This window comes from Tursiops truncatus, chromosome 14, assembly GCF_011762595.2.
Source record: "Tursiops truncatus isolate mTurTru1 chromosome 14, mTurTru1.mat.Y, whole genome shotgun sequence".
NCBI classification, from domain to species: domain Eukaryota; kingdom Metazoa; phylum Chordata; class Mammalia; order Artiodactyla; family Delphinidae; genus Tursiops; species Tursiops truncatus.
The window spans coordinates 78182919-78471276 of NC_047047.1; the positions used below are offsets into that span (position 1 = coordinate 78182919).

General features: G+C 40.0%; 1 protein-coding gene, 2 long non-coding RNA genes and 1 pseudogene across 6 annotated transcripts; 1 reads left to right on the forward strand and 3 right to left on the reverse strand.

Moving 5' to 3' along the window:
* Nucleotides 1-33271: 33271 nt before the first annotated feature.
* LRATD1 (LRAT domain containing 1) lies at nt 33272-37734 on the reverse strand. Its single transcript, XM_004326777.4, has 2 exons — nt 37486-37734; nt 33272-36521 (listed from the first exon to the last, which is right to left on the reverse strand). The coding sequence occupies exon 2, from the start codon at nt 36483-36485 to the stop codon at nt 35604-35606; it is 882 nt and encodes a 293-aa protein (XP_004326825.1). The 5' UTR covers nt 36486-36521; nt 37486-37734; the 3' UTR covers nt 33272-35603.
* Nucleotides 37735-37979: 245 nt separating this feature from the next.
* On the forward strand, nt 37980-179056 carry LOC109551203 (uncharacterized). The gene is made up of 5 exons (XR_012325811.1): nt 37980-40495; nt 114308-114411; nt 165955-167284; nt 167431-167790; nt 178564-179056. It is a non-coding gene; the product is annotated as an uncharacterized lncRNA (long non-coding RNA).
* Nucleotides 74600-75285, reverse strand: LOC101339608 (cytochrome c oxidase subunit 7B, mitochondrial pseudogene; annotated as a pseudogene).
* On the reverse strand, nt 130586-214907 carry LOC109551202 (uncharacterized). Of its 4 annotated transcripts, none has more exons than XR_012325810.1 (4): nt 214459-214907; nt 211795-211894; nt 147688-147907; nt 130586-137319 (listed from the first exon to the last, which is right to left on the reverse strand). It is a non-coding gene; the product is annotated as an uncharacterized lncRNA (long non-coding RNA). The 4 variants fall into 4 exon arrangements; XR_012325808.1 differs by having other exon boundaries at nt 147437-147907; XR_012325809.1 differs by lacking the exon at nt 130586-137319 and having other exon boundaries at nt 145952-147893.
* Nucleotides 214908-288358: the final 73451 nt, after the last annotated feature.

The window sequence follows — 288358 nt, forward strand, 5'->3', positions numbered from 1 at the left end:
GTTGAAACATTGCTAAGATACTTGGTAGCAGGCAGGGATAGGTTAGGGCCAGGGTGAGGGAGGACATTACACCCTGCTGAGGGAATTCTTGTGAGGAGCCTTCACAAATTATTTTATGTTCTCCTTTCCCATCACCACGGGTTCCCCAATTCAACTCACCACATTCTGAAAGTCTCTCATGAAATCTTATGCCCTTTTCTGGGACACTCAGAAATTGCTGAGGTAGGCGCTGATTCGAGTGGTGATGAGGGGGTGGATAATTAGGAAATAATACTCACTTGCTCTTTTTCTCTCCTGTGGCACCCTGCTGGCTCATGATAAAAGATCCCTCACTTTTGGAAGGCTTGAGGAGAAAATGCCTATGATTTTCTCCACTTTAGTCTCTCCTCCCCAGAGGAGAAGAGATCTACATGATTGATACCACCTAGGAGTTGGTTCTGAAGATACACAGCCCCCCTCTGCTCTCTCCTGATTGCAGGACATGTATGTCTGCAACTCCTCTTCCATGTGATGATAAGTGACTGGGGCAGGCTCTGCCCCTGGCCTGGGAAGCCCTAGAGCCTCCTGGAACTGTGACCGAGCAAGTAAATTCCACTGCAACTGTAGTGTTAGGGAAGGAGTTGGCAGAGAGAACAGAATAGAAAGCACATTTTGGCCTCCAGTCCCAGCCAACTCCAACTTCGCTGGTCCAATTTCACCTGCAAACAAGCTGACATTTTGATCCTGACTCCTATATATGTTTCTCACTAGGTTCTGAAGCCCTTTCAGCTTTTCATTTATTTGGCTAATAAATATTTGTTCACAGGGATGGAGAGAAAATTGAGACCTGGTCCCTGCCCTCAAGAAAGCCATGGTCTTGATTATGTAGAGAATTAGGATAGAGGGTGGTGGTCCTAGGATTTGTACAGGATGCCATTGGAGCATAGTAAATGGGGTATCTAGAGTGATTTAAAAAGCTGGAGAAGGCTTCCAGTAGGAAGACATGTGACCTGAGTACTGAAGATAAAGGAGGCATTAATTAAAGGAAAACATACGGATTGAATGGGAAGAAGATATTCTAGGACATAGTAGCCTGCTTGAAATTGTCATGTGGGAGCACTGGGCACTTGGGGTATTGTGAGTAGTTCAGGATTGCTAGGACTTAGAGCACAAGCATAGATTATCCTCGCTGGGTTCCAAATTCAGTTTAAGTGCTTGTTATTTATACGGAGAGTGATGGCTTATTCTCTCCTCCTCCCAGGATCCTCTCTGCAAGCTTCCCCTTTGCTTCATCTCATTATGATTAAGTCGATCACTTTACATGGTGTCTATCTGTATGCTGTACATGTCACTGGAGTCTGTTTTTTGTTTTGAGCCTCACATCTTTCTGCTGTAGACGGAATTACTGAGTTCTTCACCCATTCCTGTATAATTTGGCCATTCCCCTAACAAAAGACAGCGTATTTCCCCTGGCTAAAGCCAAGGCACGCGCTTTGCTTTCCCCAACGGCCTTTTAGTAGATGTGATAGAAGCCAGGACTTGCGATGTGCTTGTGCAGGGGGCCTTGCCCTCTTGCCTCTCCATCATCGCCTTAAGATCCCTCTCCCCACTTCACACTAGGCAGCTACATCGCTTCAGCCTGCATCCAAGAATGAGACAGTTGGAGCAGATCTGAAGATCTGTACCAACTAGACCCAAAACTTAAAGCTCAGCTGCCTGGGCAAGTCTAGCCAAGGTCAGCCCCACCTGACCTGAGGATGAGAAGCAAACCCAGCTGGGATCAGCAGGGCCACTCACCTGTAACTATGAGAGAAAAATAAGCTTGTTGTATGCCTCCAAGATCTGGGGATTGTTTCTTACACAGAAATGACTGAAATGTCCTCCATATTTCTTTGGCCTATGTTTGCCTAAGGAATTGCTTTGCAAAACTTTCTAATGCTCTGCACCTAGCTGACCAGGCATTCCATCAATCCTTCCTTTTCTAGCTCTGTTCTTCTCTGTGAATCGTTCTATACAACCACAAAGCTCATTCTCCAAGGAGACCCTGGTCTAGAGACAGAGGGGAGAACAGACACATCAATGAAGCTCCCCCTCCAGCTGAGGAGATAGGAAATAACAGTGGATACAGAGAAATGTCCGGGAGTGCTGTGAAAAGTAAAATGTGGAATGGCTGTGGCTAGACTGTCCATAGGATGCCTAAGTCAACCAACCCCGGGTGGATCTGGGGTGGGGAATGGGCCCTAGACCCTTACAAAAGAATGATTACAAAAGCTTGAGGCCAGTCTCATCCTCGTGTGCCATTTCTGTTATCCTTCTGATCTTAAGCACAGGATTTTCCAACTCTGCCCTTAACGTGTCAACTTGTTTTCTGAGACTTAATACTTTATCTGTCAAATGATGCAAATCCTTACATATCACAATGGTTTTGAAATGGTTGCGTGAAATAATAGATACATATATACTCTGGAAAACCCCAGAAAAGTATACCATTGTAAGAAGTGATCATTGTTCTTATTAAAAGTATTAAAAAGCACTTGGAAAAAGTATATAGAATTTTCACAAAGATAGAATATTATTATTTTGTTATAATTTACCAAATTCAGTTTTAGATAATAGCTTTCCAGATCTGCATAGTACTGAACTGGTAACGTGACATGGTTTGCATCTGTTATTCAAATTGATCTAATTGACACCTCTGAGAGGTCCTCATGACCTGCGCAGAATGGCAGCGGCAAAGCTCTCCTACTAACTCCCTTAGGGGTGGGGAGAGTCCTCTCAGGAAAAGCGGTACGACGTGGAAACTCAGTCCTCTGCCATTCTCTGTATTGAGCAGAAACCTGGGTGTTGGTTCTCAATGCCTGGGGAGGCCTCTCACACACGGAGGCTAGCAAAGATCATCACTGTGCCAGCCACCCGATGCTTCTGCCCACTGCTTCCTGGTGCCAGTCTCTCCAAGGAGAACACAACACAGTCAAGCGTTGGATGGACCAATCTTGACTCACACAGAGAAGAGACAGAGCAGGATCAGCTTCGGTACTGGATGTCAGTCTTCCATGGCCAGCGGGTCCCTCCAGGCAGCCACCACAGGGAGATTGACTTGAATGCACGCTTCTTGTGCCACAGTAGAAGAACTCGCCCCACCCCTGGAGTATGAGGTACTGAAAGCTAAGGGCGTGATGAGAACCACTGAGGCACACTCTTTTTTATTTATTTATTTATTTTTTGCGGTACGCGGGCCTCTCACTGCTGTGGCCTCTCCCGTTGCGGAGCACAGGCTCCGGATGTGCAGGCTCAGGGGCCATGGCTCACGGGCCCAGCCGCTCCACGGCATGCGGGATCCTCCCGGACCGGGGCACGAACCCGCGTCCCCTCCATCGGCAGGCGGACTCTCGACCACTGCGCCACCAGGGAAGCCCTCTTTTGTTTTTAAATTGAAGTATAGTTGATATGTAATATTATAGAGATTACAGGTGTACAATAAAGGGATTCATAATTTTTAAAGGTTATACTTCATTTATAGTTACTATAAAATATTGGCTATGTTCTCCACGTTGTACAATATATCCTCGTGGCTTATTTTATACCTGATAGTTTGTATTTCTTAATCCGCTACGCGTATATTGCCCATCCCCCTACGACTCTCCCCACTGGTAACCACTAGTTTGTTCTCTATATCTGTGAGTCTGCTTCTTGTTTGTTATATTCATTCGTTTGTTGTATGTTTTAGATTCTACAAATAGGTGGTATCATAGGCACACTCCTAAGTAGAACAAAGGGACACTCACTGAGCCTGCGACAGGGAAGGATATTCCCGCACAAGGTGATAAGTGTGACACAGGCTGCGTGAGCTCTTTATCTTGCGGGAGGTAAGGAAGTTTTCCAGCCCAAGGTCCATTCTGTGTCTAAGTGAGGGTCAAAAGGCTACGCCTATGAAACGGCCTTTCCCAACACTCAGATGCCACAAGCGTCACCACCCAGCTCCAGTCTGCCGCAGCACGTGGGGCTTACCGCGTGGATGTGAGGGATGGAGGAGGATGGGATTATAGGGTGGGCAAGTCAGTCTTAGATTGAGCCTTTGTCTCCCTTCCAGAGTATGGAGAACAAATATGCTTGCTAACGGTCTGTGTCTTAAATTTTTTTTCCCTCAAGATGTTAAAGGTCCAACCTCAAGGTTTAGGGGTGATAACAGTAATGGCAATTGGTGTACTTCAGCAAGTCGTAACTAAATTGTTCTTAAACTTTGCTAAGAAGAAACTGTGCAGGTTATTATCTGTTATTCCAATAGTATATGCAACACTAGGGGTTAATAATAGTTGAGAAGTACAACAATACGAAAAGCGATGAAATATTAATAGAAGACTATTTAAAAGCACTACTAAATAATTCCTGTTTAAAGGGGAATAAATACTATATTATGCTTATCAGAAACTTCATAGAATAAAGAAAACACATAAGAAAAGGTAAAGAATGGGACCAAAGCTGTACATAGTGAAATGAATAATATTGACAATTTCATTATTTAAAAGATCCAACTGAATTGAGTTAATTAAGCATGAAATTTAGGGAACTTTAGTAAGTGCAAGAACAGCAACAATATTAAAGGAACCACAGGGGGAAATGGGAACATAATCAGGAGGTGATGAATTTATAAAAACGAGGGTAGAATTGATAAATTCAAAATATGATTTAAAAAAATTTTAGACTAAGAATAAGTCATGGAAAGTTCTATGCTAAAATGTTTGATTATCTCAAAAAACCCCTAATTTTCTGTGAAAATATATATGACTTAAAATGATTCAAGAAGAATGAAAAGCCTGAATAAACCGTGGAATTGAAAAAAATTAGTAGAAAAATTATGCCTCTTACATGATCCCAGGCTTGGACAGTTTTACATATCTTATATTTTCATGTAATACTTTCTATGCTGTTGAAAGTGTTCCAAAGCAGAGAAAAGCTGGAAATATTCACAGATTTATTTCACCAAAACCTGACATTGTTAACACAGAAAAGGAAACCAGAATCTCACCTGCAATTTTGAAAATAGACGGGAAAAAAAGCCTTTATAAAATGCCAAGAAATTGAAATCTAGAATGGTATTTAAAGATTAGTATACCATGACTGCATTGGTTTTATTCTTGGAACAAAACACTGTTATAAAATTAGTTGTATTATTTTAATACATCTTGTTGATATATTAGAGAAGGAACATTTTTAATCAACTGAAAAAAGTGCTGAGAAGTCATTTAATGAAATTCATCACCCACCCATTTCAGATTAATGAGAAAAGGAAAACAACACACAATGATGTGTAGTGAACTGGGAATATAGAGACACTTCCTAAACATTATAAAGAATATCTAAAATCAAGAACTAACTGAATACTAGTGTTGAATCATTACACACATTCCCATTAAAATTAGGAACAAGTCAAGATTTTTTAAAAAGCTCATTATCACACCCTTTCAAGAAACTTTAGACAATTCAGTAATATATGCAACAGATATAAAATTTCAGTGATTAGAAAGGAGAAGTAAAAGGATCAGTGGTAGAAAATGGTATGATTGCTCATACAGTAAACCAAAGGTCATGAATTATCTAGGATATCCAAGAGAACCTGTTCAAATGATGAGGTTTTTAATTCGAAGTGGATCTCATCTGGAATAATGAGTAAATAGCAAAGGAAATTTTGAGGTTGAGGGAAATCTTGAATGTTTTTCCTACCAGCTGTTAAAAAATATTTTAAAATGATAATGATTAAAACAGCATGCTGCTCTTAACTCATTCAAACAGATGCCACACACAGACTGGCTAATTGGAGAAGAGTTTAAAAAAGGGACTACGACAAACATGTGAGCAGATTTTAGAGAAACTGAAAAGAGCTTATGCCGTATCCAAGCCAGCAACATTCGAGAGCCCTTAGGCTTGAGTGGAGGGGAGAGTAGTTACAAAACCAATGAGAGCAGCACAGTGGGAAGTGGACACTGACAAGGGCAAGTCCTTCAGCAGAGGGAGAGGCCAACCCAAGGCCACGTGACCAGGAAGAGGCCAAGACAAGAAATATTCCAACCTCAACCCTCCTTCCTCTGTCTCCTGTGATATCTCCCAACTGGAAGCCAGGGTGTAAAGGAGCCATTTTTGGGGTTTTTTTCCTGTTAATCTTTCTTTTTTGAAAATTTTCAGGTGCAGTTTTCAGGATTCTTTTTTTTTTTAAATTAAACTTAAAAATTTTTTTTTGAATAGTTGTAGATTCATAGGCACTAGTACTAAATTTGACAGAGAGATTGTGTGTACTCTTTTGTTTCCTCAATGGTAACATCTTGAAAAATTATAGTAAAACATCATAACAAGGAAATTGGCATGGATACAATTCACCAATAGTATTTAGATGTCCCCAGTTTTACTTGTACTTATTTATGTATATGTTATTCACTTCTATTTGATTTTATCATGTATAGGATCATGAATCTGCCACCAAAGTCAAGATGCAAAACACGAGGATCCCCTGTGTTGCCTGAACATAATCACGACCCCTTTTCTCCTGCCCCTTGATTCCCAGACCATGACAACCACTAATGTTCTCTTCATTTTTTTATGTCATGTCAAATGTTATATAAATGAAGCCTGTTGATGCAGTCCATAGAGGTCAGCAGACAGGGGATGGTCAGATTGGGACAGACTGCATAGATCCAGAAATCCAGAGAGTACATCTTGAATGGCAACTGAAAATATCACGCTAAATGCCAACATTGACAAAGGACGAAAATAGATAGTCCAAAAGTAAACTCTAAAATATTTATTCAGGGCTTCCCTGGTGGCGCAGTGGTTGGGAGTCCGCCTGCCGATGCAGGGGACACGGGTTCGTGCCCCGGTCCGGGAAGATCCCACATGCTGTGGAGCGGCTGGGCCCGTGAGCCATGGCCGGTGGGCCTGCGCGTCCGGAGCCTGCGCTCCGCAACGGGAAAGGCCACAGCAGTGAGAGGCCTGCGTACCGCAGAAAAAAATAAAAAAATAAATAATAAAATATTTATTCAACAAATTTCATTGAGTGCTTACTCAACGCACCAGGGCACTAGCATAAGTCAATAAGAAAAGCAAGATTATTCAATAAATGGCACTAAGAGTTGAGTAGCCTTTGGAAAAATTAGACCTGTTTCTGTGCAGAACTGTGCAAATGGGCTCATTCAGCACCCACTCCCCCCTCTTTCTAGCTTGACTTCTTGTACCATAGAGGCTGGGAAGCCTAAAATCACAGGCTATATAATATAGTAATTGATTTGCTCCTAATGTTAACAGGAATGCCCCTAAGAGCACAGATTCTGGAGCCAGACAGTCTGGGAACAAATCCAGCTCTGCCATCCGTTAGCTGTTTGGTATGGAGCAATTACTTTCTGTGTCTCAGTTTCCTCATATGGAAAATGGGGACACAATAGGATCTTGTAAAAAATAGTTAATATCTGTAAAAGCACTGAGAACAATGTCAGGCAGTCAATGAGCTTTGCATAACATTAGCTATTATTGTTCTGCTTCTCAGACTCCCATGCAGCTAGCATTCAGCATTTGACAAAAGTTCTATCCAGGAGCTATAATTATGTATCACTGGGAAGGCAGAAGTGGGCACCATGAAGTGGCAACAGTGCCCAGGAAGCTTGTTCTTGTGGCAGAGACACTTGATTACTCTGGGGTGGTGGTTGTGGACATCTCTCCAGTCCCCAGCATCCAGCAGTAATGGATTCCCCTAGAATGCTCCCATGATGTGACTGGGAGGTTTTGTTGTTTTCTTTTTGTCTGTCTGGGTTTCTGTCAACTGTTTGGCAACCAGCCCTCCTGGTAATTCAGTAATTTAGTAAATTACCTTACCTTACCTTACCTCCTGGTAAATTAGCTTAAACTCCTTAGTAAATCCCTCTCTACCTAAAGCAGCTAAACTAGCTCTATGTCTGACCAGTTCAGATCATTGCCTTATGTCAAAACAAAACCCAGATAATTAAGGATTTGCTTGTAAAAAGTCAAGCCATTTAAGAAACAATTAGAAAATAAATGTCAGCTCTTCAGTGACCTCAGCTTGAAAAAATGAAAAACTGTAAATATAGAAACACTGGAAGAAAATCTTAAGAGATTTGACCACATAGTTTATATGTTAAAGATCATAACTAAAATTAAAATACATGTAGAAGGTCAAGAAGATTTCAAGAGATTTGACAATGGTCATACTCTTAACATATTAAAGTTTATATAAATTATTATAAAAATATTAAAGCAGCAATAAAAATAAATCTAAGAAACAGCATCAGATAATTTATATCAAAATAAATGCAATATATAAAAAAACATGTATTTACTGGTAACTTGAAAATGCAAATTAGAGCAAGGAACCATTTTTCTTCTTCGACAAATTGGCAAAGAAGCCAAAAAAAAAAAAAAAAGAAAGGATTTATCCTTATCCTGGCAAGGAGGTAGGATATCTCATTCTCTGTTACTGGGAATATAAATTGGTAAAATCGTTTTGGAAGACAGTTTGGTAATATTTACCAAGGCATTATGCAATCTACTCCTGGCTTTAAAAGCAGGCCACTCAACCATGCTTCAGGCTGTGGCTGGTACATAGAAAACAGCCTGAAAATAAAATGTTTCAGGCAACTGCCTACATCCATTCCTGGACTATTCTGAGTGTGGCCTGCTGCAACTCTCCATGGCCACTGAATGCCAGCTCCAAATACCAACTTTGGAATCAAAAGCTTTTGGACCCTCAGTTATACCAAACTGTCCAATCTTCTATGGTTTTCAGATTCAACTTGACATCTCACCCAGTCCTAAGCCCTCAGTGCTCTAGTTCCCCAGCATCTCCTTCCGTGTAGGAATGATGTCCCCTCCAATTTGCCCAACCTCATCGCAACGGGCTGGCCCATCCAGCTGGCTGACTTCCTCTCCTTCTCTCTTCCTCCTCCTTCTCCTGTTAGGCATGGGATATTTGAACAGCCTGCACTCTAGATCCCAAGTTGATTAATTTTTTCCAAAAGCTAAAGTTAATACTATATACCTTCCAGAATAAGCATAATTGAAAAGGCTTCTTACATGCTAAATGGTGTTTTTTCTGCATTTTGATACTGTCGTATATGATTGAGTCACTTACGTGCTGTCTCTTCTTGACCACTTTCAAACATGTAGTGTCTTTTACTCTGTTTTCTGCAGCATCTCTCTAAGCTTTTGAGGTGATTACCATTCCTCTCAAATACTTTTGGATCCCTCCTGCTCTGGGGAAGTAAAATTCCTCCCTTCTCATTTATGAATCAATGGATTTTGTGAGTTCTTGCTTTAGCAATTTATTTTTTTAAATTTAATTTAGTTTTTTATACAGCAGGTTCTTATTATCTATTTTATACATATTAGTGTATATATGTCAATCGCAGTCTCCCAATTTATCCCACCGCTACCACCACCCTGCCCCCTGCTTTCTCCCCTTCGTGTCCGTATATTTGCTCTCTACATCAGTGTCTCTATTTCTGCCTTGCAAACCAGTTCATCAGTACCATTTTTCTAGATTCCACATATATGCATTAATATACGATATTTGTTTTTCTTTTTCTGACTTACTTCACTCTGTATGACAGTCTCTAGGTCCATCCATATCTCTACAAATGACCCAATTTCGTTCCTTTTTATGGCTGAGTAATATTCCATTGTATATATGTACCACATCTTCTTTATCCGTTCGTCTGTCAATGGGCATTTAGCTTGCTTCCATAAGCTGGCTATTGTCAACAGTGCTGCAATGAACAATGGGGTGCATGTGTCTTTTTGAATTATGTTTTTCTCTGGGTAGATGCCCAGTAGTGGGATTGCTGGGTCATATGGTAATTCTATTTTTAGTTTTTTAAGGAACCTCCATGCTGTTCTCCATAGTGGCTGTATCAATTTATATTCCCACCAACAGTGCAAGAGGGTTCCCTTTTCTCCACACCCTCTCCAGCATTTGTTGTTTGTAGATTTTCTGTTGATGCCCATTCTAACTGGTGTAAGGCGATACCTCACTGTAGTTTTGATTTGCATTTCTCTAATAATTAGTGATGTTGAGCAGCTTTTCACTTGCTTCTTGGCCATCTGTATGTTCTTTGGAGAAATGTCTGTTTAGGTCTTCTGCCCATTTTTGGATTGGGTTGTTTGTTTTCTTTAATATTGAGCTGCATGAGCTGTTTATATATTTTGGAGATTCACCCTTTGTCCATTGATTCCTTTGCAAATATTTTCTCCCATTCTGAGGGTTGTCTTTTCCTCTTGTTTGTAGTTCCTTTGCTGTGCAAAAGCTTTTAAGTTTCATTAGGTCCCATTTGTTTATTTTTATTTCCATTACTCTAGGAGGTGGATCACAAAAGACCTTGCTGTGATTTATGTCAAAGAGTGTTCTTCCTAAGTTTTCCTCTAAGAGTTTTATAGTGTCTGGCCTTATATTTAGGTCTTTAATCCATTTTGAGTTTATTTTTGTGTATGGTGTTAGGGAGTGTTTAACTTCATTCTTTTACATGTAGCTGTCCAGTTTTCCCAGCACCACTTATTGAAGAGGCTGTCTTTTCTCCATTTTATATCCCTGCCTCCTTTGTCATAGATTAGTTGACCATAGGTGTGTGGGTTTACCTCTTGGCTTTCTATCCTGTTCCATTGATCGATATTTCTGTTTTTGTGCCAGTACCATATTGTCTTGATTAATGTAGCATTTTAGTATAGTCTGAAGTCAGGGAGTCTGATTCCTCCAGCTCTGTTTTTTTTTTTTTTTTCCCTCAAGATTGCTTTGGCTATTTGGGGTCTTCTGTGTCTCCATACAAATTTTAAGATTTTTTTGTTCTAATTCTTTAAAAAATGCCATGGGCAATTTGACAGGGATTGCACTGAATCTGTAGATTGCTTTGGGTAGTATATTCATTTTCACAATATTGATTCTTCCAATCCAAGAACATGGTATATCTCCCCATCTGTTTTGTGTCATCTTTGATTTCTTTCATCAGAGTGCTATAGTTTTCTGAGTACAGGTCTTTTACCTCCTTGTGTAGGTTTATTCTTAGGTATTTTATTGTTTTTGTTGCAATGGTGAATGGGATTGTTTCCTTAATTTCTCTTTCTGATCTTTCATTGCTAGTGTATAGGAATGCAAGAGATTTCTGTGCATTAATTTTGTATCCTGCTACTTTACCAAATTCATTGATTAGCTCTAGAAGTTTTCTGGTGGCATCTTTAGGATTATCTATGTATAGTATCAGGTCATCTGAAAACAGTGATAGTCTTAACTTCTTCTTTTCTAATTTGTATTCCTTTCATTTATTTTTTCTTCTCTGATTGCCATGGTTAGGACTTCCAAAACTATGTTGAATAACAGTGGCGGGAGTGGACATCCTTGTCTTATTTCTGATCTTAGAGGAAATGCTTTCAGTTTTTCACCATTGAGAATGATGTTTGCTATGGGTTTCTCATATATGGCCTTTATTATGTTGCGGTAGGTTCCCTCTATGCCCACTTTCTGGAGAGTTTTTATCATAAATGGTGTTGAATTTTGTCAGAAGCTTTTTCTGCTTCTATTGAGATGATCATATGGTTTTTATTCTTCAATTTTTCAGTATGGTGTATCACATTGATTGATTTTCATATATTGAAGAATCCTTGCATCCCTGGGATAAATCCCAGTTGATCATGATGTATGATCCTTTTAATGTGTTATTGGATTCTGTTTGCTAGTATTTCATTGAGGATTTTTGCCTCTATATTCATCAGTGATATTGGTCTGTAATTTTCTTTTTTTGTAGTATCTTTGTCTGGTTTTGGTATCAGGGTGATCGTGGCCTTGTAGAATGAGTTTGGGAGTGTTCCTTCCTCTGCAGTTTTTTTGGAAGAGTTTGAGAAGGATGGGTGTTAGGTTCTTCCCTTTCATCATTTTAAATATATTGTGCCACTCCCTTCTGGCTTGTAGAGTTTCTGCTGAGAAATCAGTTGTTAACCTTATGGGAGTTTCCTTGTATGTTATTTGTCATTTTTCCCTTGTTGCTTTTAATAATTTTTCTTTGTCTTTAATTTTTGTCAGTTTGATTACTATGTGTCTTGACATGTTTCTCCTTGGGTTTGTCCTGCCTGGGACTCCCTGCACTTCCTGGACTTTCCCATGTTAGGGAAGTTTTCCACTATAATCTCTTCAGATATTTTCTCGGGTCCTTTCTCTCTCTCTTCTCCTTCTGGGACCCCTTTAATGTGAATGTTGGTGCATTTAAAGTTGTCCCAGAGGTCTCTTAGGCTGTCCTCATTTCTTTTCATTCTTTTTTCTTTATTCTCTTCCACAGCAGTGATTTCCACCATTCTGTCTTCCAGGTCACTTATCTGTTCTTCTGCCTCAGTTATTCTGCTATTGATTCCTTCTAGTGTATTTTTCATGTCAGTTATTGTATTGTTCACTTCTGTTTGTTTGGTCTTTAATTCTTCTGGTCTTTAAACATTTCTTGCATTTTCTCGATCTTTGCCTCCATTCTTTTCCAAGGTCCTGGATCATCTTTGCTGTCATTATTCTGAATTCTTTTTCTGGAAGGTTGCCTAACTCCACTTCATTTAGTTGTTTTTCCTAGTATTATCTTGTTCCTTCATCTGGTACATAATCCTCTGCCTTTTCATTTTGTCTGTCTTTCTGTGAATGTGTTTCTTGTTCCACAGGCTGCAGAATTGTAGTTCTTCTTGCTTCTGCTGTTCGCCCTCTCGCTTTAGCAATTTAGAAACTTCCTATCTTCCTTTTCTCCAAATTTTGAGCAAAATATGAATTGTCTTTAAATGGAGAAAAAAGTGGTAAAGGCACTTTTTATATTTATCCTTTATTCTTCACTGTAGCTGCACTTAATACAGGTCATTTTGTAATGGTTAATTCTCTGTAAAAGTCAAAATGAACTTTGAAGAGCTAGTGAATGGGTTAGATTAAATGGCAAGTATAGCCAGTCTGACAGGTATCTCTACTTTGTCACTTCAGCAGCTTTAATAGCCTTTTTGAAGTATTCTGTTGACTGTCCTGTAGGGGGAGAGGTAGCTGTGGGATATTCATCTGAAGATTGCCCACTTTAGAAGTTAAAATAGGAGAATAATCCCTTAGAGGTGACTTACCTCACTTTCTTAAATGCTAAAAACAAACAAAACAAAACCAAAACCAGAAGACATCTCTCTGGTCACAATCAGCTTTCTCTTACTTTAGTAAAGGTTTCATGTATATCAGATATCACAGTAGCTAGTCCATATTTGTGTTTATCTAGATTTTTACTGAGTAAGCTTAAATAGACCCTATTAATCAAGAAACAAGAAAATGAAATGATAAAAATAAATTACAGCCAGCCAGACTGTGCAGAAGCAAGTTTCATTATTGCTAGAGGCATATTCGTTCAGTCAACAGAAAGTTGCCAAATATCTTCGAAGTGTCAGTCGCAACATGTTGTCAGGGGAGGGGAGAGGTGAAGCTTAAATGCAGGAAGTGTTACAGTTGAAATGGGCATAGAGTGTTATCAGAGTGGAGCAAGGTGGTGACCATTACTCCAGAGAGTTCTGCAGAGTTTTACAGATGACTTTTGATGTAGAGCAGGAGGAGTCCAACCAGAGAGTACAAAAAGTTTACTGAAGAGAACGGGAATGCTGGAGAGTGGAGATGGCAGAAGCCATGGCAGAAAGGCAAGGGAGAATGACTTCTTGGGGCAATTTGTGGTAATGAGTACAGCCTCTTGAAGGACTTCTGAGCAAAATAGATCAACATCCAAAATGTGTCCAAACCCTTCTATCCTTTAGTATCCTTCCTAGAGGACTACATATAATGTAAAAGAATAATAATAATAATAATAAAAACAAGATGTGCAAAGCAATTAATAGCAGGTATTTAAAATAATAAAATATGAGAAACAATCTCCAAGTCCAGCTATTCAGAACACTTTATATGAAAATAAATATTATAAAATAAAGAGTTTGCAGTTTCATTAGAGTTAGGAAAGATTGCCCCACATGAGTAAATAATGGTGTGGCTATTATGGGTATAGTTGTACAAAACCCAAAAGCAGAAGGATTAAAAGTAGGAAAGAATCATAAATGTCGTCAAGATAGGGAGTCAAAGTAAGTTCTTTGGTTTTCATTTATAAGGTTTTAGGATGGTTTAATAGTCAGTTTTTAAAACAGTTGTTACAGTCCACAAAAGAAGAAACTTCAGTCTAGTGAATTCTAAACTGCTGGACTTGGACTTGTACCTTGAGTCTAAATTTCCCATTTAGGGTAGCAGTCAACTATTAGTCAGCTATAAACATTGTTTCCAAGTGCACATGACACATTCACCAAGATATACTCTATTGGTCATAACTTAAGTCTCAATACATTTCAAAGGATTGAAATCATACAGAAGATATTCTCTTTTCAAACTGGAATTAAACTAGAAACAGTAAGCTATCTCGAGAATATTTGCAAACCAAGGAACATACTTCTAAGTAACTCTTGGGTCAAAGAAAAAGAATAATAAACCCACTAAACACAAATTAGTAGGAGTGAAGGGGGCACATCACTACAGAGTCTACAGATATTCAAAGACAATGAATATACATATACAAACTTTATGCTAATGAAGTTAACAAATTACTGAAATGGACATATTCCTTGAAAATCTTCATAGGTGATTGTCATGCACAGCCACGTTGATAATCGCTGGTCAAAAGGATGCCACATATTCATGTGACTGGTATCAGGCCATTTATGCAATACATCCCACCGTTCCTCCAATCTGCTCCCATCTCTTTCTGACTTTAAATCTTTAAGGGTTCTAGTTTGCCCACAGGATAATTTCCTGTCTTCTTTTTTTTTTTTTTGCTGTACGCGGGCCTCTCACTGCCGTGGCCTCTCCCGTTGCGGAGCACAGGCTCCGGACGCGCAGGCTCAGCGGCCATGGCTCACGGGTCTAGCCGCTCTGTGGCATGTGGGATCTTCCCGAACCGGGGCACGAACCCGTGTCCCCTGCATCGGCAGGCGGACTCTCAACCACTGCGCCACCAGGGAAGCCTCCTGTCTTCTTAATTTAAAGATTAAAAAAAAAAAAACACACTTCATGACCTGTTTCTTACTTACTTATCCTGCTTCTTTTCTTTTCATTCTCTCCTGTATCTTATGTTCCAGCTATAAAACATACTAAAACTTAATTACCACATTTAATTGATTCTAAAGTATACATTTTTCACATTTCCATATCTGTGATATTGGGATACATTTTGTGATCAGTGGCATCATACAACTAATTTGCACATTGTTTTTGTCTTAGTGGTACCTATAATAATAATGAAACATGCTTAGATGTTATGCTTTTTTTCATGTGTATTTGATTAAACATATAGAACTCTATCTGTCTTGCTTCTTTTTCCTTATTTTATGCAACTGAGCTGAACTCTCAACAGTTATCACAAATGTCACCTCCTATTTCAAATTTTCCTTAACAAAATACTGCTATTTATTGAGTATCTATTATGTTCTAGGCTCCATGCTACATACTTTGCTTATGGCATCTCTTTTATGTATTCTGGTCACTTGATGAACAGCAGGCATTATCCGAGGTTCCCAGAGGTTAGCTAAGTTTCACAAGGGTCACACAGCTCACTAAAAATCATGGCACAATCGGAACTGAACACAAGTCTGTTTGCTCCTAAAGCCTTTGCCCTTCCTATGACACCACAATGCCTTTCCTAACGAGGCCCTGTTATTTCTCAAATTAGCCATACTTTTCTCAGAGTTCTTACAGTATCTATTTCACTGTATTGTAATGATTTTTCCTATCTTTCTCATTTATTAGGGAATAAAAATACTTTATTACTACATCCTTAAGACTTAGTCGAATGCCTGATATATAGCAACACCAAAGAGTAAATGTTTTAACAAATGAATGAATGAGGTATCTTGACTGTGAGATTTTCCTGGTTCTTATGCTTCTTCCAACCACACACAGTAGAGATAGCATCAGTAACCCTGGAAAATTAAACAATTTAAAAATAGGATTATAAGCTAGAATTTAGAAGCCTAGACTCTTAAGGCAGTGGTAACAAATGGCTTTCATCCCCATACTTACTCTTATCTATCGCTAGTTTATCAGAGTACTGAGCTCAGAAGGATTCTGAGGCTGTATTAGCTCAGTGAGAAGTACAGCGGTTGATACCTGCATTGTCTGTCTTTTCTGGGCAGGGGAGAAGAGAGTGGCAGTGTTCCTATGATGTGTTCACCATCAGCACTTGAGTGAATCTAGTTCTCTCCATCTTTGGGGCCTTTACAAGTGCTGTTCTCTCTACTTGGAAAGGTCTTCCTCTAGATATGACTCTCGGTCACTCCCTTATGTTCTTGAAAATTCTGGTTACATATCCATTTGTCAGAGAGGCAGACCCCGCCATTCATTCAAAATAGCACATTTCCCACCCCATCACTCACTATACCTTTTTAGTACTCTATTATTATTTCTTGCACTTATGGGCATTTTGCATTATATGTGTTTTTTTGTCCACTTATTGTTTGTCTCCCCCATGTGAGCTCTATGTGGGCAGAGACTTTGTTCTGCTCACCCAGGCACCCCAAGAGTACCCAGCACATGGTCCATGTTGAGTCAATAACAAAGTCATCAGTGTGGTAATCTTTCTGTCCTTTTCTCTCATAGCCGTAACAGCAGACAATCAGTATGAGAAAAGACACCTACTGTCCTTAAAGAATTTCTTATGTTTAAGGTAGATCAATTTGTAAATTGCATCGCCTTGGTGTCTGATATATTCTGGATCTCTGACCCTTTACAATTCTCTTATTCTTCTCTAACTCTTATGCCTCTTACCTACCTTTCTCTTTACTGTTCTTTACCATGAGAGACTTTCTGTTTCTCCAACAAGAGAGAATTTCAAGACTTGTTAACTATCCAGTCCAAAGAACAGCCTTCTTTATTTCCTTAATGGATGATTTTAATGATTTCAGATGATTAACCCCTGCATTTTAAATCATTTTCTTTCCCAAGTATTTCCTATGGAAACAGTCCACCAACCAGCCCAGTTTATGGTAGATTGGGCTGATTGGCCAGCATCTCAAGGTCAGCGTGGGTAGCAACTCAGATGTTGAGTTGTTTTTCTTTCAATGTTGGGACTCCTGCAAAATGCAGAACCAAGTTCAGAAGAGAAGAAAAGCAGTCCTGTCTTGAATGTTAACATCAAATTAAAAAACCTTAGGAAAGAGGATAGTAGAGTTGCCCCATTCAACCTCTATATTACAGACACTCTCCAACCGTGGTGCAAGATTCCAATAACACATTTAAGCAGTACATTAGTTAGAATATAGTTTCTGTATCTTGTGACAGAAGTCCAAAGTGACAACGCTTTACACAAGATAGTAGTTAGTTTGCTTTTTTCTAGAGGTCTAAGCTTCTATGGCAACTGTGTATCATGAATCTCTCAGGACCCCAGGCTTCCTTTCTCAACATTCTCTAATATTCCAAGAGAGTTGTCTCTGTCGACAAGTCCACATTGCTCACTACTTCATCTACATCCCAGCCAGAAGGAAAGGGAAAATGGAGGTGGAAGGACACATTGGTCCCTTTAAGAGTCCGGGCATGACGTTGAACATGTCATTTCTACTCTCCTCTCATTTGTCACAACTTGGTCACACGAACACACCTAGGTGCAGGGAAGGCTTTGACATGTCGTGTTTATTCTTGGAAGCCTTGTAGACAGCTAAATATGACGGTTGCTTCTGCTATAGAAAGAGAGAAGGGTTATGGGCGTACAACTATCAGATTTTGTCACAGGATAAGAGGGTGGATTTTTTCTAGAGTCAAGAACCATCTGTGGAATACTTGAAATTCTTCTCATTGATCTCACTTGTGGTTCAATGTGTGTGATGGAGCAGTGGTTTTAAGACAACTAGCTGGTCATTTAGATGGAATCACTAGAAACTGTTCCTCAATTTTGTAGGTTTGGAGATATATGGGCATAGATTTATGCAAAACAGACTCTCAAAAGTTTAATATATAAACCAGATAAAGAATGTGATTTAGAATGAGAAACATATATAACTATTAATTCACATAGGTAGTTTGTGTCAGGATCGTATGGGAAGCTACTAGGAAAGTCAAAGGTTAACTGGGAAGTTTTGCTGGTTGAGTATAAAGAACAAGAAAAGGAACCAGCCCTTCCTAACATTCCATAAAAGTTCATCAAAAAGAAGAAATTTAAGTGACTTCCTGGAAGCTCTTATAATAAATACATCGTCTTAGAACTAGGAGGGTATTTAAAGATTGTTTAATTTAGTCTCCAATTTTTAGAGATTGAAAACAGAAGTTCAAAGTGGGGAAATGACTTGCAGCAAAATAAATCTCATAGTTCATTAGAGGCAGAACCAAGGCAAAAACAAATCAAAGCAAAATAAAACAAATCTCCTTATTTCCAGTACAAGCAAGGATTTTTTTCCAGTTTAATTTACACTGGATGTCATTCATTGTTTCATTTATTTAGTCATTCATTCTGCAAGTTTAGACGTTAAAAAACATCAGAACTTATTTATTTAAGTAGAGAAAAACACAACCCCATTGTTACCACCCAGATTAAGAAATAGAATGTCACCAGCACCTCAGAGGTCCTCCTCATGCCCCTGCCATTCTACTCCCACACAAAGGTAACCACTGTCCTTATATGTAACACTATACATTAGTTTTGCCTGTTTTTTAACTTCCTCTTTTGGTCAACATTAAATTAGTGAGATTTATCCATATTATTGCATGTAAATGTAATTCATTGATTTTTATTGCTGTAAAATAGGCCATTATTTGGACACAGCACACATTATTAATGCACTCTACTGCTGATAGAGGTTTGAGTTTTTCCCAGCTCTTTGCTATTACTAATAATACTACTATTAATATTCTTGCACACCTCTTTTGTTACACCTATGTATGCATTTCTAGGGTCCTGTGTGGGATTGCTGGGTCATATTGTATGAGTGTTTCTAAATGTAGTAGAAATGGAAATTGTCCAAAGGGCTGGTGTCATCGTAAATGCCCATCAGTAGTGTTGATGACATTTGTTGATAGGGTTCCAGGAGTTTTACATCCCTACCAGCCCTTGGTATTGTCAATTTTTTTCATTTCAGCTTGTGGTTTGTGTATAGTGAAAGCAGAAATAATAAGAACTTCCTTAACTTAGTAAAGAGTTTCTACTAAAAAACCTACATCAAACACTATATTTAATGTTGAAATTTTAGAAGCTCTTGTTTTAATATCAGGAATGATGTGAAAGTTCTTGTTAACATTGTTGGTATTTAATCTTATGCTGGGTGTTCTATTCAGTGCAGTAAAACGAATGCAATGAAATAAAAGAAATAAGCAAGAGTATTGAGGAAACTTCTGAAAAGGAAGTAATGAGAGAGGATCAGTCCCACTGCATATTAAAATCACAATACACAGCTATAATAATTTATATAGCATAGACCTGAAGCATTAAAAGACAGAGTGACCAATGGAAAATAATACAAAAATCAAGAGATAGACCCACATATATATACAAAAAATGTAGCCTATGATATAGAGGGCATTTCAAATCAGTAGGGAAAGATGGATGGGTTTATTCAATGCATCACCATTATGATAATAAACTTGGATTCATACTTCACACCAGAATAAACTGTGAATAAATAAAATATTTAAATCTAAAAAAATGAAAAAATAAACCTACTGAAAGAAAGTACAAGAGAATTTCTTGAAAAGAAGGACCTTTCTAAGCAAGTTACAAAATACAAGATCGATACATTCGATTCCACAATAGTATGGCAAACTCATCACAGTGCAAGCAAAAACATATACAACCCATTCATAGCCAAAGGTGTAATTAGTCCTTTGTTCATAGGCAAAGGATTGATCTTCCTAAGACGTAAAGAGCTGCTATAAATTTCTAGGGGAAAAAATATATACAACTCTTTCATAGCCAAAGGTGTAATTAGTCCTTTGTTCATAGGCAAAGGATTGATCTTCCTAAGACGTAAAGAGCTGCTATAAATTTCTAGGGGAAAAAATAGACCATCTTATTTTTTAAAAAGTTATTATAGTTGACAAAGTTTAGAAGTAAAAAGAAAGATTTAAGATTGTTGGATATAAGATTGATACATAAAATTAATAGCATTTATTTATCCAAATAGAATTTGTCACCAATTTTATCTTAGTTAAAAATTTTAGTGGAGTATAGTTGATTTACAATGTTGTGTTAGTTTCTGCTGTACAGCAAAGTGAATCAGTTATACATATACCCACTCTTTTTTAGATTCTTTTCGCATATAGATCATTACAGAGTATTGAGAAGAGTTCCCTGTGCTATACAGTAGGTCCTCATTAGTTATCTATTTTATATATAGTAGTGTGTATGTGTCAATCCCAATCTCCTAGTTTATCCCTCCCCCCCAACCCTGCTTTCCCCCCTGGTAACCATAAGTTTGTTTTCTACATCTGTGTCACCAATTTTAAATAGGTACATTCACATTATATATAGCAAACTAAAAGATCTATGACTCAAACTAGCAAAGAAAACCACAAGATTTTCAGAGACAAAAATCTAAAATTCTATTAAAAATGTAAATATATCATTAATATTTATAATATATAAATCATTGACAAAAAACTAGGATCCAATTAGACAAATGGACAAAGATATAGATATGCAAATCAGACTAGAGAAACACAAATAACTAACAAGCATACGAAGAGATTCTCAAACTCACTGATGTTTAGGGAAATGCAAATGAAACCTTGAGCTATCACTTTGCCACTGTGAGAGTGGGATAATCAGAAAGTTGGATAATGCCAAGTGTTGGTGGAAACTGTGGAGACAGGAACTTGCGTGCTCTGCTGTGCAGGGTACGGATTGGAGCAATCACTCTGGAAAACAATCAGGTAGTACTTAGTCCAATTTGATTTATGTCTGCTCTGGGACCCAGCATTCTCTCTCCAGGTATACATCTTACCCAGATCCGTGGAGGGCATGAACAAGGAAGTTTCTCCCCAGCACTGTTGTTGTAATAACAGAAGTAGAGGCAAGCTAGGGGAGTCCACTGGTCAGAGAATAGAACAGTATAGCAGGATGGACACACAGGACAGAATATCTGGCAGCGCTCAGAAGTCATGGGCTAGACCTACATAGAACAACATGGATAGATCTTAAAAACAGTGTTGGATGAAAAAAGTTAGTAATAATATGAGGCCCATAACACAGGATTATTTGTGTGTGTTTAACATGTGCACACAAAATAAAAATGCATGCTTACATGACCACATACAAGTAAAGGAATATATACATCAAGCATATTAGACTGCTCTCCTATGGTAAGCAGAGAGGTAAAGGGAATGATTACTAGAAATAAAAGGAAATCAATCAATCAATCAATAAAGTTTTCACAGATCAATGATGGTGGTGTGCCGTGAGCACAGACGTATGACAAACCCACCCCCCACAGCTGAGCATCCTTATTTATTAGCTCGTTTCATGAACTTGTGTGTGTGTGTATATCCTGAAATCTTTCATATCCATTTACCCAGTAGCTCCATATCCAGAAATATATTTTAAGGAAAGAACTCAAAATATAGGAAAAATAAGTCTACTCAAAGATACTGCAGCATGGTTTTCAATACTAAACAGTATAAACAATGCAAAACTTAAAGATAATGATTAAATAAACTATGACATATCCACTTAATATAATAATTTGCAACCATTAAACTGATGTTTACATGGAGTTTGTATTGATACTGGTGATGCTTATAGCATATTAACAAGTAAAATATATAATATACAAATGTATTTCTATGAATACAGCTAAAATGGAGATGTTATTAAATAGCATCTAAATATTATTAGAGGAAAATACATACAGGTGGATAGTGATTTTATATGGGTGGTAGGACTATGGACAATTTTTCTCTTTCTTCCTGTATTTTTCAAATATAATTTAATGAATAATTATTACCTTCAAAAATGTAAGACAAATTATACCAAGAAAAGCAAGCATTGCTCCCAGTTTAAATGCAAATTTCCTAAGAAATATGACCAATTATGAGCTGTCAGTACTTTCCCTGAGCACAAGGAGACAGAACAAATTATGAGCCCCCAGGGCTAGGGGGAAGCCAGTGGATGCTGGTTTCTTTCAAGTGAATAACAGAGGGTAAAACTGGATGCTTTGATGAAGCCGCTGAGATAGAAAAGAAATGGAACACTATAGTGAAAACTAGAAAAACACTACTGTAGTTGGCAGAGAACTGGTTTACAACTCTTAAACTCACACTGAGGATATTCAAAGGGAGAGGATGTTTTAGGGGCTGCACCAGCAAGTCATAAGTCGTTCCTCCCACCCTGCCCCCAAAAGGAAGTGGGATGGAGCAATCCTGCCTGACCTCAAGGGTAAAGAAGTTAACTGCAAGCATGGTGCCCATTAGCAGCAGGGAACACAGATAAGAGTGAACTGGTTCTCTATGAAGGATGGGAAACCAATTCCTGGAAAGTTCTCTGACCACAGAAACACACCCACAGGTGGTCCTTATAGGGTTCCATGCAGCTTAGACATAATCACTGAATAAAAAATTGGGTGGAGGTATTTGTCCTTCCTTTAATAGGAATAGTTACTATTTCTATTTAAAAAACATCCCCATTCATCTTCCTCAGAGTACTTCTATTTGGATGAATTTCAGTAGCCCTCTGATTTTTATCAAAAAGGTTTTGAACATCTACTACATACTTGAAATTATGCTAAGGGGGATAAAAAAGAAGTAAGACAAGATCCATTCTCTCCAAAGATTTACTATCTACGTGGAAACAAGGCAAACCTATTCAGGAGTTAGAAAACCTGTAATCTCAGTGGTTAAAAAAAAAAAAAATTCAGTTGATATCTTAACTGAGATTCACCAGATTCAACTGATTGCTTTTTATATGCAAAACACTGTGGGTGGACAGTTTTACACCCATTTTAAAATTTAACTTCATCCTAACCCTGTGATTTAGAGCTCATGATGTCCTTTTCAAAGGCGAAGGAACAGGAGCCCAGGGCAGTGAGTTGTCCGAGACCACACAGCCAGAAAGCAAGGAGTCAGATTTATAGCCACGTGGTTTTCAAAATCTAGCGTTCTTTGCATTATGCCATCCTTCTGCTAGATGGTTTACTTACTGAATTGTATCTGTTCTGGTCTCTCTCGATCTCTAGTGAGTTCATGGTTCATGAGGAATAACTAATCCTATTCAGAAATGGAAATGCCATGGGTTGAATCATAAGATATTCTTTCATGAGACTGGCCATATGGATAACCATCGATTCACCGCGGTGTCTCATGGTAACGCTCTCCTAGCTAAGTTAAACAGGCCTCTTTACATGTATAAATATGTCCTTCAGCCAGATCTCTGCAGGTCCTGACTCATGCCTTACACTGCTGCTAGGGCCAGCCAGCCACTAAACAGCATTAATTTGTGTATTACAGGCTATTGACAGAAAGATTTCATTACAATCATGCAAACATTTTTTTAAATCCAGAATTTTAGACTTAGAAGGAATTAGAAACATGGCATGTATCGATTTGTTAGTGGTGGCGTTCTACCTATTTTTGAGAGATATTTCCCCCAAACATTATAAGCAGCATCGTATTTATTGAACAGTCCTCTGAGGACTGCCTTGGACCCTGGTGATAGATACAGACTCCCTGAATATCGTCCAGTGGGTGCATCTCCTTTTCTCAAGTTCAGGATGAAAAACAAAAGAATCACAATATTGAAGCTTGATTCCATTTTGGCTTTTGGACATGCATTTGAGATTCCATTCCAGGAGACAGAATATCAAGTCTAGGTGATTAGTGTACGTGTTATACGGCTGGTCCAGGGTTTGAATAGGTTTGTATTTTTGAATACCCTAATACGTACTTCTCTTAGATAGGTTACTTTGAAAAATGAAGAGTTCATCTTTTAAAATTTTTTTTGTTGAAGTATAGTTGATTTACAATGTTGTGTTAGTTTCTGGTGTACAGCAAAGTGATTCAGTTATATACATAGATGTAGTTTTTCATATTCTTTTCCATTATGGTTTATTACAAGATACTGAATATAGTTCTCTGTGCTACCCAGTAGGACCTTGTTATCTAAGAGTTCATCTTTGTTCGTCAACTGCCACCAGAGGTTTAGTCTAAACACTCCCACATGTTAGCTGGAAATATTGTGTGTTTTCCCTATGAGAACGTAGTGGAAGGAGACATTTGATTATTCCAGGAAGATCTTGTGAGATACAAAAATGTAGTGGCTTTGGATCAGAACACCTAAAGTAAAGCACTGGTTCTACTAAATACAAGATGTGTAACGTTGAGTTGGGTGTTTGCTCCCACCAAGCCTCAGCGCCCCTGTTTGTACACAGGGGATAGTAAAACCTGACTGACACAGGTTGGTTGTGAGGATGACAATGGACTATGTAATCTACACTTCTCTGAGCAAACGTCAATAGTTATTCTTCTGATGATGTCAACTTATTTGCCTCCTTAGATTCGTTATTATAGACAAATCGAGTATTTAGGACCCTATTGTAGGTAAAGAAAGAGTTTGCAAAAGAAACAAAATCACCCTGGCTTTAAAAGGTTGGAGACTTAAGATATTATGTTAGTATTTGTTACTTAAAATGACTCTGATGGAAGGATTCTTGCTCTAAGTATCCCATATTGAATTCCAAATGTAGCCCTATTGGAAGAATAGAACTATAACATTAGCAATACTCCTTGAGGGGTCTTGTCAAATTGACAGATTTGACAGGCAGACAAAAATTTAATTTATTAAAATATTCCATATGGCATTTTTAAAAGACAAGGGGTTTTTATACTGTAAATGGACTGTTTTCACAGCCTTATTAAAATAAATGCGTAAAGTCAGCTGTTTTTCTTTGGAATTCATTAGCATGAGATTCGACACTTAAAGAATTGCAATCCAGTCACTGGTACTTGTATACTTGGACATTTTGGCTATTTCTCAATCTTTGTTTATAATCTAGGATGTCTCCCTTTAAAGCAAATGGGAATTGCACATAAGAAGGAACATTTTGCCTGTATTATGTGTTCAATTTCACAGAGATATTTACTGAAATTATTAGAAGCATTTAGAAAGCGGTTGCTTTTCACCAAAGGCCATTGGAAACACCTGAGTAAATGTAGGGTTTCTTTAGACAAGAGGCTTAAGTTTGTTTTTCTTCAAAGAAATTCTATTATTTGTATTGAAGGAGTATTGTCAAAGTTAATAGATTTCCTGGTTTTTTTCCAAAGGTCATTTTAAAATTAAACACAATATGTTATAAATTGAAATATTTATACAGATGGTGAGCCAGCATCGTTTCTTAGAGTTGTCAGTTTCCTCTTAGCAATAGTTTCATCTCAACTATTAATTCTATCTTGGCAAAATGGCCTTCATCTTGACACATTTTTGCACACTGCATCTGACCAGTGTCCTCATGGCTTCTGACATTTGGGCTGTTTTTTCTCTGTAGCCCACCTTGTCGCTCAGGACTGACCAGTGGCCCTGTCCTCCTGGCTGTGGCCTTGGCCTTTCTCCTCGAGTGAGAGCTCCATCTCTCAGGAGACCTAAGATCATCACTGCTTTGGGCCCAGCCTCACTCCAAGAAGCCCCTCATTTGCACAGCTTCTCATTAGAGAATTTGTCCTAACCCTGTGAACTAAATCTCAGGCAACCAGTCCATCAGTCAATCAAAGATCTTGCCTACCGAGATGTGCTGGGAGGTGAATTAACTGGTAAATTAAATGCTAATAACCTGTCAGTCTCAGTAGTTCCACAGCAAAAGGGCGTTGCTTCAATATATTTAAATCTCAATTCTGTAGAATTTGTAGGACCAGACACTCTAAAAATAGCATTTTACATAAAAATGACAAAAGATAGTCTATTACATTTACATAACATGAAAAATTGGTCTATTTTCTCAACTATTAATAAAGACTAAACAAAATTGTGTAATTATCTTAAAAACATCATTCGGATCTTCTATTCCAGTCAATGACTTTCATTTCCTGAAGTTGATGTCTACTTCCAAATGCTTCTTCCTTTGACCTTCTACGGTATTTTTTTAAAAATTATATCTTTGCAGTGACCTATATTCCAGGTTGTAGTGGATTATGGCTAATAGTGTGCCTGTCTCCTTTACCGGATTGAGTTCTTGAAGTCTAGACCATGCTTTGTATCTACATGACCTAAAACAAGGCTTGCCTTTAATAGGGACCCAATAAATGTTTAGGGAGTTGATCTCCCATTAGAACATTAATTTAAAAATAGCACTTACTGTTCTTGTAGAAGAACAGTTGCCTTTGAATTAAGTTAACTGAATTCGATTAAGTCAGCATTGGTTGAGCATCTAATATGACCAAGATATTAGCTACTAAAGAACCAAAGATCAAAATATCAAGATCCTTGACTCAAGATAAAAAACTATTTCAGAAGGTAATCTGGTTCCCATTAACTTAAATAAATTGTATTTGACATAGGTTAGGGGCTGAAAATCAGAATATGAAATGGGTGGAATGAATGTTAAAATGATGGGTGAAGAGCCATAGGAGCTCAGTGAGAAAGGAATAATTTGGCCCGCTGTTGTCAGAGTAGTGGGTGTTTCAGGAGAAGGAGAGTCTTCATAGAACAGCTGATATGTGAACTGCGTCCTAAAGGGTGAGGAGAATTTTGATATAAGGTCAAGGAGGGGAGAAGGATGTTCCACACAAATGAAACAGCATGAACAAAGGCATGCAGTGACATGGCTTTTGGAGAGAGGTAAGTGGTTTAGCACAGATAGTGAGAATGTATGGTAAGGGGTCAGAGGATGAAGCTTCAGAGGCTGGGGTGTAGGTGGCAGAATGGAGGAGAGCTCAAAGGATGCCATGAAGTCTGGATTTTATCTGGTAAGCTATGGAAAGACCTTGAAGTCTTTAAGGATATAACACAGGCAGAACATATCTGGGCTGTCAAGCACTTATTTTGTTGGTCTGTAGAGGGTGGAATAACTGCGTCTGCTCCCATTGCCTGTGTAGACCCTGTCTCATAAAACTATATACAGATAAAACAGATGCACACGAGGGGCACTGATTTTTTAAATCAGAATGGTGAGGCTGCATAATGAAAAATCTCGTCTGCTCTCTCCTCTGGAAATTGCTCTCTGGGCAAAAGCAATGTTTTACCATAACCCGTATTTACCTGTATTTCTAATCCCAAATTAGTAATCTTTCATTCTCAAGATGTGCTCCATTCTTAAGTTTTAACACTTCTTTTCTCAACAGGATATTATGGTTTAAAATCTCAAACTAGAACGCTTTTCTGAAGTACAGATAACCATAACCATCACCAAAACCATATTAAACTATATTAAATGTCCAGAGGTGCTAAACAGAATAATAATTCCCTGGAAAAGCACGGGATGCTCTTCCTAAGAGTTCCAGGCAAAATATAATATATAAAACCATATATATTTTATAAGACATTAATTGAGTTACATTTTTAGTGCTCAGTTGCATCTCGTATCATTTCAAATTATTCTAGCTGTTCAACCAGCCTGGAGGTCCCAACATCACCTATCAAAGGGGGCTGGTTTTCCTCTGCTCCCTCTGCTGGAATATTAGGCAAGGGGATCCTTTTCTTCCTTCCACACATGCTATAGGCACATTTGCTTAGTCTAAGATTGGGAGAGATTTTACTTCCCAAAAGGGAACAGGACTGGGGTTTTCAGTAGACATTTTCTGTACTGACTTAACATGGCTTTCGAGGACCCATTTACTGAAGTGGCCCATGTGGGAAATGCCTTGTCTCATCTTCACATCTTACAAGTCACTCCTCCGCTGCCTTCTAGATCTGCAACTCTCAAAGCTGTCTCACCTAGGCAGAAATTAAATTACCAAGAGGAAAAAAATCTGTATTTCCATCATAATGAAACTCATGAAGTTCATTCATTAAGAAATGCTTGTACAGGTATAACCAGGGCAGAGAAAACTTTTCAACTACATAAGGCTAATCTTCCATCATTTGTAGGGTAATATAATGCAATGTAGACTCCTCAGAATTCCAGCTAATTTTCTAAATAGAAACGAATTTTCTACTGCATGGTTCTCAGGGCGAAGTACGTATAAGTTAATAGGTCTTTATAGCCCATTCAGAGTGAGCTGGTGGGCCAATGCTCACATACATACGGAGCAGCCAGCTCTTCTCCCTTCCCTACTTCTTCCGTGCGTCCAACAGATTCTAACTGAGCGCCTAACACAAGAGCTTGACTTTGCAGCTGCAAGAATAAGTAAGTCCCAGGGCCTTTTCTAACAGAGCTCAGCGCAGGGAGAGACAGGTGTAAACAATATTTATAGTCGAGGCAAGTCTGGGGGAGCTGTAAGCAAATTCAGTGGGAACACACAGAAGGAAATTACTAAAACCATGCTAGGGGTAGTTTAGAGATAGGCCAGGAAGGGTGGTTGAATAAGGGTTTTCCATTCAGGAATCAAGAATGGCCATTAGGTAAAGGGGAACAATGTAGAAAGTCATGAAAGGATGAATGAACACTCTATGTTCTGTAAAACCCTGTGAGTCGAGAGAAATGCAGCTGGGTGTACATAGGGGTCAGACCATGGAGCACCCTGACTGCTGCCCCCTGGGACCTTGGCCTTTATCTTGTGAGCAATGGGCCTGTATTGAGAAAGAGCGCTATGGCTGCAGGTGTTTGGATAGAGAAGCCAGGGGGAGAGAGACAGGTGAGGAAGCTGTGAAATAGCCAGGTGCGAGGTGGGGACCCAGATTGGGATAAGTAGCAGGTGGGATTAAAAACAGTGGCGTAGGGCTTCCCTGGTGGCACAGTGGTTGGGAGTCTGCCTGCCGATGCAGGGGACACGGGTTCGTGCCCCGGTCCGGGAGGATCCCACATGCCGCGGAGCGGCTGGGCCCGTGGGCCATGGCCGCTGAGCCTGCACATCCGGAGCCTGTGCTCTGCAACGGGAGAGGCCACAGCAGCGAGAGGCCCGCATACCGCAAAAAAAAAAAAAAAAAAAAAAAAAAAAAACCAAACAAACAAAAGAAACAGTGGCGTAGAGTATTTTTGGTTGTACGGGCAAGTATTCATCATACCCCCCAAGATAAAGGGTGGCATGTCCTATAAATATAATCCAAAGGGTATAAGAATAGAGACACAGGAAACACTCCCCCATCCCCACCTACACATACGCACAGCCAACTCTCTCAATGACTAGGGAGCCTGTGAACTCTTCTTCTGAGGCTTTTCTTGGACTATATGCTCGTTCCTGGACCTGAATCTGGCCATAAAGACACGTGAGCAATCTGATAAGACTTCCATGATGTGGGTAGGAGATGTGTCCTTTGTTTGTCAGCTCTAAAAATGCAGAGGCCTCTGTCTTCTTAGAGATGGTGAGGCCTTCCCTGAGTAGGGCTGCCAGGTAATATATTGGACAGGAAGTTTTGTTTGAATTTCAGATAAACACATCAGTTTTAGTCTAAGTGAGTCCCAAATAGTACATGGAACATACTTATACTAAAATGATTATTCCCTTTTTATCTGAAATTCAGAAGTAATCGAGTGGCCTGCATTTTTATTTGCAAAATGGGGCAGCCCTATCCTTGACCTTAGTTAGCCTCTCTCTGGCTCAGACCCTGGGCAAACACTTGTGCTGAGAAGCACTATTAGAAGTTGGGAGATGCTTTACAAAATCACTGCCAGATCTGCTCATTCCCCAGGAGAATCTGATACCTGAAAACAATGGGCTTGGCACTGAGCAAAGAGCTGGCGTCTTGTGGGACTGCTGGAGGGAAAAGTGACTGAATTTTAGAATAACTTCTTTGTTAAAGCAAATATCAGTATATTTCTAATAAAGAAGCCCTCAAGTTTACCATTGTGGCCTGAGTAGAACATTAATGTCTATTTCACAGATTGATGGCAAGAATTTCCTTAGGAAGCATACGAGCAGTAAGCTCTTATATGATCTTTCCTATTTTTTGGAACACTGAATGTATTATAGCTGAAGTTAACTTCTGAAGCATTTATTTTATGCTTAAAATTTAAGTCATTGGCTCTATCCACACCTAATATTTTACAAGCCTCTCCCCTTTGAACCAAATTAAGCTCAGAACTCGTTCACATTAAAAAAATAATTGGATTATAAAAGCCAATGGGCATAGCAATTATTTGGAAATGTTAATATATGAGTAATGTTTATTTAGAAAAATTACCCATGACCAAATTCCATCAAATCTAATTTTTCCCAGAGAGTTAAGGTAACAATTTAGTAGGTTCCCCCCTGCACATCTGAAGAAGATTTTTAGCAAGAGCTTCAATAATAAGCTTCCTTCTGAAGGAATGATCTTGTGATTTCATGCGAGAAAAATCTCTCCTTGAGGTACATGAGAGATGAAGTTGTGGAAGTTTTTGTCAGAATTATTATTTCGCTTTCCCCTTTCCAAGCAAATGATAAGAGAACATTTTCTCTTTGGATTCTTTGATAGTCATTTTTTTGTTTTTGTTTTTGTTTTCCCTAGAAGAAAACAGAGCATGCAGAATACCCTTTAACTGAAATCAGCCTTAAGCTTCATAAATTATATTTCTGTGAGCCTTCCGAGGTGGGAAACCCCTCCAATTTCTGTGAAAGAAATTTAAGTTTCCCTTACAGACAAGCCAGGTGGTGGGATTTCTGGTCTTCCTAGTGATCAAGTATCACTGAAAACCAGGTAAAGTAGAGAAATGCCACAGTCTTATATTTATTGAGCAACTGCTATGTGCCAAGCCCACAGTATGGGGAACTGTTCATCTGGGTGCTGCCAATGAATGCAGTAATCACAAAACTCACCTCCAGTAAGGGCAGAGGAGACTATTTTTCCTTTTCCCTAACGTATTCAAATGCTTAAATCTCTTATATTGCAAGTTCAAATGAGGTAAACATACAACCTATGAGTTATGAAATCAGAGATTTTATAAATTATGAAATGGTTGGAAAATAAGATCTTAGCTTTCTGTCTTCAGTTCGAATGGAGAACAGGTATCCCCTGTTGAAAAGCTTATTAGCTTATTTTATCATCTCATAGCCTCTCCACTTCATCTTGTGTCTTCTTTTGCAATTACTTTATAATCTATACAGCTTTCCTTTGAATCTTTTGTCGATTTTAGAGAAACAAGGAACGTAGTCTTCTAAAAGTGAGACTAAAACTAACTGCAACTCCCACACTTTCTTCTTTTTGTTTATGCTTCGTTTTAGGCAGAGCTGCCTTGGTGTCCCAGTTACTCATTAGCTATTTTGCACCCTCGAATGTTTCCTCCTGTTTTTGTAGATCTCAAGTCACTCTCCATTTTATTTTTAAATAGTTTGCATGTATGTGTGTACATATATCTATATCTCTGAATGAAATCACAATTATTAGCTATAGGTAGAAATGTATTTATATATGTGTGTACACATGCACATCTGCATATATGACCTGTGTAAATTATTATATGTATGTATACATATACATGTATAAGGATTATAAATGTGTGTGTATATAAACACACATACACACACATATATATATTCTGCTAATAGCTAGTAATTGTCAGCAAAAATACCGAGTTGGATCTCAGACAACCATTTTCTAAACACAGTTCTTAATGTTTCCAGAAATCTGGAAGCCTGTGTTTTTCACTTGCAGACCCTTTATGCACGTGGCAAATCACCTCTGAAAGGCCCACCTAACTAGATTCTCTTCATTTGTCTAAAAATGAGAAAGCAGAATGATTTAAAAATAGACATGTAGATAAAAGTAAATCAGGTAGCTCTGTTATGTTTGTACAGTTAGTATTAATTTCACTGAAATTTGACCCTGCTCCATTTATTAGATGCCAAAGACACTGAATTCTTAGGGGTGTTGAAAGCACACACCCAACGTAATCAATAAGGTAATGTTGGAAAACGGTTAGGATAAACGGATTACTCAGGTAATTCTTTTGTAAACACCAATAGCATGCTTTTCTGGAAAAAAAAAATTCAAACAAAAGTGTTCACCACAGAAACATGACACAAAGAGGAAGATAAACATCAAAATTCTGAAAGTCTAGTAAAATCAGGTGACGTCACTGAACTTACAGCTGCGTCTGCGTTTGATGTTCTAATCTGGCACAAGTGTTTTATAACTTTCAGTGACTTGATGGTATTGCTTCATTTAATAAAATACAGTCATGACAGGCATTTAAATGAGGAACTTTATATCTATTTGGCTCATTAATATACTTTTAATTTTTTAAAAAAGAAATGCAATACATGTAACTTCTACAGAATTTTTTTTTTATATACTTTGAGAATAACAGTGTTTCAGGACTGGTTTTGTTTAAAGTAAGCCTAACCTCCCTTCTCCCCATTCTACCTCCTTTTTTTTTTCCTTAATTACCGAATGTGTAGCAAAGCAGTCCCTGAAGTAAAAATATTCATCTTTTTTTAGTAGTTTGCTTTTCAGAATCACCTTCTGAAAGTGAGAAAGGATGGGGGTCTACGGATAGTTTTCTTCTGCACCACATCACTGACGTGACCCACCACTAGCTAGGCCACACTCAACACCATGAAAGTCACTATGAAGCTCTGTTCTCTTGAGGATAACGAAAACCCAGACTAAATCCCTGACTTCTATTAAAACGTCAGGAGACTTTTGGCTTAGTTTCTATACCTCTGATAACATCCAGAGATATTGTATCTGCTCATAATAAAACTCAAGTCTACTGGTACCGTCTTCCCAGAGACCTTCCACCTTCTCGCTGTCATTCCCATTGAGAACGTCCTAAAAATAGACACGTTTTCCAGCATAAAACTATTAGACAATATCTTGATAATAGCCTCTTCATGCTGTACTACAATTAGAATTATTCTGCCACTGGTTATTATTAACATTGACCAACAGATAACAAAAATTTCAGGAGTAATATAAGGAATATACAGACCTTTCAAGTTCCCTTTGTAACTAGTGTTTTTCTATCGTGAATTTGTAGAAGTATCATCATCAACCCAATCCTTAATAGACCAATATAGTCATGAGTGCTACTTTGGCTGCCAAACTCTTATTTTTATTGCTAATCTAGTCTCAGCAAGTATCAAGCTAAGCCTCTGTTATAGTGACCCTCTTAGTAAGAGCAAAATCAGATTATGTACCATCAGAGGAAATAAATCTCAGGTGTGAGAGACCGTTCATTTCTTTTGCTAAAGTCCCACCCTCTGAGTGACAGGTAGAAGACAAAATGTCAAGAAGGAGTCCTGTTCGAACAAATGCTTAGGATGGTATTTAATACAGCAGAGAGCCAAGATACAGTAGGAGGACACAGTAAAGAATGTGGGCTGTGTAGATACAATAAAGAATTTCGGTTTAGGATCCGACATCTGTTATTGGAAAGGGGAATAAGTTAGGGAAATAAATGATTTCCAGTTCTCCATACATGCAAATGTTAAGTTCGTTATTACAAAAGTTTTGCTGTTGTATGTGCTGAAAGAAAAGCATAGGCATTTAAACATTTTTTTAAAAATAAATCACTCAATAGGCTTAAGAAAAATACTCTAGTTCATAGTTCATTGAGCTGACCTTTTGAGTCAAGATCAGGGAATGAATCCAGGCTGAAAACCAAAAAACAAAACAGAGATGAATCATTTTACCATGAAAACAAACAAAAGAAAGGCATTTCCAGTCGCAGCTAACCTCGACTAGTTTTTATTGCATTGTTTTTGAAATGCCAAGAAACTGGCTTTGGCCATAATATTTGCTGTCCAACTAGATCACAACTGTCAGTAGGCGACTGCTTGCAACAATTAGCTAAACACCATTATTTGACAAATTCCCCTGGAAGGGACGGGACGTAGATGCTGGAGGTGTGTCTGACACACACTGAATCGAGTAACAGTTAATCAGGCTGGGGCTGCAGCACAGGAGAGAAGTTGGTAAGTCCTTACCCAGGGAAGGGGTTTCAAACAGCCTTAATTTTTTGAAAACCGTACGATCGACCTGATCCTAGAAGTTCTTTCCGGTTTTCAGGAATGAATTGTGGGACTGGCTAAAGAGAAGGGGGAAAAAGCCACCAATTCTACATTCGTTTTTTAAGAAGATCAGGGAGAGAGGAAGAAAAATAGAAATGCAAATGTGGAATGGTAGTGGTATACAACATCGAGAAATTAACATCATGGAACCTGCTAGCAATTTCCACCGAAGCAGTAAACCCCTTAACTGATGGAGATTCAGCACAATATACACATGGATTAACAACTCCACCATTACTAGGGCTGCCGTTAAAGCCAAAAAATTAACTACAATATTCAAAAACAGAATTCTCATAAGGTTTGAGAAAAATAGACTGAAAAGGCAATGTTAGCTAAGCTCTTAGCTAAATCCACTCTTAATGGCCCCCAGTATTTAAACTATCATGGATTAAAGCCATGAAAATAAAAATTTCAATTTGAAATTTTATTAGCATGTTGCTAAAATGGTCAATAAAAAAACATCAACACGATAGGCTTTGTTGACATATTTGGACAACTGCTTTCTCGATTTTAAGACTTTATTTCCACTTCCCCACCTTCTGAGATTTCTGTGTTAGGAAAAGCCAAACTAAATACACTGGCTATGGTGCTGTAATAATGCTGGTTTCTGGAATGTTGCCATGTCTTTCCCCTCCGTCTTCTCCAACCCCTTTAAAACTGTGGTTATTTTTGAAACGCAGCCCAAGGAGGGAGCCATCTAGGGTTGAGAACAAGCGCCCTTTACACAGATTCAAGTTCGCGGACACCTGGTGAGCCTTCTCTTGTCCAGGGGGGCGGGGCCGGCTCTCCTCATCAAATTCGCTGCGCCATTATCCTCCGGGGACCGGGAAGGCATCCCTTCTGCCAGCAAGGGAGACTCACAGGCAAATGCCGGTGGGGAGTGGCGTTCGCTTCCCTAGGTGGAAAGAACGGGAAGCAAAACAAACACTGTCTTGCTTAGCCCGGAGCCTGGGATACAATGTCAGGAGACCAGGGACTGGAGAGCTGAAAAAGTCCCGGGCAGCCTCGGGATAACCCGGAGTCCCGAAGTGCTTGCTCCCTCGTGGAATTATTCACAAGTGCATGAGGGACAGGCTCGATTTCTTGGAAATCCTGCAGTCTGGGGACACATCCATACTAGAGCTGAGCTGTGCCCTGAAAGGATCCATTCTCACCTCCCACCGGTCTGTGTGTGCACGTTTGGGGCGGTGATGGTCCCTTTCTAGTAGGTCGGGTGTTAGTCACTAGACCAGTGACTCTTGGGGGGAGGTCTTGTCCTTGCTTCCCTCGGCCCGTTCTCCTCTCCCCACTTACAACTCAAGGGGCAAGCGCACGCTGGGTCTCCCAACACCATCATCACCACTGGGGATCTCAGCCGGGCGGGCGCGGCCCCTTCAGTCCCGGGGCCAGTTCCTGGGACTACCTGCCACTTGCCAGAAAGATGCGAGGCTGCAGCCCGGGCGCTGGCCGCTGCGGGTGGCCACTCAAGGGGGTCGGGGGGTGCTGAATCGCCGGCCTGGGAGCCCGCGTGCGGGGGAGGGAGCGGGGCGCGGGGAGGCTGGAGGGGCGGGCGGCTTCCCCCAGGCTACTCCTTGTCGTCCACAAGGTCGGCGAGCTCCTGGAGCACACGCAGGCGGCCGCTGGCGTCGATGCGGCGCTTCTCGCGGATGAGGTCTTCCAGGCTGTGAAACCTGGCCGTGTGCACCTTGTTCTCACCCAGGTGCACCTTGAGATAGTACTGCTGCTGCGGGGTCTGCGTGCCGGCCGGCACCTCCCCTCCCGCCTTGAACTCCCGCTTGCCGAAGCGGCACCAAGCGGCGAAGCTCTCCGAGTTCGTCCAGCAGATCTCCTCGCTCTTGAGGCCCAGGTGGCCGCAGGCGTTCTGCACCACCAGCTCGGCCACCAGCGGGCGGTAGCGGTACCAGCTATTCACCACCCGGCCCACGTTGGCCGCTCCCGCCTCGTACAGGCTGTCCTGGCGGATCTCGCCTTGGTGCAGGTGGATGATCTGCCCGCCGCCCACGTAGACGGCCCAGTGCGGGGCGGGCGCGGGCGGCTCTGGCGCGGGCTGCAGGCACAGCAGCTCCAGCAGGTCGCCGGGCTCGCAGAGCGCGGGCAGCGCCGTGACCGCGTAGACGCTCAGGTCGGCGCCCTGAGGGCCGCCGCTCATTTTGGAAAAGATGCATTCCTGGCCCCGAAAGGCGGAGAACTGAGTTTCGTTGAGGACCAGCTGGTGCAGCAGGTGGTGGTGGCGGCGACGGCTAGGGCTCTCCGGGCAGGGAGCGCGGCCCGGGGAGGCCTTCACGCCAAACTTGTCGGGCTGGCCTCGTTCGTCCAGGTCCTCCTCCTCATCCGAGAAGAAGTAGGCAACCCCGACCCGCAGCTCGTCCTTCTCGATCCCCGACGGGTCCCCGGTGGGCAACTCGCTGTAGCTAAGGTGGGTGATGCGGTCCAGTTGGTTGCCCATCAATGACGCGGCGAGGCCGGGGCCAGAAGCGGGGATCTGCGGAAGCACAGAGGAGACGCAGAGACACGATCAGAGTCGCGCTGCCCTCCCCAGGACGAGCCGTGCCCCCGGGACCTGGCCGCCCGCGCGCCTGTACTGGAGTCAACCGCCTCCCCGGGGCCAGGACCGGCACGGGAGCCAGCAGTCCGGCGGGCGAGAGCGGACGCCGCCACGCAGCCTCGGACCTTGTACCGGAACCCGGCCCAACGCCCACAAGAGAAGAGGCTGGAGCGCGGGAGGGCGTGCGGGGTCCCAGTGGGAAGGACAGCGCGGGGTGTGGCAGCGTGGGAGTCGGGACACCCAGGAAGGGACGGAGAGGTGGGTTGGAGGAAAGGGGGAGCGCCTCGGGCTCCAGAGCTTGGAGCGCGCTGCGCTCACATTTTCAGCCGCCCCCCTCCGCAGCCCACCTCTCAGTTTTACCCTAGGTCCGTGCTCCTCCCCGAGAGCGCCTCGCGCAATGACCATCGGACACGTTCACGGGCACCCACTTGACACCAGCACAATTTTGCACACTTGGAGTCCAGACACTGACAGGCTGGTACACCGGTGTGCTGATGTCACGTACAATGACAAACCTTCGCGACGACACACTCAGACCCCCACCTTCGTACACTATTCCAACCCCACGCTGGCACGCTCGCCAGTGCACGTACACCCACGCACCCGGGCACACTTGCCCACACAGGCAGGTGCACTCTGCCCCTTAGTTCTCTCGCCTTCTCCCCAGCAGAGCCAATCTGGCTGCGCCAGGGCGAGGCTGCTCTGTCTAAAATAACCTAACAAAGAGGCAAGGGGAGGATGGGGGAAGCCAGTGCGGTGTGTGTGTGCCGGTGTGGGTGCGGGTTGTGTGGCGAGGCCCACTTTCAGCCAGAAGTCCCCTCTCCCTCCTACCCGGCACAGGGTCCAAACAATCGGACGAAGAAAACACGTTTCCAAGGCAAAGAAAGCTGCCTCTTCGTACCCGTGATTTCCCTGCTCCCGAAACCCCAAACTCCTTTAAAGTCTCCTGGTCCCCATGGGTGCTGCGGAGGTGGTGGTGACGAGCGTGTCCTGGGCGGCGCGTGGGGCTGTGGCTCGGCTCTGCCCCGCGCGGATCCGTGCGGTGCGGTCCCCGCCGCGATGCCCGTGCGCCTGCCGGTCCACGTTGGCTGGGGCGCCTACTCCACCTGGGCAGTCCCGACTCCGTTCTGGTTTCCTACAGCCCAGCCGACGACTCTAAGTAGCCAAAGCAGCTGGCTCCAGGGCCCGCCCCCGGACGCGCTCATTGGTTGGGGCCGATGCCCAGTGCTCGTCAATCTCCGCCGGAGGGGGAGGGGAGCAGGGGCGGGTCTCCAGCGTGCGCCCCGCCACGCCACGCCCCTTCCCGCCCCGCCCTGCCCCCGCACACCGGAGCGCGCGCCGCCCCCGGGAGCTAGGTGCGAGCGCCGGCCGGGAGCGCGCGAGGGGCGGGGCGCTTCCGTACGGCGGCTCGGCCGGCTTCCATCCAGCAGCTTCGCCTACCGATCGAGACTGGGCGCGCCGTCAGCCTGCGTTCTGTGTTCCGGGAGAACAGACTCAAGCGACGAAGCTGAGTCTGAGGGTGGAGAAAAATCCCCAGTGCACCCCGAGCCTTTTGCGCGGCCCGGGGCGGGGAACGACGTTGTCAGAGGCGGGCACCCGGGGACCCTGCTGAGGACCCCTGAGCCTGGGTTCCTGAGGGCCCCTGGGCTGGTCCTCGGCGCACAGACTTTTTCCTGACGGCCACCGATCCCTTTGAAATTGTGCCTGCGGTATTCGGTTCATCTCCTTTGACCTGTGTGGAGCTGCTGACCCAGCACTGGCGCCTGGTTTAAAAGGAGCGCGGTGTCAAACACGAATGAAAAGGCGGAGCCTTGACCACCCCCCTCCCTGACTGGGCCTGAGTTTGGCCTCCAAGTCTGTCTGTGAAGGGGGCGCATCACCAATGTCGACAGTGGGACATAATCTTGCTTCCCAACCCCCAGAACTGCCATTGCTAAGGGATTGCTAAGGGATTTTTGTTTGGTTTCGTGGGAGAAGGGTGTCCAGCAGTAATTAATGATGGCATTCCTGGTTGGAAAGTTAATGAATGTGCTCTGGATATGGGATGCTGAAAGATGACTTTCACACATGTGAAGTTTTAGATTGACAGTTTAAAAAGCTTATAACGTTAAGTCCTGAAGAGTTCTTAGACATCTAGTTCTCCTTTCAAGGCTGGGCTCCAGCAGCTTCTCGGTGGAGCCTACTCTCTTTACCCAGGGAAAACTGGGTGCTTCCTCTTTGTGCCCCCTTGGCAGCTGGTACAAACTCTTAGTGCTCTCATCCCATTTTATTACACATCTCTGTTGACTTTCTTCCTCTTTAAAAAGTGAATGCCTTCGGGATTGACTTGTGTTCTACATAATTTTGTATTCTGGACCTTTTTAACAGTACTTTTTAACAGAATGGGTTCCATCAGCAGTAATGAAAATGAAAACAGTCAACAAGTATTGACCACTTACAAGTTGCTAGGCACTACGTCTTGGTGTTTAAGTAAATGACTTAATCTCCCTGCCTCTGTAGGGGATTCACTAACATCCCCACTGCAACAAATGAGAAACTGAGGCCCAAATACCAGCGCCAGCAATCTATCCAGGCTCTATGGGATTTCAGGACCAGTCTTTAACCTGGCTCTACTGTTGGTTGAATGAATAAAATCGTGTTGCATAAGGTAAGAAAACTGGTGTTCCAGAGAAGTTAGCTGATCGGCCCCAGGTTACATGAGGACTGTTACATATTATAAAAAAATTTTTTGATAGATGATTCTGCTTAAGTATTCTCAAATTGCAGAGTCTCCAGTTCATGTTTGCTTTCTGAAGGCCTCTGTATACCCCACAGCCTCCAAATACAGTGATTTATCAGATTAGATGGTTAATAAGTATTGATGGAAAAAGTGGCTTTAAAATGACCATCTGTATATATTTGATGTGCATAAGTCTTTTAAAAAATTTTTCCATTGCCCACGTGCAAGTTATGAGAATACCAGTTGCCATCCTTGGAACTGACCACAGCTTGTGATGACCTTTTTTATACTTGCTATGAATAATAAACAACTCATTTTGGCCCTGAAGTCCAGAGAATCGAACAAGTGGCTTCAGAGATCAAAAGTGAGTTATTGGCCTGGTTATAAACTGGACTTCAGGGATCTCTGCGAGGAGTATCTGAAGAGTTCATTACTGGTGTCTGAGAGGAGCTCAGTGGAAGTAGCTCAGGGCTTGACACTGAATAATTTTTTTATCCTCTGTCCATCCCAAGATAAATCCTGTGCACAAACATTTACAACATATTTGCATGGGATGCTGTGTTCTCTCCTACCTGTCCTATTCTGCCCTGCTCCAGACTACAGAGTAAGCAGGCTGCTCTTCTTTGCTTAACTTCCCTTCATTCCAAAGGATAATTAACATAAAATGTTGTCAGGACTTTGAGATACAGTGCCAAAAGTTTGAAATATCAATATGCAATATTTTGAATCTCCTTTCCAAACCCTCCCCCTGCCAGGATAAAAGGCTTACTGCTTTAGTAATCACCAGGGAAAATAAATGCCCTGAGAATCCCCTCTCCCCCCCAGCCCCATGGTCCCCTTGAAACAGAAGGCAGAGAACACATTAAGTCTCTGAGGCATGGGGAAGAAAGAACTAAAAGTAAACTAAGGAAAATGCATCTACTCTTTTTGACATTTTGGCAATTAGAAGGATAACAAAGTAAGAAATAGGCCAATCAGATATCTACATTAGAAAACCCAATTTTTATTTGCATTACAAAATATGTTTTGCTAATCGTTTTGTCTATTATTTCTTACCCCATCCTGCCTTCTTTCACACTGAGGAAATACAGTGTCACCAGAGGCAGAAGACAGTCATCAAAAGAGCAGACTCAAGAAGCCAACTACTGTAGTTTGAATTCTACTTCAATAGTTTGACTGTGGATAACTTTGAGTAAGTCACTTAACTTTTCCAGGAGTCAGTTTCTTCATATGTAAGTTGTGGGTAAATAGTATCTATCTCATTGCGTTGTTGTGAGTTCATGCAGGCAAGTATGCTTGGCACATAGTAAGCTTTCAGTCAATGCTACTTATTATTATTGTTGTTGTTGTTGTCAGAAGAGGGGAGAGAGGAGAGGGTCCCATGTCCTACTTGTTATGATGACTGTCCAGTTCTGCCTTTCCTTTGCCCCAGGCAAAAGTTAACCCTAGATGACGTGTCCAAGGCTGTCCCTGGCCAGAGTGTGGCACTGCTTCTGTCTTAAGGTGGTGATTGCTCTGTCTATCCTGAGACTAATTTAAAGTCTGCAACTCTGTATAGATTTCCGTGTGTGAGCCCTGGGGCTGATTACATCCTGTATCCCATAGTATTTTGAATTGTTTTTAAGTGACTACTTCATGGTTTGAGGAATATATATGGACAGTGGTAAGCAGAGGAGTGATAAGGAGTCAATTATACGTGTGTTACCTTTTCTTTTGCTGCCATCTGGTGTATCATCCTCCTTATTTTCCTCTTGATTCCTTCTTTAGCACTGTATGAAATACTTTCTCCCAGATTTTACTGACCAGGTCCTTGGCTCAAACTGTCATCCTTTAAAATCGGACCTCTAGGTAGGGGTTCAGAAGGAGTGTTCATCCTCTCCATCTGCTTTATATCATTACTTTGCTAAAAATGTTTTTTCTGCTTTTAACTGTATGCCCGTGTTTGTTTCTTTCTTTCTTTCACACCTCAAAAACCTACAGAAATTTCTGGAAGAAAACGTTCCTTTAGTGAGCAGGGAAGTTTATGTGACTCAGAAGATTGTGACCTCTTGGGAGATTAAAAACGTCTGCTCCTCTTTGCATGTGTAAACTTAAGAGAGTTGTCATTTGTTATTGTGGTTGCAACAAAATCAGAGACGGGGTAAATAATCCCATTCCCTTGAAGTTACATATTTTGTTGTCTGTATTCCCTCTAGGTTGTAAGATGAACGAGGTCAGGAATCATGTCTATTTTGCTCATTTTATCTTTGTACTACAAGCACAGTGACTGGCATATGGTATGCACTCAATACATACTTGCTAAATCCGTACAGAACAAATGAATGAATGAATCTAGATTACTCTCAGTTATAATGTCTTTATGATTTTCTATTTTGTTGTTTTATTATATGAACCTACAGCTCTTCAGTGCAACAATTTTAAGCAAAATATATTTCAGACATACACAAGTATTGTTCAGTACAGCTGCCTATTGTATTGTATGCCCTAGTTTAGCATTTAACCTTTTGGGAACCATCCCTTTCCCTGTCCTTGACTGCGTTAGGCAGTCAGCATACTCATCCTGATATCTTCTAAAGAACACTCTGTACCCATCTGGGGCAGAGGCAGTGCAGTGGCTCCACCAACCCCATTTCCCTTCCTTCTGGGCACACAGCTGAATGACATGTCCCCCCACAATGTGCCCTTAGGTAGGTACCATGTGATGGAGTCTGGCCAATGGGATGTGGGTAGAAGTTTAGTAAGCCACTGACAGCATTGGCTCCAGAAGCTGAAACCATGAACACGACCTTCTCTGCACTTTCTTTCCCCATTTGGCCACATGTAGAGGATTCATGGTATAACTCCAGGCTCTGAAAGATAGAGGCACCACTAGATGGAGGGAAGTGCGGGTTCCTCAGTGACTGTCTGCATTGCCTTGTGATGTGAGGGAGAAATAAGTTTTAGTGAGTTAAGCCACCCAAAAAATGTTGTGGCTATTTGTAATAGCAGTTAGTCTATCCCGATAGGTATTCTCTCCTTTATTTTAGACCTATGTTGGAACACCAAACATCCCATCCTTCCCTCTGCCCTTTCTCTCTTAGTGTCTGTTCTCACTGTTAAGATGTCTTTCCATTCATGGGATTCCTGCAAGGTCACAGAAGGTTCCTATCACTCAGTTTTTAAAGAAATCAATAGTGGATGCATCTGTAGTACCCTCTAGGTACTACCCCATGCCTCCCTACTATTTTTTTTTCTCTAAATTTCCATTAGTTTTGTTGTGACTAACTTACCCATCTTTCTAAATATCTTACCTGCCTTCTACTTCTTTTGGATCACAAAAATGGCAGCTAAGGCTAAAGAGATTCCTAGTGACCTGCTTCCCCTTAACCACTTTGCACGCACTGACACTCTGACTGTCCATTTCTTACGTGACCTCTTCCAAGTTTGGCTTCCACATTTTCTGAGTTCCTTCCTATAACTGGATGTTGTTATTAAAGTATTTTTAGTGGCTTCTTATCATTTTGCCATTAAAGACCTGAGAATGTTCCCCAGGTAAAAACCTTCAGCACTTGAAGGTTTAGTATTTTGCCGGATATGGATTATACAAAGATGTTTCAGCCCACTGTTAGTCTCTCCACTGTGTTCCCTCCAGATTTTAGGAGAGTGCATGCCTCTTGCATGATAGTGATGGTGGAGCTCTGGGTGGCCCTGGGTCACTTTTACACACATGCTGTTAGCTCTGCCTTCTGAAAATGTCTTTCCCTACCTGCTTCATCTAGCTTTGATTTGAAATTTATAATCCCTTCATGCATCAGGTCCTCCCATATGTCTGTCCCCTCACCATTCTAATTGAGAGCGTTTTTTATGCTCCCATAATTTCATGTATGTATTGGTCACGAGATGTGTCGAAACACTTATAAAACCAAATTGGTATCATGGTTAGATTTTCTTCTCTTTCCTCCTTCACAGACTAAGAATCATTTGAGAAAAAGTCCCAAATCTAGTTCAAATCTGTAGTCCCTTTGCCGAGCATGACGTTTGGTGCTTAATGAATACTCCTTAGATGCACCTTGCCTGGCTCAGTGCCTGCATCAACAATGAACGGTCACTGTTTCATTCACTGAGCTGGCAGTGTTTGTTTTTGTTTCAATTTTCACCAACCTGAGTACTCTGACACCTGGTACATGTTCTAAATTAGATGATGTACAAGAAGGTTTGCTCTTGGACATACAGCATTGGGTTTCCAAATTCTCCTCTGGGATCATCCGGGACCCTGATACAAATATAGATTCCCAGGCTCTTTCCCGGATGTAGTGATAGAATCTCAGGATGGGCTCTAGGGATCTGTGTTTTAAACAGTCTCGCCAAGCCTTCTAGATGCAGCAGAGTAATTACTGGTCAAGCTCTACTCAAATGTAAGAAATTATTCTTATTCTCCTGGGACAGCCCTTGAAGCTAGGTGCTTAATAAATACTTGGAATTAGGTACTTTAGACATTCTGTGGTCCATCTCTGACAGAAGCGAGCCTCCTTTTAGACTGCTCATACTAAGCTGGTAAATGTATATGTTTTCATTCAAAGGTGTGTGAAGTCAAGTGGTTTTTTAAAAAGTTATATTGTAGTCGTGGGGCAGAGCTGAGGATTTTTCTCCCTTTTCTGTTGTTTGAACTCCTGTACTCCAGTTCGCTGTGCTAACAGGCTGTGGTTAGAGCAGAAACGTGAGTGAACAAGGAAACTCTCTGCTCCCAGGTGGTACATTCCTTGTTTGGCTGCTGACTGATTGATGAAAATCCTGGGTTTGCGTTTCGTATTGCTTCTGAATTCCCCTCCTATTACTGTTCCTTTTCTGGCCCCATTCCTCTCAAAGACCAGTTCATCCCACCGGGCTCTGAATGTCATCCCCTCATGCCTCACTCTTTCAATCACCTCTTCTCTTCACCGTCATTTATGATCTTACTTATTCTATTAGCTCCTTGCCAGTTGCATGAAAACACGTTTAAGTCTCTCCCACCTTAAAAACATCCCCTGACTGGGCTTCCCTGGTGGCGCAGTGGTTGAGAGTCCACCTGCCGATGCGGGGGACATGGGTTCGTGCCCCGGTCTGGGAGGATCCCACATGCCGCGAAGCGGCTGGGCCCGTGAGCCATGGCCGCTGAGCCTGCGCGTCCGGAGCCTGTGCTCCTCAAGGGGAGAGGCCACAACAGTGAGAGGCCCGCATACCGCAAAAAAAAACCCCCCCCCCCCAAAAAACCAAAACATCCCCTGACTATACATCTCCCTTGAGATACACTCCTATCTTGAAAGAATTGTCCTTACACCCTTACCCCACCCCACCACAGGCTGTCTTCTGCGCCCATCATTCCACTGAACAGCTCTCGCCAGGGAGACAGTGATCCGTTGGTATTGAACCTGATGGATACTTTTGAGTTCTTACCTTACTTGGCTTCCCAGAAGCGGGTGATGCAGCTGACAGCTTCCTCCGTATTGACATAAGTTCTTCTTTCACCTTCCACTGTACATGCTCTCCTGGTTTCCCTTCGCTTCTCTGGCCGTTCCCCCTACGATGTTTTGTGGGCTTATTTCTTTCAGTGTGTCCTTTCAATATTGATTTTCTTCAGAATTCTCTTCTCAGCTTCTCTTCCCGATGAGTTCTCATCCTGTGATCTTGTCTGCTGCTTTGACTTTCATATCTTACCATGTCCTGACTGTCTAATGGAAATCTCCAGGCTCCGTCTCTCTCCTGAACGCCGGACCCAAATATCCAACAACCTAGAAGACTTGACCCTGTGGCTGTCCCACAGACACCAAAAGGGCGGGATATGCCAAACTGAGCACAGCTTTTATCTGGAAGCATGTGCTTCCCCTTGTGTCTTTCCTTCTGGGGACAGGCACCATTGCCCTCCTAGTTTTTCGAGCCAGTGCCTGGTCATCATCTATCAACTTTCCCTCATCCTCAGGTCACAGAGGACCATGCCACCTCCTGCTGTTTCTCCTCAGTGAGTATCTCTCATCTTTCCTCTTTAGTCCATTTCTGCTGCTGCCCCCTTAGTTCCAGTCACCAGGAACTCCCACCTAACTCACTGCCACAGCCTATGAGTTGTTTCTTCTGACCCCAGGATTGCTCCACAGTCATCTCCCACACTGTAACCAGAATGATCTCCCCTTTTTAAAATTTTCATTTTATATTGGAGTATAGTTGATTAACAATGTTGTGTGAGTTTCAGGTGTTCAGCAAAGTGATTCAGTGATACATGTATTATACACGTATCTATTCTTTTTCAGATTCTTTTCCCATTTAGGTTGTTACAGTTCCCTGTTACAGTAGGTCAGAGTGATTTCTAAAATGCCCATTTGGTGGTGCCTCCCTTGCCTGACTCTCCCTCCACTCCTCAGTAACTCTACATCGATGTTGGGAAAACATCCCGAGTCCCTGCGGCGGCTTCAAGACCCACCCTTGCTTGCCGTTCCACCTCGTCTTTTGCTACCTGCCCTCTTGCATCGTGCTTCAGCTCTCCTAATTCAGCCCGTTCGTTGTTACCTTGTCCCCTGCTTCATTGCCCTTTCTTGTGTTACTGCTTCTGTTCCCTCTGCTAAGATTCTTTCCTCCAATCTCCCCCTGGCAAGAAGGTTTTTAGGTTTCACTTCCTCCTTGGTGGCCCCCTCTGACTTACCACATCTGCCTTAGGTTTTGTTCATGGTGCACTCTGGTCTTTCCCGATTATATTGACGCTGCCTAGTTACTTATCTATGTCTATGAGCTCTTTAAAAGGAGGAACTGTATCTGTATGCTTCCACCAGTATCCCCATCACCGAGTTCTTTCCATTCTGCAGGGTGGAAGTTCAGTGCACAGGTGTTGAATAGAATTGAATGGATAGTGATAGCTCTTGGGAATTCTCTCTGTCTCTCTCTTTTTCTCCCTTTCTTTCCTCTACCCATTCCTTTCCCTTCCATTTAAATTCCCCTACAACCTATACCACAGAGCAGGGCATCTCTGGTAAACTTGTAATAAGTACATTGCTAATTGTTAGAGACACTTTAGAATTTAGTAAAAGGGGAAAAGTACTTATTTTAGAACAGTCAAGAGTGAAGTAGCCTCTTAGGTTTACATTTCACTTGTTCTTTAGGACTTTTCCTTCTGGCGTCATGGTGCATTGTTTTAACTGCCGATGCTGATTCGTTTTGTTTTCCTTGCCCAGTAATTACATTGATTGTAATGAGGTATTTATTTATTTTCCAGTTGTCAAAAGTTTGGATCTGACCACAGACATAGCACACAGTTCATAAAGTATGGTTTCTATTTAAAACCATATACTTAACATACCACTGCTATTAACACGTACTCAGCCTATTTCTGAACTACCAAGGGCAGGGGGCTTCCAGTGCGCGTGTTCTCCCGCTCCCATTCCATCATCCCTCTTGCTTTAATGTTGCCATAATTGCTCTCTGTGTCTTTGCCTTGGATCCTAACATCCGAGCTTGTCCTCTTATCGTAGGGCAGGCTTTATGGAGCGGTTCTCTTTTAGAGTGGCTGGATTCTGATGCTGGCTCAATTATTATTAGCTGTATGGCCTTGGGTGAGATGCTTAATTCCTATGTGCCCCAATTTCTCATCTTTAAAATGTGAATAATAGTATTTTTTCCTTTAAGGGGTTTCGGTGAGTATTAACTGAGATAATACATTAAAAGCACCTAGCCCAGAATTCTGTCTGGCCCAGAAAAAGGTCTTAGTAACTACTAGGTGTGATTAAAGAATTCTGCCCTACTGGGTTCATAGCATTTTCCTTCTCCATATTCCTCCTTTATAATATTCTGTATTATTCTATTATGATGATTATTATTATACTGGAGCTCATATTGTTACAGCTGAATATTAGACCCAGAAAATACCTTAGATACTGTCCATAATGTGAACTTCATGTTTGATTGAAAAAGCATGTATTGAGCATGTACTCTCAACCGGGCATAGGGCTTGGGCCTGAGGATTCAAAGGTGAAAAGGACACATTCTCGGTTCTCAGTGGAACTCTTGTTGTATGTGGAGAGTTGGCCGGATATAATCCAATGCAAACAAATGGAAGCAATAAAATGTTTTAAAAGCATGTAAACGCACAGAGGAGGGAATTATTAACTAAGGGAGGGATCGGGTGGAGGTTGTCTTACAGAAAGGCTTTGCAGAATGAATATGATTTTTTTCCAAGCAGGAAAGAGTGGAGACCTTTCTGTGAAAGGGAGCAGCATATGTAAAGGCTCAAGAGTCATGAAAAATGTGGTATTTCCAGAGAGCCTCGAAGTGGTTTGGGATTGGTAAAATGTGAAGTAGACGTGGCCAGGTCAGGAAGGGTCCCTTATGTTTTACCATTTTAGAAACGGTTTTTCGGAAGGTCATTCCGGCCCACAGTGTCAGATTTATACTGAAGGAGAAAGAAGCCAGAGGTGGGGAGGAGATGGATGGGGATGTGGCGAGAGATCGCTCGGGCTTCTAGAACAACTACCATAGACTGGCTTTGGCAACAGACATGTATAGCTCATGGTTCTGGAGGCCGAAAATCCAAGATCAGGGATGCTCAGCAAGGTCAGGTACTGGTGAGAATCTCTTCCTGGCTTGCAGACATGTGTCTTCTTGCTGCGTGGTCACAGGTTGGGGAGAGAGAGAGTGAAAAAGAGTGAGAGAGGAAGAAAGAGCTTTCCTGTCTCTTCTTCTTAAGGGCGCTAATGCTACCATGAAAGCTTCACCACCCCCAAGGCTCCATCTCCAGATGCCATCACATTGGGGATTGGGGTTCCCACATACGAATTTTGGGGTGGCACAAACGTTCAGTCCACGGCACCAGGTAAGCAATCCTGAGGGCCTGGAATAAGGCAGAGTTAGTGGGGACATAGAGGCATGTGTGGCTCTGAGCTGTCCATAGGAAGTAGACTCAATGGGGATTAGTGACCAGTGGGATGATTGGGGTAATGGGATGAGTTGCATGACTTCAACTTTATGGATTGGACACCTGGGTTGTACCTGGGGTTACCTGGGCAGTCTGGCTTCACAGACCACAATGCTGCTCAACGAAAAAATATTTCTACTCCTTTTCCTATAGCTCCTAACTCTCCAAAATATGATCCCCCCCCCCCCCAGCTGCTTCCAAATACCTGTCTTCCATTAGTCACTCACAACTGTTCAGCAGGGCTTGTTTTCTTACTGTTCTCTAAACACACAGCACGCCTTCCTGCCTGTGGAGCTTTGATTGCAGTGTTCCTTCCAGTTGGCCTCTGCTCTGTATTCCCCTCTTAATCCATCCTTAAAGGTGACTCTAATCATACCGCTCTGGGAGAACTTTCCCCAGCTGCTCAGAAGGATGCTGCTGTCTGTTCCACCTGCTTTTCCCATACATTTCATTGGTTTTCTGTGGCAGATACAATGCTGTGTTCTCATTGCCATCTCTCTTCCTGGATATGCAGGGACATTCTTTATCTCCAGCTTCCTTGTACTTAGTATTCCACCCCCTGTGCCCAAGTCCTCACTGATGGGAATGTGAGCAGATGGGCTGTGTCCCCTATAGCCCAAGGCAGCTAAGAGTGCCTCTCCGGGTTTTGACTCTTCTGTCGGAGCGTTTTGAATGAGGAACTCTAAAGTGGTGACGTGAAAATGGAAACAACCAGGGATGAGAGCTGCATAGGAGAGAGGATTGACTTTAAGTTACATTTTATATAGATGACCCAAAACAACACAAAAGCTTTCTTGTGCTAAACTACGGAGATCTGGGGATTAATTTTGTTAATGCAGCAGTACATGGTCTATCCTGACTAACATGACCACTAACGTCTGGTGTCCTCTTGTGGTGTAGGAGCAAAATCAGGGATCCCTTTTAAATCTCATGCTGTGCTTTTCTTGTTTTCTTTGGTAAGTATCTTTTGAATGGAATTGAACATTTGATGACAATGAAAAAAGACTTTCTCAGATTAGAGATAAGGTGATAACCAAGTGTTTACACTTTTGTTAGCCCCACTTATTATTTTTTTAAATGCTTACCTCCTTGCAGTTACTGCCTTATCTTATGTAGCTGAATCTGTTTCCTTCGGTCAGCAAATGAACAGTGTTAATTGGGTAGAATGTTCCACTGAATTATCCTTTGCATTTATGAAGAGAGACTGAAGTGATGAAAATTATCTGCTTCTGACTACTAAAGTCCTTTGGTAGATATAAGCATGCACTTGTATTATTATTATTATTTTTTTTTTTGAGGGACACAGGAATGCTGACCTTGGCCAAAGTGTTGTTAAGTGTTGCTATGCTACTGATGAGATTGGGCCCCACTTTTCCCACTTGTGTATAACACAATCTTTTATTGCATTTTCCCTTAATATCTCTATTTTGGTGAAATGCTACCAATTTGAAATGTGTATATATTGCCTCCTGCCCTTGAGGACCTTCATCCAAATGAGATGTTTTAATTAAAATGAAACACTAACAATTTCCTCCGGCCCTATTTATTTTGTCATCAAAACCCCGTGTCTCCATGAGACTGATTTTTCAAGTTTATTATCTTAAAAGTCATTTTAGAAATATTACAAATAATAACACATGACTGAAAAGCAAAGGAGAGATTCCATCTGGATGACAGTAGCTATTTATAAAACCCTCAAGTTGTCTTCTCCCAGGTTGAAATACTAGTGGAATTTCTCAGGTAATTCTCAGGAGTGGTTTCAATAGAAAATTTGAAACCATAACACTTTCTATTTTGTTTATGTTTTCTTGTTGTTAAATACAAGTTGCATGTTCAAACTGAATTCCCTCCTCTGATTATGGAAAGTGTATGCTTATAATATAGGCTTTGAAATACTCTTTTTTTTTTTTTTTTCCTGCTGAAGTTTCTTTCTGGAATGCAGGAAGAATGACTAGCAAGTTTTCCTTCCTTTTGTCAACTCTGTTGTACTAATAAGAGGGACCTGAATCTGGAGTGGGAATCAGGAGATTTGAGTCCTTTCTTAGCCATGAAATCTGTGGGTGGCTTTGAATTAGCACGTGTTATGGTACTTGTTTATCACGTGAATTAGATGGGCTCTAACTCCATTATAAGGGTCAACCAGGAGTGCACATGAAAATCAATCAGAGAACATATGTAAAACCCACATTCCTGGGCTCCATTCCAGACCTGCTGAGTCGGAATGTGTAGGATGGGGGTGGGTGGTGAGATATTAGGTAGCTTTTCAGGAAGCCAGGCTGGCATGGGCCCATAAACTGGCATCCTTTGGATGCAGGCATTAGGTGGAGGTTTGGTGCTGAATGGGAGAGGGAGGGGTCTGGAGCCAGAATTCAGAGACTCTGTGGGGACTTAGAGGCAGCCCTGAGTGGCTGAATGGCTGCAGACATGGAACCGCAGGGCATGGAAGGGCTGGTGCTAAAGCTAAGCTGTACTTCCTTTACCATCTTGACCAGGATCTGTACGTGTTTGTTTGTCATGCAGTGTGCATGTATGTATCTGTTTTTAGTGGTGATGATTGTTTTTAAAATACAGTGTTTGGGGCCTCTTGACAGTTTCCTAGCTGCTCTGTGGGTGGGGTAAAACTTCTGCCCTGACTTCGCTCAGTTGTGTGACCTGGCTTGAATGGATCACTAACAGAAGAATTATAAGGGCATGGGGAGAGTAGAGCCAGGCCGTGAAACTTGTCACACCTGCCCTTTGTCAGGTAGTCAACTCCATTCAATCCAATTTAAATCAATAATTATCTCTAAGTGCCATCCTATGTAATGACTCTTAAAGTATAGGTGTGGTTGCAAGGAAAAGGAGGGAGGGAAAAATGAAAAGCACGGTTAATGTCTTTCTGGACTGGTAAGTGAGCAAAGCTAGATTTACAAACAACGAAAAGATAATGAGGAGTGAAAGGCCCAGAGGAAGTACGGACTGAACAACGGGATTCAGAGAAGGAGCCGTTAATTGTGGCTGGTCACGCAGGGGAGGCTTCCAGAAAGGAAACTGTCTGCTAGACCAGAATTCTCTTGTGCTGATTTTGGAAGGGTCACGGAATAAGATTCTACTTACAGTTATTATGGTCTCTTTTATTTTGTTTTGCTCCAAAGCAATGGAAAATCCTTCCTCCTAATGGACTAATCTAAGAATGAGACATTGCTTTCTTACCCTCCCTGAAATGCTGGTATGCACTCTTTTAGAATCATTCTGTCTTATTTGTGGCTGTGTCATTTTGTCTTGTTGAAGGCAGTGCGAGGGTCTGCTTCTTCTTCTGTGCCCTTCCTCTCCTCATTGAGCTGGGCACACAGTACGTGCCAAGTTAATGCTAGTTGAATAAACAAAAGCATGATTAATGTAGATCAACGGGGTGATGATTAATTGATGAGGACATTGGTAACTAGAATGCATTTTATTTGGAAGAGATAAGGGTACGTTAATCACGTCTCTCCAGCATCACTCCGGGCTAGATCCTGGATGGTAGTGGCTCCCCTTTCCAGACAGAAGAACTGAGGCACAGAGAGGTACAGTGGTTTGCTTAGATTGCATAGAATGCAGTGCAACTCCAGTAATAAATACTGATAATTAGCCTCTTTCACTTGCATGTCAGTTTACTGTTCACAACAATATGAGGTGGGAGGCACAGGGATTAGTTGAAATTTATAGGGGAGGACCTCAGGCTCAGAGAAGGGACGTGTCAGGCAGAAGGTTATGGAAGGAGTTGGTGGCTCAGGGAGATAATGCTACAATGAACGAGACACATTCATAAGTACTGATAGGTCCTGACAAAATGCTCTGGATGAATGGCTTAGAAATACATGAGGAAGGGAGTGGTCCTCCAAAGGAAGACGGGATTTGGATGGATTGGTGGGTGGAAGGAACATGGAACTGGAGCTCAGGAGATTTGGGTGTTTGTCCTGGCTCTCCCGTAGATGTGTTATGTCAACTGGGGAAGGTTACTGGCTTGGTCTTGGTCTGTTTCTTTACCCACAAAATGAGAGAAATGGGTCAGGTGATTTGTAAAGTTACTTGTAGCTCAAACATGCTGACTCAAATATATAGAGATACCATACTGGAAAATAAGGACAGGATAAATTATTTTAGAACAGCAGCGTATCTTACTGATTTTGGTGATTCTACAACTTCTTTATAGGTAGCATTATGTTTAAATCAAATTATCTGTCTGAGATCCTACGATGTCGGGGCATATAAAGATGATTGAGAGATGCTTGAGACATAGAGTTAATAAAAATAATACTGTTTGTAATATTTTTCAATGTCACATGACCATGGCATGAAGGATGAAGCACTGTCTCTATCTCCCAGGCTCTCTTCTTCTCTCCTGTCACCAAGTGTGGTGATGGAATAGGAGTTGGTCACCTTGGCTGCACTAGGTCTATGATCTTGGATAAATGCTCAGTTTCTTTCTTTAAAATAGGAATAGTATGACCAACTTTGCCCCTTCCCAGCTTTGCCCCTTCCCTTCCCATGTGATTCTTATGAGGATCACACGGGATAACTTGTGTGAGAGCATTTTATAAACTGTAGAGTGCGACCCACAGATTCTTATTACTGAGCACACATGTTCCTGGTCTCCTGTCATTCACGTGGGTTTGGGGACAGGGACCAACTACCCTTGACTAGATCACTGGACTCTAGCTTCAACGTTGGGCTTAGGGAAAACAGTGAAACTATTTCTGTTAGTTTTATGTACATCCCGGAGTTTGCTGGCTTGCTTCCCAGAACCTCATCAGAATGGAGTATGAACCCACCCAGTTGGCCAGCCCGGAACGGAAAGTAAATACCATTCGCACCTCACCTCTGCTGGGAGCTTAATTAATGGAGTGTTACCTACCTGCCCTTATTACCAGCCCCTTTTCCTTATCACTGTGTGCGACCTTGAACAGGTCACTTCCTCTCTGGGCCTGAGTTCCTTGCTCTTTCAAATTTTAAGGCGTTAGACAGGATGATTTCTGGGTTCTTTCCAACCTCTTAATTCAGCAAGGTTTTTAAATGAAGGGTTTATTTACGTATAAGACAGTCAGGGACCCTCCAATGTAATTGTGCTTGGAGCCGGTACTTCACTCTGCTACCAGGGGAGGGGGCACGGGGTGGCCTGGTGCTGACTTTTTCCTGTTCCCTACCACCACCCACACCCCCAGCCCTGCCCAGCTGAGACAAATGTGCTTGATTGGAGCACAGGCCTGTTGTCAGATGTAATCATGAGTCCCGCTGTGCACTCAGGTGACACCAGCTCCAAAGTCTTGAACATGAGCTCTTTAGCAGCTGTGAATCAGAGAGCTCTGGGCAAAAATTAGAGTCAAGTCCAACGCTGCTGTAGCACTAGAAGGGCACTCACTAAAGCTCCTGGGCCCACTGCCTGCCCCTGGAAGGCAGCTCTGCCTTTTACCTGTGTGGGCAGGGCCACGGCACTGAACTCTGTACTCCAGTGTCGCCTCCCTAGGAGGGATGGTCATTGAACACCTACCAGTTGGGGAGCTTTGATAATCAGGTAAGATAATGCATGAGCCTAGGAGGTAAAACCGAAAGAAAAGCAAGACCATTATTATCCTAATGAGAGCACAGTGGCTTCTACTGGGTTGGAGGGAGGGAAGGCCACACTCCCCTCTGGTTCTGGTTTGATTATGTTCTTTTGATTTTAGCTTGGATGGCATTTATGTGGCAGATCACGTCCTGATTATTCATTAAACATGTGCTGTTTTATGCATCTTTCTGTGTCCATGTTTATGCACAGTTTCCAAGTGTGAAAATATCAGATAGCGCATGCAAAGCACAGAAAGCACCTGGCAAAATGTAAGCATTTAGTAGATGTTTTTATTGGCGCTGTTGTCACCAGCTGACTGTAACGAGCCATAAATGAAACACTCCTCCTTTCACAATCAGGCCTCATGGGCTGAAGGAGTTCAAGGTGAAGAAATGGCTTCATATGCAGTTTTGTGATCAGATGTTGAGTTGCAGCTCTATCTCTGATCCTTACGTCAGTATGAAAAATTTGTTTCTATCTGAGCCTCATGCATATTCTCCCTCTCTCTCTCACAGACGTTAGTGAGGTCTTTGCTGTATGGCCAACACCACTGGGTGTAAAGCCAAAGAAGAAATGACAAGGGATTTAGCCCTTTTGAGGGATTAGACGTCTGCCATGGGTAGCAGACATGTAAACAGATCAGTACCTTAATGTGTTTCTCATCTGCAGGCCTGAAAATGTATTTTGTAGGCATGTAGCACATCCTTGGAAATGACAGTTATCATTTTAAAAAAGTACAGTCAGTGGATTCAAGTTAGCAAGTCAGTGGGGCTGTGGGTTTGTAAACCGGCTTCTGAAGGGCAGGTGTGATGGTAATTGACAAAGCAGAGTGGGGAGAACGTTTCAAATCCAGTTTTTGCATTTCAAGCAGAGTGACTTTACCCTCCCCTGGACATGGAAAGGGAAGGACCAGCGGCATAGACTGAGCTGCCAGGGCAATATTACCACAGGTGACAAAGGGTGTGCTTACCTGTCCACGTATGCCGTGTCTCCTTTAAAACATGTTTGAACATTGTCACTTTATAGAAAACTTCCTGGAATTTCAGAATAAACCGACTCCTTGTTTTTATAATCAAAAAATAAAATAATTTCAGCCTCCCCAAATCACTGAAATTTGTATTAGTACTTAGTTGTGGATTTCCATCTTTTATGAGGTAGCATTTTTTAAAATTTTATTTATTTATTTTTGGCTACATTGGGTCTTCGTTGCTGCACGTGGGCTTTTCTCTGGTTGCGGCTACTCTTCGTTGCGGTGCGCGGGCTTCTCATCGCGGTGGCTTCTCTTGTTGCGGAGCATGGGCTCTAGGCATGTGAGCTTCAGTAGTTGTGGTTCACGGGCTCTAGAGCGCAGGCTCAGTAGTTGTGGCGCAGGGGCTTAGTTGTGCCCTGGCGTGTGGGATCTTCCCAGACCAGGGCTCGAACCCATGTCCCCTGCATTGGCAGGCAGATTCTTAACCACTGCACCACCAGGGAAGCCCCAGCACTTTGTTTTAACATAATTTCTTCCTTAAATGTGTTATTTAATTGTCTATGTACATTGTTAATTCTTTCTACGTCAGCGTTTCACCCTTTCATCTTCCCAGTAAAGAGCAAAACTACCTTTAAAACACAATGATACTGTAGGGGATGATTTCCTTAAAATTAATAGGTAAGTCAATTCACGAAATGAATCATGGGACTCATTTTTTTTTTTTTTTTTTTTGCGGTACGCGGGCCTCTCACTGTTGTGGCCTCTCCCGTTGCGGAGCACAGGCTCCGGATGCGCAGGCTCAGTGGCCATGGCTCACGGGCCCAGCCGCTCCGCGGCATGTGGGATCTTCCCAGACCGGGGCACGAACCCGCGTCCCCTGCATCGGCAGGCGGACTCTCAACCACTGTGTCACCAGGGAAGCCCCCATGGGACTCATTTTAAAAACTTTGGTGTATATGCTAATCCCTTGTTCCAGAAAGTTCAGCTAATGTGCCTGGATGCACAGCCAGCCGCCTTTTCACCAGGAGCTCAGTGGAGTACCAGCTCTGGTGGTAGGGCATCCTTATCTAGGGCAGACCAGGTTGTTTTTTCTAGCCCTTTGCAAAATGCAAAATACACAAATGCTTGTCTTCTAGATACTCCCTTTTGTACCTGGATACTGCTTCCGGGCTCCCTCCCTACCACTCTCCACATCCTCACTGCCTTCCTGCTGGACCTCTTGGCCAGATCCCATCCCTCCAATTGCTGAACCCATCTTCCAGTTTCCTCTAGGAGGACCCCTGCTCCTTCCCAACTTCTCCTCCTAAATTCCTTACTCAGTCATCTCTTTTGTCCACTTGGCCATGCCACATACTCCATGAATGCTCTGGAAGATCAAATGGCTACTGTGACAGTCTCAACCCTCAGGGAGTCAATGGACCCGTGGAGGGAAAACTTTGAGAATCTGCTGAAAAGTACAGACACCTTTTTAGGAAAAATTACGCGTACATCACTTTAGAAAGTCCTTGTAATCTCTGAATTACAGCACCCAGAAGCCTTGTGAGAACTGACATAATAGAAAGATGTGTGTGGTAGAATTGAAGCACTTCCCAGCTAAATTCCTATTCATTCAGGGTTTGCTCTCTGAGTTATATGACAGAAGAAAACACAGTAGATTGTGATAAATATAAAACAAGGTAGAATTAAAACAAATGAGATAAGGCGTATCACTACATGACCCTATCAGAGTGAGGTATTATTACCTTTAACCAATAAGTAGTTGATGTAAAGACTGGTGGACTTAACTCTTCTTTGATGGACATTAGTAGTATCACCATTACCTGCTTCTCCTTCCCTTCCAAACACACATAACGACTGTAGGCCTTAGCCTCCTTGCACTTGGCTGCGACAGTGTGGTTAGTCTTGGAAGTGACATTTGTCACCCCAGGCTGAGACAGTGACAAGCCTACTTGCGGTTCTCTGGCCCGCAGTTCTCTTTCCCTGTCACGCAGGAGGCTTCACGTTGAGACGATGCAGTTACACAATTGAAGCCGGCTGCACTGCTGAGCAAATGCAAGGATGCCACTCAGACCTAACCCAAAATGGGCACGAATGAGATAGCAACCTTTATGCAATTTTTGGAGTTGTTCGTTCCTGCAGGATAACCTGGTTTACCTCCGCTAATGCATCTGCCACGGGGCCTGGTACAGAAGAAGCTTGCTGATTTCCATGGGTCTCTGACTTGCCGAAGCGATGCTTCTGAGCAGCTGCTTCTTTCTTGTGTGTGCTTCTTGTCGTCCTTCTCTATCTAGAGCAGAATACAGATGTCAGCCACGTCCATGCGTCTCTAGTCTGAAACGTTAGTGACTCCCATTTTGAAGGAATAATTGGTTCCAAGGTGCCTTGCAGCCATTCGTAGAAATGTGTGTTCTAGTTGGTTCTTTCCCCAGGAAATTGCACGAATGGCTTGAGGGAAAGAAGAGAGTCACCACTGACCACTAATGTGATTAATTAAAGGACTTAGTATAAATGACCAATGGTATTTACAGGTACCTTAGAGGGATTAACGCTGGTTAAACACTTGGGTAGAGGAAGCAGATGAATGAATGACTCAGTGGCTGGGTGGGAGGGGCTGGAGCATTTTTCAGTGGAGCCATTAATAAGCACCTCTACCTCCACATTACATGCGAGGGATCTCACTTTAATCCTTTAAATGCTTTCACTCTCTGTAATTAGGTAATTAGTTTAGGGAACAATATAACAAATACACAAGGAGACAGAAAACGAACAAATGCATATGAATAAGTAAGAGCCTTTTATTTTATAACAAAGCAGTACTTTCTGGTTCTTTTCTTGGTGAGGTGTAGCAGTCTTCCCAGGAGTCTCACTGCTTTTCCACAAAGATGGGGTCCAGTTTTGTGCTCCTAAACAAAACACGGCAGGTCGTCCAGACCTGGGAACCTCATGGAACTCCATTAAGTGCCTTTCAGCTCATTTCTAAGCAGGCTGTTAGAGGAGAGCTACAGCCTGGGCCCTGGAAGGCTGTCTGCAAGGTGGACACCAGACCTTAAAAGGGCCTTGGCTAACTCTCCTTGATAAAAGAATGCCTTGATGTACTTTGTGTAGCACTTTGTGTGGTTACCAGGTGCTGGGGAGGGGGAAATGGGGAGCTGTTGTTCAAGGGGTATAAAGGTTCAGCTCTCTTGGTTTCTTCGTATCCCAGCAGCAGCCCCTTGACAGGGGCCAGGGACCAGGCCTGGATTCTCAGCCTCTGGTTCTTCCCTGATAGGTCTGTGCCCCCTGGAAAAGTGACCAGTCACCTCCTCAAGAGCTTTCAACTCTCATTCATGGCTCTTTCCCCAGTGAGGTGTGTTTTCTTCCTGGGAGCTTGTGGAAAATCCCAGTCTGCTCTTCAGAAGGTTTGATTTAACCCTTTAGTCTCCCACCCCATGTACCTGTGGAATTTAGTACATCTTTTTTTTCTTTTTTGCGGTACGCGGGCCTCTCACTGCTGTGGCCTCTCCCGTTGCGGAGCACAGGCTCCCGACGCGCAGGCTCAGCGGCCATGGCTCACGGGCCCAGCCGCTCCGTGGCATGTGGGATCTTCCCGGACCGGGGCACGAACCCGTGTCCCCTGCATCGGCAGGCAGACTCTCAGCCACTGCGCCACCAGGGAAGCCCTAGTACATCTTTTAATGGTGAAAACACACTCTTTGAGGCCATGCCATGCCCAATATTGTCATTGCAGGTTTTTGCACTGACATCAGCTCCGCTGGTTTCTGTCTCACAGTAGAGGCCCTCTGCCTGCCCCCAGCCCAGGGTCTCAGCTTTCAGCCTTCACCCGTGATCAGTAGGGCAGGACGTCCCCAGTGCTCCTCTGCAAGGGGCTTCCTCCTCCAGAGTTTTACAGTCTTAATCTTATTCCTCATGGCTTCTCTGATTCTTTGAAATACCTGTTTGTTTCAATTTATCTTGCTTTTCTGATTGTTTTTGGTGGAATAATTGTGGTGTCTTGAAGATTTCTCTTTTTCTCAGAAGCAAAAGTCCTCAAAATGTATTTTCAAATTTGCTGGAGGTAGAGATCTAACATTTTTGCCTCAAAACATCACTAGGCTGTGTTGGGCAGAACCAACCAATCAACCAACCAACAAATAAATAATTTTGGGTGGAGGTGTCAAGATTTCACAACCAGTTACTATGTAGCTAACTGAGTATTTCTAAATCAACAATTGACATATAACTTTTTTTATATATATCATTGAACAACTTGGACCCAGTGGCAGAGCTGTTATTAATCTCTACATTAGAAAGGGATTTAAATTTCTTCCCTGCTCCATTTTTTTAAGAAAAAAAGACTGGACACCAAATACCACCTGTTTCACCAGTAGTTTTAAAACATACGAAAGAAATAAAAGGGAAAAAAATGAAGCTACTGAATACTTCTTGGAGGAAAACAATCTTTCTTATTTCTCTGATTTCTGTAAGACCCATTGCTTAACTGTAACACTGCTCAACTTCGCTCTAGACAGCTAGCATCGTTTTGTGAGGAAGGAAAATTCTTCTGTCCCAGCCTGGGTCTCAACGTGCCCGTCCCCAAAATGAAGGGGTTGGATTACATGAGAGCAAAAGTGTTTTTTCTTTGACTTCCTTTATGGGATGAGATTTCTTTTTGAGATTCACACGATTTTTCCTTAATAAATCAATTTGCACAACGACACTTACTTTTAAAAATTCCGTATCAGTGAGTGTAATGCTTCTTCCCAGCCCCAGGTTTATCCATTATCTAGAACTTCTCTAACTTAGTAAAACTATAGTAGTACATTCCTAGTACAGAAAATCTTCATTATCATCCTTTATTCTGCTCTGCATGGCAGGATTCCCTTCAGAAACTCTCTGGGGCTATTCTAACGAGGACTCAAAACTGAGCAAAGCTTCATTCATCTGAAGCGAAGCCAAAGTTGACTTAGACTTCAAGTTTAAGTTGATTCAGTGATTAACTGCTTAGATGAAACAAACATTGAATAATACATATTTTAATGCTTAAAGACTGTAATTCATTTTAAACATCATATTATGCTTTATCTTTTTCTGGAAACTTTTAAGTGGCTTTTGAACATCAGAAATAAAATTTTGACCTCCATCATCTGTGATCAACAGACCCACAGATGTTCATCTGTCAAAGAGATTGTTGGGCGTTTCTTTTCAATGGTTGGGATGCAGTGCAGGCGGTCTAGATAATTAATACCGCTACTTCATGGTGTGTTATAATCCTGTGCTGCCCTGCTCAGGAAGCCCAAGGCAATATTCAATGATTTAACTTAGGAGGCTTGGATTCTAGCCAAGCTTTACCAGCAGCCAACTCAAAGACTGTCCAGAATCACATGGCTCCTCTGGGCTTGACTTAATCTGATCTGTAAAAACGTGATGGGACTTGGGGTAGGATGTTGTAGTCTCACTGGTTCTCAAGAAGAAACAGAGAGGGGATAATTTGACTTCCTAGGAGTTCTGGGAGTCGTGGAAGGCAGTTGGAAAGCCTGAGATGACGTATGTTAAACTTTCCACATAGAGAAGAACTGTTTCAACCCAAATGCTCCTGAGTCCTTTCCCTTGGGAGAAACACCAGCAAATGGGTGCTCATGTTGTTTTTCTGGCATTAGTATTCTTTTTTTTTTTTTTGGCTGGGCAAAGACATTTACAACACTTTATTTCTAGCACTCGAAGTGCTAGAAATCCTATAAATTGGTAGGAAAAGACAGTCCAATAGAAATGTGGATAAAAGAACATAAATAGACATTTCACAGAATGATAATTTTAGATGGCTAGTAGACATCTGAAAATTGAAAAAATGCAAATGAAAGCAAGAATGAAATACTATTTTTTTAACCCATGAGATTGAAAATTAAAATGTGTCATGCATCCCTACACTGCTGGTGAGTGAATTGCTGGAAATTAGTGTGGGAAATGGCATTAGTATTCTTAAGACGACTCCCATGGGGGCTTATTCTGTCTTTCCCTAGCAAGTTCACATGAATTCCCCTATTCCCATACTAGAGACACCTTTCTAGAACTCACATCAAGAATGCCCATCTATAGGGCTTCCCTGGTGGCGCAGTGGTTGAGAGTCCACCTGCCGATGCAGGGGACACGGGTTCGTGCCCCGGTCTGGGAAGATCCCACATGCCGCGGAGCGGCTGGGCCCGTGAACCATGACCGCTGAGCCTGCGCGTCCGGAGCCTGTGCTCCGCAACAGGAGAGGCCACAGCAGTGAGAGGCCCGCGTACGGCAAAAAATTAAAAACATGCCCATCTATAAATTTCCCAGCTTTCCTCCTTCAGACTTCTCTGAAATTATGTCAGGATTGCAAAGGTTTTTTTCTCTAATCATGTGGTTATCAAGCATGTAAACTTGCTTCACTCTCTGGTCATTTTCATTTTTAGAGTCTGATAAACTGACTCTGGGTTCCTTTTTCTTCCCCCCAGAAGACAAGGTCATGGGAAGCATTTTCCTTCTGAATTGGAGTACTCCTCACCAAGCTAAAATGCCTTTATTTTCACAATCCTTTTCAGTGAGTCTTTGCTCCATGAAGCCTCCTCTTGACAGTCTGCCCAAGGGGCTTAGGATGAGGTTTGAGGAGAGTGGATGGGAGTTTGAAGGACTCGGTCCAAGTTATTGAGCCAGGCTTTCTTGTTCAGCTTCCTCCTCCTTAACCCCTTATCCTTCCACGAAGGTGGACATGCCCTTCTCAGTAACTTCCAACCAGTGTTCACCAGTTTGACGAAGTAAGGCACAAACCAAGAGAAATAAAACTTGCTGAATCTATCGATATCCACCCTTGACAACATCATGAGAGAAGTTTTGCTGCTTCTGTTGATCTCCTCCCCGTCCCCCTTCAGTCCCCGGCCCCTTCCCCCTCCCCCTAGTTGGCTTCTCCCCTTCCCATTCCCCTTCGGCGGCACACCCAGTGTTTCCTCTGTGATTCTTCAAGCTCAGAGTCTCCTCTGGAACATTGTCTTGCTGGTTCTTTCAGTCAGTGTTTATGCCTCACATCTTCCCGGGTTCTATTCTCTATCAAATGTTCCATCTTAAAAGTTCAGGGCTGGAAGGTAACTGTGCAGTGATCTGAAACCATGACCTCATTTGACAGATCAGATCAACGCTGTCCATATAAATATAAAGCGAGTCACGATGGTCATTTTAAATTTTCTAATAGCCACACTTAAAATAATACAGTAAAAAGAAATAAGTGAAATTAATTATATATTTTAATCAACCCAATACTTCGGGAATAGTATCATTTCAATGTGAATTCAATATAAAATGTACTGAGATATTCTTTTTCTCATTTTAAGTATCTGAAATTGAGTATGTGTTTTACATTTACAGCATACTTCAGTGAGGGCTAGCTGCATTTCTGGGGCAGAGTTGCCAACTGTGGCTAGGGGCCACTGCTGAGATGGCATAGGATTATAGCAACAAAGTTTAGGGGGAGCAATTCACTCGCGTAAGGTCATAAACTAGTTGACAGCAGAGCCAGTCTCTTGATCTCTGCTCTGATGCTTTTCTTGAAACAATGTCTGATTCTGACAGTGATGATGCTTAGGATGTGCCTTGAAGTGGAAGATGGATTTTATGAATCTAGAATGATTTGGTGGTGAAAATCTATAGTGGTTTTAGCGTAAGGCTAAAAAGAAGGTTATACCTTCTAGTAGCTTCTGTTTTATGACATTATTGTGATAAGAGGACGATTGTGACCAGAAAATTTTATTTCCAGTGATATTGATGGACAAAATAAGTTAATTTGAATTGCAGTGTGAATATCTGTCTTCTTTCAGATCTATTTCGTTAGTCTATTATCTATGTTAATGTCTAAGTACTAGGAAATTACTGCTTATTTCCATGAAAATCTATCAAAATGTACTTTTTAACAGTGGCTTGTATGTGCGGGGAGATCACTGTAGCTTCTCCATCTATGCTTCATGACCAAGCCTCAGGGCTTGGCTCTGACTTTGCTTTTTTTTTTTAATTTTTGCCGTGCCATGTGACATGTGGGATCTTAGTTCCCTGACTAGGGATCAGACCCATGCCCCCTGCACTGGGAGCGCGGAGTCTTAACCACTGGACCACCAGGGAGGTCCTGGGCTCTGGCTTTAAAACTCCCATTATATTAAGCCTGTTTCAGGACTACCTGTGCATGTGGGACTCCATAGATAAAGCCTGGGGGGTCTAAAAGTTCCACACCTAATTCTGAAGTATGAAATTTGATTCAGGCCAAAATAAACATTCCCAAAACCTAAATTGCATTATATTCAAAGTGATTAGGAATCACAGTGAACTAATGTCTCTGGTACTTGGCTTGAAATCCTCACTCTTACTCTCCGTATGCTCTTGAGGATATCACTTTCTTTAGTATTGGTGCCCTTTATAAATGGCAAGGAACGATATCTACCCTACTTACTATGTAGGACTTCATTTTCTAAGGTGTGTTTTAGACCTAGGGGATGCACTATCGAAAAGGGATTCTATGGTCAACTGAATTTGAGAAATTCTGAATACTCTTAGAGATTCAAAATATGTAACAGTATTTTAAAGACCTGGGTAGTCTTGCAGACAAAGAATTTTTAATTTAACTCAACGTTTCCTAAAAGTGTTTTTAAGCCAGGAATTATTTGATCTTTTTCTCACCCACCACCTAATCCATGGAACATACTTAGAGAAATGTTGTCATGGAGAATTTTAAAGGCAAAGTGGACGAAGATATATGAAAGATATTTTGATGTCTAATAATCATTTCTCAAGCATAAGTTGTTAAAACACACATTTAAGAGTGTCTTGCTGTCCCAATATGCACCTACAGATCCCCCAACACTGCACTTTCTCCTGGAAACACACAAAGTTTAATATTACTACCTATTTGCTCACCTTCCCTTGACATCAATTAAACAACAAATGTAATACGGTAAGAAAATTTTGGCCACACAAAAAGCCAGATTTCAAGATTCTAAAACCATCACATTCTTGAGTATTTCACCCCATACTCCCCTTTTTCTCTCCCTCCTCTCCTGTATCTTCCACTTTCTCCATCTTCTCTTCCTCCCCCCACTTCCCTTTTCCTTCACTCTCTCTGATGACCCAACGTAGCCTTTTGGTCTAGATCAACTAAGTTTTATGAGCCCTTAGTTATTGAGAAGAGTGCTATGCTAATTCTGGGATCAAAAAGAGATATGACCTAGACATTGCTCTCAAAACCCTTACTTTCTGGTAAAGAAGATGTACATGTAAAACATACTCTAGCTGAGTGTGACCCATGTAATGATGGGATTATCTCTAAGGTACAGGAAGTAGCCTTGACATTGGAGGGGCTGACCTTGCTGGGAAAGTTGGAAAGGACCTTGTTCATTGAATGCTTCATAAAGCAGGGGATGTCTGAGCAAGTGTGTCAGCAGTTCCTAGGCAGTCAAGGATAGGAAGGTGGATCCAGTAGAGAGGGCAGAGTGTGGGAAGCCACTGAGGCATGAAAGAACAAGGTGTACACTGGACATGCAAACCATCCAAGTAATTCATGGAACTATGGAGAGAGGCAAGCTAAGGTTACATCATGAGGGGCCTTGTATCCCTACCACCTTTTGGTGAGTGGCCTTCTAACATTTTTAAGCCTTGAAACTCCTTGACATTTTATCTGGAAGCCCAGAATTTGCTTGGCAGTTGGTCTAGCAAAAACAAGGCAAGGGAGGTTGTACAGGGTACCATTTGAAAGCCACTGCAATGAAACATGGTCATATCTGTGTTTTCTAGCAGAAACTTAATAAGTTTTTGTTAGAGAATGAAAGTTTTCCCAAACCGGGGAAAAGGAAAGGGGTGAAGGAAAACAGTCACTTTCTCAGATGCTATTTTAGATGAAAGGCCAGGATGCATCTTTCTGTTCAGTCACACATGGAAGCAGCTTTCAGGAAAAAGAAGTGCTGGTGTACATTAGCTCACTCTGCTATTAAGTGTGCTGGAACATACTTTAAAAACAGTTTAGAACTAAAATCATATGCATTGATGTCTTCTATTCCTTTGAGGACTTTTAGTGGCAGACGAGTCTGAACTGCATTTATTCACGTGGGAGCAGAATTATCTTTGATTACCAAGTGCTTTCTGCTTCCGTGAAAGCTATAATAAACCACTGCTGGGTCCATTGGGGTAGGTGTGGGCTTGTGAAATCAAAGATGGGGAGGGTTTGGGTGAAAGGAAATTTCTTACTAATATTATAAAAATTGGTTTGAACTTGAAAGCGTTAGAGAGAGAAAGCTCTGGGTTACTTTTATTGACATCCCTGGGTTGGCATCCCTCAGGAGACAGTGCCATGCTTACATGGGTGTCTTCCATCAACCTCCACCTGATGTGAAGGGTTGTTACATCTTTAGCTGCGTTCACGGCAATGCCAGGGACAAACACAGAAGAATATTCTGACCTGGCTTTGTGAGTTATTTAATCCATATCTTGGCTCTTTTGTTCTATATAAACAGAAATGCAAAACTGGAGGCTTGGTATGTTTTGCTTGTTTCATTTTTAAATTCCTTTTCATTTTTTTACAGAGTAATTCATCTTCACTATGGGTTAGTTTAAACAACATATATACAAAAAGAAGAAATTAAAATCTACTGGTAATAACAACTCTAGAAATAACTACTATCAACATTTTCGAGTATATATTTATATCTTTCTAGATTTTTTTCCTTACACGTTCATATTACAGTGTTTCTTTGAAAAATGAGATCATGTGGCACAAATTGTTTTGTTACCCACTTTCCTCACTTTAAATACATCAGAAGCAAAAATAATTTTAAAGTCAATATAGTTCGTTCTACGACATCGCTTTTATGTGGATGCGGGCTATTTGTTTATAAAGGTAGACCCCAATTTATTTAAACAAACTCTTATTTTTAGACATTTGGCTTCCAGGCTTGCCCTATTAAAACAGTGCTAGGGAACATCCTACTAGCTAAATTTTGCCTTCATTTATCCTTGTCTCCTTAGAATAATCTACTCAAGTGGAATTTCTGGTTCAAAGGCTCTGTATACTGTCAACGCTGTTGGCATGCTTTATAAAACTGTCCTCGGGAATGAAGGTTATTCTTGTTTATATTCCACATGTGAATGTAGGAGGGCACTTATTTCCAATCAACATTACCAGTTCTAGTAAATATTGTTTTGGTCAGTTTAATACCATTTTAAATTCCTGGGTCTCCCTACTTCCTCCACCTGTTGGGTCTAATAGAACATGCCCTCCAAAGGATGGGGTGAGGAATCAGAGATACATGAGGCGAAGAAGGGCTGTGCGGGAGGGGCTCAGTGATGTGTTCACAGTTGATTTAAGTTCAGTTTGAAGATTCACCTCATAGAAATAGTTTGTTGTTGGGCTTAACGTTGGAACTGTAGAAGCTGCAGCACGAGGAGGAGCTTATTTACAACCAAGGTGATTCTCTGCATCCCGAGGAAGGTCCTTCATCAGGTAGAGAGAAACGGATGCCTCCAGAACTCTGAAAGTCAGTTGGAAACAGTGCAAGTCAGAGTGGCTTGAGAAGTGGTGCAGGGAATCCAAAAGGGTAGACAACTTAAAAGTAAACCTAATCATTGGCCAAAGCTTGGAAATACAAAAAAGAGAAAAACGATCCCCTGTTGGGTTTTTTTCAATGAACTACATTTTGGCATTGTGCCATTGCCCTGTATGGAACACTGCTTATTTTTTTCTGGATTGAAAAGCAATAGGGCGGAATGGTGAACCATGTTGGGCATGGAGAATCTGAATACTGGCCCTGCCATGTGCCAGCTCATTGAGTTTGAGTTATTCTCTAAACTGTTTCCAGGTCTATGAGGAATGATGATGATACAATGTAGGGCTGTGTGAGGATTAGATGAGATAGTTTGCAGAAGTCAGCACAGAGCCTGGAATTAGTAACCCGCCCTCCACTGCAGCTGTTATGCTTACTTTGACACTGTGTCTTCAACTCACACAGAGTCTGCTTGGATTCCCTGAAGGTGACTCACTGGGTCACAGAGGGCGACAAACTTTGCCCCACTATTTACCCATTCCACAGTGTCCCGATGAGCAGAGAACATGGGAGAACTTTCTTTCCTGTTCTTTTTTTTTTTTTACATTTTTATTGGAATATAATTGCTTTACAATGGTGTGTTAGTTTCTGCTTTATAACAAAGTGAATCAGTTATACATATACATATGTTCCCATATATCTTCCCTCTTGCGTCTCCCTCCCTCCCACCCTCCATATCCCACCCCTTCAGGCGGTCACAAAGCACCGAGCTGATCTCCCTGTGCTATGTGGCTGCTTCCCACTAGCTATCTACCTTACGTTTGGTAGTGTATATATGTCCATGCCTCTCTCTCGCTTTGTCACAGCTCACCCTTCCCCCTCCCCATATCCTCAAGCCCATTCTCTAGTAGGTCTGTGTCTTTATTCCTGTCTTACCCCTAGGTTCTTCATGATATTTTTTTTTCTTAAATTCCATATATATATGTTAGCATACGGTATTTGTCTTTCTCTTTCTGACTTACTTCACTCTGTATGACAGACTCTAGATCTATCCACCTCATTACAAATAGCTCAATTTCGTTTCTTTTTATGGCTGAGTAATATTTCATTGTATATATGTGCCACATCTTCTTTATCCATTCATCCGATGAGGGACACTTAGGTTGTTTCCATCTCTGGGGTATTGTAAATAGAGCTGCAATGAACATTTTGGTACATGACTCTTTTTGAATTATGGTTTTCTCAGGGTATATGCACAGTAGTGGGATTGCTGGGTCATATGGTAGTTCTATTTGTAGTTTCTTAAGGAACCTCTATACTGTTCTCCATAGTGGCTGTATCAATTTACATTCCCACCAGCAGTGCAAGAGGGTTCCCTTTTCTCCACACCCTCTCCAGCATTTATTGCTTCTAGATTTTTTGATGATGGCCATTCTGACTGGTGTGAGATGACATCTCATTGTAGTTTTGATTTGCATTTCTCTAATAATTAATAATGTTGAGCATCCTTTCATGTGTTTGTTGGCCATCTGTATGTCTTCTTTGGAGAAATGTCTATTTAGGTCTTCTGCCCATTTTTGGATTGGGTTGCTTGTTTTTTTGTTATTGAGCTGCATGAGCTGCTTGTAAATTTTGGAGGTTAATCCTTTGTCAGTTACTTCATTTGAAAATATTTTCTCCCATTTTGAGGGTTGTCTTTTGGTGTTTTTTATGGTTTCCTTTGCTGTGCAAAAGCTTTGAAGTTTCATTAGGTCCCATTTGTTTATTTTTGTTTTTATTTCCATTTCTCTAGGAGATGGGTCAAAAAGGATCTTGCTGTGATTTATGTCATAGAGTGTTCTGCCTATGTTTTCCTCTAAGAGTTTGATAGTGTCCGGCCTTACATTTAGGTCTTTAATCCATTTTGAGCTTATTTTTGTGTATGGTGTTAGGGAGTGTTCTAATCTCATACTTTTACATGTACCTGTCCAGTTTTCCCAGCACCACTTATTGAAGAGGCTGTCTTTTCTCCGCTGTACATTCCTGCCTCCTTTATCAAAAATAAGGTGACCATATGTGCGTGGGTTTATCTCTGGGCTTTCTATCCTGTTCCATTGATCTATCTTTCTGTTTCTGTGCCAGTACCATACTGTCTTGATTACTGTAACTTTGTAGTATAGTCTGAAGTCAGGGAGCCTGATTCCTCCAGCTCCGTTTTTCATTCTCAAGATTGCTTTGGCTATTCGGGGTCTTTTGTGTTTCCATACAAATTGTGAAATTTTTTGTTCTAGTTCTGTGAAAAATGCCAGTGGTAGTTTGATAGGGATTGCATTGAATCTGTAGATTGCTTTGGGTAGTGTCATTTTCACAATGTTGATTCTTCCAATCCAAGAACATAGTATATCTCTCCATCTATTTGTATCATCTTTAATTTCTTTCATCAGTGTCTTATAATTTTCTGCATACAGGTGTGTGTTTTGTCTCCTTAGGTAGGTTTATTCCTAGATATTTTATTCTTTTTGTTGCAATGGTAAATGGGAGTGTTTTCTTAATTTCACTTGCAGATTTTTCATCATTAGTGTATAGGAATGCCAGAAATTTCTGTGCATTAATTTTGTATCCTGCTACTTTACCAAATTCATTGATTAGCTCCAGTAGCTTTCTGGTAGAATTTTAGGATTCTCTATGTATAGTATCATGTCATTTGCAAACAGTGGCATCTCTACTTCTTCTTTTCTGATTTGGATTCCTTTTATTTCCTTTTCTTCTCTGATTGCTGTGGCTAAAACTTCCAAAACTATGTTGAATAATAGTGGTGAGAGTGGGCAACCTTCTCTTGTTCCTGATCTTGGTGGAAATGGTTTCAGTTTTTCACCATTGAGGATGATGTTGGCTGTGGGTTTGTCATATATGGCCTTTATTATGTTGAGGAAAGTTCCCTCTATGCCTACTTTCTGCAAGGTTTTTATCGTAAATGGGTGTTGAATTTTGTCAAAAGCTTTCTCTGCATCTATTGAGATTATCATATGGTTTTTCTCCTTCAATTTGTTAATATGGTATATCATGTTGATTGATTTGCATATATTGAAGAATCCTTGCATTCCTGGAATAAACCCCACTTGATCATTTACATTCAAGGTAATTATCGATATGTATGTTCCTATTCCCATTTTCTTAATTGTTTTGGGTTTGTTTTTGTAGGTCTTTTCCTTCTATTGTGTTTCTTGCCTAGAGAAGTTCCTTTAGCATTTGTTGTAAAGCTGGTTTGGTGGTGCTGAACTCTCTCAGCTTTTGCTTGTCTGTAAAGATTTTAATTTCTGCATCAAATCTGAATGAGATCCTTACTGGGTAGAGTAATCTTGGTTGTAGGTTCTTCTCCTTCATCACTTTAAGTATGTCCTGCCAGTCCCTTCTGGCTTGCAGAGTTTCTGCTGAAAGATCAGCTGTTAACCTTATGGGGATTCCCTTGTGTGTTATTTGTTGTTTTTCCCTTGCTGCTTTTAATATGTTTTCTTTGTTTTAATTTTTTGATAGTTTGACTAATATGTGTCTTGGCATGTTTCTTCTTGGATTTATCCTGTATGGGACTCTCTGTGCTTTCTGGACTTGACTAACTATTTCCTTTCCCATATTAGGGAAGTTTTCAACTATAATCTCTTCAAATATTTTCTCAGTCCCTTTCTTTTTCTCTTATTCTTCTGGGACCCCTATAATTCGAATGTTGGTGCATTTAATGTTGTCCCAGAGGTCTCTGAGACTGTCCTCAGTTCTTTTCATTCTTTTTTCTTTATTCTGCTCTGCAGTAGTTATTTCCACTATTTTATCTTCCAGGTCACTTATCCATTCTTCTTCCTCAGTTATTCTGCTATTGATCACTTCTAGAGTATTTTTAATTTCATTTATTGTGTTGTTCATCATTGCTTGTTTCCTCTTTAGTTCTTCTAGGTCCTTGTTAAATGTTCCTTGCATTTTGTCTATTCTATTTCCAAGATTTTGGATCATCTTTACTATCATTATTCTGAATTCTGTTTCAGGTAGACTGCCTATTTCCTCTTCATTTGTTAGGTCTGGTGGGTTTTTTTCTTGCTTCTTCATCTGCTGTGTGTTTTTCTGTCTTCTCATTTTGCTTATCTTACTGTGTTTGGGGTCTCCTTTTTGCAGGCTGCAGGTTCGTAGTTCCTGTTGCTTTTGGTGTCTGTCCCCAGTGGCTAAGGTTGGTTCAGTGTGTTGTGTAGGCTTCCTGGTGGAGGGGACTAGTGCCTGTGTTCTTTTGGATGAGGCTGGATCTTGTCTTTCTGGTGGGCAGGTCCACGTCTGGCGGTGTGTTTCAGGGTGTCTGTGGCCTCATTATGATTTTAGGCAGCCTCTCTGCTAATGGGTGGGGTTGTGTTCCTGTCTTGCTAGTTGTTTGGCATAGGGTGTCCAGCACTGTAGCTTGCTGGTCGTTGAGTGAAGCTGGGTGTTGGTGTTGAGATGGAGATCTCTGGCAGATTTTCGCCATTTGATATTACGTGGACCTGGAGGTCTCTTGTGGACCAGTGTCCTGAAGTTGTCTCTCCCACCTCAGAGGACAGCACTGACTCCTGGCTGCAGCACCAAGAGCCTTTCATCCACATGGCTCAGCATAAAAGGGAGAAAAGGGAGAAAGAAAGAAAGAGGATAAAATAAAATAAAGTAAGATAAAATAAAAATTATTAAAATAAAAATTAAAAAATAATTATTAAGAAAAAAAATTTTTTTAATAAAAAAAAAATGGAAGGACAGAACCCTAGGACAAATGGTGAAAGCAAAGCTATACAGACAAAATCTCACAGAGAAGCATACACATACACACACAAAAAGAGGAAAAGGGGATAAAATAATATATCTTGCTCTCAAAGTCCACCTCCTCAATTTGGGATGACTCGTTGTCTATTCATGTATTCCACAGATGCAGGGTACATCAATTTGATTGTGGAGATTTAATCCGCTGCTCCTGAGGCGGCTGGGAGAGATATCCTTTTCTCTCCTTTGTTCGCACAGCTCCCGGGGCTCAGCTTTGGATTTGGCCCTGCCGCTGCGTGTAGGTCGCCTGAGGGCATTTGTTCTTCGCTTAGATAGGATGGGGTTAAAGGAGCAGCTGATTCGGGGGCTCTGGCTCACTCCGGCGGGCGGAGGGAGGGGCACGGAGTGAGGGGCGGGCCTGCGGCGGCAGAGGCCAGCGTGACATTGCATCAGCCTGAGGTGCGCCGTGCGTTCTGCCGGGGAAGTTGTCCCTGGATCCCGGGACCCTGGCAGTGGTGGGCTGCACAGGGTCCCGGGAGGGGAGGTGTGGAGAGTGACCCGTGCTTGCCCACAGGCTTCTTGGTGGCGGCAGCAGCAGCCTTATTGTCTCATGCCCGTCTCTGCGGTCCACGCTTTTAAGCCGCGGCTCACGCCTGTCTCTGGAGCTCCTTTAAGCCGCGCTCTTAATCCCCTCTCCTTGCGCACCAGGAAACAAAGGGGCAAGAAAGAGTCTCTTGCCTCTTCGGCAGCTCCAGACTTTTCCTCGGACTCCCTCCCGGCTAGCCGTGGTGCACTAACCCCCCACAGGCTGTTTCACGCCGCCAACCCCAGTCCTCTCCCTGCGCTCCGACCGAAGCCCGAGCCTCAGCTCCCAGCCCTGCCCGCCCCGGCGGGTGAGCAGACAAGCCTCTCGGGCCGGTGAGTGCCGGTCGGCCCTGATCCTCTGTGCGGGAATCTCTCCGCTTTGCCCTCCACACCCCTGTTGCTGTGCTCTCCTCCGTGGCTCCGAAGCTTCCCGCTCCGCCACCCGCAGTCTCCGCCCACGAAGGGGCACCTAGTGTGTGGAAACCTTTCCTCCTTCACGGCTCGCTCCCAGAGGTGCAGGTCCCGTCCCTATCCTTTGTCTGTGTTGTTTCTTTTTTCTTTTGCCCTACCCAGGTACGTGGTGGTGGTGGGGTTCTTGCCTTTTGGGAGGTCTGAGGTCTTCTGCCAGCGTTCAGTAGGTGTTCTGTAGGAGCTGTTCCACGTGTAGATGTATTTCTGGTGTATCTGTGGGGAGGAAGCTGATCTCCACGTCTTACTCTTCCGCCATCTTCCCCCTCTCCCTTTTGTAAACAACTTTAAATTTCTTTCAGAACAAGGCAGGATAGAACGAAAGAAATAAAAGTAAAAGAGAAAATAAAGCTCATCACTGGTATACCCACTCTAAGGTAAATCCTGTTTATATATTGTAACTTTCTTCCTTTCCCCTTCCTTCTCATTGTCTCTACGTCCATCTGTCCATGTAGCTTACCTGCAGGCAGGCGGCATGTGATTTTCACACAGCCTTAGTCCATAAACAGTTTCCTTCGTCATAAAAAGTTCATTGTAAAATGGCTTTTAATGGCCGTCTAGACCTCTATCATATAGATAAGCCACAGTTTATTAATTATTCTTCTGTCATTAAAATTTAGGTTTTCTTCCCTTTGCTGCATAACATTTATCTTTATAACTGTGATCACCATCATTCATTATACATTTTTGCATAACCCTTTACTTTTGTTTGTTATAAGACTTTCATATACATTACTGGCGATCATCTTCTTCCTATTCAAAGAAATGAAATTAAACCATATAATCATCTGTACCTATCCAGCAGAGTTAGGAGCCAGGAGAGTGGTGTTCCCTGCACCAGCAAGGAAGCAAGTCTATAAAACATGGAATGAAAATATCTTCTCCCTTTGGCACGGCAGAGAGCTTCTCCAGGGAAGTTGTTGAGGAGTACAGATTAGGTTTAGGGATGAATCCTTGCTACGTGGTGCTTCCCTTTCCTCAAGCTTCCAGAGGCCGTCTCTGACGATTTCATCTAGGACAGGGGAGAGAAGCCTCGCTGGGCATGGCTTCTGGTGGGCCTGGAGCTCAGAGACTTCAGCAGACCTTCTTCAAAGACCTGATCCCTCCTTACCTGGTTTTCAACCAAAGCTAGAATCTGACATCCCCAGATATTTCTAGGGTTTTGAGCGGGATGTTTTCCCCATTCAGTTGGGCAAAGCCTGAAGGGCTTTTTTAAACAGGGGATCTTTGAGTTTTCAGCTTTTATCTTTCATTGAAGATTAGGAGCAACATTTTAAATTCCTCTGCCTCAGAGGTCGCTGCCTGTAGCCTCCATGCCTTGTGACCTGCCTCTGTATTATGGGAGAATGTTCCATCTGCAGCTACTGACCGTAGTTGCCCCTCAGTGTCTGTGGGGGATTGGTTTCAGGAACCCTCGAGGATCCCCAAATCTGTGGATGCCCAGGTCCCTTATATAAAATGGTGTAGCACAGTATCTGTGGGTGCAGAGGACCAACTGTATTTTGTTTCCTACCTGCTGCTGAAGTCAGACTCAGGTCTCCTTCAGAAACTACCATGTTGTCTGCACAGATCCTTCTGGTGGTGATGAGATCTGTGTTGGCAAACACAGCCCTTGCTTGTGCTGTTTTCCAAGAAGCAGGTCTGGGTGGACCCAAGAGTGGTGTGCTTACCAGCGGTGCCACCTTGAACACCAGTTATGACCTCAGTTTTCGTGTCTGTGATAAGCGAAATACTTCTTCCTCGTGGTGTTGTGATGAAGACTGAGATATATGTGGCTGAAGGAGACATTGTGAACATGCCTATCGCTTGACCAATGCCTCTTTTACCATAATTATTCGATTTTGATTCAAGTGTTTGACCTGGGCACACCTGGGAGGAGTCTCCAGGAGAGCAAATAATTACCAAACACTTGGTCTGTGGCTGTGACCAGCCCCAGGGCCTTCTCAACAAGCTGACAAGGTAGATACTATCATCATCCCCGAGTCCATCGAGAAGTTACGAGACTCATCCAGGTTTAGAGCTAGAAAGAAACAAAGCCACGGTTGGAACTTAGGCAGTCTGGTTGTAGAACCTATTCTCTTGTCTACCCAACTGCACTGCCCCAAACCCAACAAATGGTTAAGAACGTGTTTCTCTTTAAAGATGCACTGAAGCCCTGAGTGCAGTTGGCCGTGGGTACCCCTGGCCTGGTATCGCAACCCACTGCCAGCCCGTATCTCCCCCCTCCCTTCCGCCTGGTCACAGTCCCATCCTGGATGGCATTCCTGTGCCACCAGCTCCATTTATTCCTGACACAGTGTAAACGGGGACACATGAACATGTGGTACCACCAAGGTGTTTACTTCTCAGTAGAGCCTGGCCCCAGGACACCCACGGGAATCAACCCCTCATGTTCCAAAGAAGGGGGGCCGTGACCCAGCACATGGGCTATGTAAACTGGGTCTTGTTCCGTGCAGGAAAATCCTGTGCGGATCCTTCCAGAAGAGACTGTCAAACTTTTATTTTTTAAATCTTCCATCACGCCATATTGTAATGGGTACACAGTGCTTTTACTTGGCATCAGTTACGAGTTGGTTTTGAAACAATTCAGTATTAAACCAGCGGGGATGATTACTGATCTCTCCATCCCTTTGGGGCAGCTCTACCAACAGGGGACAGGTTCCATTCTATTCCAATTTGTGTTGCTGTCTATGCCCATCCGGCAGCACAGAAGGTGGCTTCATTAGCTAACACAGCGTTACCATATTTGTCATGGAACTCAGGTGCCTGCTTCCGGTGGCTCTGCCTTGCCATTGTTTGCTGAATGCTTTGAACTCAGAGGCGACTTAGTGCATTTTTGACCAGGGGAAACATCGTGGAGCTGAAGACAGAACTGCAGCAACTGCAGCTGCTAGTTTTTTGCACCTTCATATCAAGTACCCTTGCAAAGAGTTCTGAAAACGAGACTGTCAGACTTTTTGCTAAACTTCCAATTGTGGCATTTAGAGGCTAACTTTTATCCCACAAAACTTTTGAACTTACTTAGCAGTGTTTAGTTCACAAAGCATCTTCCCCACTTCTCTCTGTGGGGTCACCATAGAAAGTTCATGAGGGAGGCCAGATTCTTCCCTCTGTCCCTGGCTCTCTCTTCCCCGCTCTTTGCTTTATTGAGTTCCTACACTGGGCTAAGCTTTGAGAATTAAAAAACAAAAAGACAAATCTTTCCCACTTTCCTGTTGAGTTCTCACAGGTTGTAAGTAGAGCTGTGCTTTAGAACTTGAGTCTCCCAATGGCCAAGCCAGGACACACTCTCCACTCAAGATGCCTTTCCAAACGGTCACCAAACTCTGCTTTCAGCATTGAGTCCTGAGCTCATAGGAGCCTCTTATCGAGATGATGGGCTCTAGGTCTGACCTTCTGTGTCCCTAGGGAATGGCTCAGAGCAAATTAACTTGCATCTGATCAAAATTTTCTGAGGTCATTGTTAAGACTGACAGTTGCTGGTAGTGCCAAAGCCACTTTTTTTTTTTAACTTTTTATTTTATATTGCAGTATAATTGATTAACAATGTTATGTTAGTTTCAGGTATACAGCAAAGTCACTTCTTGCAGAAACAGGAATGGCTAAAGTCAAGACCGGTGTGTCCTTCTGGTGCCTTTAAAACAGGACAAATCTCCTATAAACATAATTAATCCATTCATCCTTTAATTAATTGGTTCGTTCTGAAACAGGGATGCCCCCAGTGTGGTAATGGAGTGTGCTTGCTGTGACCGTTCTGTCTCTAGAATACAAATGCTCACTCTCTCCCCTGTCCCCATCACACCAGCCATCAATACTGAGTAAAAGCCCTGACAAGTATTCAGTCCTCCCCTATAGAATCTTCCTCGTCCCTGTGCTGGGTCTTGCAGCCAAGGGTGGAAGGAGCGGGCAGTTCATTTCCGGTTGGCAAAAGAGGCGCTGGTGGCTGAGAAGGAGTTGCCCTTGGTGAGTTGCATCCATGCACAGTAACTGGTCCAAGTACCCCTCCCACAGTGGCTGCAGACCCAGGACGTTGTCGTCATTTTCTGCTGCAGTGAGTCTTCAGTTTAGGGCTGCCCACTCCCCACTGTTGTGCTTAGGGGAGAGGGCATCTGATTGAAAGGGCACTCAGCAAAGATGTGGGCTGAGGCAGGCCAGCGGTGATGCTGCCACTTATTGGCATGGGACGTCAGGAATGCTGGGTCGCAAGGAGGCGGGCAGCAAGCAGGTCTCTCCAGCAGAAGCCTTGAGCTACCAGGAGGAAAGGCTCCAAAGGCTGACCCAGGTCAGAGACTGGGTCCACTGCTAATGCTTCTATGCTGGTTTCTCAGGTCAGAATACGGACAGTTTTAGCTCGACCAGTTAACCGTGAGTTTTCAAGCATTGCTACCTCCTCCAGTGTCGGAGCTAAGACATGTTCAAGCATTCGTTACTTTAGGAACCCAGATCCACCCCTTCCTTTCCCTTACTGAGGATGAGCTTTTCTCTTTAGAACTTTAAAACACAAAGGGTCCCATCAGATCTTCTCGCTCAAGAGGATGGTCCTACTGGTCGCCCTTCTGAGTTGGCCACCCCAGGGGTTCCACAGAGATTCTCATTCCTGCCAATACTGTGACATGATTCGTCATACTCTCTTGAAAAAGAAGGAAAAGAAACACTATTCCCACAGATAATCTGCCACTGTCCATCTATTCATTCATTCTATTCCCAAGGGCCAGGAGCTTGTCAAAACACCATGGATATTCCAGACCTGGGCCCAGTGATGAACTCGGTCTTTTTCACATTTCTCACATTCCCCAGGATCTGCCTGGCTTCTGGCACCTGGACTTTGTTTCCTTTTATTGGCTGGAGCACACTACTCACGGTTGGTGGCTGAAGTGAGTTTCTTCAGCTTGACGCTGGGCACGCTTAGGACACAGCTTGTACTTGACTCCTTGGCCCTTGGCCTTCCTGGTTCCTCTGGGCGGCTCCTCTGCATCCCCGGAGCCTTGAACTTCACTCGGGGACCAGCCAGGCCTCCCTCAGCCTCCCGGAAGTGGCACAGCTTCTTGTGCTTCTGTGAGAAACGGTTCAGAGCCTGATAAACCCTGGGCAACACACTTTCTGAATTAGTTTATTTCTAAAGTGTGACCTTTGAAGTCATCTTTTCATGAGGGACGGGGCTGGAGTTTAGCTTACCTTGTTGGTAGATTATGAAAGATAAATGGCACTTGAGTCCATTGGAAAAGGGACTGTCCCTTCTTTCCTTTCATCCCTACCCCCAGCACTGCCCAATGTCCAAAATGCCCTTGATTCCAGATGGCTCAATGAACCACGAACAATAAAATATAAAGAATTTCTCTGAACAAAAATGAATCCTTGCAATGACTAATTTGAAAGAGCACTAATTTACCATGAGGGCTTCTTCTTTGAGTCCTGTCTTGGTCACCAGCTAGCTGGGAGACCTGCACAGTCATTAACCTCTGGGACCCTCTTGTCCGCCCTTCATCAACAGAGGACACAGCATGAGTATTCTAAAGGGTTGTGCGTCATTAAGGATCAAACACGAACGGATAACCAGACCTTCGATTACATACAATTTCGTTTTTACTATTGGATAAACCTTGGTATTTAGAGAGTACCAGAATTATGTTGCTCTCTGTATAGCCATTTGAAGTTAGTCAGGCAGTGAATCTTAATTACCTACATTAGTTTAGCCTGGTAAAGTAAAATGAAGCCATTTCCACACATTGTCTTTCAATCTGCCATTAACAGCAGAGAGAGCCAAACAGTCACACGCTTGGTCAGCGACCACTGCCTCCAGGGTGCTTTAATTCATGGCTGTATTTGCATCTCAGGCTAACAGAGTTTCCAGTTCAGGATAAGCGTCAACATTCTCTCTTGAAATAAGACTGAGAGAAGCGTAAGGACTCAGTAGCACAGACGACCCCACTCCGGCACAACATGTGAAATGGCAGCTCTTAAAAACCTTTCCTGGGCTTCCCTGGTGGCGCAGTGGTTGGGAGTTCGCCTGCCGATGCAGGGGACACGGGTTCGTGCCCCGGTCCGGGAAGATCCCACATGCCTTGGAGCGGCTGGGCCAGTGAGCCATGGCCGCTGAGCCTGCGCGTCCGGAGCCTGTGCTCTGCAACGGGAGAGGCCACGACAGTGAGAGGCCCGCGTACCGCAAAAAAACAAAAACAAAAACAAAACCTTTCCTCAGGCTATGAAACAGCTCTGAGTCCACCACATTCCTCTTCCTCAACTCTTAGAATCTTGCATGTGCAAATATCTCAGCCTGAAATGACTGCCAGAGAAGGGAAATATCTGGGAGTACCGTCATCCTTATTAAAATAGGATGCTTTACTCTGTCTGGATTTGGATGGAGAATTTCATATACCCCTTCTCCACTACATAGAGCCAAAGAATTTTAGGGACCACCTAATTCATCTCCTCATCAGGGCCATTTTGCTGATAGGAAAACTGAATCTCGGTGGGGTCAAATGTTTTGTCCACAGTCCTGCAGCAGCTAGTAGCAGATCTAAAACTAGAACCCAGGCTTCTGACTCCTAGTCTATTACTAAAAAGTGCGTGCTTGGTTTGATGAAGGAATTTAAAATTCTGGGAGTGGAAGGGAAAGAATTTCAAAGGATTAACCAAAGAAAAGAAAGATTTTCCCAGATGGTCTCTAAGACCTTTGATGCAGGCAAAGCCTTGGAAATGGATCTTGGTTAAGTTTCCTTGTGCAGCTGTGCAGACTTACGCTTCTCTTTGTACCTGGGAATGTGGTGCATTATTCATGCAAACAGAATCTGTTTGTTCTGAGACTTTGCAGAGAAGGAAAACATAAGTTAATGACAAAATTAAGAGAAGAAATGATCACGGCTGCGCTTTGGCAGAGCAACCCTGAACAGCCACCTAAAGTTAGATGTGGAAGCCCTCCTTGGGAAAGGAGCCCAGGTGAAGACCTTAATGAGAGCAGTTCTATTGATGCGTCTAGAATCCTACGTGCAGTGCTGTGCTGCCTCTGGTGTCCCTGCCTTTCAAGTTTGAAGGCATTTAAGTACTAGACACCTCAGTGGAAATGATGTGAATTCTTTTTGGCCTTATTGTGTGTTTTAAATGTGCAAAATAAGTAAATGTTTTCACGCTGTAAGATGTTAGGATGGTTCAATAAGGTAGGTTAGAGGGCTTTATAAAATGGAAATATCTGAATGTGGAAAGGATGACTATTAACCACTCAGTAATTAATAGGCACTTGCTTCAAGTCTAGGCACTTGCCAGGGATCACAGTTTATTAAATATGTGGAACAGAATTTCTCAACAGGTGATTTCACGTGGACTCAGGCGACTCATCTGAAGCCCTTGACAAGTGTATACATATAGGCCCCCTTCCAGGCCTGCTGTAGCCAATTCTCTGGGGATGCATTTGAACCTTTGCATTGCTAACTTGCTTCCTGGGGGCTTCTGATACAGGAACTACCCTGGAGGATGGAAACTCTTCTGCTTTTGTATTCAAAGTTGCTTACTTCGTAAGCATAAGCACCTAAGCGTCTATGTTTGATGCATAGAACTGAACATGAGCTTAAATTAGGTCGAAAGATGGTTTGAGGCAAGTTGTGACTGGCTTTGTTTTCCATGCTAGATAACTGAGGCTTTACTCAGTAGGAATAGTTAGCTAAGAACTAGCTTTGAGCAATGTAGAATACTAAACTTGATTTCTAGAAAAATAAACCTGATAGACAGCAATGAGAAGACCAATTTCGGTAACCCAGAATTGGTTCTTAGTGACTATTTCTCATCTTTTTATTTTACTGAAAAATCATCTGGTAGGAAAGAAATGTCTCAATTCCTCTCCACACCCCCTATAGGTTTGTCTTTCTCTCTCCACAAAGAGAAAATCTTGGAGTAGGCTTTTTTCTTTCTCTGCATGTTTGCCCCTTTCCACGTGTGGAGAAGTAGCTCCTCTGATTAGTGTAATTATGCCCTTGTTTAGTCCAGTGGTCCTATAGCTGGGTGTGCATTAGAATCACCTGGAGGGCATGTGAAACCGAAGCCCCACCCACTGCATTTCTGATTTGGTGGGTCTGGGCCCAATAAGCTTGCGCTTCTGACAAGTTCCCAGGTGGTATCAATGCTGCTCCACCAGGCTCAGGCTTGGAGAACCACTGCTTTAGGCCAGTACTCTCTTTCCCTGGAAGCCTCAGGAAACAGTAAGTGAAGTTTCTGGCTTTTTTTTTTCCCCCTTTGAGTTTTAAATAAAATAACCTCATGCAATAGGAGAGGAGAGGGTCAGAGATGGAGAATGCTGCCCCTTTGTTCTGTGGTGGGGACGTGGGCTCCACTTAGGGCTGGAGGGCTCTGTGGGCTGTGGGGTTAGAGGCTCAGCTCCTAGGCCAGATCCTGGGCTTGGAAACACGGGTCCCTCAAGCTCTGGCCTGTGCTTGAGGGCGGGGGAGCGCTGCATCCCCAAGCGTTCCGCTCTTTGCTCCTGAGGCCCAAGAAAAGATGCACTGGGAGGCCCAGGCTGTCCGGGGAAAGGCTGGCTCTTCCAGGGCTTGGGCTGGGACAAGGGGAGGGGGGCTCAGACCATTCTGTTGGCCCCAACCATGGCCCCTGAGCTCTGCTTTCAGTTGCTGTGCCAGCGTCTTCCAGGTGGCAGACTCCAATGGGTGCTCCACTGTTTTTCAGTGAATTAAACTCATCTGTGCTGGTCTTAATCCCATTTTGGGACTAGGCCCCTGCTCCAGCTTTTCAGTCTAAAACCCCTTGTGTACATCAGCATGGCCGGTCAGTGGGTCCAGCTGCTTTACTTAGGTATGGATAGACCAGGATGCTGTGTTGGGGCCCAGGCCCAAGTAGCAATCTGCAGTCTGTTTACCATTTGATACTCCTATTCACCAGATTTCAGACAGGAAGACAGCAAGAGGAACAAGTAGTAGGATTTGAGCATCAAACATTTCCTCATACTCTGTGCCGCTTAGAAAGAAAGCAACTTTCTGGAGAATCTGAGTCCTTGCTCATGGGAGCTGATATGCCAAGTGTTGGCCTAGAAAGTTGCAGCAGGATGTGTACATCATTGCAGCGACGGGCTGGCATTATATTACTGGGACTTTACCCAAAGCAACCAAATTGTACATCCAGAACATTCATGCGTGATGTTATGACCCTTAGATTGTTAATAGTAGGGCTTTGACAGAAAGTACTAGAGCACCTTTCCCAAATTCTGTTTTGGTTTTGTTTTGAATTTCATCCAGAAGAAAAGGGAACTGTGGACACTTGAATTCATTCAGCTTCCAGAGTCTGTGGAGTCCTATCCACAGGGCCTCAAGCTGGTTCTAGAATATTTCCTCCATAAGCCCTGAACATGGGTTTCGGAGACCCATACTGAGATCAGTGGCAGGGAAATGTTGTATTTTTCAATCAATGAACAAATAAAAAGGAAGATTTCCTCCTTTTTCGGCAACATGTCATCTTGGTGGATTGAGACAGAAAAGCCTATTAAATGGAAAAAGCGTGAAAACAGACTGTTTTCAGGCATGGAGTTCGGTCAGTTATGTTGGAGCAGAATTAGTCTTTTAAAAAGCATGTTTTTATTGTCAAGTCAGAGAAGAGCAGTAGAAAAGGGAAAGAAAAACTGAAAGAGGATGTGCCCACTGAAACGGACCAAGTGAGGACTTTTCTTAACCAAAAGACTGAGAACTCAACATCTGAGAGAACACGGATATGAATGGGAGAAGGAGGTGTGCCATGTTTAATTGCTTTGAAAGGGAGAGCTGAAAACGAAGGGGATGATTTAGTGGTTACTAAATAGGAGACTGGATTTCTCCCCCACATTTAGCCACATTAAGCAGTACATTCTTTTTTTAAAAAAAATTTCATTTATTTATTTATTTTTGGCTGTGCTGGGTCTTTTCTGTGCGTGGGCTTTCTCTAGTTGCGGTGAGCAGGGGCCACTCTTCATCGCGGTGCGCGGGCCTCTCACTGTCGCGGCCTCTATTGTTGCGGAGCACGAGCTCCAGACGCGCAGGCTCAGTAGTTGTGGCTCACGGGCCTAGTCGCTCTGCGGCATGTGGGATCTTCCCACACCAGGGCTCGAACCCGTGTCCCCTGCATTAGCAGGCAGACTCTCAACCACTGCGCCACCAGGGAAGCCCAAGCAGTATATTCTTAGAGCGAGCCAGGATGTTCCCCAGAGAAAGACTGGGGCATTACTGGGAGACCTCCTCCTAGCAGTAGGCAGGGGTGAGGGGTTAGGGAGGCGTGGCCAGTGAATCGTAAGCGCAAATGGGAACCCGCCAAGACCCGGGACAGATGCATGAAGACGGTGCATGAGATTTGTGCAGGTTATTAAGGGAATATCAGCGTAATATATTTACTGAGTTTTCAAAATAACACAGCCGCTCATGAGAACAGCTATTTACTACTTACTATGAGGGGAACACAACTAGGACGTTTACGGAGTAGAGAGATTTAGGACAGATAACATCCTAAATTTCAGATGTAAAGGTCAACATGATTGAAATTAGATCCCCTGGGTGGTGGGTTGCATTTATTTTTGGCCGACCTGGAACTGAGTGAATTTTTATCTCAGGCTGGGGACAAAACGAAAGAGAATCTGAAGGTGTGTGTGCTTAGCCCAAGAGCAAAGGGAAAGGAAGGAAAGCACGGTGATCCCGCGCGCAGGGTTAGCCCCACATATGATTGAGAAGAAAGAGAAGCAACTTAAAAAGTAGGTTAAAAAGTTTTAAGCTTCGCTTGGCCTGCTGAGAAGGAGGGGGAGGAAAAACAGAGGAACTGGAGTACCCAGAGACTTACCCCTCTGTGACAGAACAATGAGGAAAGAAAGAAATTTCAGTGCTGGGAAAATAGAACAGGTTAGTCAAGGCTTGGAAAATTCAAAAGTTGAGAGATGGGAAGATTTGCCGGGGAAGCTCATGGTTTAGGGTCTTCTTACTGGCCCCCAGAGGCACACATGCTTTTGGAAGTTCATGAATTTGCTGAAGGTAGTTTTAAACTGAGACACATGTAGAAAACTGGAGGACTACCCTCGAGAGAAGCTTCCTAAGCCTGTGTAAATCAAGTGCAAAAGGTAGAAGCAATAGCCACTCATACAGAGCAATAAAATACACAGCAGTAAAATATGCCTGGGGCTTCCCTGGTGGCGCAGTGGTTGAGAGTCCGCCTGCCGATGCAGGGGACACGGGTCCGTGCCCCGGTCCGGGTAGATCCCACATGCCGCGGAGCGGCTGGGCCCGGGAGCCATGGCCGCTGAGCCTGCACGTCTGGAGCCTGTGCTCCGCAATGGGAGAGGCCACAGCAGTGAGAGGCCCGCGTACCGAGAAAAAAAAAAAAAAAAAAAAAAAAAAAATATATATATATATATATATATATGCCTGGGCATCTTGCTGGGGGTGGATAACATCACAGGGAAAGCAGGGCAGTGAGGCTGGTTCTGTGAGCTCCCTGTTCTAAACGTTGTGAATGTGAGGAAACCTCCTAAGAGCTAATGCCATTAGTGTACAGAGACTGTACACTGAGCGCTGTAGTTCAGTGTTGGGTTCCGGAATCTACAGTTCAGAACAGAAATGGCATTTCAGAGGGCCAGATCCTAAGAGGGAGCATCTGTGTGTAACTGTTTAAATCCTAGGAGAGGCTGTATGATAGATGGATTTCCCCACACCCGCTACTCCCAATAAATCAGAAGGTCACAATTAGCCTCTCCATAGAAGATCTCTTCATCCTGATTTTAGATTGAGACCCATGGGAGAAAGAGAGCAGCATTCCAGCAGAACTGAAGCCCCCAATATTTCCCCCCTTTGCTCAGCCAGCACTAGGGCTCTGTTACATTCATAGGTGGAGACAAAACTGTGAGCCTGGCTCCCTCTCTAAATTGTTTCCTAGGATCTGGAAACACAGTACTTTGTGTGGGAGCTGCTCTGGAACCTGGGCGAGGGTTAGTTGTGCTATCTAAATTCTGTTGGCACGGATTTGGTGCTGTGATATTCTTATGTGTCCTAACTGACTCTGGAAACATGACAGTCATGAGAAGCTTGGAGCTGCCCTAATTCACCTGTGGAGGTGCTAAAAGCAGCACCCGTTCGAGCAGGTGGCGGCCTGGGATGCAACTTCTGCCAGAGAACCCAAACTCCCTCCAGGTGGGTTACATCTGGCTGAGGGAGAAAAGGATAAGGAAGTAGGATTCTAGATTATCATGAGAAATGACACAAATGTATTATCTTATGGTTCTGAAAATTCAAAATAAACATTAGCTAAATAAATGAACTTCACTGGGCTAAAGCGAAGCTCTTGGCAGGCCTGTGTGGCCTACTTGAGGTTCTAGAAGAGTCTGTTGCCTTGACTTTTGCTGCTTCAGGAGGCTGCCCACATTCCTAGGCTCAAGGCCCCTTTCCTCCATCTTCAAAGCCAGGAACGTTAGGCAGAATCCTTCTCCTGCTGCCTTCTCTCTGGGTCTGACCTCTTACTACCTTTCTCTCCCCCATTTATGGTCCCTTATGATTACATTGGATCCACTCAGATTATCCAGGGACTGTCTCCCTGTTTTAAAGCTAATTAGCAACCTTAATTCTATCTGCAACCTTTGCCACATAAGGTAACATATATGCACAGGTCCAGGAATTAGGACGTGGACATCTTACTGGTGTTGGGGGTGGGGGTGTGTTATTCTACCTAACGGGAGCAAGGAACTTTGGGTTTAGTTCTCTAAACTGTAATTTATGAGGCAGAGGTGATTTTTATTTTATTTCCTCTGTCGGAATGTAATAATGGGGGAAATCCACATTCAAATTTGAGGCATTTTTATGTTATTATCATTTATCCTGTTATGCAATATTTGGATGATATACTGTGGAATGAGAAATAGGTGAAGAAGTGATGGCCTAGATGCAGCACGCCTGTGATGCTAATTTAACTCATGTCCTATCCTGACTCTTCTTGAGGGAACCTGTAGTTCTGGGCTCCCCGGCAGAAGCCTCAATGCGCTAATGATCTAACACAACCCACCTGGCTGCCAGAGTCTTGGCCCCTGGACCCAATGGGTTAAGAGAGAACAAAAGTTAGGGAAGGGGGAGGAACAGTCAGCCTTTTCTTCCAATGTCAGGAGAGACTGCTCTCTTCCCCATGAGTGGGGATATTGTGGTGAGCAATTTCAGATTTTCTCTCTAGCAGTTTTCTTGGGTTTCTACGAAATTGGTTACTGGGAGTCACGCTTCTCTCTCTCTTTGCTCACCTTGTGGATCCATGATTCCTTTCTGTTTCCTGTCTTGGTGTAATAAAACTATATCCACCCTCTGTCCCAGTGCAGCTTCTTAGCATGTGACCGAATGGGAAAATCTGATAATGGCTGCCTGCAGGTCCTGTTAGCATGAAGGGGGAGGGGGCAAGGGAGTCCCATTTGTCCTCAGACCCAAGTAGTATTCTCCAAACCAACTCTGTTCAGATATCCTACGCTGGTGGTTCTTACACAATTTCTAAGATCAATAAAGCTGTTACACTGATCCCCACCCACTGTCAGTTCTTTGAAATTACATTCAAAGGTTAAACCCAGTGGGATGGTAGGGGAGTCCTCAAACCTCCGAACCTACAGCACATCTAGGTGGGAAATAGAGATCCTTGAAAGCAGAAGCAAAAAGATGTTAAAACACTGCTCTCTTTTTACCAAAGCTGTGACCTAAATTAATAGCTACAGCTCTGTAAACACATGTGCGTTTTGATGGAGGCTTAACCCACAAGGCTGGGAGCTCCATCATCATCGTCTTCATTAGAAGCAGATGGTAGCAAAGTGTTGCCTACTTCCCGGAAAAACAGCCAGGCAGCCTAATCAATTCTTTAAGGAGCTACAGTGGGAGCTGGAGTCTAGGAATATGGTCTAGGAGTATGAAGCTGTATTGACACTAAAAAACAAAGAAAAAAAAAAACCTAAAAGATACTAAAGTCTCATCAGTTTCATTGGGATAATTTTTTTAATATTAATTTATTTATTTTTGGCTGCGTTGGGTCTTTGTTGCTGCGTGAGGACTTTCTCTAGTTGCGGCGAGTGAGGGCTACTCTTCGTTGCGGTGCGCAGGCTTCTCATTGCGGTGACTTCTCTTGTTGCGGAGCACGGGCTCTAGGCACGTGGGCTCAGTAGTTGTAGCTCATGGGCTCTAGAGCACAGGCTCAGTAGTTGTGGCACACAGGCTTAGTTGCGCCACAGCATGTGGGATCTTCCCGGACCAGGGCTTGAACCCGTGTCCCCTGCGTTGGCAGGCGGATTCTTAACCACTGCACCACCAGGGAAGCCCCATTGGGATAAGTTTTTGAACTATAACATTTTTATTTGCTTTTTTTCCTATTACCAAAATGTTTTGTTTCTTATAGATTTGGAAAACATAGAAAAGCAAACACACACACACAAATGTATCCCATTTCTACCCAGGAAAAATTGCTATTTAGGATTGTGGTGAGTGTGCTTTTATTATATACAGTCCAGCCCTTCCACTCGGGGCATGTCCTTGCACTTCTGTGTAGACGTTCTGGGCCTCTCGGAATAACTCCCAGGACTTTCCTGCGTTGGTGTCTTTCCCTGGTACATTCTCCCTGCACCAGCCAAGAATTTGTGTTCAGCTTCTCCTGTGAAAAAGCAAATCTCAGTGTTCTGGAATATTTGTTACACTTTGGTTGCATCCCCGGCCCCCGAACCTTGAAGGGAGGAGCCCTTCTGTGCTCCGCAGGCAGATATCGAGGAGGGAGGCTCACCTCGGCTGGTGTGCTGAGAATTTATGTTACTTTCTGAATGCAGCATATTTTTCAACTAGTGTTTCCTCTGATAACACAAGACATTTTGAACTCTCTATATATCATTTATTTTTGTTTTTAGAGACAAAAAGATTAATAGAAATAGCCTATCCTTTTACCCCCTTTTCTAGACAGAGCTCAGAATCAGAATACACTGACCTTCTCTCCCCATCATCATTTTTCTCCTTCACTATATATTAGAAAATGAACAGAAAGATTATTTTTTACATATTATTTTTGGGCCCAAATACAAAAAAAATTAGCTGCTACAACAACTCAATTTTAAAATGATATTCCTAAGAAAGTATTCTAAAATGAAATACGTTTTTAAAACTTTTTGTCATCTAATAGCCAGTTTTGTTTTTTTTCAGTTTTTTACTTCTCTACTAGTTGCTCAATCTCTTCCTTTTAAAAATTCTTTACAATAAGCTGCAGCTATTACTGGGAAAAAGTAGTATTTTCCTGGACAAATAAAAATACTGTATTTTTATCTAGTGATTATTTTCAAGGGCTTTTGTTTGATCTCTTCAGGAACCTTGTGGTGTAGTTGAATCAGGGTGTTTTTCTATTGCATATGGAGGAAACCAATTCACAGAATGTTTCATAACGTTATTTCCCTTTCTTATGGAATATCTCTGACTTTTTATAACACGCATAAGCCCTTGACTTACACAAGTGGGTGGTTATTGCAGTGACCTCAAGGCCACACAGCTAGTGAATGGCAGGCCTGAGACAAGGGCCAAGCATCCCATATCCAGGTCCATTGCTCTTGGCACTCACATCACTTTCCATCCAACAGAACTAAAATTGTTTCTGTTTAGGTGAGTTAAGAAACATAAGAGACCCTTGACTGGAGAGCTTTTGCTGTACAGAAAGTTCTCTCTCATGTTTGAAAAGCTTTATGCTGCAGTGTTGGTGCTTCACAACCTTGACCAAACTGGTCAGTTCCTCAGCAGAGGGCATGCTGGGAGGACAGAGGAGAAAAACAGACACCATGATGTCTTGCCCGTTCTGGAGGGTCCTCTGGAATGTAATTTCCTAGAGCTTGTTAATTAATCCAACAGATATTTATTAAACACTTGCTCTGTGTCAGGGACTGTTCTGGTTCAGGAGATAAAGCAGTGAATAAAAGAGCCCTTCCTCCTGGCACACACAGTTTTACAATTGTCTTAGGATTTTATGTTTGTTAATATGGCTGTTAAAGCCTGTCTTTAGCACCCCTTATCTGAATGCGGTCACTGTGATTGATAATTTTCATAGCAGGACAGTCCTCACTACTTACTGGATGCTTACCACATGCTAGACACCAAGCTAAGCAAGTCATGCATTATCTCATGTAATCCTTGTAACCTCTCTTGTCTCAGGCTGGCATTGTAATTTCCACTCTATGTAATTAATACACAGTAGATCCAGGATGGTAACACAGGTCTGTCTGACTCCTGTACCTTCACCATGATCCACACTGGCTTCTCTTAAGAGTTGTTGTCTTAGATTGCAGGTCCAAGCTACTAGTTCACAGTGAAAATTGAAATTTCTTTTGTTTTATTATCAGATAAATTCAAAATAAATTAGCTTTCAAATCAGATGGAAAGATATATTTGCCCTTTAAGTCCTGTTGGGAGATGGTAAATGACAAGTGTAAACTTCAGGGCAGACAGTGATGTATGTTTCATCACTTTTCTAACTTATCATGTATGCCTCTGCTACTGTTGAAAATGATACAAGACAACCATTATTCGCAATTGTCTTCAGTTCTTTGTGGGCAATCATGAATACACAGTAGACCATATTGCATATGTTAAAATTGTTGCCCATAGATTTTAATTATTTTTGACTTTATCTTTGTTGGAAAATGCACATTGTAACTTAAGGAAGCTTATATTCAAAACATTAATTTACATACATTGCGGCAAGTGAATTACTAGAGGCTGACATATCTGTGTATGAGATTTTGCAGCTTTTCTCCAATCCAGGTCTTTGATCATCTCTATAACCCCTGACTCACATTTTTCTTATAACTTTGAAATACTGCTTGTTTTAATATCTCTCTTATTATTAACTGGGTCCAGTCATCATGATTCTGACCATGCATTCAGCATAGCTGTTGGTTTTAGGGTTAGAGGCGGTTCAGATTGCCTCAGATGTGTAATGCAGTGGGGGAAATTAATAAAGAGTATCAGGTGATATTACTAGATGCTATTTATTGTGAGATCATCATATGGCAGGTACTCCTGTATAGTAGCTTGAATACGTTATCTCACTTAATCTTTACAGCAGCCCAATCTAAGACGTAATTGATGTTGAGAGAGGTTAAAAAAACTTGCACGTGGTTGTACTGCTTGCAGGTTTCCAGTCAAGGTTGGTCATTTTAACTCTTCTCCACTTTGTGGCCATGTTGTGAGGATTCAGAAGTGGGAGAGATTGAGGCAGACTGGAGCTATGGACAGGAAGGCTTCAGGGAGGCAATTGCTCTACACTTAAACTTGCTACTAACATTTCAATCCCACTTGCATCACTTGAGCATTTCAGGTATAACTGGACAGTTTTGACCAGCTACTTTCTTAATTATATTGCGATTAGCTATACCGTATAACCATTACAAATGATAATTAGTTATCTAATCAGACGGTTGTCATGACTGCACTTCCCTTTACATCGTGTGTCTTATCACCATTTAAATTTGTGCACCTTTTATTCTGGTTGTCTTCATTTTTCCTGTCACAGTTACAGAATGCTGAGGTTTGATTTCAAAGTTGTCTTTGCCTTCTTGTATTTTGTCTCAGATTCTATGAGTGCACCAAAAAGAAATTGTATAAGATTTCATGATATTCTTAATCAGGAAAAAAAAAACCAAAGACTGACAAAATATACAGGTATTTAGAAAAAGTCTTCAGGTACCCTGGCCTTTATCATGACAAGTTTTATTATGAAGTCAATCAGAAACAGTGATCTCTTTGGCCTTACAATGTACCCATCCTATGCCCAGAGCCATGGGCATTTTTACTCCCCTGTTACGTGAATCAGAAAAATGCTCCCCCTCTAGATTGGTACGTTGCTCGACAAGGGGAAGGTGCCTTGCTGAGGAGAGGCAGGCAGCCCTTCCTCCGGTGGATGCAGCCCTAGCCCGCACACAAGCTTGGCAGGTGAGAAGAAGGGTGGACAGCAGCCCCCACTTGCCAATAGACCAGGGAACTGGGAAACGCAGGAATGGCGCAATCACACACGGTCATGAATGCTTGTGCCTGTCACTCTAGAGGGAATAACAGGAAGAGTGCTGAATATTTTGCATTCAGTTCTCATAGTTCTACAGTCACCTGTTAGGTATGTCATGAGGAAGCTGACTCAGGGAAAGAGCATAGGCCTATCAAGTGTGAGGGCCAGGATTCAGACCGAGGTCTGGTTAATTCTAAAGTCTGGCTCATTCTTGCTGATCAACCAACACTTTATCTCTGCTCTGCAAAAAATTTCAAACTTGGTGGGTGGCACAATCAGCATTCACGGAAAAAAGCAGCAAACCAAATCCTCTGTTCCTTGTGTACTTCAAACGCATCCCCGTCTCTTTGCCTTTGTTCAATCTCTTCCTTCTATGGGGAGTCCCCATTTCTTCTTATTTGCATGCGTTCAAATCCTACCCATTCTAGATGGTGATCTGATGCTACTCTCTCCATAAAGCTTCTCTTGATTCACTTTGATAGGGAAATAATCTCCCTCCTACAAATCACCAAAGCATATTCCACCACTCTTACGGATCTGATCTTGCTTGAACTTGCATTATGGCTGTACATGTATATGCCATTCTCCCCTCCCCATAGTTGCTATAAACTTTTGAATGTTGGTATCTATATATAATTTTTCTTTTTATCACCACTGCCTAGCACAGTGTAGGAGCTCAAGTTTGCTAACTCAATAAATGATTAAATGAATGAGTTAACCAACACTAATCAAAGTTTCTTTTCAATAAAATGGTACTCAATAAAATGGTACCACTGGAAATAATGATAAAACTTGGATAAGACACTAAAAAAACCTTTAAATGTCTTGAAATCTTTAAAGAGCTGACATTGCAGTTGTTATGGGTTTAATTATACCTCCTCCCCAAATTCATATGTTGAAGTCCTAACACCCAAACCTCAGACTGTGACTTTATTTGGAAATAGGATCACTGCAGATGTAATTCATTGTTAGGAGGTTAGAGGGAAACAATGCACGACCTATAGAGGAATAATTTAAACAACAGTGGCTTCCTCATCTGAAACCATGGAAACCAGAAAGAAGCAGCACAAAATATTTCCAAGGCTGAAAGAAAAGAACTATCAACTCTGGATTTTATAGGTGGCAAAAATATCCTTCAGGAATGAAGGGAAAAACATATGATGAAGGAAAACTAAGAGAATTTGTTGCTAGCAGAACACCCCTCAAAGCATGGCTAAAATAACTTTTTTAAACAGGAAAGAAATAATAAAAGAAGGAGACTGGCTTAGAGAGAAGAAAGGAAGAACGATAAAGCATGTAAAAATAGAGATGAATATAGTAGGCTTCCTTTTGAGAATGAGTTTTTAAAAATTATGTTTGGTTGAAGCAAAAATTATATTATCTGATGTGGTGCTCAATGTATATAGAGGAAATGATGAACTCATATATTAAAAGTGAACTGAGTAAAGGGACCTGTACTGAACTAAGATTTCTACATTTTACTTGACTTGGTAAAATGTCAATATCGGAGAGTCTGTGTTATGAGTGTATATTGCAATACGTAGAGTAACCACTAAAATACTATTTAAAGTGATACATTGAAAAACTTGGTAGATAAATCAAGATGAAATTTTAAAACCATTTAAATAACCCATAAGAAGGCAAGCAAAGGGGGACAGAAGAATGAAAACCAGAACAACCAAACGGAAAACAAATAATAAGGGCAGGCTTATGCCCCCAACCTATCAATAATTAATTTAAATATGAGTGGTCTAAATACACCAATTAAAAGATTCGTAGAGTGGGTGAAAGACAGGACCCAACTATATGCCTCTGCAAGAAACTCACTAAAACAAAACAAGGTAGGTGAGTCGAAGGTAAAATAATGGGGAAAGATTCAGCATGAAGCATTATTAAAACCATATACAGCATACCTTCTATATAGCAGACAGGTCAGGAAGGTTCTTGAATGTCTTCTCCGTCAAGCCAAATGTCTTGATGGAGTTTTCTAGGGTCACTCAACTCACTTGCTCACCCGTGCCTGCATTGCAGCCTCAGGCTAAAAGAAATTATTCTTGCTGAAGCCATCAGTCATCTTTCTAGCGTAAAATTGACATGCGTATTTCTGGCACCTTTTATTATTAGATCGTCTAGTAGCATTTGGTAGAGAATACCACTCACTCCTTTTGAAACTCTCAGTTCCCTTGTCCTGAATTGATACTCCTATTTCCTTCTTTGCTTTGACTCCCTTCTCAGTATTTTTGTTTTTTTTAATTCTGAAGTTACATCTTCTGGACCTTTTCCCTTCATATTCTACATACTCTTAGGAGTAATCTCATAAATATCTTTGGCTTATTTTTGGTTTTAGTTTAGGTTTTGTGTGTGTGTGGCTTCTAGCTGGTGATTTTTTTTTATTTTATTTTTAATTTTTTTTATTGGAGTATAATTGCTTTACAATGGTGTGTTAGTTTCTGCTTTACAACAAAATGAATCAGTTATATATATACATATGTTCCCATATCTCTTCCCTCTTGCGTCTCCCTCCCTCCCACCCTCCCTATTGCACTCCTCCAGGCGGTCACAAAGCATATCTGGTGATCTTTATTTTCAATACCATCCTATCTTCTGAGCTCCTGATTTATATATCCAGCCAGACACTTGTTAGATGTCTTACTGATGTCTAACAGGCATCATAACCCAACATGTCTAAAGTGTAATTTTCTTAGTAACTTTCAAACCTGCTCTGTCTCCAGTTTCCTGTTTCAGTGAATGGCACGGATACCCACTCAGCTGCTCTAAATTTAGTTCTGGGCGTCACTTTTTTTTTAAGTGAAGTATAGTTGATTTACAATGTTGTGTTAATTTCTGCTGTACAGCAAAGTGATTCAGTTATACATATATATACATTCTTGTTCATATTCTTTTCCATTATGGTTTATCACAGGATATGGAATATAGTTCCCTGTGCTCTACAGTAGGGCCCCATTGTTTATTCATCCTATAGATAGGAGTTTGCATCTGCTCATCCCACACTCCAAATCCACCCCTCCCCAACCACCCCCTTGGCAACCACAAGTCCATTCTCTATGTCTGTGAGTCTGTTTCTGTTTCATAGATTCATTTGTGTCATATTTTAGATTCCACACATAAGTGATATCATATGATATTTGTCTTTATCTCTCTGACTTACTTCGCTTAGTATGATAATCTCTGGGTCCATCCCTGTTGCTGCAAATGGCATTATTTCATGTTTTTATGGCTGAGTAGTATTCCATTGCATATATGTACCACATCTTGTTTATCCATTCATCTGTGTATGGACATTTAGGTTGTTTCCATGGCTGTTTCTTGGCTATTGTGAATAGTGTTCCTATGAACATGGGGGTACGTGTATCTTTTTGAATTGTAGTTTTGTCTGCATTTATGCCCAGGAGTGGGATTGCTGGATCGTATGGCAACTCTATTTTTAGTTTTATGAGGAACCTCTGTACTGTTTTCCATAGTGGCTATACCAACTTACATTCCTACCCACAATGTAGGAGGGTTCCCTTTTCTCCACACTGGGTGTCATTCTTGATTCTTCAATGGATGCAGACTCATAAGGTCGTATTTCTCTGTTATCTGTCCACTTTTTAACACCTCTACAGTGATCACCCCTCACCCCCAGATTTTGCTGCCGCCATCTTTTGTTTTTGTTTTGCGGTACGCGGGCCTCTCACTGTTGTGGCCTCTCCGGTTGCGGAGCACAGGCTCCGGACGCACAGGCTCAGCGGCCGTGGCTCACGGGCGCAGCCGCTGCGCGGCATGTGGGATCTTCCCGGACCGGGGCATGAACCCGCATCCCCTGCATCGGCAGGCGGACTCTCAACCACTGCGCCACCAGGGAAGCCCTTATTCTGTGTTTTGATTGCCCTCCACCAGTCCTGCCCCTGGGCAGGATGTGCAGCCTCTGATAGAGGTACTTCAGCTTTCTCTGCTCATCCTCCCTTCCCACATCAGGCCACAACCCCTGTTCCTCGTCTTTCTTAAGCAATAGATACATCATGGTGTTTTCCTAAACAAAAAATCAATTGCTCGAGAGGCAAATTGCTTTATTCCCCTAGAATAAAGAGCAGCTGTAGTGGATACCTTGTTTATTAAAGAGCAGTCCTAATGCCTGCTACTTGTGATACACGCAGCGCTTTGCTACATGGCCCTGACCTCGCTCTCATTCTCTACTTCGGGCATTCCTAGTGGTGTTTAGCATTTGTACTTCCTGATCCCCTCTGCCTTTGCGTATTTTCTTCTCTGCTTCTTGGAACTCCTCACCGCCAATCTTTTTCCTAGTTAAGACTTTCAAAAGTGTAATTTTAGGTTAATTCCTCCAACAGGCTTCCCTGATGCTCTGGATCAGGTTGGAGGCTCCTGACTCGTGCGTTCACAGGGCACTGTATTTCCCTTCCCGTGGAAAGTATCCTACTTCACTGTGATGATCTGCCTGCTCTCTGAGGTCAGGGACTGTTTCATCCTCACCACTGTAAACTTTGTGTGAGGTACAGTCCCTGGTACATTACAAAAATCAAAAAACATCTGCCACAGAAATGAAAAACGCGTTTATGACTCTCTTCAGGGAAGCTCAGAGGAAGCGTCACCGTATTTCTCTACCAGTTTTGAAGTAGGGATTGCCAGATGGCTTCTTACCCAGCTCTGCTGTACTTACATTGTGTGATCTGAGGTGATTTTCTTCAGAAGTAAAACAAAAAACACTCTGATTTTTTATAGTTTCCAAGAAAAATGAAAACGGTTTCAGTTTTTCCTATTAGATTCCATAATTTTTCTAGGATATCTTCATTTAAAGCAGGCATTCAGATTACTAGAGTCGTAATTTGCCTACAATGGGGTTCATTTATATCCTATTTTACTTTGCCCCATTCGAGCTAATTGTTCTGGAAATATCCTACATTCTCCTACAAACTTAGATTTTCAGGGCATTACCATCTTATAACAAAGTCATTTTGACACAGTTAAGGGTAAAAGGACCTCAACCTCATTTTTCCCCTTCCCAAAACCTTTGATAATTTTAAATTATTTAGTTAATATTTATTAAATATTATATCATAGCACCATGCCATCTTTTTAACTAGTGATTTCAGAATTACGTATGGTTTTTAAACCATTTTTACAAAATGGAGATAATTAAAACTCTTTAGAACACAGAAGTATTTCAGATAATTATCTCAAGTGACCCTCAAGGCCACCTCAAGCAACAGGGAGAATGCAGTCCTTTTATCCCCATTTTACAGGGGACAACATGAAAGTATGGAACTTTAATACAAGGAAAACGTTTGTAATTTTCTTTGTTTGACTTTAGTATAAATACATGGAATTTCATAGTTTGATATGTATTTCCACACAAATATCACATTAAAAATAAAAACTAAAATAAGTCAACTCAAAAGATATTATAGTTGTGTTAAACACATTTTAAAAAGAGAAATAAAACTTTGGGGAAGAGTACTTGGCAGTACAAATGGACTGAAGACTTTTAGGTTCCTTTGCCATGGATTTAATCATTTGACTAAGGTGGTAGAAATATGAACTGACCTTCACATTTAAAGCTGATGTTATTAACCTTCTGTAAACAGAACATTCAGTTAAGAAACGACATTTTTAAAAGACTCTACAATAAAAAAAACTATGGGTTTGCAGCATCTTACATATGAAATTCCATTGAATTTTAGAGCAAAAAAGGGATCTTTCCGATCTGCTAGTATTATGACATTTCCAAGAATTACAGCATTCAGATGGTGTTTGGAGATATTCCAGCCTAGGTGTTCCCAAGTACAATTTCATGCTTTGGTTCTGACACATGAGGAAATTTTCATTAATTCTCAACACATGAAAAAAAATTCCTAGTCTTTAAAATAAATCCTATTAAAATTTTTTTCTACTATTTTGATTGTCCCATGCTTTTAGAATTGAAAAGATACTTTCTTGTCCTTATTTGGGGCAATAAATATTGGCAATCCTATGTTGGCTTCTCCCCCCCTTTTCTTGGGGTGTGTGTGTGGAATTTTATTAGTCTGGGATATCAAGCAATTTGACACTAAAGGATATTAGTCACTGCTGGTGCCTCCTGAAGTATAGATGGGTAAGCTGCAGCCAGAGGTCTTAAATGATTCGTTCTAGGTCATGGTTTAGACTGGGGTCCCCTGATTCCCAGGCCAGGTCTCTTTCCGTTCCCTGTACTGCCTCAGGAAGCATGGATATATATACAATGGAATATTACTCAGCCATAAAAAAGAATGAAATAATGCCATTTGCAGCAACATGGATGGACCTAGAGATTATCATACTAAGTGAAGTAGGTCAGAAAGAGAAAGACAAATATTATAATGATATCACTTATATGTGGAATCTAAGAAAGATACAAATGAACTTATTTACAAAACAGAAACAGACTCACAGGCCTAGAAAACGAAGTTATGGTTACCAAAGGGGAAAGGTGCGGTGGGGAGGGAAGGATAAATTAGGAGATTGGGATTAACACATACACACTACTAAATATAAAATAGATAATCAACAAGGACCTACTGTATAGCTCAGGGAACTCTACTCAATATTCTGTAAGAACCTATATGGGAAAAGAATCTGGAACAGAGTAGATATATGTATATGTATTACTAAATCACTTTGCTGTATACCTGAAACTAACAGAAAATTTTAAATCAACTATACTCTAATATAAAATTAAAAAAAACAGAAAAAGCATGGGATAGCTGTTTTCCCTCTTCTGTGCCAAATTCAACAGTGGGAAGCTGAATCACCCATTAAAATTCCACTCACTAATTCATAAGGCATTAAAAATTAAAAAATCTATCTCTTGTCAAGTACCTTTCCTTTATTAATTATCCGATCACAACAGACTCAGTTGACTAATAACCCTTGTTACATGTATTTCTAGCTTATTGATAAGGTCCATCTGGGTACTATAGTGTATATGAAGGAAAGTTTACTTAAAAATTATTAGAGCGTTTAAAATGAAGGTAAATAAAACCAGCTCGTTCTCAGCAGGAGAACTGTGGGAAATTCATGAGGGGGGGAAATTACTTTCAATAGTAATTTTAAGTAGATTCACTCTTCAGGGTTGAGCTTATGGAAGATAGTATCTTACATACAAATTTCATTCTCTGATGGCAGAAAAACTTAAACAGCTGGAGTCCAGGGAGGAAAATAGCCTTGAGGAGGGTGAAATTCCAAACCACACTGTAAAAACAAGCACCTGATATTTTTATTTATGTAATTTATCTTGAAAGGGAGGCAAGTAAATATTTAAAAAACAAAGTCAATAATTTTCTTTTTATTTGTTTAGACAGATGAAAAGGTCAGTCACTGAGCTCCTGAGATGATGTGCTCCCAGGAGGCAGGACCACTGCAGTGATTTTTTTTTTTTTTTTAGCCTTGTAATGTCTGCCCATTTGCAAAGAGCATGCACATTTACATAATATAAAGCAATGTGTCATCAATACAGTAAAATGCAGGCTATAGTAGCTGGAGCTGGCAAAATTAACTGGACCTAAGGGGGAATTAACTCGTTTAGCCTACACTAAATGTTCCCAGGATCTCTAGAAAGTAGAGATTTTGGAGGTTGATGACAGGAACAGATGTTTCCTGTGATGCCTACCATTTCTGCAGATGTTACTTATAAGGTGAAAAAAAATTGAACAGCAAGAAATCAGAAATAATCCCTATGTTTCTATGATGCACTAATATTTTACAAAACATGTTCAGTCGGAATCTCAAACCATCCCTGTGATAAAGTGCAGGTAATACAGGTGGGAGAACTGAGGTTCGGAAACATCCGGGAACTTTCTCGAGTGGAGTGGAAACTAGCGTCACATGACTCCAGGTTCAGCCTTCCTGCCACACTCCACTCCATATCAAACAGATTTGTTCTTTTTAAACTTATTATTCAATGTCTTAGGAAATGCTTGCATTTCAAGGTTTGAGCTACAAGCATATTCACTTTATCTGGAAGGTGGCTATTGCTTCCTCCCAAATCCTGTCATGACGAGGTACTCAGAGGCTTGGGGTGGGGACCTTGCAGATAAGGGTATGAAGTTAAGTGTTTGCCCGAGCTGCAGATGCAACCCCATGATTTGGCAATCATGTCTGTAGTGGAGGCTCTCAGCGGACTTCTTTCCAACACAGCCTGTGCCTTCTCAAATCTTACTTTTACAGCAGGGGTAGTCATAGAATCCTTGTCTAACTCTGAGGGCTGACAAGTCACATGATGTAGAGAGATAAGTAAGTGTATAGAAAGGTTCATAGAACTAAACTAATACAAAGCAACTTTGGGATCCCTGTTCTGGTCTTTATGATTGGTCAAGTGGACCCTCTCAAGCTGTGGATGGCTCTATTTCAGCCATGCTGGGGTCGCTCTGGCGCTGATGCTCTGCCCTTCCTCTCCCCTCTTCACTTCTCTAGCAACATTGGGAAATTCCTTGAGTTCCATTTTCCAGTGAGGTTTCCTGTTGATTTTGGTATCTGTAAACTCCTGGGGAGATCTCTTCTAGCTTAACGACGTTGTGACCTTAGAAGCTGACTTGCGTTTGCATTTCATTCATATTTTAGAACGTAATTGAAGTTCATCATTTTTCCCCCAAACTCTTAAGACTTCTGCCCTCTTGTGATTATCCTGGGTTCCAGAGCGAATCATGACATGAGTAAGGATTTCGAGAGAGACAGAGAGTTCAACTACAGATTCTTGATTTAAGATATATTCATTTGAAAATGCTCTGATTTCAGAGAGTTCATCTGAATGTTATCAGAGTGGAGCACAGGAGTATGAGACATGGAGCGTGGAATTTGACGTTCCCATCCTGATTTCACCACTAAGTTGCTTTTTAACCCTGGGCAGGTCACTCCTCTGTGGGCCCCATGGACTAGATGGGGTTGAGGAGAAGCCCGGGCTGCAGCCATTTAGAGCTTTACATTATTCTGAAGTCTTTGGTAACAGAAGTGCTTCACTGGAAATTCTTGACAGGTGTCTGTTGCTTCCATGTCTATGAGAACCAGGCTATAAACGTACGTATACAAACAAGATGTTCTCCCTTGTTTTTGGAAAAGACTATGAATCAGGTTGTGGAAGTATTGTATTTTGACAAGTCTCAGGTAAAGGTACCTAATCCTGGTAGTTTGGAAAGGCTCATCAGCTATGTTCTCATTTATTTCAGGCTGTTGGCTGGTTACGGAGGGGCAGGCATCTTAATTGTACGTTAGTGAGGAGTTAATTACAGTAACTCCTTTTATAGCAGCTCGTGACTATTAGCTTTCAAAGAAAAAGCTATTTTAGTTTAAGTAGTTCTCACAGCTTTTCAGATGAGAAAGAATACACTGTAAGAGAACTTTAGAGCAGAGCCCTCAATGTCTCCATCATTTGAACTTTAGGACCAGAACGTATCTTTTTGAGCAGGTCACTCATACAACTTAGACCTCTTCTAAGAGGGGGTTAAAAACATGTCAGAAAAGCAAAAACAAAGAAACATGTCAGGACGTGGGAGTGGACACCTGGGCATTTGGAGTCAGGCTTCCTTGTCTTATTAGCTCTTTGATCTTGGACGAGTTCTGTGTTTGAGTTCAGAGTTGTCACCAGTTGTTGTGAAACTTAAATGAGCTGAAAGATATGAAAGTGCTTAGAAACCACGCACACATGTGTAAGTATTCACTGCGGCCTGTCCTGATCATGCCCAGTCATCTCTCATTGGCCCCTAGAGCAAAGACACTTTCCAAATCACCGCAAGAGAGAACTGTCTTAGAGGTAATCCTGTGATAGATGTAAGATGTGCGAGGTGGGGTTAGGGTTTACACGTCGAAATGACAGAGGAAGTTTCCAAAAAGAAATGACTCATGCTGACTCCAGGGGAGGCCTGGAGGAAATAAGGCCTCTTTTCTGGCACAGTTTAGGAGTGGGCAGGCCCAGATTCCCTCCTCCGCTGGTATTCTAGGTGAAGGATCCTTACCCCAAGGTGCTTTAGAAACCTTCCTTCCATTTTCCTATATTTTCCACCTCCTTGTTGGAGGACAGAATTCTTGTCATGTCCACAGCCCAGATGTACAGAGGATTTGGCGATGGGCTGGTAGGGCAGTTCCAGGCTGGACAACTAAACTCTCCCTTATACTCTGGGTCCACATCAGTAGCTTCAAGTCATGCTTACTTATCCCTAGGCAAAGGCAGAAGATCATTTCTCCTCCAAAGAGCAGACATCTTGAAACCAGACTGTTTAAGGAGCCATGAGTCCTCATCTACTATGAGGATGGCAAGGAACCAGCCTGGGTGCCATTGTTATGCCTTTGACACAGTCTGCTGGCCCCTCTTTCAGTCCTCTTCTCCCCGCATTCTAGTTCCTGCCATTTTTAGGGACCAGTGGCATCCTCATTGATGTTTTCATTTATTTCTTCTCTTTGCTCTTCTTCTGTTTTTTGTTTCTTCATAATAGTAACGATTATTAGTATAGCAATTTCTTACTATGATGAGTAAGACCAGGGTCCTGTGTGAAAGGAATTCAGGGATCAATGCCAGTACAAAGAAGCAACACCACACATGCTGTGGTGGAAGTCAGAAGGGAAGGCTTCCAAAGTCATCCTGGGCAATCAAGGCAGGATGGTCTTTAGTGCAGGGAAGCCATGGTGGAAGTGGGCCAGGCAGAGTGGCAAAGAGGATGGGGAATGTGTTGGGAAGGATTTCCTAGCAGAGAAAGAGCCTATGCCAGAGCCTGAGATGTAGTGGTAAACGTGGCTGATTTGTCTTCATGTCACCACTTCACCTCTGCAGATTCTGTGGCTTTACTGGGGATAGAAGCAGATTAGGGCTGAAGCTGGAGACTGAGGATAGCCAGGTTGTTCTGAAAGGATGAGGAAGCAGAAGCAAGTGCCTGAAAAAAGATTGTCCTTGAGACGTCGAATGTCTCATTATCAAGACTAGATCCTGAGCTCCAAGACTGTTGCTCTCACCAGCTCGGCCCATGCCACCATGACTGAATCCTGAATGACAGATGAAACAAAGACCTGGGATGCAAACCACATACCAGTGTAGCCAAGGAGCCCTCACAGGATTTCCTCTAAGATTCTGAATATAGAGAAATGACACCATTTCCTGGCTTAATGTTGCAGTTTTGAATACCTTCCTAGTGACCTACTCCATTTGGAATGATTGACTTAACTCTGTGGGAATTGCCTTTGGTGGTGATGGCGGTTGTTTTAGGGAGACCTTGGAAGGCTTTGTGCTTCCTGTCCCCCGGTTTTCCCACTCACGCATACAAAGCCCTACCTTTCAAATGGTGAGATGAAATTTAGGAAACCAAGCTCCAGCAAGCGTTGATTCAGTGACAGCTACTGTGTCCTGTGCTCTGTGTGTCAAGGTCCTTGCCCTCTGCAACTGGCCATCCGGGCTCTCTGGAGCCTCGTAAAATGAGAATATGAAACTTCATGATCACTAAGGAGCTTCTGAGATTTCACATTCTGTTTAAATTTGAGGTGTAACTGATATAGTTCATCTTCCCAGGGCAACTTTTGGTAGAGAGTGGGGTGGGAGTATGCATCTCAAGGGGGCCAGGAGGATGTGCCCAGTGGGTGACAATAGAGGTAAATGGGAGAACTACCACGAAGGGCTGGCTGGCTGTGCTAGGACAGACCCCTTCTTTTTGTATGCTCAGTGCTGAGCTCCACCCACCTAAGAAGTCCAGTGTCAGGTACAGTTGCTGTGACATTGTTAAACTCCCCTGTGTGCCTATATCCTTTGGAGACCACCATTTCCCTGCCTGGCTGTGCTTCCAGAATTCATCTTTGCAACACGTTCATCTCCCGGCGTGTGTCCTACCCACGTGGGCAGATTCTGTGCCAAGCTTTGGCTTTCTCACTTTCCTCTCTGACAGTCCACCTGCTTGGTCCTGCTGGGACTGGGTCAACATGCCGTCTGCCCAGGGCTCCAGGTTGGGAAAGAGAGGAGGCATAGTTTGAATGGAAACCTCCTCATTTACATGTGGCAGAAGCAGTATCATGGTGGAAGCAATGTGTAGTTTTATCGTCTACAAATAGCCAGTTTAAACCTCGATATGAGGCCATGTAAAGGGAAGATGAACTCAGTAAAAATCATAACCTTGAAATGTACTGGGAATAGGTAATTTTAGGAACAGTCACCCTCTGGATTAATGATGAAATTATTATTAGTGTGTCACCAATGAAATTACCTTTTGACACTTGGATGCTATTCCCCCTTCTTAAAATAGAGAATCAAATCCAAGAAGAATATTTATTCTAGGAAGACCTCCTGCTTTCAGAGAACAGTCTTGCCTCTGGTTATACTTCTCAGTATATTTGTCTTTATTTATTTATTTGTCTTTATTTATTTGTCTTTATTTACCTAGACTCTAGGTGAATACCATCCCCGCTCAGGCTTTCGTTGACATGCTTGTGTATACATTATTCAGGAGCAGTGTGGGTTGTAAAACCAGTTTGCAAATAAATAAATTTCAGAGATCTGTTCAACGAGAAGGCAAAATAATGGTCAAAGGGTTCAGCTGATTAGAAGGGGAGTCGAAAAAATTAGGAATAGGAAAAGAGAGAAGTGAAGGGGTGGATGATGATGTATGTGTTAATGATCAAACCCAAAACCAGACAGCACTGAGGGCTCAGGAAGACCGACTTGGTCCCTCTTGGTGATATGAGGGGACTAAGGGCCGATGACACGTGTGTTGTCCTTTTCTGCTTACAAAGTTCTTTCACTTACGTTACCTCCTTTGATCTTCTCAGCAATCTGCAAGGAACGCAGACCCATTTCACAAATGAGATGGACAAGGGAAGTGACTTGCCCAAGGAGATACAGCTTGTTTTTAACACAATCATGATAGTTCTGCCAGCGAGCTACAGCTAGTCCTCTACACTTTTCATCGAGTCCACCTTCCCCACAGGTGAAGCCATTGTTCTATTATAACATAACTGGAGAAGTATCTCATACACCTTTGGGTAGCCTGTAGTGGTCCCCATTCCTGATACGAAACTTCCTCAGCAAACTCTCTTCAGAAATTATATTTGATTTCTTATGCTTTCTTTTTTGTTTTATTTTGTTTTTAGATTTTTTAATCTTTTTTCAATTTAATTTTTATTATATATAGGAGTATAGTTGATTTACAATGTTGTGTTAGTTTCAGGTATACAGCAAAGTGATTCAGTTATACATATATCCATTCTTTTTCAGATTCTTTTCCCATATAGGCTATTAGAGAACGTTTAGTAGAGTTCTCTGTGCTATACAGTAGTCCCTTGTTGATGATCTGTTTTATATACAGTAGTGTGTGTATTGTTAATCCCAAAATCCTATGCTTCCTTTGAAAAGGCAAACAGTATTCAAAAGATTAATTTCTGAAGGGAAAGGAAAGAAGGTGGGATAGTGGAAAGATAAATGGAAGCTGCGATGGGCACAGATTCCCCAGAATATCCTTCAGCACCAAATACAGAGTTGTACCCGCATAGCTTGGCACCAGAGGCCCTTCACTTTTCCATCTTTATAATGCCAACTTCAGATATGGCCTAATCAAGGTCCACGCCATCACTGGCTGCTTCCCAAACATACCCTGCACTGTCTCATCAGTTCTCAGTAGGAATCTCTCACTCCCAACAAGAATCAACTTCTCTGTGTCCTTCCCTCTCCCCTTCCTCTTCTTTATTTTGGAACTTTATCCTATACTAATTATAAGAACAGCTAGAATTAGGTACATGTGTATTAGTTTTCTATTGCTGCTATATTTCCATAAAGCTAATGGCTTAAAGTGATGCAAATTTATTATCAGTGCTGTGGGTCAGAAGTCTGAAGTGGGTCTCACTAGACTAAAATTGAGGTTCGAGTAGGGCTGTGCTCCTAATGGAGGCTTTAGGGGAGAATCTGTTTCCTTGCCTCTTCCAGCTTTTAGAGGCCACGTGTCTTCCATGACTCATGGTCTTCCTCCGTGTTCAAAACCGGCCATGCCCGGGCAAGTTCTTCTCATGCTGCCATGTCTCTGTGCCCTCGCTTCTGCTGTGCTTCTCCACTTGTAAGGACCCCAAGGCTTCTCACTGGAAGCAGGGCTTTCACCTACTTGTTTACCATTGTAACCTCAGGGACTACCAATAGTGAATGAGGGCTCTGTGTAAATGTCACCTCCCCAAGCCACTTTTCCAAATGTCCCCTCCTGGAGTTCACCTTGTCACTCTGTGCTAAGTTGTCAGCTCCTGGGAAGGCTGTCTCAGAGCCTCTCTTCCCAAGGCGTGCCTCATTGCACGCAGAACAATGCTCACCCCAAACTGTGCTGCGCTGCCTTCTTGCACAAAGCCTGGGGGCCTTCCAGTCTCTAGCATCATTTGAATTACGTTTCCTACTTCCTTGCAGGGTACAGATGCAAACATACACTTTAGAATGCTCTTTCCAGCTCTCCCCTCCTCCAAGTCTGATCGGTGTTCATAAATGAGTGAATATTCATAAGCTTTTCTAAATCTTTCCCAAGCCCCATCGTCCATTCGATCCCTCACCAAAAACGACTCCTGAACTCAGAACTGAGGAATTCCAAACACAGAGGGCCAATACCCCACTGAAATGCCTAGTCGATGCCTCCTTAAAATTCACAGGCTTGTATGTACCGTTTGCCGACCTCCCCGCTTGGGAGTCCTGGACTGAATGCTAATTCTCTTCTTGAAAACTCTGAAGACAGACCCCAGGGAAAAGCAGCTACAACAAATATGCCCTCCCCAAACCCCAAGTTCCTTTCAGCTATTTTAAAAATCGATTTCTGATATCTTACAGAAGAATTAATCTATGGACTTTGGAGTCAGAAAGACTTGGGTTCACATTACAGGGCAGCCATTCCCTGAGTGTATTTATCAAGAGCACGGTACTTCATTTTTCTGAGCAGGGCGCAGCTCTGTGGGCCGTTCACTGCACAGCCTCAGTGGATGCCCTTCACCCAGACCACCGTGGAAACAGCACCCCTAGAGCTGTGCACGGCAGCAGCCCATCTGAGCATCGCTCTACTACGAAATGTGGAGTTGCTCAGCTGCCACAGGTGCTGGTTATGGAGGCTGATTGACAATATCGTATCTAAAGTACTTGGCGTATATTAAGGCCACAGTAAACATCAGTTCATTGTTACGGTTTGAAGCTGGTTCTTGGGATGTTCTCTTCTGTACTGGGCTGAGAATGTTTTACACCACCACTCACAGTTGGGTACTCTAAGCCTTTTTAGTGCACACAAACATATAATTTGGTTCCTGATGGATTGGGGCTGATTATTGTTTACAATGGAGTGTTGGGCTTTCATCTGGGTCGATTCATTAGGCCCAAAGAATGAAACAGGTGCTGCTCTGTGGAGTGATAACACCACACACAGCCTCTCTGCCCTGTCACTCCAGCTTGGGCATAAGGGAAAGAATGTGCTAGGGCAAATACTACCGCCTGGGTGATCTTGCCACATCTTGACTCTGAGTACATTGCCTACTCATTGAGTTAATTTACCATAGGAAAGAAAGAGTCTCACTCCATTTTTGATGTGTGCCCACTGCTGGCTTTCAGGCTCTGCACCTTCCCCTTCCCTCTTGCCCCTCTCTGGACATGCTGATAAGAAAGCCTGGTGCACCCTCCGCCTGCAATCCCTGGGCCATGTGCACAAGGGCCTTCACCCCAACCCCTAGCCACCTGCCCCTTTCTTCACTCGAGCTATTCCCCAACAGCTTGGGTGTCTTTCCTGTTCACCCTAGTAAGTTCTGTTATGTGAGTAGTAGTCAGTATTTTCTTGTCCTTGTGGTCCATGTGTAGCAGTATCAGTCTCAATATCAGAACTAATTTTGAGTGGGAAGTTGTTCACATCCTCTACTGGGCAACCACACAGCATTAATTTTGCCTTTTAATGTTCTAATTTGGAGGTAGCTAGGATAGAAGAACAGAACATAAAACATGAGGTTGAAAAGATTTGAGTTTGAGTCTTCCTTTACCCAGTTGTCAGCTATGTGGTATTAGTGAGCTGTCACTTTTTTGAAATGGGCAGTGTGACGAGTCAGCGGATGAAGTCTTTAAAGTTCACATACAGTAGTTGCCATGTACACATACAGTCATTGCTGCGTTTTGCTGATTCAATGGGATGATGACTTCAGGATGACCAGAATATGGACTAATAACTGTAAAGTGCTTCACACAATGCCTGGCATGTAGTAGGTATCCAACAAAAGTGAGTTTCCTTTCTTTCTTTTCACCCTCTCTATCCACGGTGCTCCCTTATCACCACTAACGAATTCAGTGATAGACCTTTACTGCTTGCTTAGCTACTCTCAGTGTCCTGTCCAAACATTGCACTGGCTTACCTATCTGAAAGTAAACTCATGCCAGGAGAAGGTACCTGATTTCTTGATGCTAAGGGCTCAGGAAAGGGGGAGGGAATCATCGTTTCCTGGAGTTGCCATCACCTGATCTGGACAATAAGGCCTTGGGACTATCATTGACTGTTTCCTCAAAGGTCAGGTGAAAAGACGAAACCAGATTTTTGGATACAAGTGAAAAAAGTGCCCATCTCACGGAAGAATAGAAGTGCATTGGCAAACCTGCTAAAACACAAATCATGACTCAGACTTTTAAGGAAGGGCATTTTTTAATTTAATTTTATTTTTATTTTTAAACATCTTTATTGGAGTATAATTGCTTTACAATGGTGTGTTAGTTTCTCCTTTATAATAAAGTGAATCAGCTATAAATATATCCCGATATCTCCTCCCTCTTGCGTCTCCCTCCCACCCTCCCTATCCCACCCCTCTAGGTGGTCACAAAGCACAGAGCTGATCTCCCTGTGCCATGCGGCTGCTTCCCACTAGCTATCTATTTAACATTTGGTAGTGTATATATGACCATGCCACTCTCTCACTTCGTCCCAGCTTCCCCTTCCCACTCCCCATGTCCTCAAGTCCATTCTCTACGTCTGTGTCTTTATTCTTATCTTGCCTCTAGGTTCTTCATAACCTTTTTTTTTTTTAATTTCGTATATATATATGTTAGCATACAGTATTTATTTTTCTCTTTCTGACTTACTTCACTCTGTATGACAGACTCTAGGTCCATCCACCTCACTACAAAGAACTCAATTTCGTTTGATTTTATGGCTGAGTAATATTCCATTGTATATATGTGCCACATCTTCTTTATCCAGTCATCTGTCAATGGACAGTTAGGTTGCTTCCATGTCCTGGCTATCGTAAATAGAGCTGCAATGAACACTGGGGGACATGTGTCTTTTTGAATTATGGTTTTCTCAGGATATATGCCCAGTAGTGGGATTGCTGGGTCATATGGTAGTTCTATTTTTAGTTTTTTAAGGAACCTCCATACTGTTCTCCATAGTGGCTGTATCAATTTACATTCCCACCAACAGTGCAAGAGGGTTCCCTTTTCTCCACACCCTCTCCAGCATTTATTGTTTGTAGATTTTTTGATGATGGCAATTCTGACTGGTGTGAGGTGATACCTCATTGTAGTTTTGATTTGCATTTCTCGAATGATTAGTGATATTTCAGCATCTTTTCATGTGTTTGTTGGCAATCTGTATATCTTCTTTGGAGAAATGTCTATTTAGATCTTCTGCCCATTTTTGGACTGGGTTGTTTTTTTGATATTGAGCTGCATGAGCTGGTTGTAAATTTTGGAGATTAATCCTTTGTCAGTTGCTTCATTTGCAAATATGTTCTATTCTGAGGGTTGTCTTTTCATCTTGTTTATGGTTTCCTTTGCTGTGCAAAAGCTTTGAAGTTTCATTAGGTCCCATTTATTTATTTCTGTTTTTATTTCCATTACTCTAGGAGGTGGGTCAAAAAAGATCTTGCTGTGATTTATGTCAGAGTGTTCTGCCTCTGTTGTCCTCTAAGAGTTTTACAGTGTCTGGCCTTAAGTTTAGGTCTTTATCCATTTTGAGTTTATTTTTGTGTATGGTGTTAGGGAGTGCTCTAATTTTATTCTTTTACATGTAGCTGTCCACTTTTCCCAGAACCACTTATGGAAGAGGCTGTCTTTTCTCCATTGTATATTCTTGCCACTTTATCAAAAATAAGGTGACCACATATGTGTGCATGGGTTTATCTCTGGGCTTTCCATCCTGTTCCATTGATCTATATTTCTGTTTTTGTGCCAGTACCAGACTGTCTTGATTATTGTAGCTTTGTAGTATAGTCTGAAATTCAGGAGCCTGATTCCTCCAGCTCCATTTTTCTTTCTCAAGATTGCTTTGGCTATTTGGGGTCTTTTGTGTTTCCATACAAATTGTGAAATTTTTTGTTGTAGTTCTGTGAAAAATGCCAGTGGTAGTTTGATAGGAATTGCATTGAATCTATGGATTGCTTTGGGTAATATAATCATCTTCACAATGTTGATTCTTCCAATCCAAGAACATGGCACATCTCTGCATCTGTTTTTATCATCTTTAATTTCTTTCATCAGTGTCTTATGGTTTTCTGCATAGAGGTCTTTTGTCTCCTTAGGGAGGTTTATTCCTAGGTATTTTATTCTTTTTGTTGCAATGGTAAATGGGACTGTTTCCTTGATTTCTCTTTCAGATTTTTCATCATTAGTGTACAGGAATGCAAGAGATTTCTGTGCATTAATTTTGTATCCTGCTACTTTACCAAATTCATTGATTAGCTCTAGTAGTTTTCTGGTAGCATCATTAGGATTCTCTATGTATAGTGTCATGTCATCTGCAAACAATGACAGCTTTACTTCTTCTTTTCTGATTTGGATTCCCTTTATTTCTTTTTCTTCTCTGTGGCTAAAACTTCCAAAACTACTTTGAATAATAGTGGTGAGAGTGGGCAACCTTGTCTTGTTCCTGATCTTAGTGGAAATGGTTTCAGTTTTTCACCATTGAGGACGATGTTGGCTGTGGGTTTGTCATATATGGCCTTTATTATGTTGAGATAAGTTCTCTCTGTGCCTACTTTCTGGAGGGTTTTTATCATAAATGGGTGTTGAATTTTGTTGAAAGCTTTTTCTGCCTTATTGAGATGATCACACGGTTTTTGTCCTTCAGTTTGTTAATCATATTGATTGATTTGCATATATTGAATCTTTGCATTTCTGGGATAATCCCCACTTGATCATGGTGTATGATCTTTTTAATGTACTGCTGGATTCTGTTTGCTAGTATTTTGTTGAGGATTTTTACATCTACATTCATCAGTTTTCTTTCTTTGTGACATCTTTGTCTGGTTTTGGTATCAGGGTGATGGTGGCCTCGAAGAATGAGTTTGGAAGTGTTCCTCCCTCTGCTATATTTTGGAAGAGTTTGAGAAGGATAGGTGTTAGCTCTTCTCAAAATGTTTGATACAATTCGCCTGTGAAGCCATCTGGTCCTGGGCTTTTGTTTGTTGGAAGATTTTTAATCACAGTCTCAATTTCAGTGCTTCTGATTGGTCTGTTTATATTTTCTATTTCTTCCTGGTTCAGTCTTGGCAGGTTGTGCTTTTCTAAGAGTGTGTCCATTTCTTCCAGGTTGTCCATTGTATTGGCATATAGTTGCTTGTAGTAATCTCTCATAATCCTTGGTATTTCTGCAGTGTCAGTTGTTACTTCCCCCTTTTCATTTCTAATTCTATTGATTTGAGCCTTCTCCCTTTTTTTCTTGATGAGTCTGGCTAATGGTTTATCAATTTTGTTTATCTTCTCAAAGAACCAGCTTTTAGTTTTATTGATCTTTGCTATTGTTTCCTTCACTTCTTTTTCATTTATTTCTGATCTGATCTTTAAGATTTGTTTCCTTCTGCTAACTGTGGGGTTTTTTCCTTCTTTCTCTAATTGCTTTAGGTGTAAGGTTAGGTTGTTTATTTGAGATGTTTCTTGTTTCTTGAGGTAGGACTGTTGCTATAAACTTCCCTCTTAGAACTGCTCTTGCTGCATCCCATAGGTTTTGGGTCATTGTGTTTTCATTGTCATTTGTTTCTATGTATTTTTTTATTTCCTCTTTGATTTCTTCAATGATCTCTTGGTTATTAAGTAGTGTATTGTTTAGCCTCCATGTGTTTATATTTTTTTACAGATTTTTTCCTGTAATTGATATCTAATTTTCTTAATTGTTTTTGGTTTTTGTAGGTCTTTTCCGTCTCTTGTGTTTCCTGACTAGATAAATTCCTTTAGCATTTGCTGTAAAGCTGGTTTTGTGGTGCTGAATTCTCTTAGCTTTTGCTTGTCTGTAAATGTTTTAATTTCTCCATCGAATCTGAATGAGATCCTTGCTGGTAGTGTAATCTTGGTTATAGGTTTTTCCCTTTCATCACTTTAAATATGTCCTGCCTCGCGCTTCTGGCTTGCAGAGTTTCTGCTGAAAGATCAGCTGTTGACGTTATGGGGATTCCCTTGTATGTTATTTGCTGTTTTTCCCTTGTTTCTTTTAATATTTTTTCTTTGTATTTAATTTTTGATAGTTTGGTTCATATGTGTCTTGGCATGCTTCTCCTTGGATTTATCCTATATGGGACCCTCTGTGCTTCCTGGACTTGATTAACTATTTCCTTTCCCATATAGAGAGAAATTTTCAACTATCATCTCTTCATATATTTTCTCAGTCCCTTCCTTTTTCTCTTTTTCTTCTGGGACCCATTAATTTGAATGTTGGTGCATTTAATGTTTTCCTAGAGGTCTCTGAGATTGTCCTAAATTCTTTTCATTCTTTTTTCTGTATTGTGCTCTGTGGTAGTTATTTCCACTATTTTATCTTCCCGGTCACTTACCCGTTCTTCTACCTCAGTTATTCTGCTATTGATTCCTTCTAGAGAATTTTTAATTTCATTTATTGTGTTGTTCATCACTGTTTGTTTGCTCTTTAGTTCTTCTAGTTCCTTGTTAAACGTTTCTTGTATTTTCTGTAATCTATTTCCAAGATTTTGGATCACTTTACTATCATTACTCTGAATTCTTTTTCAGGTAGACTGCCTATTTCCTCTTCATTTGTTTGGTCTGGTTGGTTTTTACCTTTCTCCTTCATCTGCTGTGTGTTTCTCTTTTTTTCAGTTTGCTTAACTTACTGTGTTTGGGGTCTCCTTTTCGCAGGCTTCAGGTTCATGTTTCCTGTTGTTTTTGGTGTCTGCCTCCAGTGGCTAAGGTTGGTTCAGTGGGTTGTGTAGGCTTCCTGGTGGAGGTGACTAGTGCCTGTGTTCTGGTGGATGAGGCTGGATCTTGTCTTTCTGGTGGGCAGGTCCATGTCCGGTGGTGTGTTTTGGGGTGTCTGTGAGCTTATTATGATTTTAGGCAGCCTCTCTGCTAATGGGTGGGGTTGTGTTCCTGTCTTGCTAGTTGTTTGGCATAGGGTGTCCAGCACTGTAGCTTGCTGGTCGTTGAATCGAGCTGGGTCTTAGTGTTGAGATGGAGATCTCTGGGAGAGCCTTCACTGTTTGATATTACGTGGAGCTGGGAGGTCTCCAGTGGACCAAGGTCCTGAACTCGGCTCTCCCACTTCAGAGGCACAGGCCTGACAGCTGGCTGGAGCACCAAGACCCTGTCAGCCTCACAGCTCAGAAGAAAAGGGAGAAAAAAAGAAAGAAATAAAAAAGAAAATAAAGTTATTAAAATAGAAAAATTATTTTAAAAAGTGGTAAAAAAAGAAAAAAGCAAAAAAAGAAGAGAGCAACCAAACACAAAAAACAAATCCAGAAATGCAATGATAACAAGTGCTACAGACTCTACAAAGAAAAAACAAGCAAAAACAAAGAAAAAAGAAAGCAAACGAACAGACAGAACCCGAGGACAAATGGTGGAAGCAAAGCTATACAGACAAAATCACACACAGAAGCATACACATACACACTCACAAAAAGAGGAAAAGGAAAAAATATATAGTTGCTCCCAAAGTCCACCGCCTCAATTTTGGGATGATTTGTTGTCTTTTCAGATATTCCACAGATGCAGGGTACATCAAGTTGATTGTGGAGATTGAATCTGCTGCTCCTGAGGCTGCTGGGAGAGATTTCCCTTTCTCTTCTTTGTTCGTACAGTTCCTGGGGTTCAGCTTTGGATTTCGCCCCACCTCTGCGTGTAGGTCACCTGAGGGCATCTGTTCTTCACTCAGACAGGATGGGGTTAAAGGAGCAGCTGATTAGGGGGCTCTGGCTGACTCAGGCCGGGGGGAGGGAGGGGTACGGTTGCGGGGCGAGCCTGCAGCGGCAGAGGCCAGCATGATGTTGCACCAGCTTCAGGTGTGCCGTGTGTTCTCCCGGGGGAGTTGTCCCTGGATCACACAACCCTGGCAGTGGTGGGCTGCACAGGCTCCCAGGAGGGGAGGTGTGGACAGTGACCTGTGCATGCACACAGGCTTCTTTGTGGCTGCAGCAGTGGCCTTAGCGTTTCATGCCCATCTCTGAGGTCCGCGCTGATAGCCCTGGCTCGCGCCCGTCTCTGGAGCTCGTTTAGGCAGTGCTCTGAATCCCTTCTCCTTGCGCAGCCCGAAACAATGGTCTCTTGCCTCTTCAGCAGGTCCACACTCTTTCCTGGACTCCCTCCTGGCTAGCTGTGGTGCACTAGCCCCCTTCAGGCTGTGTTCATGCAGCCAACCCCTGTCTTATCCATGGGATCTGACCTCCTAAGCCCGAGCCTCAGCTCCCAGCCCCCGCCCATCCCGGCAGGTGAGCAGACAAGCCTTCTCGGGCTGGTGAGTGCTGGCCGGTACCGATCCTCTGTGCAGGAATCTCTCCGCTTTGCCCTCTGTACCCCTGTTGCTGTGCGCTCCTCTGTGGCTCTGAAGCTTCCTCCGCTGCCACCCCCCTTCTCTGCCAGTGAAGGGGCTTCCTAGTGTGTGGAAACTTTTCCTCCTTCACAGCCACCTCCAGTGGTGCAGGTCCCGTCCCTATTCTTTTGTCTCTGTTTTTTCTTTTTCCCTACCCAGGTACTTGCCTTTTGGCAAGTCTGAGGTCTTCTGCCAGTGTTCAGTAGGTGTTCTGTAGGAGTTGTTCCATGTGTAGGTGTATTTCTGATGTATTTGTGGGGAGGAAGGTGATCTCCTTGTCTTACTCTTCCACCATCTTGAAGGTCCTTGGAAGGGCATTTTAGAAGGAAGGAATGAGCAGCACAGAGAGGAGAAATCACACTTTGGGGTAGATGTAGGTGGGGAGCTCAGCGTCTTAAATGAAAAGGCAATGGTTGAGAAAGGAATCTTCTAGTATTTGTAGGGGATTATGATTATAAAACACTTTATAATGTAGGGTCTTGTCATTTGGATGATAGTGTTAAAAGTAATGATAGTTAACATAATCTTCTTTTGCTATGTGGCAACAAAGCTATACATGATTATCTTTTCTTCCTCTTTTTAGATCAGTTTTATTTTCCCCCTATGCCCAGTTCTTTGTTGTTTACAAAGAGAAATTTGAGAACCCTTTTGTTGCCCCATATTTAGGATTACCTTCCTTCAATACATAGAGAACTCTTCTTTCAAAGGAACGGTTCTGTTTTCTGGCTACCCCCTCCTTTTATTATTCCTTGTGGAATAATAAAATTCTGTTAATAGATTGTCAGAGCCAGAGATTATCCTGAAGAATCCAACACCCCCGCTTCCTAGAGGTGAGGAGACCAAAGCCTAATTGCCCAAGATCATACAACCAGTTAGTGGTTGCACATCCTGCCTTTTTTCCTGTATTGTACACATACTACAAGGGACCATTTCTCAGTATCATGAAGAATGTTATTAATCCATCTGTATACTTAATGTGAACTTGACTTTTTTCCTAATAAACATTTATCTGGGTCACTGATAAAACATTTTGACATTGATCCTGCTGTACTTTGTGGCCTTTCATCAAATCTTAAATGAAAGGACAACTTAAGTTCTATGCCTGAACATCTCACGCAATGCAGGAACTCCCTTTATAACATTTCTGATGAGTAAACATCTAGTTTTCTTTAACAGTTCCAGTGACAAGGAGCCCAAGCTGACTCTAAGTCATTCTGCCTTTCATTAGTCACATTTAACACAGTACCCTCGGCTCAAGTCAGCCTAGCCCTTCTTCATTTTTTTTATCTTATTTGAAAACTTAAATCCTTTATTCTTAGGCCAGAAACACTTTTCTCAAAAAAAAAATTTTTTTTCTAGGTTTCTCCTAATTTTTGACCCTGTTCTATTGTGTTTGTTTGTACCATCAACATTCAAATGTTCTAAAAATTGGAGCTTATTGAAGGGCTTGGCAAACAACTTGTAAAAATGAACACTCTCACCTATTTTGCCTTCATTTTGATGATTAGCGATTGTGTATTCTCTTTTTTTCAGTGTCTCGACAACGTCATGGAAGAGGCAGTGTGGAGATGTTGCTATGGAAGATGTTGAGTGAGGGCTGAAGGAGGCTACTTCATTCACAGACGTCCACTCACCTGGTAAGAGATTTCAGACTTGCATGTTGATCAGTATCACTCAAGGTCAGTTTTGTTTTCTACAATACTATGTGTGCTGTCTTCATGAAGGCGATGTCTTGCACCTGTGACTACATTTGGGGATGGACATTTTGGGGGAATGTGGGATGGTTCCTTGCATCCCTAAAATCAACCCAAGTCTATAATCTCCTCCCCCATGACTTGTTGGTAAGAGCCGCCTTGAAGTGCATGATTTTTTTTTTTAAGAAGATGTTGGGGATAGGAGTTTATTAATTAATTAATTTATTTATTTTTGCTGTGTTGCGTCTTTGTTTCTGTGCGAGGGCTTTCTCTAGTTGTGGCAAGCGGGGGCCGCTCTTCATCGCGGTGTGTGGGCCTCTCACTATGGTGGCCTCTCTTGTTGCGGAGCACAGGCTCCAGACGCGCAGGCTCAGTAGTTGTGGCTCACGGGCCTAGTCGCTCCGCGTCATGTCGGATCCTGCCAGACCAGGGCTCGAATCCGTGTCCCCTGCATTAGCAGGTAGATTCTCAACCACTGCGCCACCAGGGAAGCCCTGATTTTTTAATTTTATACATTGTATCTATTGTGAGTAGCTAACTCCCTTCTTCTCTCCTGACTTCATATCTAGCCTAGATCTCTTAGAATGGAAACATAGTTATTTTCCAGTTTGTACATAGCTTCCCAAATTCATGACAGCCATTCATGTTTGATTTCCACACTGGAATCTTGCCTATGAAATGTGTCCAACTGTTCGTAGGTAGTTTCTCAGTTTTAGGCTAATTCCAATCATATTGAAACAAAATAGACTTATGAGACATAAGCTCAGTTTTTCAATTCTGAGAACTGGCATGTTTTCCCTCAGTTATATTATGAGAAACGAGTTGGGAAGGGATGGATGAGAGTCACCAGCTCTTGGCAGCTGGCACAGTGGAGGGCAGTGAATGGGGAGGAAGCGCAGGTACATCTCTCTACTCTCTGGCCCTCAGCATCATCGTCAGTAAGATGGGCATCCTGACACTGACCTAGTCTTTCTGCACATCCGTCAGGTAGCACATGTGAAATGCCCCTCGTGGTGCTGGAAATATGGGAATCCCTCCGCAAATGGTGATTTCTCCTTTTATGACAAATGAAATCGGGCATGAAATGTGCTGTATAAACTTCAAAGGTCTCATTATTGTTGTTCGTTAGTTCTTTCTTGGGTGCTTAGAGTTTCACTCTTTAATTAGAGGCCACTCCTTTAACTTTTTTGGAACAGCATTAAATCCCAAAGGCTGCCTTTGATCTGGGCTGACTGGGTCACACCCAGGTTTTTAAATACAGTTATAATCTCCAGCTAATCACAGTATACATGCTGAAAAGCTTACTGCCTAGCAGGGGGTGAGTATAAACCAATAGCCTTATCCACCACTTCAGTCTCTCCATTCTTGGATTAACCAGATAAGAAGTGTGAGAAAGAGCTCTGACTTTCCGCTTTTGGGAGGCTTCCTGCAAAATCAGTCATTTTGGTCTAGGAAGCTCTGCTGTCCTACCTAATCCCTCAGGGGGCAGGCAGAGAAGAGACAACAGGAGTCACCACAGTGTTGAAAAGCATAAGCCTTGGAATCAGACAGATGGGTTGATTCAAGTCCAAGATTATCCATTCCACTGCTGTAATGTAAGTGGTAGTTTATTTCATCATTCTAAGTCCATTTCCCTGTTTATAAAAGGGAGACCATATTGCCTACTCATTGCATTGCTGTGTGATGCACTTGTCACACAGTAAATGCGAAATTCATAGTAGTGTTTCTTTCCAGACTTTCTGCATGTGGACCAATGTCTGCCTCATCAGGGTGCTTTTCCTTCCTGTGCAGAGGAATCTGCCCCTTCCAGACCCCAAAAGGGACTATTTCCACTTAAATGGTTTCACAGCCTGCCTAAAAGGCCAAAAAGAACATATTCCTCATACACTTATTCATTCATTTATTCAACCTATTGACTCCCATCAAGGTCCTCTGCTATGAGATGCAGGTTAATTGGAAATTATATTTCATGTTAAAATACTAACAAATCTCTTGTACTGTACTAGAAAATAATCATTTAAGGAATACATTAATTCAATAGTAGCGCTTCTGAGATGTTTTGTATTTTAGAAGCTATAAATCCTTCAGACGCTTTGATGAGACATGTTTGAGTAATTAATTTATATGCTCATACATCTAAGAAGCTTGCAAAACTATTTTATTTGAATGTAATATATATATGTATAAGTGTCTATATCTAATCTCTCATTATCTTGTGAATTATATAGTCATGTCATGTTTCCATTATTTAGACAGATCTCTAGAAATAAAGGGCAGTCTGTTATTTACATAAATTTACATAAATAAATAAACAATATGTATTTATATTTATTCATAACAAAATAATTCCAGATTTATTGTATTTAAGGATTTCAGCTTTTCTCATCCAAAGCGAAACACAATGAACTCACTCTGGCATTCTTTTGTTTAACATTTATGAAATAACTACTGCAAGGCGAGACTGCCTAATTCCTCAAGTTTGCCTTCTTGTTCCCATTGAGGCTTTTCCAAAACAGTCCCCTCAGGCAAAGCCAGAGACTGAATATTGTTGGTATGCTGTAGAGGGAATGTCATAGTCAATATGCAGATATTAAATCCAAAAGTAGTTGTTGGCCTAAGGAGGCAGCAAAGCTCCTGATTGGAATTGTGAAGTCAAGTGGAGGATGAGAAAGGGAGAAGGGGGTGGCGGGTGTGAAAGGCGTGTTTCCTGTTTGTGTCTCTTCCACGTTCCTGTGTTGAAACCCTAACCTTTCCCCCCGACCCCCACCCCATGAGGGTAATTAGGTCATGAAGGTGGAGCCCTCATGTAGACATTAGTGCCCTTATAAAGAAGAGAAATTAGAAAGCTTACTCTGCCCACCCCGCACTCCCTGCCATGTGAAGACAGAGCAAGAAGGTGGCCGTCTGCAAACCCAGAAGGGAGCTCTCACCAGACCTGGTCATGCTAGCACCCTGATCTCAGACTTCCAGCCTGCAGAACTGTGAGAAGTTTCTGTATAAGTCAGTCAGTCCATGGTGTTTTGTCACAGCAGCCTGGACTGACTGAGATAAAGCGGAAGAAGCATTTTGGGGAGCAGTGTGTATGATTAAGGTGGTGTAGATTAAGTGGTACAGATGGATTCAAAGCATGGACGGCCAATGCCTAAGACATAGGTTTTCATTCCAACAATCAACCAGCCCTTACTGAGTATTACTGTATAGCAGACTGGAGATACAATGTGAAAGTATTCTCCCCCTCAAGCAAGTTTGTCCACTGGCTGTGCCTATCCCAGCACTTCCCAGGACACAGGTCAAGCGTTGATGTTGTCCGGCATGTCTCTAATATAGCCTAAGATGTACCAGGTGGTCACAGTTTAATGCTATTTGATGCTTAGCTTTGACACTTACCTCCTCTCTCTCTGACTCTTCACGAGAAATAAATACCTGGCTAAAATTTGATTTACTGTGTAATTCTTCTACAGGGATAAAAAGTATTTGTCAAAAGACACAGAACAGCTGCTCTCCCTGCCAATTGTAGTTTTCATTGTAAATTAATTAAATGACATGGTGTGGGTTCCACCTTGATAGACTGACTTTCTTTGCATCCTGGGTTAAAAAAAAAAAATCAGGGGCTGACCCTGAACTGGTGAAGTCAATGCATATTATGGGTATACAAGACCAAATATATATGTTTTAACCCCTTGTCTATTCTTCTCTGAGCAATGGCAGACTTGAGCTTGAGTAGGAGAGAGTGGCAAGAAATATGGAGGGCACTGTGGAAAGGAGTGAAATGAGGTCTGGTCAGGACTCAGGAGGTGCCCTAGCTCCTGTTCTGACACAAACTCACAGTGTGATTCTTGGCAAATGGCTTAAAAACACTGTGTAACTTTTTCTGATCTACTGAAAAACAATAATGTCTAGTCCTAGTCCAGAGTCTTCTAAGGATATAAGACTAACTCATAAAAAATAACTAAAGAATAATATGAATAAATGTAAAAAAGAATCATATGTGGTGATTATCCCTGGCAGTGTGTGTCAGAATCACCTGTTGTGAATTTTAAAAATCACAAATAACCAGGTTCTAGCTCAGACTTATTAAGTTATCTCTCCCTCACCTTCACTACCACCCCCCACACCCCTACACACAGAAAATGGATAAAAGTGATATGAAAAAGAGGTAGAGTTGGAGGAGACCATCCTGGGTTTCACATGAAGCATATTTTCAAATGGAGGCTGCTGAATTGTGAGTCTCTGGAAGGCAGGAAGTGGGGTTGCTTTGTTTCCAGTTGTGTGCCCTTCAGCCTGAAACAGTGCGTTAGCCACAGTTAGCCCCTGAGCACAGTGCACTGACTGGAGGTTGGAGGTGGGGTTGGGATATTAGAGTTTTAGTCTCTGACTTTCATAGCTGTGTGACCTTGGGCAAGTCAGTTTCTCTCTCTAATCTTTGCTTTCTTGACCTGCAAAATAAGGTGATATGATATGGTGACCCTTAATGTTTTCCAAAGTACGGATTCTTGGGAGGCAGATTTGGGCTTGAATTCTGGCCCCAATGTTTATTTTTGGTCTCGTGCAAATTAACTGGCACCTAGTCTGTTAATTTCCTTCTCCTCTCCTCCAAATTGTAATGTTCAGTGCATCTAACAGGAACATTTCCTTCTGGTCTACCTCCTGCTTGTTTTGCTTTCAGTTAATTATACGGAGCGAAGATGAGTAAATATGTAATGAAAGGGGAGAGAGCCTAAGCTGTGGTCAGACACTTCTGGCTCTAAAAGGTCTGAAAAATTCAACTTCTTAAGACAGTACCTCTGAGGAGATATTGGCACATTAACCACTCTGTCAAACTCATTATAGTTGGCAAAGTACTTTGCAAAACATGGTATCATTTGAGCTTTCCAGCCATCCCGAGAATCACGCAGGCACAGATTGTTTTTCACTTTTGCTGAGGGTGTATCTCAGGCTCAGAGATTTTAAATGACTAAGTCTACCTTCCTTCTTATTCGTAACAGCACTGATCGTTATTAGTAGTACAAAGTATATGGTCTTCTTCAGTGTTCAAAACACTCTCCGTATAATGTTATAGCATCTAGAAGTAGCACAGTGAAGTAAAATTCAACTTTGCCAGCCCATTTTACAGCTGAAGAGCCCTCATCTCTGGGAGATTAAATTGTTTGTCCAAGTTCCTAAAAATAGTAAGTAGCAGATTCGAGAATTTAATTCTCTGAAGTCTCTCTTTCAGCACTTTGGAAACTGTATGAATAGTTTCTTTAATTACTTCTGTATTTCCATCGATTCATCATCTTTTCTGAGATAATTATTTCATAGAATTGATCGAAATTAGAAAACAAAGCAGAGGGGTCATCCTATTTGTACTTATTTCATTCCTCTTGGAATTATCAAGACATACCAAGGGCAAGATCATCTCATCAACCCCAAAGGTACTTAAAATCAACGTCATTCAATGACAGAGGATAGTTCCCGAAGCCAGATGTCATTCATTGCAGTCTTTACATACAGGTCATTTCTGAGCTGCATACCAGTATAGCCCCACATGGAGTGTCAAGTTACTTCAATCTGATATTTTGACTTGAACGTGAATGCTATGCATTGAGAACGTTATTGATCTGAATTATGTGATGGCTGCTAAATTCCAATGAGAGTTACAAAAATAAACCAAACATGCTCATTAGAAATCTCCATCCCAGATTCAACCACATATTCCCCTGGTTCATCTTAACATTCTCAGTTCTTGTTTTGTTGTATTTCCTTCCAGCCTTTCCCAAAATACGTTATGAAATTTGAGTTTCTCTACTAATTTGGTAGGTAACACCAAAATGTGTTAATGATTGATCATATTTGTACTATACCTTGTCATAAAAATATCCACATGCATCACTTTATTTAACTCCTATATATCTTATGATATAGGAATAAAATAAAGTATGATTTTCCCGTTACACATGAGAAAAAGTAAATTTAAGATTGTTGCTAATAGTAATTTGAGAAATTGTGAATTCAGTTCTGCTAACTACAGCGTTTATCTTTTTTTTCTCTACTGTATGTTAACTACTTTAAGATACCACTTTTGGGGCTGCTTTTTATAATCAGTGGACATATCTTCTAACCATTTGAGAGTTATGAGGTATGTAGCATTCACCCAGAATGCTCAGTGGCATAGAATAACTGTAGCTTTTGGTATAACTAAAAGATACAATAAGAAAGATTTTTAAATGGTTTAGCAGCTCTGAAAATAAAAATCTTCTCAGTTCATCAGTGTTCCCTTGTGTTTGTACATTTAATCCAGGCTCCTTTTTATGAGTTTCTTTTCTTGCTCAGAGAATTCTTTCTGCTGCTCTTTGTTCTGTTTATAGATGTATTTTGTTGAGTCTCCAAATGAGAAAAAAAAATACAAAGAAGGAGAAAACATTTACATGTTCTGATTTATTGTCAAAATGGTTATGGTGGTGAGTGGGGATTCACTCTAGTTTATGAATAATATATTTACACTATTATGTCTCCCGGTAAAATTGTAAGATTGATGTTCAACAAAGAGACTCTAAGCATGATGAATTGCTACCACATAAAGGTAGTCAATCTTTATCAGCTTCCATTCAAATGAGCTGGAATTGTTGCAGGAATGCTGTGAGAGCTTTCCAACTGGTGCTTTCTGCTGTGTTCTTTCAATTCTTTTGGAAAAGAGATATTGAGCATCAGACCCACATTTCTGTGATAAGGTGGGCGGGCTCAGCAGCAGTGGATGCCGGGACTGGGACTTAATACAGAAGGAGAGGCAAAATCTACAATTCAGTTAGAATTGGGGCTTTTGGAGTGACTGAAAGGTTGTAATGTCAGCAGTTGAACATGCATTGTATTCAAATAGGCAGTGAATTTCATCTAGATTCAAGCTGGTATTACGGAAATGGATGTAGGTGGAGCCAGGCAGCATCAATTTTCTATACAATGACTTTTTCTAGCTAGAAGTAGTATAGCATGCTGGTTTCTTCAATCAACTTATGTTCCTTTAGTGCCTACTGCAACCCAAGCATTGCCACAGGCATTTGGATACATCAGAGAACAAAATGAATAAGTCTTTGCCCTCAGGAAACTTACTTGCTACTGGGAGACAGAAATAAATTAAAAGTAAATAGGTAGGAAGTCAGATGATGAAAATAACAATGCTGAAAAGTAAAGCAGGGTAAGAGGGATGGAGGGGGTGAGGGCGGCTAGAGGGATGATTTGCTTTTTTTCATTTTAATATTTGGGAAGACCTTGCTGATAAAGGGATATTTGAGGGAAAAGCATGAAGGAAGTGAAGGAGCAAGCCATGTGGATACCTGCTAGGAGCATTCCAGGTAATGGAGCAAGAACCACAAAGGCGTTGGGATAAAAGTAAGCTCAGCATGTGTTTAGATGATTGGAATGGAAGCAGCATCAGTAAGGGACGTGAAGATGCACAGCAGTGCCTGCATCTGTGGGGAGCACAGGTGGAGTATGGAAGGAAGCATAGAGATTAGGAAGGAACTGAGGATATCCATGTACTGAACGTACCAGAGCACATGCTGAAGACCTTCTACATGCTCGACTCTGAGGATTCAGAGCAAACAGATCCTTATGTATCTCTTAAATATCTGTCTTGCTCCTACTCTATCTGACCTAAGTATCTCAGAAACATCAAAGAAATACCACGAAATATCCTTTTTTTTTTGTTTTTTTTTTTTTCTGCAGTACGCGGGCCTCTCACTGTTGTGGCCTCTCCCGTTGCGGAGCACAGGCTCTGGACGTGCAGGCTCAGCGGCCGTGGCTCACGGGCTCAGCCACTCCGCGGCATGTGGGATCTTCCCAGACCGGGGCACGAACCCGTGTCCCCTGCATTGGCAGGTGGACTCTCAACCACTGCGCCACCAGGGAAGCCCCTCTGGAGAGTTTTCATCATAAATGGGTGTTGAATTCTGTCAAAAGCTTTTTCTGCCTTATTGAGATGATCATATCGGGTTTTTTTCTTTAATTTGTTAATATGGTGTATCACATTGATTGTTTTGCGTATATTGAAGAATCCTTGCATCCCTGGGATAAATCCCACTTGATCATGGTGTATGATCTTTTTAATGTGTTGTTGGATTCTGTTTGCTAGTATTTTGTTGAGGATTTTTGTGTCTATATTCATGAGTGATATTGGTCTGTAATTTCCTTTTCTTGTGATATCTTTGTGTGGCTTTGGTATCAGGGTAATGATGGCTTCATAGAATGAGTTTGGGAGTGTTCCTCCCTCTGCAATTTTTTGGAAGAGTTTGAGAAGGATATGTATTAGCTCTTCTCTAAATATTTGATAGCAATCACCTGTGAAGCCATCTGGTCTTGGGCTTTGGTTGGAAGATTTTTATTTACAGTTTCAATTCTCTCCTCTTTCTTCAGCTTGGTCAGTTGATCAAAGATTTTCTTTTTAATACCCCTTCTGCTCCACCACATCGTCAGAGACTTCTCCTTTCCACCACCTCCAGGCTCATCTCTTATTCTGTCTCCTCTGACCTTGCATTCTATCATAGGATGTAACACAGAATCTCTGCCCTTAAGAATTTTTCAGAAAGAGAACACCTGCCCAACTCATTGATAAAAGTTGAGTGAAACCAAGATGCAAGCTCTTTTGTTGGAGCAAATAAAGTGAGTTTAGAGAAGAACTTCCTTCTGCCAAAGGAAGGTAATAGAGGCTCATGAAAAAAGTGACCTATGGTTTGGGCCTTGAAGGATAAGTGATATTGTAGTAGGCAGAAGGGGTAAGGTTGGGAAAATACACTCCATGCAGAAGGAGTCACTTGTACAAGTATATTCTTATGTATTCCCATTCCTGCCATTCCCCTCTTATGACACTGTGCTATGGCCCAGTTTACCTACATGTCTAGCCCTGCATGATATTTATTGATGGTTTTATATGATAACTTAAACACATGCCATCTTCTACTTCTGTGGGTGTACTTCCATTTGGTTGGTTGGTTGGTTGATTGCTCACTTGCTTCTGAGCCTGGTATTTTCAAGAATCCTTCCTGAACCTACCCCAGCCTGCTCTAACCACACCTTTATACTGTGATTTCTTCACAGTTTGGCCCTGGGTGATATAGTTGCTGTAACTCTCTGCAGACCTTTCCATCTGTGTATGCTGCTAAGGAAAGCACAGGGGGGTCACAGAAACCTGGATTCTGGTTCTAGTTCACCATTCACTGACCTATGACAAGTGCCAGGCTCCTCTTTGGTAAGGCAGCTCACCTGCCAAGATATGGGATATTGGATCAAATGTCCCTTCCAAATCTGAAAAGCAAGAGCCTATGGTTTTGAAAGATTGCAATCACCTTGAAGTAGGAGAATGAGTTTACTCTTTCTCTTGGAATCTGTGCCCTTCCACTGAATTAGAGGCAAATGGCACTCTTGTCAGGGGTTCCTGTACAGGTTTTGGATCTACTGTTAACTTCCTACATGACCTTGGTTAAGTCTTTTCCACATGCTTAGCTTTAGTTTCCTCACCTACAAATTAGTGATAAGAATAGCCATGTCATATACAATGGGGAGGATTAAATGAGATAACGTGTAAGGATGCAACACATGTGATAACTTTGAAAAATGTTTGAGTTACAACCACACAAAGGAGATGTTCAGCACTTGTTGTTACAATTGAGCTTTTATCTGGTTGGACTGGACATAATTGTAACTATCAGCTGACTCTCCATTTTCTGAAATGAGGGAGTTTTCTGTTGCAGAGATAAGTTATAACACATTTTAACTCGGTGGCAAGGCTGCTGCTGAGCTTGCAAGCTTAAGGACATCCTGGAGAATCCATAGTTAACTCAGTGTTTAGTAGAATATCATTCATACTTAGGAATATTTAGCACAAGTACATGAATAGCTAGACTTGCAGTTGCAACATTTAAAAAAAATCAATGACTTCATAAACTTATCTATAATCGTTAGAAGATGTTTTCAATAAACCTTAATGAAATTTATTATTATTTCACCTATAAAACTAAATAGATTTGCAGACGGATAAGGATCAGCTCAGCTCAGCTTCTCCTGTGAAATTGCCCATTCAGATCTGCCTACTGCAATATATTCAGGAGTGATTTGCAGCAAATTAGGTCAAGTGACTTCACATTACAATCTTCTGCTAAAGACACTTTCCTAATGGATCCTGTTTCTTCCTGGGTTTTCAAAGTCGTCATTTTTTTTTTCCGAATTTCAAAACCACTTAGGACAGTTTAAAGTAGTCCAATAAAATGTAATACAGATGATTAAGGCATGTAAATAAAATGAGTTTCAAGGCCAGAAAATTAAAACTTGAGTAGCTTATAGCCAGGCAGAAAAAAGCAGTGAAGAACGTGGTGAAAGATGTATGCATTCAACATACATTTACCTACATTTATTTACTGAGTATTTATTGTGTTTTAGGGATCAGAATATGAGTAAAATCTGGCACTTGCCTTTAAGATATTCCTGGTCCAGCCAGAGTGACAGGAGTTAGGTTTGTGCAGGGAATGTATATGAAGAATTTGAAACTTGGAAAGTGTATTAGCTGCTGTAACAAATTACCACTATCTTAGTGACTTAAAACCATACAGATTTACTATCATGAAGGTCTGTAAGTCAGAAGTCCAACACAGATCTCACTGGGCTAAAATTAAGGTGCAGGGAGGGCTACATTGCTTTCTGGAGGCTCCAGGGGAGAATCCACTGTCTAGAGGTGGTCCTCCTTCCTTGACTCATGGCCCCTTTCCTCCGTCTTCAAAGTTCAGCTTGTCTTTCTCCCTCTGTATCACTCTTACCTCCTCCCCTGCCTCTCTGTCTCTTAAGAACCTGTATTCATTTGCTAGGGCTGCAGAAAGAAAGTACAAAGCTACAAGCAACAGAAATTTATTGTCTTCCAATTCTGGAGGCTAGAAGTCCAAGGTCAAGGTGTTGGCAGTGTTGGTTTCTCCTAAGGGCTATGAGGGAGAATCTGTTCCAGGTGTCTCACCTGGCTTCAGATTTGTTGGCAATATTTGTCATTCCTTGCCTTGTAGAATCATGACTCTGACCTCTGCCTTCAACTTCTCATGGCCTTCTCTCTCTATATGTTTGTTTGTGTCCAAATTTCCCCCTTTTATAAGGGTACCAGTCATACTGGGTTAGGGGGCCATCATACTCAAGTATGACCTCATCACTTACAGCTGCAATCACCCTATTTCCAAATAAGATTATATGCTGTGGTCCTTGGGATCAGGATTTCAACATGTGAATTCTGAGGGACACAATTCAACCTCTTCCAGGACCCCTGTGATTACACAGGGCCCATCCAGGTAGTCCAGAATAATCTCTCTATCACAAGATCCTTAATTCAGGTAAGATATTTACAGGTTCCATGGATTAGGATGTGGAACTCTTTGGGGGGGCTGTTATTCTGTCTACTACAGAAGCTTCTGGGGTCAGGTATTATTGAAGACTTAAAGATGAAAGAAATGGGTTATTATATGAAATCATGTGTGTGAAACTTCTGAAAATTGTAAAGCACTGTAGAATTTAAAGAATCATTCAATTAAAAAAAAAGTTAAAATAAAAAAGAATGAAGGGGAATTCATCAAATGGAGATTTGGGGTGGAGGACACTGCAGGCAGAAGGAGCTGCATCCCCAGGATATCGTGGGAAACAATAGTGCATTCAGCAAACCACATAGACCCATGCAGCTGAAAGCTTTTATACTCAGGCTTCATTTTTCTCCATTTCACTTGATAGACTACTCTTTCCATCTTAAAGCATCTTCTCCAAGTTTCTATGACACCACAGTTGGCTTGTTTTCCTTTAACCACTGTTTCTATTCCTTCTCATCAACTCCAGAGGTGGCAGATCACAGCTGCTGGCCAAATTCTGCTTGTTGCCTCCTTTTGTAAACAAAGTTTTCTTGGAACACAGCCATGCCTGTTTGTTTTTGTCTGTGGCTGCTTCAGTGATATAATAGCAGAGTTGAGGAGGCACAGGCAAGACAGTGTGGCCTTCAAAGGTGGAAGTATCTATTGCCTGGCCTTTTATGAAAATAAGTTTCCCAATCCCTGATCTACTTGGCTGGATTCTTCTCTCCTCACTTTACGGGGCTCAGAATTCAATCTTATTCATCTTCCCTTTTCTACCTACATTCTTTAAGTGACCTTAGTCAGTCTCCTGTCTTTAACTACAACCTTACTGCTGATGACATTCAAATTTGTATGGCAAATTCTGACCCCTCCCCTGTGAGTTCCAGATACAAATATCAGTCTTCTCAGCATCTCCACTTAGATAATTAATAGGTATCCAAAAGTTAATGTTTCCAAAAAGAACTCTTGAAAATGTTACCGAACACAAGTCCATGTGCCCGACGCACAGTGAGGCCAAACAAACTGAAACATCAGAGTTTGGAGCAGAGAAAGGTTTATTGCAGGGCCAGGCAAGGAGAATGGGTGGCTCATGCTCAAAAACCTCTAACTCCCCAGTGGTTTGGGGAGGGGGGAAGTTCTATAGGCAAAATTTGGGGTGAGGGTTGCAGGGTGAGTGACTTTCTTCTGATTGGTTGGTGGTGAGGTAAAAGGGTGGTGCTCCAGGAATCTTGTGCTCAGCCTGAAGTTGCCATCCTCTGCCGAGGTGGCGGCCTTGGTTCTGTAGAAGAGCTCAAAGATAATGTTTTGTATATTCTTTGAGGAACCAGGACCCTGCCCCAAGGCTGCACTATTGTTTCTTGACTGCTTCTCCCTTGTTTCTTCGTCCCCTCCCTTCCCTGATCAGCAACTGTTTGAATTTGCCCTTTGGAACTCAGGGAAGGTTAAGGGAGCTGAATGAAGCCTATATTTCCTGCAAACAAGAAATGGGGAACACGGGAAGGATTTGTACCCGCGAGGGCCCCACAGGGTCCTGCTCAGTTTTAGATACTCCCAAACACCCTAACATGCTCCTCCCCTGGTCAGTGCCATTATTGTTCACAATTGTGCAAGTCAAATATCTAGCAGAAAGCCTTGATATTTCTCATTCCTTCATCCCCACCTCCAATCCACCAGCTGTCTGGTGAGCACTACTTCTAAAATGCCCCCAATCTGACCCCTTCTCACTACCTGATCACATCTACAGCTGCCATCCCTGTGCATATCAGCATCCCTTGCCTGTGCCACTGCAATGACACCTGCTGTCCTCCTAGCTTCTACTCTGCAGTAAATTCACTGACCAGCAGTCTAGTAATCATTTTTAAAGTAAATGATATTTTTTTTCTCTGCCATAGATTACCATCTCACTTAAAATAATAATCAAGTTTCTATGCCGTGGCTGACAAAACCCACATGGGTCCATGTGATCTGGTCTCAATCTGCCTTTCCAGCCAGCTCTCCCTGGCTCATTGCCCCCCTACTCCCCTGGCCTTATTGAGTGGCTTGAGCACAACAACCACACTTCTGTCTCTGGATCTTTGTGTATTGTTCATTCTGCAGGAACTCTTTCCTCCATAGTTTTTACATACCTGGCTCGCTCTCATCACTGTGATCTCAGTTTAAATGTCACCTCTGACCACCCTTGCTAAATATCACCCCCCACCCCAGTCCACCCAAAGCCCTTCCTCTCATATCTCACTTTTGTAAGTTTTATTCATCGAACTTTTCATTGTTCTGAATTTATCATATTTAATTATTGCTTACCGTTTCCCCAAACTCACCCTTCCTCCTCCTCCTCTTCCCACAACATTGGGATACGAGCTACATGATGGCAAGGACTGGGACTTAATTAGCAAATACTTCATGGAAGAGGTGTCACTGGTGCCTTCCAGGTGATATTTCTTTATTCGTGCACACAAGCTTATGTGAATGAATACTTTCGCATTTTTATAATTTTACTATCAATATTAAGTAATTTTTTTCATTCAGTATTGCAGAGACTTCTGCATGTTAACAGTGTATATTTTCAAATCATGTGTAATGGCCACAGGCTAGCGTATTTTCTAGATGTACCACAATTTTCGTAACCAGTCCCCTAAAGATGAGCACTGTTCTTCTGATATTATAAACATCCTGTGATGATGTCCACTGCATGCATTTTCAACACTTGTATTTTTATAGGGCCAACTTTTGGTCAGTAAGACAAGAGTAATTGTTGAAATATGTAAAATCTGTACCAAATTATATACAACTGACCAGGACCACTATGTGCCTCAAGTCTCAGCCCCTTTGTCTGTCCCAGCCTCTGTCTCAGGACCCTTCACACCTTCCTCACAGCCTGGAACCAAAGGTCAATCCCTGCCTCAGCAGGGTCCCTTCTGGACAGACGCTGTTGGGAGGTCACTTCCATGCCAAGCACTGCTGGAACAGTTTTGAATGTTTGATTATAAAACCTGTGCTACTAAGGCCTTAAAATTAGATAAAAAGTTATGCACATGACTCACTTGGAAATGTATTACAAAAGTTCTTTCTACAAAATTTGTTTCAGCTGAGCGTTTATGAGTCCTGAGGGTGGGAAATTAATTATAACTTCACCAACACTGGTTATTGCCAATCTCTGATTTTTGTGAATCTTATTGGGAAAAATAGATCTCATTTTTGTTTTATTTGCATTAGTTTGACTCTTGATAAGTTGAGCATCATTTTATATGGTATTGGTTATTTATATTCCTTTCTAAGAGAAACTTGCTGCTTGTGTGTTTTGCCCTCTTTTCTTTGGACCTTGGAAGTTTAAAATTTTTTCTCTTTTGAGTCAGGTTTGTTGAGGTATAATTATTTTCACAGCTTTATTGATTATATAAGTCACATACCATACAACTCACCATTTAAAGTGTGCAGTTGAATTGGCTTTAGGATCAGTACATTCACAGATTCATGCAATCATCACCACAATCCAATTTTAGCATATTTTCATCACTCCAAAAAGAAACTCTGTACTGGCAATCACTCCGTATTAATTTTTCCCCACCCCATTCCCTGGCAAGCATTAATCTGCTTTCTGTCTCTCTAAGTTTGCCAACTATGAATATTTTATATGAATGAATTATACAATATGTTGTCTTTTGTGGCTGGCTAATTTAACTTGGCCCTGTGTTTTCAAGGTTTCTCCATGTAGTAGCATGTATGAGTAATTCCTTCTTAGTGTGGAGTAAAATTCCATTGCATGGATATGCCATATTTTATTTATCTATTTATCAGTTGATGAACATTTGGATTGCTCCCACTTTGGGCTAGTATGAATAACACTGCCATGAACACTCATGTACACGATCCAGTAATTCCACTTCTGAATATATACCCCAAAGAATTAACAGCAGGGTTCTGAAGAGATATATGTATACCCATGTTCTTAGCAAAATTATTCACAATATCTAAAATGTGGAAGCAGCAACCCAAGTGCCCACTGAGGGATGAACGGATAAGCAAAACGTGGCATACACACACAATGGAATATTATTTGGCCTTGAAAAAGAAGGAACTTCTGACATATGCTAAAACATGAATAAACATTAAGGACATTACGCTAAGTGAAATTAGTCACAAAAAGACAAATACCGTATGATTCCATTTATATGAGATACTTACCAGAGTCGAAACCATAGAAACAAAAAGTAGGATGGTGGTTGCCAGGGGCTAGGGAGAGGAGGAAATGGGGAAGTAGTATTTAGTAGGTACAGAGATCTAGTGGTACAAGGTTACAAAGAGTTCTGGAAATGGATGGTGGTGATGGTCATACAACATTATGAATGTATTTTATACTACTGAACTGTACACTTACAAATGGTTAAGATAGTAAATTTTATGTTCTATGTATTTTACCTCAGTACAAAAAACTAGGAAAAATTCATGTACAGTTTTTGTATATACATATACTTCTGCTTCTCTGTATATAACCTCGAGTGGGATTGCTGAGTCATATATAAACTCCATGTTTAACATTTTGAGGAACTGCCAAACTTTTTAAAAGTAGCATTTACACCATTTTATATTCCTACCAGCAATCTATGAAGGTTACAATTTCTCTGTATCCTCGTCAACATGTTATTTTCTCTTTTTTTGAATGTAGGCATACTAGTGGGCATGAAGTGCTGTCTCATTGTGGTTGTGATACTAATGATGGTAATCATCTTTCTATGTGCTTATTAGCCATTTGTGTATCTTTGGAGAAATGTCTGGACATGTACTTTCTCTATTTCTTGGCTTTTTAACCTTATTAAGTTGTAAGTACCCTTTACATAATTTCAGGATACAGTCCGTTATCAGACAAATGATTTACAAATATTTTCTTCACTTTATGGAATGGTGTCATTTCCAATACAAAAGTTTTAATTTTTATAAAATCAATATTACATATTTTCTGCAAACAAAATTATGTCATCTGCATATAATTTACCTGCAATAAAATTCACCTTTTTTTCTTAAAGTTCTATACATTTTGACACATACACATTGTCATACAGTTTCATTACCCCAATAAATACACTTGGGGTACTGCCGATCTATTTTTTGTCCCTAAATTTTTGCTTTCTCAGGAATATCATGTAAATAAAATCATCGCAGATAAAATGTCAGATGTGTTTCTGGTTTTTAGTGAAAAGGAATTCTATTGAGTGGTTGTTTATATTCAAACCTACATCTTTTTCTTTTTTAAACTCTGTTCATGATTTTAATTTCAAGATTTCTCTGTCACAATTTTTGGTGTGACTCTTTCATTGTACATATACAGCACATCAAAATCTTTGCATTCTAATCAGGTATGAAAATTTCCTGGCCTTAAAGTCTTGAGTCAAGTTTGCAAAAAGGTTATTCAAATTAGACATATTACAGATGGACTAGGGTGATGGTTTTCTAACTTTTTTTTTTTAAATAGGAGAGGGCTTCGCTGGTGGCACAGTGGTTGAGAGTCCGCCTGCCGATGCAGGGGACGCGGGTTTGTGCCCCGGTCCGGGAAGATCCCACATGCCGCGGAGCGGCTGGGCCCGTGAGCTATGGCCGCTGAGCCTGCGCGTCCGGAGCCTGTGCTCCGCAATGGGAGAGGCCACAATAGTGAGAGGCCCGCGTACCGCAAAAAAATAAAAAATAAAATAAAAAATAGGAGAACTTTCTTAAAATAAAACTTTGCATAGAAACTCAATATGTATACACATCAAAGCAGAGTTTCTCCTTTGAATTCTGAATAGACACCCTGCCCATGACTCCCTCTTTTCTTCATAGTTTGAGTATCCGTGGTCTCACTCTTGAGTTATCCTGAGTTGACTGATCTACTAGGAGCAGCATTAACATATTGGTCATCAGGATCAATCTCAGAATGAAGAAGAGGGAGAAACCTGAGAAACAATTAGCCTAACTACAGGGTTCTTATCTCAGGCAATGGCTTTCCTACTCTGCTGTTCATTGCGCTGAGCTCCCAAGAGGAAATGAGAATACTCAGGGATAATGACAACTGTCTTTACACACCGGAAGGGCTGCCATGTGGAGGCTGATGAGAATAGTTCAAAATCATTCCAGAAGATAGATCTAGAATGACAGTGATTAAACAAATAAGAAGGAAGAACATTCTACAAACAAGGTCAATGCTGATTTTGAAAGTGAGATAGATTTTCCTGCCCCATATATAAAAATGGGAGTAGAGAGCACAAAAGCCCTCCCAGCATTGAATTCTGTGTCTGTGGGCAACTGCATACACCTGGCCCTTCCGTGATAGATACACACCACTGACTGGCATTCATTTTCTATCGTGCCACTTCCCACTATCTGTCCTAGAGGCACAGAGGGGAGCCTCACAGTGACCAGTGATAGGGATCCCTAAAGTAAATGTGTCGTTAAACTAAGTTTTCAATTACAACCTTATAAAAAATGAAGAGACCCCAAACTCAGAGTTTCTAATGTACCGTATTTATTAAAGTACCATACGTTTGCTTAATTTCAGTCCCCTTTTCTATGGTATGAGAGATCTTCGCAAAAGAATAGAAAGGAACTCTGCAGTTTCCTCTGTAGATATTGTGATCTGTTTTTCAGTGTGTGCAGAGGCAAAGAGGGCTTTTCAGTGACAGTTCCCCATTGTCTCTGCCTTTCTATAAGCATCCATTTCTTGACTCCACTTAGGAGTATAGGGCTGCCTGGCTCTCCTGATCACCACCGTGGGATGGTGCCCATTTATCCTTTGTACTCTTACGCATCCTATTGGATTCTCACATGCCCACTGGTTTACATTCTGTCTGCTTGTCAGTGCAGGGATGCTCTAGCTTGTTTCTTTAATAAGACTGCACATAGTCATGCATTTTGAGAAGGAATTTGGGGACTAACTCAAAATAGTAAATGTGCCAAACCTCAAGTTAAATTTAGTATGATTTCATTGAACTGGCCATTCTACATTTGGTTTGGGTTTTTTTTTTTTTATGTTGTCCCCCCTAAGGCTTATCACCCTGATTGTTTCAACTTGGTATAATTTTATAGTTTTTCTAAACAACTGTGGTGTTGTTGATCAGCTGCTGTGACTGCGGCCTTTATTGTGGGTTGGGAGATCAGGCAGGACTTAGCTGAATCCTTGGCTCAGGTTCTCACAGGGCTTCAATCAAGGTGTGGGCTGTGTTCTCATCTGAATGCTAAACTGGAGAAGAATACTCTTCCAAGTTCCTTTAGGTTGTTGGCAGAATTAATTCCCTGTGGCTCTGTGAGTGAGGGCCCCAGCTTTGTGCTGGCTGAAGGCAGCCATCTTAGAGCTTAGAGGCCACCCACAGCTCCTTGCCATGTGGGCTTCTTCAAGCCAGGAAAGATAAGCTCTCCCTAAGGAGGACCCAGTCCTTCTTGTAAGAGCTTTCACCAAAGTCAGGCCACCCCAGGATATACTCCCTTTTGGCTAACTCAAAATCAACCCATTTGAGGTCTTTTTTACATCTGCAAAATCCCTTCACTTTCACCATATTCTGTTGGCTAGAAGCAAATCACAGGTCCCTCCCACACTCGAGGGAAGTTTTTATACAAGGCGTGACCGCTAGGGTGTGGTGATCTTCAGGGCTCACCTTTGGTCTACCCACCACAGGTGTAAACAAAATTCACATTGTGGGAGCAAGAGGAGGATCTTAAGTTGAGGCATTTGTGATATGAGAAGTCAAAGGGGTTGTAGAAGTGGGGATCTAAGGAAGCCAATGTCCAGTCTGAGAATGTTCCCAGATGGAGGCTGTTGAATTGAAAGAGTCAGAGAAGCAAGAACTGAATCAGCAGTCAAGAATCATCAGTGGAGAAGGTTATAGACGATTAAAGTTACCAGCAAGAGCACCACGGGCTAAAGGTATGAGCAAAAGTGCAAAAAGCGACAGCCAGTTTTTAATACGACACTTGAACCTCATTTCGGGAGCATATCAGCTACTTTTAGAGGGTCCACATCTGGTAAAATTGTACCCAGCACTATGTTAGTCATCCAAATATTCTGCTCTTTCACTGTGTTTCTGTGAGGACAAAACGAGAGAATCTAGTACTTTGTGAAATACAAAGCTCTGAAAAATGACAAAGGCGAATTGCTCCTTTGACAGTGTCTTTAGGCAGCTTTCTTAGCTTTCTCTTGTCTTTTGCTCCAGACCTTCACCTGTGATCTGTCTGTGCAGATCTGTCACTGTGTCCTTACTCCTAGGGGATTGCTTACAGGACAATGAGGGAATAGATGCATTTAGGACCCAGTGGGTTGGGCCTATAGCACCAGGTAAGGATGCAACTCTTGTTGGAAAGCCCTAGTGTCTATACCTGAACAGGTGTCAAAACGAAGTTTGTTCAGGGGGAGGTTAAGGCCAAGCTAGGGCCCTGCAGGGCTTAAAGACTATGAAATAGTAGCTAGGTATTATTTAAAGATGCACTTGATGGTACGGGGCCCTCAGGTAGGGAAGCATGGAGCAGTTAACCAAAGGAAGTAGAAGAAAGTAGGTCAGAAAACCAGAATTCAGTGGCTGGAGAGGCATCCCGGATGGTAGGTTATCAGTACCAGGGCTATTTGGCATGAGTGTGGGCATATGAGAGACCTAAAAGGAGTACAGCCCTCACTTCTGAGTGCTTACTATGACTCAGGCATTGTTCCAAATGCTTTATACAAATTAATTCATTTGTTCCTCATAACTGGCTTATAAATTATTTTTAAGCTCATTTTACAGGTGAAAACTCATAGCCATAGATGGTAAATAACTTGGCCAGGTCCAGACAAGTAGAAAGCAGTACATCTGTTATCTCCCTTCTTGAACAAGGCACCCCGCATGTGTCTGCTCAGCCCAGAGTCTCAACCTCTGTATCTACCACCTCCTGCATGAGTGATGGCATCATCTAGCAGCAGAATGGGCAGAGGTAGAGGCGGGCAGGTGACTGACACCCAGAGGACCTCGGGGGGCTAAATTCAGGGAAAGAACGCCAATCTCGAGAGAAACAGAAAGACCAGTTCAGGGCCCCTTTTCGTGAACTAGAGGCTAGGAATCAGGGAGACAAGTTACCAGGAGCAGAGGATGGGATGTGCCTCTAGGCTGACTTGATGCTGAGCTGCAGGATTTCTGTCTTGAGGTTGCTTCACTGGATCCTAAATATAGGGGCAGGGCTGTGGGAACATTCCAGCTATGAGTCCTGGAGGGCAGCAGGCCAAGCAAGTCATGGCAATCACCTAGCAAGCACTTACCCATCACATGTTAGGACTGTTTGGGGTGCGAGGAATTCACAGGGGAGCAAGGTCATTCCTGCCCTGGGACTGTTCCCCAGTGAGTGGCACTGTCTACTCTTTTGCCTACATTTTGTCCACACCTAATATTGCCTCTTTCTTATCACAAGAATAGAAATGATCATTGATATCATCATTTTCTGAGACAAACTTTCCCATGGTAATTTCCACGGCGATTTTAATAAAGCCCAAGTGGAAATTCAATTTATTAAAAACATCTTTTTTTTTCATTTTCTCATTTTCTGTTTAACTGGAACATTAACATGAGTCTGAGAATAGAAAGATTAGATTAGCAGCTTAAAACAAAATCTCTTAAATGCCAATAAAATTGTGCAGAATGTTACATGTATTTCCCATCCTTGGTCCACGGCGAGCTGATTCGGGCAGTGCGTGGTACCTCTGGGGAACTCACCCAGACCCATGAAAGCTAAGCTTTCATGCTGGTCAGAATCAGACTCCATTGTGTGTGGACCCTTTTAAAGGTAAATGTTTTCACAGACCCTGCAATATGGAACTAGACTGTTTTATCCTCATGTTGTTTAAATATGCAGACACACAAAACTAGGTCTAAACTCCTTATGCTTTTAATTCATACTACTTTGAAGTCAGAACAAATTAACAAGCTAAAACCAAATTACAAAAGCAAAAGTAATTCAAATGCCGCTTGCATTAGGGCTACAGTGTGGACTATTCCTTTAATTTGCGTAGGCCTTTCCCAATCTGTCGGACTGAAGTCAATTTTTTTCACCACTTCTCGCACTGCTTCAGAACCTTCATCCCCGCAGTTCACAGTGATGTCATTTAGAGTTCACATGGCAGGAGTTCATCATTTGCCTACTAAATCTGCCTTTGTTCTTTTCTCATTAGCCTGGGACAGTTAAAGTAGCCCTGTTTGGTGACAACTCATTTATAATATAAGTGCAAACTTGGACACTGGAACTATAAGAAAGGATTTAGAAATAAAGCAATTGTGCCAATAATTCAGAATATGGTATTTTAAATTGTTAAAGGAGTCCTCTAGGGAATTTCAAGACCTCTGAGAACTTGTCCTTGGACTTCTGTTTATCAAAATCAATCCTAAAATAACTCTAATAGAGAGCTGTTTCTCACTGTACATTGTCTCCATCCTCTTTGTTTTACTTTGGAGGAGACCACAGATAAATGCTGGGCTGGACATCAGGTACTCCTGTGAGAAGTTAGATTGGGATGACATGGATGGACGTGTCCTGTGAAATATTAGTATGTGGATAGTCAGTCAACAGAATCAAGTGGAACCAACCCTGAAGCAAAACTATGTGTTATGGCCCCATATTTTCCTGAAAAATAGCCCTTTGGGCTGCTACACAAAAGTCAGTGTTCTACGGGATCCCACATCTGGCATCGTGTATAAGTTCAGGTTACTTGTGTGACTGATGGCGGATTCACACCTTAAGGTCAGCTGTCTTGATCTATAATGAATTTTTTGTCGAGTTATGAGTAGAGATTAAGAAATAGTCACTGGACAAACCTTGGTGACTCCTCTCTCAGCCAAAGAAGGGCTGCCTGTCAGGTTAGAGATGTAGTGTAGCCTAGTCCGTAAGAGCTCCGGGTTGCAGTTTGGACTTTGCCTCTTGAGAAGTACTTGGCTTTGAGCAAGGTGTCTCTCTTGGATAGGAATCAGGTTGCTCTGCTGTAAGGTGGGAGTAATAGCAGAACTTACTTGAGAAGGCTGCAGCAAGGACCTGGGTGGAATAAAGCAGGAAAGCGCTTGACGCGATAGCCTCAACAGAGAAAGTGCTCCATCCACTGAGCCATTATTATTTACATGAATACCGAGCTCAATATTGTCCTCTAGAACATGAGTTCTCAAACTTGTCTGCTGAGTAGCTACGAGAAGTAGTAACGCCTGGGTCCCATCCCCAGAGATTCTGATTCACTTGGTACGCGGTGTAGCTGGGGCCCTGGGATCTTAAAAAGTCCCCAGGTGGTTCTAATACGCAGCCAAAATGGAGAATCAGCTTCTGTCCTAGAGGAGCTCACAGTAGGTGAAGTCTGGCGCCATGAATACTGGAGACTCGAATGCTTGTCCCAATCTGACAGTCGATCACTGTGTCCCTGGGCAAGTCCCCTTCCCACTCAGTTCCCCGTTTATTGTAGAATGAAGGCCAGATTTCAGATGCTATGCTCTCCAGGCTCAGCACAGAGGGAAAAACCAATCTCTTAGGTTATAGCTCTATCTCCAAGCTGCTTTGAAAAAAAAAAAAAATTAAATCCATGAAAAAGCTTTTAAACTGTTCGTTTAAAATAAAAATACATAAAGAAATTCTTTATTTTTTACTTTTTTTTACTGGTTGGTATTTATAAACATACCAAGAAGGCTGGTATTTGGAGACACAAAATCTAGAAGTTGAACTACGTAGCAGAGAAAAGGTAGAAGGGCAGGGCATGTTTTACTATAATTCACTATCAGTCACTTTCCTTCTACCACTTTACTAAGAAAACCATGGATTTGAGAATGTCTTCTACACACCCCTGGCTCTTGTTACACCCCTGGTAGGAAGGTTTGGGACGGGACAGGTTGAAGGTCACACCTGCGCTAGCATTTAACCCCATGGCTAGCCTCAGATGTGTGAGGGTTCACCCCAGGTTCTTAGCTGTCCATTCACAATCAACTCTTAATAACTGTGCTTTAGAAAGAAGTAGACTGAAGGAAAACATCACTGAATGTTATGTGATCTGCAAGTAGCATGATAATGGTCACGTGCAGAACAAGGTGTGGCTTACAGAATGTGTTCATGTACATTTCTTAGCGTTCACAGTAAGCCTGTGAGTGCATCTTTTATTTGAATTTTGTGGTAGAGAAAACTGATGCATAGAGAAGGTGATTCACTCAATGGTATTCATCCAGTAAGTGGCTGAGCAAGGACTCCCTCTCTCCCGTGACGAATTCCACATATCCCCACTGTACCGGGCTCACATCTGGGGCGCGAACTATGAGTCCCATAGGACTGAGTGACTCATAATCTTGTAGTGTCTGCTGTGAGAGTATTTGAATTTCTAAGATCTGTTCTCTCCCCTCCCTAACATCTTCCTTTCCTTCCTTCATCCACTTTCTTATGTTCTTTCTTTGGCTTTCTTTATATCCTACTCTCTGTCCCGCTTTCTGTAACAAATCTGGAAATTTCACACAGGTAGAGCCTCTTTTTTCCCTAGTGCACCTGTCATTCTCCTTGAGCGCTACCCTATTTTTCCCAAGGGAAGCCTCCTCTTGTCCTGATTGAGATGAGTTTGACTCTGGTCCCAGTGCTGCTTGATTAGAGCCCAAACACCCTTCTGAGTTCAAGCTGACTTCCTCTCGCAAAGCACCGGATCCAAATCTCCAGCTGCCACTGGATCTGTGAGGAAAAGGAAATAATTCACCACCTCGAGACTCTACCCATTTCCTCCAGTTGCCTTTTGGCACTTAGGTTCTCGTATGGAATATTGCCCTTGATCATCATCTGAGTTTACGCTTGAAGTCTTCATGTGGTTTACACACCCGGCTTTGGACGTGGTGCCAACCAAAGGCTGCCCTTCCTCTGGCTCCATCCTCCCATGCGTCCAGCTCCCCATAACTGAGGCACAGACCCTTCTTAAGGTAGGATATACTTTCCGCCTCCTTCAGGAGTTCTCTGTCCTACTCAAGAAAGCTTTCATGAGGAAGAGAAAACAGCCAACTTCTTGTAGGGATCAGTCATAAAATCTGGCATATTTTAACTCATGCCACGAGTTCACTTATTTTAAGACTGAGGAATATTTCTTCATCAGAATGTTATGAAATGTTATGCTGTTGATCTCAACTTTCAGACTAAGAAAGTAACTACTGTGTTTTCTACAGAACTCTCAATTTCATGATAAATTTTTTTTAGAGAACGTGGGTTTCCAGATGGTGAGATTGTGATAATAATCATTTGGATTAGACCAGAATTTAATTTTGATATTTTTCATGGAGAGGATTATTTTAGCTTCTGAATAAATTAAACAAGTTTTTGGTTTGCTGTATTCAGTGAAGAAAACCAGCTGAGTTTAGATTTCTTCCCCTTTCTTAGTCACTGTGTATTTTTTTTCTCGTTTAAATCAGTGGATTATGTATTATAAGATGTGCTTCATAGAAAATGCCTATCTTATGTGGAAATTGAAGGTTACAATTTTGTAATTTGAGCTTGATAATATCAGACCTGCATTTGAAATTACATCTATTCCCTGTTCCTGAGTTCTGGCATATTTTCTATCAGCTACTGCTGCATAGCTTAAAGACTTAAAGAGAGTCACTCCTTTACCTGGCCTCATTTTTCTCATCTGTAACAAACTGGATTTGAATTAGTTCATGGCCAGTGGCCTTTTCAGGTCTAACAGTCTCTTTTATATTAGCTCCAAATTGCCAATCTAAAAACGTCGGGTATTAAACTTGCAAAAATACAATGATTTAGTGTAAATATCTTGTATAGCTCATCTTTTTTGTGGTTACCAAAAAGAACCACAATTTAAAGTTATTTCCCTGGGACTTCCCTGGTGGCAAAGTGGTTAAGAATCCACCTGTCAATGCAGAGGACACGGGTTTGAGCCCTGGTCCGGGAAGATCCCACATGCCCCAGAGCAACTAAGCCCGTGCGCCACAACTACTGGAGCCCATGCACCTAGAGCCCGTGCTCCGCAACAAGAGAAGCCACCGCAATGAGACGCCCGCGCACTGCAACGAAGAGTAGCCCCCGCTCGCTGCAACTAGAGAAAGCCTGTGCGCAGCAACCAAGATCCAATGCAGCCAAAAATAAAATAAATTTAAAAAAGAAAAATGAAAAACAAACAAACAAAAAGCTATTTCCCTAACTAGGTAAATAATGGTTTCTTAGTCCAGACAAGACCATGGTTTTTCACTTTATTTTTAAAATTAAATTGTTTGTTTAATAATGACTCATATGATTAAAATATATATATTGGCACAGGCCACATGTGATTTTAGATTAACTCCTTTTAAAGCTCAGCTGTGTTTTTAAGGTAGATTCTCAGTCATCCCAATATATAAGAATGTTGCCCTACCGAATAGGAGCCCAAGAAACTTTGAAACGGGATCCAAACCCATTCACATTTGAAAGGTTCTCCAGAAACTGTTACTTTATTTTTACCAAATAGCTCTGCGATTCTTCAAAGCCTGTAATTGCATTAAGTGGAGGGCAGCTCAGTGGGAAATGCTTGCTATCTCTGGTTGTCTCTCTCTCACCGTATGTTACCTTAACTGTGGATACCTGCATTTCATTAAAGCAATCAGCCATGCCCTTATGTATTCCTTGTGTTTGAACGTACAGGGGGTTAGATGCCTGACCACTCAGCAAGAACATACAATCTTTTGAGTAATGGGGGTTTCTCAGAACCTTTAATAATTCTCAAAAGTCCTTAATTTGAAGAGACAGTTCACTAAGGCTTTAAACAAGTTCCCATGACCTCACCATCTGCTTGCATTAAAACAAGGTAAATCGCTCACTCTGCTTCCACTTGCTTTCTTTTTTTTAATTTTATTTTTTTATATATCAGGTTCTTATTAGTCATCAGTTTTATACACATCAGTGTATACATGTCAATCCCAATCTCCCAGTTCTTCCCACCCCCACCCCCCTGCCCCCCCTGCCACTTTCCTCCCTTGGTGTCCATATGCTTGTTCTCTACAACTGTGTCTCAATTTCTGCCCTGCAAACTGGTTCATCTGTACCATGTTTCTAGGTTCCACATATATGCGTTAATATACGATATTTGTTTTTCTCTTTCTGACTTACTTCACTCTGTATGACAGTCTCTAGATTCATCCACATCTCTACAAGAGACCCAATTTCATTCCTTTTAATGGTTGAGTAATATTTCATTGTATATATGTACCATTTCTTCTTTATCCATTTGTCTGTCGATGGGCATTTAGGTTGATTCCATGTCCTGGCTATTGTAAATAGTGCTGCAATGAACATTGGAGCGCATGTGTCGTTTTGAATTATGGTTTTCTCTGGGTATATGCCCAGTAGTGGGATTGCTGGGTCATATGATAGTTCTATTTTTAGTTTTTTGAGGAACCTCCATACTGTTCTTCATAGTGGCTGTATCAATTTACATTCCCAGCAACAGTGCAAGAGGGTTCCCTTTTCTCCACACCCTCTCCAGCATTTGTTGTTTGTAGATTTTCTGATGATGGCAATTCTGACTGGTGTGAGGTGATATCTCAGTGTAGTTTTGATTTGCATTTCTCTAATAATTGGTGATGTTGAGCAGCTTTTCATGTGCTTCTTGGCCATCTGTATGTCTTCTTTGGAGAAATGTCTATTTAGGTCTTCTGCCCATTTTTGGATTGAGTTGTTTGTTTTTTAATATTGAGCTGCATGAGCTGTTTATATATTTTGGAGATTAATCCTTTGTCCGTTGATTTGTTTGCAAATATTTTCTCCCATTCTGAGGGTGGTCTTTTCATCTTGTTTGTAGTTTCCTTTGCTGTCCAAAAGCTTTTAAGTTTTGTTAGGTCCCATTTGCTTATTTTTATTTCCATTACTCTAGGAGGTGGATCAAAAAAGATCTTGCTGTGATTTATGTCAAAGAGTGTTTTTCCTATGTTTTCCTCTGAGAGTTTTATAGTGTCTGGTCTTACATTTAGGTCTCTAATCGATTTTGAGTTATTTTTGTGTATGGTGTTAGGGAGTGTTCTAATTTCATTCTTCTACACGTAGCAGTCCAGTTTTCCCAGCACCACTTATTGAAGAGACTGTCCTTTTTCCATTGTATATCCTTACCTCCTTTGTAATAGATTAGTTGACCATAGGTGTGTGGGTTTATCTCTGGGCTTTCTATCCTGTTCCATTGATCTATATCTCTGTTTCTGTGCCAGTACCATATTGTCTTGATTACTGTAGCTCTGTAGTATAGTCTGAAGTCAGGGAGTCTGATTCCTCCAGCTCTGTTTTTTCCCCTCAAGACTCCTTTGGCTACTCGGGTTCTTTTGTGTCTCCATACGAATTTTAAGATTTTTTTTATTCTAGTTCTGTAAAAGAATGCCATTGGTAATTTGATAGGGATTGGACTAAATCTGTAGATTGCTTTGGGTAGCAGAGTCATTTTCACCATATTGATTCTTCCAATCCAGCAACATGGTATATCTCTCCATTTGTTGGTATCACCTTTAATTTCTTTCATCAGTGTCTTATAGTTTTCTGCATACAGGTCTTTTGTCTCCCTAGGTAGGTTTATTCCTAGGTATTTTATTCTTTTTGTTGCAATGGTAAATGGGACTGTTTCTTTAATTTCTCTTCCAGATTTTTCATCATTAGTGTATAGAAATGCAAGAGATTTCTGTCCATTAATTTTGTATCCTGCAACTTTACCAAATTCATTGATTGACTAGCTCTAGTAGTTTTCTAGTGGCATCTTTAGGACTCTATAGGTATAGTATCATGTCATCTGAAAACAGTGACAATTTTACTTCTTTTCCAATTTGGATTCCATTTATTTCTTTTTATTCTCTGATTGCTATAGCTAGGACTTCCAAAACTATGTTGAATAATAGTGGACATCCTTGTCTTGTTTTTGATCTTGGTGAAAAACTGAAAGCATTTCCTCGATTGAGAATGATGTTTGCTCTGGGTTTATCATATATGGCCTTTATTATGTTGAGGTAGATTCCCTCTATGCCCACTTTCTGGAGAGTTTTTATCATAAATGGGTGTTGAATTTTGTCAAAAGCTTTTTCTGCATCTATTGAGATGATGATATGATTTTTATTCTTCAGTATTTTTTTGTTTTTTTTAATATCTTTATTGGAGTATAATTGCTTTACAATGGTGTGTTAGTTTCTGCTTTATAACAAAGTGAATCAGTTATACATATACATATGTTCCCATATCTCTTCCCTCTTGCGTCTCCCTCCCTCCCACCCTCCCTATCTCACCCCCCTAGGTGGTCACAAAGCACCGAGCTGATCTCCCTGTGCCATGCGGCTGCTCCCCACTAGCTATCTATTTTACATTTGGTCGTGTATATATGTCCATGCCACTCTCTCACTTCGTCACAGCTTACCCTTCCCCCTCCCCATATCCTCAAGTCCATTCTCTAGTAGGTCTGTGTCTTTATTCCTGTCTTACCCCTAGGTTCTTCTTGACATTTTTTTTCTTAAATTCCATATATATGTGTTAGTATACAGTATTTGTCTGACTTACTTCACTCTGTATGACAGACTCTAGGTCCATCCACCTCATTACAAATAGTTCAATTTCATTTCTTTTTATGACTGAGTAATATTGCATTGGATATATGTGCTTCAGTTTGTTAATATGGAGTATCACATTGATTGATTTGCATGTATTGAAGAATCCTTGCATCCCTGGGATAAATCCCACTTGATCATGGTGTATGATCCTTTTAATGTGTTGTTGGATTCTGTTTGCTAGTATTTTGTTGAGGATTTTTGCATCTATATTCATCAGTGATATTGGTCTATAATTTTTTTTGTAGTATCTTTGGTTTTGGTATCATGGTGATGGTGGCCTCATAGAATGAGTTTGGGAGTGTTCCTTCCTCTGCAATTTTTTGGAAGAGTTTGAGAAGGATGGGTGTTAGGTCTTCTCTAAATGTTTGATGGAATTCACCTGTGAAGCCATTGGGTCCTGGACTTCTGTTTGTTGGAAGATTTTTAATCCAGTTTCAATTTCATTACTTGTGATTGGTCTGTTCATATTTTCTATTTCTTCCTGGTTCAGCCTTGGAAGGTTATACCTTTCTAAGAATTTGTCCATTTCTTCCAGGTTGTCCATTTTATTGGCATAGAGTTGCTTGTAGTAGTCTCTTAGGATGCTTTGTATTTCTGCGGTGTCTGTTGTAGCTTCTTCTTTTTCATTTCTAATTTGACTGATTTGAGTCCTCTCCCTCTTTTTCTTGATGAGTCTGGTTAATGGTTTATCAATTTTGTTTATCTTCTCAAAGAACCAGCTTTTAGTTTTACTGATCTTTGCTACTGTTTTCTTTGTTTCTATTTCATTATTTTCTGCTCTGATCTTTATGATTTCTTTCCTGCTACTAACTTTGGGTTTTGTTTGTTCTTCTTTCTCTCGTTCCTTTAGGTGTAAGGTTAGATTGTTTATTTGAGATTTTTCTTGTTTCTTGATGTAGGCTTGTATTGCTGTAAACTTCCCTCTTAGAACTGCTTTTGCTGCATCCCACAGATTTTGGATTGTTGTGCTTTCATTGTCATTTGTCTCTAGGTATTTTTTGATTTCCTCTTTGATTTCTTCAGTGATCTCTTCGTTATTTAGTAGTGTATTGTTTAGCTTCCGTGTGTTTGTGTTTTCTCCATTTTTTCCCCTGTAATTTATTTCTAATCTCATAGTGTTGTGGTCAGAAAAGATGCTTGATATGATTTAAATTTTCTTAAATTTACTGAGGCTTGATATGTGACCCAAGATGTGATCTATCCTGGAGAATGTTCTGTGTGCACTTGAGAAGAAAGTGTAATCTGCTGTTTTTGGATGGAATGTCCTAAAAATATCAATTAAATCTATCTGGTCTATTGTGTCATATAAAGCTGTATTTCCTTAGTAATTTTCTGTTTGGATGATCTGTCCATTGGTGTAAGTGCGGTGTTAAAGTCTCCCACTATTATTGTGTTACTGTCTATTTCCTCTTTTATAGCTGCTAGCAGTTGCCTTATGTATTGAGGTGCTCCTATGTTGGGAGCATATATGTTTATAATTGTTATATCTTCTTCTTGGATTGATCCCATGATCGTTATGTAGTGTCCTTCCTCGTCCCTTGTAACATTCTTTATTTTTTGCGGTATGTGGGCCTCTCACTGTTGTGGCCTCTCCTGTTGTGGAGCACAGCCTCCGGACGTGCAGGCTCAGCAGCCATGGCTCACGGGCCTAGGCGCTCCGCGGCATGCGGGATCTTCCCAGACCAGGGCACGAACCCATGTCCCCTGCATCGGCAGGCGGACTCTCAACTACTGCGCCATCAGGGAAGCCCCATTCTTTATTTTAAAGTCTGTTTTATCTGATATGAGTATTGTGACTCCAGCTTTCTTTTGATTTCCATTTGCATGGACTATCTTTCCATCCCCTCACTTTCAATCTGTGTGTGTCCCTAGGTCTGAAGTGGGTCTCTTGTAGACAGCATATATATGGGTCTTGTGTTTGTATCCATTCAGCTAGTCTGTATCTTGTGCTTGGAGCATTTAATCCATTCATGTTTAAGGTAATTATCGATATGTATATTCCTATTACCATTTTCTTAATTGTTTTGGGTTTGTTTTTGTAGGTCCTTTTCTTCTCTTGTGTTTCCCACTTAGAGAAGTTCCTTTAGCATTTGTTGTAGAGCTGGTTTGGTGGTGCTGAATTCTCTTAGCTTTTGCTTGTCTGTAAAGCTTTTGATTTCTCCATCAAATCTGAATGAGATTCTTGCTGGGTAGAGCAATCTTGGTGTAGTTTCTTCCCTATCATCACTTTAAATATGTCATGCCACTCCCTTCTGGCTTGTAGAGTTTCTGCTGAGAAATCAGCTGTTAACCTTATGGGAGTTCCCTTGTATGTTATTTGTCATTTTTCCCTGGCTGCTTTCAATAACTTTTCTTTGTCTTTAATTTTTGCCAGTTTGATCACTATGTGTCTTGGCATGTTTCTCCTTGGGTTTATCTTGTATGGGTCTTTCTGCACTTCCTGGCCTTGGGTGGCTATTTCCTTTCCCATGTTAGGGAAGTTTTCGACTATAATCTCTTCAAATATTTTCTCGGGTCCTTTCTCTCTCTTCTCCTTCTGGGACCCCCATAATGTGAATGTTGTTAGGTTTAATGTTGTCCCAGAGGTCTCTTAGGCTTGTCTCATTTCTTTTCTTTCTTTTTTTCTTTATTCTGTTCCGCAGCAGTGAATCCCACCATTCTGTCTTTCAGGTCACTTACCAGTTCTTCTGCCTCGGTTATTCTGCTATTGTTTCCTTCTAGTGTATTTTTCATTTCAGTTATTGTATTGTTCATCTCTGTTTGTTTGTTCTTTAATTCTTCTAGGTCTTTGTTAAACATTTCCTGCATCTTCTCGATCTTTGCCTCCATTCTTTTTCCGAGGTCCTGGATCATCTTCACTATCATCTTTCTGAATTCTTTTCCTGGAAGGTTGCTTATCTCTACTTCATTTAGTTGTTTTTCTGGGGTTTTATCTTGTTCCTTCACCTGGTACATAGCCCTCTGCCTTTTCATCTTGTCTTTCTGTGAATGTGGTTTTTGTTCCATAGGTTGTAGGACTGTAGTTCTTCTTGCTTCTGCTGTCTCTCCACTTTCTCCAAATGGGAAGTGGACCTGACTTCTGTCTCCACCTCTTCCTTCAGAATCCATAGCACACCACCTTCAAGGAATGATGCAGGGCCAGTGGGGCCATGCTGACTTGCTACACTGAGGTGGAAGAGTTTTTCCTGCATGTTTGCATTTCTCCTACTGCAGGTATTCAGTCTATGGCAAGTGAACTCAGACTTTCCATGTCTATCTGAACATTCCTTACTAGCAGGTGTGTGGATCTGTCTTATTATTAAGATAAATACTATTGCTGAAAATAACTGCAGGCTATTTTGTACTCCCAGAGCACGGTGTACCTGGGACTCAGTGATACTACTGTTAGTTTAATTGTCTGTCTCTCCTAGGAGACTGATCTTTCTGAGAACGGTAGCTTTGTCACATTCATTTTTACGTCCTGCAGCTCCTCGTGTAGCTCCTAAGGTTGACTGACTCACTGACTGGTCTGGTGATGAGACTCAGTAAGAGATAATCTTTAGCCCCATTTTATATGAGGGAGGCCAAGTGTTCTGACCAAGGACTCTAAACGAGTAAATTGCCCAAATGGAATGAAATCCCAGATACTCTGGTAACCTAGTTATTCATACCACAACATTTATTTATACTATACCATACAATCCATGAAAGAACAGCATATGTGGGAGAAAATGAACTTGAAGCTGGGACTTAACATTGATAAAATTTCTATCAGTACAGGGAAGATGGAAGAAAATATCAGAGAGTAGAAAGTGAAGTGGGGAGGTACAGGGGCAGAACTTGGATATGGACTTGGTCCATGTAGGCGTTAATGACTCATTTTGCTTAACTGGAGTTAAAGTCTAAGCTGGGGAAGAGTGGAAACAAAAATAGTTGGGTAGATTTGGGTCTGATTTTGAAGGGTCTTGAGTGTGAGCTGGTGGTACCTAAACCTGCTATAGGACAACTATAAATTAGAATATTTTGTGACAGTCTTTTACATTTGGCTTGTCCTCATTTACATTTAAAATGCTCTTATAGATATTATATGTTTTCATCTTTTTAAATTACCTTATGAGGTAGAAAAATGCTCGATGACTTTAAGAGCCCGAAGCTGGAGCCTCAAGGTGGTATCAGGTTGCACCGTCCTGCAGGGTGCTTCTCCGTTACCTGCTTGTAGAAAGAACTAGAATCTCCTGGAACAGGTTGTGTGGTTCTGAATGTTTTTCCCCTAAATTTTATATAACTTTTCCAAGGTGTCCATGGCAGAAAAAGAATCTACAATACATATTCATACACTATAATACTGTGTTCGTGTTTACCTTTTCATCCCAAAGCTAACTGTTAAACAAAGCTTTGTGCCATTATAACTCATCAGGAACCCGTGGCTGGATTTTGCGATCTTTGTTCTTTTATTGGGTGCCAAGTGCGGCTTTGCTGGGCTCTCCTTCACTCATGTAGTGTCCGCTAGTCACTCAGCAGGCATGGAGACTCTGCTCAGGTCATAGTGAAGCGTCAGACACAATTCCTGCATTCAAGAAACTGACAATTGATGAAAGGAGACAATAGTTTTGTGTAATTTCTAGTAAAAGGTAATAAGTTATTCAAATAAATAGTCTTGGGCAGAGAAATTTTAAACAAACAATACGAGAGTTTGTTACTTTAGGTTTTCTGCTCAAATATGTATGCTGTGTATATATTTCTTAGATATATATTATTTCTTAAATATATATTATATTTGTACACACAACTTACAAATACCACACCACACAAATATGTGTTTCAAAACGTAGAATAGCTGTGCAGAACATTCTTGAACTCAATGAACTCCACTCTTGCCAAAGAGCAAATGTTTGCCTTGACAACTAATATACATACACACACACACATACTCACACATAATGCACACCCATACATACATATATTAATACTTGGGCTATAGAAATTCCCATCTTACATAATAATAAAACACTGAAATAGAACCTTCTATCAACTGGGTAGATATGAGAACTGTAAATAAAAATTTATACTTTTAGGAAAGAGGGAAAATAACCAGATATGTTTTCTGAATAGCTACTCAAAAAACTATTAAAATAATTGAAATTGACATTTCTTTGACCTGAATTTGCTTTTTGAGAGGAGTAATATATATTCCATTCTTCCTGATCATTAGGGTTAATAAAACATGCATCTTTTACTTTTCCCCCTCTTCTGGACAAGCAACTGACCGATAGCTGAGATTAGATAAAAGAAGTATGTAGTACTTCTGGTACAAATATTAGTACCGTCAAGATTAATGGAACTCAGCAATCATTAATTCATCCATGTGTATTTACTGAGCTCAAGTCCAGGCAACTAGAACCAATGGAATAAGGATAAAAAATATGCAGAATACAAATTGCACATTCTAAACACAGCCACAGCAATATTTCCCATCCCACATGCTCTTCCAGAACTTTCCCTCTCCCCCTCAAGAGGTAGAATGTGTACCTTCCTCCCTTGAATTAGGCTTTTGTGACTGAATTAACTAATAGAATGCAGCAGCCCTGACTTCTGAGACTAAGGTCATAAAAGCAATACAGCTTCTGGTTGTCTCAGGACACTTGCCTTGCCTTGCTACTTGTTGACCTGCCATTTAAGAAGTCTGAGGCTGCCATCTTGTGAGGAAGCCCAAACTAATTCATGTGGAGAAAACACACAGAGAACTGAGAGTACATGAAGAGAAGAGATGCCCAATTAGCCCTCAGCTGTTTTAGCCCTCCACTGTTCTAGCTCCAGCCACTGTATGCCTATGACTGCATGAGAAATGCCAATCCAACACTGCCCAACTAAGCAATTCCCAAATTCCTGACCCCCAGCAATCACAGAGATAAATGCTTTTTGTTGTTTTAAGCAATTTGGGGGGGTTGTTACACAGTAATAGATATCCAGAACAAAGCACACAGAATACTGCCCTCGGTAAGTTCTAATTTAGTGAGAAATATCACTTCTAATAATTTACATAAATTACATAATAAATTACAATAACAATTACATTATGAAAGGAGATAGTTATAAGTGCTACAAGAGAAAAGCTACTAACTAAAGTACAGGAACTCAGAGAAAGGTGAGGAAAGGTCTTCCAGAAACTACCATCAAAAACCTCAAAGAGGAGCTGCTGAGTGAGCTTAAATTAAGAATGAAATTTGGATATGTAGATGTGAGAAAATTCCAGGTAAAAGGAACAAGTTACCCACAAATGTACAACTAGTTCAATACATACATTTGCACATTTCTCAATTATAGTGGCCAGTTCAAACCCTATGGCCAGTTCAACTGCTACAGGATTAGCATTTCTGTGACATCTTTCGTCAGTCCGTCCTACGGCAAAATTAACACTATATTTTCGCATCCAATCTGGAATTCATATCTGTTATATTTGATATATATTATTTTGAGAGTTGCTGGGATTTGTGACGTCCCCTGTAGTCAAAAAGCACATTGCCATGAGCCTGAACCTCTGGAAGACTTTGGTAAAAAAGGGAAGAATGAGACGTAGTCCTGATCTTAACCTCACAGTGGCACTGCAGGGTACCAGGCATTATAAGAAAGGTGAATTACGAGATGCTGAAGGCAGGAAGGAGGGAGTTAGCAACCATGCCTGAGGGGATCTGAGAAAGCAGCCTTTTAACTGAATCATTAAGGACTCAGTTGTGCCAGGCAGAAAAAGACTTCCGGGCACAGGAGACAGAAAGAAAAATGGCCCCCAAACATAAAACATGGTGTGTTTTGGGAACAGCAAATAGTTCAGTAGATCCAGAGAGCAATATTTAAGGGGGGAAGATAAGACTGGAGAAGGAAGCAGGAACCAGCTTGCTGAGGAGTTTGGACTACATCCCAAAGGTGACAGGGAGAATCTTTGAAAGGTCACCAATTATTCAGTCTACACGTTCAAATTGTAATTATTTCCGCCACAGCCATTTTCTCTAGGTATGGTTTCTGGGACTAGAATGCAATCTTTGATGAAAAGCCATCTCACTTTTGCCTACTTTAAAATTCGGTCATCCATCTTCCCAGTGGATAGTATTCACCCTAATGATTGGACCTAATGTAGCTGAAAGAAATGCCACCTTACAGGAATCAGAAGCAATCTATTCCGAAGTGTTTTCCACTGACTGTTCTTTCTGGAAATGTGGTTTCTCATGCCATGAAACTTGCATGACGCCATAAAGACACTAATTGTAGTAATTTATGGACTGTGGCTCTGTCAGACCCATTTGATCTCCTAGAGGTGGATCAATTACAGTTTGAGGACCCCCAAGCCCTATACAAAAACCACCTTATTAGCCTGTTCCCACCGTTAGGAAATCTGGTGGTAAATAATTCAAGATAAATACGATCCCAGTGGGGAATTGCAAGTGCCTATATTTCATGACCCGTGACATCCCTTGTGACATATGATGCTGTGCTGAGGGGACCATGGGATCCTTAATGAGCCCTCACATATTGGCACTGCTTCCTTTGGTTCAGCTTATCTGATCTGCCTGAAGCCTTTTCATTCATCATCCTCAGCAATGAAGGACAATTCTTCCAGCAAACCCTTTCCCATATTTCTTCTTTTCTGTAAGGCTGATGGTGCTCTAAATGCTTTATGATTTTTTTTTCCATTCAGGTCTTTTAGAGTGCCAGGAGGATAGTTTAAATTCAGCCACCATTGTTAAGATCTTTGGTTTTTTAGTTTTATTCAGTTAGGAAAAAAAAATCCTTCCTGGATAGTTAAAACTTCTGGCTATCTATTGAATGGTGAACAGTGCAGATATGGGTCTCGTCTCAAGGAGTTTACTGTATAGCTCTGTATTGTTGGGAAAAGAGCAACGTTAAAAATTACAGTATTGTATAACACGACATTGTAAAGAAACTATACTCCAATAAAAAAAAATTGAAGTATTGTAGAGCTGACAAAACACTTTCACACACATGTCCTTTGAACACTTTTGGATGTTAGTGTTACTTGGGCACACCAGCTGGCCTGGGGTATAATTTGTTCTGAGGGTTGATGATTTGGTTTTCTCAAATTTCTGTACCAGACTCTGCCCCATGCCCTTCTCTAGGGTGAGTACCTTCAATATATATGGTTCTGAAGTAAGTAATTTACATTCTTATGTCATCTAAGTCCTAAAATAACCCTGGAGGGAAGTACTGGTAACCTAATTTTACCAATGAGGAAATGAAAGTTTCAAGATGTTCGTGACTTGCCTCGGTTACAGGACTAGTCCATGGAATTGCTTAGTTCGCAGTCCTGGGCTGTCTGACTTGAAAGGTCTTTGTGTTATTCACTGCTCTAAGTTACATTAGATACCTGTGTAAAATAATTTCTGGAAGTTTCCTTCTAATTAGGATTTTAAGAATATGACAAAGGGATTGCTGAGTGCTTATGACAATTACAACATGTAATTCAGTTCTTTTAGTGAATGTAATATAGAGAACCGATCTTAGCTATGGTCATCTGTCCTTTGAGATTTGGATAAAATTGATCCAATTTTCTGCTTGCACTAAACTCTTATGTCCTGTGTTTGCTTTCTCCTTACCCATCCATGAGTGGCATGCAATTTGTGCTCTATGAGTTCTCTTAGAAATGGTTGTGTGTAAAACATAGACTTCGTTAAAAACTTGGGGGGCAGTGATTGGGTTTTAATTTGTAGCAGTGAAAACAAAATTAAATATTAAGCATACCATAAAATTAAATACATTAATTTTATTACAGGAATAAGCTAGAGTTCACAGTGTAGAAACAGAATAAAAATCAAAGTTGTCTTTCACTTTATATCATATATTTTATCTTTAATATATCATACGTGAGATGCCTGTCTTTCTGACATCTCACCACTTGGAAATCCTTCCTCTTGCTGCCTTTCTCAAGGCACCAGGACCCAGCCATGCTCAGCCTTGCCACTCCTCTTCAAAAGCCTCCTTGTAGCTCAGTCCCCCTCACTTTTTTTTTACGTGTAGAATTTAGTTTTCTATCTTCTCTAAGTGGCTTATGAACATGCTGTCCAAAGAAAAAGGCCATTTACCTCTTTACTCATCTTTTAGTAGCCTGGCAAACCTGTAAGTTTCATCATTTCTTCTTCCACTCAAAGTCCTCATCATTGTAAAGATAAGAAATTGACCATTTTCTCTCCTTACTATCCATATGCTAACCCCCAAAATAGTCAAAGGGAGAAGCTTCTACCATCAGATCTGGTTTCATGTATCTACTTAAAATTTTTTTTTCCTGCTGCATATTCACATACTACACAGATACACAAAGTCTATTATGAAGTAATATTCTGTTATTTTTCAAGTATTTCGTAAGAAGTGGAAGGAAACTCTAAGAAGATGCTTTTTCACTTCATTTTGGGCATTGTCTAATGCTACCAACTCTCTTGCGTATGTTCCATATTTGCCCCTGCTTCACATTGGCCTGTGTATACTTACTTTCACTTGTATGGATCATTTGAAGAAAATGTGTTGTCTTTTTAGCTTAGTCAAGGAGATGGCTGAGGTTCTGCATTATAGCATCGGGGGAGCATTGGACGACTCTAGGTAGGCTGAATAGATGAGTGCCAACTTAACTCATGTTAATATACTAGCTGTGCAACATTGGACAAGCATGCTACCTCTCTAAGCTTTGTTTTTCTTATGGTAAAATAAGGAACAAGTAATAATTAAGTATTGTGAAGATTAAAATTGAAATCATTCTAGGAGGAGCGTTTAACATGGGGCTTGGCATATAGAAAGCACTCAACAAATGCAAGTTGCTCATTTATGATCTCATTATTATTATTGCTCATATAATAATCTCATTATTTCTATTCTTTCCAAAAAGAATTGTGAATGCTTGTCTCTAATTATTTGTTACTTTAGGAATAAGGTCACACCTTTGCAAAACCCACAGCTCCCTGTTTCTTCTTTCAATGTTCTGTGCTCCAACCTGTTGCTTATGTGTTCTGTGCCTGAAGGGGGATTTATCTTCTTTTACACAGAAATGAACTCCTGTTTGGGCAGAAAATGGATGTCTTGACCCTCTTTGTACAATACTATTTAAATCAAACATTCTCTTCCAAACTTTACCTGCCCAGTGTTGTAACTTTAGGTGTATCTCTGGTGAATCATTTCTCCCTGACATTGTGTTTGCTACATTAGTTCATATTATCCTGTTTTATAGAGGATGAACTAGAGATCAGAGGTTGAGTCACATGTATGGTGTAGCCATGTAACTAGTCATTACCTCCCCAGAGTTTGATTCATAGAAGGGTCCAAAACATGTTTGCTCCTTGAAGAAGTCATTCAGCAGATACTTCTTGTGCAACGAGATAGTGATGAAATGAATGCACGTTCAGAGAAATTCTAAAATGGTAGGTCTGCACCATTATTAGGCTGAAGGATAAACTTTGTCCTTTTCAGTAAACTCTTTATCCATCTTTGAAGCACTGTCAAGCCATTAGCAAGGAAATGTGAAAATGTACTTAGGTTGATCTGTGTGTGCCTTCCCTACCGTGTCTATAACACAGAAGTCCAATGATGTTTTTTCTCCCTGAACAGACAGACAAAAACACCATGAATTGTGTGCAGTCCAGTGAGACCATTACCTAGAGTTGCCATCGTGGTCTGGATGTAAAAACCGTAACAATTCTTACTGACTTCAGTTGGAAAATAAAATCTTCCAGAAAGGCTGAGGACAGCTGTAAAGGCTAAGACAGGCTCTAAATTATTCTTCTTCAGAGGAGGTTTGGCACATTAGAGCAATTCAATTACAGTCTTAGAGAAAAGGGGACCTCTGAGGTCACCTCAGTGTACCTCACCACAGGTATCAAGCTGCTCAGAGAAGTTGCCACTTATCCAGGGAACACAGCATCCCAAGTGTCTCAGGACGGGCTGAGATTCTAAAATTCCCTGGATGGTTCTCACTTTGGTCCCTTCTCTCGATCACTACTAATTAACCTTAGCTCAAGCCTTAAGGTTTCTTCTCTAGGCTCTGGCGTCAGGCTAACAAGTCTCTGTCTGGTGTCTAGCCCCCATTCCACTCAATCGCAATTGCCCAACATTCTTTTTAACTATAAATCTGCCCATGTTAATTCTCTGCTCAGAATGGTTCAACTCTTTGCATGGCCTTCAAAGACTGAAGTGTTTTGGTCTCTGTCTACGTATTCCATTTCATTTTCTTTCTCACATCTTATGTTCCACTAGTATTGACATCTCTGTGTCTTTACACGTGCCGTTTTCTTTTTGGTACGCTTGTCCTTCCTCTGCCTCACTGTTCAGTCATCGTCTCTTCCCAAATGTATGCCTCTTCCCCTCTGCTGGGCGAAGGGTCCTGTTTTCCCCTTTGAACGTCCTCTGCTTACCATTCCAAAGGAGTGTTTTGTCCTTCAGTGAAATCATCATCAGAGGCTAAACACTGATCCTGATATGGCTTAAATATGTTGTTTTAAATTTGAATTCAAATCCTTTCAAGCTTTAGTCTTCAATAGATGCTCTGTGACCGAACATATTGGAGACTATTTATATAATGGTTTAACACATACTTTTTCTTTTTTTAAATTGAGGTATATTGGACTGAACAACATTATATTACTTAGAATATTAGTTTCAGGTATACAATGTAGTGATTCAATATTTTTGTAGATTACAAACCATACAAAGTTATTATAAAATATTGACTACATTCTCTGTGCTGTACAGCACATCACTGTGACTTATTTTATAGCTGGCAGCTTGTACCTCTTAATCCCCTTCATCTATCGATATTTTGCCTCTCTTCCTACCCCTCTCCCTTCTGGTAAGCCCTAGTTCTCTGTAAGTTTGTTTCTATTTTGTTATATTTGTTCATTCATTTTGTTTTTTAGATTCCATATATAAGTGAAAACATACAGTGTTTGTCTTTCTGTCTGATTTTTCTCACTAAGCATAAAAACCTCCAGGTCTATACTTGTTGCAAATGGCAAGATTTCATTCTATTCCAGTGTGTGTGTGTATCTCACATCTTCTTTATCCATCCATTTGCTGATGGGCACTTAGGTTGCTTCTGTGTCTTGGCTACTGTATAATAAATAATGCTGCAATTAGCACTGGGGTGAATATATCTTTACAAATTAGTGTTTTCATTTTCTTCTGCTAGATCACATGGTAGTTCTATTTTTAATTTTTTGAGGAACCTCCATACTGTTTTCCATAGCAGCTGCACCCATTTACATTCCCAGTCCCATCGACAGTGTACTATGGTACTCTTCTTCACATTCCCTCCAACAGTTATTTCTGTCTTTTTGACTACTGTCATTCTGACAAGTGTGTTGGTGATATCACTGTGGTTTTGATTTGCATTTCCTTGATGATTAATAATGTTGAGCATTTTTTCAAGTGCCTGTTAGCCATCTACATGTCTTTTTGGAAAAATGACTATTCAGGTCCTCTGCCCATTTTTTAATCAGCTTTTTTAATATTAAGTTGTATGACTTCCTTATGTATCTTGAATATTAAACTCTTATCATTTGCTTACTACTCAGTGGGTTGCCTTTTTGTTTTGTTGATTTCCTTCACTGTGAAACAGCTTTTTAGTTTTATTAGGTCCCATTTGTTTATTTTTGCTTTTGCTGCCCTTACCTGAGGAGAGAGATCCAAAAAATATTGCTAAAACTGATTTTGAAGAGTGTATTGCTTGTGTTTTCCTCTAGAATTTTTATGGTTTCAGATCTTATGTTTAAGTCTAATCCATTTGAGTTTCTTCTTGGATGTTGTGTGAGAAAATGCTCTAGTTTCTTTTATATATGGCTGCCCAGTTTTCCCAACACTGCTTATTGAAGAGACTGTCCTTTCCCCATTGTATGTTCTTGCCTCCTTTGTTGTAGATTAATTGTATGGTTTTATTCCTGGGCTCTCTATTCTGTTCCATTGATTTATGTGTCTTTTTTGGTGCCAGTACCATACTGTTTTGATTACCGTAGCTTTGTAGTATAGTTTGAAATCAGGACATGTGATACCTCCAACTTTGTCTTCTCAAGATTTCTTTGGCTATTTGGGGTCTATTGTGGTCACATACAAGTTTTAGGATTATTTATTCTAGTTTTGTCAAAAATGCCAAGGGTATTTTCATAGTGAGTACATGGAATTTGTAGACTGCTTTGGGTAGTATGGACATTGTAGCACTATTAATTCATGTGATCCATGAGCATGGTATATCTTTCATTCATGAGCATGGTATATCTTTCCATTTATTTGTGCTGTCTTCAATTTCTTTCATCAGTGTCTTATTTTTCAGCCTATAGGTTTTTCCCCTCCTTGGTTAAGTTTATTTCTAAGTGTTTTATTCTTTCTGATTTGATTTTAAATGGGACTGTTTTCTTGATTTTGCTTTCTGATAGTTCATTTTTAGTGTATAAAAATGCAACAAATTTCTGTACATTAACTTTTTATCCTACAAATTTACTGAATTCATTTATTCTAACAGTTTTTTTAATGAAGTCTTTAGGTAGACTCTTTCTATATATAGTATCATATCATCTTCAAATAGTGGCAGTTTTACTTCTAGCCCCTTCCAGTTTGGATGCCTTTTATTATTTTTTTGTTGTCTGTTGTGGCTACAACTTCCAATAAATATTAGCTAGGGTGTGTCATAAATGGCCTTTATTATGTGGAGATATTTTCCATCTCTACTAACTTTGTCTACTAATTTTGTTGAGAACTTGTATCATGAGATGATGTTGAATTTTGTCAGATGCTTTTTCTGCGTCTATTGAGATGATCATGTAATTTTTATCCTTTGTTAATGTAGTGTAGCATGTTGATTGATTTGTAGCTATTGACCCATCCTTGCATCCCTGAGATAAATTCCACTTGATAATAATGTATGATCTTTTTAATGTATTGTTGAATTCAGTTTGCTAATATTTTGTTGAGGATTTTTGAATCTAGGTTCGTCGGGGATATTTGCCTGTAATTTTCATTTTTTGTGGTGTCTTTGTCTGGTTTTAGTATCGGGGTAATGCTGGCCTTGTAGAATGAGTTTGAAAGTGTTCCCTCCTCTTCATTTTTTTGACATAGTTTGAGAAGGATAGGTATTGACTCTTCTTTAACTGTTTGGTAGAATTCCTCTTGTCTGGTCCTGAACTATTGCTTGTTGGCAGTTTTTTGATTAGTGATTAGTCTGTTCAGATTTACTACTTCTTCCTAATTTGGTCTTGGATGATTATATATTTCTAGTTATTTATCCATTTCGTCTAGGTTTTCCAATTTGTTGACGTATATCTGTTCATAGTATTCTCTTATTATTGTTTGTATTTATGTCATATTGATTGTAATTGTACTTGTTTGGACCCCCTCTCTCTTTTTTCTTGATGAGTCTGGCTAAAGATTTATCAATTTTGTTTATCTTTTCAACAAACCAGCTCTTAGTTTCACTGATCTTTTCTATTGTTTTTTGGTCTCTATTTATTTCTGCTCTGATCTTTATTATTTCCTTCCTTCTGCTAATTTTTGCCTCTGTTCTTTTCTAATTCCTTTAGGTTGAAAGTTAGGCTTTTCATTTGAGACTTCTCTTGCTTCATTAGGTAGGCCTGTATTGCTATGAACTTCCTTCTTAGAAATACTTTTGCTGTGTCCCACAGATTTTGGAAAGTTGTATTTCTATTTTCATTCGTCTCAAGGTATTTTTTTGATATCGTCTTTGATTTCTTCATTGACCCATTACTTTTGTAGTAGCATGGTGTTTAGTCTCCATGTGTTTGTGGTTTTTCCAGTTTTCTTCCTAGAGTTGATTTGTAGTTTCTTACTGTTGTGGTCAGTAAAGTTGCTTGATATGATTTCAGTCTTAAATTTACTGAGACCTGTTTTGTGGCCTAGCATGGTGATCTATCTTGGAGAAAGTTCCATGTGTGCTTGAAAAGAATGTGTATTCTGTTGGTTTTGGATGGATGTTCTATAGATATCTATTGTGTCATTTAAGGCCACTGTTTCCTTATTGATTTTATGTCTGGATGATCTATCCATTGATGTAAGTGGAGTATTACAATTTCTCCCTTTATGTCTGTTAATATTTGCTTTATATATTTAGGTGCTCCTGTATTAGGGTATATGTTTGAGAATGTTATATTCTCTTCTTGGATTGACTCTTTTATCATTATATGTAATGATAAATGATATATAATGCCCTTCTTTGTCTTTTGTTATAGACTCGGTTTTAAAGTCTACTGATATGAATATTGCTACCCCAACTTTCTTTTTACTTCCATTTGCATGGAAATCTACCGCTCACCTTTAATCTGTGTGTATCTTTAGCTCTGAATAATCTGTGTGTATCTTTAGCTCTGAAGTGAGGCTCTTGTAGACAGAATTTGTATGGGTCCTTTTTTTAACCATTCAGCCACCCTATCTTTTGACTGGAGCATTTAGCCCATTTACTTTTAAAGTGATTATTGATAGGTATGTAGTTGTTGCTATTTTGTTACATGTTTCTTGGTTCTTTGCAGTTGTTTCTTTCCTTGGAAAAAGATCTAAAGGCAAAACTGAGTTAGGCAGAATAATGGCTAGCCCCAAAATGCCCATATCCTAATACTTAGAACCTGTGAATATGTTAATTACATGACAAAGGGAAATTAAGGTAGCAGATAAACAGCGTGGTTATCCTGGATCATCCAGGTGAGCTCAACATAATCACAAGGGTTCTTAAGAGAGGAAGAGGGAGGCAAAGAGGGGGTCAGAGAGATGTAATGTTGCTGGTTTTGAAGGTGGAGGAAGGGAGTCATGAGCCAAGGGAGGTGGGTGACTTCTAGAGAATTAAAAATGCAAGAAAATGGATTTAACCCTAGAAGCTCTAGAAGGAATGTAGCCCTACAAACACTTTGTGAGACCCGTGTCAGATGTCTGACAGAACTGTTTGATGATAAATTTGTGTTACCACTAAGTCAGCAATTTGTTACAGCAGTAATATAAAATTAATATGCAAAGATTGAAGGAAAAAAATTTTGAATTTCTGATGGATAGGACTCTAAAGTTTTGGGGCACTGTATTGGTAGTTAAAACTGCCTATAAAGTAAAGAAATGGATTTTCTTGAGGAGATCATGAATGCTCATAGCCCATAAATCCTAACAGCTTATATGTTTCTCATTCTTTACATTTTTCTTATCAGCAGACTTCAGGGAAAGTCTTCAGGGAAAGTCAGAGTGCCTTCAGCAGTCATGAGAATGCTAGGGGCCTGGCATGGTCTTGCTCTCCCTCGTGTGTAAGGGTAGATGATTTGATGCTGGTGAGAAAGATGTTGGGGCAGCAGTTCTGTCAGATGCTGCACAACATCTCTTGATCCTTCATCATGATAATGACAAGAACCATAATGACCATTAATTGTTTAGCATATTTCAGAAGCTGTACATTATTATACTGACCATAAAGAGAAAAATCATATGAAGGAGTTATTACACCTATGTGTAAAACCAGGAAACTAAACTACAAAGAAGTTGTACTAAGTGACTCACCCAAAGGTGTAGAACACATAAAATCATGGTGCCTTTACAGCGGTTTAGGTCTTTGTGACCCAAGACTGTGCTTTGTACACTGTATTGTACTGTCTCCCCAGCAAGCTGCACCTCTATTTTTCATTTTGGAATAAAAAAGCAGCTGGCAAAAATTCCTATCACGAAGACTTTGGTTGGAGCCTTCCGGGAAGATGGCGGAAGAGTAAGACGTGGAGATCACCTTCCTCCCCACAGGGAAGATGGCGGAAGAGTAAGACGTGGAGATCACCTTCCTCCCCACAGATACACCAGAAATACATCTACACGTGGAACAACTCCTACAGAGAACCTACTGAACACTGGCAGAAGACCTCCCAAAAGGCAAAAACCCCCGCACGTACCTGGGTAGGGCAAAAGAAAAAAGAATAAACAGAGACAAAAGGATAGGGACAGGACCTGCACCAGTGGGAGGGAGCTGTGAAGGAGGAAAGGTTTCCACACACTAGAAGCCCCTTCGCAGGCAGAGACTGCAGGTGGCGGAGGGGGAAGCTTTGGACCTGCAGAGGAGAGCGCAGCAACAGGGGTGCGGAGGGCAAAGCAGAGAGATTCCCACACAGAGGATCGGTGCCGACTGGCACTCACCAGCCCGAGAGGCTTGTCTGCTCACCCGCCGGGGTGGGCGGGGCTGCGAGCTGAGGCGTCAGTCAGAGCACAGGGAGAGGACTGGGGTTGGCGGCGTGAACACAGCCTGCAGGGGGTTAGTGCGCCACGGCTAGCCGAGAGGGAGTCCAGGAAAAGGTCTGGAGCTGCTGAAGAGCCAAGAGACTTTTTCTTCCCTCTTTGTTTCCTGGTGCACGAGGAGAACGGACTAAGAGCGCTGCTTAAAGGAGCTCCAGAGACAGGCGTGAGCCGTGGCTAACCGCGGACCCCAGAGGTGGGCATGAGGCGCTAAGGCTGCCACCACCAAGAAGCCTGTGTGCGAGCACAGATCACTATCCACACCCCACTTCCAGGGAGACTGTGCAGCCCGCCATTGCCAGGGTCCCGTGATCCAAGGACAACTTCCCCAGGAGAATGCATGGTGAGCCTCAGGCTGGTGCAACATCACACCAGCCTCTGCTGCCACAGGCTTGCCCTGCGCCCCTCCCTCCCCCTGGCCTGAGTCAGCCAGAGTCCCTGAATCAGCGGCTCCTTTAACCCCGTCCTGTCTGAGCAAAGAAGAGATGCCCGCCAGCAACTACACGCAGAGGTGGGGCCAAATCCAAAGCTGAGGCCCTGGGAGCTGTGAAAACAAAGAAGCAAAAGGGAAATCTCTCCCAGCAGCCTCAGAAGCAGCGGATTAAAGCTCCACAATCAACTTGATGTACCCTGCATCTGTGGAATACATGAATAGACAACGAATCATCCCCAATTAAGGAGGTAGACTTTGAGAACAAGATTTATGATTTTTTTTCCCCTTTTCCTCTTTTTGTGAGTGCGTATGTGTATGCTTCTCTGTGAGATTTTGTCTGTATAGCTTTGCTTCCACTATTTGCCCTAAGGTTCTATCCATCCGTTTTCTTCTCAATATTTTAATAATTTTTATCTTACTATATTTTATTTTATCTTACTTTATCTTCTTTCTTTCCTTCTCTCCTTCCTTCATCCCTCCCTCCTTTCTTTCTTTCTACTAATTCTTTCTATTTCTACTTCTACTAATTCTTTCTACTTTTTCTCCCTTTTATGCTGAGCCATGTGGATGAAAGGCTCTTGGTGCTGCAGCCAGGAGTCAGTGCTGTGCCTCTGAGGTGGGAGAGACAACTTCAGGACACTGGTCCACAAGAGACCTCCCAGCTCCACATAATATCAAATGGCGAAAATCTACCAGAGATCTCCTTGTCAACACCAGCACCCAGCTTCACTCAACGACCAGTAAGCTACAGTGCTGGACATCCTATTCCAAGACAGGAACACAACCCCACCCATTAGCAGAGAGGCTGCCTAAAATCATAGTAAGTCCACAGACACCCCAAAACACACCACCAGACGTGGACCTGCCCACCAAGATCCAGCCTCATCCACCAGACCACAGGCACTAGTCCCCTCCACCAGGAAGCATACACAACCCACTGAACCAATCTTAGCCACTGGGGACAGACACCAAAAGCAACAGGAACTACGAACCTGCAGCCTGCAAAAAGGAGACCCCAAACACAGTAAGATAAGCAAAATGAGAAGACAGAAAAACACACAGCAGATGAAGAAGCAAGAAAAAAACCCACCAGACCTAACAAATGAAGAGGAAATAGGCAGTCTACCTGAAAAAGAATTCAGAATAATGATAGTAAAAATCTTGGAAATAGAATAGACAAAATGCAAGAAACATTTAACAAGGACCTAGAAGAACTAAAGATGAAACAAAAAATGATGAACACAATAAATGAAATGAAAAATAAGGAAAAAAGAATGAAAACAACTGAGGAAAGTCTGAGACCTCTGGGACAACATTAAATGCACCAACATTCGAATTATAGGGGTTCCAGAAGAAGAAGAGAAAAAGAAAGGGACTGAGAAAATATTTGAAGAGATTAGAGTTGAGAACTTCCCTAATATGGGAAAGGAAATAGTTAATCAAGTCCAGGAAGCACAGAGAGTCCCATACAGGATAAATCCAAGGAGAAATACGCCAAGACACATATTAATCAAACTCAAAAATTAAATACAAAGAAAACATTAAAAGCAACAAGGGAAAAACAACAAATAACACACAAGGGAATCCCCATAAGGTTAACAGATGTCACAAAGAAAACTACAGGCCAATATCACTGATGAAAACAGATGCAAAATTCGTCAACAAAATACTAGCAAACAGAATCCAACAGCACATTAAACGGATCATACACAATCATCAAGTGGGGTTTATTCCAGGAATGCAAGGATTCTTCAATATACGTAAATCAATGAACGTGATAAACCATATTAACAAACTGAAGGAGAAAAACCATATGATCATCTCAATAGATGCAGAGAAAGCTTTTGACAAAATTCAACACCCATTTATGATAAAAACCCTGCAGAAAGTGGGCATAGAGGGAACTTTCCTCAAGATAATAAAGGCCATATATGACAAACCCACAGCCAACATCGTCCTCAATGGTGAAAAACTGAAAGCATTTCCAGTAAGATCAGGAACAAGAGAAGGTTGCCCACTCTCACCACTCTTATTCAACATCGTTTTGGAAGTTTTAGCCACAGCAATCAGAGAAGAAAAGGAAATAAAAGGAATCCAAATCAGAAAAGAAGAAGTAAAGCTGTCACTGTTTGCAGATCACATGATACTATACATAGAGAATCCTAAAGACTCTACCAGAAAACTACTAGAGCTAATCAATGAATTTGGTAAAGTAGCAGGATACAAAATTAATGCACAGAAATCTCTGGCATTCCTATACACTAATGATGAAAAATCTGAAAGTGAAATTAAGAAAACACTCCCATTTACCATTGCAACAAAAAGAATAAAATATCTAGGAAAAAACCTACCTAAGGAGACAAAACAAACACCTGTATGCAGAAAATTATCAGACACTGATGAAAGAAATTAAAGATGATACAAATAGATGGAGAGATACACCATGTTCTTGGATTGGAAGAATCAACATTGTGAAAATGACTCTACTACCCAAAGCAATCTACAGATTCAGTGCAATCCCTATCTAACTACCACTGGCATTTTTCACAGAACTAGAACAAAAAATTTCACAATTTGTATGGAAACACAAAAGACCCCGAATAGCCAAAGCAATCTTGAGAACAAAAAACGGAGCTGGAGGAATGAGGCTCCCTGACTTCAGACTATACTACAAAGCTACAATAATCAAGACAGTATGGTACTGACACAAAAACAGAAAGATAGATCAATGGAACAGGATAGAAAGCCCAGAGATAAACCCATGCACCTATGGTCACCTTATCTTTGATAAAGGAGGCAGGAATGTACAGTGGAGAAAGGACAGCCTCTTCAATAAGTGGTGCTGGGAAAACTGGACAGATATATAAAAGTATGAGATTAGAACACTCCCTAACACCATACACAAAAATAAGCTCAAAATGGATTAAAGACCTAAGTGTAAGGCCAGAAACTATCAAACTCTTAGAGGCAAACATAGGCAGGACATTCTATGACATAAATCACAGCAAGATCATTTTTGACCCACCTCCTAGAGAAATGGAAATAAAAACAAAAATAAATGGCACTTAATGAAACTTCAAAGCCTTTGCACAGCAAAGGAAACCATAAACAAGACCAAAGGACAACCCTCAGAATGGGAGAAAATATTTGCAAATGAAGTAACTGACAAAGGATTAATCTCCAAAATTTACAAGCAGCTCATGCAGCTTAATAACAAACAAACAACCCAATCCAAAAATGGGCAGAAGACCTAAATAAACATTTCTCCAAAGAAGATATACAGACTGCCAAGAAACACATGAAAGAATGCTCAACATCACTAATCATTAGAGAAATGCGAAACAAAGCTACAATGAGATATCATCTCACACCAGTCAGAATGGCCATCATCAAAAAATCTAGAAGCAATAAATGCTGGAGAGGGTGTGGAGAAAAGGGAACCCTCTTGCACTGTTTGTTGGAATGTGAATTGATACAGCCACTGTGGAGAACAGTATGGAGGTTCCTTAAAAAACTACAAATAGAACTACCACATGACCCAGCAATCCCAGTACTGGGCATATATCCTGAGAAAACCATAATTCAAAACGAGTCATGTACCAAAATGTTCATTGCAGCTCTATTTACAATAGCCCAGAGATGGAAACAACCTAAGTGTCCCTCATCGGATGAATGGATAAAGAAGATGTGGCACATATATACAATGGAATATTACTCAGCCATAAAAAGAAACGAAATTGAGCTATTTGTAATGAGGTGGATAGACCTAGAGTCTGTCATACAGAGTGAAGTAAGTCAGAAAGAGAGAGACAAATACCATATGCTAACACATATATATGGAATTTAAGGGAAAAAATGTCATGAAGAACCTAGGAGTAAGACAGGAATAAAGACACAGACCTACTAGAGAATGGACTTGAGGATATGGGGAGGGGTAAGGGTAAGAGAGAGGCATGGACATATATACACTACCAAACGTAAGGTAGATAGCTAGTCGGAAGCAGCCGCATAGCACAGGGAGATCAGCTCGGTGCTTTGTGACCGCCTGGAGGGGTGGGATATGGAGGGTGGGAGGGAGACGCAAGAGGGAGGAGATATGGGAACATATGTATATACATTGCTGATTCATTTTGTTTTAAAGCAGAAACTAACACACCATTGTAAAGCAATTATACTCCAATAAAGATGTTAAAAAATAAAAAATTTGTATCACACCTTCCTTTATGAAATCTGCCTCCCTTCCCTAAAACCAATCCTGTACACAGAGCTGTTTGATATATTAGATAGTCAGTGCTCACTATGTTTAGTAGATGTTGCACATCAGTCTGCTGCTTACGGTACTGAAGAACTAGTATTTCACTACAATATCATCATACAAAATATCATTGTATTTTCCCAGGCACAGTGTTGTGATATGCAGTAACACTTAACTCAGAGTCTATTAGGACGTTTTCCCAGAACAAAATGTGTCCCAGAAGAAACCATGTGATGTGGTTTATCCTGGTGTGTTATTTTCTCCAGAGCACTTGTCTCCTCCCCCTGAAAGCTCACATATTTTAAGCTTCACAAATAACACTTTGAAGAGGACTGTGAAATGAAAGGCCCACACAGTGATGGAGGACTGTAGGGGGCATGCGCGTGTGTTTGCTTTCCTTAGCCAGATTCTGAAAAGGTACAGAATGTGGGAGGTGTTATGATAGGTTTCATGAGGCCTGGGGAACATGAAAGAATCCCTTCATCAGCCTTATTTTTGCAGAACTTCAAAGGGAGGCCAAGAAAGAGTATGTTTAGGAGCAGTCAGGCTAGAAATTCACCATCTACCCTTGTTTGTTTCAATTGTGTTTCAAGTCCATTGCTCAGGTGACCTCATGCTGTGCTGGGAACTGACGGGTGGTGAGCACAACTGCTTGTCAGAACTTTACTTGCCACCTGGGTTTTTTTCTTTCCATCTCAGGCTATGCACATTCATCTGGAATGGAAGGTGGTGACTAAGGAACCAGCAGATAAGAGATTTGTGTCTTTTAGGGTTGACCTATATATTTTATCCCCAAGAAGCTGGAGGTGAGAAAATTCATACTTTTATTTATATTAATCAATCATTTTAATTAAATATAACCAGTGTACTCAAAACCTAAGTGCCTCCTGTTTCAAAGAAAATACTGTTTTATCTTCTCTCTAGACCATGCCACTTCATACATCCTGTGGATAATATTAAACATGTGATAACTGGCATTATCCTGCCCTTGAGAAACTTGTCTAATTGGGGAGAAGAGACCTCACATGTGGAACAATCCAGAAGTACTTAAGGCACCTACCATAAAGGCTTAACACATTAAAGAACTGAGAATTATGTGGCTATAACAGAGAATCTGCTAAGTTAATGGCATGGCCAATACATGCCATATTTCCAAAGAGGGTGCTAGGCCTATGGGCCAAAATTACCTGGGAATGTTCGAGAAGGCAGTGAGTGTATAAGCTGAACTTTAAGGAAATCTGTAGGAATTGAAGGCGTAGAGGAGAAAAACAAGGGCATTCTAGGTGGCAAGGCTGCTGCATGCCCGTCCCCAGGTAGGTCCGGGAGGAATTGGAGAGGTTGGAAAAGGGGTTGGAGAGGCAGGTTAGGCAAGGCCTTGAGTGCTTTCATAAAAGTTTACACCAGGTTCTTCAGGTAAAGGCAGCATTTTTCTTTTTTTTTTTAAATCAGAGTAGTGGCAGGTACGAAAGTATGGGCTGAGGGGCACTGGCTGTGGTGAACAGGATGTTCTGGGTGATACAGGGACAGGGAATAGGGTGTCTGGCTGGGGAGGTCCTTTAATGGACCCAGCAGTGAGAGAAGAGGGCAGGAGAATGATGAGTAGCCCCCTTAAGTGCCAGATGCCTTTGATATATGATCCCGTTTGTTTTTATCCTCTGGAAATCCTGCACAGTGGCTATGACTCTCCTTACTTTAAAGATGAAGAAACTGAAGCTTGGGCAAGTATGATAATGAGCTTCACGTCAAAAGACTACTATTTTAGTAGAACTTTTCTTGGCTCTAAATCCCCTGTTCTTTCCACTTTGTCAGGCTGCTGGGAGCTCATGAGCACAAAGTTACTGCATGCCCTGATTCAACCTCCACGTTGCAACTGCCAACAACAGAGCTTGTATCCCCCTCACAGACACACAAAGGCGGTCAGCTCATCACTCCCACGCTTCCCAAAAGGCTGGGAAAGCGAACCAGAACGTTAATTGAAGTCCTCTCCTTCCTGAATTCCACCGTGGTGATCCCACGATATGACACACCTGTGAGCCTTTTCTCCCTTTCCGGGTGCTCTGGGAAAGATATACTTCATAGTATTTACATTTTGGAACCTTGAAAGGCAGGTTGTAATTAAATTCCTTTTTCTTTTTTTTCCACCTTGATGTCATCTGTTCTCACATGCACAACCAGATGTCCTATACACAACACCCTCCCAGGAATGATGGCCTTATCCTGGAATGATGTGTTTAGTGTCTCTCCCACACCTGACTGAGAGCTGTTTGAGACCAGGATGATTGCTTAAAAAATATATATATATGCTTTCCTAAGTTCTGGATCTTCGTCTAACATCTTGATATACCTAACTGAAGTATACATTAAGAACTCTGACTACATCTATAGCACAATAAACAACTAGGCATTTCAAAAAATATTCACAAGAAAATCAGTGGATTCAAATATTCAGAATGATTAAACCATTGGACACGTGGATTTAATGTGGATGGTCCCCTGCTGTGAAGGCTTAGTATTTGTAGGTGCTCATCTTACGCAGTAAGTAAACACAAATAGGAAACCAACATTTCTTACTAGATAGTCTCAGCCCCAGGTATTTTATTTATCTTTGCAATGAATCTGTTTTTAGTCAATTTACTGTTATTTATATATTATTTTATGTATCAATATGCATTTTATGTGATATATATCTATAATATGCATTTTATGTGATATATATCTATATATATTTTATATTATTTATCATTCTTTAATTATTCAATTCATTTTGGTTTCTTCCCTGGCAGTATTTTTAAAATTTCTGTTTCACCCCATTGTCATGTTGCATAACAGAAACAAGTGAGATAACAAGTGACTTGAGTTTTAGTTCCTCTCCTGACTGTGACATTGAACAAGTCATTCCTCCTCATGCATCAAATTCCTCATCTGTAAAGTGACTGAGTTACTTTAAATAAGTGTTACAGTTTCTAAATAAGTGTTACAGTTTCACCAACTAACTCTCAAATTTACAGGCAAGGAAAAGTGGGATGGTTGTGGCTGAGGGCTAGTGTGTATCAAACTTGGAGGTTTCCAAGAAGTCATAAACCAGCCAGGTGGGTTTGACCTGATTGATAACTTTCCCGGCCTAGCATCTCAGCTTGGCTGCCTGCTTGACTCCTGACCAAACTTCCTGGCAGCCCTTCTAATGTTCGAGCATTCTGCGTAGGGGGTCTTGGAAGAAGTAAATATGCTACAATTGAAGTTTCTGGTTTCCAACTTTTCACCACTAGGAACCTTTTTTGTTAAATTGTTCCTTTAAGAATTTCTTTGTTTTTGAAGTTTGGCCAAGCAAACTTCATTATTTCTGTAATGGTTCTATTCCTTTGTATTTGTGTTGACAAAGAGATATTGAATTGTTAATCTGAGCTTTTTGGTAAAACAGTGATAATCATCAGTGTGACTCTCCAGTTAAAAGCAAAAAACTTCAATTGTTATTTCATGTGACCCGTGTGGAGGTAAATGTATGATTTCCAATTATGACAGGGCTTCACATAAAGATGGAAAGATCTGGAGCAATACGGGGTGAGGGAAGGATACTGACTAGTGGTCCTTTGTTAGAGGTACATGGGAAGGGGAATTCTCCGGGCCAAGCCAAGTTGTGGTTAGATCAGAGGAAATGCACAGCCAAGTATTTCCATGTGTAGGCAAGCATGTTCACCAGAAAAAATTGCAGATTTGAATGAAACAGCAGAAAGAACCCAAGAAGGGGGTTTAGGGAAGTACAGAACCAACAGTATGTGGAGTAACCTAAGATGACAGTCATGCGGTAGAGTAACTAATCCCAAGGTTTGAAACAATATTTTGGTGTAAAGTTACTTTGATACAATGCTAATTCAGTGTGAGGTGAGAGAATTCCACCTGGTGCAGTGTGTCTGGTTGGCTAGGGCAGTAAATTGAGATGGGTTCTCACACTCTTGGATGGGAAGAATTAATGTTGTTAGAATGGCCACACTACCCAAAGCAATCTGCAGATTTAATGTGATCCCTATCAAATTACCCATGACATTTTTCACAGAACTAGAAACAATGCTGAAATGCATATGGAACCATGAAAGACCCAGAAAGCAATCCTAAAGAAAAAGAACAAAGCAGGAGGCATAACCCTCCCAGGCTTCAGACAGTACAACAACGCTACAGTAATCAAACCGGCAAAATAGACATATGGATCAATGGAACAGAAGAGAGAGCCCAGAAATAAACCCACACACCTATGGTCAATTAATCTTCAACAAAGGAGGCAAGAATATACAGTGGGAAAAAGTCTCTTTAGTAAGTGGTGTTGGGAAAGTTGGACAGCCACGTGTGAATCGGTGAGGTTAGAACACACCCTTCTCACCATACACAAGAATAAACTCAAAACGGCTTAAAGACTTAAACATAAGACACGACACCATAAAACTCCTAGAAGAGATCACAGGCAATATATTCTCTGTCATAAATCATACCAATGTTTTCTTAGGTTTCTTAGGTCAGTCTCCCAAAGCAATAGAAATAAAAACAAAAATAAACAAATGGGACCTAAATGAACTTAAAAGCTTTTGCACAGCAAAGGACATACCATAAACAAAACAAAAAGACAACCTATAGAATGGGAGAAAATATTTGCAAATGATGCACCCAACAAGGGCTTAATTTCCAAAATATACAAACAGTTCATACAACTAAACAACAAAAAACAACCCAATTGAAAAATGGGCAAAAGACCTAAATAGACATTTTTTCCAAAGAAGAACTACAGATGGCCAATAGGCACATGAAAAGATGCTCAACATCTCTAATCGTTAGAGAAATGCAAATCAAAACTACAATGAGGGGCTTCCCTGGTGGCGCAGTGGTTGAGAGGCCGCCTGCCGATGCAGGGGACACAGGTTCGTGCACCGGTCCGGGAAGATCCCACATGCCACGGAGCGGCTGGGTCCATGATCCATGGCCGCTGAACCTGCACGTCTGGAGCCTGTGCTCCGCAATGGGAGAGGCCACAACAGTGAGAGGCCTGCATAAAACTACAATGAGGTATCACCTCACACCGGTCAGAATGGCGGCCATTAAAAAGCCTACAAATAACAAACACTGGAGAGGGTGTGGAGGAAAGGGAACCCTCCTACACTGTTGGTGGGAATGTTAGTTGGTACAGGCACTGTGGAAAACAGTATGGAGGTTCCTCAGAAAACTAGAATTACCATACAATCCAGGGCATATATCCAGACAAAAACTCCTGGGCATATATCCAGACAAAAACTCTAACTCAAAGAGATATGTGCACCTCTACATGCATACCAGCATTACTCACAATAGCCAAGACATGGAAATGACCTCAATGTCCACTGACAGATGAATGGATAAGAAAGATGTGGTATATTACACAATGGAATACTACTCAGCCATAAGAATGAAATAATGCCATTTGCATCAACACAGATGAAACTAGAGATTATCATACTAAATGAAGTAAATCAGAAAGAGAAAGACAAATACCATATATCACTTATATGAGGAATCTAAAATATGACACAAATGAACTTATCTATGAAACAGAAACACAGTCACAGACATAGAGAACAGACTTGTGGTTGCCAAGGGGGAGGGGGCTGGGGGAGGGATGGAGTGGGAGGCTGGGGCTAGCAGATGTAAGCTATTATATATAGAATGGATAAACAACAAGGTCCTATTATATAGCACAGGGAACTATATTCAATATCCTATGATAAACCATAATGGAAAATATTAAAAAAGGATATATACATATGTATAATTGAATCACTTTGTTGTACAGCAGAAATAAACACAATATTGTAAATCAACTATACTTCAATTAAAAAAATAAGAAAAAAAAGTTGATATGGGTTCTGTTATTCCTGAGGCCAGCATGAGGATGGACCTCAAGTCTTCAGAAGCCTGGTACATAGCTATTGAGACAAAAATGAATGTTGGTTAAATTGTTCTGATTATTTGGAATTTTAAAAATATTAGATTGAATAAATGAATGATCAATCCTATGTTTCACATCTGTAGAATTCAGGAAAAGTCTAAATAGAGAATGGATGTGGGCTGGAGGGGAGTGAAGTGGAGAGAGATCATGGAGTAGAGCCATATACAACATTCTCTAGGGTTGGTGTGGGGAAGGCCAGACTGTTGAAGAAATACCACAGCACTGATGTGTAGATGGAATCCTTGATTCCTAATGACCAATAGATAGAGCTCAGACCTGGTCTGCAGCCAGAGAAAAACAGGATTCAGGGCCTGGATTACTATGAGATCCAAGGATGGTCTCAGAACAGTGCCATAACCATGCAACAAGGAACCTAGGGGTAGAGATCATGTTAAGTCACTTAGCCCCACCCAACACACCTCTCAATTTATGTTTAAGGAAACTGAGGCCCAAGGAAATAAAGTGATTCACTCAAGTTCACACAAATAGAGAGCTGAGTATGGGTCTTCTGATCTTTCCACTGCTTCACACTGGCTCACCCATAAATCGACAAAGACCCCAGAAAACCCCTTGGTTTGTGGCAGTCTCAAAGATTTCCACAGTGCTCTGCTAGACTGCCTTCTCCTAAAATACCCTCCAAATTGTACCATCAAATGATGTTCTTTTCCCTCCTGAAACTGTTAGGAATGTTCTGGTCACATCTGACAAGTGGAGCAGAACTCATACGCTTTGCAAAGGCCTTTCATTAGCCAAAAACAGGAAAGCCTCATTACTTTGAATGAATCAGTGAAGGCCTATCAAATAAGATATGTGAGCCAAACTAAACCCTGACCCAAAAACCAGGACAGGTCTCTTTAGTGTAAAGAAGCACGAATAGCAATCTATGGAACTAGAATGCCAAAGTACTTCCAGATATTTTATGAGGCTCAAATCCCTTGCTAAGTCCTAAATTAGTCTGCATTATGCAATACTTAAATATAAATAAAAATTTTAACTTTTTCAAATATACATAATCGCTAGCCTTCAACATTCTTACCTAATGAAGGTTCTAGTAGATCTACACCAAAGACTCACTTTGGTTGTACATAGATTCCTATTTGTGTAAAGAATGAATACTCTTTTATTATCTCCCTTTTGTTTTCCCATCTAAGATTCAATGAACTGAATGTTGGGAAAATTCAACTTCAGAGAATTCAATTCAGTAGTCTTTAAGGCTATTCACCAATCACTCAACTATTTCAAATGATTTTAAGAAAAATTATGTCAAATTTCACTTTCTGTGGAAAACTGAAGGACAGATTTGAGACTGTCTATTGAAATTCTTCTGCAACTTGGCAGTGTTCTAATGACAGAGGTTGGCAAACTGTAAGGGATCAGAATAAATATTTAAGTTTTGCAGGCCACATGTGATCTCTGTCTCATACCTTTCTTCCTTATCCCTACCCCCCAACCCCTGATGATAAATCTTTAAAAATATTTTTTAAAGTTCTAGCTATGGGCCATACAAAAATAAAACATGGCCATGTTTGGCCCATGGGCAATAGTTTGCCCATCCGTATGAGTCTTTGAGTGATATGTCTATAGATTTAATATCAGATATATTTTGTCATCTCTTGGTACATGGGTCTATAGCTAATCTACTCACAGTACATCAGTCTGGACTTAAAAGTTCTCCCAAACACCAGTGCTTACTTACCTTGTGGAGCAGTCATGGACATGCACATAAAATTTGCTATATACCACAGACCCTATCCATACAAACAGAATTTTGCATAAAATTCAGAAGGCTCATTGACTGTCTAGATCTGTTCATAGACCCTAGGTTAATCAAAACATGTTCTAGATAAGCGTTTTTTTCTTATTCTTTCCCCACATCCACCCCCCACCCCCAAATGGCCAATCATTCCGACATACTGATACAAATATCTTCTTCTAAGAGAACTTCGGGTAAAGTGAACAACATTCTGAGCATATGAAATTAAAAGTCTGGCTAATATGCTTTTCATGGAATGTTTGCCAATTTGTTTATTCATTTTGCTATATTTAGATATTTAACTAATTGAAGATTTTTTTTGCTATTATAAAATGGTGAACATCTTTGTGCATAAAACTTTTTGTTTTGTGACTATGTATTTTCTCTCATAACTGGAATAACTGGATCAAAGGATCAAAAGAAGAAAGCTTTTTAAGAATTTTGTTAAACACAACACCAAAGATAGTTATCAAATCAAAAGAGAAGAGAACAAAAGAGGAAGGGAAGAAAAAACACCTACAAACACAAATCCAAAGCAATTAAGAAAATGTCAGTAGGAACATACATATCAATAATTACCTTAAATGTAAATGGATTAAATGCTCCAACCAAAACATACACTGGCTGAGTGGATACAAAAACAAGGCCTGTATATACACTGTCTACAAGAGACCCGCTTCAGATCTAGGGACACATACAGACTGAAAGCGAGGGGATGGAAAAAGGTATTCCATGCAAACGAAAACCAAAAGAAAGCTGGAATAGCAATACTCATATTAGACAAAATGACTTTAAAATAAAGACTGTTACAAGAGAAAGGGAAGGACACTACAGAATAATCAAGGGATCAATCCAATAAGAAGATATAACAATTGTAAATATATATGCACCCAACATAGGAGCACCTCAATATGTAAGGCAAATGTTAACAGCCATAAAAGGGGAAATCAACAGTAACATAATAATACTGGGGGACTTTAACACCCCACTTACACCAATGGACAGATCATCCAGACAGAAAATCAGTAAGGAAACACAAGCCTTAAATGACACATTAGACCAAATAAACTTAATTGATACTTTTAGGACATTCCATCTGAAAGCAGCAGAATACACTTTCTTATCAAATGCACATGGAACATTCTCCAGGATAGATCACTTTGTGGGCCACAAATCAAGCCTTGGTAAATTTAAGGAAATTGAAATCATATCAACCTCAAAACTGAGATGAGAAATCAATTACAGAAAAAAAATGTAAAAAGCACAAACACATGGAGCCTAAACAATGTTACTAAACAACCAATGGATCACTGAATAAATCAAAGAGGAAATCAAAAAATACCTAGAGATAAATAAAAATGAAAGCACAATGATCCAAAACCTATGGGATGCAGCAAAAGCAGTTCTAAGAGGGAAGTTTACAGCAATACAATCTTACCTCAGGAAACAAGAAAAATCTCAAACAACCTAGCTTTACACCTTAAGCAAACAGTGAAAGAACAAACAAAACCCAAAGTTAGTAGAAGGAAATAAATCATAAAGATCAGAGCAGAAATCAATGAAATAGAGACAAAGAAAACAATAGCAAAGATCAATGAAATTAAAAGCTGGTTCTTTGAGAAGATAAACAAAATTGATAAACCTTTGGCCAGACTCATGAAGGAAAAAGGGGAGAGGACTCATATCAATAAAATTAGAAATGAAAAGGAAGTTAAAACTGATACCACAGAAATACAAAGGATCATAAGAGACTACTACAAGCAACTATATGTCAATAAAATGGACAACCTAGAAGAAATGAACAAATCCTTAGAAAGGTACAAACTTCCAAGACTGAACAAGGAAGAAATAGAAAATACGGACAGACCAATCACAACTACTGAAATTGAAACTGTGATTTAAAAACTTCCAACAAACGAAAGTCCAGAACCAGATGGCTTCACGGGCAAATTCCATCAAACTTTTAAAGAAGGGTTAACACCTATCCTTCTGAAACTCTTTCAAAAAACTGCAGAGGAAGGAACACTCCCAGTTTCATTCTACAAGGCCACCATTACCTTGATAACCAAAACCAGACAAAGATATCACAAAAAAAGAAAATTTCAGGCCAACATCACTGATGAACATAGATGCAAAAATCCTCAACAAAAATACTAGCAAACTGAATCCAACAACACATTAAAAGGATCAAATACCATGATCAAGTGGGATTTATCCCAGGGATGCAAGGATTCTTCAATATATGCAAATCAATCAATGTGATAAATCATATTAACAAATTGAAGGATAAAAACCATATGATCATTTCAATAGATGCAGAAAAAGCTTTTGACAAAATTCAACACCTACTTATGATCAAAACTCTCCAGAAAGAGGGCACAGAGGGAACCTACAACATAATAAAGGTCATATATGACAAACCCACAGCAAACATCATTCTCAATGGTGAAAAACTGAAAGCATTTCCTCTAAGATCAGGAACAAGACAAGGATGTCCACTGTCGCCACTCTTATTCAACACAGTTTTGGAAGTTCTAGCCACAGCAATCAGAGAAGAAAAAGAAATAAAAGGAATACAAATTGGAAAAGAAGAAGTAAAGCTGTTACTGTTTGCAGATGACATGATACTATACATAGGAAATCCTAAAGATGCTGCCAGAAAACTACTAGATCTTATCAATGAATTTGTTAAAGTTGCAGGATACAAAATTAATGCACAGAAATCTCTTGCATTCCTAAACACTAACAACAAAAGATCAGAAAAAATTAAAGAAACAATCCCATTTACCATCACATCAGAAACAATAAAATACCTAGGAATAAACCTACCTTAGGAGGCAAGAGACCTGTACTCAGAAAACTGTAAGATACTGATGAAAGAAATCAAAGATGACATAAACAGATGGAGAGATATACCATGTTCTTGGATTGGAAGAATCAGTGTTATCAAGATGACTATACTACGCAAAGCAATCTACAGATTCAATGCAATCCCTATGCAATTACCAATGGCATTTTTCACAGATTTAGAACAAAAATGTTTACAATTTGTATGGAAACACAAAAGTCCCTGAATAGCCAAAGCAATCTTGAGAAAGAAAAATGGAGCTGGAGGAATCAAGGTCCCTGACTTCAGACTATACTATTGCTACAAAGCTACAGTACTCAAAACAGTATGATACTGGCACAAAATCAGAAATATAGATCAATGGAACAGGATAGAAAGTCCAGAGATAAACCCATGTACCCATGGTCAACTAATCTATGACAAAGAAGGCAAGAATATAATGTTGAGAAAAGACAGTCTATTCAATAAATGGTGCTCAGAAAACTGAATAGCTACCTGTAAAAGAATGAAATTAGAACACTCCCTAACACCAAAAATAGAGAATGGACTTGAGGACACAGGGAGGGGGAAGGGTAAGCTGGGACAAAGTGAGAGAGTGGCATTGACATATATTCATCTCCAAATGTAAAATAGATAGCTAGTGGGAAGCAGCCTCATAGCACAGAGAGATCAGCTCAGTGCTTTGTGACCACCTAGAAGGGTGGGATAGGGAGGGTGGGAGGAAGACGCAAGAGGGAGGGGATATGGGGATATATGCATACATATAGCTCATTCACTTTGTTATACAGCAGAAACTAACACAACAATGTAAAGCAATTATACTCCAATAACGATGTTAAAAAAATGAAATTCAAAATGGATTACAGACCTAAATATAAGGCCAGATACTATAAAACTCTTAGAGGAAAACATAGGCAGAACATTCTCTCTCTGACATAACTTGTAGCAAGATCTTTTTTGACCCACCTCCTAGAGTAATGGAAATAAAAACAAAAATAAGCAAATGGGACCTAATGAAACTTAAAAGCTTCTGCACAGCAAAGGAAACCATAAACAAAATGAAAAGACAACCCACAGAATGGGAGAAAATATTTACAAACAATGTGACTGACAAGGGATTGATCTCCAAAATATACAAACAGCTCATGCAGCTCAATAATAAAAAAATAAACAACCCAATCAAAAAATGGGTGGAAGACCTAAATAGACATTTCTCCAAAGAAGACATACAGATGGCCAAAAAGATGCTCAACATTGCTAACTGTTAGAGAAATGCAAATCAAAAGTACAATGAGGTATCACCTCACGCTGGTCAGAATGGCCATCATCAAAAAATCTATAAACAATAAATGCTGGAAAGGGTGTGGAGAAAAGGGAACCCTTCTACACTGCCGGTGGGAATGTAGATTGGTACAGCCACTATGGAGAACAGTATGGAGGTTCCTCAAAACACTAAAAATGAGAGCTACCATATGATCCAGCAATCCCACTCCTGGGCATATACCCAGAGAAAACCATAATTCAAAATATACATGCACCCCAATATTCACTGCAGCACTGTTTACAATAGCCAGGGCACAAAAGCAACCTAAATGTCCATCAACATAGTAATGGATAAACAAGATGTGGTTCATATATGCAATGGAATATTACTCAGCCATAAAAAAGAACAAAATAATACCATCTGCAGCAACATGGATGGACCTAGAGATTGTCATACTGAGTGAAGGAAGTCAGACAGAGAAGGACAAATATTGTATGATATTGCTTATATGTGGAATCTAAAAAATGGTACAAATGAACTTATTTACAAAATAGAAATAGAGTTAAAGATGCAGAAAACAATCTTATGGTTACCGGGGGAAAGCAGGGGGGAGGGATAAATTGGGCGATTGGGATTGACATATACACACTACTATATATAAAATAGATAACTAATAAGTATCTACTGTATAGTACAGGGAACTCTACTCAACACTCTGTAATGAGCTATATGGGAAAAGAATCTAAAAAAGTGTGGATGTGTGTATATGTATAACTGATTCACTTTGCTGTACAGCAGCACAAAGTAACACAACATCGTAAATCAACTATACTCCAATAAAAAAATTAAAAAAAATTTTGTACCATAAAGAATTTTGTTGCTAACTAACTACTAAATCAGTGTTTTATATATATATATATTTATATATATCATATATATTTTTTAATATGGGTATATATATATATTTTATTTTGGGGGTCATCATAGGAAATATTCAGGTATTGTACAGAATGCAACATTATTTGTGGTGTTTACCCCAAACATCACTTTTTATTTAGGTCCTCTCTACTTTAAAGGTCTAAAGAATATGAATCCCTAATCACCTGTCCTCTTGAGTACCAAGAATCCTAATATACTGAATACTTACCTTTGCCTCAGTCAATCCTGAGATCTTTGTGGCTTGATATTATTTTGATAATAATTAAATTTCTGGTAGAAATTACTTCGGTAGAATTTTCATTACTCCATTTATTCACCCAACAAGTATCATTTAGTATCTATTTTGTACAGTAGTGTTCTAGGCAAGAGAATATATCATCATTATCATAACGTCATTAGGGGCAATAATAATATTAAAACAATAGCAAAGCTTTTATTATGTAGTGCATACTAGGTGCCCGCCATTGTTTTAAGTGCTTTTACATGTATTAACTTATCCTACTCTACGAGGTAAACAGTTTTAGCATTCCATTTCACAGATGAGGAAACTGAGGACTAACGAAGTTTATGAATAAGCCCCAAATCATCTAACAAGTAAGTATGAGAACCAATGTTTGAACTCAGGCAATCAAAATAGATAGCTCCTGGTCTCATGACTATCCCACGCTAATATAGTGAGAGTATTCTATACGGGGTGAAGAATTTTCCATTTCAGTGTTTCGGGTCATCTATACAGATGAAATTTTGTTTGCAAGAGAGGTGAGTAAGATGAGGAAGAAGTGACAATGGATCATGAGCTTGTATGTTTCTCTTTTCCTGGATGTAAGTCCAAGCGAACTTCCTCCCTGCACATGGGTGAACCCTTCCCGGAACAGACACATTCAGACCGTGTTAGCAGAAGACCATGTGGCCCAGACTCAAGTAACAGCAAATGGTTTTTCAAAGCATTCACTGGTTAGGGTGCTATTCTTCAGGCATGCCATTTCCCAGAAGGTTCTTTTGTCTTTTTCCCCAAGCCTCCCCTGATTTTAGCTCCATTTATTTTGCTTGTTATCCTGAGGGCCTTGCACAAGTTCCCAGGTCTTAATGCAGCCTCACAACAGGATTTGAAGGGAGTGAATCTTCAGTGACTAACGCTGTTGGGAATTCTGTTAAAGAAACACTTTCCTTATTGAGAGAAAATCTGTGCCCTGCCTCTAGGTCACTCTTAGCTTCCAGACACTGCTTGAGACAGCTGTGATTCTGATTGCTTAATTCTGTTCTAGAGACTCATAGAGAGCAGAAGCACACGTTTTAGAGTCTACAGACCTGAGTCAGGCTCTCACCTTTATCCCTTACTAACTGTGTGACTTGGACAAGGTATTTCATTGCTAGTTTCCTTGTGTGAACACCAGGGGTATAAGTCCCACATTGAGCGATCACAGATATGAAGAATGAATAATATTTATTAGGTAGGAAGTACTCAATAAATTGTAGTGTATTTCTCTTCTCCCCAGACTTTTAAAAAAAGTACATCCTTAGTGATTAGGTGGAAGAGAGAACAGGAAATATGAACTGCTGAGAATTTAACTCCTTAGGATAGATGCATGAAAATAACAGAGTCATCAAAATTATTTCTAGGTTGTTAAATGCAGATTTTCCTCCAAATTAGCATCAGAACAATCTTCCTGAAACACAGCTCCAAATATTTCCTTCAAATCCTCACAATCTCTCAACGGCTCTTCACTGCCTGCAGGATCAAGTCCAAGCCTCTTAGCTGGGCACTCAAGACCCTACATAACATCGAACAAAATTAAAATAAAATTCTTAGGCCTCGCCACTTCCCCTTGTGTAATTATGGTCCAGCAAACTAGAAACATTCATTATTCCTGGAAGATGCTTTCCTGATTCTATGCCTTTGTGCCTCCTCTATCTTTCTCTTGGCACGTTCTCTCTGTATTTCTGCCTGGTGATTATTCCATTCTTTAAAGGCTCTCTTTAGAAGCAATTACTCTTGGCCTCCACAACTTCATGGGTCAGCAATCACAAATCCCTCCCCTTTTCACTTCTCCATGGTATTTTGTGCTCCCTCTATCAGAATGTCTTGGATTCCACCTTGAATTTATTTGAGGGTGTGGTCAACTACTTCCCTTTTAGTTCATGGGCTCAAGAGCAGGCCTGAGACTTTATTACCTTTAACTATTGTAAAACGTGGCACAGTGCCTCGCGTGATGGTCTGTCCTTAATAAATGTTTATTCATTGAATGAAATAGATAAGCAGGACATAAAAACTTTGGCCCAGAGTTGCCCACCTAGATTCTAATCCTAGCTGGTGATCTTGGGAAAGTCTTTTGTCTACAATCGACAGTGTGGTTAGAAGCTTTCAAGTTAGACTTCATGGAGTCAAGTTCACTGAAGACCTTCTGGCTCAAATCTGAGGGGAGACGGAATTCCAGGCTTTCTCTCCTGTTACAGCTAGCAAAGTTCCTCTTTCATCTATTCATATTAGGGATACCAAATGAGCTTTTATTTAAAGAAAATATTTTGTACATTAAACAAATTAAACCGTGAGACTGGCTAATCCGTGAGGGTCCTTCCATTTCTCACTGCCGGATCTGTCATAAATACACACACAATCAAAGACATATTTAAATGCTGCTCCATGATAACTGGGACTGATTCAAAGCTTCCTCAAATTCAGGAATGAAGGGGCAGAACACTACTCCTTACTGGATACTTAATATATGTTTTGAGTATCTACTAAGTGCCAATTCAGTGCTAGTAATCTTACTAGTTTATATGTCTACATATATGTCTCTGTTGTAGATTTTAACTTTAAAATCTACAACATAGGCATAAGTTTTCTCACTTTACACATGACAAAGAAGATGGAGTAAAAAAAATGCCTCCCATTAAACAGCCAGGAGGAGTTGGATCCCTGATAGAAAGCAGGTATGACCAGCCTAAAAGCTTGTGCTCTTTCCCTGGGATGACACCTACGTCAATACAAACGGATTCTGGGAATTGAAACACACATACTCATACCCAAAACAATGGGGTGGTTTTGGAAACACCTCTCTTCTCTTCATGTGTAAGATGTATCTGTTATTTGGAGAGTAGCAGTGACTCAGACAGCCTCATTACAATTTCCCATAAGAGGTTCAGCTCAGACCAATGAATGTAATGATTATAAAGCCTGTTCCCATGCTGTTCAACTCATATTTGCTCAACCAGGAGCTGGCTTGCCTATACTGGAATTGTATTCACTGCCCAGAAAACATGCAGGGAGGCTTTAGCTAAAATACCCAGCAGGAAACAAAAGCCCAGCTTGGTCCTGGAGAGAGGGAGGTGGTGCAGGCTTAAGGGGGAGTCTGAGAAGTTCAGTTGCTGGCATAGGGCCACGTGATGGCTATGCTGAATTAATTAAATTTATGGAGGGAACTTTGGATACAAATTAGTAGATTTAGGCAGGTAGTAAAGCAGGATTTTGTGGGGTTTAGCTGGAGACCATTGAAAGAATGATGTTTTAGTATCTTATCCAAAACAGAGTGCCCTGAGCAATATCCCTGAAGGGAACCGTAGGAACTTGGACATCATTTACTGCTGAAGTGTCAAACTGTTTTGATTGTATTTCACTCTGATGAGAAAAATTCCAGGACATCACTACACCATCCTTTTCTCCAGTTGAAAAAGAACCAGTATCCAAGCAGGACCCTGTGTGGCCTTCCCAGAACAATCCTTTGCTTTAGCTCCCCTCTGAAGTACCTAGATAATAGTATCTGATGCATATTTCCTTAGTTTTACAGATGCCAAAACCACGAGTAAATGGAAGAAATTAACTACTTGATGATCGTAAGTAGCCCCCAGACCTTCTGGCGCCTAAGGATTGATCACCATCAACCAATCAGAGAATTGTACACGAGGTGATCACATCCCCTGGGACGCCCCTCCTTCACCCTACCTTTAAAAATGCTTTGCTGAAACCCATGTCCTCAAGTCCATTCTCTACGTCTGCATCTTTATTCCTGTCCTGCCCCTAGGTTCTTCAGAACCATTTTTTTTGTTTGTTTTAGATTCCATATATATGTGTTTGCCTACGGTATTTGTTTTTCTCTTTCTGACTTACTTCACTCTGTATGACAGACTCTAGGTCCATCCACCTCACTACAATAACTCAATTTTGTTTCTTTTTATGGCTAATATTCCATTGTATATATGTGCCACATCTTCTTTATCCATTCATCTGTCGATGGACACTTAGGTTGCTTCCATGTCCTGGCTATTGTAAATAGAGCTGAAATGAACATTGCATCACCAAAAATCTTAATAAAACACAACAGGGGGAAAGGAAGAGAGAGGAAAGTGATTAATATTTATAAATGTGTCTATATTTACATGTAAGGGAGTATACACAGCTATATATTACACATACCTATACAACGAGCAAGAAAGAGAATATGCAAAGTTGCTGCAGTTCTCTTCATCGTAACTAGTCATGAAATCTTAGTTGATGTCTGTAATTTCTTTCTTTCGCTGTCAATTCCACGTACCCTTTGTCCTCACCTAGCTCCTCACCTGGTTACCTGAAAGATCTTAAATCACAATGGTCCTCAACAACAAAAAAACAAACAACCCCCCTAAAATAGGTATAAGACCTAACTAGACATTTCTCCAAAGAAGAAATAGAAATGCCCAATAGGCACATGAAAAGATGCTCAACATCTCTAATCATTAGAGAAATGCAAATCAAAACTACAATGAGGTACCACCTCACACCAGTCAGAATGGCCATCATTAAAAAGTCTACAAATAACAAATGCTGAAGAGGATATGGAGAAAAGGGAACACTCCTACACCGTGGGTGGGAATGCAAGTTGGTACAGCCACTATGGAGAACAGTATGGAGATTCCTCAGAAAACTTAAAATAAAATTACCATATGATCCAGTGATCCCAATCCTGGGCATATATCCAGACAAAACTGTAATTCAAAAAGATACATGCACCCCTATGTTCACAGCAGTACTATTCACAATAGCCAAGACATTGGAAACAACATAAGTGTCCATCGACAGATGAAGGGATAATGAAGATGTGGTATATATATGCAACGGAATACTACTCAGCCATGAAAAATAATGAAATAATGCCATTTGCAGCAACATGGATGCAACTAGAGATTATGATACTACGTAAAGTAAATCAGAAAGACAAATGCCATATGATATCACTTATATGTGGAATCTAATATGTGACACAAATGAACCTATCTACAAAACAGAAGCAGACTCACAGACACAGAGAACAGATATGTGGTTGCCAAGGGGGAGGGAGTTGAGGGAGGGATGGAGTGAGAGGCTGGGGTTAGCAGATGTAAGCTAGTATATATAGAATGGATAAACAACAAGGTCCTCCTGTATAGCACAGAGAACTCTATTCAGTATCCTATGATAAACCATAATGGAAAAGAATATTAAGAACATATATATATATATATATATGTATGTATAACTGAATCACTTTGCTGTACAGCAGAAATTAATGCTCTGTTGTAAATCAACTATACTTCAGGAAAAAAAAAAAGCCAGGCAGCAGAAATGATCCCCCAAAACCCCTGAAAAACAAAAAATAAGAAACAATGGTCCTGATTTGGGGTTATCTGTAATTTTTCATTAATTTTATCATTATATATGAGAGTACTAATAGGTACACCAAGGAAGCCTCCAGTTCTAACCAAAGTCCTTCTTAACCTAATTAGATCACAAATAATCAATCCTTCCTTGGTAAACAAAATCAATCATTCCCAGCCAGTTCTTGATCCACTGGTTTGCTGACATCTGGAGTTTAAAATGGCCAGGGGGTTAATGAAAAGGAACAGCTAAGCAAACCTCCACCAAGTGCTTAGAGACTCTGTTTTGATATTGGGTGCCCTCACACATCCCTGAGGCTCCGTGGGGAGGAGGTTGAAGAGTTTTCTTTCCAGGTAGCCAGTACTGTGTTCAAATGATGCTGTCATAAAGTATCACCTAAATTTGTATGCTTTGAAGCCCATTTTGCCAAGGGGCAAAAAAGAAATGGACATTTCTGAAGCTCAGGACAGCATTGTAACTTAAAACACATGGTTCAGTATGACACTATGTGGCATGATATATTTGAATTACTGGGAGGATATAAATAAAAGAGCATTAAAGATGGTTTAAAAAAAAAAGTTAAAAAATAAATAAATAAATAAAATGGCCGGGGGCAATCTCAACTTCCAAACTAGTTCCTTGTTGGAAGCATTTTCAGAAGAGTTCAAAACTGTTAAGAAGTCGTATCAAAAATACAGCAAATAGAGAAAGGGATCACCTCCCCCTTCTCCCACTTCATTCCTAGGTCCATGTTTCTTGCTGTTGGAAAAGTAAAGCCATAGACTGATGGCTGATTCAAACCATATACTGCATCCTTGGGAATGTGTCACAATTACCAGTGGAACTGTAGATTTAATGGTCCATTACATGTGTGTCAGGCCAGATGATTTTGGGGTGGTAGGATATATGGAAAAAGCAGAGAATTTTGTGAGAGCCCACCGATAGATTTTTTTATGCTTTAAGTGAGTACCTTGGTCACAAGCAATACTGTATGGAATACCATGTCAGAGAAGAAGGCTTTCTGTGAGTTCAGGGTTGGTTAGGCTGGCATACCAACAGCAGTCAGGTGGGGCAGGGGAGGCAACTCCATATCCAAAGTATATGATTATTCCAGGGATGAAAAATAATAGCCACTCCCTGCTGGATGAAGTCCATTATCATCAAGCTGTTGCCAGGTGGCTGGCTGGCTCTCCTAGGGAATGGTGTCGCTTATCCGGGCTCGTTATTGGTCTCTGCTGTTGGAAAGTAAGGCCATCAGCACTGGAAGTAGCCGTGACATCCTTGGAGAGGGGAAATGCATGCTGTTGAGCTCATGCACAGCCTCCATCTACGGCTCCATGACCACTGTGTACACACAAACACACCCAAGGTAAACCAGGCATTGTGCTAAGGTGGGTACGGAGCAGAGTAGTGGGGATCAGATCAGGCAGAGCCTTGTAGTCCCTTGGTCAAGCATTTGGATTTACTGAACAACAATGGAAAGTCACTGGTGGAAGATGTTCTGCATAGGAATGACGGGGTCTATATCTAAAGACTGTTCCTACAGCATTATGAGTATGGGAGGCAAAGCTGGGAGTCTAGTCAATTTCCATACATACCTTTATACACATATTTGAACTTCCATGTAATATCCAAAACGATTTTATACTTTTTCCTATAAAACTATCCTTCAAAGAAACAAATACACTCTCACTCTCCCCCCATAAAGGGGACAGAAAATACCAACAATCATTGACTTCCAGGCCCAGTGAGCAAGTACTAACGTGGCTGGGACAAGAGAGTAACCAACATTCACACAAAGGGTCACCTTGCCCATTTCTTTTGCAGTAGATGCCCTGGGTTAAGCAGTGACAAGAAACAAATATCTTCACACTTCGTGCCCATTCTAAGAGTCCATCCTCAGGCTACTCAGCACAAATAAACACCCTTCTGCACACTTTGACATTTCATGAAACAACAACATTGCATGCTGTTAAGTAGAAGCATGATAACCATCTTACAAAGAGTTCTGCAGAACCAGAACAGAAAGATATTAATTACTGCAGAATATTTTGATAATTTACATAGAAAATCCAAAAACTGATAAAACTTGAATTCAAGATCCATATTCAAAGATAAATGTCAATCCTATACACCAACAATTTATTTTACAGAGAAAGATATTATTCGCAACAGCAAGTTAAATTATAAGGCATATGGAAAGAAACCTAATAGAGATGTATAATATCCACATTAAGAAAGTTATAAAACGCTGTTGAAGGAGATAAAAAAAGATTTATCTAAACAAGCAGACGAGCATGTATAATTTGTTTATGGATAGGAAATCTCACTATCCTAAAGTGATCAGTTCTACCCCAAAATAATCCATATATTCAAGACTATTTAAATCAAAATCTCAACGTGATTTTTCATGTCACTAAGTAAACCACTTCTGAAATTTTTGGAAAAAGCAATTATCTAATATTTTCCAAAATGATTATAAAAAATAAAAAAGAACCAAGATAGCTTGCCCTATTAGACTTAAGACTTTATAAACTATGGTAATTAAAACATTAAGGCAGAGGCTTAGAAGTTGACAGGTAAAGGGAATCAATTAGAGAGACAAGAAAGTCATTCAGGAACATGCGGAAATCAGTACCTGGTGTGCATGGCATACAAATCCTGTGCAATGATGGACTCTTTAATAAAAGGTATAGTGACGCAGTTAGCTTTCCTTATGGAAAATACAATCTAAAGCAATACGTCACATCATACAAAAAATAAATTGCAAGTGCAGAAAATATCTAATTTATAAAATCAAACTTGTAGGGAATTCCCTGGTGGTCCAGTGGTTACGACTCTGCACTTCCACTGCAGGGGTCACGGGTTCAATCCCTGCTCAGGGAACTAAGATCCTACAGCCATGTGGCATAGCCAGAAAGAAAATAAAAAAATTAAAAAAATAAATTGTGGAAAATAAATAAATAAAATAAAACTTGTAATACACTTAAAAAATGTAGAAGAAATGTCTTTAGGACATCTAAAAATGTAAGCATTTCTTAAATAAGACAGATTAAAAAACAGAAAAGATCAATAATTCTCATTATATCAGAATTTTAAATTTCTGTAATATAAAGATACCATATACAAAGTTTGAAAAGGGCCACATTTGGAGAGAATATTTCCATTAAACATAAAAATCAATATTTAAAAGAAAAATAATTCAACAGAAAAAAATGAACAAAAGAGTTAATTGAATGAACAGACAATCCCAGAGGCGCAGCCAATAAATATATAAAAACATGTAACCTCGCAGGAAAGTGAAACAAGGAGAGGCTTATGCACAGGTATCGGATGATTGGCAAAACTCGGTAAGTCTGATATTACAAAGTGTTAGCCAAGATGAGGGCAAATCAAAGCTTTCGTACTCTCTGTAGTGTGAATACTAATTTATAAAATGAATTGAGAGAGCAATTAGAAACCTAGTGACATTGAAATGAACATATCCTGCTACATAGCAATCCTGCTCCTTGGTTTACGCCATAGAAAAATTCACATACTAAGAGAGTAGAACTTTAGCATTTACACCACCGAAAGAATAAATAATTACACGAGGTGATGGATGTGCTAAATCAAATAATTAACTGTGGAGTGACATATACAACATGACAGCATTAAGGCAAGTTAAGAGGGGATAAAAAGCATACCTAAAAAGTGGTGTGGAAGGGTACACCCAAATCAAGATAGAAGCTTCCTTTGGAGAGGGAGACTTAATAATCCAATTTGGTAACAAAGGAAGTTCCCCCCCCAAGGCATTGTATGACTGGAGCTTACATGATAAAATATTTTTATTAATTCTTGTTGTTGGGTATTGGCATTTCCTTCTGAATTTTTTTTTTAACTCTTCAAAATTAAAACACACACAGAGCTCTCAGTGACCACTAAAGAATGGAAGAAAAATGGAGAAAATGGCTCTTGAAAAGTTTATTAACAGAGAACCAAGAAATGGAACAGTTAATGGAGTAAACCTGTGGGAGACAGAGTCAAGGGATAATTTTTCTTTTTGTTTTTCAGATAGAAAAGGCTAAAGGATGCTCCTAAGACATTGGGAAAGATTCACTAGAGAAGCTAAGACTTCTTTCTTTTAATTGAAATATAGTTGATTTACAATGTTGTGTTAGTTTTAGGTGTACAGCAAAGTGATTCCGTTTTATATATATATGTATTGTGGAGTCATTAAAAGGTAGAGAGATGTTTTCTCCATTGAAAATAGAAAAAAACGATGGTGCAAGTTTATACAGGACTGGTGGTGTGAAGACCATTAGTCTTCCCCAGTCCGGGTGGCTGTTTCTCCCGATAGATTTGGGGAAGTCAGCTGGAGTAGTGTCTTCTAATCACCACTGGAGGCCAGAAGTTGCCCAGTTCTGCTGTCATTATGACTGAAGGCCAGTCTTGGTAGGAGATATGAGTCTGCAAAGACACTGGGTTGATGTGTAGTATATTGTGGTGGGTAAAGAAGGAAGCTTCACACAAAGATAGTGCAGAACTTAAGCCGCATCCTACCCCAGGGGTCAGGTTTTATCCATGCGTGCAGGTGCTTTTTGGCTTCTTGTGTTGTAATTACTCCCATGTCCAAATCTGTTCCTTTGGCAAAAGATTCCTAAACGGAGAGTTTGGAACATTTGCAGCAACCATTGGTACAAGGAAAGTGCAACTTCCTTTCCCCTTTCTCACAAACTTATTTCAAAAAGAATGTTAATGGAACACATAAGCAGCTTGGAAGTAGTGAATGGAGGCATGTCTTAGTTTAAAAATTTTTGATCCTAGACACCTACACCTGAGAGAGGAATACTAGGTGTCACCTAGTATATATTAAGAGGGCACCCATACCAAAACAGATAAAGCGATTCACATCTGATGACTTTAAGTTTCGGTTTGAAATGTGAAGCTAGGTCATCAGCTGAGAGTGAGGAAGAGATGGTTTGAGAAGAGAATTAGCTTTGAGATAGTCGTTTTGGACCATGACAAAAAGAAATATTAGAGACACGTAGAAGGACTCCTAGGCAACTCTCCTTTCAACTTAATGATCATGTAGGGAAAATAAAACTTGTTAGCACATGTGTGTGATTTTCCTCAGCCAGAGTCAGCTGCTCAGGTGCAGATCTCGAAGATATGGATCAAAATTTTCATCTAGGATGAGTAAAAGAGAGGAAGATAAAGACCAAGAAAATGACAGAATTTTTAAGAGATTAATAATAATGAGAATGAATCAAGCAATTCATGACCAAACAGCTGAAAAGTGGGAGATTCATCAGCAGTGAGAAAGTGATGGCGTCATGGGCTTGAATCCCTGATGAGGTTAAAAAAAAAAAAAAAGCACAGGGATAAATGGGGGTTCTTAAAGGCAAGAATAATAGGAATTTATAGATGGAAATTAGGATGTTTACTGTTGGGTTTCCCTGGTGGCGCAGTGGTTGAGAGTCCGCCTGCCAATGCAGGGGACGCGGGTTCGTGCCCCGGTCCGGGAGGATCCCACATGCTGCGGAGTGGCTGGGCCCGTGAGCCATGGCCACTGAGCCTGCGCGTCTGGAGCCTGTGCTCCGCAACGGGAGAGGCCACAACAGTGAGAGGCCTGCGTACCACAAAAAAAAAAAAAAAAAAAAAAAAAAAGATGTTTACTGTTATAATTTTGGAAGTTATCTAGTCTTAGATGATGATAAATTCTGGAATAAAACTTCTGACTCGTGTGCAAATAAATTACTGGAGTTGAAGAGATAAACTGAGAGACTGTTGGATGATTAATTCATGTAGATGCCGAGGTCCCTGACAACAGGAATTGAGACAGAAAGACTATGGTCCTAGAAGTAAAAAGAAATGAAGACAAGACAAGTTCCTTCATAGAAGACAGAAACCAGGGGGAAAGAAGAGGTCCTACCTTGATGATAAGAGCTTCAAAAGAGGAGGAAATATGTCCACACCCCCCAAGAGAAGGAAGGATGTAAATGATCTGAAACTAGCAAAGAGGAGCAAGTGGACACCTAACCAAACCCCTGGCCCTCAGATGAGAAGTGAACAAGACCACAAAATCCCACAATCCGCTTAATTTTGAAAGAGCCGCAAAGAAAGTAATGTCCTCATGGGCGGCCTTAGTTTACTTCAGTCAAAGTAGTAGAAGGAATGTTCAGAAAAAGAGGTTCTGAGTATAAGAACACTGACAGAGAACAGTCCAGAAGTTGCAGAGTGCCCGATGGAAGATTTGGAGAGGGAAGAAAAGAGTGGAAAATTACATCAGATGAGGGGATGTATACAGGGCAGTAGGGGAGGAGGGCAAAGGTACTAATTGCTGCCTAGGGGCAAGGACTTCAACACAAACACAATCAAAATCCCAGTAAGTTACTGTGTGGATATTGACAAACTGTCTCTAAAGTTTATATGGAGAGGCAGAAGACCCAGCCTAACCAACACAAGATTGAAGGAGAAGAACAAAGTTGGAGGGCTGACACTACCCAAGTACTATAGCCTTATTATAAAGCTACAGTAATCAAGAGTGCGGTATTGGTGAAAGAATAAACGAACAGATAAATGGAACAAAATAGCCCAGAAATAGACGTTCACAACTATAGTCAACCGACCTTTGACAGAGGAGCAAAGGCAATTCAGTGGAGAAAAGACAGTCTCCAAATGACACTGGAACTGGACATCCACATGCAAAAAAGTGAATGTATACACAGATCTTACATCTTTCACAAAAATGTACTCAAAATGGATCATAGACTTGGCATGTAAAATGTAAAACTATACAACTCCTAGAAGATAATATAGGAGAAAATCCAGATGACCTTGGCATTGGCAGTGACTTCCTAGATACAACAAAAACATGATAAGTAAAAGAAGAGAATGGTAAGTTGGATCTGATCTGCAAAAAACACTGTTAATAGAATGAAAAGACAAGCTACAGGCTGGAAGAAAACTGATCTAAACATTACACATATTCATATGAGAGGTAACCACAACTGGTTAACCACACCGGGTGATAGATACATACCTAAACAAAGTATGTTAAAATGTTTGGAGCTTGGCGGGAAACAAGACCTACAGCAACAACAAAAAGATAGCATGCAAATGCAAAGAAAAAAGGAGCAGCAGTTTCAACACTAATATTAGGAATCATGAAAAATAAATCTCCACTTTATAATTATTAATGGGACAATCAGAAATTATGACTTCATGTTTGCGTATGTTAAGCAATAAAGGGTAATAATGTATTAAGCAAAAATATGATAAAAATACAACATGAATGGGAATATTTAACACTTTTTTCATTGTTTACAGATTAAATAGATCAATCATGCATAGATACAGAGTAGGGGTTGGAAAATATTTTCTGTAAAGGGCCAGATAGTAAATACTTTAGACTTTGTGGCTATATGGTCTCTACTGAAACTGCTCAGCTCTCCTGCTGTTGTATGAAGGCACCCATAGACAATGTGTAAACAAATTGGCATGACTGTGATCTAAGAAACTATTTATAACACAGCTGCCAGCTGCATTTGGCCAGCGGCAGTACTTTGCCAACCCCTGGTATAAACTATCTGGATAACAATAAAAATACCCATCTCAAGTATGCCTATTTGTTTTTATACACATGTGCACACACATATAACTCTATACCCTTTACATCGAGACTGCATCCTCTTTTCAAACACTATCATTCACCTACCGCATTTTAAAGAACAATAATTGTTTAGAAAGGATCAGATTTGTTCAGCACAATTTAATAACCACACAAATAGCAAAAGTATAAATTTTAAAAAGCAACCAATTATTTTTAAAAAGCTTTCTCTTGACCACTCTTGAACCAAGCAAGTTCATGTATCTAGTGCAGGATATCTAGTAAATAATGTCAATGATATCACTGTAGTTCAAATTGTAGAGATCGTATCAGCACTGAATATCTAAGCTATGAGATAAAGCTAAGAATGTTCTAGGGAAAAAAAAAAAAACAAGAAAAAAATGAAGCTTTAAATGGTTTCATTTTTAATCATGAAAGAGTAAAACTGGAATAATTTCACTGAGTTCATTACTATATACAAATAACTTGCCTGGGCAGATCCTACATAATAGCTGCAGAATAAGCAAACCAAGGAAGCAGCACCATGACAAAATTATTTTAGTTTGTGTGAAGAAATCTATTTCTGCAGGAGTCTGCTGTGTTTCTCATGACTGCGTGCTAAAAAGTGCAGGACTTCACCTCATTACAACAGAACTCCCGTCCTGAGACACCTGCTGAGGGATTCAATGATGATTTATGTATGTACTGAGGGGAATCATGGAAGCTATCAACATGATCAACATAGATTTCTATTTGTAAAGGTGAGCAGACAAGCAAAAACCACCAGATACATGAAGAAAATTGGCCACTCTAAAGAAGATTACCTAACTGAGAAATCATAGTAAATACTGTCTAATAAACAAGAATTTGAGATACAGGGAAATCACAATGGGAGATAGACAGATAGATAGACAGACACACAGACAAATGGATTTGAGGTGCTAATAAAGTATTAATAAAACTGGCTTCTTTTGGCAAAGGAGAAATTAAAAAGTATATCAAAAATTAAAATTAAAAAAATTAAGTAGTGAATATCATAATGGACAGAATTGCATACTGAATTAATGAAAAGAGAGCCAAAATTCTCCCCAAATTCAAAGAACAAAGATAGAGAAATAAAACTTATGGGAGATATAACCAGAAAAAAAAATTGAAAACAACTCTGAATTCTGGGGGAAGGGGGAAGATTGTGAGTCAAAAATTTTATTGTAAACTAAATTATTATTATTAAGGAAAAAAAATTTAAAGACATGTAAAACCTCAGAAGAATATATTCACAAATCTTTCTGAAAAATTTTATTTCATGTTAGTACCTGAGTAGAAAAATCAATAATATATGTAGCTGTAGTCCAGTTTAGCAGTCTTGGGGAAGACTGCAAGGACGGAGGGGAAAGGGAAAGTAAGATTCCTCTATCCCATCAACCTGATAGCTCCATGGGATTGAGGTCACGCTCAGGGTGACTAGCTTAAGGCAGTAACTGGCAGAAGGGAAGGGTAGCACCTCATGGAGCTGAAAAGAGAATGAAGAACTGTTCCAAAAATGGAAGCAAATACAAAGAGCTCGAGAGAGACAGCAAAATCATAACATTAGTTTATTCCAATGAAAGAGAGGCACGCTTTTATAAAGAAGAGAGGGAGAACCAGACACTTTAAAGATGATGGATGGATGAATTGATGGGTGAGTGGGTGAATGGATAATCCAATAGATATGCATACATGAACATCAACCGAAAACATTCTGGATCCAAAAATTAGGTATGATTTATGGGGATTTTCCTTTTAAGTCTTTCTATTGTTGTAAAGTGGTATAATAAGCACCTATTTCTTTCATTATAAGAGAAAAAATCTTTATAGATTTAAAATAGAACACTAATACTTTATCTAACTTAGCATATTTAAAAAATTACATTAAAAGTCCTCCCCATCATCAACTTGAAAAGAAAATCTATAGAAAACCTACAGCTAAATCACACTTAATGGTGAGAAACTAGAAGGTTTCCCACTAAGATAAGGAACAAGGAAAGAATGTCTCTTCTCACCACTCTTTTTCAACATTATACCAAATGTCCTAGCTAATACAATGAGACAAGGAAAGGAAATGAGAGGTACACAGACTGGGTAGGAAGAAATAAAACTGTCTTTGTTCACAAACGGCATGACTCTATATAGAAAATCCAAAAGAATCAGCAAAAAAACCCTCCTGAAATAAGCAATTATAAAAAGGTTGCAGGATACAAGGTTAATATACGAAAGTTAATTGCTTTCCTATACACCAGCAATGAGCAAGTGGAATTTGAAATTAAAAACACAATACCATTTACATTAACACACCAAAAAATGAAATATTTAGGTAAACCCAAACATAACAAAATATGTACCACAAATATTTTAAGTAAACTACAAGTCTCTGATTAAAGGAATCAAAGAAGAACTGAATGAATGGAGAGATGTTCCATTTTCATGGATAGGAAGACAATATGCTCAAGATAGTATTTTTTTTTTCTAACTTAATCTATAGACTCAACACAAACCCAGTCAAAAACTCAGTAAGTTATTTTGTGGATATTGACAAACTGACTCTAAAGTTTATATGTAAGCACACACACAAAAAAAACACCCAAAAAACAAAAACAAAACAGAATAGCCAGCACAATATTGAAGAACGAAGTTGAAGGACTGACACTACCCCATTTCAAGCCTATTTCAAAGCTACAACAATCAAGAGTGTGGTATTGGTGAAAGAACAGACAAATTAATGGAACAGAATAGAGAGTTCAGAAATAGACATACATAAATACAGTTAGCTGATCTCTGACAAAGGAGCAGAGGCAATACAATACAGCAAGATAATCTTTTCAATAAGTGGTGCTGGAACAAGTTGATATCCACGTGCAAAAAAAAAAATCTAAAGACAGAACTTTATACCCTTCATAAAAATTAACTCAAAATGGGTCACAGACCTAAACAAAAAACATAAAACTATAAAACTCCTAGAATACAACACTAGAGAAAATCTAGATGGCCTTGGATATGAAAATGACTTTTTAGATACAACACAAAAGGCATAATCCAGGAAGAAAATGATTGATAATATGGACTTCCCTGAAATTAAAATCTTCTGCAATGCAAAAGTACTGTCAAAAGAATGAGAAGACAAGCCACAGGACGGGGAGAAAATATTTCCAAAAGACATCTGATAAAAACTGCTGTCTAAATTACACAAAGACCTCTTAAAACTCAACAATATGAAAGCAAACAGCCCAATTAAAAACGGTCCAATGATCTTAACAAACACCTCATCAGAAAAGACACACAGATGACAAATAAGCATATAAAAAGATGCCCCATATCATTTGTCATCAGGGAAATGCAAATTAAAACAATGAGATAGCACTACATACCTATTAAAACGGCCAAAATCTGAAACACTGACAATGTCAAATGTGGGCAAAGACCTGTAGCAGCAGGAACCCTCTCTCATTGCTGGTGGGAATGCAAAATGGTACAGCCACTTTGGAAGACAGTTTTTCAGTTTTTTTACAAAACTAAACATACTCTTACCATACAATCCAACAATTGGTCTCCCTGGTATTTACCCAAATGGATTGAAAACTTAAGTCCACCAAAAACCTGCACACTAATGTTTATAGCAGCTTTATTCATAATTGCCAAAACTTGGAAGCAACCAAGGTGTCTTTCAGTCATTTAATGGATAAACTGTGGTACACCAGACAATGAAGTATTATTTGATACTCAAAAGAAATGAACAATCAAGCTATGAAAAAACACGGAGGAAACTTAGATGCTTATTACTAAGTGAAAGACGCCAATCCGAAAAGGATACTGTATCATTCCAACTATATGACCTTCTGGAAAACAAAACAAACCAGAGACAATAAAAGGATCAGAGATCGTCAGAGGTTGGAGGGGGGCGGAGTGGGGAGAGGAATGTACAGGTGGAACACTGAGGACTTTTAGGGCAGTGAAATTACCTTGTATGATATTATAATGGTGAATAAATGTTATATTATTTGTCCAACCCACAGAATGTACAAAAGCAATAGTGAACCCTGATGTAAACTAGGAAATCTGGTTGATTATGATGTGTCATGTAGTTTCATCAAAGGTACTACTCTGATGGGGGATACTGATGATGGGCGAGCCTGTGCGTTTGTAGGGACAGGAGGTATACGAGAAATCTCTGTACCTTTTACTCAATTTTGCTGGGAACTTATTAAAACTGCTTTAAAAAATAGTCGATTAAAAAGAAGTCTTCCCCATCAGATAACTCAGTCATGACTTGAAAAAGAGTTAATCACACAAAATTACGGTTAAAAAAATAAAACTCTTGTTTACGTTCCAGTTCAAAATAGTTATATGGCCAGACCAGTATGTACCAAATCCCTAAATCCAAAGCATCTTTATTGGGAAGAATCTTCCTTCACTTCATGTCCATTCTCCAACTACTTATTTCACTTTTATTTATTTATTTAATTTTTGGAGAGAACTGACAAGCAAAACTCTACTCATCACTCTGAAGATTTACTTCAAAGGCTTACAGCAATTTACCCCATGCCAACTCAAGCAAACAATTACTCCAAAATTGGGAGAAAATCCATTTTTTCTGAATGTGAAACTTTTTCTCTACTTACAAGTTCAAATAATTAGTAAAGCAACTCAGAATTGAATTAATCAAAGTATAATAAAGTAAATTGAGTATTCTCTGATTTCAGGGTACACTTAATTTTTTTTTCATAATTTTAAATATATAAATAAAGTACCACAATTACAAAGAGAATGAAAGCAGAATCAGTCTCAATTATAGTGAAAGGTATTATTTTTGTAATTTGTTTAATATAATAAACACCATATTGCTTAGAAAATTGTGCTCAGGACACCCAAGTGAAGGTCAGATCAATGTCAGCGGAAAGGAGTTTCGTCTTATTTTCACTTTCCTTCTTCCTAATGATAGTAACTCACATGCGCAGTCTTCAAAATGAACACCTGTCTCCCTCACAGCCCTCCCACCGCTGCTCTGTAGGGACATTCTGCATGACAGGCTCTCTTAACACAGCATGAGGTACCTGGTCCATTTGCAAGGCAATGTATAATTTTCAAAGTTTGGATGGAGGATAAGTAGTATACTGGAAATAAGACATGTCACTGAAAACAGAAATATAAAAGAATAGAGCCTAACATAACCAATGTAATAGTCTCCACAAGCTGAGAATACAAATGAAGTCATGGTATTTTTATTTTTCCCTACAAATCACTGGAACCCCATTTCCTTATTAGCAGGAAATCCAGTACTCCACTCTAAATATTAATATGTGTACCCCATCCCTTAAATTATTCAAGAACCCCAGTTTCATGCTTCACCCAGAGCTGAATCCTCTGTTAATGCCAAGCACGGAATAAACTGGACTCCAACTAGTCTGTTATTGTCATAGATTCCTACGGTCACACCGTATCTTTACTGAAGTTTACCCTACACAATCTGATTGGTGATGTTCATCTACTCTAATGATGATATTTCTGCTTGTTGAATCCCAGGTTCATGACGAAAGAATGACTCCACTTTTCTGAACGTGGGATTCAGCTGATAGCACTTAGCAATCTTAGCATACGTGTCTGAGAAGGAAAGCAGCCCAGAAGCCTCAAATAAAGAATCTAGACTTACTATGCCTCCCCCACCCCATTATCAACTCCCCAAAAACACTGGGTCACCTTCTTTATGAATTTTCTAAAAAAAAATAAGAAAAGCCTCATTAAATCCTATTCCTGGAAAATTAAAGATATTTTTTCTCCATCCAACTTTGTCAGGGCGCCTACACTCAATAATGCGAAGATGATTTGTTATTCTAAGAAAGTATCCTTAGGAATTTCAGGGTGACTCTCCACTCTGGCTCATACTAAGAAGAAAAGCGTTTTGCTGCCACAGAAAGGAAACTAAAATGTTGATCACCTCCAGGGAAACCCTTTGGTAAAGCAGCTGGTTACACTAAGAATAGAAACTTTGTTTTTCCTGTCTTCTGAAAAGATAGTAATTTATCAAAATGGTACTCTCTGCTTATTGTTGTGTGCTGTGCTGTCACTCACCACTTATTTTAACCATCTGCTATATCACTATTTAATAGAGGGGAAAAACTGACACTTATTGATGCATCTATTTAATGCCATTTAATTACATGATCTCATCTGATCCTCCCTAACAGTACTGTGATGTACCTTTATGGATAAACAATGACTCATCAAACTGAGTTGCCTGCCTCAAAACTCCAGCTGTATGGCTTGTGGGCAGGACTTGAACCAGACCGACTCGAGGCTATCACCCCAAACTGTATAATTACCGCAAGTTAAGAGGAAAGAAAAATGAATCTCAAAGATATCAAATAATAGACCTATACTACGATCTCACAGCTGACAAGAATCCAACCTAAGAGTCAAACCCTCCAAATGCTGGGCCTGTTTTTCACAGCATTTTTTCTCCTTTCAAAGAATAAGAACAAAGTCACACTGCATTAGTGGCCACATCTGGCTCTAAGACACTTCCTCTCTGTCAGCATCAGAATGAAGAGAGGCAGAGCTACTGAAGGTCATCAATCATCTGGAAGAAACCCTGAATGGGGCCCATTAGCCATAAAAACAAGATGTTTTGGGACACCTTTCAGAAATTCTCTTTCAGTGACCTTCACAATACAATGAGGACCTTGTCTCTGTTATCAAAGGACTGTCAGCAAGCACTTAAGGAACTCACCTGCCTGCTAAAATGCCACACAGACCAATGGAAAATTTCCCTCAATCAGGAGCAGAATGTCAGGGGCTCCTCCTGATTCCACAAGATCGGGAGACAGCCTAGCACAGCTCGGGGGCCGCTGCCTGTCCGTCTGACCTTTGTCAGCATCGACGTGACCAGCCATGGTAAGAATTTAACAAGGAAACCACTAGGTCCTTCCCCTCTCCATTGCCTTTGAGAATACTTAACATTTTCACTTTCAGCTACAAAAGCAAACCTTTATTTTAAGGGCAAGTCATTTCTCCATAGGAGACTCAGAGAAAGTTGAAAGCCTTCAGTCAACTAAACAATGTTGGAATCAACCATTATCGGATATTATCCCATATGCTTTATATAAATTATTGCATTTAAGCCTATGGAAAAGCACAGGTGAGGATCCTGGGTTTCTGCGCATGTAAATAGTTTAAAAGGCTTGTCCTAGCATCAGCTGCTAGTTGGGGGCGAGCTCTCTTTCTATGGTACCAAGTTCCATCCCAGAAAACCTCCTACAGAGAGTTTAAGAACAAAACACAGACAAGTAGGCAGGAAGTGTCAGGGAACCTGATGTAACCTAGCAGGACCCTATGAGGTCTTCCCAGAAAACACCCCCACCCATGTCCTCCGCCTGCCTTTTGCCTGCAGAAAAACTTAAGTCAAAGAATAAACTTAATAAGAGAAATGAGAAAATGCAAAAAGAAAGTAAAACAGTCGAGCAAGACAAAATAATAATACTTTAGCCACTAAACAAAGTCAGGACCTTTAGTTCCTCCTCAAGGGCTACAGATAATATTCTGAGCCATGTCCTTTGAGCTGTTTTGCAGATGCTGAACCCCCACTCCCCACCCCCGAGGTGGGAGAAGTGAACTGTGTGCTGCCCACAAGCACGCAGACCCCAGACCAGTTGGAACCAGAACGTTAATAGTGTTGACTCCTGATCACCTCACCACCAACCAATCAGAAGAATGTCCACGAGCTGATCACACACCCCACAACTGCCCTCCCTCACCCTGTCTTTATAAACCTTTCCCTGAAAGCTTTCGGGGAGTTCAGGTCTTTTAAGCACCAGCTGCCCTGGCCTCCTTCCTTGGCGCCCTGCAATAAAGCTATTCTTTTCCACTTCACCCAAAACTCTTGAGATTCAAATTGATGCCAATGTACAGAGGCCGGGTTTCGGCAACACTGAGAAGGGTAGGATATCCCATTCAGCCCCTAAGGAAGTGCAGTCCTACACCCACACCCGCCTCCGCTGTCCTCTTCCCCTTTCTAAAACCACCGTGGACACAGGTCTGGTGAGTTGCGAGGCAGACGGGCAGGGGCCTCAGCATCGGTGCCCTCATTCAGCCAACAGCAAGCTGGTGACTCCAAGCAACTGCTTACCCTCTCTGGGCCTCAATTTACACATCCATAAAGGGGGGGCTTTGAACAAGATATCTGCAAGCCTCCATAGTTCTAATACCCTCTGAGTTTATCATCCTCAGATGGTTATAACAACACTATAGGTTGACATAAAATATTAAATTGCCTTATTCAATAATTAATGAATGGAAATGAATTAGCGGTGATGTGTTATTTTCTCAATAACCTTTGAGCCAATTCACTGAGAATTAGAGAAGTGTCAAACTCAGAATACAGACTTTTACACCACAAATTGTTCCTGCTTTGGGGAGAGCAAAGGTAAATATCAACTAATATTTTTATAATGTTCTACAGTTTATATAATCCACATATATTCTGTTATTAAATCTCCACCAGTCTTTGAAATAGACATTAATGTTCCTAATTAACATTATTAAGACCCAGAAAGTATAAATGAGTTTGCCCAGAGGGGACACGGCTAGTAGGTGGCAAAGCCAGGACCAAAATCCTTGCCTTGCCATTCCAAATCTCATGTTCTTTACACATGCACACATTTTCTTTAGAGTAACAATCAGTAGAATTCATTTTCACCCAATGAATTAAAATTCAACATTTACCCTCAAAGACATCACTAGATCTATTCGGAATATGACATTTCTGAATAGTCTGAAGTTAATTATTTGTTATGGGTCCCTAAAGTTCCAGCTTTTCATTTTATAAAAGCAAACATGAGGGCTTCCCTGGTGGCGCAGTGGTTGAGAATCTGCCTGCCAATGCAGGGGACACAGGTTCAATCCCTGGTCTGGGGAGATCCCACATGCCGCGGAGCAACTAGGCCCGTGAGCCACAACTACTGAGCCTGTGCGTCTGGAGCCTGAGCTCTGCAAGAGAGGCCGTGATAGTGAGAGGCCTGTGCACTGCGATGAAGAGTGACCCCCGCTTGCCGCAACTGGAGAAAGCCCTCACACAGAAACGAAGACATAACACAGCCAAAAATAAATAAAATAAATTAATTGAAAAATCACAGCCGAATTTAAAAAAAAAAAAACTTTTTAAAAAAAAAAGCAAAAATGAGAAGGAAAAAATATTGGAATATTTCTACTTTTTGCCACTGAAAAGTGAATCATTTTTTTGAACTAAAGGTTCACTATGTACCCAAATGCAGGTCTGACTCAGTTCTGAACTGTCGAAACATGTTTTCCTGCCCAGAGCTAAAACTGTTTCTAATATACCTTTCAAACACTGTGACCAAACCGACAAAGTTTTCAAGTTCCTCTGTTGTTTAAATGAAGCAAAATTATTTCTTGAAAAACAAAAAAGCATTAAAATGCCATTAGCCCATTTCTTCCCCGGGAAGGAGAATTAGCCCCTGGGGAGCTTTAAACGGGTATCATTTCCTATAGCGCTAAGCTAGTTTCCTAATAGTGCTAAGACTACTTCCTATAGTCTTAGTTACAGTTTTCCCAACCTGTCGAGGTGATCTCTGTGGGAGGGTCAGAGACTGCAGGGGCCCTGGAGCTGGCTGGAGATGCCGGCTATGTGGAGTGACAGCCCAGCAGAAGGAGCGGGCTAAAACCTGGAGTTGTGAATGGGGTAAAGCAGAAGCAGATGGGGGCAAGCCTTACGTGTTCCTCAACTTCCTGATAACGTCCTGTGAGTTGGAGAGACAGGGAAGGAGAAGCCGGAAGTGAACTCCAGGCTGGGCCTTGGAAGCGCAGCTATTCGGAAGGTCCTGTTGTCCCCACTGCAAACCACGCCCCCAACCACAACCATGTCTGTGACGATCAAGGCAACCAGCTTCTAGTCCTGGCTGGTGACATTAAACTCTGACGTTAAGCAAGGAGCGAAACTGAGCAGGACCCTGTGGAGCCCTCTTGGGTACAAAAGCCCCTCCATGTCCCCCCTTCTTGTTTGTTGAAAAAAGCTGTCGTTTCCTTGACCTTCCTGAGTGCAAACAGCAGACTCAAGCAGTTACTAATTAGGGAAGTGGGGGAATGCAGAAACAAAAGCAGTGGAGAGAAAAGTAATGACAGCTTAAACAACAGTTCAGTGATAAAACAGAGTCCTCAGGGCATATACGTAACAATCTGAATTGTTAAAATGTTACTATTCTTCCCTGTTGGTTAATTAAGAGCAACCGCACTGGACTCACTAAGCTAAAATGGGAACCTGTTTCCAAACTAAATACCAAAAACCAGGTTGAATCCCTTCCTTGGTCAAAGCCCTTTTCACAGCTGATCAAGGAAGATCTCTCAACGCAGTATGGCTTGGTAGGCTTGGTGCCTGTCCAAAACCTGCCAATGTAAGGAAGATTTCTCTCTTGAGAAAGAGAGGCAGAGAGAGGAAGGGCGGGGAGAGAGAGGGTCATCACTATTCATCTGTACTATATATAAATTTATACATTTAGTTATACATGTATGTCGATAACTATTTATTTACGTGTCACATCCATTCCATGAAAGGCTTGAAGCCAAGAGAATGAAAAGTTCATTCAGGGTCTTCCCTGGTGGCGCAGTGGTTGAGAGTCCGCCTGCCGATGCAGGGGACACGGGTTCGTGCCCCGGTCTGGGAAGATCCCACGTGCCGTGGAGCTGCTGGGCCCGTGAGCCATGGCCGCTGAGCCTGTGCGTCCGGAGCCTGTGCTCCGCAACGGGAGAAGCCACAACGGTGAGAGGCCCGCGTACCGCAAAAAAAAAAAAAAAAAAAAAAAGCCCTCGTGGCTCTTTGCGCTCAGGGCTGACCTATCCCTTACACACAGTGGCCACGGTACACAGGGTCCGCAATACATTTAGGTGAGCATGAAAATGATTTAATATCAGAAAAGTTAATGTAATGAGTCTGGATTATATTCATCTTTATACCATCACATTAAAAGAGAGAGAGAGACGGAGACAGAGAGAGAAGATGGGGGAGGGGAAGAGGGAGGGGAGAAGAGAGAAATTGATGGAAGAAGACTAAAACGTTTAGGGTCCACAAAAGTCATAATGCAGCCCAGCCCCCAACTTCCCCCACTCCTTTCCCTGGTTATCTCCTACCCATCATTTAAGGCTCAACTTGGGGGGGGTCAACTTCTTGAGTAAGACTTCTTTGAAACAGGAGAGAGAAAGCAAGAGAGACTGAAAAACTAGTAATCAGTCATTAGAAGAAGCCCAAGCTTAAGTCAGAATCCTCTGCATCAGTACCATGATGAGAGAATGGGAAGCTTCTGTCCTTGTAAGGCTGTCAGGTGAGAAAAATGCAAGATGAGCAACACTGTATATCCAGGCAGGAGTCAAACCCAAATTACTTTACAAACATAATGAGGAAGGAGAGAAATCTATGGAATCTCATTTCCTCCTCCTGGTTATAGAGAACACTTATTTATCGATCAATTCTAATAACTGATTAGCTAATAAGAGGCTGCTTTTATAGCTGTAGGCAACAGTGGGTCCACTGTCACTAGGAAACAGCTTTTTTGGGAGGGAAAAAGGAGCCAGCAAGGAGAATGAGGTGGTGGGAACATCTTTCAATAAAGAGAATCACTTGAAGAAACAAACACTTCCTATTTTGCTATGAAAATGCTTTTGACTTTTCAAGAATTCAGACTGATCTCTTTGCAACTCCTCCACGTTAAAAACATTTTCCTAGAAGTGCAAAAGTAGCCCTACTTATCATTGTAAGTTCAGAACAGATTAATTACTTCTACACTCAAATTTCATTCTCTCATCCTCTCTTTCACTTTTTTTTTTTTACTGGAAAAGAAAAAAGACATAAAGGAATATATATTTAAGGAATATATATATTTATCAATTCAGGTACCTATCAACTGATAATATTCATGGAATTCTTTAATGAATAAATAAGATTCACTTGTAATTATTACTTTTGTTTACTACAGGAGCTTAGAAATAGCTTCTACTAACTCTTCACTCTCCTAAGCAAATGTTATGCTACTAATTTGTTCAAAAAAAGAAAAAAGTGAGTCTTCCTAAGTGTAATCTGCATGGGTTTTGACTAAGTGGAGTAGAAATACAGATGGTTTCATAGTATTTGTGATTACTTTCAAGGTAAGCATTCAAAGATTTCAAATGGCATCTTGATGAATGGCCCATGTCTGCTGAGCTGATTACTAGTGGTTAGGAATTCTAAATAATGTAACCACAAATAAGTGGTTAAAGATATTTTAAACAGCCAAGTTTCATTGTATTGCTATAATTTTCTATGGTTGTAAACTCCAGTAACTTGTCTATCTTCTCCTAATTCTCTACTCAGGCTGAAAAGGAGGCTGAGAGCTACTCATTCAGATGGTTGTCACTGTTGTAAAGAGGTGGTTATTATTCATTATCTCAGCAAATGTTTATTGAATTTCTGCTATTTCAGGACCAGTTCGCTATATCAAACACCTATCAGTACCTGGAACATACTAGATAATGTCACTGTTAATTTTTTATGGGATAAAGAAATGAGCCATAAAACATCGACATGAAGCCAAGAAGTCACTTTCTCCTACCTAAATCAAGAAGTTTTATAAATTTCTTTTCATCAAAATGGAACTGAGGGCTTCCCTGGTGGTGGCAGTGGTTAAGAATCTGCCTGCCAATGCAGGGGACACGGGTTCGATCCCTGCTCCGGGAAGATCCCACATGCTGTGGAGCAACTAAGCCCGTGTGCCACAACTACTGAGCCCGCGTGCCACAACTGCTGAGCCCGCGTGCCACAACTACTGAAGCCCGCACACCTAGAGCCCGTGCTCCACAACAAGAGAAGCCACCAACATGAGAAGCCTGCGCACCACAATGAAGAGTAGCCCCCGCTCGCAGCAACTAGAGAAAGCCCATGTACAGCAACGAAGACCCAACGCAGCCAAAAATAAAAACAAATAAATAAACTTATTTAAAAAAATGGAACTGAAAGGTTGGCTCTTTACAGCCACCACATAACATCCCCACAGAAAGAGAAAGAGCTACGCCCAGTTATTTTCTGTATTTGCAAGAATGTGAAGAAGGGTGATGAAATCAAATAGCTATAGCAGTCAATATGCAGTTAAAGAAAACTCTATTTTTGTCTCTTTTTTATTCCAGCTTTATTGAGATATAATTGACATAACATTGTGTAAGTTTAAGGTATACATGTGAGAATATGACATATATATTGTGAAATTATCACAATAAAGTTAGTTAATGCATCTATCACTTCTCATAATCACCATTTTTTGTGTGTGGTGAGAACACTTAAGATCTACTCTAATTTTCTTTCTAATTTTCAGTATATAATATATAATACAGTATATAATACAGTATTATAGACTATAGTCATTATGCTATACATTAGATTCTCCAGAACTTATTCGTCTTACAGCTGGGAGTTTGTACCTTTTACCAACATCTTCCTCATTTTTCCTGCCTCTCAGCCCTTGACAACTACCATTCTACAATGTTTCTATGAGCTTGTATTTTTCAGACTCCATATATAAGTAAGCTGCTACAGGAAAACTCTATTTCAAAGTTTGAGTCTTGGATGAACGCAGTCAAAAGGTACAAACTTTCAGTTACAAGATAAATAAGTACTAGGGATGTAATGTACTACATGTGAAATATAATTAACATTGCTCTATGTTATATATGCACCTTCTAAAGAGAGTAAATCCTAAGGGTTCTCATCACAAGGAAAAAATGTTATTTTTCCCTATTTCTTTAATTTTGTGTCTATATGAGATGATGTTCACTCAACTTACTGTGATCATTTCATGATGTATGTAAGTCAAATCAGTATGTGGTACACCTTAAACATTACAGTGCTGTACGTCAATTATATCTCAATAAACCTGCCAGAAAAAATTCTGCTAACAAAAGTAAAATGAATACATAAAAATAATAAAGTTTGAGCCTTTGCAGTTGAAGGACAAAAGCTTTTACAGTCCATACTGATATCATGAACAAAGTCCAACATGGGCTGATGTAGGGACACAGAAATAGACCAGTCAACCATGGAGTCCAAATGACAACAGAAGAACATTCAAGTCAGAACAGAGGAAGACTCACCAACTGTGCTCAGCTAAATGTTTCGCCAAAACTCTAATTTGGACACGTCAGAGACATTCTTCTGTATTGTGCAATATCATATGTCTGTGCTAACAGGCTAAACAGAGCTCATTTCTGAGCATGAGCTCCTTCCACACTAATCTTTAATTGACCTTAAAGCCTTCAGTTAAAAAAAAAAAAAAAAAAAATCCACATACTGTAGGATCACCAGCTCTTGTTGGTCCAAAATGAGTTCACCAGTAAGAAATCCCTCTTAAAAAACTGAAGAAGAATAAGGCCTCCTTGCTTGCTCTGTTTGGAACAGCCCTAAAAATACATGTCATCACCTAGAGGGGTGGGATAGGGAGGGAGACACAAGAGGGAGGGGATATGGGGATATAAGTATACGTATAGCTGATTCACTTTGTTATACAGCAGAAACTAACACACCATTGTAAAGCAATTATACTCCAATAAAGATGTTAAATATATATGTCATGAGTTTAAACACTGAATATTAAAGGAGGAAAACTTTCAGGCATGCTGTTCTCTGTTGGTGGTTTTCGTTTTGTTTTTTTACATGTGACTCATTGAGGAATGCATTATAGCTACCTGGTCTGCTTTTTCTTTTTCTTCACTTTTTTTTCTTCAATAAGTCTACTATACTTCAGAAGTGACTTGTCCCACCCCAAATCCAACAGTGCTTACAACAGGCTACAAACTTTACTTGGTAAATGCTTTGTTTCTTGTAAGTTTGTTTTATAAGGTCAAGTTCTAACACCCTTTTACTCCTCACCAACAAACTGGTTCAGCTGGTTTTAGAAAACATTTTGATCCCCATAGCTTAATTTCTGCTGGAATTATACTCCATCAGATTGCAGCTTAATTCATTTCATTAAAGGTTACTACTAGTTTAAACTGTTTCACTGGAGCTATGCTTTAGAAATGTTTTTAAATCATCTGGGTTTTTTTTTTTTAAAAATCAAGGTTTTGTGTAATTGCAAAAAACTAGGTAGGGTTACATTTACTTTTTGTACACAGTTGTTCGATTCTCATGGCTATTTCTAAAAGAAGTACCATTCAACAGAGCTCTCAAATCAATGCAGCTCACTCCAGGGAATGCTTTGTGTTCACACTCTATCTTTTGCATCCAGTTAATAAGAACAGCTCCATATTCCTCCAGTAATCACACTACTATTGAACAATTACATCGACAGTACTGTAGGTATAATTGGGTAGTTTCAATTTCAAACTGAATATTACAATTTTCACTAAGAACTAACAGAGACGAAAAGAACGATAGTGACAAAATATGAATCTATGGTGTTTAACTAAAACAGCATCGTTTTAGTTATTACTTCCCCTGGGTCTGTCAAACAAGGGAAGCCCGTGCTAGAACAAGTGAAGCAGAAGAAGGCACCGTGAATTGGTGAGAAGAATACTACCCAAACTCAGCTCCGCCTCCCTTGCTGCGCAGTCTGGTGTAAAGGACGGAACTCTCTGAGCCTTACCTGCGTGATGGCTTTGCTCCAGGTGATGCCCCAAACTTCTTCTGCTTGTAGCATTTTATGCAACTCACTGACATTTTACAATTTTTATCTTTAAAATGAAGTCCATTTCAGGAAATTTAGATGTCCCAGGGAGGAACCATGGTAGTCACATACGTATCCATTGCTAGGCATAAACAGTATGCCGCATTTTGTATTCTGAAGTTGTGACTTAAGAACGTGATGGAAATTTAGACTAGATTAGGTTTATCAAATAATATATATCAGCTTTTTATGTCAAGCCTGTCTCTGAAAATACTAGGGCTCCACGCAGTTGTTTGATAGCACACTCTCTACCTGCCTGCAGGATCAAGCTTCCAGAATACCTGTCTACAGTGGGGAGACCAGTGAGCTCCATTAGTGCAGCCCTGAAAACAGGAAAGGCCCTCCGACCTCCATCAGCTGGATACCGACAGCTACAAGAACTACCTTCCCTCACGGCACCATGGGTAGTTTATGATCTTCCCTGGGGCAGTTCCTTCCACTCAACTCTGTTCCAAGGGTTTTGCAATTGGAAATCACGCACATGTTGCTCATCAAGTCTCTAGGGTGGCCTTAACCACGGCCTTAAGGGCTCTCTCTTACTCCTGGTTACTGCTGCTGAATGATGCTTGCCTTGTCTTTAGCCCGCTCCTCTCCCAGGTGATGTTTCTGAGAGCCCATGTCCTGACTAGACTCATTTACCCATTGCCAGGTCTGGGCTCCCCAAACCCTCCCTTTCCAGCGCTGTACGATTTGTAGATAGTCGCCCTCCCTTTCTCTCCTTTGCCCAAAGCTGCATGTAACAGATTAAATTCGTATCATCTCTTCCCCTGTGTCATTCCTTTAATCCTTTCATGGGTCTCCTTTGCCTTTGTGGTATTTATTTCTACCATCATCAACTTCCTTTTCTTTGTCTGGGAAATGGCAACAAAAGCCAGATTCAGGCGAGGCAGAAGTAGCCTCACACATAAGTGCAGAGAAAGACACCCAAGTACAGGGTTGGCCAAAAAGTTCTGCGTTTTTCCGTAACGTCTTACAGAAAGTCAGGAAACCTAGGATACGGTCTGAGTTACCACCAACTTCCTGTGTGACCCTAGACAAGTCAGATGGGTACCAGCAGCAAAGGTTCCCTTAAAACCTCCATATGTCTTTGAAGAAGCATGGAATAGAATTTGCATTCACTGGAGAGCTTCACATAACAAGCGGCGGAGTGCAAATGCATGAAAATCAATCTTGAGAACTTCTTCCAGCCGTAATTATTTATCTGCAATATTTAATTTTCCTTTCAGAAATAACCTCATCCTAGAGTTCTCCATATCAGAGTTTGCTTGTTCAGGTAGCTTCATCATTAATGGACATTTTGGTATCTTATCAGTGTGTTACTTCCTCAAGGAATGGAATCAAAGGCACCCCACCAAATGTGGAATCATTCTCACCATCAAACCGAAAGAGGGAAACAAAAAACCAGTCAGCTTCAGAAACAAGCAAATAAAAACAAACCCCAAAGAAAAATGAGAGAAGGAAACCATGCTGCCTTATTGAGAATTCAAGGCTGTTAACCAAAGCCTTCACACCTGCCTCTAATCTCGGCCTCCCCCGCAAGCCCTCCGTTCCCCAGGCATCACAGGAGGGCAAATTAGATCATATATGTGAAGTACTTGTAGGAGAGGGGCTACATAAATCCTCAGTGTTATCACTTTCTATTCTTCCCATGCCTTTGACCTTAGCTCAGTGAAAGTAATTTACAACTGGTTTGTAAGGGCACCTGACAGCAGTTCCACCCACCTCACAGGTAAAGAGGCCTGAGGCAGGAAGCACTTGGCAGTCACACTCGACTGCAGGACCCCCTCCAAGGCTTGAGTAAACCTAATTATAAGGCAGTAGCAGCTGTGACATGCCACGTGGTGGCAGATGGTGAGCTACTGCCAGATACGTTGGGAGGCAAAATCAATCAGACCGCTGCTTCCCACTTTCCCAGACATCCTCCCCTCACCTGCCCAAGTGCACCAAGTGAAAGGAGGCACCTTTGCCGGAGTTTAGAGGTCCTGCCCTGTATATAGCAGGATCCATTGGAAAGTGCGGCTGCAATTTTCTTTTTTTCCCATTCACTGGTTTCAGGGACTTAAGGGAAAACAGATGAGAACAATTCCCCTGAGAAGGCTGGTAAAATAAATCACAATTAAGAAGAATAAACCCTTAATTAATTAATAATTAATTAATAAACCCTTAATTAATTCCCTTAGTTTGTGTCATCATTTGAACCCAGGCATACAAGTCATATATGTCCATCTTCCTTACTACCCACATCCAGTTACAATTTTCTATCAGTTATGATGGAAAATAGATATTCTCCTGAATATCCTCCAATTCCCCCTTTTATTTATTCCCTACTGTTGTTGCTGTCGTTAGTACCCCAGGAGCCTGTTTCCTACAGCTTTTCAGAAAACTTCTGTGTAGCAGGATTTCTTTCGGTGCGTCCCTCCAACCAATCCCTTGTGCACTTTAGGAACCAGAGAAATTCTAAAAGGTGCAGTTCAGCAAACAAGTTAGGGTTACAGCTGTGAAGAGGAGGGAAAAGCCAGAGAGCTTTCTGCTGTCAGAGGCCTAAGAACGGGAGTCAGCTTTGGCCTCAGGGCAAGGAAGGAGGCCTTAAGCATTAATTACCAACCAGATACCTGCCTAGAATGTTTCCCTGGCCCCCAGGTGTGTCTCATCATAAGACACAAGCACACCCAGGATCTAATCCAAAAGACATTTTCAGCCTCACCCTTTATTTCTCCCACAGAATCACCCAATACTCTCAACAAAATTTAAAGCTTACTGTCTTCAAGCCTTTTTTTTTTTTTTTTTTTTTTTTTGCGGTACGCGGGCCTCTCACTGCTGTGGCCTCTCCCGTTGCGGGGCACAGGCTCCGGACGCGCAGGCTCAGCGGCCATGGCTCACGGGAACAGCCGCTCCGTGGCATGTGGGATCCTCCCGGACCGGAGCACGAAACCGCGTCCCCTGCATCGGCAGGCGGACTCTCAACCACTGCGCCACCAGGGAAGCCTTTTTTTTTTTAAACCAAACATTTGCTTCTCCATCTCCATGCCAACTGCCTTCCTCCCCTTTGAACTCCCAAACCATAACCCCCAACATCCTCTTTTGTCTTTAACTGAGGATGTTATCTAAGGTGAGGGTTTCAGACATTTCGGAAAGTGACTCAGTTTTCCTGGGTCTCCCCCATTACACATGTTATTAAAACTTTGCTCAATTTTCTCCTGTTAATCTGTCTCATGTCAATTTAATTCTCAGGCCAGGCAGAACCTAGAAGGGGAGAGGAAAACTTCTTCCTCCCCAACAATATGATGTAATGTTGGGATCATGTCTTGGGGAGATACGCCAAATATCTTCAATATGCCAAAGCGATAAACCAAAATCCTCATGCCCTCCCCACGCCTTTCACTGCACGTCACCAAAAGAGTTTATTTGAATATACATTGATTCAAATCAGGCAATGCCAAACCAGAAGTGGTTAGGAGTTCTTCATCAGCAGGAGCTAGGGGCAAGGTTTTTATGGAGAAGACATGAACGCAAAGCAGATAAATGATTTGATTGGTTATAGTTTAAGTAGCCATATTATTTGGGAAAGCCTAGTTGGCTATTTGTGATTGCTTGTTCTTAAGTTTCTTTATCATGATCGAGAGGATGGACTCAGGCTTAAAGTTTCTTTATCATGATCGAGAGGATGGACTCTGGCTTAGGTTTGGGTTTACATAATCTACCAAGACGTTAGAGCCACGCCAACATAATGGGTCCTTGTTTAAAGACTAGCAGCGCCTGCATCCAATATTCAATCTAGAGTTCTCTTTCCCTTTACCTCATTTAATGGATTCACTGCAATAGGGTCCTTTACAATTTGCCAGAATTTGAGAGATCAGGGAAATTAAAATTTCCTACAGTCAATATTTAAGCTGGATGGCTTTAGTTGGTTTTACCGTCCAATCAGCTCTTTGGATCCCCTATATATAATATCTACAACGTGTGGAAGGTATTATTGTAGTGGATATGAAACACTTAATACAAAATTTTTAAACAGTGACAATCTCAATCTTTACATAAGACAACCAAGTTTCAGGAAAATGAAATCACTTACCCAGTTTTGCACAACCAATCAGTAGCAAAATCAGAAATCAAACCCAGACTGTTCCCAGCCCAAACCACCATATGTTTCTTCCCTTGCCTTCTGCCATCTTCCTACAACCAATGTCAATGCCAGCCTTTATTCTTCACTCTTTCAAAATCACAATCACTAACATGATTCATTTCAACTGAATTGTTTTTTAAAAACGCAGTTTCCATGGAAAAACTTCCCTCCCGCCCACTCCAGGATTTATAACCCAGCTTTCAAGACCAGAGCACATTTTTCTTCTTAGGCAAATTAATTACAAGCTGTGACTGAAAGCACCTGAACATTTACTGCTCCAATCTGCTTAGCAGGAGCGTGCTATGTGGAAGACTAGACCAAGTCAAGAGTACAAAGGTTTTGAACCGTTTGTGCATTAGTCGACTTCATTAAAAAGATGGAGAAATTAGTGCTTAGGCACGTTTCTAAGTACTTTCCAGGTCTGAATGTATCTTATTCACTTAACACATATTTTGAGCGAAATGAACATATTTTCACTGACAGTATCAGTGAAATCTACCTTCCCCTTTCTATTTCCATTGCTGTGCACTTATTTCAGGGCCCATCTTTTGCATGGGCAACGGCATTTATCAATCATTGACTCACGTAGCACCCACTATCGAAAGCCTGCTTCCTGGGAGGCATTTTCACACACGCTCTCCCATTTTGGTTCTTCAGACCACTCTGAACGATATTCCCTGCTCCCACCTCCAGAATTAAGTACATTCAAGCCAGAAAGTAACTTACCCGGCGTCACTCGACCTGGTAGAAGCAAAGCCAGATTTGAAAACGAACGTTCTCCCGTTTTTCCTTCAACTGTTGCAGCAGGGGAACGCGCAGCTCCTGACTGAGGGAAGAATCCACGCAGCGTCAGCTGCGAGTCGTGGTCAGTAGCCGGGCGGTGGGTGGAGCTTCCAGTGAAAGATAGGATAGGCCCGGAGAGATCCCGCGATAGCGTGGGTTTCAAGGAGCCTCCCACCGGGAATATCCTAGACATGCATGCTCTTAGGCCTCACTCGGACGGAATCTGAAACTCAGGCAGCAGATCTGGGCATGCCCTCAAGGTCACTTGGACGACTGTAAAACTGGAGAAGCACTGAACTACAGGATCCCGTCCTAGGGTCTCTCAGATCCCCTTTCCCCTGGGAATCAGACAATGTAGTGCTCAAGTAGCTGTTTAAAGAAGAAAGTCTGAGACCTTGACCTGACATGGCAAGAAAGGAAAGTAGAGGAAAGGATCTGTCACTATAACATTGAGTATATTCAATGCTGGTGAATTTCTGGATTTCCTCCATAACAAATGTGGTTATAGAATTCAGTCAGATTTAAGAACCGAAACTTTATTGGTAAGAGGGAATGAATCTATTCTGTCTAGCCTAGGAAATAGAATGAAGGCTAAGGGATAAAACGTAGGCTTTATATAAGAACGACTTTAAAAAGTGAGGCAACTAATATATAATAAAATCATTGAAACTAACATGTATTTATCACCTACTGTGTGTCAAGCTCTTAAACTAGATGATGCATAGAAATTAATGCCTCGATGGGTCAGAGAAAGGCATGAATTTGCCTAATTTTAAAGTAGGTGTCAGACTCTGGCATCCAATTAAAAAAACAACAACAACTAGTTTTGAACAAGCAGAGAAATTTGCAAAGAATATGAACTATATCACATTTGGGGCGCAGAAATATATGTGCATGTCTTCAGTCTCAAAGAAAGTCATGGTATTGAACCACGGGGCTGATGTGCATGGCCTTAGAGAAGAAATGAACTATGGAGCAGAAATAACCTGACCCCATTAGCCAAGCTCAGCCTGCAGACCTGAGAGCTGAAGGGAAGTAATGCTTCTGGTTCTACAACAGATTTCATCTTGCTCCGGGGCAGCAGCTGCTCCTCCTAGAGAAGAACATGATTGCTCTGAGACTAAGGAGAACTAAAATTCTCAGGGATGAAGCAAAACTCTTCACGGGCCCCCAAATGGTAGAACAATGGAGTGAAAAGGGGATGGTCCACCTAGAAGAGCAGTTTGAAAGCATCCAGGGATCAAAGACTTAGATTCCAACAAGTAACAGTGGTGGACGGCAGCTCCAGGGCAAAGTCCAGAACTAGACTTGGCAAGGAAAGTCTGGAGCTGGGAGCCACAGCAGGAGAGAGGAGACCCTGAGGGGTGACAATCAAAGCCGAGGAGCGTCATCCTGGCAGAGTCAGTGGCAAGAACAGATGCTCAAGTGTCATCAGGGATTTACACTTGACCAGGATCCCCGGGTGGGCCAAAGGCTGGTCCCTCCAGCCAGCCTGATGGCATCTATAGGGGTTTCTGCCCAAACCAATTGACAACAAACACGGATGGGGAAGGCTATTGACATTGTACCACAGCGGAGGTGGCACTGCAGAGATCCCCATAAGAACCTGGTCACATGGGAAACAGCCCCAGGATTCCCAGAGGGACTTCAGAAAGAAGGAGGGTGCTTCTGAATGAGGAAGGGCAAGAGCCTTTTTTACCCTACAACGTTGTAAGGCTGAAGTCTCTCTAATTCTTAAAATTCTCCCATATATTATGTGTTGTTAGTCGCTTTTCCACATTAAGGAAAGAAAAAAAAAATTAAAAGCCAAAGTTTAGACAGCTTTATTACTGTCTACAGCCACATAGCAGTTAGGACTTAACCCAAAATTCAAATTAAGTTTATTCAGTCTTTTCTCTGTTCAAGTGTTTCTCAAAATGTGGCCACTTGAACGCCTGCAACTGAAGCGAATGACCTCCAGCATCTCTAGAGCTTGAGCCCCAGTAACCAGAACTTGCATCACCCTCTCTGAGCTACTCTGTGTTATGCACAGTATGTTTCTGAGGACCACTCATCTATCCCATGTTGCTTCTGTAACTTGAACAACAAAACCAGGAGCCTTCAGAAGCATGTGTGCCTTGGAGAAGATGCATCCAGCCTGAGATGAATGCCCACACTCCTCAGATGTCTGCGGGTGGACCACTGCAGGAGAGGTGGGTGGAAGGAGGTAGCTTGATTTGCTGATCTCTGAAGGCCCAGCCACCTGTTTCTTTGATTTTTATGAGCCAAACCTCTCAAGTAGCTATGATGGGTTGAACTGTGGGTCCCTAAATGGTATGTTGGTTTCTAACCAGCAGAACCTCAGAGAGTAACCTTATTTGGAAATAAGGTCATCGCAGGAGTAATTCGTAAGATGAGGTCATACTGGAGTAGAGTGGCCCTTAATCCAATCTGACCCCTGTCCTTATAAGAAGAGGGAAGACCATAGAAGACAAACACGCAAGGAGAACATCCTGTGAGGACAGAAGCAGAGACTGCTGGGATGCAGCTGCAGGTCAAGGCCCCTGAGGATGGCTGGCCACCATCAGAAGCCGGGAAGAGGCAAGGAAGGGTTCTACCCGGACTCACCTAGCGAGCAGGCCCTGCTGACTGTTTGACTTTGGTCTTCCAGCCTCCAGAACTGTGAGAGAATCAATTTCTGTTGCTTTAAGCCACCCAGTTTGTGGCAATTTCTTAGAACAACTCTAAGGAATGAATCCGACGGCTAGTGATGGGGGCATTTAGCGCTTCCTTGCCTCCTTCTCTGGAACTTGAACTATTCTTCTTTCTTCATAAAGAGAGCCTGGGTTTGAAGTCTCCAGGACTGAATACACGCTATCAAATCAAAACAGCGTCTGTCTTCACAGAATGTTGATGAAAGCTCTTTGAATCCTCCGGCTCCGCCCTCCTCCACTGTCACCCTATGAATCTCTTCTGGGAATTATCTATCTCTCTCTGCTACCTTTACTGTGAAGACAACTTCCAAGGCCCATACACCCCTGCCGCAATCCCGCTCCAATGCTGCTGCAGCCTACATTCCAAACTGCATGGAAACAAGCAATTCCTGGTACAGGAAGTGTTATCAGTCTTCCGGGGGGTGGGGGAATATATATATAATGACATTTTAAAAGCACTGCCTCTGAGTAGTTGCTGCCAGTTGGAAGGGCCAAATATCAAGGCCAGAAGTCGTTTGCTGTTGAAATGTTTGTGTTGCCTAACAGGACCCAAATATTTGTAAATCAGGGACTGAAGCTAATACCGATCGCGGGAATAAAAAGGCAAAAGGCCAAATTCCCACTTCCGTCAGCTCAGAATAAATGTCAGTTTTTCTAAAGGCATATTTAAAGCCTGAATCCCAGGATGAATCAGACCAAGTGTTCTTATTTAGATGATAGTGAAATCAGGCCTTAGAGAATTGTTAGTCAGCAAAAGTCAATTTTGTGAAAGCCATGTTCTGGGAGAGGAAATGAAGAGATGTGAAACCAGAATTAGACCTGCCAGAGACCCAAAACGGTAAGGTACAGAGGAGAGAGATCCATGCTGTGCTCTTCTGGCCGGATGCAAATACAGGGAAGCTGGCGTAAGCAGAGTGAAAGGATTCACTCACTCTGCTAAGTTCTATGAGCTGCTTCCAACTCTAAGATCAGCAGCAAACCACAGTCTTATGGTGGTTTCCCTTGGTTACCAGCCTGCTTCCACTCCACCGAACGACCTTGCTTTTTCTCTTGGCTACAGCCCCTCCTCCAGGAAGGCTTCTGGCTCATCTGCACGGCAGTCAGCGCCTCACTCCAGGTCTCAGAAGCTGCAGCCCATCAGGTCTTGACTACTGTCTGGGTCCTTGGGTGCAGAGGTAACTTTCCAACAGAGCTTCTGGAAGATGGGGGCTGTAACTTCTCTTCCTGAAGCTTCTTCAGTATGAGGATGGTTTCCAAACAGGCTTTGGAGGAAGAGACACAGCTGTACATCTTGTCCTTGTCAGTCACGCAGTATGGGAACAGAAGAAAGTTGTGGCCAGAAATCAGCTCTGTTGCCTTCCTCTAACTCTATCTCATCTAACCTCATCGCTGCACAAATTCCTGACCTTGACAATTGGACCGTTAGTCAATCATTCCCTCCTCAATTTCTGCCCCTGGGAATTCATCCCACAGGCTGCTGGCTTCCCCTTGTCCCTGAAAGACACCATATTAGATATCTAAAAGGTGGTTCAAGTCTAGCTGCTTTTCACAGCATCCTTTGGGGGCCATTCTCAAATATCCCATTGCACCAAACAGCGGGAGGGTAGTCTGCCCTTGGCTTCCCCGTTCCCTTGCCATGCTTTCAGGTAGCTCCAACCGCTTGCTAGAAGCTTCTGGGCTAGAAGCAGGCAACCGATTCTATGGTCACCAGGCCATCTGTATTCACCTCCCATAAGAATGACCTCAGAGCACTAAACTCTGATGGGCTGCCCTCCAGTGACGTGTGAATTTGTAGCTCAGTAACATCTACCTGGGGAGGGTGGTCCCAGTTCCTTTCTTGCTGACCCCCTAAAACTCTCTGGATCATTCTCTTGGAGAACCCTTCCCTGGGCAAGAAAAGGAAAAAGTCTCAGGTGTGACTACCACTGAAAAGTTTTCTTGTCCTCTAACCAGTTCCCTCAGAATTTCTAGTCTCCTATTTGCACAGGTTGTTTGGGGATGGGAGGATGGGGGATTGCAAGACTGTTCTGGCAACATCCTCAGGAGCACTGGGAGAGCAAACTGGCAACAACTTGGTGCTCTATTTAGAATGTCACCGTACTTACTCTTTCAGGTTTTGGGCTTCAACCAAAATTCCAAGACAAAAGGAAAAGCCTCATTCAATATCTTATTTTAACAGCTTTGAAAATTGCAAAGGACTCTTGTCATTGTCATTGTTGTTGATTTTAGCTCTTCAAGAACTCTAGTTCTCAGAATATAGAGTTGAGCTATCAACCATGGGGTAGTGAACACGAAATGCTGACCTAAGTTCTGTGTAGGAGCTATACATGGAAATGATAAGATAAAGTTCTGCATTAGACATGGGTGATGGGGAAAGCTTAGGGAAGAGATGTAAGTATGTCTGTGTGTGTGAGGTTGGTCAAGGGGACTACTTCATGTTCTACTCCTGGGGCCAAAACTTTGGGAGGAAAGGATGGTAGAAAACCTCAAATAATTTTGGAGGATCTCAAAGCTGAGAAGATATATCCCTTGCCTTGGTGTGTGTCATATTTAGGGGATCCCTGTGCTTTGCAAGGAGCCAAAGGGTGGAGCAGCAGCAGCTCCAAGGAGACCCAGAGAAAGCTCCTTGGGGTCTTCTGCAGCCCTGTCACAGGGGAGCATTCAAAGGTGTCTGAAAGAGCTAGCAAGTACAAAGACCCCTCCAGCTGGGACAAGAAGGAGACGGTGTGTACAATTGGAGGCCATGGTGAGTCGGCAAGCAGATGATACAGACCCAGCAGGGATGGGGTTGTGACCAAGACCTGGAAGGATGAAATGCACCCCAGTGGTGGCTGATAAGAATACACAATGGGCTGAGGCACTATGCCCACCTCCCTCCACACCCCAGCCCCACCTGAGCCAGTAGCTAACATAGACAGCTGCACCCTGATACCACCCCAGGGGAAGAGAAGGAAAGGAGAGCTACTGGGAGAAATGGAATTAATGTAGTAGTTACCTAAATGAGGTTGGATTTTAAATTAAAATGACTGACTTACCTTAATTTGCAAGATTTAAATTTTTGTATCAGAAGAACATAGGTGGCTCACGAACTAAGAGGAATTCGGATATTGACAAACATAAAGGTGTGCTTTGTCTGCTCCAGCTTGTACAACTAGGCACCCCCTTCACACCCGAAGTTAAAGTTAGGTACGTTGAAAACTGGGGTGGGCGGGGGCAAGGCAGGGCTGCCTTAGAATCTAAATAGGGTTTGTGATGAAGCCAGATCTCTATCCTGATTTTAATCATTGCCTTACACCAGAAAAGATAATTTCTAGAACCACCAGGGGTTGATCTGGAGCATTTAAAGAAGGAAGCATTTTTGCCAACACATTTCCTCTGGATGTGTTGAATCCTGCCCTGCCGACAGCCAGGTCCTGCCAACAAAGCCAAAACCTAAATCTCTAAATAATGTGTTCCTTTCCTTAATCCTCATCTATGTGGACACGTACCCATGTGCATTAAAATTGGCATCAAAATACTTGGAAGATTTATAGCCCTCATTTGCAGCAATGGAGATATACTGTTTAGGTATGGAGGCAGCGTAACAAGTTAGTTAGCAAGAAGGCTCTAGGGTCAAATCTTGAGTCTATAATTTACAGATATGTAACCCTGAGCAAACTGCTTACACTTTGTATGCCTCAGTTCCTCCTCTTGTAAAGCAAGGAGGATTATAGTAGTCTTTTCGTAGTTGTCATAAATCTTAAGTCAATGTATCTACATACAAGAGTGAGTTCTCCGTCAGTTCAGATATTCAAGTTTAGGCTGGGCGGCCACATGGTGGGGATGTTGCATTGGACTGAATAACTGCTGAGATCTTTTCCAACCCTGATTATCCTTTGAAAAAGAAGGCTCACAGCCAAAGAAAAGAATCCGCTTTGAGATAAACCCAACTGACTCTCATCTGGAAAAGGAGGCCAAAGACAATCTATTTAAAACTAAGATAGAAATAGGCCGCGTCACCCTTGTTGACTCAGCAGCTGGAGAGTCGTGGTGAGTGCATTGGATTTAAATTCAGGAGACCTGGGCTACAGTCCCCAAACTGTTCTCAGCTGTGCGGTCTTGGGCCGGTCAAGTGATTGATACGGCTTGCAGTTTCTTCACTTGCAAAATGGGTGTAATTTTTTTTTTTTCTCAAAAAGTACTCACGAGGATTAAATAAGCCAACATGAAATTGCTTTGAAAATGGTAAATCATGGAATGAATACAGGTGTTATCATTTCCACAGCTGAAATTACACTATACATCATTAGTTCTGAAAATAACATATGTAACCTCAAACCCTGGCTGAGGCTAAGCTATTATTTTAAACATCATGATGGGTGTAGAAGCTGGGAAAACTGCCATTTCAAAAGTTTTTGCATGTTTTTTCTTCTACTCAAGAGTGGAGACTCCAATTTATCTTTAAGGCAGGTAGTGGCTTTGTTCTGAAAAAAAGAAAAATCAAAACAAAAAACACAGCACTGGGCCAGACATATTTATGCAAATATAAATCAGGTCTCACCTACTGTTTTTAGTGAGGTCAGCCTCAACTTGAATGCTGATGTCTCAGACCCAGTATTTCACTGTTTGTTCCCTAAATTAATCAGATGTATCTTCTATCAGAGTTTTTCTCTAGAAATTTTCACTCAAATATTTAATGACAGTAACTCTGTGCCAGGCAGGTTAGACTGTTGACAGCTCATATATGTTCCTAATGGTGTCCACAGGCTATATTAGGAGCCAGAAAAAAAAAATAAGCAAAAATTACACAAATAACTTAGAAATACAAATGTCCTAAAGACAGTGAGGAAGTGAAAAGTGCTTTGAGAATCTATAAGCAGAGGACCACTAAAGGTGGAAGTGGGGAGATTTTCCTAGGAAAGGAATATTTAAGCTGAACTTTGAAAGATGAACAGGAGTTACCCCAGTGGGAGATGCCAGGTGAGGACAGAAAGTTCCAGGAAATGTTTCTTTGTAGTTTCTTTGAAGATAAATGTTTTTTTGTCCCCCCTCTGGGTAAATTTAGATTACTGTGTCTATATATAATTGCTTATTCTTAGCAATTTCTCTGTGTTCTTCTCTGGATAGATGTTATCAAGAGAAGCAAGCCAAAATGAAAAGGGCTCTGTAAGGGCAAGGATATGCAGCATATTTTCTGTCTTGTCTTGGAGGGGGTGATGTGCAAGGAACAAGACTGGGCTCAGTAGTGACTGGATATCAGATATTGGACGTTATGGAATGTGGTCTTGTTGGTTTGATTATCTTACTAGCTTCACTTGGCACCCAAAAGTAAGGTCACTCTCTGAGTGAGGCTGGATTTGCACCTTATTTAAGTGGATAATCCCACTGTATCATCCCATGCAGAGGTTCATCCTGGGACAGGAAATGAAGACTCACTTTTGCACCTTGAACTGAAGGGTGCCCTGGGCTTGAAACCAAACCTAAAAATAACCATGACCAGACATGGTTGCTATGTTCTCTGTGATGTGCTTTACTTCTTTCTTCTCCCATCTTTTAATACCTTCTTGCTAGAAGCCAAAGCCTGGTCTCAGCTGTGCTCTGCTGAATCAGTAGAACTTCTCCTCTATACTTGGGAAGGTGTGGCCAAGGAAAGAGTCCCCTTCCGGAGCCTAGAGCAATGGCGGCGGCAGCAGCAGCATCATGCACAGAAGACAATTATGTCCAGCAATTGTGTCAGAAATGTGGTGACAATGTTAAATTTTACGCTAGCACTACCGTCCTGTAAAACAGCCTTGGCTAAGAAACCTCCCACCCATTCTTTTGTGTTCTGGGAAACAGCTTACTGCAAAGAAACATCCTTCCCCAAATGACTCCAGTAAGACTCACAGATATAAGACGCTTGTATACATATCACAAGACCAAACACAAACCTCTCAATTCTCACTCTTTGTCTCGTAAATGATTGGCTATGACGCTTTCCTCCCCCATCAATTAGAACAAAATGCTTGTTAACCCGATTTTGATTAAGTTTCTTTCCTCCCCACAAGCCCCTGAATTCTGACCTTGTCCTGAGCCAGCACACAGCCTGTTCTTAAACCCACCCCCTCAAGAACAGGCTGATCTCAGAGTAAAACATTCTACAGTCTGCTATCTGATCGAGCCACCCTTTCATCCCACTTCCACACACCTGGTTTTATCTAGCCTTGTTGATTTCCCATAAAAGTAAAAACACTTTTTGCCTAACCTTGATCATAAGCCTTGCTGATCATGTGATCAGAGAGCTCTACTTATTGTAATAGTATATAACACTGACCACATAATCAGAGAAGTAATCCTTGAAATAATCCTTTCTAATAAAGTCTCTTTTTACTAAGCCTGCATTTGTTTTTTATTTGGCAGTGGTGAGAAGAAAATAAGTCCTGAGCAGAAAAACACGTGAGACCCCTTTCTGAACACACATGAGTTAGAATTCTGGGGAACCCTTAGAAAGAGTAAAAAGGATAGTATAAAGAAGGACAATTAGGCCAGAGTTATCACATTATCATTTTGGTATTAAATATGATATGTACTCTTATTTTGTGGACAGTTTTGGGGAACAGGGCAATTGGGCTACATATAAAATAATTTTTAATGGGAAAAACACCACAGGTAGTAGAATCCAGCTAGCTTAGAGCAAGCAATTCTTTCTCAGATACTGGAAATTGCTCCAGCATTAAAATCTAGCCTACTATAAAGAATATACAGTTAAGGGGAAAAAATCCTTATCTCCACAGGCAAAGATTCTGCCTTTGGCAGAACAAAGCTAGGAATAACTCTTCTTTCCCTGCCTGCCAGGAAATGCAGTCCCTAAATCTTTTCTCAAAGGTGACCCCCAACACCTCTGAGAAACTTAAAAGCTCAGTACATTCTTTCTATCAGGACCCCTTCCTATGTTCTGACCTTCTCTAGACATTGAGGTTCTGTCAATCTTCAATACAAGCAGAATTATTAATGCTTCAACTTTTATCTATACTTATCAGTTAAACACACAATCCTTTAGAGTAAGAGTGTTAGGAACAGGGGGAAAAGGCCAACATTTGAAGTCAGACAAATTAGGTTCAAATCCAGGCTTTGACACACATTTGCTCTGTGAGCTTAAGAGCAGGTAATGGAGCTCAGTTTGCTCATCACTAAAATGAAAATAATGCTAGTTACCTTAGAGCATTGTATCAGGATTGATAATTACTGAAAACATTATGAAAAGTACTTGGTCTTGAATAGATGGTCACTAAATATTACCTCCTTCCCCTTTACTTATGCTGAGCACATCTTCGGCCAGCTCTTCCATGTTTCTATCTCGAATCCAATGCAATGATTAGTACCCATCCCTCCTTAAAGCTGATTATTTAACCAATCATAAAATTATTTTGGTTAGAGGCTATATAAAAAATAACAAAATTAAGCTCAAATGATATAGAAATATTTCTTCCTCTTTTTTTTCTTTCTATTTTCTTTATGAATTATAAGTTGGTTCCAATTCCTTCCCTTTCCATCAAGAAGTCAGGGTTGCTACGCTTGGCTAGGCCAGGGCCAAAGAGGCAGCCAGGGATGGAGAGGAGACCCAGGCCAAAGAGGTGATGGAGACCAAGAGAGTGACCAGCAAAGGGGCAAGTCGACATCATGTGCCTCCTCATAAAAAGATGTTCAACATCACTAATTATTAGAGAAATGCAAATCAAAACTACAATGAGATATCACCTCACACCAGTCAGAATGGCCATCTTCAAAAAAATCTACAAACAATAAATGCTAGAGAGGGTGTGGAGAAAAGGGAACCCTCCTACACTGTTGGTAGGAATGTAAATTGATACAGCCACTATGGAGAACAGTATGGAGGTTCCTTATAAAACTACAAATAGAACTACCATGTGATCCAGCAATCTCACTCCTGGGCATATGTCTGGAGAAAACCATAATTCAAAAAGATCATTCACCCCAATGTTCATTGCAGCACTATTTACAATAGCCAAGACATGGAAGAAATCTAAATGTCCATTGACAGATAAATGGATAAAGAAGACGTGGTATATATACACAAATGAATATTACTCAGCCATAAAAAAAAGAATGAAAGATTGTCATTTGCAGCAACATGGATGAACCTTGAGATTATCGTACTAAGTGAAGTAAGTTAGACAGAGAAAGACAAATATTATATGATATCGCTCATATGTGGAATCTAAAAAAATGATACAGATGAACTTATTTACAAAACAGAAAGACTCACAGACATAGAAAACAAACTTATGGTTACCAAAAGGGAAAAGGGAGTGAGGGAAGGATAAACTAGGAGTTTGAGATTAACATATACACACTACTATATATAAAATAGATAACCAACAAGGATCTACTGTATAGCACAGGGAACTGTGCTCAATATTTTGTAATAACCTATAAGGGAAAAAACTCTGAAAAGAAATATATAAAAATATATAAAACTGAAGCACTGTGTTGTACACCTGAAACTAACACGATATTGTAAATCAATTATACTTCAATTAAAAAAAATTAATGTTCTTCTTGATATGATGCACAAAGATACAGTATCACTTCTGGGATATTCTTGCCAAAAATGCATAACCTCCATCTAATTATAAGGAAATACCAGACAAATGCAAAAAGGAGGAACAGTCTACCAAACAATTTGCCTCTATTCTTCAAAATATTATCATGAAAGACAAGAAATGATTAAGGAACTAATCCAGAAAGTGTATCTTAATTCAGCCGTCTATCAGAAGACCACGTTAAGCAAAGATTTCTTAAATAGGACCCAAAAAGCATTAATAATAAAATGAAAATTTTATTATTAATAAATAAAAAATATTTTTATTTATTTCATTTATAAATAAATAAAAAAGTATTTTTATTTATTTAATTTATTTATTTAATAAATAAAAAAATAAATTGTTTATCAAAATACATCAAGAAAGTACATAGCCACTGTATTGATAAGGATAAGAGAGTCATAATATATATCGAACACAAAACTCATATCCAGAATATATAAAGAACTCCTACAAATCAATAACAAAAAGGAAGACAGTCCAATTTTATTAAATTGAGAATAATTTGAGTAAGTACTTCAAATTATTATAGAATAATTAGAAATATCCAAATGGCCAGAGCTCATTAGTTATCAGGGAAATGCAAATTAAAAGCACAACTATAGTATATCACTACACAGCCACAAGAATGGATAAATACCAAAGACTGATAATATTGAATGTTACTAAAGATGTAAAGCTTTGGAACTTGCACACATTTCTGATGGGAGTGTAAATTTGTCCACCCCTTTTGGAAATACTTTTGCATTATCTAACAAAGCTATAGACATCCATCTCTACTACGACATAGCAATTCTATTTTTAGGAATATACCCAAGATCAATGAGTGCACACATCCACCAAAAGACACATACAAGAATGTTTATAGTAGCTTTATTCATATTCTCCAAAAATCATAAATAATCCAAATGTCCATCAACATAAAAAACAATAAATAAATTGTGGTATAATCATTTAAAATGAACAAAAAAAGAACTACTGATATACACAAAAACACAGATTAAACACAAAGATATCACAATGAGTGAAAGAAGCCAGACACAAAAGATTACACACTGTTATTCCATTTATAAGAAGTTCAAGAATAAGCAAAACTGGTATATAAGAATAGAAGGTAGAATAAACCTTACCTCTAAGGGGAGCTTAACTTGGAGGGGGACTGTGGAACACTTCTGGGGTGATGAAGATGTGTGTTATCTTGATATGGAGACTGGTAACAAGGGTATTCATATTTATAAAAATTCATTGAGCTGTACACTAAAAAATCAGTACACGTATCTCAACAGCAATTATATATGGTCATAGGCCACCTATTTTAAGGGCTACTGGTTAACTGGAAACCATTTGGGGTTTAGAAAAAGTCTCTGCTATGGCTTTGATCATACTTAATTCCCTCCATGTCCCTCCATACCTCCTCAAAAGGTCATATAAATAAAATCTAGTCCCCATAAAATGTAGAAAATTCAGTCACATCTGGTTGGCACGATCTATCATCTTTGTTGGATAATCTGCATTTATATGTGTCATGCATGACAACAAAGAAAATGAGAATGAGTTAGTTTATTGCTAACCTCAGAGTCAGAATATGTCTATTTAAAAAGGTAGCAGAAACAAAGCTGAACGGAGATCTCATAAAGCTTGGACTTCAGTAAAAATTGGAATCTCAAGAGTTGGAGAATTCAATGCACCTTTTACCTTCAAGCTCTTTCCTGCTAATATCTCTAGTTAATTCTGCCCCAAACAGGGTGTGCATTAAGAGTCTCCAGCAACATTTGGGTTAGGAGTTACCTGTGCTGCCCTGAACCTAACATCTGGAGGGCTTGGGATGAATCTTACATTTCCCATGCACCTCCTGGCCCTGTGCAACCAACTGGAATTGTACCTACTTCTCATCTAGGATGAGAGTCTGCTTGGTTGGAGCCCCAAAACCAGACCAGCATCTACCACTGCCTCCTCTTGGGAAAAAAGTTCCCTCCCCTATCTTCCTGTATACTAATGTCATGCTTTAAATTGATATATAATCCCCTGAAACAACAACTCTCCTCCTCCCTCACACATCTGGTAAGCCCTGTTTCCTGTTCTGCTGGTCTGATCGCAAAATAGGTTGGACCTCTTTGGACAATAACCCTGACCTAAAAAAACTCACCCCTGGATAACATGTATTAGAACATTGTCAGGACCTGGCTTTTGAGGGTAGATTCCACAAGCAAGTTTTCTAAAGCCCAACCCACTCAGACACAACCTCTTCCTATTCTTCATCACACTATTAATTGACATCCTAGTGTTCCTTGCAGCAATGTCCACTTTAGTTACCCCAATCATATGCAAGACATCAGAAAATCTCAGAAGACCATCTTTTATCTCTCAGAATCCCTTGCACCTATTATTTGACTAGGCCAGATGTTTAGATAACGAAGGGCCAAAATCGTTGTTAGAATGGAAGGGATCCTAGAGAGGATGTGATATGCTTATGACACCAGACTATCTACTGCCCGATAACCTGTAGCCTTGGGAGTTTTAGAATAAAGTCTAGAATAACATTCAACAGCTTCTTATGCTTGAGGTCAATGTTCTCTGACTGTTATTTGTTCTGTTTTAAGCTGTGGAGGGAGAGAGAAAGAGAAAGGGAGGAAGAAAGAAACCTGATCTCCCACATACTTGTTAACGGGAAAGAACTGCTGAGTTGTGGATGGTTATTGAAAGGTGAAGTGTGCAAGAGTGTGAACAGGAAGGCGTAGCATCTCAGAGTGGGGAGCAGTAAGGAATGGCTCTGTGTCCTTCAAGTCCCCCTTCCATTTTTGACCACATACCTTAGATTGCCAAACTCTGGTCTAGAATTAAGTAAGATGCATTATTACAGCTATAGTCTGTTAGCATAGGTACAACAGGGCAATGGCCCCCAAGGGTTATCAGGTCCTGAATTGGCAATCCAGCACCAAACCTTATTGACCCTATTTTTCAGCTCAGGACCCTCTCTCTATGCCTCCTGTTTCTGTCCTCTTCAGAAACCTTATCACCTCTTACATGGAATATTGGCAACAGCCTCTTAATGTTCCTTCCTTCCAGGCTTTTCCCCACAATCTCATTCCATGTGGTAACCACGATCTGCCTAAAACTAAAATATGACCATGTCATTCTTCTCATTAACATCCTCCAGTGGCTTCCCATTGTGTCTAGGCTAACATCCAAGCTCTTCAGGCTTGAAAAGCCCTCTATGATCTGGCCCTTCCCAGCCATATGCCCATGTGGAAACTTTACTCACTAATCAGAGCCTGATATTAAGTAGGTATACTCGGCAAATATTTGTTGAATGAATAACAAATGAATGAATAAGTAAGAAAATATAGAGATGTCATTGATGCAAGGCCAGTTGAATACTTTAGATATGTTTTGAGTCAGTTATAGTTTGCAGCAGACACTTTGGAGAAGGAGGAACCCCCTCTGACTAGATGTGTGTTCCCTAGTCAGCATTCACAGAGTTGGGAGCTAAAGACTCTTCTACTGATATGTATGTTTCGATCCAAATGTTGGCTATATAGAAGCTTTAATAATAGAAAAACCTCAAGGCTAATTCTGTTGCTTAAGTTTCCCTTTGTTCATATCTACATCTGGACAGAGATAAATATGTTTTTTCCCCACGTAAACGTTAAAAATATGCCTTCTTCCCACATGGAGCAAATGTTCACCGCAACTGATTTCAAATCATAGCCATGGAGAAACCATACAGTAGTTCATTAATGTAGTTTCCATCTCTCCCTAACTCCCAATACTTCCTATAGACAGTAAGATTTATCTTCCCACAACATCAATCTCCCTACCTCCTCCCTCATCTTGCTTTCATATTCTCTCTCCCAGCTAACATGTAAGCATTTTACTAGGAACATGCTGGTATTTAACAGGAACCTTTCATTTTTAGCCTACATTGAACAATGGTGAAATTTTAGGGACCATGGTAAACTTCTGTAAGAAATCACTAGAGGCAGAATTGTTAGAAAAGGGAATTTTTGCCTCGCATTACCTTGATCTTTAGTTATTCTTAGAACGTTTAGTTGTTTATGTACAGAGAGTCTTCTCTGATAACTAAAAGCAGCAAACCCTTGTTTGAAAATATGAATGGCATTAACTTGGGCATCCCTGCACAATTTAGTTTTCCCCACTAGAATATGGGCCCAGTAATACAAATCCTATGTTCTTGGCTATTCAGATTTTCTCTGAATGTTGACATTTGTTTTGAAACCCATCTTTCTGAATGTATCCGGAGCTGCTATGTTTATGTATAATGGAGTGAAAGAGGTAATAAAGCCAAGATCGATAGCCTAGTAATAGATGTGATTCCATAGACATTAAAAGGTATGGGTAATTTAGGTCCCATAATATGGCCTAATGCCCTATCTTGTGTAGTTATTGATTTTTTTAATAATAGGACAGCCCCAGAAAACCTTTCAGGACTAAGTTTTCCCTGTTACATCCAGCAAAGAACAAAAACAGGTCTCTTTTACTATACATAGAGAATCCTAAAGATGCTACCAGAAAACTACTAGAGCTAATCAATGAATTTGGTAAAGTAGCAGGATACAAAATTAATGCACAGAAATCTCTGGCATTCCTATATACTAAGGATGAAATATCCGAAAGCGAAATCAAGAAAACACTCCCATTTACCATTGCAACAAAAAGAATAAAATATCTAGGAATAAACCTACCTAAGGAGACAAATGACCTGTATGCAGAAAATTATAAGACACTGATGAAAGAAATTAAAGATGATACAAATAGATGGAGAGATATACCATGTTCTTGGATTGGAAGAATCAACATTGTGAAAATGACTCTACTACCCAAAGCAATCTACAGATTCAATGCAATCCCTATCAAACTACCACTGGCATTTTTCACAGAACTAGAACAAAAAATTTCGCAGTTTGTATGGAAACGTAAAAGACCCCGAATAGCCAAAGCAATCTTGAGAACGAAAAATGGAGCTGGAGGAATCAGGCTCCCTGACTTCAGACTATACTACAAAGCTACAGTGATCAAGACAGTATGGTACTGGCACAAAAACAGAAAGATAGATCAATGGAACAAGATAGAAAGCCCAGAGATAAACCCACGCACATATGGACACCTTATCTTTGATAAAGGTGGCAGGAATGTACAGTGGAGAAAGGACAGCCTCTTCAATAAGTGGTGCTGGGAAAACTGGACAGGTACATGTAAAAGTATGAGATTAGATCACTCCCTAACACCATACACAAAAATAAGCTCAAAATGGATTAAACACCTAAATGTAAGGCCAGAAACTATCAAACTCTTAGAGGAAAACACAGGCAGAACACTCTATGACATAAATCACAGCAAGATCCTTTCTGACCCACCTCCTAGAGTAATGGAAATAAAAACAAAAATAAACAAATGGGACCTAATGAAACTTCAGAGCTTTTGCACAGCAAAGGAAACCATAAACAAGACCAAAAGACAACCCTCAGAATGGGAGAAAATATTTGCAAATGAAGCAACTGACAAAGGATTAATCTCCAAAATTTACAACCAGCTCATGCAGCTCAATAACAAAAAAACAAAAAACCCAATCTAAAAATGGGCAGAAGACCTGAATAGACATTTCTCCAAAGAAGATATACAGACTGCCAACAAACACATGAAAGAATGCTCAACATCACTAATCATTAGAGAAATGCAAATCAAAACTACAATGAGATACCATCTCACACCAGTCAGAATGGCCATCATCAAAAAATCTAGAAACAATAAATGCTGGAGATGGTGTGGAGAAAAGGGAACACTCTTGCACTGCTGGTGGGAATGTGAATTGGTTCAGCCACTATGGAGAACAGTATGGAGGTTCCTTAAAAAACTACAAATAGAACTACCATATGACCCAGCAATCCCACTACTGGGCATATACCCTGAGAAAACCAACATTCAAAAAGAGTCATGTACCAAAATGTTCATTGCAGCTCTATTTACAATAGCCCGGAGATGGAAACAACCTAAGTGCCCATCATCGGATGAATGGATAAAGAAGATGTGGCACATATATACAATGGAATATTACTCAGCCATTAAAAGAAACGAAATTGAGCTATTTGTAATGAGGTGGATAGACCTAGAATCTGTCATACAGAGTGAAGTAAGTCAGAAAGAAAAAGACAAATACCATATGCTAACACATATATATGGAATTTAAGAAAAAAAATGTCATGAAGAACCTAGGGGTAAGACAGGAATAAAGACGCAGACCTACTGGAGAACGGACTTGAGGATATGGGGAGGGGGAAGGGTGAGCTGTGACAGGGCGAGAGAGAGTCATGGACATATACACACTAACAAACGTAGTAAGGTAGATAGCTAGTGGGAAGCAGCCGCATGGCACAGGGATATTGGCTCGGTGCTCTGTGACAGCCTGGAGGGGTGGGATAGAAGGGTGGGAGGGAGGGAAGACATATGGGAACATATGTATATGTATAACTGATTCACTTTGTTATAAAGCAGAAACTAACACACCATTGTAAAGCAATTATACCCCAATAAAGATGTTAAAAACAAACAAACAAAAAAACAGGTCTCTTTTATAGGAACCCAGCCTAGAGAAATGTCTTCTATTCTGAAAGCTAAAAGGACTCAGGCTTTTGAACTCCCTTGATAATGTTTCCTGCACCTCTTCCTTTTTCCATCTCCTCAAAAATAAAAACAACTTTAAAAACAATGTTAAGAGGGGTGTTTTACTACTTAGCAGCTAACAGTGAGGAAGCCCTAAAAAGCAATAGGCCATCACAGTTGACCACTCTAGCTGGGAATGATGTCCTGAAATGATTCATCACCTTTTAACACAAGCCCAAGACCTTGCTGGAATGACCCAGAGACTTCCAGGGGTTAAGAAAGCACGAAGACAGACTAGGGCTTCAACATTCATATTGCCAAAGGGCAGCCTTTAAGACAAATACATACTTCCTCCACTTGGCTATTTCCAATGAGTTTTTGGAGGGTATGCCTCTCTGCTGAGAGTATGACCCTCATTTCAGAGTCCCAGGTCATATCCTTGTTCTGAAAGGATTTTACCTACCCTTGAAAAGCCTGCTTAGCTCTATTCTCCCATAGCACTATGTTCACACAACTCAAGCTTTTTGACTTCCATTTTAGAATGTTTAGATAAATAAGATGTTATGAGCTCAAGGTCAATGACTCAGTAATACGTAGCTCTTGCTGCTACATCCATGCTGGCCTTGTTCTGTGTTTCTCTAAGTGCACTCTTGTCCTAGTTTTGTATGATTAAGTTTTTACTTTTTCCTAAACCATACAAAAAACATAAAACACAGGGAAACAACATAAATCCAGATTCTGACACTTCTTCTGGTTACATTCTGTGACCTTGGGCATGTTCTTTTACCCTTGATGAGCATAGTTTCCTCATCTGTAGTGAACCTTTCTCTGCCTAATCCAAAAGGTCAAAGCAGTGGTTCTCAAATATTTGTACTTAGGAACCCTTTAAAATCTTAACAACTATTGGTGACCACAAAGAGCTTTTCTTTTTTCCTTTAAATGTGAATTTCACCTACTAATATTTAGCTAGAAGTCAAAACTAGAGAAATTTAAAAATATATATTAATTCATTTAAACATAAGAGCTTCATTACATGTTAACATAAACAATATTTATGAAAATTACTATTTTTCAAAAAAAATTAATGAGTAAAGTGGCATTATTTTACATTTTGTAACGTCTTTTGTTTTTTTTTCTTTTGCGGTACGCGGGCCTCTCACTGTTGTGGCCTCTTCCGTTGCGGAGCTCAGGCTCCGAATGCGCAGGCTTAGCGGCCATGTCTCACGGGCCTAGCCGCTCCGTGACATGTGGGATCTTCCCGGACGGGGCACGAACCCGTGTCCCCTGCATCGGCAGGCGGACTCTCAACCACTGCGCCACCAGGGAAGCCCTGTAACATCTTTTTAATGTCTGGTTTAACAGAAGACAACTAATTCTCATATCTGCTTCTACATTCGTTCTTCTTTTTTGGTTGAAATACACGAAGAAAACTTGGCCTCTCCAGACATATAGTTGGAAAAGAGTGGATTATCTGAATAACCTTTTCAGATAATTATGGACATTCTGCTTTGATACTACACTAAAACTGAAGAAGTAGTAGCTTCTTTAAGGTTAGTTATCTTCTTTAAGTAGTAGCTTCTTTAAGGTTAGAATCTAAAACCACGTCAATGAACTTTTTATAATCTGGTGAATTAAAATCTACTTCTCTATTTGCTCCTGGGATGCATTTTTTATTCACATATCTTTTTGTTACATTGGTTATTTGGAAAATACCAGTTCACTGAGTTATGCAGATTTTTAAAATGTTGACCTATTTCAATACACAATACTTTAAAAATCACATTTATTAATATCACTACAGATCTCATTAGAGAAGTCTTTTAATATTGAAACACTGTCAAACTCATGGTGGTATATACAAGTTTTACAAATTCTGATATTTATCTGAAAACTTGAATTTTATCGTTGGCCAAGAATGCAATCAATTGTCCTTGATGTAACAAGCTCACTTCATTCATTTTGGAGAAAACATTCAGAACTGAATACCATTCTCTCTCAGTTGTTTTTTCAAGTAAAAATGGTGTTCCATGAAAAAAGCGTCTAGTTTAACCAGCAGTTCAAGCAATTATACAAGTGCTTTTCCTTGAGCTGACCATTGTTCGCTGATAGGTAGCGGAAATATTTTTATGCCCACATTTCCCAAACTGCATGCTGAAGCACCCCTAAAGCACCACCAAGAACTCACAGGAATGCCAAAGGCTATTTTATATTTTCAAGGACGACACCACAATATCTGTTGGACACTGGGGAAAAATGCACTTGCAACACGAAAGGAGAGTGGCATCCAATCTGATTCCAAGGTTTGAAAAATGGATGCAGTGACCAATAGGCACATCCCATTGGTAAGTATTTGTCATCTATAAATGACATAACAATATTATTGTTTATATGTATATAATTTTTCAAATGCCTACTAAATTGTTTGGACTTAACTACTCAAAAATGGAACTGGTAGATTCTTTTTGTTTGCTTGTCTGTTTTGATCTAGGGGTTATTATAAAATAAATCACTGAGATACTAATGCAGAAAGCTTAGAAACCCAAGCTTTAAGTGTACTTCTCATTTGATCACACAGAATATTAGACAGCTACATACTCAAAGGTTAGATATTTAATAAACACACTATTTTTACCACTTCATCAAAGACAGTCTTAAGCAAATTTTCTTTTTTTCCTGAGAGTGCATGGTGGTGAACACTATAACAACTACTGAATAGTTTGGTGTCACTGCCTTGATTCTTGCTAAGGTGACAATATTTTTACCCACAATTGCTTTTGCTCCACCAGTAAATGTCAACATGGAGAAAAAGGCAAATAATTTCTCAGTGTTGTTATACAAAAAGTTTTGATCTTACACACCCATTGAAAATGGATCCCCAGGGACCGTACTTTGAAAACCACTAGATTAAAGGAGTGATCAAATGTGATCAATGAGAAGATGCTTCGTATAACATAAAATGCTGGATACATTCTAGTCATTTCATGTTTTACCCTCTCCTATCTTGCTGCATAAGTCCTTGGCCTAGAAACCAGTGGCCCCATCCTGAGTTTATAAAGTTGTTCTTTGTTCTTAGTTCTGAGAATAAACCATCTCCTCTTGAACTCCAGAACCAGGCTCTTTGCAAGCTACTGAGAGTGGCCCTGGTTTTCTATATGCTCGTCACTGTCAAGACTCTTGTCCATCAGATCCACTGAATGAGGCAGAAATCTTGATGGCAAATGAAAGAATATGGTGGCTAATATAAGCAAAACAGGAATGGATTGAAAAGGAACTAGGTAGCTCACCAAACTGAGCAGCAGACTGGCATGCCAGTTTCAAGAATGAAACAGGGAGGAAAAGCAGAGCTAAGATCATACCCCAAATAACATCTTTTGGAATGCCGTTGCTGCTCCTCGACACTCACCTGCTCATGGCTGGATTCTTGACTCCACCACAGCTGCTGAAGAGAACCTCTGACAGTCTCTACACCTCTGTCATTCTCACCAGGTTCAACTTCCCGGGTGGAAGCAAGTGACTGACTGTAGGTTAGTGACGGACCCATGGCCTGTCAGGAGGAAGGGAGAGTAAATATGTTTCCTCTTTTAGCTTCTGACTCCCATCTAGTTAGAGCTTCAGCTGAGATAGAGAGGATGTTTGATGCTGAGCAATTAAATTGACAAATGTCAATACTCTTCACTCCTTTAGTGAAAAGCGTCCAAACACACATTTCCTTCCAATCTGCAATTAAAAAAAAATGCTTTTACCCCTGACAAAATTGCTTCACAAGGCAAGACATTTCAAAATTATCATCAGTTATTCCACCTACCTACAAGTTCAGCACATCCTGGCAATATCTATTTCTCCTATAGGTAGTTCTTTGGGATTTTACCATAATATCCTGTAACTAACACTGTCATATACTTTAACAGATAGTTGGAAGGTGTTGAAAGCAAAAGAATACATTTGTTAAATTATATAGCTATGTAATTAACCCATAAAGGAAGGAAAGATAGGTAATGCTATAGTATTCAAATGTGCAAATGTCCACTATATTGTAATTGATATTTATGACATTTCTCTTCATATACTTTCCCCTTATATTCTTCAAGTTCAGCCAGGACTATGGTTCTTCAGAGAAAACCTGTGGTTTAGTGACTAAAATCTTTATGCCTAATGAGTCTGAATCCTTGGGGGTCCTAATCACATAGGACTGAAGTTGTTTACCGTTAACTTTAACACCAGTAATACTAGGAGTTGATCTGTGTTCCAGGGGATTCTCTATATACCATTCATACTCTTTGTTACCCCCATGAGTTAGCGACAACTCCATTTTCCCTGGAGAGCAGGACTCAATCACCCTAGTCAATATCATAATCCCTGTTTTAGTTTGCTTTCTTAGTGATAGGAGGAGCCTGACGTAGTCTATCAGGACCGATGGAACTGTTATTGGATCCCCTGGTGTGTGCATTCTTCCCTTGGCACTAAAATCTGTAAACCAGTAGAAACAAGTGTAAGCAGGGATGAAAAGCACAAAGTATGCAAGTAGTTAATTAGAAGGAGTGATGACAGATGCCATTCCCAATTCTACCTCTCACTCACCTGTCCCATAATTCATAGTTATGGGAGAATTAGCACCACAAACACTGTGACTAGAAGGAAAGAAGGGGTTTTTCCAGCTAGCACCATAACTGATCTTTAATATCCCATCCTGCTATTATACAATGCCAGCTCTTTCAGGATGATGGGTTATAAAATGCTTTCATTCAATATCTTTTTTTAAACTATTCAGTGAGTATATTGAAAAAAATAAATATTGTATAATTCACCATGTATGAGAGACCATGATGGTATAAAAGGCATCCAGTAGGTCCTTGAATTATAGTATTGTTAAAAATATAAGGGATAGGGAATGCAAATGAAAAGACAGTTAAATGCTTCTTCCAGTGAGAACTACCTCTTCCATGACTGGGGTCAAATATAATCAATCTACTGCTAGGTAGCTGACTGGTCCTGCAAGAACATAATAGACTACCTTGGGCTCAGGATTGGTTGCTGAAATGAAAGATTGTGCACTTGGCAGTGGAAAAAGATAGGTCATTTTTTAAGAGGTAAACTTGTGGACACATAAAGAGCCTCAGTCCCTGCTGCTAGAGCCACTTAGTTGAACTTATTGGGAAACAAGTTGGGTGGTTAGAGAACAGGGCTGACCCACATCCATTCCATTTGAGTAGTAATTCCCTTTCCAGAATATTTTTCTTTCTGTTAGTTGGTTTGTTTTATTTTGTTTTTGATCAGCAATCATATTGGACATAAATATTCTTACATTTTAAGCCTACTGGAAGAGCTTTGTCCACATATCTTCTGGCCAGATGATTAGCCACTACCAAGGAATGGCTGTAGGTTATTACTTCAATCCATCTCTTCTCAAAGAAATGTGAATATTGAGCTATACTTCAAATGTTCTATTCAGTGGGGAGCATTTCCCTCTCCACTCTTCTCTATCTCCCCTGAGTAAGGCTGTAACAGTCCACAGAGCCATGTGTAAACCAGACTTGATTTATTTTTGTCCTGAATTAACGACTTAGGGCTAACTTGCCAGAAGGCCATAAATGGGAGTTGGAGGGAGACACTCTGCAGATAAGTACAACACTGGAAATGTGAAACAGCTCATGCAACTTACTTGCAAAATCAGAACTGCATGATCCCAGTCCTGTAAACACACTTCCGACTGATAATGGAGTGCTCCTAGGAATGCTCAAGTGTACACCCAGGTGAATCAGATAACCCCCAAGATGTGCCTAGTGAGCATAGTTACCTGGTGACCCATAACCAAGCATTTAGTCAAGGGGTTGGCAAACTTCTTTCATAAGGGGCCACATATCAGTAGTATATATTTTAGGTTTTATGGGCCATACCAGCTGTAGCCTCAACTCACGTCTGCTGTGGCAGTGTGAAAGCAGCCACAGACAATAGGTAAACCAATGAGTGTGACTGTGTTCTAATAAAACTTTATTTACAGACATTGAGATTTGAATTTCATGTAATTTAAACATATCATAAAATATTATTCTGCTTTAAAATGTTTTTCAATCCTTTAAAAATTATTCTCAGCTCCTGGGCCCTTCACAAACAGGTCAGATTTGTTTGGGAGGCTGAGGGGGTGGGGTGGGGAATTGTTTGTCTGAACCTAATTTAGGCTCTACCAAAACCCAATAGGAATCCAAGAACTACTTTGAAAAGGACAACAGTTACTTGTCCAAGAGGTCATACATTTGCTTCAAAACTCTAGGAAATTTTGCTTCAAAAACTTGTCATACGATGCATACAGCATACTATTCTGCTGTTGACACTTGGAGAAATATTGGGTATGTAAGTTTAGAAGAGCAAAAGTTGTTGAGAGGGTTTGCTGCAGCTGGAATCAGCTGGAGGGCAAATACCTCCGATGAGCTGCTCTTAAAACCTGGCATTCTTTTGGTTCCCCCAGTAAATTGGTGGGCAAATCACAACCAAATTTATGCCTTGTTTCCAAAATCTAAAAGGCATCTGGAAAAGCAGATGTAGTTTATACAGTCATTTTCCCAAATCTTAAGTGTACAGGCTGATAATTTGCTACATTCGTGTACATCCACGTAAATACCATCCAGATCAAGATATACAATAGTTACATCTCCCCAGAAGGTGCCCTCAAGTCAACATCATCAACATAAAGTAGTTTTGTCTGTTCTTGAATTTTATTTAAATGGAAACCTATTTGGCTTCTTTCACTTGATATTAATGTTATATTGTGTTACTTAATGTTACATTAAGTATAACATTGTTATATAACAATGTTATATAACAATGTTATATTAATATTATTAATGTTATTATTAATGACTGTTATATCCTATAACAGCCATCCATGTTAGTAAGTACGGCAATAGTTCATTATTATTATTGCTGAGTAATATAATATTTCATTCCATGAATATAAAATGTTTAATAAATTAATGAAAAGTGATCGAGAAATAAATATTCTGATGACTTAAAAATCAACTGAATACAAAAGAAAGAAAAAATATCAGAAATGAAGTTAGCTCCAGACTTCCCTTCGTAAACATGAAACAAAGAAAAAACATCTACAGAGCTTGTTAAGAAAAACAAGTTTGTACACTAAAAATTCCATATTGCAAAAAAAGAAATAGAACAAAATGCCACAGATATGCAAATACTCAGTCATTATACCTCTAAGAATCAGTTCACAAACTATTAAATGAAAATGAAGTTGGCTAACTGGATGCTGAATAAAAAAATTAAATAATGGAAAATGTGGGGTTAAAAGATAAGAAACAGAAAGGACTGGTGGAAAGATAATATTGAAATGATTGAGCAGAGTTAATTATAAACAATTATTGGAAATATGGTTTAAAAGTATTGGTACCTAATATTAATAATATGGCTCTCAGATCCCAGGTTATATCAACAAAATTCTGCATAAGTGTGGAAAATGGGTGAAAAATGAAAGAGGGTAAAGGAAAAGTTAATTCCTCAACTAACATATGAAAACCAATTGATGTTATCACAAACTGGGTATAATAAGAGTACAATAAGCTCAATTAAAATGCCGTGTAAAACAAAAGTTAACTAGGAATAGGATTCAAAACAGAGTAATTTTCCCAGACCAGTGTATTTGGTGGGCTTTCTGTCAGTACATACAGTTCTATTTTCTTTTTCTCAATCCTTGCAGAGTTTTCCTAAATAAGGATATATTATAATTAATTTAAACAACTTCTATTGAAGGACAAGTGGATTGTTTCCAATGTCTGTTATTATAAATGATGCTGCAGTAAAAACCAAAAATATATGACAATATTTTAAAATATATGTATTTTAAATTATTGTACATAATAACAACTGAACTTCCAAATAAAATTCACTCATTCAAACTATTACAAACAGTTGATAATAAGTCACATTTTTCATACCTTTATCTAAACTTGATTTTTTTAAGCTTTTTTTCTTAGGAATCAGGTGAACAAAATATGATATCCCATGAATATTTCACTGTTATTTAACTTACATTTATTTTTTTTACCACAGGAATTGACTGTTTTTCATGTTTGTAGTTTTCTATCTTAGAATTGATGTTCATGATTTTTGTCCATGTTTCTATTAGTTTTTATAAACACATCAACTTGTTTAAGTTTTTATTCCAGATATCAATCATTTCTTTGTTAAATATTTTTGTTCAGTTTTTCATTTGTATTTTAACTTTCATTATAATGTCTCTGTTGTATAAAAGCTTTTATGTTTTTATAACTTCACATAAGCATTTTCTTTTAGAGATAATGGACTTAGGTCCTACATAGAAAAACCTTTTCCATTCCAAAATTATAAAACTAATATTATATATGTTCTTTTTATAATTCCAAGGGATCTGTTTACTTGTTTATGTTCACATATAGTTCTTCAATCTATTGGATACTATTTAGCTTTTGGTATGAAGTAAAGATATATCTTTATGATTTTCTAAATGATAGCAAATACCTAGAAGTAATTTACCAAACAGGTCATCTTCCCCCACAGATTTGAAATGTCAGCTTTATCTTACGTACATAATTATCTGTCATCTGTCTATTCTTATGTGTATAATAGTATATACATATATAATAAAAGAAGGAAACTATATATATTTAGTTTTAATTAGCCAAATTTTTGTTGCATTTAAAATATTGGAAAAGCAAATTCCTTTTCATTTTTTTCAAAAATTTTCTTTGCATTTATGATATGTTAATTTTTCAGATAATCTTTAAAACAGCTTATCAAACTATTAGAAATCCATTTTATTTTAATTGGGATTATATTAGAGTTTGTAGGATCATTTCAAGAAGACTCATTTAATATATTGAGTATTCTCATCCAGGAGCATATTATGTTTCTCCTTTTATATATTGTTCTTTGATCACCTAAGGTAAAGATTTATAAGTAATTTAAAACCCTTCTTTATTTCTTATTAGGTTTATTCCTAGGTATTTTACAGCTTTTGCTGTTATTATGCCTATAACCATCTTTCATTTATATTTTTGAATTGGATGTTATGGTATTAAAGAAGACTATTGATTTGTGTATATTGATTTGTTTATATTGATTTGATTTTGCCAAACAAGGAAACTAGATTATTAGTTCTAAAAGGTTTTGATTCTTTTGAATTTTTGGTGTAGAAAATCACATTGCCTGCAATTCACTGAAAGGTCTCAAATCCTTTCCATTACTTATACTTCCTATTTATTTTTCTTACCTGTATGTTAACTAGGTCCTCTCGTGCAATATTGAATAACTAGTAGCAGATATAGCAATCAAATTTTATTCTTAATTATAAATCCCTATGGTTTTATAATAGATGTTCTTTATCAGGTGAGGCAGTTTCTCTTATTTTCAGTTTGCCAATGGTTTAAAAATTTTTTTTTAAATCAGTGTTGGATTTTATGAAATGCCTGTTTTACATATATCATATATTCACTGCTTTCCCATTTTTGAAATAGAGAATTACATCAACAATTTTCCTACTTCATATCATCTTGAATAAATCTACTTAATCATGGTACACTTTAAATATGTAATTCTTGATACTATTTTTGGACCTTTATATCTATCTTGAATAAAATTTGCTTTTATTTTTCTATATGTGATTGACTTGATTTTTTAGAATAATAATCTTGCCAGCTTCATAGAATAAATGAAAAAGCTCCACTGAAAAATAGATTCATGTCTCCTATGCTGGTTAACAATGAAAATAACTTAGAAGTTATCTGTTAATAAATAAGTTGATAAACATTGCTAGTGAAATAATTTGAGCCTAGTTTTCTTTGTGTGTCAAGTTTTTGCCTACCTTTATTTTTTCATTTTCTAAATTGTTATTGGTCTATTTAGTTTTTTACCTCTTCTTGAATTAAATTTTATAATGTATATTTTTCATGACAATATTACATTTTATTACGATTTTAAAAAGTATTTACATACATGGCACAAAATATTCTATCACAAAATTGTAAAACACATTATGTTCCTGTGATTACATTCATTATTTCTTACTAACAATTTTCACTCTGTTTTCCTCTTTCTTTCCCTTTCATCCGACAGGCAAAAGAATTGTCTGTTTAATGACTCTTTGCAAATGACCAGCCCTTGATTTTTATTTATAAGCCTAAATTTTATATGGAACTGTAATTGCAAGAGTGTAAAAGTTAATCTTATACCAGAGAATATAAAGTGGACCATCATTTCATTCTATTTGCTTTCCAATGCCCCTCTTCTCTCCAGTGAAAACTATGATTAACTTTTTGGATTAAAATCTTCCAGAAGTTTCTAAACTTTTAACTGTATTTAAAGAATGTGAATGGATTCATATAGCACATGTTTTATTGTGACCAAATTTTTGTTTAACACAAAATCTCAACTTTCAAGAAAACACAATCATTACAATTAGCAATAATCATGATAATACAATAATCATATGAAATTTTACAGCCTATATTAGTAATGGCTTTGTGTATGATCAATTGTTTATTACTCATTGATAATATGGATAATAGCCTGTAATCTATTGATATAAAATTCAAATACACATAAGACCAATGGTAATTTTATTCATTTACTTATATTTGCTGTACATGCAAACATTTTATAATGAAAATATTGCTTTTGTAATTATAAAAAAATTTTTTGCATTTATAATTTTGCACTTCAAATGTTTTTCTTTTATTAAGTTGTCCAACAAATATTTATTGAGTACTTACTTCGTCATAGGCATTATTCTAAGAACAGAGGATACAACAAAGTGGATTAAAAAATGCTTCTTATACACAGCCTAATAGTTCACACTCTACTCACTCTTCATTATTTTTCATATTCAAGTGAAAATTAACTTCATTAGCACTAAGCTTACTCTTTTTATAGTACCTACTTCCAATTACTTTAGATGTTGCTATTCATAAATAAAATTCTCTTAACTTTTTATCTGGTTTCTCTCCTGTCTGACTGGTCTTTTGGTATTAAAATAATTCTGCTTTGTTTCCAAGCCTAAAGCACAGCATAAATTAGGAAGGAAAACAATTTCACAACAACTATATAGAAGCCTACACAGAAGTAGGACCAGTGGACATCATAAAAAAGCAATTATTTATGAAAAGGCATTTTAACTACCCAATGTATATGCTAAAGGATAAAATTCATCAAAGAGAGAGATGAGAATTTATAAAAGATTTTGCACTTTCCTATCTAGAGATCTTATGATGAGACCATTTAAAAAGTAAAACTGAAATATATCAAGTTCCCACTATCACATCAAAGGCCATTGTTTTTTTCATAATATTTTAGCTTATTTCATGGGTGTAAGGAATAGATGAGAGATAATCAGACATATTTCTTGTTTTGGAAAACTGAGGTTGAAGACTTTCAATGTGCTCAGAAAAGGGCAAGAATCCTAAGAGACCAACTACATCTTCTGATTCCAAAGGCAGTCCTTTCTATTTCTACTTCACCATAGCTAGATCTTCTCTACTTCTGGTCTTTATTGTCCTTGAGTTTCAACAGGCTTTTTTTTTTTTTTTTTTTCCCTGCAGTGGGGTTGTGGTGGTGCTTTTAAATTAATATCTGTGTTGACATTCCAAATGACAGATAAATCAGAGTAAATGTCATCTTCCGGTTTGGCTATCTTATCTGCTCAGCCTTATATAGTATTTCAAGTATTGAGTAGTCTGAGTACAAACAATTCAGGAAAGAAAAAAAAATAAAGTTTTGTTTAGAAAAGTAAGGGAAGGGAGAAAAAGCATAATGAACTTTCAACTTGAGGCCTAGGGATTTGGAGACATAGGCCATACAGCTTCAAACAGATTTAGGCTGCTCACACCAATCCCCAGTCAATATGGACTTGCTCTGCATGACTAATGGGATGAGGAAAGCCACAAGAAATCCAAGGATTGTTTTCTTTCACGTAAATAATAGCCTTGGTGTTCTTCTTTCCAAACAGGAGGATACAGCATTTAAAAATATATAAAATGTAGTTCATCCAGATAAATAAAGAGCAATGTGAACCATGAATTACTGTACGCTAAGATCCCTTGGGAAGACCACTGGAATCTAGACCAAGAAATTCACAGGTTTTAATGTTAGTTTATGGTTTCCCACTCTTTGAGGAGCAATGTTGAGCTTTCCTTGCCATCCTGTATACAGCAACCATAATGAAGGGATTAGATCTTGGTTTCATTAAGACCTCAGAGATATTCATGATTAGGGAAACTACAATGATGTTATTATGTAGTGTGAGGACACCATGCAGAACAGTAATGCTTGTGGTGAAGACTGTGTATGTGTCCAACTTCCTTTTGAAAATTCTATAAATGACTTGAGACTGTCGTTAATCATTAAAAATTTGTTAAATTGGTCAGTGGAGGATCACTTAAATGTTCAGTTATATTTTATTATGGGGGAGGGAGGAGGATAAGTTGTGAACTTAATTATACTATCTGAACATAAGACGCATTCTCAAGTCTCCATATTTTTGTTTTTGGCTCTCCTTTCCCTGGATAGGAGAATCTTAAACTAAAACTTAAAGATATTGAGAAAGTTAGTTATGCATATCGTGAGAAGAGCTTTCCAGGCAGAGGGAACAGCCAGTGCAAAGGCCTTGAAGTAGAAGCATGCTTGTTGTCCAAGAAGAGCAAACAGGTCACTGGGGCAGCAAATAGTGAACCAGGGTGAGAGTAACATGAGATAAGATGAGGTAAGAAAGGAAGTTGGAAGACACATAGCATATGAGGCCTTATAGATGATATTAAGGACTTTGGCTTTTATTCTCAGAGATATCAAAAACTCCTGGAAGGCTTTGAATAGAGGGATGGCATGCTTAAATATATATTTTAAAATGACCCTATGGTGACTGAGTTGAGAACACGGTGTAGAGCTAAAAGGGTGAAAAAATGAGACTACTATGTTTCTACTATGTTTTCAGGTAAGAAATGATGGTGGTGGTTTAGATGAGAACAGTGGAGGTGGGGAGAGGTAGTTGAATTCTGAATACGTTTTCAGGGAAGAATTTACTGATGGATTTTATTTTGGGTATGAAAGAAAGGGGAGTAAAACTGACTTCAAGGTTTTCATCATGATGTATAGAACAAGGAAGTTGCCAATAACTTAAGTGGAGAAGATTGTGAGTAGATTTAAAGGGAGCAAGGTCAGAAGTTCAGCTTTAGTTATGTTAAGTATTTTTAATCTCTTTAAGACATTCAACTAGAGACATCAAGTGAGCAACTGAATAAACATGTAGGTAGCTCAAGAGAAGAGTCTGGGCTAGAGATATAAATCTGGAAGTTGTTTAGGTGGTAATGAAAGCAGAGAGAAAGGTGAAGAACACTAATGAGAGTAGATAAAAAAAGAAAAAAGAAAAAAAAACAAAGTGAGACGCTCCAAGGACTAAGCCCTTGAGAATCAAAAAGACCTGAATTCAAATCATAGATCCCTAAATCTACAATCACATGAACTTTAGAAATTCATTACAGTTTCTTGATCTGTAAAACACAGCATGGTTGTAAGGATTTCTGACCATGCTCTTTTAGACACTAAGCACAATATGTGCCTCATGGTAAATGCTCATTAAGTAGAAGCTATTTGTTCTCTTATTACTATAATTATTAGTACGTGTGATTAAAAATAGCCAACAAAGTAGTTTCCAAGGCCTCCCTTGACAATGTAATTTACATTTGCAGAGGATCAGATTATAAAACCAATATGGCAAGAGCAGTCCATTTTTAAATATTCCTGCTAAGCCAGGAGAATGAGAAACAGGAGGAGACGAAATAGCCAAGGTCTTTTGTGCTAAATTGGAAGTTTCTCAATCCCGACCTTTTACCTCTTGGTGAATATGACCCTGCTGACGACTCCCTTCTTCTGGAAATAGATCTTTCCTTAGACATCCTCAGATCAGAGTTTTATGAATTTCTACTTTCTTTCTTTGACTATCCTTTAAATTCTTATGTTCTCAGAATTCTATTCCAAGTCCTCTTCATTTCACCTTAGTTTAGATTACTCTTCAAATCTAGATGAATCCAAAATACTTATACGTAACCAAGATTTATCTCATGATGTTTGGAATCACATGTTTGACCACCTACTACTTACTGGACATGCCCCTTCTTACCCAGGATGTTGGTGTGTGTTATTTCTGCTACCTGGAGCACGATTCCTTGCTCTTTTTATCTGCCAAATATGACCTGTCATTGAGCCTGGAAGCCATTTACTCCCAGCACCCTCCTGACAGCTCAGCTATACTCCCATGTGTGCATGTGCCCACCAACACATCCTATTCAGGATCAGGGGTCATTCCCACTTTTAGTATTCACATATAGCTGACAGAGGTTTTGAATGAGGAAAAGAGAAACTTTGCATTCTCTACAATTAATACATGAGCTATGGAAGAAAAGAATAGTTCATTGTGGACAAAAGGGGATCTGAAACAAATAGAAAGATGGTATAGAAACACCCAAAACCAAACAAGGAAGGAAGTAAACATAAACAATATCTATTGAGGAAAAATTGGTCATTAAACATTGCAAGCATGTAGTTATATCTGTTTGTACCTGTGTGTGCATGTCCACACATATAACTTAGTGAGCTATATTTAATTTCTACTGTAATTTGGACACTGATTTTCAAAATAAATCTTTCATTTTCTTTCTAAACTCTTTAATTAAAAAATACATCTAGGTATGTTTTTTAAATCCTCAAAGTGAAGTATGCAGATAAAGCTTATGGGGCCCTTATGAGACAGAGTATAAAAGCAGTTACCTCTAAAAGGTCTTATTCATAATTTCATAGATAAGTATAGATATAGATGATACAGATGTAGATATAGATGTGTGTTGTATGTATATCATCCTTTACCTAACACCAGTTCTAGGGTTATTTGGTCTTTAAGTTCAAAGGATAAAATCTTTTGAGGTCCTGCTAAAATGAAAGAACACTGAATTTTATTACCCTTACAGCCCAAGCTGAGTACTAATGTATAGACAACTTGAGTTTTACCACTACAAGAGTTCACAGGGTAATTAAAGGAATGTAAGCTGTTTTTTTTTTTTTTTTTTTTTTTTGCGGTTCGTGGGCCTCTCACTGTTGTGGCCTCTTCCATTGCAGAGCACAGGCTCCGGACGCTCAGGCTCAGCGGCCATGGCTCACGGGCCCAGCCGCTCTGTGGCATGTGGGATCTTCCCGGACCGGGGTACGAACCCGTGTCCCCTGCATCGGCAGGCGGACTCTCAACCACTGCGCCACCAGGAAAGCCCAGGAATGTAAGCTTTTAATCACTACCATCTGGTGCCAGCTAAGGAAATCACATTGGCCAAAGCTTATCACTAACCAGAGAGATCATCTATTGTTTTCTCTTTCCAACACCTTCTCCCTTCTCCAAGGACAGAATGGATCTTCTGGGAACTGTCCCTTCCTCCATTGTATCCAATGTAAGCCCTACGCTAGCCACAATTGAATGATCCGAGGGTTGGCTCTTGACCCAAGCTGTTCTTCCAAATGTTGTGTCCAGAACATCAAGTCCCCACTTTCAGGGTTAAAATCATAACATGTTAATATTTCAAAGCTGTTGGTGACCAACTGAACAAAATAGAAGCCTAAATTTATTTGACCTTGTATAATTTATAATCTCTATCTAGGCTTTGATCTTCCAAGATAAATAAATTAGGGGTTGAAGAAGGCAACATCTAAGAATTCTTTTGGTTTAATATTCTATGAAACAAGGACACTCGTACCACTTACTATTTTTTTAACTATTTTATTTGTTCTATAGAGGGGATAAATGAAAAAATCATCTGAATAAATAAATTTTGAAAGAGCTGTTGCTGTATCAATTTTATTATTTTAATTGTTCACCAGTTTTTGTTTTTAAAGGATTTTCTTCTTATAGGTTGCTTTATTTTGTTTTTCTTTTTATAAGTTTTTCTTTGAATGCGTAACTATTTTATATTCACCTTTCCTAAACTATCAGTCAAATTGTTTAAGGTGCCCATTTGCCTATGTCTAAAAAGCTTTATTATCCCATAGTTTTAGTATTTTCGTTATTGCTACTTTAAAGATATTCTTCTGTTTTAGTTTTTTTTAATTTTTATTTTATATTGGAGCATAGTTGATTAACAATGTTGTGTTAGTTTCAGGTGTACAGCAAAGTGATTCAGTTATACATATACATTGTCTATTCTTTTTCAAATGACTTATTTTTTTATTGAAGTATAGTTGATTTACAATGCTGTGTTAGTTTCAACTGTACAGCAAAGTTATTCATATAAATGTATATACATATATATACACATACATATATATTTTTTCAGATTCTTTTCCATTACAGTTTATTACAAGATATTGATTATAGTTCCCTGTGCTATATAGTGGGTCCTTGTTGTTTATCTATTTTATATATAGTAGTGTGTATCTGTTAATCCCAAACTCCTAATTTATCCTTCTCTCCCCTTTCCTTTTTGGTAACCATAGTTTGTTTTCTAGGTCTGTGAGTCTATTTCTGCTTTATAACTAAGTTCATTTGCGTCATATTTTATATTTCATACCACAAACTTTAATTTTTCTCTAGAAAATGTCCACTCTGGGCTTTACTTATATGTACACCATGTTCACTGATGCAATAATCACATGGAATTGAAAAGAATAAACACCTACTTCTAATCTAAAAAACCTTTGAGATATACCTCATTGGACATCAGACAGATTCATAAGCTTTTAAGTCAGAAAATGAAACAGGAACAGTTCTGAGAAACATAGAAAGGAAATAGGCAGCTATTATGATACCTCTCAGTCAGACTTTTAATGATCTAAAAATGTCAAGCCTACTGAAAATGACAAATATTTAATCACGAGTGATTTAAGATTTGGGATATGGTTGACCCTTGAAACACAGGGCTTTGAATTGTGTGGGTCAACTTATAGGCAAATTTCTTACAATAAGAAATAATACAGTGCCACATGATCTATAGTTGGCTGAATCGATGGATGTGGAATGGCAGATACAGAGGGCCAACTATAAGTTATACTTGGTGGGTGGAGCGTCAGTGCCCTTAACCCCTGTGTTGCTCAAGGGTAAACTGTATACGGTTGGATTGATATGTATGTGTAATATATGGTTCTTTTCTGAAAAGCTATATGAGGATTTCTCCTAATTATTATATAATTACTTATTTACTTTATAATTACTTATAATTAATTATTATATAATTACTTAGTTGTATAGTATTCACCAGTAATGATCTCAAAGAATGCGGACTCCAATGATGAGTGTGAGACATTTTTTAAAAAAGAAAGAAGGAAAGGAAGGGAGAACAGAAAAGAGTTAAAGAAAGAAGGGAAAAAAAGAAAAGAAAAAGAAGACAAATCACAGAGTAAAATTGGAAATTCAAAATTCTGGGATAGAAGCTGAGACAACTGAAAATAAGACAGTATGGAAATAAAAAAAGATGAGATGCAATGTGGAAACAGCAGAGATTTCCTGAATAGGGTCACCTTGGCTCCAATTTCACTGGGCAATGCTACAGTTTACTCAGAATTTATAACATGCCTGATATTGTAATATTTATTTAGCTTATATTTTCAGTCTCCAAGATCTTCATAATGTACCCACTAGATAGGTTTACTGATTCAGTTTTTAAAAGGAGAGGATTCTAAAGGTTAGTGAGTTTTGTCCAAAACCATGAATAATGAGAGGGGCAGAATTTCAAGTAACTTCTGCTTATTTTCTTTCAACTACTGTTTTTACAAGTACATGTAATGGTCCAAAGGCTTACAAATAGCTCCGTCATTCCTGAAAGGAAAAAATGTGGCCCTTCTGGATGGAAGATCTTCTATAGAAGTGGTTCTCATATGTGGTTGGGGGTCAAGGACCATCAGCATCAAGTGGGAATTTGCTAGAAATACTAATTCACATTCTCCACCCACAAATCTACTAAATCAGAATTTAGGGGATGGATGCCAGGAAATCTGTTTTAATAAGACCTCAATGTAATTCTGATGCACACTCAAGTTGGAGAACAGCCGTTGAACGTTAGTAGTACACCAAGACCTTATATTTCAACTTTTTTTTTTTTTTTTTGCCATTTAGAGTATGTCTTACATCTGTTCTTCCAATTCTGCCTCCAAACTACAAAATGTGTAATACTTTACTCAGAACCATTTTGATAATTTTTAAAAGTCACTATGTTCTACATATTATGATAAATTCCAACAGATGCAAAAGTAATTAAGTCTCTAGTTTTCAACAACTTAAAATCTAGTGAAGGAAACAAACACACAATTAACCTTAAGACAAGATAAACTGTGATAAATACTCAAATGGGAAAACAGAATAGATTCAAAATATAGGGCAGAGGAAGTAGTTCTAACTAGGGGTGGTATGGAATGCCTCCTGTCAAAGGTGCAAATTTAGCATGGTCTTTAAATAATCAACAGGATCTGAGCAGAGCCATATTGAAGGAGCCAGGTTAAGAACAAGTAGAGAGCAAAGGTGGTTAGCACAGAAGAAATGATGTTGGAGTGGTCAACTCAATCTCCCTATATTCTACTCTGTGTTCTTTCATCCATGCCTCCTCTAACACTGTCACCCCTTATGGGAACAGTGGGAAGCGCTTTGGCTATCCAACAGTAAATAGATGCCCGTTTTTATTTCACTCCCTGCACCCTGAACTTTTCCTTCACTGCATGGATTACAACTGACACCTCTCTACTTTTAAAAATCCCTTTCCATGTCCTTCCGTGATAATGCAAATTCATTAGGACAAGGCTCACCAGGTCTATTTTGTCTATCTGTATATACCTAGCACACAGCACAGTACCTATTCTATAGCACGCATACAATGGATATTTGCTTCTTAAAAGCACAAGATGACAACGTGGGTTGAATCATTATCGTGAAGGGGAAAAAGATGGTCTTTGCAATCAGACAGACTAGGTTCAAATCATGGATCTTGCCTTTCCTAAATTGTGTGATCTTTGGCTCTTTTCTTAACTCCTCTGTTCTCAAGGTATTTCATTTTAAAATAGAGATAAACTTACTATATTGGAATGTTATGAAAGTTAAATGAGAAAATATACTTAAACTACATGGCACATCAACAACATTTAATGAAATAATAACAGTATTTAATGCCACATAAAAAGCAAGATAAAAGAAGACAGATAAGATCTAATAAAGGTTATTGAATGTGGAGAGGGAAAAAAGACATTTAAGAGGATGAAGTGTACTATAAACCCTTACTGTCCCTATTCAAACAACAGTCATGATCCTCAGGTGATAGCTCAATGAGGGAGGGAGTAACAGAACAACATCAGGAAGCAGAAGGAAGAGTGCAGAGAGAGAGGAGACAGAGAGAGATAAAAAGAAGAGTGGAGGCTTCCCTGGTGGAGCAGTGGTTGAGAGTCCACCTGCCAATGCAGGGGACACGGGTTCGTGCCGTGGTCCGGGAAGATCCCACATGCCGCGGAGCGGCTGGGCCTGTGAGCCATGGCCGCTGAGCCCGCGCGTCCAGAGCCTGTGCTCCGCAATGGGAGAGGCCACAACAGTGAGAGGCCCGCATACCGCAAACAACAACAACAACAACAACAAAAAACAGATGTAAAACAATCCTACACTATACATTAGCAAAAAAATCCAGTAGTATACAACAATAACAATACACCAAAGCCAATATTATAGATATGCAAGGTTAGCTTAAAACTTGGAAATCAATGTAATACACTATATAAACAAAAAAAGAAAGAAAGAGAAATCATATGATTAATCAATGGCTACAGAGAAAGCATTAAATGGAATTCAACATCCACCACGATAAAAACCCTTAGTAAACTAGGAATAGAAGGGATTATTTTTATTCTAATAGACTATCTACAAAAAGTGTACAGTTAACATTAGACTTATTGGTAAAATGGAACTGTTGCATTTATGGACTGGACATAATCTTGGTAAAATGTTGAATGCTTTCTTCCACAGACTGGCAAAGAGATAATCATGATTTCTATAACCATTTCTATTCAACATTCTACCAAAGGTCATAACCATTGCAATAAGTCAAGAAAAGGAAGTATAATTTACAAGGATTGAAAAAGGGAAAAATGGAACAATTGATATTCACAGATGACATGATTGTGTTTGTAGAAAATTCAAAACAATTTAAAGAAAAACCATGAAAATTAATAATTAAATTTAATAAAGTATCTGGCACAAGTCAAAAAATAATAATCAGGATGCCAATCTTTCCAAGATAACTTTCACATAGTTTTTGTCAAACAAATTAATATATTTGGATCTTACTTCTGAAACTTATTTTTAAGTCAATACTTCATAAGTTAGGGTACATTTTCTCACAAACATAGGTCAACAGTAAATGGAACTGTTGCATTTATGGACTGGACATAATCTAGATGTTAACATAGTAGGGAATTCCTTTGTTTACCTACATTGATATCATTCTATTGATCATTAATGATTTGGAGTCAGGTGGAGAAATCATACCTAGGGTATGCATAAATAAAACAGACTTTTAGCACTCTCCATTTTTTTCTAAATCCTAGTTGATGATATCTTAGTGGATTCCGTTGTTTTTGGAACCTGAATCTGAACTATAGTGCCTCATCTTAAAACTCAGCCATGGTCTGATCTCTTAGCACGAGTATGTCATGTTATAGAACAGGCAATGGCTTAGCAGTAGAACAACTGGTTTCTAGTCTTAGCAAATCCCTCATATGATTTTATGAAATTCACCTAAATTTCCCAAGCTTCAATTTCCTCATGGTTTCTAATGGGGGAAAGATATCTGAGGTCTCTGTTTAGAGGACATTACTTTTCACATAGCATGGATTCAACATATTTGAAAATATTCAATTCCAGACCACAAATATAAGTTCATCTCCTTGAAATCACAGTTAATCAGATTAGAAAAAAAATAAAACAAAGAAAATAGCAAATATTCTATTTTTAAATAGCACACAAATACTAAAATTCCTTTCAAAATCTAATCCTGATTCTTTTATTTATTCACTGGGTACCAATAATGTGCCATTTATAAGGATAAGACTCAGTCCTTGCCTGCAGAGAGTTCACAGTGAGAAATAAGAAAACATTTGAAGTACTTGATGAGTACTCTTTCTTCCATTCTTATCTACTCACGGTCATTGGAGGGACAGGGAATCCAGATTGTGAGTTCCTTAAAGTCATGGACTGCACCTTATCCTCAGTAACTCATTCCTGCTAATTCCAATCTTATTAGCCTTCTTTCATACCTCCAACATACCCATTTGTTTACTGCTTTAGACAATTATCTTTTCTCTCTGAAATTCTGAGAATTTAAGTCACACAAAAAGTCAGAAGTAAATTACACAAAACTCTTCTGCATTCTTATTCTCAAATTCCTGCCTAAATATCACTTCCTCTGATAGTATTTCCTGGATTAGTTTATTCAAAATATTGCCCTCTCCCCACAATCATTCTTAATTCAACCATTCCTTTGTCTTCCTATGACACTGATTCCTATTATGACATCAGTTACAATTCATTTATTAATTTCTGAACTTACTGTTTCAAAATAAACCAAATGAAATTAGAGGTCTTCCCTATTTCTCATTACATCTCAGATCTTAGCATACTTTATTGAGTAAGTGTTTACCCCAATTTTTTTTAGTTTATTTGTTTTAATATCTGAATGAGGCAACAAGAGTTGATTACCATTTCACCCTAGTTTCATTTTAGATGGAGATTCATTTTCTATTTTACACTTTTTTTTTTAATTAATGATTTTCAAGGAGGGAATTGTGGAAGAAAGTATTCCTTCCACCTTCTATTCTAGAAGATCATTGTGCATTTTGTTATAGGCTAGATTTCCATCCCTCTGAACTTTACCACTGATAAATAGAACTCAACTTTCAAGGCCCAGTAGGAAGCCCCAAATACCTTAACCAAAGGAACTCTTGTCCTTCTTTGAGCTTGTGCTCTCCAGTATCTTTGTTACTCCCTGGGTACCTGGCCTATAATGTCTTGGACAGTTCTCTAAATTCTGAAGTATGAGCTACACAGTAGCTTCCTACAATAACTTTGCCATAGTTTCATTAACCATTTTCATATTTTTTGGCTTTGGTTGCTAGCAAATATTTCATGATTACAAAAAGGCTGTGATGAACACCTTTGAACATGAAGCTTTTATTCATTTTCAGATTTTTACAAGTAGCGGAATCACTTGGTCAAAGCAGGCTACATCTTATCTGATGCACTGACTGACTCTAAAAACTTTATCATCCCTAACACTGGCTTTTTAACAACAGAAGAGGTATAATGATAATTCATCTTCAATTCTGGAAAAATGGTAAACTCCATTTGCAAAGAGCTTCGATGTTATGTGAGACCATGGCTTTGCTTCAAAGAGATAACCCTGTTAAACCCCATGCAGACAGCTTGAACATTAACCTTTCATCATGTCCTCCAAGGAGGCTTGCTTTCCAGACCCAATTCGAATGGCCCTTTCTGCCCTGAAAATGAGTGTGACAGTGTTGCAGGCCATATAGAATTACACATTACATTTTGATACTTGTCTCTAAATTCATAAGACATCTACCTCCCAAGGAGGGACATCTCTTTTTACAAAGAAATCAGGCCTCTCCTTCCCATATGGTGCATGGATAATACAGTTCACACAGGAGTCCTTCATCTGGATTTGCACAATGGATTTAGTATCTCAGCATGAAATTCTTCCCTCTCCAAGTTAGTGATCTCCTTTTTTAAGGGCCCAAGTGACCATGATTTGAAAGAAAGAGTGAAAGGATGTGTACTTGAAGATAAGCATCAGGATTTCTTTACCTTACATTTGACCTCTTCTTATTGATTCTATATTTTTCTCACTTGACACACCTACTACAGCTGAGATAGGCAGGTAACTATAAATTATTTTCTCATGCTTATTCCTCCTAAATATATTTAGAATTGGTTTCGAGGAAACATAGGAAAGTATGAGGTTCCTATCAATTTTTTACCTACCACACACTGCTGAAATTAGATATTGAGTTTGTTCAAAGTCATTGGTAGTGAAAATAATGACTTAATTTTCCATTAATTCAAATTATATATGTGAAAAACAGGTGAGCTGCTCCACACTCTTTGGAAACAGAATATTTTTTCTTTGTGTAATCTTCAATTATGAATGATATTTCTCTAATCTCTCCAGGTTAAGATAGAGCCTACTTGTTACCTTCAAGTATATTTTCCAATAGTGCCTTGGTCTTATTTTCTTCTCAAAATTCTCCTATATTGGCTGACAGTGGGTATCATGAGGGGCACTTAACAAAATAAAAAAAAAAATTCAAATGTAGGCTGTATATTCCTATCTCAGCTCTTTGTGTTTGCACTGTTTTGCTCCTAGAATGTCTGTCCCATTATTCATTAATTTATCCAATACGTATTTATTAAGAATCCGCTCTGTGTCTAGAATTCTGTATGAAGATTCAACCTACTCTTTAAGAGCCAGTTAAACTGTCACCTTTTCCATAAGTTTGTCCCAGTCTCTTTATTTGGAATTTAGTTTTCCTCATTTTATTGGCCAATAGTAGTTTGTTTACACAGTTGTAAGATTACATCTTATAACAATTATCACATAATTGATCGTGTTCATTCCTATCTCCTCCCACTTGACTTTAAATGTAGTTCGGAGGTTATGCAGACAGAATAAGCCTGTTTAAAACTTGAGGCTCCTTAAAAAACTACAAATAGAACTACCATATGACCCAGCAATCCCACTACTGGGCATCTACCCTGAGAAAACCATAATTCAAACAGAGTCATGTACCACAATGTTCATTGCAGCTCTATTTACAATAGCCAGGACATGGAAGCAACCTAAGTGTCCATCGACAGATGAATGGATAGAGAAGATGTGGCACATATATACAATGAAATATTACTCAGCCATTAAAAGAAATGAAATTGAGTTATTTGTAGTGAGGTGGATGGACCTAGAGTCTGTCATACAGAGTGAAGTAAGTCAGAAAGAGAAAAACAAATACCGTATGCTGACACATATATATGGAATCTAAAAAAAAAAAAAAAAAAAAATGGTCATGAAGACCCTAGGGGCAAGACGGGAATAAAGACACAGACCTACTAGAGCATGGACTTGAGGACATGGGGAGGGGGAAGGGTAAGCTGTGACAAAGTGAGAGAGAGGCATGGACATATATACGCTATCAAACGTAAAATAGATAGCTAGTGGGAAGCAGCCGCATAGCACAGGGAGATCAGCTTGGTGCTTTGTGACCACCTAGAGGGGTGGGATAGGGAGGGTGGCAGGGGGGGAGACGCAAGAGGGTAGAAATATGGAGACATATGTATATGTATAACTGATTCATTTTGTTACAAAGCAGAAACTAACACACCATTGTAAAGCATTTTACTCCAATAAAGATGTTTAAAAAAAAAACAACTTGACCACTGCCTCTCCTGTCTGCTGCAGTATAAACCCCATTAGAACAGGGACCATATCTCTGATGTTCACTGATGTTTTACCAGGGCCTGTCCCAGTCTCTCGCACGTAGGAGTCATAAAATAAAGTTTTGTCTAATGAATGTGTGAATGAATACACTCATGAATTGGAATTTTGGCATATATCAATATGGGGCAAGAGAAATATGGTGTATATTTTGAAGAATTTCCTTGGGTTTGCAAAGTGGAAGAAGAGGAATTTAGAATGTATCAGGAGAGACTTGATTGTTGCTGTTGTTATTATTTGTCAACATTGATAAACTTTTTTGCTAAATCTTTGGTGAACATATACTAGAAGATACCCCATTTTATATCAACTAGAGATTTTAGTATAGATTGATGTTTACGTTAATTTCATAATAAATGTCATGTAAATCAGAAATTTCTAAATTATTTCTAATTTTTTATGAAAATGACTATTGTATTAATTTATATAACTTTCTGACTCTTTGAATACCCTATGAACTCATTTTGAAGTAAGATCTATTTGAAATGATTTGGATTTTGAACCAATTTTCTTTTCTTATAATTGTGCATCTATCTCAGCCCCTTGCACAAAATGACCTCAATAAATGTCACTTCCATTTACTTTCCTTTAATCTAGATGACTAAGACAGGAGAGATAGAGCTTTTTTTTGGTAAATAAGGATCTAAAAGCTCCTTGAAGTGCTATGATTGCCCAAAGTCCATGCTCAGTGACTGGCAGGGCTCTGTCTAGCTCTCGTGCTTTTTCTTTCTTTTTTTTTTGCGGTAGGCGGGCCTCTCACTGTTGTGGCCTCTCCCGTTGCGGAGCACAGGCTCTGGATGCACAGGCTCAGCGGCCATGGCTCACGGGCCCAGCCGCTTCGCGGCACGTGGGATCTTTCCGGACCGGGGCAGGAACCTGTGTCCTCTGCATCGGCAAGCGGACTCTCAACCACTGCGCCACCAGGGAAGCCCCAGCTCTCGTGCTTTTGATTCTTGCCAACTGTCTCTCAGTCTCAGCACAGGCCAAGAGCTGTTCTCTTTTCATCATTCCCTAATGTCGTACCTTATATTTACTTGGTTCCTCCTCTTTAATAACTTACACTTTGACTGGAATTCACATGCATAAAGATTTTGCTTTGGGCATTCAGGGAGCACATTGTACAATTCTGCCAGCATATTCCCCTCAGACAGCTTCTCTCAGAGGTGACCTGAAACCTTAGATAGTTGTGGACTGTTCTCACTTTCAGTTGATGACTATTATTCCGGGCATGCAATCAATGTAAATAGGAATGGCCAGTGCATGGGGAAAAAAGAAAGCTGTGTTTCCAGAGTTAAAATGTTAAAACTATTCTCTCAGTCTCGGGAGGGTGAAGGAGCAAAAGGGTTAGAGGAAACCCAGTCTCTATGTTTGCCATTGTCACATTTGCTCACTTTTCATTTGTAAATACTATAAATTAGCTCCCACTCCAAACTTTTTCTTGATAGCTTGCCTATACTGGACATGCTGGAAAGCTAAAATCTACATTTTCTAGACTCTCTTGCAGCTAAGCTTATATTTATGACTGTGGTTTTCTCAAGGAGCTATACCTACAGAAATCATGGAGGTAGAAATAATTGAGCCATGTAAGATGACAGCACTACTCCAGCTGACCACTGCTTCTGTGGTCCAGGCCCTAGCATCCTTGGTGCCAAAAAGAGGTTATGGCAAAAATGATGTATCTGCATATATATGAAATCTAAAAAAAAAAAAAAAATGGTTCTGAAGAACCTAGGGGCAGGACAGGAATAAAGACACAGACATAGAGAATGGACTTGAGGACATGGGGAGGGGGAAGTGTAAGCTGGGATGAAGTGAGAGTGGCATGGACTTATATATACACTACCAAATGTAAAATAGATAGCTAGTGGGAAGCAGCCACATAGCACAGGGAGATCAGCTTGGTGCTTTGTGACCACCTAGAGGGGTGGGATAGGGAGGGTGGGAGGGAGAAGCGAGAGGGAAGAGATATGGGGATATATGTATATGTATAGCTGATTCACTTTGTTATAAAGCAGAAACTAACACACCATTGTAAAGCAATTATACTCCAATAAAGATGTTAAAAATAATAAAAATAAATAAAGACTTGTTCTACTGTCAAAAAAAAAATGATGTGTCTGCTAAAGAGTCCTGGGGTACGATTGACATTTCTCTGAATATATTGTTTCTGCCTATATTATGCTGATTATGTAGCATACAAGCCTACTTCCCTGGCCCTCCTGGAAATGTAATGATTAATACTCTTTGTTATTTCATTTGAAATGGATAGAGGGAATTTTGCTATCTATAATTAAGAACTCAATAATACACAGTTACATATGTTTCTGGTAAAAACTATCATAGGAAAAATCTCTTTGCTAATGTTAGCTGAAACTTTATTTTTAAACAAATAACTTGTGATACACTCTTGCAGAAAGATGCTGGAGAATTTTGTGATTGAAAATTCCTTTGAAAATAACCATCAGAGATATCATGGGCATTTGAAAATCATTTTTCAGTTTTTAAAATACTTTCTTGCACTTAATCTTTTTCCCTTTACTTATAAATATATTAAGTGCCAGTCCTATAAAGCTGCAGATGAAAATTTTGCAACGGAATGAGCTTAAATCAATTACTTAAAATTGTATATTAGCAAATGGGGAAGTTGGAGTTTATATGTTAGTCTTTTGACTCCAAATGTTTACTTAAATTCAGCAAATGAATTTTGATACTAGGTTTTTTTTTTTCTTTTGCAGTGGCATTGCACATTACAGTTTATCTTTATTATCTGCAAAGGAAAACTTATGGGGTAATTGTTCAAATAGTTTTTCTGAGGTTATATCTTTACTGTTACATTTTCTCAATTCTGATTTATTACTATATTTATACATCTATTTCTCAGACATTTGTCTGTTGTAAAGAGGTTCTCTCTTTTTTAATAACAGCTTTATTGAGATATAATTTACATACCATACAATTCACCTACTTAAAGTTTATAATTTAATGGATTTTTAGTATTGATATATTCAGATGCAACCATCACCAAAATTGATTTCATAACATTTTCATCTTTCCCCCGAAATCACCCCCTCTCAAGGCAATCACTAATCTGCATTCTGTATCTATAGATTTGCTTATTCAAAACTGATCAACGGTTTTCAGTCCCTGTTATGTGTAAGCCATTATGTTAAGTGCCACATGGATACTCAGGTGTCTCAGATGAAAGCTTCAACCTCAAAGAGCTCTAATACAGAGGGTGTAGATAGCACTCATACTCAGCTATACATAACTCAAAACAGAATGGGCTATTTTATGGGCACCACAGGAGGGAGAGATTTATTTCAACTAAGGTAACAGGGAGAGCTCCTAGAAGAAGTAGAATTTGAATTGAGCCTTGAAGTAGGATCAGTAGGAATAGAGATGCTTTCATGGATGTGTGACCTGCACAGTCACATAGGGCTCCATGCTCAAAAGGCTCCCACTTTTGGTTTAATGCTCTGCTGTCTTTAAATTTGTAATAATTTTTTTAACAAGGGCTTTTGTATTTTTATTCACACTGCAATAAACATACATAGCTGGTCCTGAGAAGGAATTCCATGGGCAGATGTACTGAAAGTAAATATAATATGAACTTTAATTATATTTATATATTAAAACCACCCATTATATAATTATGTATATAAACACATGTAAAATTTTAATATATTTTATATTAACTTATATTCACATGTTAAATATTAACTCATTTGCTAAATAAATATATAAAGAATACATAAAACAATTAGATGTAAAATATAATATCAAAAGCAGTAATCATGAGGGGAGGAGAGTATAAATACGGGGTATCTAAAATGCACTTGAAATTAAGAGATCAGCAACTTAAAACAAGCACACACATATATAGACCACTGTACAAAAACCTCATGGTAACCACAAATAAAATATAATAGATATACACACAAAAAAGAAAATGGAATCCAAACATAACACTAAAGATAGTCATCAAATCACAAGAGAACAAGAGAAGAAAGGAGAAAAGACGACCTACAAAAACAAATCCAAGGGCTTCCCTGGTGGCGCAGTGGTTGAGAGTCTGCCTGCCAATGCAGGGGACGTGGGTTCGTGCCCCGGTCTGGGAAGATCCCACATGTCGCGGAGTGGCTGGGCCCATGAGCCATGGCCGCTGAGCCTGCGCGTCCGGAGCCTGTGCTCCGCAACGGGAGAGGCCACAGCAGTGAGAGGCCCGCGTACCGCAAAAAAAAAAAAAACAAAAAACAAATCCAAGACGATTTTCAAAATGGAAATAGCAACGATGAGGTATCACCTCACACCAGTCAGAATGGCCATCATTAAAGTCTACAAATAATAAATGCTGGAGAGGGTGTGGAGAAAAAGGAACCTTCCTACACTGTTGGTGGGAATGTAAATTGATGCACCCACTATGGAGAACAGTATGGAGGTTCTTTAAAAAACTAAAAATAGAGCTACCATATGATCCTGCAATCCCACTCTGGGCATATATCTGGAGAAAACTAATCGAAAAGATTCATGCACCCCAATGTTCACAGCAGCACTTTTACAATAGCCAAGATATGGAAGCAACCTAAATGTCCATCAACATATGAATGGATAAAGAAGATGTGATATACATACACAATGGAATACAAGTCAGCCATAGAAAATAATGAAATAACACCATTTTCAGTAACATGGATGGATTGAGATTATTATATTAAGTGAAGTAAGGCAAAGTCAAATATCACATGATATCACTTATATGTGGAATCTAAAAAAAATGATACAAAACAGAAAACAGACTGTTTACAAAACAGAAATAGGCTCACAGACTTAGAGAATGAACTTATGGTTATCAAAGGGGATAATGGGGTGGAGTGGGAGAGATATATTAGGAGTTTAGGATTAATATATATGCACTACTATATATAAAATAGATAAACAACAAGGACCTACTGTATAGCACGAGGAACTATATTCAATATCTTGAAATAACCAATAATGGAAAAAGAATATATACATATATAATATATATGTATAATATAATATATATATAAGAATATATATAACTGAATCACTTTTCTGTACACCTGAAACTAGCACAGCATTATAAATCAACTATACTTCAATTAAAAAAAAAAGGTTTAAAAATATATAGATATATATGAACTGGGAAATAAACCCAGTTCTTAGCTTGTAATGAATAATAGTAATTTTGTACTATCTTCTCTCTTTTTACTTCTTTAAGTATAAAATAAAGCATATAAAGAGAAAATTGTTTTTTAAAAATATATAAATTTACAAAGTGGGAAGTGCAAACCTTTCCCCTCTTAATTTCGCCATGAGTGAACAGCACTTAAGTATCTGTGTATTTACTGTCTGACATTTTTATTTTTCTGGCTTTCAATTTCTCCTTTGCTTATTTGTCCAACAAGTTTATTTTTTAACTTTCTATTGAATTCAATTTTCTTATATTTTCCTGGCAAGTTATCAAATTCATTTAGATATTTATTTTATTGTCATGGAACCGTATATAACATTCCCTATTTAAAGAAAGTCCTTTGTATCTGGGTTGTATTTTCTTCTCATTCTTATGATTGTATATCAGCACTTTTTAATTGTTCAGGCTTATAAGTGATCTCTCTCTTTTAATGATCTCTTTAAAGAGCCGTCTCTAATTTAACCCTCTCATCTACATGTTTTGCCTTTTAATATCTTAACTTTTGCTCTTATCACTATTGGTTTATTCAACCTGTTTTATTTTGAATTACTTTTGCTTATTTAGTAACTAAAGCTACTCTTTTAAGTACATATTTTTCACGTTTAGTTGTTTGAAGGATTTCCTTCTTTATTCTTAGAATTCAGGAACATTCCCTCCGACAAGTGTAGATGAAGATTTCCTTAATGTGAAGACAAGTTTTTCATCAGTTCAGGCCATTTGCCTTCTTTTATTCCTTTAAACATTGCTTTCACTACATCTATTCTGTTCTCTTCTTACAGTGTCCTAGTATATAGATAATGACTTCCTTAAATCTACCAGCCATGTCTTCTGATCTTCTCTCTCATAGTTTCCTTCATTTTTTTTCATATTCTAGGACTTTGAGTTGGTTTTCTAAATGACATAGTTTGTTTTCAGCAATGTCCATTCTGATATGTGCTGTTACTGTTATGATTTTATTGATTTTGCAATCAAATCTTATTTTCAATAACTCCTCTTCATCATTCTCTCCCCCCTCCCCCTCTTTCAGAATTGACAGCTATTAGTTTAATCAATATCTGCTTAAATGTTTTAACTTTTTAATGTCCAACATTTTATAATAATATTTTCCATTTTCTTAGCTCAGATTTCTCTTGTCTTTTGAGTTGCTATTTCTCTTTATATATTTCTTGAGTGTTTTGTCATCGTTGTTATTGGTTCGTATTTATAAAGATGTGGAAAGACCAGACTCAGGATTAAATTAGACTTTATGTGCTGTGGTGCAGACACTACGTCTCTTCTCCTGTCAGGAGTCCCTTCCAAGAGTGGGAGGGATTACAGAGGCCGAGGGAACCCCATGCCTCTTGTCCCTTTTACCCCATCCCTAGCAAATGAAGACTGGAACAAATTATATAGCTAATTACATTCGGTGTAGGGGGCTGGTAGAGGGGCTGAAGTTTTTAAAGTACTTGATAATTTCTCCATTATCAACTACTCTATCCTTTAGCTTTTGATGGTAAGATTTAGGGGGCTATATCCTGTTGAAGCTGCAATAGGTAGTGGTACATAGGGGAGAAATTAATTGGGAAAAAAATGTGGGAGGTTTCCTTTTCCTCTAGTGGTAGCTCTGAGTTAGTTGGGGTATTGCCTTTTCCTCTCACTTTTTTGGGACTATTTCTTGATAACTTCATATTCTTATTCTTTACCCTGAATTTACAGTAAACGTGTAATCTGTTTTAGATTAATTTTATTTGCAGGAGAAGTATTCAGTCTATAAAATTAAGTTGGCAAGAGATTACCGACTTACTGTACTTCCTTTACAGCTATAAACTCCACCAAGTGCCTATCTGCATCTGGCAAAAATTGAGGTCAATGGAAAAAGGAAAATAAACATTGGTTTCCTGTGTGAGTGGGAAAACTTTATTTTTTAGAAGTAGACATTATTTTTTGAGACAGTTTTAGATTTACAAAAGAAAGTGATGATAATTTCCTCAATGATTAACGTCTTATACACATATGGTACAGTTGTTGACATTAAGGAACCGATATTAATTCATTACTGTTAACTAAGTCCCATACTTTATTCAGATTACCTTGGTTTTTACCTAGTGTCATGTTTCTGTTCCAGGATCTCATCCAAGATGCCAACATTACACTCAGTCATGTTTCCTTGTGACTTTCTTAGACTTTCCTTGCTTTTGAAGACCTTGACCGTTTTGAGCAGTACCAGTCAGGTATTTTGCAGAATATCGTTTCACTGGAATTTGTCTGATTTTTTTTTTCCTCATGGTTTGACTGAGGCTACGGGTCTTTGGAAGACAGCGCGCAGAGGTTAAGTGCTATTTTAATCACATCATATCAAGGGTATATAGTATCAACATGGAGCATCCCTGTTGATGATGACCTTGGTCACCTGGTTGAGGTACTGCTTGTTAGGTCTTCCTGTGGTAAAAATATCTCGCCCCCCCCCCCCCACCATTTCCATACTGTGCTCATGTAGAGGAAGTAACTGTACCCAATTAACACTTAAGGAGTGGAAGTTATACTCCAGGTCCTTGAGGGCATAGTGTCTGCACAAATTACTTGGAATTCTTCTACATGGGAGATTTATCTCTTTCCTTCATTTATTTGTTTATTTATTATATTTTATTTTTATCAGTATAAACTCACGTATGTTTATCTATTTATTTTTACTTTTTTATTGTGGCAAAATACACGTAGAACTTCCCATCTTATTTTTTATTTATTTATTTATTTTTTGCAGTGCGCGGGCCTCTCACTGCTGCAGCTTCTCCCGTTGCGGCGCACAGGTTGTGGACGTGCAGGCTCAGCGGCCATGGCTCATGCGCCCAGCCACTCCGCAGCATGTGGGATCTTCCCAGACCGGGGCACGAACCCATGTCCCCTGCATCAGCAGGCGGACTCTCAACCACTGCGCCACCAGGGAAGCCCCCATCGTAACTATTTTTCAGTGTACAGTTCAGCAGTATGAAATATATTTGTAATGTGGTGCAGCCATCACCAACATCCATCTTCAGAACTCTTTAATTTAGTAAAACTAACACTATACCCATTAAACATAACACCCCTCCCCTTCCCTCTACACCCACACTAACCACCAGCGCCTGGCAAGCACAATTCTGCTTTCTGTCTCTATGGTTTTGACTACTCTACGTACCTCATATAAATGGAATCATATAGCATTTGTGTTTTTGTGACTGGCTAATTCCACTTAGCATAAGGTGCTCAAGGTTCATTCATGTTGTACCATATGTCAGAATTTCCTTTTTAGGGCTGAATAATATTCTGTTATATTTATACACCAAATTTTGCTTAGCCATTCATACAGCCATGGGCACTTGGTTTATCTCCTTGTTCTAGCTATTGTGAATAATGCTGCTATGAACATGTACATGTTGAGTATCTTTTCGTTTCCTTATTGGCCATTGGTATCCCTCTGAAGAAATGTATATTCAAGTCCCTTGTCCATTTTTAATTCAGTTGTTTCTGTCCTTGTTGAGTTGTAGGAGTTCTCTCAGTATTCTGGATATTAATCCTTTATCAGATATGTGATTTACATACATTTCCTTTCATTCTGTGGGTTGACTTTTTACTCTGTTGATAGTGTCTTTTGATGCACAAAACTGTATTTTCATAAAGTCCAGTTTGTCTATTTTTTTCCTTTGTTACCTGTGCCTTTGGTGTCATATCCAAAAAATCACTGTCAAATCTAATGTTGTGAAGTTTGCCTTATGTTTCTTTCTAAGAGTTTTATACTTTTAGGTCTGCCTTGGGGCTGACGGTGGGGGATGGGTGACGCTACAATGCTAAGAACTGAAACTGACAAAAATTAACCACGATTTACCACCTAAGCCTTCCCCTGGAAGTTGCAAACCTTCAATAGACCTGAGGGTTCCAAAAGAGTTACATCAGATTGTACCAGTGCAACTGTTGTCTAAGTGGGGAGACAGGTTCCTGGTGCTCAGCCATCCTCCCAGAATCTTCCATGTATATTTCATATAATCCAGTACGACTTTATTGATATTTCTCCTCAGATTCTTCCAATGTTGCAGATTGGGATCTCTTTCCGTTGGCTTTTGTGTCCCTTAGATATATTCCCATCAATCATCAAGGTGGGTTTTCTTTATTTTTTAGCGCTTATTTTCTGGTACTTACAAGGTAGTTACAAGGCTCATCTTGTGTATTTCCTCCCGCAGCCCTAGAATCAGACATTTCTCTATGGAGTTCTAACTTTTTATTAGAGAACAGTATTGAAACCAAGACCTGGGTTCTTCCTGTTGCTAACAGGGTGTTGTTTCTTCGTTCTCTTACATAACTGAGGGAATTTTCTTTTCATATGTAAATAATTCATATGAGGTTAAAGGGTGAGAAAATAACCCAGTTCTGGCATTGTGAAGATTTCTGTAGCCTGGTCAGCTTTCTTTATAAAACTGACTGCAGCCAAATTAATGCTCAGCATTAAATCCAGGGTGATATACAGCTTTGCCCTTTCCATTCAGAATCCGCCTAAAGGATAGCAAAGTACAGAATGCTAGAGATCAGCCTTACTCAGGGTATCTCATACAAGTACATTAGGATTATATCTCATAAATTTTCCACACTTTTATCCATTTTTTCTTGTTCAATATTGGCTTCCTTTACACTAGTCTGTGTGTCCGTTCTAACAACACCAAATATTGGCTTCTCTGATCTTTGAATATTTCCTCTTTGCTTACAGTTTTGTACCCAAAATTCACAGCGTGGATGGACCCCATTTCTTGTTATTAACCTGCTTTGGTTTATTCCTCCTATGAAGAGTGCACCAGTTTCTCGAGTTCTGATCCCGTTTTGCCACTGTGGCTTTGCTCTCCTAAAGAGGTTATGTAACTGAGCAGGACCCTCTGAGGAACAGAACTGCCCCCGAAATCCTCCACCTGCCTTTTGTCTGTAGAAAAACTTTAGTCAAAGAATAAATTTAATCAGAGAGGTGAGAAAATGCAGAAAGAAAGGAAAACAGTCAAGCAAGACAAAATAATAATACTTTAGCCGTTAAACAAAGTCAAGGACCTTCAGTTCCTCCTCAAGGACTATAGATCATATTCGGAACCATGTCCTTTGAGCAGTTTTGTAGATACTGAAACTCCCACCAGGTGGAAGAAGTGAACTATATGCTGCCCACAGGTACGTAGACCGGTTGGAACCAGAAGGTTGATGATGTTGATTCCTGATGACCTCACCGCCAACCAATCAAAAGAATGTCCACGAGCTGATCACACACTGCACAAACCCCCTCACTCACCCTGTCTTTAGAAACCTTTCCCTGAAAGCCTTCAGGAAGTTCAGGTCTTTTAAGCACCAGCTGCCCTAGACTCCTTGCTTACAGACTGCAGTAAATGCCGCACTTTCCATCATCACAGCCAGGTGTCAGTAGATTGGTTTTACTGCCCGTGGGGAAGCAGACCCAAGTTTGGTTTGGTAAGAATTATAGCAGGTATGGGCCAGGTTTATAAGCTTAAGCATGGCAACATGGAGGGCTTTGGTTAGTGTTAGCATATTCTGTAGTGGATTTGCCTTTGGAACGACTGATCTTAACTGCATCCCCAAATTAGCACGAGCCCCTCCCTACAGAGCTCATCTTAAAGGAAAAGCTCTTAAAAAATGCTGGGAGTGGAGTCTCTTTAGACATTTTATATTTCCATTCCAACCATAATCATGACCACTTGAGATATGCGTACATAAACCAGGGTGTTGGACCATAAGAACAGTTTTCCCTTTGGTGTTCTTGAAACATAAACAGAGCATTGGAATAATCTTTTACTGTGTTTACAACCCTAACATTTACTTTTGAAATCTCTGGACATTTATTAGCATTCAACTCTATTTTCAAATAAACAATAAATAGTAGATAACTATCCCCCTCTTCCTTTTAAAACAAGTATTCTAAAAATGTTTTGCATGAAAGACCTTTTGAAAATGTGAATTTGAGCTCCCACATTCCTACAGGAGAAAGTTTCCATCACTTCTGGGATCTAGTCCTACAAACCTCTTTAGTTGTGTCTTCTACCACTTCTCCATGTACAGTTGTCTCTGAATACATGCTCTGAATACACTTCATTGCAATGAATATACTGTGCATCTTCATATCTTTGTGTCTATGCCATGCCATCCTGCTGTACTACAGTGAAAAATGCCTTGAACTCAAATAGATTATGTTCAAAGAGTAACTGTGCCAGGCTCCCCTGGTGGCACAGTGGTTGAGAGTCCGCCTGCCGATGCAGGGGACGCGGGTTCGTGCCCCGGACCGGGAGGATCCCACATGCCGCAGAGCAGTCGGGCCCGTGAGCCATGGCCGCTGGGCCTGCGCCTCCGGAGCCTGTGCTCCGCAACCGGAGAGGCCACAGCATTGAAAGGCCCGCGTGCCGCAGAGTAACTGTGCCATTTACGAAGTGCATGACCTTGGGCAATGCTCTTAAATTCTATAAACCACATTTTTTTGCCATCTATAAGATGGGGAAAATAATATCAAACTTACGTTATTAAATTTTAATGAGATAACATTAATTTGAACACTTAGTACTTGTCTTGACATATATGGGTTTTTTAAATGTCCATCTTTTTCTTCATTTAGGTAATTCCTATTCATCTTTCAGGGATTAATAGAGGCTTTCCTCTTTCCAAAAGCAAGCCATTATTCCTTATGTCTTTCCCACCCAGCTACAGTTAGCTGCTACTTATGTGTATTTAATCCCATCAAAATTGTCTCACCATACTGTAGCTGTCAGTCGTGCCTAGAGGGATCTTGTCTTATCCTAAAATCCACAGGGAATGTCCCTGTTCCTGAATGTATTTGTCACTCAAATATTTATTGAAATAATGGATATTAATTCTTTTAGTCAGCCCACTTGATATATATTTTTGACTTAAGATCATATCTAAGTCTAAGTAAATATGAACATAAACCACATATCCTCACGTAAGCTTTTTGGTCCCCACTTGTCTGTCTTAGTGACGCTTACATTTTCCAGATCAGCTTTCAAACTTAGAATGAATGTGGGGTTTCCTGCTTCATCAGAAGCATTGCACACATGTCAGCATAATGCCCTGGGGAGTGTTTTAGAGATTTCTTCTCATATTTAAATTCTTATTGCTTTGGGATCTTCTCCTTGATTTTGCAACAAATGCAATTAAAATATCTGCATAATTGGTTCATGTGGGATTTCTTGGATTTCAACCATATTTGGATTATAGGAACCTCATTCTCAGTTTCATTATAAGCTCCAATTTTCCAGAAATGGACTAAGCTCTAGTTTTCCAGAAACAGTCCACCAAAGTCCTCAACTTCACAACTAACAGCAGCCTTGACCTCTGCCTAGCTGTGCCTGTGAGATACAGCCATTTCACAGCTGACGGACCCTGGTGATCCTCATGCCATGTTATTATCTTAGCTGATGAACTGGTAAAACAGCAAAGCAGAGTGATTTGTCCCGGGTTAGTTATTGGTTAGTAATTATGTAATCATCATCTCAGACATCTGCACATACTTCATTGAACACAATAATTCAAGGCCTGTGGCCCATTGGATTCGGTCTCTACCACGCGGTTCTGTGCTGGCTTCATATTAAATGGCTCAGGCTCAAATCCCGGGTTATGAACAGATTGGTTGTTTGATCTCCATCAAGTCACGTAGTCTCTCTCAGACTGATCCATCAGTCCTCTAAGTATGGTTCTGGGTTCCCTTGAGGATACACAAGTAAAGCCAAAACTATACCCACACTAACACTGACATTATTTGACATTTCACCATCCATCTTTCATGAGTGTACAGTGGAGTTTCCCAAAGTCTTCAAGACATGTGATATTGCAAAGATTGAATGAAGCCAATGTAAGAATCCAGCTGTCTTCTATTAAGCCAGGAATGAAAGAGATTTACCCAAATGCAAAATATGTTAGTCTTTTTACTACACTTTTGTTTTGTAAAACGCTAATTTCCCTTAAAACAATATGTTAACATGAAATGCATTTATGATGATTTTAAATGACCAAAAAAACTTAAATTTTTTCTCATTTTTTAGTTTCTAATACAGTAATTATCATTAGTCATTATGATAGACATGTTGATAGATCTAACCCGTACCCAATAACATTTTAGGGGTCCTCAATAATTTTTAAGACTGTAAAGGGGTCCTGAGCTTTTATATCTGCTGGAAGAAAATGATGATACCTATCTCCCAGGGTTTGTGTGAAGATTATATAATACAAAGCACTTACCAAGTGCTTTGCGGATGACAATACACATTATAGTAACAGCTGATATTATTCTCATTAACGTGTACTTTGGAAGGGTAAAATTAATAATATTGGAAGGGTAATTAATTAATAATATTAATTCTCATTAATAATGTACTTTGGAAGGGTAAAAGATTTCCACTCTCAGTGGAAACAGCTTAAATCAAACTCATAGTTTCCTTCTGCTTGTGGAGATCATTCATTTGTTAGTGACAGCCTGGAATGTAACAATTATGGTAGTGTATGTAGTGGGTTTTCATTGTTTTTATTGCTGGAAAGGTGTCTGTTATTGGGAGTTACTAGAAGTAGAATATAGTTTCATTGATAGGTGTTTATAATTTTAATTGAGTTTATTTCTAGTCAAAAATTGCAGTGAGGGCCAATTATGTGTCTAGGTACTAGATAGAAATATAAAATGAAAACATACAGCTCCTTCCCTTAGCCATCTTGTGATCTAATTGGAGAGATGTACCTATTACCTGATTATCTCAATACAGTGTGATGGCTGAATTCAATGAAAGGTAAAGCAGACATATGGTGGGAACACAGGGAAGGGCCCCGAAACCAGCATGAGAAGCGTTAGGGAAGGCTTCCTGGAGGAGGTGTTACTTGACCTGAGTCTTGAGTGATTCATAGAAGTTATCCAGGTGAGGATGTGCACATGAAGGGAAGGATGACACAATACAAGAAAGGAAGAGGGCACAGAAACACAAGGCACTGAGTTGCATAATAGCTTGGTAACCTCCAAAAACAGGATACTTGGAATGACTAAAATATAAAGGAGGGGGCACCTAGTGGTAAAGAAATAGACTGGAGACATAGGAAAGAATGTGAAGGACCCTATATATAAAGTAGCTTCATGAAAGGGTTTAACTTGTATGGTAAGAGTAACAATTTAGAAAGCTTACTGTGTACTCAAATATTCTGTGAGAAAAACGTGTCTGTCTTTGCTACCTAAACACTGCACTTATTGAAAGACCTGGCCATAGTTTTGCTAAGTCCTATTAAAACTCACATCTAATTTCCCAGTTGTATCAATTAGTTTCTTAACCATTAAAACACACACACACAGAGCCATGAATAATCCTACTTAACATGAAATCTGGGCTGTAGTTCAAGAACCCAACTGCTTTTCCACCTTGGAACTGCCATCTTCCCCTCAGGTCTGCAAGGTGGCTGCTGTAAATCTGAGCATCCGACCCTCACACGCAGAGTCTAAAGCCGGAACAACATCTTTTCCTTGTGTATCTCTTTTATCACAAGGGAAAATAATTTCTGGAAGTCACCTAGTAAACTTTTTATGTCTCTTGGGCTTGAACTCAGCTACATTTTTACCCCATGAACGATGGCTGCTTAGACAAATCCTGATGTATGCCTGGAGGCTGGGTGCAGCCCCACCTGAAAAGAATCAGGGATCTGGTAGCAAGACAAAGGAGGGGGCTAGATGTTAGGTAAATACCCACACTTTCTGCCAGGCCAGGCCATTTTAGCTCCAGAATAGAAATACAGCTACTTGACCCAACAGGAGACGTAGCTGATTCTTTCGACTGCTTTTGAATCTGATTCCAAAATCCAGCCTGCCCTGCTTTACTCCTGGCGCTTCCCCGAGCCTTCACTGGCTCCTTGACCGTGTGGTAACACCTGCATCCTGCCTCCCTCTGACACCTCTGTGAGGCGCTCAGTTTTCTCCTCCCCACCTCCCATTCCTTGTCTCGAATTTCTCTGCCTCTAATTTCCCTTTTTCATCTGATCTTGGGATACCTCCTTCTTTGCCTTCCCAGAGTCTTCACTGAGCCATAAAGCTTTGTGCATTCATTTTACTGCAAGCTGTTTAATATACTTCACAGTGCATGCATGAGACTTGCCAACACCCTCTAGCAGATTTTTTTCCCTGAGATTAATCATTCAGTCATGATTCCAGCCTGTTCCTTTGTTGACTAGTTGAATCTGGGGTAAAACTAGAGCCTACGACTAAATAAAGAACCTTAGCCTTTTACAGCATCGCACAGTGGTTCTCAAAGTGTGGTCCTTGAACCAGCGGCAGCGTCACCTAGGAAAAGGTGAGAAACGTAAGCTCTTGGGCCCCACTCCAGACCTACTGAGCCAGAATCTCTGGGGATGGGGCCCAGCAGTCTGAGTTTCAACAGGCCCTCCAGGTGATCCTGATACATGTTCAAGTTTGAGAACCACAGTTGAAATACCAGAAATCTGGAGTTAAGCAGTGTAACCTTGGTGGAGGGGATACACCTTTCTGAGCCTCTTTATAAGTTAAGAAAAGCATAGTTATTGATGATAAAATATTTACCTGATGAAGATTAAATGGGCAACTATTAGTCAAACACTTAGCTTAATTTTTGTCACTTATTAGGAATACAATTTTGTCCTCACTTCTTCCTCCTCCCTATCTTTCTGAATGTTATTTATAATAATTATTATTATTTTAATAAAAGTACATTAATAATAATAATATTTAATAATATTATATTATTATTATTACTTTTTGCGGTATGCGGGCCTCTCACTGTTGTGGCCTCTCCCGTTGCGGAGCACAGGCTCCAGACGCGCAGGCTCAGCAGCCATGGCTCACGGGCCCAGCCGCTCCGCAGCATGTGGAATCTTCCCGGACCGGGGCACGAACCCGTGTCCCCTGCATCGGCAGGCGGACTCCCAACCGCTGCATCACCAGGGAAGCCTTATAATAATTATTTTTTGAATCGCATTTTCTATGTTAATCCTAGCACGGAAGACAGATTTATTCTAATTATGCACCTGAAATGCTTTTCTATATTAGCCTCCTCCTTGGAAAGGATTGATATGTATGAAGTACGGAAGCTTTCCTTTCTTCTTCCAGCATGCTGACTCTGCTCTCTATCACCTGCATTTTGACTCTCCAACACCCAAGCGTTTAGTCTTTAATCTGCGCCGGCTGTGCTCTGCGGAGGGGACTACAGTGATTCTCCAAGTCGAGCACTCTCTCTGCTTTCTCTCTTTCTTTCATCTCTTGGTTGGGATTCATACAGCTGGTATTTCATTTCCTTAAACGTCACTTGTCTTCAGGGTGAAAACGGTGCCAGAATATGCCACATTTCATGGCCGTGGGATTGTAACTGAGAAATACCACCATCTGTTCATATTCTGCCTCAGAGATGTGCTCAGACTGATGCTGACGGTGGCTCTCGGTCAGCAGGACCGTGGGGTTTCACCTTTTTGGTGCACGATGTCACGACATCAAGCGGGCATCCTTTCCGGTACAGCTTCCAAGTGACTCCCAGCTCTGGCCTCTCTTCAGCAGGATGTTGGCTCTCCTTAGTGTGGGCACTGGGTGATTCTGTTTCCAAATGCTTCTGGGAAGAAAGGCTGGCTATTGTTTTCCGCTGAAAAAAGCCTATTCTAAGAGTTGTAGCATATTAAGAACCAGTATTTCCTGAGCTCCTACTCTAGGTATACACCGTGCTGGGGGATTTTAAAATGTTGTCTTGATTCTTTAAAACAATCCTTCAACGTAGATATTAAGCACCATTTTCCAGGTGAGGAAACTAACATTCAGATGGCATAACTGAGATTTTCAAAGTCACACACTATTAAGTAGGAGCTTTTTGTTACTACCCAGATCTCTTAGCTTCGAGTTCCTCTGCTGTTTTTAAAGTGACATGACGTGGGTGTTGGAGAGTCATAATGCAGGTGATAGAGAACAGAGTCACGATGCTGGAAGAAGAAAGGAAAGCTTCAGTACTTCATAGGGAGGTAAATTATCAGGAATGTACAGTGAACCCTTACTGGAGAATTTGATCACAATAGGATTTGGTGTAAAGTAACCAGATTACGTGGCTGTGTGTTTGCGTGTGAATGCGTGCGTGCGTGTGTGTGTGTGTGTGTGTGTTTTATGCACCTGACTTGCTACCAGCTAAGATCTACTAATTATAAACAGACTTTGGGTTGCTGACTTTTAGCTTACCCTCCTGCTGGGTATCGTAGAATCTTTGTTTTATATCTAGTTAAAAGAAAAAGTGGAGCATGCCTTTATTCATTTTTATCATTGTTCGCTGCCCAATCATTTATTAGCCATCAACCAATATTAGGCACCTGCCGGGTATTACATTAAGCACTGGGAATAAACAGATAAAAGGATAATCCCTGCCCCCGTCTTTGATCTGCTCCATGTCTTAAAGAAGTTGGGTGTTTTACATTCTAGATATTCAAGCATTAGTTATTTCAGAGGTTTAGGAAGCATCATGGTTCCATCTTAGCTCTGCCATAGTAACTGGATATATGTCTCTACTTTACCTTCTGTTTGTTTATTCATCTGTCAAATGAAAAGTATAAGTGCTCATGCTGGCAACTTCTCAAAATGAGAATCAGATAAGATAATGTATGTAAGGGCAACTTGCAATCTCCAAAGTACAATAAAATATTTTATGTTAATATATTATTAATGAAAATTTACTATTATTATAATTATTATGGATATTTTAAAAAGATCACGTAAGTAAGTTTGTGAGGCTATCAGTGCTCCTTAACTGTAAATCTATTGAAATTTACTACTTCACTTTCTTCACTCAGAAACTAAGGGCGAGTGCATTTTCATTTCTATTTCAAAAGGTTTGAAAGTTTAAATAATTCTCATCGGTCATCCTGAGGATGCTTCAAAGCCGATTGAGAAGCATTATATAATACCGGAGAGATAGCATATGCTGGACAATAATGCTTTCAAAACCTACTTCTGGTTTTTGCTGAAAGACCTATGGCTAGAACAAAAATTTCTTTGATAAGGGGATCATAACATCTAACTTACAGAACTGTTGTAATGATTAAATAAGATTAAAATATATGAAAATTATCAATGCATTATATAAATGTCTTAGCTTATTTATTATTATTAGAAGTTTGCAAAACATAATCCTAGCAGGTGGTGATGAATGATGAAGGAAAAATATTTTCATTTTTAACCAGTAATTTTCCCTGTTTCAGGGAAATTTAAACAAATACAAAAAATACAATTTTAATATTTTTTATCCTTCGTTTAAAGATATATTTGTAGTTATTATGTAGCCAAGCAAAATTCAAGATGCAACTTGTGACACATTAATGAATGCTTCCCTAATATCTACCAAGTAGAGGTACCCACTCCTTGTTTTTCATCCCCACTCTCCTAGGTATCTTTTCTTGTTTTCATGTACAAAGATTTATTATCATTACCATGTACATATCTGTTTTCTCACTGGATTATGAACTCCTTGAGGATAGCAACTCTCTCTCAATTATCTCTTTACTCCTAAATAAGTTCGCAGTTATTGGCACATAGAAGGCACCCACCAAATATCTTTTGTATAAATGGATGATTGCTTCTAAATATACTCAGGGTTTCTTTATTATACTAAAGGAATTGTTCTAGAGATCTTAAAATATTTTATTCCTAACTATACACAAATTATGACTCATAAAATTGATTTTAGACACAACTCATAAAGATTCCATGGTAAAGTTACATACAGGTGCTTAACATGGTCTCAAAAAATACCTTCTATACTTGTATATGTAGATCAATTGAAAATATTTTAAGGTAGAACTTTTCAGCATTTTACCTCAAAAGATAAATTTTTATGAATAACTTTTTTAGTAAATTGCAATTGCTTTTTGAGTGAAGTCCAATTTTGAGCAGACATATACTGTAAAGCCAATTTGGTTTTTTGTCATATCTGAGTGAAGTCATTGGTTAATCAATTAGTTTGGAAAATCACATCTGTGTTGCAAAAAGAGCTACAACTGTTTTCTTATAGAAGTAGAGAGCAGAGAAAAATTGAAGCACTAGAAATGTATAAAAATGAGAGTTAATTTTCTGCAAACACTTATGGATACTGAAACCAGGTATGGCATGAGTTCTGTGACAGGATGCCTTATCAGTATCAGTATTTGAAAGTCTTTCTTTTCTTCTTAGAGCAGAAAACGTATCATTGTGCTAAAAACTTCAGTACAGAGGAAAAGAAGGGGTGTGACTCCAGGATCATCACACACTTTACCTGTTTTCTATTTTTCCTAAGGTTTTAGATTTTGTAGAGGGAAATACACAAGAGAAATTTCCAAGATGTGATACACATGGGTCTAAAGAATGGGAGCAGTGGGTGATGTGCAAAGAGAAGGAATCAAATGACTCATCTGAGGGAGAGACCTAAAGTCTACAAAAACATGAGGGTTTTTGTGATGGAAGTGTTCTGTATCTTGACCACAGTGGCAGTCATACAAATATACAGGTGTGATACATTTTCATGGAACTAAATATACACACAAGTCCACATAAAACTGGTGAAACCTGAAAAACGCTGATGAATTGTATCAAAGTCAATTTCCTAGTCGTGTTATTGTACTACAGTCACGGAAGATGTTACCACTGTGAGGAAACATGGGCAATGGTTATACAGGATCTCTCTGTACTTATTTCTTACAACTGCATGTGAATTTATAATTATTCCCAAAAAGCATTTAAAAAATGCATGAGAGGTTTTTTTTGTGTGGAAAACATGAATGTAAGTATGGATCACTCATAAAAAAACAAGAAACAAAAAACAACCAGTGACCTTTGTAGGAGAAAGAAGAGGGAGAAGATTAACTAAGTCATTCATTGATTCATCTATCCATCCATCCATCCATCCATCCATCCATCCATCCATCCATCTATTCATCTACCCATTATTTCTTGAGTGCTATGATACTCTAGACAATGAGCAGGGTACCAGTAATAATATAGTGTCTTCTTGAGAGGATGTCATCATTAGAGGGAGGTAAATATGTAGATTATACACACAGTGAAGCATGACTGGTCCAGGGACGGAAGTGTAGGAGAATAGCGGGAGGCATTGAAGGCAGTGGTCAATACTCCCTGGAAAACGTGAACATTGGAAGAACTTCCATGAAAGAGATAAATCTTGAAGTGTTTATATTTCTAGTCAGATTTCCTTCCTTCTTTTCAATTCCACCTCAAAGAAACCAGAGTAAAGCTGTCCAGAAGGAGCCTTGCGAGTGCTGTATTTTCATCCATTACTGTGCTTAGATTTCATAGTTGGCATATCTGTGTACTCACTTCTCACTCTCATAGGATTGTGATGGCCTCATGTACCTTCCTCAGTGCTTAGAATGTACTAGGCACTCAACAAATGTTGAATTAATGATTGAATAAAACTATATCCCTCACACATGTAAGAGAAATAAATTGTGTGCAAGAGAAAAGAATCCTAGCACAGTTTGTGTTGAATGCTCGGCTATAATATCAGGATGAGTGCAGAGGCATCAGGTAAGGATTCAAAATGAGAGCAGAGTTTTGGAGATGAATAATCATTATTTCACACTCACCATGACCAAGGACCATGCTCAGTGTCTTACAGTTATTTCTTTTACTCCTTTTAAGAACTGTGTGAAGTGCATGCTTTCCAGGCATTCCATTAAATTGATCCCTAGTTATTTCCTAACAGGCAACGTGAGATATTACGAGTAGCCACACCTGTAGTAGAAAACCTCAAGAAGTAGATGCCCACCATGTGGAATTTGTGAGGATAGGTGAGCATTGTGCTAACCAGATGTCACTGGGAACCCTTTTGGAGACTAGGTGCTTTTTATTTTCTTAGTTTTGAGAAATGGGGCTTCTCTTTCACTATGGATATGAACTTTGCCCAACTCAAATGAAGGCAACAGCACTACAGTGCCTCTGCGGCTTGTATTCTTTTGGTAGATATATGGTAAAATGGAGGGAGAGGTGGCGGAAAAGCCTAGCCTTAGACTGGAGTCCTCACCCTGCCATCACTTACCCTCCATGTGGCTTTGGCAAGCCAGATGACAGTAAACATCATCAATTTCCTCAACTGTAAACTGGGGCTTCTCCTACCTTTCACTGGGTTGTTTTGAGACCCAAAGAGGAAAATGGAAGGGATTCTTAGTTACTGGCCTCTAGATCACTCGTGTTTCAGAATAAAACTGAAAACAATAACACATAGTTTACAAAGTGAAGAGGAAACAATGGAAAAGGTGACTCCTTCCCTCCAAAGACTTAGCTGGCAGCATGGCTTCATACCCAGTGTTAGGGAAACATCGGTTGAATTGTTGCACCTACTTACACACACACACACACACACACACACACACACACACACACACAATCACTTAGAGCCTTCTTCCTTCAGGAAATCTTTTCTGACAGATCCAGGTTACATTGATTTCTTCCTAATCTGAGTTCTTCCAACATAAACTATTCTTTTGGGACTGACCAAATGCTGTCATGAAATGGCATTCATTCCATGGAGAATACTGCTTCCCAGCCAGATATGGTGGATTTAAATCTTGAGGACAGATACCCCACTGCCTCTGTCATCGTTTCTCCTGCACTGCATGTAATGTGACCCACCTCATACAGAAGGGGTTAGATACCTCCTTATTGCTCACCATTTTCAGCCTCTTCCCCAAATACTGTGACCTAGTGTGATTCCTTTTCAAGGGTTTACTTGATTTTATTCTCCTGAAAACAGAAGATGCTCATTTTCTGAAAAGTATACGTTTCCATTTTATGTTATTTCTTTAAAAACTTGGCCTATGGCAGGAAAATTCCAAATAAAATATGTAGACACTCCACCCTCAAGGAAGTGAAACATAGCTCCTAAGTGTGGGTGGTGCATAGAGACGTCCTCCAATGAATACAGTTTAGAAAGGGAAGAAATAACTTTATAGTGGAGAAACTGATAAATGCTGTGTCAGTTGGGAGATCAGGGTAAACAACTGCAGTGATAAGCCATGTAGATAGCATGTACCCTTGACACGACGTGATAAGAATGACAGTTTACCACTGTAGTTTTCCTCTCAAAAACTCATAGCCCCAGTCTAATCATGGGAAAAGCATCATACAAACCTCAGTTGAAGGACATTCTATAAAATACCTGGCCATCAACGTTATCAAAAACAAGGAAAGTCAGAGAAGCTCATAGCCAAAAGGAGCCTAAGAAGACACGATGAGTAGATGTAATGTGCTATCCTAATTGGGATCCTAGAAAAGAAAAAGGACATTAGGGAAAAACTAAGGAAATCTGAATAAAGTATGAACTTGAGTTAATAAAAATAAACAAACAATAAATGAGATATCTTGATATGTTAGAACAGTATTTTGAAGTCAAAATGAAATTTGGTTAAATCTGAAGAAGGGTTGTATTTAAGTTAATAGTAATGTGCCAATGTTAATTTATTAGTTTTGGTAATACAAACCGTGGTTATGTAAGATGCTTTCACTAAGGGAGACTGAGTAAAGCGTATACGAAAACTCTTTGTTCTAACTTCGCAATTCTTCCATAAATCTAAAATTATTCTGAATAAAAACGTTTATTTAAAAACAAAACAGGGGCTTCCCTGGGGGTGCAGTAGTTAAGAATCTGCCTGCCAATGCAGGGGACACAGGTTTGAGCCCTGGTCTGGGAAGATCCCACATGCCGTGGAGCAACTGAGCCCGTGCGCCACAGCTACTGAGCCTGTGCTCTAGAGCCTGCGAGCCACAACTACTGGAGCCCACAAGCCATGACTACTGAAGCTCGCGTGCCTAGAGCCCATGCTCTGCAACAAGAGAGGCCACCACGGTGAGAAGGCAACACACTGCAGCGAGAAATAGCCCCCGCTCACCGCAACTAGAGAGAGGCTCCGCGCAGCAAGGAAGACCCAATGCAGCCAAAAATAAATAAATAGAATAAACAAATACATTTATAAAAAATAAGTAAATAAAATAAACAGCGCATCTGTTTCACTTTAGCACAGTTGGAAAACCCTTAGGAAAGATTAAATGGATGTGAATACATCAACTACCCGGAGTTTTGCCATAAAGATTGACAATGATACACAAGCTACCTGGTAGCTTGTTAACTCCAAGAGTGTCTAGGTCTAAATTATACCTATTTATGATATATGACAAAAGGTGTTCTGCCTGTGTTCTCATCTAGGGGTTTTGTTGTTTCGGGTCTTACATTTAGGTCTTTAATCCACTTTGAATTAATTTTGGTGTGAGGAAATGTTCTAATCTCATTGTTTTATATGTAGCTGTTCAATTTTCTCAGCATCATTGTTGAAGAGACTGTCTTTTCTCCATGGTACATTTTGTAATGTTCGTCCTGTTTCCTCTGCTACACCTGCCACTAAGGAATTCCTGAAAATGTTCATCCCTTCCCTTGTCTATATGAGCACCTGCAGCACCACTGGACTCCCATTAAACCTGAGCCAGACTCTTATTTTTGTATTGCTTCTTGTTTACATTTTGGTTTTCTACTTCTGACTTCAGCCTCAAGAGATTCTCCTGCCTATTTTGGACATCACTAAGTACTGAGGAGCCATTTGCTTGTACCGAGAACAAGACAAGATATATAAAGAGTCCCAAAGAGGAGCCCTTGATCCTGGAAGCTAGAGTAGAACTGGCTCAGCACAGAGGAAATATAATTAATTCAGATTAAATCAATATTTACTATCAGGTGCCTGCCTTATTATTGCACTTTTTATGCTATATTTGGATTGTCTGTGTATTTGTTTATTGCTCCCTTGGGACTCTGAGGTTTATCGTTGAAGACTATGGCTCTTTCCTTATCCCACCCTCGCCACGCTTAGCATAGTAATAGCCCTTCAACAAGTATTGGTTGAATTAGTGAATGATGACAGAGTCCCTCAATTTCATAAAAGAGAAATAAAACATGGACAGAAGAGATTTGCAAAGTAGCATGTATATGATGCAAAACTTTAGTGCAGAGGAGATAACTGACCATTTTAGGGGTGGAGGGTAGGTGGAGATGTGTCCAGGGGACTTCTGAGAAGACATAACATCTGCTCTGGACTTTAACTAAAATAATAACAATAATTTAGCTCTTACCATGAGCAGATATCTTCTCTGTTAATCCTTATATGATCCCTGTGCTGGTTTGTATTATTATTCACAGATATTCACTACTTCCCTTTCTCGTAAGAGGACTCTTCAACCCTCCCCATTACTACGTATCTTGTCTATTTCTGGAAGAAGTGTCCCCTATCCCATTAACTTTACGCTTAGCCATATGACTTGCATTGGCCAGTGGGATAGGAACAGATGTGACTATGCCCATCCAAGCAAACTCTTTAAGAGCAATTGCACATTTCAGTTAGTTTTTTCTTGGCAGTGAGAATGGGTGTGTCCAACACGGTGTCTGCCCCATCAGCCTGGGTATTGGAATGAGAAGACATGGAACAGGGTCATGCAGAATTGGGGAGAGCCATGCAGAACTGCAACTGACTCACGGATGAAAATGTGATACGAAAAAGAGCTAAATTTTGTTGCCATAAGCCTCTGAGATTTAGTAGAAAATTGTATTTTGTAGAAAAATTTACTAAGACAAACCCTATGAAGTATAGTCTATGATAATCTCTATTTTCAGAAGACAAAATTAAGACAGAGAGGAGCAGTAACTTTCCCAATCACACATTTAATAAGAAGGGAGATCTATAACTTAAACAAGGTGTACTATGTTGTATGTTGTTCTACATACATGGTCCAGATTTAAGAAATATGTTGTACAAAAAGACACAGAAACATGGAACAATTTAGCATGTAAGCAAGCAATTTGGCATTAATGGGTCAAAAAATTATAAAGATGGTGAGCAATGGTGGGAGCTGAGGCTATGAAACTAGACAAAGTGGTTTGGGTTCATGAACGGTCTTTTACAACATGCTAAGATAATTGACTTATAAATCATAAACCAATATCTAAATTGATCAAATAGAATCTTGTTATAGTATTTGCCTTAGTCTGCTCAGGTGCCATAACAGATTACCACAGGCTGGGTGGCTTAACAAAAATGAATTTTCTCACATTTCTGGAGGCAAGAAATCCAAGATCACGGTGCTAGAAAATTCAGTTTCTGGTGAGACATCTTTCTGGCTTGCAGACTCAGACCTTTTCTCTGAGTCCTCACATGATGTCTTCTCTATGCGTGTGTGGAGGGAGGGAGGGAGGGAGGGAGAGAGAGAGAGAGAGAAAGAGAGAGAGAGAGTCTCTAGTGTCTCTTCCTTCTTTTCTTATAAGGATACCAGTCTTATTGGATTAGGGCCCCACCTTTATGACCTCATTTAACCGTAATTACCTCCTTAAAGACCCTATTTCCAAATACAGTCCTTCTGGGTGTTAGGGCTTTAACATAAGGATTTTGTCCATGTATGCAAGTATGTATGTCCGGAGGAAATGTATAGTTGATGTGAATAATATGGCATTTAAATGGTCTGTGCTGATCTACATTAGGTGCTATAAATTCAGGCTGATAATAAAACATGGATAAATAATCTCTTTATATCTTTTTATTGTACACTAATTATTTCTCTATATAGTGACCTACAAAAGAGAAGAGACTATGGCCAAGGTCACATGGATGATTAATGCCAAACAAAGGCTAAATAGCAGTCTTCTGACTCCCAAAGTTCATCCTGGTATAGGAAAAGAAACTTATTTGCAATTAAGTTTCCTTCAAGGTGCTGACTCTTTCAATATCCAGAGTCCTTCCCTTGACTTTTCAATTACCTGCTTTGTTTTCTCAGGTAACTAGCTTTTAGGATTCCTAAATTTGTACAACACCCACTTCATCCCATCAGTCTCTGCTGTCACATTTCCATCCAGATTCCTGCCCTAGGTGATGTTGCTTCCAAAGAGCGTAAATGAGCCATTTTGTGCACCCAAGGAGCTAACCCGGTAATTTATTGAAGCCTGAGAAAAAAGAAGACTAGAAGACACTAATAAAATTTCTCCTAATGATATGTCAGCTTTTTGTTTTTCCTTTCATTCAAGTATCACACATTTCACAACAATGCCAACATAGGGACAAATATTATTTCTCTGAAAATGTTCAAATTAAATTAAAGGACAGCCCTGTTCCCCAATACAAATGACTATGAAGGTGTTAGCTGGGAATATGCCAGCTATATGGCCATCTACCCATATACCTTTCAGACATGTGGAATTTCTCTACAAGGAGGTACACATATTTGATCAATGACACAATTTCATCTGTAGACAAACCTTACAATTACAGCGTTGCTGTGGCTACAGTAATTACAATAGAACTGTCGTGAAGGAAACTGATATGAGAATAGGGGCTTTCTAAAAATTGTAGATATATTTCCCTATCCCATTCAATAAAATAACAGGAACATAAAACAATTGTCTTTATTAACTTAAATATCTCAGTTTCATTTATATTTATTTTTTAGTTTAATTCTCATGAAATGTTCAAATCTCATTGAATGTTTTCTGAATACATACTATGGACTAAGAAGTTCCTGGTAACTGAAGGTAAAAGGAGTTGAATGATTCTATTTCCAAAATCTTAAAGTCTAGTGTGAAAATAAGACAATGATACTACTGAAGGCTACAACTACTTTTAGATTGGATTCCTTTGGAATACTGACTCACCCAAGTTATTACATTTCTCTCCCTTATTTTAAACCACTGACTCCTAGTTTTGAACTATGAACAATCACAAATCTCTCTTAAAGGATCCCTTACTTAACATTCCATTCTGTCAGAGACTCTAGTCCATCACGTTCCTTCCCTTTACATACCTGCTGCTCCACCAAACCACTGTCCCCACTTCCTGAACTCCCATCAATTTTTACTCATCTGTGGTTTGGCTTTGCTTCCACTGAAGCGCCGTTATAAAAATGTCATCAGTGGCTTTGTAATTGCCAAATCCATAGGGTTCTTTTCAGTTTTTATCCCTTTCCTCTCTCATGGGCTCAATACCATTGGCTACTCTTCCTGATTCTTTCTTTCTATGGCTTACAAATCTCTTTTGATTGACTCTTCTCTTTTCTCTGACATTGTTTGTAAGCTCCTTTGCTGGGTCTTCTTCTTATTTTGATACATCATATAGGGCTCTGTCTTGGCGTTTATTTCCCCCCTCAGTCTCCTGACTGACCCCTCTACTGTAGCTCAAAATTCAGCCAAATGCGGATGATTCTCAAATCTGTTTTCTCAGCCCAGACTCCTTGAACTTCAGATCTGTATATCCAGCCACCTAGGAGATTGTTCCATTTAGGAGCTGCAAAGAACCCCAAATCTGCTTAGCCAGATGGAATGTCCATTCTTCCTCAGGTCAGCTCTCCCTCTGTATCCCCCATCTCTGGTGACTGTCACCAAAAAGCAATTAGGCACCTCACCAGAGATTTAGGAGTTAGCCTGGAATTCTCCATCTCTCTTACACTCCTCTATAATCAATCCAAGCAATTACCTAGCCCTGCAGAGTCTTGTATACAGGTATGCACCTTTTGCTCCCCTATTGTAATAGCTTTCTCACTAGTCTCTCTCTCTCCTACTCATGCACATCATTCTTGCTCTGGCATGGGTTGACCTGTTCATAACACAAATCTGATCACACTCCTAGTGAATTTCATTCAGATGTCTCATAGTTGGTCCACATAACTTAATTCTTGAGCATGATATTCAAAGTACCCCCTCATGTAGCCCATGCCCTATTTGAAGCCTCCTGTCTTTCATCAGTCCCATCCAATTACTTGCAGTTTCTTATTACACATATACATGTCTCATTTAATGCCTCTGCTAATGTTGATTTTTCTATCAGAAACACCCTATGCCTACACCAATCCTCTTGGCTAATCTTTAACTTTCAAGACACTTCATATTGCTTTTATGTCACCTCTTCTGAACCACATTTAATGATCTCTTACCACTCCAGGTAGAATTTATCTTGTTCCCCATTATAACCTATGCATTTATCGGTGCACCTATAAAGTTGATTGCACAAAATGTTTATGCCTTTATCTTTTCCTGAGCTCTATGTCTTGTCTACACCTAAGCATTATGCCTGGCACATAATGGAAGATGTGTGATAAAAGTTTGTTGAGTCAATGATGAAATAAGTGAAATTTACAAATACCTAAAATAGTAGACAGTATTTAATAGAAATTATTGGGGACGGATAAGAATGTCCCGTGTTTCACAAACAAGAGAAAATTTAATTTTTTACAACATGAAAGACTTTGTGAAGGAAATGTAATGGCTTCAGGTCTGTAGAAAACACAGGAACCTAGAATGAGGGTGACATGAGACCCACACTATAGTGTAGCATCCTATCTGTTATCATGAAATCATTTTTATAGATATAGTGTGAAGAAAAATATTTCTGGCTGATGGAAATTTCCCTATTTGTATAATCACGGTTTTTCTGACCATTAACAATAAAACTTCCACATCCTATTCCCCTAGATAATTTATTCTATTAGACATTTCCTCCTTAGCCTTTGCTACTAGAAAAACTTTACTCGTATCTGAAAACAGAATTCCCATTGCTTTTCCCAGTGATTATTTATAGTTAGAAAATACTGTTTGATTTGGGGGAGATCCTCAGAAAGGTAGAGAAAAAGTAACACCTTTGTTCTTTTCTATATTATATTTCCACTGCATCCCTGAGACAATTACAGAAAGCTTCTGAATAAGTAAAAATCTGTCTATATTCCAAAGGCATTGTGCCCTTAGGAATCCAATTGTTAGCTTAATTATGAAAATTCTAATTACTTAAAGTTTTTTCCATATAAAAACTATAGCAGTAATAATTCTTTGTCTTTGTATAAGGCATAACAATTTACATTTTCGTTTTCATTACTTCATTTAAGCCTCACAACGAAACTGGGAAGTAGTATTGACATTTTCCTTATAGAGATGAGAAGACTGGAACTCAGACTGGTTTTCTTCCTCAAAAGTACAAAAGTGGTAAAGAGTAATGCTGAAACTTGAATTCAGACATTTTTCATTTGGTATTTTCTCCAGGGTGGTTCTCTTTTTATCCTCTTCTTGTCTTCCCCCAAGTTTTTGCAACAGAGTCATTATACCTCAGCTTATTCTGAGCCAGTTTTAAAGAAAAATACCTAAACATTTATACAACAAGCATTTAAATTACTGATAATTTAGATTATTGCTCTAGCATTGTAATAGAAAATGATAAAATACAATAGAAAGCAATGAGGACTTTTGATTAAAATTCAAAAACATTTCCTACCAATAGGGAAAGAGGAAAATATTCCTCACTGTAGCAAGAAAACTATATCCACCAAAAATACTTATTCATGCATTCATTCATTTCTGCATTCATTCATTCATTCATTCTCCAAGAAACAACCTGTAGTAAAAAAACAACAATGAGCCAGATACGTGTTGACCCTGAATGGGCTAGAAAGGTAAGTTGATAATGAACCCTGTTTTGAGAGGTTCATTATCTCTTGACAGGTTGAACTTAATTTAGAATCTTCTATCATACAAACATTATTGTGTAGGAATAATTAGAACAATACTTTGAGGATGTAATCTACCATAATCACAAAGTCTTATTTTTATGAGATCTCCTAAGAGAAATTTAGACGCCAGAACCCAGAAAATATGTTGTTTCTTCTGAGAAACTAGCTTATTCTTTTCACTATAAGACTGAATTTTGCCATTATGTTTATACTTCTCCCTTTATTAGTCTTAGAGTCAAATTACTTTGGTCACTCACAAGCACCAAACAAAATACATCCTCACCTCTAGGAACCACACACCATTTCATGGTTTACATTCTGGATATGGGTCCATCTCTTATTATCACCTTATTTTCTCATTTTTATTTTGCCTCCATTTCTTTATATTGTGTTTTATTATCAACATCTCTGTCAGCTTTGTTTAAGTATTTTTTTGAAAAAATGCCCCACGTTGTATACATTTAAAGCAAAGAATGAGTAAGGGGAAGGAAAACACGAAGATAGAGGAAGAAAGGTAAGAAAGGAGGAAGAGAGTTCTGGGGATTTCTGAGGATCTTTCAGAATAATTTAGCCTAAATTTGCCCCGAAGCAGGAATCTTCTTACTGGTATTCTTAAGTGATGTTCATCTGCTTTTCCTCTTACATATTTTTATAGATTAAAAAAATCAGAGCCCCCATTCTTCCCAAGACAGCCCACATCAGAGTGGGAAAGCTCTGATTACCTGTAAGTTCATACTTCCCTTAGGTGAAATTGACCTCTGACCAAAATTTCATGTCCAATTTCAAAGCTTTGAGTTTTTAAACTCAAACACAGGGAAAAATAAACGGCATTTTCTTTTTTGTTTTCCCTTGAGATGACATGAAGCCCAAAAACCAGTTGTAGAATAAGACGTGTTAATAGGATTTGGAGGAGGGACACACACTTTGATATTCAGAGACAAAGACAGGCTTGCTGGGCCGTTTCCTCTATCAAATCTTCATTACCTGCCACACTGTGTCATTACTCACAAGCTTTAGCACCAACAGGCTGTCTGACATCCCTCCCCAGCCCCTCTTTCTGTCTAGAAATAAATGCTATTGATCAGCAGTGGCCATAACGAAAGCTGGCAGGAATGCATGAGCATATTAAGTTTCTTTATTAAAGTTGAATATAATCTGGAAAGAAGAGTTGATTCTCCCTGGATTTATGGTCATTTATATTTTTCCCTTGTAATCCTCCATTTGTAACATTTCATTACACACTATCTAATGGGGTTTGGGTATATTTTTGTTTGGTAAAGGATTTTTGTTACTCTGTTTTTTCCCAATCATTAAAACTTCAGTAGACGGTCTACAGGGAAAGATGCAAAGTGCAGCTGTGGACCTCTACAGGCTTACCATGTGGTCAATTATATTTGCTCTAATTTATAAGGTGATTTGAGATGGAATTTTAGATCCGAAGAGTTTTAACCATAACATTCGCCCCTTAGTGTCCATATGTCCTATCATCATTTTTTTTTTCCTATCTCTCCAATTTCTTCAAGGCCTTAGTTTTCCTGCAGTTTTTTTCCTCTTTTATTCTCTTTTCTTTTCTTTTCTTTTCTTTTCTTTTCAGGCCTTCTCTTGAATTTTAGCAAAAGCCTCCTAGCTAGTTTCTCTACTGCGGCCAGGCTCTCTTTGCCCTCTCCCTCTGCCCTGCCATCTTTTACCTTTCTTCTGCAGCCCAAGTGATCCTTCTAAAATGCAAATCTGACAATGTCACCTCACTGCTTAGATTCTCCAACGACTTCTCATTACATTTAAGCCGAAATCCAAATTCAGTGCCATACTCATAAAGCCTGCCTCATATGATGATGCCTCACCTGATTCTTTAGCTCTGTGTTTAGTCAAGCCTACCCACCCTGTGCATCACACACCTTACCCTTCATCTTTGATAAACTCCTTACCATGTAATAAATGTCTGCATGGCTGTGCCCATTACACTGTATTCTTTCTTCATCAGCTAACTTGTATTTATCCTCTGAGAGTCATTTGTTTTCCTGGGAGCTCCTTCCTGCTGTCATTGTTCAGATGTGTGTTCATTACAACAGTGCTTCTCCACCACAACACTTAAACCACATTCAATTATAAGCACCCAATTACTTGAGTCTTTAACCACTACTCCTAAGCACCTTGAAGTCAGACCCTGTATCTTTATAATCTCTCTCGCTGTAGTTGCTGGCTCTATACCCGGTTTTATTAGGTATCTAATAAAACTCTTTTGAATAACTGAGTGAAGAAAAGAATAAATAAATAAGTAAAATATAATAAGATGGAGCAAAAAGTGTAGAATTGGTAATGTCTGTGGAAGAATTCTCTGCTTCAGAAAGCAAGGGTTGTGATGTCAGAAAAACCAAATCTAGATAAGGTATTATTATAGAGACCTATGATTCTTAGAACTTTAGATCTGGAAAGGACCTCAAGAGATGCCCTAAGGTGTTCGAACTAATCTAGTTCAACCTTTCCAATTGATTGATGCAGAAATTGAATCCTGAGAAAGCCCAGGGCTTCCTGGGGTCACAGAACCCTCCCTCAGAGCTAGAGCACAGAGATTTCAATTACTGTTGATGTATGACTATGAAGAGCTAGTTCTTTTTATCAGGATTGCAATGGTGTATGGTATGTGCTATCCTCCTAAAAATATGTATTACTCAGCAACCCATATGGTTAGAGGCAGGAGTTCTAAAAGAAGACTGTTCAAACCACAGGATTCTCTAAGTTTTCAAGTTTTACTGGGGAAAATTTCAACATTTCTCTGAAATATACTTTTGACTCATCATGAGTTAAGGATGCATTAACATCCCCACAAAATGTAACCAAGAAAATGTGTTTCTCCTGGAGGTGTTTAGCCTAATCAACAATGAATAAAACCTGAATATCTCAGTTTCTTCCTGATATTTATGTTTCCTGCTATTCTGAGTAGAGTTCAATTATCTACTTCGGCCTTTCCATCAAGTACTGAGTATCAGGAGATAGTTCTATTTCTCAATTCTAGGGGGCCATCAGGATAATTTTGAGCAGGAATTTTCCCAGCTTGTTACTGGTAATATCCGAGGTGTTACAGAACTTTTCAACGTGTCTAATACTAAAATAGAGATGATGCATTACCTTTCAACAAGATCACACAGATTTACTAGACTTTCAAGTTGGCTGAAATGATTACAACTGGAAAGTGTATGCTGATAGGAAGCTATTATTGTCAGTTACAAATTTCTTTCCCCGATAAAAACAACAACAAAGAGTTAACTATTACAGAATAAATGCAATTTATTTGGTAGACATTTGCTTTCTAAAAATGGTGTCTCCCCCCCCCCCCCCAAAAAACTGACAAAGCGTCTTTTGGTTTTAACAAGGTCAATGCCCCTTGGTAGAGTATAATTGCCTCATTTCCCAGGTCTGATATTTTGGAAAAAGACTATGGGAGGGGATAACTAGAAATCATCATTACACTATGGCTATTGAAGGACACTGGAGATTGAGCAGTGTCCTGAACTGGGTTTCTCAAGGACCTTTGAAGTCAGAGACAACTTGTATCAACATAATTATAGGATTTAAAGGACGGGGTAGAGGTTCATGTAACAGCAAACTGATAGAAAATTCTGGGGTCTTTTCTATATTTGAACTTTTTTTTGCGGTATGCGGGCCTCTCACTGTTGTGGCCTCTCCCGTTGCAGAGCATAGGCTCCGGACGCGCAGGCTCAGCGGCCATGGCTCACGGGCCCAGCCGCTCCGCGGCACGTGGGATCCTCCCGGACCGGGGCACGAACCCGTGTCCCCTGCATCGGCAGGCGGACTTTCAACCACTGCACCACCAGGGAAGCCCCTATATTTGAACTTTTGATATCAATCACAGATGATTCATTATGAGAACTAGAAATGGTAGAGTTTCTAATTTATATAAGCTCTCATAGCTGGTCCATGGCAGAGCCCAAGTCCTCTGTTGATTGCCCAGTGCCCAAGGACAATAGCTCTCTTTAGCTTTTTTGTAAACACAGTGATCTGTCAGTCAACTAATTATAATTTATGATTATTCCCAAATACATAGAAAGAGAAGAGATATCATCACAGTGTTTTTAATAGAAAACACACTATTCAGAAAACAGGGCTTACTATACACTAAGATGCTGAGCTTTTGTCACTTTTAAATTCTTGATGCCTGGGGAGTATGAATCTTCCACAAAGGCAATTTCCTATTAAAAATATTCTATAGGAGATTTCCCTGATGGTGCAGTGATTAAGAATCTGCCTGCCAATGCAGGGGACATGGGTTCGAGCCTTGGTCTGGGAAGATCCCACATGCCGTG

Coding starts and splice junctions, on each gene's coding strand:
- LRATD1 (XM_004326777.4), bottom strand. CDS start 36,485: ATGGGCAACCAACTGGACCGCATCACCCACCTTAGCTACAGCGAGTTG.